The 287,218-nt window shown below is 47.2% G+C and overlaps 2 protein-coding genes across 2 annotated transcripts; one reads left to right on the top strand and one right to left on the bottom strand.

Annotated features, from left to right (window-relative positions):
- Window positions 1–33,457: 33,457 nt before the first annotated feature.
- ARHGAP32 (Rho GTPase activating protein 32) lies at window positions 33,458–199,384 on the top strand. Its single transcript, XM_074162520.1, has 24 exons — window positions 33,458–33,565; window positions 52,325–52,416; window positions 53,517–53,558; window positions 53,909–53,993; window positions 92,881–92,967; window positions 112,748–112,885; window positions 114,907–114,999; window positions 116,658–116,780; window positions 119,683–119,760; window positions 130,917–130,998; window positions 137,161–137,211; window positions 139,841–139,915; window positions 161,346–161,495; window positions 178,736–178,838; window positions 181,816–181,960; window positions 182,647–182,729; window positions 186,285–186,392; window positions 187,621–187,766; window positions 189,951–190,152; window positions 191,841–191,986; window positions 193,155–193,229; window positions 193,806–194,660; window positions 195,325–196,232; window positions 197,132–199,384. The coding sequence occupies exons 1-24, from the start codon at window positions 33,458–33,460 to the stop codon at window positions 199,382–199,384; spliced, it is 6,228 nt and encodes a 2,075-aa protein (XP_074018621.1).
- Window positions 199,385–247,298: 47,914 nt separating this feature from the next.
- Window positions 247,299–267,957, bottom strand: KCNJ5 (potassium inwardly rectifying channel subfamily J member 5). Its single transcript, XM_074162522.1, has 3 exons — window positions 267,508–267,957; window positions 258,280–259,226; window positions 247,299–248,091 (listed from the first exon to the last, which is right to left on the bottom strand). The coding sequence occupies exons 2-3, from the start codon at window positions 259,217–259,219 to the stop codon at window positions 247,742–247,744; spliced, it is 1,290 nt and encodes a 429-aa protein (XP_074018623.1). The 5' UTR covers window positions 259,220–259,226; window positions 267,508–267,957; the 3' UTR covers window positions 247,299–247,741.
- Between the last annotated feature and the right edge of the window lie 19,261 nt (window positions 267,958–287,218).

Raw genomic sequence — 287,218 nt, forward strand, 5'->3', positions numbered from 1 at the left:
CAGGGAGGAAGCTGTCTTGCAGCATCCTTGCTCTCTCTTTGCCTCGATAACCTCAAGCAATCAAAGAGATTACATTTCAAATCCACTCCTGTTCGGCATTTTTATCTTTTTTTAAATGGATCGGTGCTTAAACTCAGGGAAACTATCAAAGGAGGACTGAAAGCGTTGGCAGAGGTGACAAGTGGTATTCAAGTTGGATAATCTTATTCTTTAAGTGGTTGACAGAAGTTTGTGAGGAGAGAATGGTCTCAGAGAGGAGTTCTCGTTACAGTTTCCCAAAGTTTATTTAGGTAGTAGAAAGCTGAATCATTATGTAAATCTAATTATCGTGCTTGTGAGCTTTATCAACCTGGAAGTTAGTAAGTTGGTCACGAGTGCAACTGTGTCATAAAGAAGCCTTCCCAATTGGAGATTTGTTCTTAAATTTGACTCTGTGCTATCCTCTGTTACCCCAGGGATTAAGAGATAAAATGTTTCCGAGCCCATTGCTAATTTAACAGCAAATTGGAGCTTGCAGTTAGTGTTATCATTCTGCTCTGTTCTCTTAATTAAAATAAGAAAAAAACCCCAACACACCACAATTTGGGTCAAAATTTTAATTTTGTTTTGCTATTATTATGATAATTTAAGCCCTAAATAAGGATAAAATGTAGCTGACTGGAGACCAGATCTTGTCTACATGAGAAAAATTACCCGTTACTGTCAAAACTTGTCTCCAGCAGAAATAATCAAGCTCGTGTGCAGGAAAGCTGCGTTAGGTTACATCAAACTGTAGCACAGTTTTGAGCCTGGTCTTCTTAGAGATGTCTTAAAAGACCTTCTTAAGATGTCGATGTGCGCAGCAGGTTTCTTAATAACTGGTGAACTCTTGTTAGCTGTGAAACAAAATACTTACTGTTGTTTAATTATAGAATCCAGAGCCCTCATCTTGAATAAAGGCTATGCAGTAGTGAAAAATGTACAAATGAAAAGTAAGAGAGAGCCTCCGGTGTTGGTGAATTCCCAGTTGAAGTGCGAGACAGCAGGTAGTATCTGATGAAGACAGAGTGAAAGATGAAGAGCTGGGAGGAGAAGCTGGAGATGGTATCTCCTCGCATGGCTTGCAGCGATAGTGTCACAGAGGCATGAAAAGCAGCAGCAGGTATAATCTGCTGTGCCCCACGCACCTGGGTGCTGTCGGCAGTGGATCTGCTGTGCGCTAGTGAGTAGATCTTCTCTGTAACAGTAATCGGTTCCAGTCAGTCGGCCAGAGACTCTTTTGGAGCTGGACGGTAAACGTTTGCTTGAATTTCTCCCCACAGCTACTTCTGCTCCCTTGTTAAGCACAACAGTCGACCTTAAGCTGCAGCAGATGCTGTGTGGACAGTAGCTGTTGAGGTTTTTCTGCTTTATCACTGCATAAAATGACAGTTTTGGTTTTGCTTTGTTTGTTACTGGTTTGTTCAGCTTGGATTGGACACTGATTCAGCTTGGTTGAACACTGGCTGGAGTAGCAGTTACAGAGGTGGGTTTTAGCTTCACTCTGAGTAGCGGGTTCTCTTCTCTCTATGGTTCCTTAGGGTCCAGGTTAGTATTTTTTTGTGGTACTGCTGAGGGGGGGTTGATCTGCGCAGGTTTTCTCACCTTATGTTCCCGTAACATCAGTGCTTTTGGGGTCCTGGACCACCATGGAGTTGTGTTCCTGGCCCCATCACCCTGTGCAAAGCCCTTCACTCTTGCCGTGTGCTTCTCTTTTCTCCTCTCACGACTCTGGTTGACTTAATTTATCCACCCACGTCAGAGGTCAAACCCACATGTTGAGGGATGTAGTCCGCGAGATGAATCCATCCAGTGTCCTTTGGTCCCTGGTAGGGAAAGGAACAGTTGGGATAGTTCCTGAAGCCCAGCAGCTACAGATGCAAAGTCAGGATAGATTTATTTTTTTCTAAATGAGCTGCTTGTTTTCTTTTCAGTTCTACCTTTGGCGCTTCCTACAGGTCTGCTTTGGTGAAACAAAGAAAAATTAGCATTGGGAGAAAGGGATTTAGAAACGATCATTAGGCTTTCTAGGCACAGAACGGGTCTAACCTGTCTGACCGTGCTCAGGCTTTGCCAAGCTTTGCAGCTTCCCCTTCTCCTGTGGCTGCTGAACTGAGGCTGGCACGGCTGTGTCCTTATGCATTAGCTCTAATTAACAAGGTTATTGTCAGTTTTACAGCATTTAGCAAACAGCATTCATCCAACCATTTAAAACTTTAAAAAAAAACCCCAAACCCAAACAGAGTTGTACCGACTGTTTTGTATAGATTGGAATCTTCTGTTGAATTTTAGACCAAAAATAAAGTGGTTTTTATTTAGTAAATGTTTGGTATCTCACTGATACCGGGGATACACCGAGTCCAAAGAGCACATAGTATTTCACACACCTGAAATCTTACGGCTGATCCCCAAGAACATCCTCAGCAACCCCAGTGACTTGAAAGGAACTCTGTGCAAAATCCGGTACCTTTAGATGATAAGGTGAGTTTCCGTGGGCTGGGTCTAGGATTGTTAGCTAGAGATTACAGCTTGTTTGTGCTGGAGCCTCAGCAAACTGCAGCAGAAATAATAACACAAAAACCGTGGGCCGTTCTCCAGAGGTGAGAATAGCTCTGCCTTTTGCACCAATACGGAAAGATTAAAATGAGTTGATGAAGGTCACGCAGCAGCTAATGGCAAAGTCAGGACTGAAAGCCACTCATCCATCATCCCCGCTTTCCTCTTTATTTGCTAGACCTCACTGCCTCTTATGGATATCTAATCATCTCGACTGCTGCACTGGTGGTCTGATGAAAGATTCCAGTCTTTTAATGGGATTTGAAAGTTGAGTGATAATACTTATTTCCTTTTTCTGGTTTAATGTATAAACTAGGAAATGTAGTATCAGTTTTTACACAGCTCCTTTTAAAACTGGCAGGATAAACGCAGAAGTAAATTAAGCCTTACAAGTCTCCTCTGGGAACCCAGTAAATATTACCCTGTTTTCAAAAAGGAGGAAGCAGAACAGCAAATACATTAATGTGATATATCCAAGGTTATACAGTCGGCAGAACTGGGAATAGCCTCCTGCTCTTCTGACTCTTACTCGCATCAGAGTAGCTGAAGTTTTATTTTTGGGGTAAGTCCATCTCCCCTTGGATCCTGGGGCAGGGGTAGGAGGTGCAGAGGACAAAGGAATTCCTTTTCCTCCTTTCGCCTCCTCCAGCCGGGAAAGGGTTACAGCTGAAATGCCTCCAACAGCCTCGGGAAAGCATGAATCAGTGCTAGTGAGGGAAGGCGGAACGGGAACCCGGGATCGCAGGCTGGTCCGTGCTTTTCATTTATAGATACCTTTTTTTTTTTTTTTAAGGGGGGGAGGTTTGTTAAATCCAGTGTCGCAGCCATCCGGGCACAGCCGATGTGCCAGAAAGCACAGGAGGCAGGAGCGGGTGGGGGAGCCTGGAAAAGGGTGGGGGGGACACAACCTCAGCCCTTTCTCCCTTTCCCCTCCCGCTCCCCTCCCGCAGCCTCCAGCGAGAGTCAGCGAGTGAGTGTGTAACCGTGTGTGTGACAGTGTGAGTGTGTGTGTGTGTGTGTGCAACATGGAGGGAGGGACCGGAGCTGCCGCCGCCTTCCCCAGCATCTACACGGCAGCTCTCACTGCGGGAACGCGAGGGACTGGAATTCTTGATGAATCGGAAAGGTCAGTGCTATCAGTAAATCACCCGCAGATAAATGCTCCTCCGAGATGCTTTCCTGCTTTTTAAAAAAATGTTTTTTAACCTTATTTTCTCATAAATGGAATATTAAAATGATACTGTATCTCCGAGGAATGCAATTGTTTCACAATTGGTCGTAGCCAGCAATGTCTAATAAAAATGTAGAGCATGATTTGAAAAGGCAAGTGTGTCATTTTCACTTAGCAAATGCAACTTCATTTTAATTTTGAGTGTATTTTTAAGCATATGTATATGGCCGTGTATCTTTTAAGTGGTTGAGTATTTGAATGGAGAAAGGTTAATTACCTCCTTCAATCAGATTACACTATATAGGTTACACGAGCATGTAGAAAGCAGACAAAGTAGAATTTTGCATCCCCTTCTTCATGTGACAGTGGTCCTTGAGGCATTTTTGGGTATAGTGTGTGGAATGTGATTAGTAGCATGACTGAAACTTGCATTTTTTTTTAAAATGAAAAATGTAATATGTCTTGTCCGTAGCAGAGCAGAGCACGTACTCTGTACTTTGGCTGTGTGAAAGCAGCAACAGTCACAGGGCTCTGTGCTGAGCGTATTTTTTCCCCCCCTTTCTAATGAATAACTAAGTGCTGTCGATATGGTGCAGGTTTAGGAGCGATAGTTCTGGAGGGCCAGGTTATCGTGGAGTTAAAATTCTTGTGGAATGAGACAGTGCTGATTATCTTCATGGCAAATCGTCTCCTTCACCCAAGGCTTGGATTTGGACTGTGGCTGATACGAAATAAGCCTAGCGCTGTTGCAGTTCAATTGGGATTTTCTACTTCAGGGCTGAGAGTGCATAAATATTTACTGGTGGAAAAAAAAAAAGGAGGGAGTTGGGGAACCAGTATAATTTAAAACTTGCCATCTTGGGCAAGTTCTTACTACCTACCTAGTTTACAGATCAAGGCTGTTTCTACCAAACTAAAAGTTATTTGTGAACGTAGCTGCCGGAAGCTGGAGACGCGGGTTCTTATTTCACTGCATAATACATTATCAACAAAGTCTCGATAATTTATGTGAACTCCACCCCCTTCAGCTTTCACCGCCAGAAACCGAAGGAGAGTAACTCCTGCCGGCACTGCAAAACCTCTCTGAAATCCTCTGCGTTTTCTTTCTTTCTTGAAGTATTTTGCTTTAGGAAAGCTGCTACCGAATATCTTCTTATTGTTTGTACTACCCAGTGGCTCTGGTTCTGAGAGGAAACTAATTAGGTAATTTTGGTTCCCTTTACTTAGAAATAAAACTGAATTTAAAAATTAAATGTGTAGAGTGTACTGATGCTGGAGCCCTCGCACTCGCCAGCGTCCTTTGTGGCAGAAAAAGGACAATACGCTGTATAGTGGCATCCATGTATACAGAGAGGATTTTGTGAACAGGAACGCTATAGGATTTGGGTTTGGTGTGAATTCCCTTGGGAATGGGTGGCTTTCATCCCCAATGGAAACTGACACTTGTGAGTAGCTGGCAATGTCAGCCTGTGCAGCATCAGGTCGGTGGCTAAAGAAAGACAAAGTTTAGCAATGATTTGATATAACCTATGCGGTTTTCTACCAAACGGGTCTTATATTTCAGGGAAATCTGCAGATTGAGTACGTTTTAGTTCTGGCACTGACAGTCCCCTTCTTTTGGCCACTTGTGCAGATAGTCCAGAGCACGGCAGAACTTTGCATTATCTTATTGTGGTTGGCTCCCTGAAGGGGAGACCTCGTTATCCCTGTTCCCTCAGTGTCCTGCTCTTCAGTGTAGAGAGAAATATTTGTATTGTTTCTTAGAAGCAAGGCTTGCATTTAATAGGATTATAGAAGTATTTTTAACTTTATACTGTCAGGTGCTGCTGACTGATACTCGGAGCCCAGGGAGTTTTCTGATTATTGTTGTAAAAGTACCTCTAGACAGAATGAACGGTGCTGCTGCATATCTTCTTCAGGGACAAAAAAATAATCATTTTTCTGGGTCGTACCTCTAAGGGTTGCGGAATCCTTGCCCTACCTGTAGCAGTAGCTTTTTGGCCGGAGGCGAAGAGGGACAGAAACCAGCGCCTCTGAGCCGGTGAAAGAGCAGTCGTTGCGAGGGCCAGCCGGGCGGTGTAGGTTACGTGGGACAGATACCATCTCCTCAGCCAGTCCCTGGTGGTTGGTGTTACACATAACCGGTTCTGGGTGACTTGGCATGTCGTGACGTTCCCTCCGCGAGAGCTTCCCGGGATCTGCTGAACCGCCTTCGCTCCCCGCCTCTCTGCGCCCTCCAGCTCCCCTTCCCCAGCTCTCTCCAGGCCCCCGGCACACTCGCCCAGGAAAAATCCCCACCTCTGCTCTTGTGGAAAGAGGGGGCAATTTTATCAGAGCATTAATGAGCACATCCTTCACACCCCCCAGTTCTTCTTGCAACAACCAGAATATCAAATATACTGTGTCACGTATCTGCAGTATTTATATCAAGAATACAAAAAAAAAATAAATCACAAAATCACTTAATCCCCCTTTACCAAGCTTTTTGGTTTAATCTTTCTTTGAACCATGTTTCTTCTTGTTTGGTGCTTTCTGAAAACTCCAGGCCTTGGGTTTCAATATTCTGCTCCCGACAGTGGTCAATAAAGAAAATAAATTCCCAATAAAGAAAATAAATTTCACCAATGGTCCTATGCCATAAAAAGGAGTGACGTTCCCAGCTTCCATTCAGTCACCAGCCTGGAGAAAGGGGAAAAAAGCCAACCCCAGAATAGGTGGCGGAAGGGAGAAATAAGGTGACTTTGAAGTGGTGGGTGCAGTGGACAGAAAGCAGAGGAGTCGGGATGGGATCTGAGCTTTCCGATCATGAGGATAAGGACCAGGTGCCTGTTTAGCTGTTGAGTCAGAACAGGGTGGATTTCAATGTGTATTCATGCAAAAAGAAAAAAGGGCAGATGCACACCTTTTATGTGTTCCTTTGAATTTACTGACTTTTTGGAACTCTGGAGGGTGAAGTGGCAAGGGCTGGGACCTGGAGGAAGCATGGGTTTCCTTCAGTTTTTTAGCATAGCAAGGTGCTGTTATTAGTTCATGTTTATTGTTCTTATTTATTTGGTGAAGGAGCTGTGTTCTGGTTCTGGACAGGAGCTCGCAGACATGTTTGAAGTGTGTATCCAGAAAGCAAATTAAAATATAAACCTCAGCACTTATGTGCGTTTCACACTGGTGCCTGTGGCTTTGCTCAGGTCTAACGGCAGGGAGGGAGCATCATTTAGAGTGGAGATGATGGGAGGGAAAAGGGGGAGGAATTAGAACTTGGTACCTTGGCTTTGAAGCACCTGTTTACATTCTGCCTTCTCTTGTGGTGTTAGTACCACATCCATCCCTGGAGGGGTTCAAGGCCAGGTTGGAGGGGGCTTGGAGCAACCTGGTGGGTTGGTGTCCCTGCCCGGGGCGGGGGGATGGAACGAGATGATCTTTAAGGTCCCTTCCAACCTGAACCATTCTATGTCTTGTGATCATTCCTTCTGAAACAGCGAACGTGGAATTTGTTATCCCAGCACCTCTGCAGACACTTCAGAGGTGACACGGTACCTGTTTTTCTCTCTGTGGCCTTTCCGTATGCAACCCCTAATCCAATCTGATTTTTTTTTTTTTTTATTTCTGTCTGTAAAGCAGCTGTAAAAGCACAATATTTTAGTAAAATATCTGCTACTGTTTCATTTCAAAGCTGATTGCAACCAATGCCTGGTTGGGGGTGCCCTGTGGTGGCAAAGACCACCCTCAATTACAGGAGGTGGTAGTCATAATTTGCAGCACAATGTTGGGCAGAGCCAAGCGTGACCTCCATCTGGCTTCCTGGGCCGGGAACTGTGTGTGTTGGATTACCGCTGTGGCCTCCACTTTAATTTAATTTATAAAGGCTTGCCCAGCCTTGCATTGCCTTGCAGTAAGTCCCCATGGCTGAATAAGCTTCTGAAGCATCCAGAAGATGACAGTGCATCACTGCTCGGTGGGTTACATATTTACAATTTCTCCGGGTTAATTTTGAAGCTCCTCGGAGGTCTGGAATCTCTGGTTCATCAAACTTGGGGAAGGACTTTTAACCTGACACTTCTCTTAACGTGAAAGCCTCGAAAGCCCTTGTTACATTAACGCCAAGAGTTTAACACAGCTCTTTGTTTTTCAATTCCGACAGTTCAAGCTGGGGGCAGTTTTAGCTGGGTGATCACAAGCATCCTTTTGCTGTTGCTGAAATAGGATGAGGGCTTTGTTGGACACGGAACCGCTACACAGGCCGGGGGAATGGTTTGCTTTTCTCTTGGCAGATGAATTTAATGCAGTGTGGTGTCCTGGTGGGATTTAACCACTCTTAGAGGGGACAGTTGTGTTGTTACCACTCTCCACTTGATCCCAGTCTCTGGGTGCTGCTTGTTGTTATAAACCAGATGTGACACACTAATGAACTCCAGCAATGTGTGCTTTCTTCTTTTCATTATCTATTATACAGCAATTTTCCTATTCGCAGTGCTATTGAATAGTCAGGGATTTCTCAACATTTTTTCCCCAGGGTTTATAAATTAGTGCTCCAAACCTTGTTCAGGATTGGAATGCAGCGGATGAGATTTCGGCCCTTAAGGAGCACTTTAACCATGCAAACATGCTTTAATTTCTGGCCGCGTTTCTTTGGTTGTGTGTTTCGGAAGGCTTTGTCCTTCTAAAAAGTGAAATGTAACAAGACATTACACAAACTTTTTTTTCTGAAACGTAAATACGGAATTTCCAAGCCTTTTGAGTCTGCAGTTCTCTGTACGCTTTCTCTTACTGGTTCTTTAATGGAATAACTTTACTGTATTGGATAAATGTAATTTGTAAACATACATGGTATCTCTTTGCAGCTTGTTTAGTGCTGTCACTGTGCTGAATTCTGCTTTAGCAATGTCATGCTTCTATAAAAATTATTTACATCAAATATCCAACTATTTTATGTGCATGCGCCTACAGTGTCTGTGAAAATCTATTTGCTTTTTAAACAGAGAAAAATTCTGAGAACCATATCAAATATATACCATGAAACCAGGAGCCAAAAGGTAAACAAAGAGAGCACTAAACTACTTACTACTTTTTTTTTTTTCCCTTGGTTTCTGAGCAAGTCTCATAGTTTGGAGTGGTGGGAAGAGGGGCCCTGACAGTAGTTTCGTGTTTTCCTTTAGTGATATAACAGTAAGGTTGGAACTTTGTATCGCCTCAAACACAGAGCAAACTCCACTGGAAATAAGAGTGAGTTTTGACCTCGCGCATGTGGCCTAACACATTTGTTCATGTGTTGGAAACTTAGGAGTTCTCCTTTAAAAATCATGCCAGGAAGCCATCGCGGGTCTTGAACGTTATAACCTTTAATGTGCTTTTGCATAAGCAAAACCTACTTGGAAACCAGCTCTTGGTGGTGTTAGTCTGGGGGAACGTCCAAAGTGTGTGTAGGAGCAGATTTGAAGAATTTTCTGCAGTTAAATTGAACTCATATGGGACACGGAAAGAAAAGCAGACTGGATGGAGTATTTTCCTAAACAGAAACAAGGCACGGGTTGCAAAATATAAAACTAGAAGAGGGAACTATGATGATTTCTTAATTTTGCAGAGTTTCATCTGATGCGCAGCGTTGACAGCTTCCCTTTAAACGGGGACTTTCCCAGCTGCTTACACTGCCGAGGGAGCTGCTTATGGGCACAGATGAAAAGACTTAGATTTTCATGGACTGAAAAATCTCCGTTCCCTATTAATGATGGAGGGAAAGAAGGCCAATGTAAGATATCAATTTCAGAAGATGGTTGTTCTTAAATCCCAGCATTTGTGGTTGCAGAGAGCCATTAAATTCATGCCCAGAAGGTTAACCAAAGCTGTGTTGACTTTTTTTTTTTTTTTTTTTCCTGTCTACAAACTAATTTATTTAATACTGCCACGGTTGCTCATAGCTTTTTTTTTGCAGGAGCAACATAATGGGATTAGCAAGCCTCTGATCGCTCCCATATCTGATACTTAAATCCCCATGGGAAGCTGTGAGAGCGGCGGAGCACTTGCTCTCGTACGGGGGCTGCGCTGGCAAGGTGTTGGGTTTTTTTATATAAGATGCTGTAGATTTGGTTGCTGGGATGAAGGAGTAGCTAAACTTCAATCTGTAGCCTTGGAGCCAGCGGGATTTTTAAGAAGCAGAGAAGAGATGCTGAGGCTGCCAGCCGGGGGGTTCATTATTGGAAAGAAAAGACGAACACCCCCCTCCTCCTCCCCACCATGCTCTGAAGAGGAAAGTGAGTTTCATAGGGAGATAATTACGCTACTGGAAAAACTGCTGTGACAGCTCATGGCACCACAAGGGGAGTTCTGTGGGGAAAAAGCCGTGTTAGACATACCAATTTCTTCCCTTTTTCTCCCAGTTAGGGGTGGTGTATCTGCATAGTGTTGTTCTGGAGCACGTGGTACTTCCCTCCTTGCCTTTGCTTTCTTTGCCTGCTTCAGCCTAATTGGCACTACATATTTTTTCAAGTGCCATAGTTCACAGTCTGTGAATTGGGGAGAACTAATTCTCTGCATCATCTGAAAAACACCAAACAACACAACGCTAATTTTGAAGCAGTGTTGTGTTCCTGTGCTTTTTCACCCACTGCCTTTAGTGTTGTTGGGATGCTCACAGCTGTGGAAATCTCCGTGAGTCCCCACCTGCACCTCTGTAGCCTACAACCCCTTATGTTCAAGGTACACACCTGATTTTTAATTAGTTTCCCCCAATTTTCCAGTGTTGTCTCTCCCATTCTTGAGCAGAAGTAGTTTCCTTGGTGGAGATGGTGCTTTTTGGCCTGTGTGTAGCACTGGTTACTTGTAGGAACAATACCTCTTCTCTCCACTCTTCCATGTATGTTAACAAACATTTGAGACACCCGAACCACACAAAACCCTTTTCTCCACCAAACGGCTTCGGTTTTGGATGCATTCTCCCTTTCAGGGGCTGGACCACATGTGGAACTTCTCAGGAACAGCTGCTCACGAATAATTCCAGATGCGGCCAGACCCTGAACACAATGTTATGTTCTGTATTAGGCCTGTTTATGCTGACCTTTTCCAATCTCTTTTATTGCTTTTTAAGCTCAGGATTGGCTCTTCGCTCATTTAAAATACAAATTCTAGATATTTTAAAATCTCAAAATTCACTCATAAAAGCTGAAGCTACTTTTATTCATCGCTCTATCCTTTTCTCCATTTGGGGTTGGCAAATTGGAGGTGTTTTGCTGCTGTTCCAACCGTCCCTCTGCCAGGAGCTGTAGGATTTGCGGGGTCGGCAGAGCCATTGGGTGTTAAAAGCAGCGAATACTGGTCTTTGCTGTGCTGTCTGTGAGAGAACTGTAGCCCCCCGAGAACTAGTTACTCGGTTACACGCTCGGCTCAGAGATGCTGCTACGATAAGGCAAGGGAAAATCTGAACTTCTTGCCCGCAAGACTTTGTGAAGATAAAGATTTCCCTTCAAGGAATATTGAATTCAGTTTCTCGATGATGATTTTCGTCAATTCTCATTTCTTTTTTGGTGAGGAAATATCAAAGCAAAGATAATTATAAATCCTCTAAATTATTTTCAGATGAGTCACGGTGCAGTCAGTTGAAGAGTGGAATGCGTATTTGACCGCGTTTACACAGCAAAGGGCCAGGAAAAGCCACCAGAAAGAGTAGGGCTGGAATTGCTTGAACCTTCTTGGCTGCTCCCAGTGGAAGGCAGAGCACGGGTAGCGCTGCCAGCTGGAACGCAGCTGCTCCTTGAATCTGGCACCTAATGTTGAGTCCTGTCAAAGTACATAATGTTGAAGAATCCTGATCGGTTTGTTTGCAGACAGAAAAGCATCAGTGAAGGCTTCGCTTCCAAGGGTGGAGGGAAGCGCCGTTACGCCTCTGTGTGCAAGTCTTTCCAGTTTGCTACTTAGAAGATGAAATTTGTGGGGGTTCAAAAAGCCGTGATGGGTTAATCCAGGGCCAAAAAAACCCAAAAGGAAAATATTCATGTAGACGTGTAGTGATTCCACAGATGATCGGTGGCTCTGCTCCCGTTGAAGGCTGTGCTCCATCACCAGGCTGCAGCTCTCATCGTGACTCACAGCGTCTGGATCATCACCCTTTCAGAGGCTTGGATACCACTTAGGGATGTTGCTGTGTGCTTTTTCTTTGGGTTCCGTGGAGAAGGGTTTAGTGACACATGTGCCCTTACTGAAAAGTGCTATATAAATGCAAATTTCAGTGTCACTGAGAAGAATAGCGTAAGCGCGAGATGCTCCTTCACGGGGCAGAAACCTCCTCCTAGGCCTTTGCAGTACTTTCTGCTCCTTCGATCAGCAGTAAAGATGTTACAAATACTTGGTATATTTGGGTGCTAACACCAAGTAGCTGCAATGTTATATTTCTGAAAAATGTTACTAAAAGGAAAAAAGTTAAAGCTGATTTAGTAATACATTTTTCTGGGTATTATTTGACTCTTTTCATACCTTATAAATTCTCATGGCAGAAATTAACAGCTGAAAAATTCAGTTTATTTTCAGTTACGTGTTTCTTTTTGTGTTCAGTCTTTGGATCTACGGACAGTGGGGTTAATACATTTATTCTCCTGGTAAATAGCACAACCAGGATCCATCACAGATTAGATGAGAAGGGGAAAAGTATCTGTGATATCATGGGGTAAATAATGACATATTTTTCTCTTTTTCTTCCTCCACAACTGCTTTACTGGCAGATCTGACTCGCTTTTTATGAGCAAAAGTTAGATGGAGGGATGAGACGAAGTTGTGGGAAAGAGGATGCCTGTCTTAAATCTCCCACGCGGCTGGTTAGGAGCATGTATAGCTGAGAGGAGGGAGGTATGGTCTGGTGCTGTCACAGCCCTGGGCTGGAGCAGAGCGAGGGTAACGCTTAATTTAGGGAGAGTGGGATGGAATTACCCGGCCTCCCGAAAGAACTTCTCCATCTTTTTAATTCTGGACTCTCTTATAGCTTCTTCCAGCCATCCCTCTCTTCCATTGTATGATAATACCTTATCCTAGTGCTGGCCTGTGCTGTTTTATACCAAAGGTGGTGGGTTTTGCCTTTCTTTGTTTTCTCAAGGGAATCCCTACCTCAACTAGGCTGCGTGTACGCGCTCACACTCATTTTAAAGAAATGCCCATCTACTGGAGTGTCTTTTCATCTCTAGTATGACTGACTCCTCAAGCATTTAAAAAACAGCAGTCAAGTTTCTGAAAAATCACAGGATTGACTTTAAAAATTATGCCTTTTAAGGTGCACTTTGATTTTTTTTTTTTATTTTTTTTTTTAAATTTGCCCCCCAGTTTGAGTTTTTAAGTGCAAGATGGGTCATGTTGTTCATCTTTGCTCGGCAAGATGTTTTAATAATTATAGTGAAAGCTGAGGGTGTTTCTTCAGTATTTGACTCAGTGACTGAAGCTTTGAAAATATGAAATGCTGAGAGACTTGCTGTGGAATGACAACAAATTCTAACATTGAATCTTGCACATTGTATTCTGATGTGCTTTTAATTCAAGGTCGTGCCCAGTCCCAATGACACTTATGCACGTCATGTAAGTCCCAGCGGTTGGTCTGGCAATACAAATATTTTCCCATTTCTCCTCAGCGTAAAATCACAGAATGATATGGGGTTGGAAGGGACCTCTGGAGATCATCCAGTCCAACCTCCTGCCAGAGCAGGGTCACACAGAGCAGGTCCCACAGGAATGTGCCCAGGTGGGGTTTGAATGTCTCCAGAGAAGGAGACCCCACCACCTCTCTGGGCAGCCTCTTCCAGGGCTCTGCCACCCTCACAGCAAAGAAGTTCCTCCCATGTTTAGGTGGAACTTCTTACGTTCAAGTTTGTGCCCATTTCCTCTTGTCCTGTCCCTGGGCACCACCGAAAAAAGACTGGCCCCATCCTCCTGACACCCACCCTTTCAGTATTTCTAGGCGTTGATCAGATCCCCCCTCAGTCTTCTCTTCTCTAGACTAAGAAGACCCAAGTCCCTCAGCTTTTCCTCATCAGAGAGATGCTCCAACCCCTCCATCATCTTTGTAGCCCTCTGCTGTACCCTCTCCAGCAGTTCCCTGTCCTTCTTGAACTGGGGAGCCCAGGACTGGACCCAGTGCTCCAGATGGGGTCTCCCCAGGGCAGAGCAGAGGGGGAGGATGACCTCCCTCCACCTGCTGGTCACACTCTTCCTGATGGCCCCCAGGATGCCATTAGCCTTCTTGGCCACAGGGGCATGTTGCTGGCTCATGGTCATCCTCTTGTCCACCAGGACTCCCGGGTCTTTTTCCTCAGAGCTGCTCTCCAGCAGGTCACCCCCAACCTGTCCTGGTGCAGGGGGTCATTCCTCCCCAGGTGCAGCACCCTGCCCTTGCCCTTGTTGAATTCCTTCAGGTTCCTCTCTGCCCAGCTCTCCAGCCCGTCCAGGTCTCTCTGGATGGTGGCACAGCCTTCTGGTGTGTCAGCCACCCCTCCCAGTTTTGTATCATCAGCAAACTTGCTGAGGGTACAGTCCATCCCTTCATCCAGGTCATTGATGAATATATTGAGCTCCTCGAAAAACTGCAGGAAGGATCTTTTTTTCTGCATGTGTGTGTATAAATATGCACAAACTTTTTGTTCCCGCTGAAGGAGAAATTAAGTGTGGCGTCACATAGGATTGTGTTGTATTGTATTGTGGCAGCATCTCCCGCTCTGTGTGGGGATAGGTATATAAAAAAATATATGCAGAAGTTAAGCAACTAGTTTGATTCTCCCTTCTCACCGGGTAAAGGTGGGATTTCAGGTTCGTTCTGCCTTGGGAAGTGGTCCTTTGTCTCCTGTAGGGAATTGATGGCAACGTGTGTATATATATATATATTTTTTTTTTTTTTTTTAATTATTTTTGTATATCGTGAAATTTTGCTTTGACTTCAGAGCACGTGATGCGTTTCTCAGACTCCCCAGCAGCAAGGGGCAGACGAGGGGTTGGTCTCACTGATGCAGCGGACTTTGAGATTTCGTGTCTGATTACAACGAAGGATCTATCGACACAGGATATGGCATCGGTAACAAATACCCATTGAGATGTAAAAATGTCGCTGAACAGCGGCTGATGCCCACCCAGGCTTTTTAATTAGTACCTGGCCTCTTTTTGAAGAAAAATGTGCCTCTGCGCAGGGAAAATTTTTGACAAATCCCCAGTGGCTCATAGAAGGACAGAAGGTCATTTTGGGGTGCTTTCTTTCTTGTGCGCGCACAAAGTTTTCTTGGTGCCCACTAAGGAAAGAGTATTAGCGGGGTGTCTGGATGCACAGAAATGGGAGGATCCATCGGAGAGAGCTCCAGACTGTTACCGACTGGAAAAAAATACTTGTGCAATTAGAGATAAAATGTATGAGGTGGCGTTGCGGGGAGTTCTGAGGTCAGTACGTGTCTGGCAACTTACCCTGGTGTTACCTGCTAGAGAAAAAACAGTTATTGTTTGACTTTTGGGCTTAAAAGAGACAACAAACATTTCATTCTTAAGGATGCTGTTGTCTGGACAAGGCCATTTGAAAACACCGGGACCTGTACGAGACAACAGTAGGCAGTAAAACTGCAGGATACAGAGTGTTCCAGTCCACATTTTTCTAAAATGAGTCCAAAAGTTGAAGAAAACAGGCCAGTTACTAAATACTACTGACTCAGAGCTGCAGTGTAGTCAGGGGGCCCCAGGTTAATGCACCAGATGTGACTTTCTGGAGGAGAGATTTATTTAGAGCCTGTCACGTTACCGAAAGGCGAGAGGGTGCAGTAATGCTGTGCTTCTGGCATGGCCCCCTGCACCAGGGAAGGAGAGAGAGGAAAAAGGTACTGGCAGGGTAAAAACTCCTGGACGCCGGGCACCACATCCCTCCCCAGCACAACTGCGGTCCTTCGCTGATGAGCTCTTGGCTGATGCTCAGTCCCTTTGGCTACCGAGTCACGCGTGGGGAGCTCCAGGCAGAGAGCTGAGACTCCTGGCAGTACAGCGTTCAGAGAATTGCCTTTGTTTGGGGTTTTGAAGGTGTTTGATTCTCACTCATCAGGGTATGGAAATGCTGCTCAGCAGGGAGTGCAGTCATGTGTGCTGCACAGGTAGCAAACAGGAATTACTGGTTTTGGAAACAGCTTTCATCATCCTCAGGGCTGTTTAAAGAGGGGAAATAGTGAGATAGAAACTGCAAGTACTTCTTAATACTTTTTATATACCTGCTCTTGATAGTGACTTTATCTTTGCATGTGTATTTCCTTCATCAGATAAACTATCTGTGGAAAAATATTTATTAGGAATTCAAAGGAAGCCAGTGTGTTCAATACACAGCGTTAGGATGTGTGCAGATACAGCCTCTCGCTAGGTGAAATACACCTGCTTTTGCTGATTCCGTAAGCATGTTATCCATGTGCCTGCTGATACCATGCCTTGTCTCTCAAACATCCTTTCCCAATCCTGGCGCAAATATTCCCCTTTCCCAGCTCCCTTTAAGTCAGTTAAATCATATTAATTACATATCTCCATCTCCATCTAAGAACAGAAAAGATTGTTATTTTTTACTGACTCTGCTCCTTCCTGTAGGTTTTTCAAACCGTAGTGGGAGGCATCAGCTCTGGATGGTATTGCCAGGAACACGTTTACTATGTGAAAAGTAAAGCACAGCAAACTGGAAGAGGACACTAAGATAGTTTAGAGATCATTTGGATTTTGCTTGAAAGACTTCCATAGGTAACTGTGAGGATCTTGGGAAACTCACGGAAATAAGCGCCAAGAGTTTTCTTGCAAAACACGTTGCGAAGTCTTACATTAAATGTAAAAATCTTTGGTTAATTACTTGATTAATTTGATGTATTCAGAGATAAGAACAGAGCAGCTGATTGTTCTTTTATGTTCTGTTTGACATAAAGAACAAGTTGGGTAGCTGTCACAAATGTTTTGCCAAACAAGAAAGAATATTTAAAAAAAAATAAATAACAAACAAAGTTTGCAGAACCATTTCAGGGAGGTCATTTGTCTCCGGGAAGGAAAAGCGCAGAGAGGAGGGAGGGAGCGCTGGCTGGGCTGTCACACAGAATAGTGTCACCCTCTGTGAGCTGCCCCCGAGCGTCCGGCCGGGGACGAAATGGGAGCGGAGGGAGATGGGGATAACCAAGTGATAACCCCGTGGGATGCCACCGGCCGGGGGGTCAGCGGGCACCTTGTCCCAGCGGGAGAAGGCGCCACAGTGGGTAGTTCAGTGCTATTTTTTCTCTGTTTTTTTCTATTTCAGAGTCTTCATCATTCCCCCTCTCCCTCCAGGTGTGTTTTTCCTCTTTGCTAAGGAGATGTAGTGATGGTTACAGCCTCAGTTTTGATGCACTGGGGTTCTCTCTGGCCTCATGACAAGGTGAACTTTCTTTTCCATGTGAGGGGCGAGGAGCTTCTTGGCACATTTCGTTGGTTCTTTAAGCCCAATCCTCAACAGGAATCTTTTGGAGGTACTCTCTGTCAGGCTGCTCTGTTCCCTGGAAGTTGTATTATATCTTACAATTCTATTCCATTGTTCACTATATTCTTATCATTTTTATTTTTTAACCTGTTATCTCACAGCCTTCTCTTTTTGCCGGGTTATTCGTTATGCACCAAAAAGTCTCTTTTGCAGGTGTCAGTTCTAAAACCATCATGATTACTGAGAGGGGAGGAAAAAAAAAAAAAGCTTGAAGAGCACTGTTTACTGCCATTTTCCTGGGCCCTGAAATTAATGTGCTCTGGTTTCAACAATATCTCATTTCTTTGGGAAAGCTCATAACCCGGTCACTTCATTATCCCAACCTTTCTGCACAAGTACCAACCTAATAGAAATGCTTTCATTTTCCAGACTCCCCTTGGGTGCTTGAGACAGACGCTTTCAAAAGCTGATCCACACTTTCTTTTTTTCCCTGGCAAACGGAAAAAGCCATAAATCTGTTCATCGCCTGTCCTTTTAGGTTGGTGCATTGCACCTGCAACCTTTTTTAATGTCTTAAAAAAAATAATCAGGCAGTGTGCTTTCACTGGGGGGTGAAATCAGTTAAGGCTTTATTTGTCTATTTATTTATTTTCCCAAGAGGGCATTTTATTATTGATGGCATGAGTCAGGACAATTAAAGGTTGCAGTGAAATATTCCAGCTTCTGATGTGATGCAGTATGATCTGCAGTGAAATGTTACCTTACTTATACTGAAAAAACCCCGCTAATTAATGCACTATGTGCTGTGTTACCTGTGAGACCGAAGCCTACCAGTTACCTCTTCCCAGTAACTTCTTCCTCCCAGTACACATCACTGTGTGGGGAGGGTCCGGTAAGGGGAAATGTTGCTGTTCTGTGTCTGTGCAAACAGGGTGTCAGCACGGACTTTAAAAAGTGCATTATCCGTGGTCAGGTTTTATGGAGCGGAGGCTGTTGGGAAGGAAAGGAGGCAGCCAGGACCCTGGGCTTTTATTCCAGGCTTCACTGGCTCAACCACTCCTCAGTCTTCTTGTGCATTATTTACACCATTTTTAAATAACAAAAATAGCTATTTACCAGGAACATTTTGACTTAATTGTGAGGAGCTGTGTGGCTCACGTATAAAAATTTCTTCAGGGCAAAATTTTATTTTATTCCTGTTGGTCTTTTGGAAGAGGATTGAGAGGGGGATTTAGTGGCTGTGTCTGGTTTTCAGCAGGATTGTCCTCGTTTATCAGCTTCCCCTCCCAGCCCCTTGAATTACCAGAGTCCTGCCCCAGGCGCTGGGGAGCGGTGGATGTTGACACAGGTGCCAGGACCATGCAGATGTTGTGATTCTCCTCACTAGGACTTCCTGTTTTTTAACTCTAATTTATTTTGACACAACGGTCCAGGGTCCATCCTGCTCCCTGACTGACGGCCATTCAGCCGTACAAATGCGTGTATTTTCATCTGCTGGCCCAGCTTTCCTTGCCTTGCGGGGTTTAAATTTCTCAATAGTGGGAATGGACAGTGCCTTGTGTTAGCCATAAAGGGTGGTGTGATGGCAGAGGAAAGCATTTAGAAAATATTCTAAGTACTGTTATCTGCTCAGGTGCCCTATTCAGATTTTCTGGCCTTTTCTCCCCTTCCTTCTGACTTTATAATTCCCTGCTTTAGCCAATGTAGTTATACAGATACATTCCGTTGCATAGAGAAGGTGTTGGCATCCTCTCATCTTTTATTACCCTGATGCATAAGCGAAATGGTGGCAGAGCTACAATTTATCCTGGTGGAACCCGGCCAGGAGTGATTTCAAAGGCAGAGGAGAAGGAAGCGATAAGGCATGGTATTTTTCAAGTGATTGGGTTTGCAAGTGAAGAATGATGGAAAGGAATTACGGTTACCTGATCTGTTTTGTTTTCTAGCCCAGCCTTGCAGAGCACGTAAGCATCTGCTTAAATTTCACTGAACTTCGTGGTGTGGTCCTGGACCCGTGGTGTGTCCTGGAGCTGGCTCCGAGCTGAGGGACAGCGATGCTTCGGCCGTAATTGAGGAGGGTGGAGGATTAAATGTTCTTGAAAAGCCATTTGCATAAAGGTTTGCAAAGGAGAGGATGAGCGCGAGAATGTGTTCAAACTGAGCAGTGAAAGCTGCACAGCTTGACTTGCCTCATCCATCTGCTTGGACTTCGTTATCTCTCTTTAACAGATTACATTGAATCTTACCATTTCAGGGAGAGCTGTTGGGCCTCAACAGACAGGGGAGAGCCGGCCTGTAAAGTTCTGCCAGGAAATTGCGAGCTTGAATTTCCTTCTGGTTTCTCAGGAGAACGGCAGAGGAGGCACAGAAATAGAATCACAGAATGCTATGGGGTTGGAAGGGACCTCTGGAGATCATCCAGTCCAACCCCCTGCCAGAGCAGGTCCACCCAGAGCAGGTCCCACAGGAACGTGTCCAGGTGGGGTTTGAATGTCTCCAGAGAAGGAGACTCCACCACCTCTCTGGGCAACCTCTTCCAGGGCTCTGCCACCCTCACAGGAAAGAAGTTCCTCCTCATTTAGGTGGAACCTCCTCATTCACATTTGTGCCCATTTCCTCTTGTCCTGTCCCTGGGCACCACTGAAAAAAGACTGGCCCCATCCTCCTGACACCCACCCTTTCAGTATTTCTAGGCGTTGATCAGATCCCCCCTCAGCCTTCTCTTCTCCAGACTAAAAAGACCCTCAGGCTTTCCTTGTAAGAGAGATGCTCCAGCCTCCTCATCATCTCTGTAGCCCTCTGCTGTCCCCTCTCCAGCAGTTCCCTGTCCTTCTTGAACTGGGGAGCCCAGAACTGGACGCAGTGCTCCAGATGGGGGCTCCCCAGGGCAGAGCAGAGGGGCAGGATGACCTCCCTCCACCTGCTGTCATCTTTCTGTCCTGGCAGTCCCTTGGCTTGGCAGGCCGGGAGGTGTGGAGCTGAAGCTCCTGCTTTGCCACCCTCTTTATTTCAGAGTTTGTGCTGGATTCCTCAGGCCGGGTTTCCTTTCTGCTGTGTGTTTATCTGACTTTTGCCCTGGCTTTAGCTTCCCATCATGTTGTTTGCCAAGAAAAGCACGTTTTCAGCCTGCCTGGGCGGAGGTAGCGGCGACACAGGGGTTAAAGCGGCTCAGGTTCCTGCTCCTCTGCATGCTCAGGTGTGCTGCAGAGGGTAATAAAGAATGGCTGATTAGGACAAACAACTTTGTCCTCAGAGCTTATGGCACCAGGCAGAATTCCAGGCTGGGAACTCTCCAGGTTTCTATTTATTTTACTTATTTCTTGGTGGTCGCTGTCACTTTTTTATGGAAAAATCTTTCCTATCTGCTGCTATATTTTTTCTTTTTTTTTTTTTTCTTTCTATTTTTTTTTCTCCTGCTGAGTCATTGCACAACTCAACAGTCATTTGTGTGGCTTGCTTCCTGGAGTCTTGAATTGGTTTGTCCACGTACCTTTCTAATTTCCTCCTACATTTAATATAACTGCCCTCCTTTCAAGCACTTCTGCCCGGCGGAACCCCTTTCAGATGGTCCCACGGTATCTCTCTCTGATCAGGGTGAGTGAGGCGTGAATTTGTGCTGTGCTCAGTACGCTGTTAGTCCTGTCATAATGTTAACGTTTTAGAATTATTCATTTTCCTTACGCAGAGGCAGCCGGCGAATGCAGACGTGTTATCTCATAACTGAGGGGACAGAAAACCTTGTTTGCTTTTGCTTTTTCATACATTCCCCTCCTGGCATCTGCTTAGGCAATTAAACACCTCTCATATTTTTTTTTTATCCTCTAGAATGCATTTGAAACGAGGTCCTCTTTTTGGTCTTCTTTGAATTTCTTTGCAGTCTTGTCTATGAATATGTAGTTCACTTTTTCCCCTCGTTCTTTGTCCCCCCTTCCTTCTGCCTTTAAAATTGGGTTGGTGTTTTGGGGACTTTCTTGGTTTGCCTGATGTAAAATTCAAGAGGTTACCTAAAACCGCAGACCTACGAAGCAGTGCAATTAATGTCTTTTGTTTTAAATGGCTGAAAATTCCTAGCTGCCATTTTTCCGGTTTTAAAACGTCCTTGTTCTTAGTCACAAGTTGTTTCCGTAAGGCTTATATTTTGTTGCTCGTAGTTTGCTTTTCAAATTAAAAAAAATAAACAGAAGCTTGACACCCTCCACCCCCCAAGTGTTTGTGTTTCAGATGCTTTTCCCTCTGGTTAATTTTAAATAACAACAACCAACAGAACCATTCTTTTTCCTGAGCTCTGGCATTCCCAAAGGATTTGGGTGATGTTGCACAATGGAGCACTGCAGCACCCTCAGCTCCTCGGCTCCAGCATTTGCAAAGCTGGGATAAACGGCCAAATTCTCTTCACTCGGTTTGGAGAGACACACAGACACATCAGGGTGGGATCTACAAAAGCCCTCCTGAGGCTTCCCGGGCCAGGAGGTGGCCAAGGTCAAAAGAAGGTCTCTGAGGAGTGTGTGAAGGTCTTGCTCGTCCCGTCTTCGTGAAACTAATCCCAGTGGAGAATTAAAATGATGCTGTGGCTGAAGGAGGCTTTCATTAGGCCAGGAGGAGTTCCTGCAGCCAGGTGCTTTGCTGCTGATCCAGTGGAAAGCAAGTCCTTTCAAAAATGTATTTATTTTTCGTCCAGGGCAGTGTCTGTAGAGATGGGTAAGTGCTTGTCCTGGCACGGGAAGGTGTGGCATCGGATGGCTGGGAGAGATGGGGAGCTGCCCCTTTTGGAAACGGCAGAGCCCTTGCGTGGCTTCTTGGGCTCTTACAGAAACCTCATCGCTGGATAAAAGTGCTGCCATGAAGCTGTGCTCGTACACACTTCCATAGCACTGACCTCTGCAGCCCAGTACTTCTGTGTTTAGTGGTCCCAGTAAGTCTTCCTGTACGTAGCTCATTGCTTTTGCTCCCTCTCTCTCTTTTGAAAGAAGTTCAGCAGGGAAAGCAGAGGAGGAGCTATTGCATAAAACCTTAGTGGTCAGGGCCACAGGTTGGGAAACAGCAAACTTCGAGCCTCTCCTGAGCTACTGTGTGCCCCGATCATCTGTGGGTAACCTGGGCTGGCTCTTGTTCTCTTCTGCATGGGGCTAGAACGTTTCGTGGCAAGGACTGGATGAGAGCAGAGTGTGTGATCCCCTGGTCTGCACAGGAGGATGTTCTCCCTGAGTCTTTTTTTTTTTTCCCTCCAGGCCCTGATAAGGTGTTTGGTGATAAAAGCTGTGCTGCTGTGAACGGTCTTTGTGGTTCGGAGCTGTGAAACCAAAGTCTTTGCCTCCTTTAGGCTCGGTCTTCCTCTGAAGAACTGGACGAGTTACTTGCCCTGTCAGTTACTGGGGGTTTTTGGAAAATGGATGGAGGTCGTCTCTTTGCTCACCTCTTGGCTGCTTTATGTCTATAGTCCTTGCCTTGATGTTTTATAGTCTTCTGGCATATCCAAGTACCGCATTTAGCATAATTGGGGTCACCAGGCACTAGACAATAGTGCTTATTATCAGGAGCCCTTATAATATAGGTTACATGTGGTATTTCAGTATCGTGTATCTGAGTAGCCTTTGGAGTTAAAGCTTTTGTTTTATGATGTACCATCTCTCAGTCTCTCCTCCAAAAAGAAAAATAAATCTAAATTAGACTGAAGCCTTGGCTAATTGTTCTTTCTCTATTCATCTCCGTGGCAGCAGGAAGCCTGGCAGCAGGGTTTCCATTCACAGCAGACGTATGTGCCAGCTCCGACGCTGTTGTACCAAAACCGCCTGTGTGGGTGTTGGAGGTAAAAACGCTTGGACAGTAGTGGCTGCAGCTGTATCCTTGAGAACCCAAGGCAAGGGGGATCGATGATCTCTTTCCTGTATGTTGGGGTTTTTTTATTACTCACTGAAAAAGATATTTAACCATCGCGAATTATTCCAAAAGGGCAAAGTTTTTTTTTGTTGGTTAAGGACTGCACCGGCACTGGGGCTGTTTGTGGTGCTGGCGTTGGTTCCGCAGGAGGTAGGGATGGAAATGTACTCTGAGCCGCTGCGAGACATTCTGACCCCTGCAGCACCTTCACCTCCTGGTCTGCGTCCAGCTCCCGGGTTCTGCTTCCACTTCTCACCCCTATGTCCTCGTTATTGTGCTGCTGCCACTTCCACGGCCCCATCTCCTGCATCAGAAATGCCACTGGCAGACGGGTGGCCCCGGCGCATTTCTCCTGGTTGGTGCTTTTCTTTTCCAATGCTGTGTTAGCCTGAGAATGACCTGTTTGTTTGTGATCCACCTCTCTCTGCTGCCGAGAAATAATTACAGTGTGGCTTTGCGCATATTATGCCCCCATGACCCGTATCAAGAACAGTCCAGTAGGAATAATAATAGTGGAATATGTTAGCGGTGATTTCTAGACACAGAAAGGACCGAGCAGCCTCCTTTTTGCTGCTGATGCCATTGACAGGGAGTGACAGTAGCACAGGGAGGAGGAGTCTTGGTGTGGATACCATCCGAGAGCCACCAGTCACTTAATATTTAAGTCAGAATAGCTGGAACTCCTCTTTATTTATTTGCTTATGCTTATCTTGTATTATTTGTTCAGCTAATCAGGTTCTGGTGTCCCTGAGTTCATTTCCATTCTTTTCCTTGTGAGTATTCCCTATCAAGTCTACTCTGGCTGTTTGTTTTTTTTTTTTTTTTTTTTTTTTCCCCTGGCTCCTTCCACGGGGTGTCCATATCCCGCTGTGCCAGCGGCGTCTGCACAGGGCATCGGACGGAGAGAAAGGGTAGCTCTAGGTAAGGACCTGGCTCCATATAAATATATGAAGTTTAGTTAGAAAAGGATTTCCCTGCTAAGGCAGCTGGCCGACAGGACAAGTTTTAAATGTTGTTCCATCTTATGAACAGTTGTCACTTAACAGCACGCGAGGCTAATTGTAACTGATTAGTTGATTGCACTTGATCATTCCATGTGCTGAAAGCATCATTTTTCCAGTATATGCTTCTGTGAGGAAAGATTAAATTTACCGTGGCTTTGCGTTGGCACTGAACTGCAAACAAACGAGATCAGCCCAGCCGAACGCCCTTGCATCTGGGTTTAGGTCATGCTTTGCAATTTTGGGGTATACTTTGATCTTGGCTGTGTTTGGATGAGGTTTTATTACTGCTTTGTGTTCCGGCAGTATTTGAAGACTCCAGCGAAGATTGGAACTGCTTTTGCTGGGCAGTGGGGAAGCCAGGAGATGGAGGGAGAAGAAAGTGTAATCTTAATAAACAAGAGAAACAAAACCAAGAGATTGCAGAGGAATTGCAGGGAAATCAGTGAAGGGGAGAGGTTTTGACCAAGAGCTCGGTGAGGTGGTACCTGCCTTGCTGTCATGTGGATGGGGACAGTGAGTGGCAGCAGCCCGAGGCGCGTTATCCCAGGGCTGGATGTGGCTCACGCGGTCCATGGCCAGTGGTGGGAGAGAATTTTTTGGTGGTGGTTCCCCAGTTTAGATTCCTCAGGAGCAGGAAGGGCAGGAGCAGCCATCCTTTGCCATCTCTCTTCTGTGTTGAAACTTTAGAGCTGCTTTTAGTGATTTATTAATTGTAAATGAGAGGTTACTGCTCTTTTTCCCCAGAGGCAATTTTCTTTAATACTTTTATGTTTGTTCCTGAATCAAACAAAAGAAATCCAAGCCAGGGCTCAGTGATTCTGATCGTTCAGTGATTTCCTAATTCCTTTTCCATACTGGGCAAAAGTGATAAGAGAAACCTATTCCTGAGGATTTTTTTTTTTATTGACTGTCACTATATTCTTCTGAAAGAAAATGCCAAGCACCTACTAAAACAATGTCTTTTATGTGTTGCCAAATAAAAGAACAGGTTTGTTCAGTAATATATGAATGCAAAAGCATGAGGATTCTGTGATTATTTTTATAAAGCTGTTTAATAACTAAGAACATGGCTCGGAGCTTATAAAAGCTGAATATTCCAAGAACTTACTCTTTTCATAAAGTGTTTAAAGAAATTCCAGTTATGCAAAACCTGAATGCAAATTTATACAGCCTGGTTCAGCAAAGCTCTTAGGTACATGTTCCAGTCTCTTCCAGAGCATGAAGTACATAGCTCTGTGCTTACTTATACTTTGAGATGAATGTTACTGGGTCGAGACGTAAAACGCAACTGGGTGAGACGAGAATCACAGAATGGTTTGGGTTGGAAGGGGCCTTAAAGATCATCTGGTTCCAACCCCCTGCCCTGGGCAGGGACACCTCCCACCAGACCAGGTTGCTCCAAACACCCTCCAACCTGGCCTTGAACCCCTCCGGGCTGCCAAAAGTATGGCAGAAAAGCAGAATAAAAAGAAGGTGGGTCTGTTGACCCCTGGTTGCTATTTGTTCCTTTTAAATCTGGAGAAGATTTACCAAAGTGGTTTGGAGTTAATTTTGCGGTACGAGAACCTGTATGGTTACTTACAGAACTGCATTTTTTGAGGAAAAGAAACAATAATGGTATTTGTTTTATAGTGTGGTGTTGGCTTCTCCTATCCCAGCATCCCTCCTTACCCCTGGATGGATGTGAAAAGCATCTCTTCAGTGGTTAGCTCTTGGACACCCTGAAGGTACCTGCTCAGTGGTGTCAGGGTCCTGCAGGTGGCACTGCCGTGGCTGGGTAAGGAGGTTGTGTCACCCTGAGAGCCAGCCCCGGGGTGTCAGTGAGAACGCAGGCAGCGCCCTCGAACAATAGGATATTCACCCCCCAAAGCTTTGCTTTTGCAACGGAGGGTTAGAAGGGGTTGTGTGATGTGTTTGGGACACTGTGAGAAGCCCCAGGGAAAGAAAAAAGGACAATTACTGAGACTTTAAAGGCTGCTGAAGATATCTCTTTGCTAAAATGGGACCCGTCCTACCCACACTTACCCGTTTGCCCACAGGTTTTAAATTCCAGGGGATCTGATCTTGCTCATGCAACTTTTCTTTGGCAGCTCAGAAAATGCGATTTAAATATTCTTGCAAATTAATAAACAAGACAGATATTTTGAAGTCTGAAAACTCAATTAAACCCTCGAGCAAAGATAGCTCAAGTGTCTGACTGGATCGGAGCTTGTATTAAAGCATATCCAGAGAGTTGGAACAGGGCAAGAAACCGGGATGTTAATTAATTAATCTCTGCAGCACTATTGGCCTTCTCTGCTTCCCTCTGCAGAGGTATTTAACAGTGGAAGAGCTGACGTGTCCACTCTGGCAGTTTTCAAAATTAATCAAGTGACACTGCTGATTTTAAAAAGATCTTTATTTAAAACTTCCTATCTTTCATTTTAAAAATCTGTTTTTCTAATGTCCTATAGTCTTAAATGAAAGGTTAATTAAAAAGGGTGGGTTTCTTTTCCTTCCTCAGAGAAAGAGATTTCTCTTCTGACCGACAGCCGAGGATCTCATTTAACTTGTGGTGATGCACAGCAAGTGGGAAAGGGATTTTTTTTTTTCTTTAATTGTTTTCTTTAATTTCTTTAATTTCTTTAATTCTTGTAAATTACCTTCTAAAGTTGAATAACAATAATTAGTATTAGGGATCACACAGTTCATTCAGCTCTATCGTAGTACATCTCAGCTCGCCTTCCCTGGGAGTAGGTATGGTTTTACCAGACTGAATTTGAAAACTGGAAAAGCTAGAAATTCTGATACCATAAAGTATTTTAAAACAATCTTTGTACCTGTAATTTACATGATTCATTTTTGAAAACAATCACTATTAGTAAAATTGAATTAATCTGTCTTTGTAATAGCAACAATCCAGTTAAGACCTCTATTCCCGCAGCTCGGTGAGTTCCAGCCCTGTTTATCTGGGGACACGTACAAATGTCCCTGCGAAGCACGACGTTACTCGAAAGGGGCATATTTACTAAAGAGCTGCAGAGCAGCAAAGAAGTTTTTTTTTTTTTTTCTTTTTCAGCTTCTGCTCACTCCTACTGGTCGTTCTCAGACCCTCACGGATCCATAAGTTGAAAACCCTTGATCTAAACTTTTAAAACCAGGCAATAAATAGATCCTTATCGGCACAGGGTAAAACGCAGTTTGGTTTGTGCTTCCTGCTACTTCATTCAAATGATTTTTTAAAAAATATTCTCTTATTATAATATACTGTTACTCTATTAATTTTTCTTGTGCAGTGGCTTCCCAAACAATTTAATTTTGGCTCCCTGACTATGAACTTCCATTAAAAGTAGCAATTACAGCTTTCAACGTTGTAGAATCAATCACAGTAAACCATTTAGTTATGCCAGGTTTTCATTTTGTGGTCGAGGACTAAATACAATCCATTTACCGTTTGTTTATTTATGAGGTGTGCTTTAAGCTGACCTTGTAGGTCTTTTCTATCTTCACTCTGTGTGATCCTTGAGACAGACTTCAGAAATCTTGTTTTATATAATACAGACGGACATAATGTAATCAGGAAGGTGTTGACAAAGCTGATTTAAAACATGGGAAATTAAATCCTCTTTCAGGTCAGCACTGTCAGCCTTCAGTTCCCATCTCTTGTTTCATTTTTCCTGGGGCTCTTGAGCTATCTCTGCTTTCCATATTGCATGATTATTTTCTTCCTTTCCACTGTATTAGTTTTAATTTCATGGACACGGAGTTTACTTGGATAATTGGGTTGCGGAGGGTATGTGCATGTTGGGTTTTTCCCATCTCTCTCATGACATTTCCTTTTTTTGTGTGTGTGGTGTAAGTTTGAGGTCAGAAATGACGATGTATCAGAGTTTCTCTCTTGATTCCAACTTCTTGCCCAAGTGTTTATAAGGTTGGTACTGGATCTCAGTTCTTGATTCCTAGTTTTTCTCCCTTTCCTCATGGTGATAAGGGGCAATCCGTACGATGTGAAGAGTTGTCTTAGTTCCGCTGTCATGAATGGTATGGTGACATCCACAGTTCTTATTGTATTTTTTTTTTTTGTAGCATTGTGACTCCTCATCTTGATGAAGTCATTTTTAAAGCAGAGTTTTTAAGGTACCGCTCTGTTGATTCACTGTTGGCTTGTCTTTCCCTGCTGTGATTGAGAGTTACGAGATGGAATCCAGGAAGCTCTCTACGTGATTACATCAGGGGAGACAGGGATGCTGCACCCAGGCTGTCGTGCTCTGCCTCGAAGGGTTAAGATATAATAAGGGTCAACGTGAGTTTGTGGTTTCTCACTGTGCCTCACCTGTAGCGAGATCCCAAAGCCTCAGATCAACCCGCATCTCATTTGTCTATAAAATATCTTGCTCGTGGTGATGGTGCCCGGCAGCGCTGCTCAGTGCTCCTGACTCTTGGACTTGCTGCATCGCAATTCTGGTTCGATTACGATCTGCTCCCTGGGCTGCTCCTCTCGCCGGGGCAGTGTCTGTTGACAATGGCAAAATGAAGGGCTCATTGAAGACAAACGTGGTTGCCAGGAGCAAGGGAGAGGAGCCAAGTGCGTGTCCACTTCCCTGCACATCGATTCTGGAAGCAACACAAAGCTTTGTACTTCCTTTCTAGTGCCACTCTGCTAGTTTGGTCTTTTGTGCAAATTATTTGAGCGGCATAAATACCGGTTTTTATCAAATAGTCATTGATGCTCATTGGTTTTCAGTATATATTTGTGTCAACGCAGGCCTCATTTAAATTTGGCTTTTTGGGGAGAATTTATATCTCAGAAAACATCGCTTTCCGTGGAGATCTAAATCCTCTTGAACGGTCGGTTCTGTAGGGCAGAGCTGTGCTTTTGCATTGGCTGAGGAATCTCCAGGCACAACAGCAGAGCTATGTAAATAATAAATAAACTAATAAATCAGTTATCATCGGCTCTCACCTCCTAAATTGAGGTCAGAAAGAAAAGTCGTTTGAGGGAGAAGCAGCAAGGAAAGCTGAATTGCCTGATGTCCCCACGGGGGAGCACAACCTAAAGAGCTTGCTTGGCATTTAATTTAAAAAATATATAGCCAGTCCAAAATGAGTATCTGTCAAGCAGACAATTAACTGTCTGATATGAGGAGTCTGACATTCAAAAGGCTTCGTGCTTCCACACCAGCACATGCCTTTCAAACCATCAGGCACCTCTGAAAGTAATTTGTCCACACCCTGGTGTCCTCCCAGAGGAGAGCCCTTAATCTGCGTGTCAGCAGCATGGAGATGACATCAAAGTCTGTGACAATTGTGTTACTCCAGCGGCTGTGGTCTACGGTGGGACATGGGACGTGCCAAAGAACTTAATAAGGGGAGCAAACATTCTTGGAGGGATCCCACAGTATTTTCAAGTTTGTGTCCTTTCTCCTCCCCTCTTTAATTTAAGAAATTCTTTCCACAAACCCACTTTTTATGATTATTTTTTGCACAAACAGAGGAGTGGGAACACTCGATGTTTGTGGATGTGAGACCCCTCCAAACCCACAGGGGAAGTTATTGTCTGGTGGAAGTAGTAAGTAATGTTCTCGATATTGTAAATACAAAGTAGCTGTAGATTTTATGGCCGTGGTGCTGCATATGAATTTACCAGTGCTATAAATCACCGGTGCTGATCGGCTGTAGGTGCTTTCAGCCTGTGAGGCGTCGCGATGGGGTGTGGGGAGGACCGAGCGCTGGGTGACACGGGGCCTGAGGACAGCCCTGCCAGGAGAACAGCACCGAAACGTTTCAGTTCCTGATAACTGATAACGTATAGATACGGAAATACCGTAAGCGATGGGACCGACAGGTCGGATTTGAGAACGTGGAACAGGGCACGAGCTGTTGTCTTGATACAGTTGTATCGTGTGTGGATGTGCAAGCTCTGACTTGAAATTCATCGCCTTGACCTACCAGAGAACTTCAGGAACGGGTGTGAATGTGGGCAGTGCCTTTTGTGAAATGTCCTGTAAACATTTGTTCCAGTACATTTGCTTCTCAATTTACAATGAAGAAGGATTCATTCATCTGAAGAGGGATTGCTTAATGGCCTCTATACAGCCAGAACTTTTATTAATATAATGGTGTCAGATTTTATTTGAAGGGCATTCGGAGCTGCTGAGCGGTTGAAGAAGTGGCATTTTAAATAAAATCGTATTTCTGTTCTGATGGCTAGTATTAAATTTTGTAGCGAATTTTCAGTCATTTACAACTCCCATGAAGTAGCCAAATGCAGGCTTTACAGAAGAGAGCAGCTTCTTTAATTTGTTTAGCCTTTAATGTTTACAGAACGTTATGTGTCAGTGTTTTGTTTAAGTGCTAGTGGGACTCAAAGGTATTTTCCCCTCCTGTGAAGAAGAATTCATGGCAGAAACAAGGTAATTAGTCTCGTTACAGCTTGACATGTGTGGTGAATCAGACGTATGTATGTTGTGCTGTTTGTTTGCTCTATAAATTAAAATAATGTCAAATATGCATAATACACATGCATATAAAAATGTGTGCATGTGATTATAACTACAGTATTCCAAGCTTCCCTTGGGGCGAGGCCAGGAAAAATCACAGTGTCTGACTGCTGGGTGGCTCTGAGATTTTCCATGCCCTGAGGATGTTTCCTATGAAGATCCTCCCAGTGACTGCAGCCAGCCTGGCTTTTTCCCAGTCGCACTGTCATCTCTTTCTCATTTGGGGGCTTCTAATGGGGCTCCAAACAAAATACAGAACTGCAGCTATGAAAATGAATGGCTGAATTCTTGTAGGAAGTCCAGAAGATGCAGAAATACTGCTTAGAAGTGTTGTTGCAGGTAGACGCCAGCCTGTGAGTCCTTTCCCAGGGACCCTGCGCTTCCGTTTCATTCTCCGTGTCCTCCTTGAGAATGCGGAGAGCTTGTAACGTCTGGTGAAACAGGGTAAAAAGGGCAATGTCCTGAGTAGCTGCTTTTCTTCCTCCTCTTCCCCCTTTCTGGCCCTGCTCCTGCCCATGGTTCAGTGCTGCTCATGCACAAAAGTTATTTTCCTTCATCCGGATCAGGGATAGGGAGGACAAAGCCACTGGCCTTAGTGTGCAAGGGACTAATAACACCTGAAGCATCTTCAGCCTTCCTTGGTCTCTTGTCTCAGATGGCATGGAATTAAATAGTTACTGTTAAAGATTAATAAGGGTTCACAGGTGGTTAGCAAGTGTTTATAATTGTCTTAGAAAATCTTCAGTATTCTTTCCAATATTTTTGTGGTACTGTGACGGAGTATTTAATTTCCACCAGTAGTAGAATATTCCATTAAACAAGTCTAGCAAATGTTCAAAGAAATGAGTGTTTTAAGTGTGCAATTTCACATGCAGAGCTTTTCACAATTCCAGTGGAAGTCCAGAACGCCTTCAACAGGAACAATAACAGCACGATGTTTCAGGATCTCAGTGGGAAGGGTTTGGGAAGAGTTTATCTTGGAGTTTTGTAGGCGTAATCAGATTAAACAAATAACGTGAGTAAATAGAGTGGAGGCTAGTAAAAAGGACTGGGTACCGTGGCGTCTGTGCTTGTCCAGTGGGAGGGCAGAGACCCAGAACACGGGTCTGATTCCCAAGGATATTTTAAAACTGAACATACTCTTCTCTGCGCTCAGTCTTACCCCACACCAGTATTCGAAGCATCTTTCCGGGAGTATCTTGAGATAAAGTTGCCTGTAACGAGGCTAAGCACAGAGTTTGTGTAACACATAGAGCGTGTTTGTATATCTCTATTTTATCATCTTCATTACGGATCTCTGCCCTCTCCTGGGAGTAGGTTCTGTGCTTTCTAGGAAGCAATTCCTGCCGTCCATTGAAGCTGAACAGCCCATCGGGGGCTTGGTGTGAGTGAGGGTGGTTGGTGGTTTGGAAGAGACTGTGGTCAAACCTTGTCATTAATTACCTTATGGCAGGAGGAGTGTCCCTGGGCAGCCCCATCTTACCGGCAACATTTCAGATATTCAGAAGATTTGCTTCTCGAAAGGAAACCAGGTTTCTGATGAGAAATCCAGGAGGAGCTGCCATAAACCCGAGAAGTTGCTTAGTAAATTCATTTGTAGTCCGAAGTGCTGATAGAGATGTAAATTCGATCTCATTACTTTCAAGTCTTTAAACTGAGAAAGTGTGCGTTTTGGTAAGCTCTTTATTTCAACTGTGGTGTTGAAAGGTGGGTCTTGATCGTGCTCCCCTTCCTTTCATTCCATCGCCCGATGGTGTTCCACTAAAGCTGCCGTGGAGCGGTTTCTTTAGAATCTCTTGGTACATCTGCTGCGCTGCCAAACCCGAGCATCTAGAAATCCTGACAAAAGCCTTATTTTTCAAAATCACGAGTTCTTTGGTCACTTAGGCCGTTGTGGCAAACAGGATGTGGGGCTTTCAGACCCTCAGATCTCGATGTGAAGCGAAGGAGTTTTCCGAAATGCCTTTCGCCACGCGTGTGTTATCCCACAGTCCATAAATCAGCACAGGGAACGTTTCGCCAAACCAGCCCGGCTGTACGCGGTGTTGATTGTCAGAATGGTTACCCAAGGTAAATAAAGGGTGATCTATTAATAAAATAAAAGCCTGCCTCAACCTCGTATTTAATGAAACCAGAATGGATAATACCAGACTTCCAACAGGCCTTTGATACTTCAGGTCCGTGCCATAATTCCCGCAAAGGCACATTTATACCACCTGCAAATGCAATATATAATGGGCTCTGGCTGTAGCAGCAGAGCTGTGCTGAGGACAGCCTGAGAAGATTTCATGAATACTTTTAAAATGTTGATTTTGAGCCTCTGATCTCCGTGCAGCTTGAAAGATACTCCATAGGGTATTTGAAACTCGGCACCTTATCTGAAGGAAAGTTTACCTTGATAAAATGAGAGTGATTTGAGCCATCCCTGCAGAGCTGGGGCGGTTGGAGGTGCTCACTCTTCCGATAGGATCAGTAAGAACTGAGAGAGCTGATGGCTCAGCCTTGGGACCGGAATTCAGGCTGAGATATGGAAACTGCTATCTCCATTTTAGGCAAAACATGTCGTGACAACCGAGGAATCAAATGTGTGTGTGTTTTTCTTACAGGGCTAACGTTGTATACCTGGGCAATAGGAGCAATTTTTTTTGAAATGGACTGAAAATCATTCCTCTGCATTTTTCTGAGTTTCAAGACTTGCAAATTGTGCAGTGATTAAACAAAATGATCCACGGATTGGTCAGGAAGTGCAGATATCTCTCCATCAGATTTACACTCTTGCCCTGCTTGTATAATAAAAGAAATTTAGAAGTCTATGAGACTTCTGAATTTATAAAAGCATTTATATCATCATATGAGCCACGTGACTGAGCACCACAACAGACTGTGTGTACAATTACCCGGAAATTGTCACTGAGCATCAAACCTCTCTGTCTTCCTTTGCAGAATGATGAAGTCCTCTGTACACGCTGAAGAAGATGACTTTGTGCCGGAGCTGCAGAGAAGCATCCACCCCAGAGAACGGCCAGACTGGGAGGAGACTCTCAGCGCTATGGTAAAACCTCATTTTCTATATACATTATTTTTGGTTCTGAACAAGCCACTCTTACATTCTACTTATGCATTGATTTATATTCCCCGAGTTTCAGATTTTTAAATGGATTGCGTAGTACTTTCAGCAAGACCAAAATACTTTCCCTCCTCTGGCGGTTTGTCAAGGAGAGGGAGAAGGAGCTCTCGTAGCGCTCCTGCCCTATTAATGTGTGCCCCAAAGCAGGTCTAGTAACCAATTAAAAGGTCCGTAATGTCACAACGATTTTCAGTCTGCATTAACCTCTTTTTCAGCAAGACTTCTGAGCGTAAAGGGAACTGCTTGTAAAAAAACATGCTCTTTGAAGCATGCAGCATTGTGGAAGAATAAGATTTTTAGCGAAACGCTGGCTAAGTCTACAGAAATAAAATAAAAATAAAACGTCAGCCCGAGAGCTAACCTACCATCAGAGGGAATTGCAGAAAAGCAGCCACAAAAGTGCTGTCCTCGTGCTTACAGAAGGCGCTACCAGCGGGCAGTGGGCCACACGCAATTGTGTCACCTTGATATATTTGTTTTCTTTTTAAATGAGTGAGTAAAGTACCTGCAGTTGCGCTTTCCCAACTCCCTCTAGCATTTGCGGAGCTGGGAAGGTCCGATGTTATTTTATTAGCAGCTGAACAGGGCAATCTGAGTAGGTGGGTTTGTGAAGTTACCTCGCAGACGCTTGGCCTGCCCTGTTTCAGCGTGGGAGTGTCTGGAAGTTGTATCTTGCTTGTTGTTTTTTCAGATTTTTCTAAATTGCCTCATTACTATAGTAAGCTGAAGAGGAAACTGCCTTCTGTGGCAGACCTTGGATAGAGGAAGGTCTAAGGTTCCAGGAGAGCAGCGATGCTGTCGAGGGGCAGGCAGTCCAGTGGCGTGGCTACGGTTACTCACTGCCACGTGGCACCAGTGACGGTTTTTCCCTCTCACTGGATGGTGTGGCAGTGGCAGGGCCATACGTTCTCTGCTCCTGGGCTGCCAGCAGCGCTGCAGGACATTTGGGTCCATCTGATGTATTCATCCCAGGGGGCTGTCTGAGGTTTAAGGCACCATTAATGTGAAATAGATTGTGGATTAGCTGTTCTTTATACAACCTTCAGAAAATGTCTAGGTAATAAACACCCTACGACCCAGGTATTTATTTTAATTTTAACAGGAGCAAAGATAAGTTCTATGTTTTGCTGTTTTAAAAACATCTTCAAACCCCATATAATACAATGATAGTTTTTTATTCCAGACTTTATTTTCAGGTCATAAAACCAACCCAAAACGTAGGCATCACCAGCAGTTTTGCCTGCTGATATTTTCGTGCCTGTCGCTCTGCTTAGCTCCTTGCTTACCCACTGTTAATTTGGCCTTTTTGCAATTATCACTGCCTAAATATGTTTTTTCTCACATGCCGGGTGTCTTTTCCATCTCTCCACCTTGGGCAGCAGCTCACGCTGGAGCTGCCTGTTTGAGAGCAGTGTCTGTTGCCATCAGTGTCACTCGCCGGTGGTGTGTGCTCCCAGCCTCGGCGCACAGAGCCGGGTAACACCCCAGAGCCAGGAGTCTCCGTAAATCACTGCCCGACACCCCGCTGTCTGTAACCTCGAGGTGTGCCTCAGGAATGTGAGGCTGTAATTCCACCTGTAACACAAGTTAGCTGGCACGGCTCATTTGTTACTCTTCTTTTTTTCCCGCTGTTGATTTACCATGAAGGGAAATTTCACCTCTTCTGCCTTGATGCTTTGCTTGTTCTCATCAAGGCTGTTGTGCTCAGGGACCTTGTTCAGCTCTATTCTGCATCCTACACGTCTGCGTGATGTTCCTCTCACTGCGCTAACTATTAATTCGCTTTCTAGAACGTGCCCTCTTGCATGCAGCAATGCACAAACTCAACAGTCCAGGTTCCTCTAAAAGAGATTTAGAGGACAATAAACAAGAAAATTCCCATCTAAGATTTGCTGCACGATGGTCTGGTGTGACGAAGCACAGGGCTACGTGTAAAGCCACTGAACCTTATGATGGCCTGCATTTGTGCTTACGGCGTTGGTCTGACCTCACGATCCTCTGAATACATTGTAGATGGGCAGGAAAAACCTCACTTGCTCATGTTTACTGTGTTGAGTGAATCAAATTTTCACTTTCAACCCCTGCCTTATGTCCAGTCAGAAGGTGACGTTTACAAGATGTAAATATTTACAGGCCAGTGTTCAACACTGTCACTCTCTATTCTCTGCTTAACCCATGTATCGACTGTATTCTCTCTTTTTCCTGATCATTTTACTCCTGAGCTTTTTCTCCTCGCTCTTTTCCTTCATTTTGCATTTTAGCAGCCTCTGGTTTAGCCTTTTCCCAGAGCACGCCCCTGACGTGGTATGTGAGCGTCTCATCGTGGCATAATACATTTAATTTTCGGTTAGTAGTTGTTTAATTTGCGGAGTTCAGGTTTTGTTGTTGCTTGTGATTCCAGCCTCTGGAGGCTGCAGGAGCTTGGAGGAGTTGGCCATGGCCGTGGTGTCTTCTTCTCGCCATTGCTTCCCGCGGCGGCCGAGGAGCCACCTGGGTGCAGGGCTTTGTCAGGTTAAATGAGTTTCCCCTTCTGCCAGGTGAGCACATGCTGAGAGCAGCAACGCTGGGGAGGGCTCGGGAAGTTCTGACACAGACCGGTGATGCTCATTCATCTGGCTCTTGAACTTCACCTTGGTACATGTTTTCGTACTTTGGGAAAAGGCGGTTTCTGCATTCACACTTTGATGAACACGTACGAGTTGTCCCTACTCTCCTCCCCCCTTTTATCCGCAATATATTTCGAAGTGCTTATTATTAATTTATATAAGTGCTTTGTTTCCAGAGCTATTTCTTAATAAAAAACAATCTCCAGTCTTTCTAAATCTACAGAGGTTGAGTGTCCTCCTGTACTGTAAATATAAGGTCGGGCAGAAACTCTGTTTTTAATATTTCTGTCATTGCCAGTTTACTCTTGGCACCTGAGTAGCTTTAGTCCTTTGATACTACTTTTATCATCTTTTTTTTACATTTATTATTTATACTTTCACCTCCTTTTTAAAACAGTTCATTTCACGTTGTGCAGGAAGGCGAATGATTTTGCATTGGGGACCTGGTTTGTTTGGATTCTTTTGGTGGTTCTTGAAACTCCCTGGTAGTTCTGAGATCCCGGGCTGCAGATGTGAGACCCAGGCTCGATGAGACACAGACTTTACCAAAGTTAGATAATAAAGCAGCTCCTGAGTAGTCCTCAAGGGCTGTATTTTTAGAATTTGCTCATATTAGATTTACCATTTTTTCTCACTGTCTCAGCCTCCTGTTCTCGCGGCGCCGCTGGCCCCCGGGGTAACCTTCCCACAGGCCGGTTTTTTCTGTCTCTGCTCCAGTTTGGAAGATGCAGTTGATGATATTGACTGTCTTTGCAGAACACTTCTGAGTTCTAGGGATGAAAAGCCGTGTTTGAGCCAAGTAATATTGCAGTATATGGATTTTTCTAACGTTTCTCTGAGATAGTAATGTTATTTCAAAGGAAAGGAATATCTTTTCCTTGTGAGGTCCTGAAGGGTGCTCTATTTCTCTGTTACGAGAGATGAAGTTGTGAAAGGGAGCCTTTATATAATATTTCTCATACAAGCCTACAAAACAGCTGTCCTCAGCCTGTCATTAACTTGAGCATAAATTGATATTTGTACTTAATATCACGTTTACCTTCTGTTACTGGCCGTCGGACTGGCTCTCAGCACCTCGTTAGGAGTTCAGTAAGTGGCAGGGTTTTCAAAGCCGTGTGCTGACGGCAGGCTGCTGTGCTCACAGACACGCACGCTCCGTCCCCGTTGCCTTTTTCTTGTCTACATTTTGCGGGGAGGCAGGATTAAAGCAGTGAGATAAATATAAAAATCTTTATTTATGCGCCCTGTTGAATTATGCTGTCACAGAAAGATGCCACCTGCAGCTGCGTTAACCTGAGAGAAGGAGATATCTGGAGAGCATTGGAGATAAGGTGAATATACTCACTCCAAAGCCAGAAAGAGGATTTCTTTTGTGTGTGTTTCTGAAAAGGTCGGGTTTTCCGCAGTGTCTGCCACTTCTTTCGGCTTTGGAAGCTTTCAAAATATGAGTCCCTAAAGCTGCGGTAGGTTTATTTCCTGTGAGGTATTTTTTCCATAGTGTCCTGAGCACAGGAATACAGGCGATCATCCTCAGAGCCCATCACATCCTCCAGCCAAGGTCTGCAGGGGTTCATTCGTGAGCAGATCACGGCTGGAGGTGACCCCAAGTTTGTCACCTTCAGGAAATCGGCCTTTCCCACCCCAGAACACTTCTGCTTTTGGGATCCAGAAGTCCGATTGCCCCTAATGAGGTTATTGAGATATACACGGTATCCCCAAGTGTTACTGGTTTAGAACCAGGCTGCCTAGAAAAGGTGTGATGCTGAACCTCTAAATTACTGACGGGAACCCGTTATGGATCCTTGAATTTGGGAAATGCGTAAGTGAAGAAGGCGGCAGGTAGTAGGTAGTTCACGTCATCCTTTTTGGCTTATGCTGGTGGAATTTTCTTAGGGAAAATACAAGCCTATAAATGTTTTAGAAAGGCAGAGGGGTTAGAGCCTGTCCTGTGAAGTCCCTGGAATAATCTTAGTTCTCGTATCAGGTCAGCTGGGTTCTGAGATCTGTAGTATTTTCAGCATTTGATACTGGAGGAGGTAAGGTGCTGCGGCTTGTGAAAGTAATAAAGGCTTTTTAATGAGACCTCAATATATCACTCCGTTAAATCTGGGACGTGAGTGAGGAGAAAACTATTTTTAAATGCAATTTAGAAAAGTGTGTAGAGATTAGTGAATTGTAAAGGTTTGAAGAAAGATTTCACTCTCCTTAGTGCAGGGTTTGTCTCTCCTCCTCTGCCCGGCGCTGCCCCAGGTCGCCACTGTGGCTTCTGCAAGAACGAATACAAAAAATAGGAGTGCGTAGGGTTTCTTTTTATATTATTTTTGCTTGCTGAGTTGGTTTTTATTCAACAAACAACAGGCATGTTTCTGAGTGTGTCAGTCTGACCCAAGCTAATGTGAATCCTTCCAGGGACGGTGGCAAAATCCGCAGAAGAAGGGAGTGCGGTAAATCCACTTGCTTGGCCCTGTCGACGATGGTGATTTCCAAAAAGGGGGTTAACTGAAATGATCTCATTGCAACAACTGAAACACATAGATATAATACCCTTTAACGTGTAAAAATTGGCACTTTGGGGTTTTTATTCCCGTGGCTTCCAGCTCTTTGTGCTTTGTGTGTGTACGAACCCACACCGGTGTCTTACGGCTCGGTGTCTGGGCGTGAGCTCCCGAGTAACGGCACAGACAGTTGTGTTACATCCTGTTTTCGGACGGGTTATACGCCGTAGGCTTCTTTGGGAAAAAGACTGCTGGATGCCTACCTGCAGGTTCTTTTAATTTAACAGTCCAAAGTTTTAAGCTCTAAAGTGCAAGGCAAAGTTTTAGTAGATGGGAAGCTGTAACTGTTTTTTCTGTTGTTTTTTGAATGACTTGGATAATTCAGTGGAAATGGACTTAAGATATTACGCTCCAGCAGCTGGTTTCTGGCTCTTAAGAGTCATTCCTTTTCTTAAATGCGATGGAAAATGTTACCTTAAAGTTTGGAGGTTAGTTTTGTGCTGGTGAAGGCTCTCAGGCTTCTCAGACTCGCCTGGGTTAGTACATCTTCTCTTTATCTTCCAGAACTTGTAGTGTCTCATCCATCCATCCATCCATCCGTCACACCACACCGTCATCGGGCTGCCATAATATTTTGGTCAAAACAGTTCTGGTCTGGCATTGCACCAGTAACCTATATTTTCAATTCACACAACTTGTTTTCCTTGTTACTGCTGCATAAATCGAGTATTTTCTCCCCTCGTTAAGCTTTTGGCGAGGTATTCGATTGCTGTGTATGGTTCTTTCTCTCCCTCTTGGTTAGAGAGTCATTTTTATTTCAAAGGCGAACTCCCGGCATGAAGCTTGTCCCTGAGAATCTTTGAAAATTGGGACAATCGCTTAATTGGCACATTGGCTTCCATTTGGGTTTGCCAATTAAATGAGTTCAATTAAACCGGAATGGATACCGTGTTTTTGGCAGTAAGTATTAATTTATAGCAATCATTTAATTTTCATTGGCGATGCTCTAGAAGTAATTGTTTCCAGTTACATTTACTTTCTTTACAGTGTATGCAGCCTTGCGTTGATCCAGGAGAAAAAAATTGCATTTTCTAAATTTCGGTTTTAAAATCTGTGGATATGGAACATTTAGCAAAGAAGGAAGGATTTAGGATTTGCCAAGGCTGGATGAATAAAGTTTGTTGTTCACCATGATCACCAGTTTTAATGTGTTTTGTATTTTGCGTATCTATGTATTTCGAGGTGCATCCCATGCACATGTTGGGGTCACGTATTTACACACCACCTCTAGTATTTCTTCTTTTATGGTCATAGGGGATAACGGCAATTAAAAAGAAGGCACTGGAGTGTAATGGCTAATTTTTTGAATGTTCCCAGCACCCCTCTGCCAAATGACAGGCGTGTAGGTAGGCAGTTACCGTACGTTGGGCACTTAGGCCAGGCTTTATGAAGGCATCAGGGAGCCCGAGTGCCCCTGTTTGTCACGCTGGGAGTAAAGCGCTGGGCTCGGTGCGGGAATTGCTGGTCTGTGAATCACCAGGCTGAATTTCTTGAGTTTTAGATTATAGAATTCTAGGTTCAATTTCAGACAGTTTCCTACCCCAGCGTCTCAGTCAAGCTGTCTGTCGGCGACCGCTCGGTGATGCTGTTCTGATGGTTGTGCTGGTGATGCTGTTCTAATTAGCCCAGGTTATTCACTGTTTTAATTTCGAGCGGCAGGATGAGATGAGCTCTGAGACAGGATTGCATTGTCGTGACCCTCCTCCGCTTTTCCACCCTATTTCAAACATTATCTCTTTTTTGGGCATGTTTTGTTGTCGTAATACAAGAAATGCCACATTTGTTTGAAATGTACTTATTTGGGAGATAAATCTTGTAATTTATTTATCTGTCACTCACTCCCTGGTCCCAGCTGCTTAAAAATAAGATGGAACACCCAGGAAAGGAGTCTCTTATAAATAAGTGGTTGTGGTTAGTTTTCTTAGTGTTCATTGTTTCTTAGTTACCATGATGCAGAAAAAGATGGAACAGTTTTTGAAGGGTTGTCAATAGTTTGCTCCTCCATCCCCTTCCATTCCCACCCCCAAGTTAACCCCAGGAGACAAACAAAACGTGTCAGAGTATCTATTGCTTTCCTGAAGGTTGTAGGCATTAATTTTTTTTTGCCATGATTCAGCCTTCTTAATTACAAGGTGATGAATTATTCTCTGAAAATGTTGGTAATCTTTAGCCTGATTATTTTTTTATTTAAATCATTCATAGTTCTGCCTTGCTTCCACGTACATTGGTCCCCGCTGTGTCTGTGCGGGTCTGCGTGGTGTTTGCTGCTGTTTGATAAATCCCGTGGTTGCCAGGGCACAGATGGTCCTGACCGCAAAGCCCGATGCTTTTGCACTATCAGTCTTAACACTTCAGCTTTGCTTTAGGGTTGTGCCATGAAAACGTGTGACGGATGCTGCAGGGCCTTGCTACAAGTGCTTTTTCCATCGAGTAAGGCTTTAAATTGGTTCTCACCCTAGAAGGTGGCGTGGGATGGAGAACCTCCCCTGTGAAGCCAGGCTGAGAGAGCTGGGGTTGTTCAGCCTGGAGAAGAGAAGGCTCCGGGGAGACCTTATAACAGCCTATCAATACCTGAAGGGAGCCTACAGAAGAGCTGAAGAGGGACTCTTTGTCAGGAAGAGTGGTGACAGGACAAGGGGCAATGGTTTTAAATTGGAAGAGAAGAGATTTAGATTAGATATAAGGAAGAAATTCTTTCCTGTGAGGGTGGTGAGGCACTGGAACAGGTTGCCCAGGGAAGTTGTGGATGCCCCATCCCTGGAAGTGTTCAAGGCCAGGCTGGATGGGGCTTGGAGCAACCTGCTCTAGTGAGAGGTGTCCCTGCCCATGGCAGGGGGGTTGGAACTAGATGATCTTTAAGGTCCTTTCCAACTCTAGCCATTCTATGATTCTATGTGTCTCCTCTAGTTAATTCTTCTCGGGGGGCGTAGGGTCCGTAGGGTCGTGGCTGGGACCCGGTTATGTGCGGATGTGTGCCCTCCTGCGAGCAGACGTCAGAGCTGCTTTGCGCAGTTTCAGACTGAAAAATGTTCTCTCTAACATCAACAAGTTTGTCGACTCCATGGTATCCACGTGGGACTGGATGTGGCCGCCTGTGAATTCAGAGCACACCGGGCTTCTTTACTACAGAAACCTATTTTAAGAAGTTTCTGTCTTTGATTATTCCTTCCCACCTCCCGTGTCTCGGACAGTTACGGTGAGAGAGTTTCTGGGATGAAGAGTTGGGAAGGGAATCACTGAGCTCATCATCTCATTTAAAAATAACCCCCCGAAAGAAGTTCAGCTTTACCCCTTTTTTTTTTTTTTTTTTAAATCTGGATTTTTTTGGGAGCTTGTACTGGAGCCACTACAACAGTAGCAGCTGCCGTGAGAGGAAGCAGGAGAGAGTAGCCTGGGGGTGAAGGATTGGGCTGCGAGTTTAGAAAATTGGCTTTATCTCCTGAAACTGTGCCCTGGGGCCAACGCTGCTCCTGGTGCAGCTTCTTTCAGCGGCTGTAAAAGGAGTTTTAGGGTCTGTGTGTTCCTCGTTTGTTCCGTGGCTTGTACTGCAAGCAAACATTTTCAGCTTGAAAACATCCGAAGTTGCAGAATCCAACGTTTTAACTGTTGATTCTTGCTTTGTGGCACAACATTCTCCCCTGTATTTGCGTGTGGCTACCTGACTGCTTGGTTTCCTAGTCTGAATGGCCTGGGGTGTTACAGCTGCATGTGTGTGTAGGAATGTCCTCTTAATTTGTTTGTTTTTTTTTTTTTAATTCTCTGCATGTGTTTTTATGTCTCAGTCTCTGCTTTTTTCCTTAAATATTGACCTTTAGGGGGAAAAAAAAAAATCCCTTTGTTTTAGCTAATAATTTTATGAATGTAAGAAAACACCCTTGGAGGGTGGAGATTCTCGCCATCCGTTTCTGCAGGGTTCGTGTTCTTGGTGATGAGGAGGAGGGTCGTCATTCACCTTCCCAGTTCTGCTGCCCCGGAGCCTGGACAGACCCTTGCTTACATCAGGGGTCCTGTTCTGACCTCACCCGAGTGACATCGGGCCATTTCTGGAGAGCGATGTCACCTCAGGTTTGGCAGCATTGTGTCATCTTTCCCAACCTGGCCCAGAAGTGGCTCTTTGAGGCCGAGCAGGGGTTTTGAAGGCAACTTTATGGACCAAATCGTTCCCAGTTTGTGACCAGCAGCTCCCCAGTGGCTCAGGCCAGGCTTTCCCGGGAAAGCCTTCGGCACAGTTAATGAACTGCCCCTTTTGTTCTGTTGTTCAGAAGTTTATGGACAGCTCATGGTATAAATTGCATGTTACGAGTAGACACATTCTTCACGTTACTGTGTTATTATAAGGGTTTGGAAAATGAGCGTATCATATACCATTTGTATTTTATGCCATTGGAAACAGCTCTTTTTATAAACAAAAAGCTGAGTCCAGGTTGGCTTTGCATGCATAAACATAAATCCGTGTTAACTCTACTGGCTCAGATATTTGGGTTAAATGTCAGGCTGCTGTTTTTCCCACTTTCCCAATCTTTCTTCTACTGCATTGGGAAAATTCTTCAGTTTCTAAGCCGATTTATACCTATAACATAACACTGTTATTTGCATAATCACTGACTATGGCCAGGGGACTTACTGGAGTGGTATTTGCTGGTTTCAGGCTGAATTCATCTCTGTAGTGTTTTGTGTGATGAGAAATTGCTTTCTACCGTCACAACCCAAAGCTCCACTTGTCTCTTTATAACTGAGCCACGATCAGGATCCCTCCTCCCTCTCTGAAACCCATAGACTGTAGGAATCGTGCATCAAACAGGGCCTGGGATTTTAGGGGTCTTTTTTTTTTTTTTTTTTTTTTTTCAGTCAACAAGAATCTGGAATTGAAGTATTGTGCTTATTGGATGTTCTATTTTCTGCGGCTTTTTTCTCAAATTTATTTTGTAGGCTGTACAGAAGGAGGGCTCTAACCCTGGCTGCCTTTCCCACGCATATTGTATGTGGGATTTTTGTTCTTAAAGAAAGTACATTCCTCCGGCGGTGTGCCATTATGCGGGGCTGTGTACCGTACCCCTGCGGCTCGGGCTGGGATCTTTGTGAATGGCATTAAGGGGATCTCGCTGCTGCTGGGCTCTGGCAATGTCCCATCAATATCCCATCAATGTCCCATCCAAAGGGAAGGCTCTCAGGTGGTTCTCATGCTAATCTTGCCCTCAGTCGCTAACTATTAATTTTTGCTTGGTGCATCCGTTTGTTTTTTTTTTTTTTGTAATCTATGAAAGAAAACACAACTGTGGGACTGTTTCACTGGAAATAACCACCATCCTTTGGGTGGGTTTGATTCGTGGCAGAGAATCAACGCGAGTCCGTGCGTCTCCTAAAGCCTCGGCGTGACAGAGGTGAGCTCTGGTCACAGTGAGAATAGCGCTGCCGAAGGAGGTTCATGCTCCTGCCAGGCTCCTTACTCTGTGTCTCCGCTTCCATTTACCAAAGTACTCCTTTTATGTGTGAGCTGGGGATGGTTTTACCCCCGTATCTGCGAGTGAGCAAACTTTATTTGAAAAAACAGGAGATGAATAGTTAAGAATTTGTTCTTTGTTCATTCCAGGCTGATCCTTTAAACTCTGGTAAATGGATGCCCTGGACTAACTCCTCTATAATGCTAAGTCTCAGGAATGAGAGGTTTCCCTTAATTTGCCAGCTCATGGCAATGCTTAAAAGTTTGTTTTTTTTTTTTTTTTCTTATTTTTTCCCCGCTTTGGAGGGGAGAAGCTGGGAGTAGAAAAAACACATCCTGTGTGGTCTTTTCAAAGAGAAGAATTCACTGCTAACCATGCCATGTAATAAGTGCTGGCTAGAACAATTCAGCATTGATAGGGAACGTGGAAAATGGAATTTAAATCCTAAACTCAAAAATGATACACATTAAAGTATGTTCTTTATTGAATGCAGATTTCTTAGACATGGGATTAAGACTGTGCGTAGCCAGTATTCAGAGTTTCCCTACTGGAAGCACTTGTCATTCTTTCACTGGCTTTCCTCTCTTCCATTTCTCATTTACCAGGGGATTTTAAAGGCTTCTCTGGCTGAGGAACTGTTTCCCCACATTCCCCAGTCCCCGAACTGAGAATTAAATCAAAAATTCGGTGCTACGTCTAATGACTCCAGCCCTCCTGGCCTGGAGCTGTGCCTGTGTGTAAGCGGGTCCTTTGGCATCTCAGAAAGGATGGTGCTTTTATCTGTGCAACAGGGATCAAGGTGTTTGCACTACGTGAGGAGCTGAGTGATGACTTTGCTTTAAAAGAACCCCAAACTTTTAAAAGAACCCCAAACTTTTAAAAGAACCCCAAACTTTTAAAAGAACCCCAAACTTTTAAAAGAACCCCAAACTTTTAAAAGATTCAGCTTTTTCTCATTCCCGAAAACCCATCTTTGCGCTTTTCTGTTGGATCTCGAAGCTGTTCCTTTGCGCACCGGGGCTGGGGTTGCTGGCATCAGAGTGTGTCAGAAGGTAAAATGTCTCTGCTGCCGTGCTCCCTTCTGAGCGAGGGGACCCAGCCGAATTCTGCAAATATAGACGGGTGCACAGTCCCCTTGGGTACCAGACCAGCAGCTTGTCCTTGCTTTGCAGCTTTGGGTCCCCTCTTGGGTGGTTATTAAATGTGCCAGTGCTGCGCTCTGCTGCCCGGAGCCTGAACAGCAGGGATATCAACTCTGCACCTGGGCTGGAACAATCCTCACTGTCAATACAGACTGGGGAATGAGGCATTAGAAAGCAGCCCTGAGGAAAGGGACTTGGGGGTGCTGATGGAGGAGAAGCTGGACATGAGCAGGCAATGTGCTCTCGCAGCCCAGAAGGCCAATCCCATCCTGGGCTGCATCCAAAGAAGTGTTGCCAGCAGATCCAGAGAGGGGATTCTGCCACTTTACTCTGCTCTGGTGAGACCTCACCTGGAGCACTGTGTGCAGGTCTGGAGCCCTCAATATAGAAAGGACATGGACCTGATGGAGCGGGTCCAGAGGAGGGCCACCAAAATGATCAGGGGGTTGGAGCACCTCTGCTATGAGGACAGGCTGAGGGAGCTGGGGTTGTTCAGCCTGGAGAAGAGGAGGCTCCGGGGAGACCTCATAGCGGCCTTCCAGTACCTGAGGGGGGCCTACAGGAAGGCTGGGGAGGGTCTGTTTACAAAGGCCTGCAGTGACAGGACGAGGGGCAATGGTTTTAAGTTGGAGAAGGAGAGACTTAGATTGGATATTAGGAAGAAGTTCTTTCCTCTGAGGGTGGTGGAACACTGGAACAGGTTGCCCAGGGAGGTGGTTGAGGCCCCTTCCCTTGAGATATTCAAGGTGAAGCTCAACGAGGCCCTGGGCAACCTGGTCTAGTTGGGGGTGTCCCTGCTGACTGCGGGGAGGTCGGACTAGATGACCTTTGGAGGTCCCTTCCGGCCTGGACCAATCTATGAATCTTCTGATGGTCAATTGGGAAACGTAGAGTTGGAGCGGGGGTATTTATTTTTATTTTTTGCTTCTTCGGTAAAGCTGCTGTCGCATAATGAGCAGATATTTTTGTTTAAGGTGTGAGATTGTCGGACCTGGGTACACAAACCAGATGCAATTGCTTCTTCATTTTAAATGTGTGCAAACATCTCAAGCAGCTCTGAAAAATGTAGCTGGAATGTGTTAAAGTGACACAAACATCCTGTATGCAAATACTTGGGAAACTCATTTGCACCCACTGCATGAATCAGTGGAAAGTGGTACTACGAGAACTTGGCAAATACTTGCATTTCCATCACGTTGCCACTGTACCCCGATGCTGCTGGAGGAACGGTGTGTCCTCATCGATTCCCATCCATTTCTTCCATTCCAAAAAAGCGACCCAGTTACAGCTTTCCTGGGCTCAGGTACATTTGAATCCTTTTAGGGCTAGTGCTCGGGCAGATAAATGCTGCAGAATCCAGACCTTTCATTTGGAGTTAACTTGTAGGAGCTTAGTGAGAGCGTTTTTCCTTTGCTTTGTTGATTTATTTATTGTGGAGAACCAGGACAGTTGTTCGAACACATGAAGCGGGAGTGGAGAGAGCTCTCTTTCCCTGGAGTATGTTCCTGGCTGTGCAGGATGAAGCCGAGATGAGCCCTATTTATTCTTTCGCTGTGCTTCAGCGCTTCAGTAATTGGTAAAAGCAGGACAGTGCTAATGAGCTATCGTCTTGTACCTCTGGTGATCAGGGCATGTTTGTAGGACAGTTTTAACATCACAAGGGAAGCTCTGCGAAGAAGGTGATGCCAAGCCAGCTTTGTGTCGTGAGTTGGTACCCAAGGTTTGGAGTGCCCCTGTGCATAAACACCCACTTCAAGTATCGAACTGGGTATACTGGTCCCTTTGGTTCATCCTCTCACTCATGTTAAGTAGACCATTACCCACCCCATCTTTTTTGTTCCCTCCCTCCAAGAAAATCGAGGGGAAATGAAGATGATGTGAAGAAAAGACCATCATGGAAACCAAGCAGCATTTCGCATCACAGAATTGTAGAATCATCTGGGTTGGAAAAGACCCTTGGGATCATCGAGTCCAACCATCTACCCTGCTCTACAAAGTTCTCCCCTACACCATATCCCCCAACGCCACATCTCAACAGCTCTTAAACTCATCCAGGGATGGTGACTCAACCCCCTCCCTGGGCAGCCCGTTCCAGTGTCTGATCACTCTTCCTGTGAAGAATTTCTTCCTAATGTCCAGTCTAAACCTACGTTGGTGCAGCTTGAATCCATTCCCTCTTGTTCTATCACTATTTGCTTGTGAGAAGAGACCAGCACCAACCTCTCTACAGTGTCCTTTCAAGTAGTTGTAGAGGGTGATGAGGTCACCCCTCAGTCTCCTCTGCCTCAAACTAAACAGTCCCAGCTCCCTCAATCGTTCTTCGTACGATTTATTCTCCAGGCCCTTCACTTTTAGAAGCAAGGCCACGTGTTGAAAGAATCCAGAGCAATCTGGTCCCTCCAAACTGGTTTTGGTGAGAGACGGATGGTAGGAAGATGCATAAACGTTACTGCCTGTCTAATAGTTATTCTTGCTTTGTGTTAATAAACCTTGGGAAGAGTAAATTCCTGCCTTCGGAAATCCCACTTGATTTCAATAGCCTGGGTACGTGCTGACCCGTCAAGTCTTGCGTTGTCTCCTTTCCTGTATATGGTACCTCCTCAGGGCTTTTATAGTAGTATTGTATAAAACCAGTTTACCAGTTAGGGCATTGCTGGAGCTTGATGGGATTCCACGGTTTCTTCTCTTCTCGTGCATCCCAGGGTGGGTGTGTGGCAGTAGGAGGAGGACTGTGGGGTTTGCGTTGGTTCAATATTCTCCCCTATTGAAAATACCGAGGCAGAAACTTTATCACATCATGTTCACTGGGCTGTTTGCTGCAATTTTACGTGTATTTTCAGATTGTGTTACATTTCTGGGTGCGAGGGAGACAGGTTGACGTGTTTTCTGATAAATGCAATGAGACTTTTTAGGAGAAAATCCTTTCATATTATGCAGTGGAGTTGTTAGATATAAATTATTTATGACTAAGGGTTTGTGTGGTAGAGAGCGCAGAGCTGAAGTTTTCCAAATCGTGTCTATAAATATAAAGACCAAAAATTTCAAACTTGCCCACTTAAAGGTAGACACTGATCTGGGAGAGCTCTCGGGGAGTTCAGCAGCAACACTTGAGAATCACCCAAGTGATGGAGGGGATGGAGGTGCTTCAGGCGCCTCCCGATACCCCCGAGCGAATGGCGGGGGGGGGATTTCAACATGGAATGACCGTCCTTCGGGGGGTGGGACAGACAGACCCGCGGTGTCCCAAAATTGCCGAGAGCAAACATTTTGGTGGGATCTATCTGCCTCACAGTCGGTGTGGGTGTCTGTTATAAAATACTGACGTTCTCAAATGTTGTCCCAACTAATATAATACTGATATAAACACGGGGGGAGACTGGTGATGTTGCTCCAAAGCCAAAACGGAAGGACCGAGTATCCCGAAAAAGTCCATAGATTGGATTTCAGATCGAGTCCTAATTTGTTTACCAAGTTTCGGACCGAAGCAGATTGATGCAGCAGCGACATTAAGCTGTGAAAATTGGACTAAATAATTTGCATAAAGAGATTTGCTGTGCAATTACTGGGTTTCCACAGGACAGCGATGCATAGAGAATAGGGAAGTGAGAAGCAAGTGCTGGTGGTCGCCAGCTGATTTTCAGATGTAAATAATTCAGCTGTTTCAAAATGATTTTTAAAATTAAATTACTGTGACACAAAGCACAAAAGATGACCGATCTCATGTGGAGTGTTTTGTTTGTGTTTGGAGAGGAGGGTAATCCAGGGCGACATTCTGCATGCCAGGTTTTGGATCAAAACAGGTACAAACGGGTGGTGAATAAAGTGTGCTTGTACGTAGCCGTGTCTCTTTGGTTTAAATGGAAAGGAGCTGCGGTTTATTCTGGAGTATTACGGTTTCTAAAATTGCAATAAGTTTCTTTTTTACTTATTTATCTCTTCACCAAGTTTTTTTTCTGCTGTTAATAACTCACACTAGCGATTCCGGCTTGCACAAGATCACCATCCTGCCCTTTTTGCTCAACTGTGAGACATCGGAGAGGTTGTTGTTCTGCAGCCGAGTCCAAAGGGCTCAGATCTAATTGGAAAAGCAACCAAAGTTAATTACTGTGTGGCGTCTCATTGTAGCCCGTTCAAATGGATCTGTGCTGTTGGAAATGAGAGAGGCCGCTATCTCCTTCTAGCACGATTTGGACATAACTCAACTGGGAAGAAAATGATAATACAACTTTTTCAAAGAGAGATGCTGGCATTTAAGCCTCCTGGAGGTGTGAGTTTTGCCTACGCTGCTTTGAGTCAGATCCAGGGTAGTCTCTACCCACTGCTGCAAACTGGCTCGAAGCCCACGGTTTTCTGTCAGATTTGTTTATCCATTTTTATATCCCACCAGCTTCTACTGCTGATAGAGAAGAAAAATTATTTTTTCTTCCTACAGAAATTCTGTTCCTTAGAAAATGAAGGCAAGCTCATCCAGCTTTCCCTAAAAGCAGCTTACAGGAATGGCACATTTATTACTGTAATTAGTTATTTTCTTATGTAAAAGACCTGTAAAGTTTATTAAATTGGTGATCCTCTTAATGTTAAAATGCACAATGAGGCTCTCAAGTCTCCTATTACATATTAAAGTAATTGTGTGCTTATTAACAGTCAGTCAGCCAAGGATAGGTTTATTTTGGGGTATAAATATTGTCCCTGGTTTCTTCAGTGGGTTCGGGTGTGTGTTCTGTACAGCTGTGGGACAGGGGAGGTAAAGCATCGCTTGTGTCCAGGGCTGTGAAAAGCACAACTAGGGGAGCGAGTGTACTGGCTTCAGATGTATTCACTGATGTTCACAGAACCATAAACTGGGCTGTGTTGGAAGGGACCTTAAAGATAATCTCATTCCACCTCCCTGCCTTGGGCAGGGACACCTCCCACCAGACCACGTTGCTCCAAGACCCATCCAACTTGGCCTTGAACCCCTCCAGGGATGGGGCAGCCACAGCTTCTCGGGGCAACCTGGGCCAGGCTCTCACCATCCTCACAGCAAAGAAGTTCTTCCCCACATCTCATCTCAATCTCCCCTCTTTCAGGGTCAAACCCTTCCCTCTCCTCCTGTGGCTCCCCTCCCTGATCCAGAGTCCCTCCCCAGCTTTCCTGGAGCCCCTTGAGGGACTGGAAGGGGCTCAAAGGTCTTCCTGGAGCCTTCTCTTCTCCAGGCTGAACCCCCCCAACTCCCTCAGCCTGTCCTCACAGCAGAGGGGCTCCAGCCCTCCCAGCATCTTTGTTCAAGACCTTGCACTTGGCCTTGTTGAACTTCATGAGGTTCTCATAGACCCAGCTCTGTTGAAAGAGGGGAGCTCACTCCTAATAGCTGCAGCCTCTCTTTTCCAAAGGCAGAGCTAGAAACAGCAGGAATTTGGCTGGATGTAGAGAATGAGCTCGACTCCTGTCCTAGGAAAGCCACAGTGACGTTGGTTGGTTGGATGGATGGTTGGGTGGATGGACCTGTCTATGGTGTATGGCTGTATCTGAGCCAGGGTCATCCTGGATTCCCTCTGTCGAGGGAGAAAGAGATGCTCCTGCAGCTCGGTTGCTTTTAGACTAATCCAGTTGTGTGAAGTAGATGAACCCGACCCAAAGTGCTGGTTTATCTGTGGTGACTATACAAGCAGCCTCGGGTAGACAACATGGTTGTAGCTGTGTACAGTGAGTGAGATGATCACTCCCTCTAGCGCTGCTGCTGTTCGTTCACGAGTACAGCTGGGGAGATTGACTTTGACTTATTTTCTGCAGCTCTCCGTGATGTGGTGAAGCACATGTGAATTTGACCCATGTCAAGCTACAGTGAGAGCTTCGGGGAGGGGGATAGGAAAGATTCCCCCGTTGTTTGTCCCATAGGTGGGCTGTTGGCTTGAACTGAAATTGTCTGACTCTAAAGATTTGGGGGCGAGGACCAAGTTGTTTCCATATTTCACGCTGCAGTGTGCAGCTGTATTCTGATATAGGTAACAGCTTTTGGAGTGACATCTTTGGGTGGACCAGCTTAGAGGTCCTGGTACTGATCTGGATCAGGGAAGTCGTGTGTTTACTCCTGTTGTTAAAAAGTGGATTTGATGTAAAATTTTTTTGTTCCAGGCCTGTAGGAGGAGGAATGCTGAAGTGCCTTTCTTCCTCTTGCTTGAGCTTTGGCTATTTTGGACATTAATCATGGTTTGTAGTGCGTTGTATAAAGCAGAAAAAAGCTCCTTCACCTGCTGTCACCCCATCACTAACGCGTTGTCTCTGGCCGACATCAGGGACCATATTTTTCTCCTCCTGCTCTGTGAAGTCTGTGCTGATGTTCCTGTTTGGTCGCTGCTGCCTTCCGAGAAGCCTCACCTAAAAGCCCTCGTTCCTCTGGAGCTTGGGGACAGCACGGCAACAGAAACGTGTCTGAGATCCCCTGGGACGGGGGACGCTGCCCCAGCAGAGCTCACGGCATAGGGAAGAGCAGCTGGAGGAAGGAGGGGATGGGAAAACACGACAGAACACATGAAAAGAGGGAGTTTGGAGTTCTGGCCTCGCTAAAGTAGATGAATTTTAGTGATTAAGGAATTTTAATATGTTCATGCACTTATACCAATAGCTTCAAACGTCTTTTTTTAAAGCTCGCCTCCCACATACAGGCAGCTCTGTCATTAACTTCATCTTCCACTGTAAGAACAATCCAGTGCCTCTGCCTGAATCGAAGAGCGCGGATGTCTGGAAAATCAGGTACTGAGTGAGGAGCCCAAGCCTGGGGTTTAGGGATGTGTTTTAGACTCCTACCTCTGAAAATCTCTTTAGAAACCAGAAGTAGGGATGAATAAAATACTGGATATGTAAAAATATATGGGCTACTGCTTAGCAGGCGCTGGTCCGTAGCATGCTGTCAAATTTTAATTTCCTTTCTTTTTCTTTCTTCTTTTTTTTTTTTTTGCAGGCAAGAGGCGCCGATCTCCCTGACCTTGCGGGGGAGCTGGCGCTCCGCACCTGCGGCAGCACCGCCAGCATGAAAGTGAAGAACGTGAAAAAGTAAGAGCGGTGTTCTTTGATTTCCCCCTCTTTGCTTGGGCTTCCAGTTTCCATACCCTGGGTTTTAGCTGTCGTGCTGCCACACAGCCAGGGCATTCGGCAACAGTTTTTGAGAGTTTCTTCATCAGGGTAACCAAACTCCATGTGAAAAAAAGTGAATTATAGCTAACGGAGTCTAAAAGTGGGAACGTGAGGGGTTTTATTGGCTCCCTCACCTGTTTCTGGCCATAGAAGTAAAGCTTGTTAGAGTTTTGAACTTCACTGTTACTGTATTTTTAAATTTTTGTGATTTCATTCTGAAACTGTTTCGTTTTTTAAAAAATTATATATATATAAAAAAAGAGAGAAACCCAGGCAGTGTTTAACTGAGATAATTTTCCCTGTCTCCCTGTGCTGTGAGAAGCTAAACCAGGATGAGTGGGTGGCCTAGATATATTTTTTTATTTGATATTTTTTCTCTTTTCCTTTTTTTTTTTTTTTTGCATTTTGCCCTGTACCTCTTCATTCGAATGGGTTTTGCACATTATTTTTTTTAGGGGTATTTTTTCCTTCTCTGATCTCCCAGATTTTTTTTTTTTATTTTTTTTTTTCTGTGGACTTACACTTTCTCTCTCTCATTCTCTCCCAGAGAATATAAACCGAGTTATTATGCCTGCAGCTAAGGTTTCAAACCTCTAACCCGCAAAGGGGATCAAAAGTAATCAATATTACTTGACTTGTCTTTGCTGAGAGCGCTGACCTGAGGACCAGAGCTCCTCGCTATTGACTGACGGGTGCGTTCCCATCACCTCTCTGTCGCGCTCCGGTGCTGTCAGGGAAATGGCTCTTTGTTCTAGCGCCGAGCAGCCCAGATGCTGCATCTCACTTCCCACTTCCATTCCCGTGGGAAGGGAGCGCTAGATAATGACGATCTCATTGGCTCACCCCCAGAAATATCTATAGGAGTCTATAATAGCTTCAGCAGAAGCGAGAGCATGTTGCAGAGCCAGAGGATCTCCCCGTCAGCCATCGTTGTAACTGGAGACACTCGGGAATGATTATGCCTCACTTTTGACTTTTAAAAAGGCAAAGGATAAATAGCGTTTGTTCTGCACCCTCAGATACATCAACCCGGGACTGATGGGCTGTGATGCCTTTCACAGGTAAAGTTCTCCTTTCCTCTGTGTCTCGTGTAAGGCTGTTTATTTGCACTGCAAATACGTGTTTGTAAAGGTAGAGCGGCTTTTCCCTGCACCATTTCTTAGAGATGTGGGCTTTGGTGGTGATGAAATGCCACGCAGTTCTTTAAGGATGCAATTTACTTTTCCTTTTTCACTCAGTTCCTTTCTCCACTGTTTTGGTGCATCACATCAGCAAATCCCTCTGTTCCCTTGGCTTTAGGATGAGAAAGTCGTTATTATTTTCTATCAGTAACTGCATTTTGTAACAGCACTTGCTGCTGAGCATCGTTTGGGTGATTTGCGGCTAAGGATGTGCTTTTGGTGTGCTCCAGGTTATCCTTTACAAAGGGCCATTTCCCGAAGATGGCTGAATGTGCACATTTCCATTACGAAAACGTGGACTTTGGCAACATCCAGGTGAGTTTCAGGTTTCTTTTCTGTACAAAACAGCACTGTGTTTGGCTGCCAGGGAACCCGCCGGGGCAGGCGGCAGAGGGACCTCCACCGAGGTTTGTTTAGTTTGTTGCAAAATGCTTAGTGATAAGAAGTTAAAGCAAAAAGGTCTCTTTATTTGGAATTACTTCCGTGTAGCGACAGAATCTGTCCTCAGCCACGTGGGTTGAGGTTGGAGAAGATTTTATAGAATCATAGAATGTGGGTTTTTTTTTTTTTCTTATTTCCACTGGATTTGACTGATGTCACTGTTTCAAGCCTGCATCAAACGCTCAGTATTGAGTCATCTGTAGTAACTGCACCCGTATTTTTAGCTCGCGTGTGCGTATCTTTAAACAGTTGTGTACACATATTTATGTAAATATAAATAATTCGGTTTCAGCCCTTCTCTTCGCCTCCCCTTAGCTCTGCGTTGTGCATTGCAGTAGCTGTGTCGTCAGAACACACAAAATTGCTGGTCAGCCTGAGCTGCCTTTCTGGCCGCGTGCGGCTTCTCTCCCGTGTGATCGTCCCTCAGAAGGACTTTTCATCGAGCAGCGCCGGGGGGGGAGGCTGAAAACCCGGAGTCGCTGCTGCTTTCTCATAACCAGGGCACATCTTGTTCTGCTCTGGGAGAGCAGGAACGCCTCCAGCACTGCCAGCCCGCCAGCCAAAAGGAGGTTACAACCTTTTCATTTGTAAAACATTTCCTGTAATATAGAGTGAATTATTTACAGCCTTTCATCTTCCCCTACTTGACAGTTTTGCGAGCAGAATGATGCATCCGTTTTTTCTTGTCTTTGTAAAATTCCGACCGAGGAGGAGTCTGGGTCCCGTTCAGGGCTGGTGTCTGCTGTTGTTCGCGCTTAGTGGCTCCCAGTGGGTCGATCTGCTGAGAGGGGATGTTTGTGCACTCACACGCACACGGAGGCAGAGCCAGTTAGACAAAACAGTGGTTTTAAGAGGACAAGGGTGCAAAGAGCCGGGTTCTTAACGAGGTCTCTGGGCGATGGGCTGCTGACCCAAACGGGAGCAGTCCTCAGTCTTCGGGAGCAAAACCGTGTTTCTTTCTCTTCACTGTCTGTGTGCAGGGATGCTGAATAAGCTGTGTCCCTCCTTTTAGTCTCCTGGTTATGTTCTGATGTGACACCACTCATTTTTCTGTTTTGGGGAGAAGTTTTATGTTGGAGCAGGTGTTGAGCAGGTTTCTGTTTTTTCTCTTTTTCGCATTGTGTAGTCTTCTGAGTTTTCCTTTCCATCATTCAGGACAATGTGCACGCCAGGGAGAGACTACAACCTTTGGATGGTACTGCTATTTGAAGCATTTTGAAGACAAATAGTTTAATTCTTTTGTGGGTTTAAGCATTTCTTGGGATGTTGTAAGGACGGCAGGGTGTACTTGCAGGGTTGGTATGCTGAGAGTTTTTTGTTTGTGAGAGGGAGGAGTAAAATCAGAGAATATGGAGAGGGACTTTTCACAAGGGCATTTAGTGATAGGATGAGGGGTGATGGCTTCAAACTGAAAGAGGGGAGGTTGAGATGAGATGTGGGGAGGAACTTCTTTGCTGTGAGGGTGGTGAGAGCCTGGCCCAGGTTGCCCCGAGAAGCTGTGGCTGCCCCATCCCTGGAGGGGTTCAAGGCCAGGTTGGAGGGGGCTTTGAGCAACCTGGTCTGGTGGGAGGTGTCCCTGCCCGGGGCAGGGGGTGGAATGAGATGATCTCTAAAGTCCTTTCCAACCCAAACCATTCTGTGATTCTATGATAGGGGGTTGGAGCACCTCTGCTACGAGGACAGGCTGAGGGAGCTGCGGTTGTTCAGCCTGGAGAAGAGGAGGCTCTGGGGAGACCTCATAGTGGCCTTCCAATATCTGAAGGGGGCTACAGGAAGGCTGGAGACAGTCTGTTTACAAAGGCCAGCAATGACAGAACAAGGGGTAATGGCTTTAAACTGGAAAAAAGCAGATTTAGATTAGACATTAGGAATAAGTTCTTTACCATGAGGGTGGTGGAACACTGGAACAGGTTGCCAAGGGAGGTGGTTGAGGCCCCTTCCCTGGAGACATTCAAGGTGAAGCTTGACGAGGCCCTGGGCAACCTGGTCTAGTTGGGGGTGTCCCTGCTGACTGCGGGGAGGGTCGGACTAGATGACCTTTGAAGGTCCCTTCTGGCCCAGATGATTCTATGATTCTCTTTCTGTTGTTCAGCCGACAATCCTGATGCGTGTTCTGGTGGGAGGTGTCCACAAGCAGGAGCTGGTGCTGTCTAGCGCTCAGTTTTGTGGTGTCATTGCTGCTCCCACAGCTTTCCAGGCTCCTGCTCCGTTGTCCTCTGTGTCCGTGCCCTCTGGCACTAGCCCGTCACCAACTGCCGTAACCAGAGGAGTTGTCTGGCTGACGAACAGCCGGGGAAGGATATAGCCCTGGAGGAAAAGGTCGTTGAGCCACGTCAGGCCCCTGAGCCTGTTTTCCCTCACACTGTCTGGTTGGGAAGCCAGGAGGAGAAGGGTGGGTGATGGCAGCACAGTCATGAAAGCGTGGTTGTGTGTGTTGGGGGGGTCCGTTCTTTGCTTCCACCACTGCACTTCTGAAAAACTGTGCACGCTTGACCATTCGTGTACCTAAAGCAAAACATGTGCTTAAATAAGGTGAATTAGCCCCTAATTACCAGCTCTGTGCCTCTTGTCCCTTGCTTTTTCTCAGCAAGATTTCCGATAGAACCTGATGGTGCAGTGACTTTTTTATACAGATAAATGTCTTAAGATGAGAAGATCCTATCTTTGCTCCTGAAATACAAAAGGTTAGGGCAATACAGCATCTCCTTAATAGAAGACCAGTATTAACGGTAAAATAAATGAAAGCTATTAATAACAGGAGCAGTATTAGTTTACAGACTTAAAAATAGGTTCATCTAGGGCTCATGCATGTTAATCAGGTGGCATTCACTGGTGGCTCCTTTGTGATAACAAGGTAGAGCAGAGAATAGCAGTGGGCTGAAGTGACGTGTAAATGACAGCTTGGCACCTAATAGCGAATTACCAAGTTGCATCTGAGGGGTAGTGGGTGTAAACTCCTTTCAAAAATCTATTCACTGTTAAAAATTTGCATAGTGGAACTGCAGGATTATCTGGCTGTGTCAGGAATTGTGTAATGCTGTCTATTAACAGCCTGGCCAAATTTCAGATTGTTTTGTAACGTTTGTGTCACTTATAATATGGTCTCATGGTGCAGTCGGTATTAATATCTTGGCATTTCACCTCATGAGATCGTTTTAAATTAACTTTTGGAGATGTGTAAAAAAGGGCTTGTTCTCTTCTTACCCCAGCACCGCTCTAACAGAACCAGGTGCGTTTGGGGATGCTTTTTCTCTTCAGAAATGCTCTGCTCTCCTGCTTTCAACAGCAATGTATTTTAACCTTATCTGCCTCTGGCCAGCAAGACACAGGTTGCATCAGCAAGAAATTGCATTTTTACCAGGCAAAGGGAGTTGCTGTCAAAGCTGTGGTTACAGGATGGGCTCTGCGCATTGTGTCAGTGCCAGAAATTCACCGGCGTTTTGCTGAAATACCTTACGTTTATTACTGCAGCTATTTTTTGGGGCTACATCCTCGATTTTTAATTTCCCCATGAAAATGCATCTGCATAACAGGCTTATTTCTGTCCAACATCGGATAAACGTTTAGGAGCCTTGTTAGCAGGAGCAGAGCTGGGGTTCAGCCTTGCTGTGGTCCGTGTCTCCCAAACGAGATGTTATTAGGCCGTGGCTGGATTGTGCTTACTCAGCATCTGTTAGGTTGGTTCTGCTGGCTCCATACGATAGTTTGTGTTGGAAGACACCTTTAAAGGTCATCTAGTCCAACCTTCCTTCTCTCCTAAGCTCTGCTCCTTTCCACAGTTCTTGGCCAACATCTGTTTGTGCTGCCTCTGCTCTCTCTAGAACATCAAAACTCAGTCCTTTCATCTACAAAGCAAAAATTGCTCGCACCCACAGTTCTGCACAGGGCATCTTGGTATTTGGTGAAGGTCTCATGTAGAGTTGGAAGTCCTCAGCATCTTCTCCAGGTTTTACATTAAGGCAGAAGAGCTCACCATCTAATTTCAGAAGTGCCTAATTCATCCCAATGTAACATAAAATAAGTTCACAATCAGTTTCTAAGGCAATTTATGAAATTTAAGCATCATTTCAGGGTCTGTTAGTTGAAAAGCTTCCTTCCTCGGCGCTGGAGGTGTCCCAGCCCGGTGCAGGCAGTGGCACCGACGTGGCCAGAGCTGACCTGCACACACTAAAGTACCAGAGAGTCGCTGGAGTTGCAGTTCGATGCACAAGCTGGTGCTCAGCCCCGGCCGACGTGATTGCGTGTTTGTGTTTTAGCTGCAGAGCTCTTCACGCGTAACGGGAGTATCTCAGGACAGCAGTTGTGTGACACAGTCTCCCTGCCTTCTAGGGAGCTTTAGGGCTTGTTAGTACATAGGAATTGAACTATTTCATAGAATCATTGAATCATAGAATGGTTTAGGTTGGAAAGGACCTTAAAGATCACCCAGTGCCACCCCCTGCCCTGGGTAGGGACACCTCCTACCAGACCAGGTTGCTCCAAGACCCATCCAACCTGGCCTTGAACCCCTCCAGGGATGGGGCAGCCACAGCTTCTCTGGGCAACCTGGGCCAGGCTCTCACCACCCTCGCACCAAAGAAGTTCTTCCCCACATCTCATCTCAATCTCCCCTCTTTCAGTGTCAAACCCTTCCCCCTCCTCCTATGGCTCCCCTCCCTGATCCAGAGTCCCTCCCCAGCCCCTGTGTCACTAAGTTATACAAAGTAGAATGATTTCCCCCCCAGCATGGTACAAATGTGATTTTACTTAGTGCTCTGTGCTGTTCATGTAAACAGGAGAAATAGTGATCAGGGATTCTGTAAATATCTTTATTTCCTGCCAGAAACAAAGACTTTGACTTGAAAGAATTAAGAAATTATCTTTAGCTGAGTAAGGTTCAGTAATGGAATATGGGGAGCTGATCAGCTCTGCGCTTCCCAGATAATATTCTTTGCTTCCTGAAAACCCCATTGCTCCGGGAGAGACAGAGCTGTAACGCACGTTCCCATCCCTTCAGCAATCCTGCATCCGAGAAAGCTCTGCCCTTCACACAGCAGGGTCTCTGTCTCTCCAGGTTTGCGTTTATGTAGCCGCCTTCTAAAAATAACCCCATCGGAACAGGGTTGGATTCCAGTGCATGGAAGATCCTCTCTTATCTGCTAAGCCTGGGCATTGCGAGTGGTGGGAGCCTGTTATCAGCGGTAAAGGAAGTATTTGAACCAGAATCATTTCCGCCCGCGGAGGCATCGGCTGTCAGGAATTCCTGCTAGGAATGTATTGTTTGCTGTGTGAGTGCCTTTGGCAGCCCCAGCCTTCCACCCGAGAGGCTGGGCTGCCTGCCTTCACTGGGGGCTCTGGTTTGTGCCTGGAATCTTGTGTTTTAAGAGGTAGAAGTGTTGCAAAGAGCAGTTCTGTTCTTCTCCTGCCTTTCGTCAGCAAAGCCTGCTGAGAAGATATTTTTCAGGGTCACCTTCTTTTGTTTTGCTTTTTTTCTTTTATTTAATAACACTAAGGGGGCGTGGGGGGGACGTGTGCTTGTGAAGGTGTCTGTGCTAATCATACGGTAAAATATTTTCCCGAGGTGGATTGCAAAGGAAACAAAAATGGGAAAGCCTGCCCAGAATGAGTTAACTGGGGTATCACGGAGTCACGGAATTGTCAGAGTTGGAAGGGACCTCTAGAGATCCCCTAGTCCAACTCCCCTGCCAAAGCAGGGTTGCCCAGAGCACATCACTCAGGACTGCATCCAGGAGGGGCTTGAAGATCTCCAGAGAAGGGGACTCCACCACCTCCCTGGGCAGCCTCTTCCAGGGCTCTGCCACCCTCACCGGAAAGAAGTTTCTCCTCATATTTGAATGGAACTTCCCATGTTCCAGCTTGTGCCCGTTGCCCCTCGTCCTGTCACTGGGAACCACTGAAAAGAGTCCGGCTCCATCCTCCTTCAACCCACCCTTTAGGTACTTGTAAGCATTGATAAGGTCTCCCCTCAGCCTTCTCTTCTCCAGGCTAAAGAGCCCCAGCTCTCTCAGCCTTTCCTCGTAAGGGAGATGCTCCAACCCCTCCATCATCTTCGTTGCCCTTCGCTGGACTCTCTCCAGCAGTTCCCTGTCTCTCTTGAACTGGGGAGCCCAGAACTGGACGCAGTATTCCAGTTGTGGCCTCACCAGTGCAGAGCAGAGGGGGAGAATGACCTCCCTCCACCTCCTGGCCACACTCTTCCCTACGCAGCCCAGGATTCCATCGGCCCTCTTGGCGACAAGGGCACATTGCTGGCTCATGGAAAGTTTGCTATCCACCAGGACTCCCACATCCTTCTCCTCAGTAGCTAAAGATGTTTCTGCTACAGCTAAAAGCAGCCCCCTGCAGAGATGGGCTGGAAACGACAGGGATGGAGCAGTGCTCCCTGGTCTGTGTCCGGGTGAAGTTGGACACTTTAACTCAAATCTCCTTCTGTCGGTGATTTTACCCCAAGCCTGCTCAGTGCCGTCGGTGTGGGAGGGCTTGTTCCTTCCCCCTGCTCTCCTGTGGGCACGATCTTGTTGAGTATCTCGGCAGTCGCGAACAGCTGCAGGCTGTAACGTCTTCATTTATTCCACTCATTTGCAAAGTCTTTAAAAAGAAAAAAATATATTTATTTTAAAAAGCGAAACATGAAACAGCAGCCCCCCTGCCCCAATCCTTTTTAAGAGGTGGAAATACATAGTAAAATCACCAAAACTGATTTTTGCTGTGTAATGATTCTATGAAAGACAATTTTGCTGTGTTTTGCTTTATCTTTACAAATATAGGAGTGATTATAACATATGTACCCACGCTGCATACGAAGTGATGCGCCTTTTTAGCCTTTCATCTCTGGATGCTGTTAAACTCCCCCCAGAATGACTTTGCCTTATTCTGATACTTTATGTTCCCCTTCTTTAGACCAAAGCCTTTCCCTCCCCTTCCCCGAATGGGCTTTTCCTTCTGGTTTCTTTACTATTTTCTTCTGAAGTGGTGGGGGGAGATGCTGCAAGGGCTGCTTTAAGGACGTGGGTACGTAAAAACAACTGTGTTCTTAGTGTAGGTGGAAGCTGCTTCTATTAACTTAATAATTCCAGCCACAACTCCCTGAAAATTGGCACAGTCTCCTGCCAAGATCAACAGATTTTCAGAATTTGGAGTCTCTAGGCCAAGCTTCCCCGTGCCAAAAAAAGTAAGGAAAATATTCGAGTAAGTTCACCTCAGTTTTTGGATTCTTCTATTTCCCGGTCTTGCGTCCAACTTGCCACTGACTCCTCAGAAAAATTCTTCCCTGGAACAAGATCACACCTGTGAAATTCCAGCTTCCTTGGGTTCCTTCCAGTGGAATGGGGAGAACTCCAGCACGGGCTTCATAGTGGAAGGGGAACTTCAGGTATGGAGAGTAGCTCTCCGTGAAACCACACGTGTTCTCCTACAGTTCCTGCTTGGGAAAGCAAACAGCTTTAGTGGGCAGAATTGATGTAAATTGTCTACCAGTTATTAAAACCTATTAAAAATCAGGGCAGGATATTCATTTCGAGGCTGAGCAGGTCCTTCTGCTGCCCCCGGGGTCGTCACTTTGCTGAAGGAGTTTGCGATCCAGCGGAGGAAAGGGGGGAATTGCTGGTTTTCCCCGTGGCTTCGGCTGCTAAATCATTCTTAAAGCCTATTACATCCTTTGTTCTCGCCTTCCTCCCCTTGACGGACAGTTAATGGAATCAATCCTTTATAAATCTGTTTATCTTTTTCTATAAAGTAAAAGGTAATTTGTCTGCCATTACTCAACTGGCTGCTTCCTGAGTGGCCTGCCATAGGGAGGGAAGATTTTTATCTGTTAGTGTTTATCTAGATTATCTCTCTGATTCCACGTATGTCTATTTTAAGCTGATCATCTGGGTGTATAATGGGATGGTAGACTATAACCCACAAATAATTGTTAATAGCAAATGAGATTTTGCCCGTTCATTCAGTTGAGCAGGTATTCCTGCTTTTTTCCTCCTTCTTTTTGCCTTTGGATGTTTTTCTGGGTTTGTGTGGGACAGTCCAGCCCTCCCCTCGGGAGAACAGAGCCCAGCGCGGGGTTTCTCCGTCTGGGACAAAACGGGATGCTCTGTCTATGGAAGGGTTTTGAGTATTCCCCGCAGCTTTCTGTGTCTCTTCTCTGCCTTATTAGTAGGAGAAAGATCACTGTGAAAATTTGGATGAGCATCTTAAACTTGACCACCTCACCGTAGGTATTTTCTCTTATGGACCAAAATGGTTTCAGGGAAATCGGTGCCTACTTGGCTCTTCTTTGCCACTGGGGACTTGAGGATTTGAAAACACCGCCCTCCTGCAGGAATCCAGCTTATTTTTGTCTTCTCCTGCATTTAACACTGAAAATACAGCAAACTTGTTTGTGGATTTTTTCGTCTTTATTGGTACGTGGTGCCTATTTGATGGTGTGAGTAAATCTTAAAAGTGACTGGAATAAGCCCAGCTGTTAACTTTGGCTTTGCCCCCCGCTGTTTGCCACCACCATAAATCATCTTTAGCAGCGTGTCACAGAAATGTATAAAAATTGTTTTAATTAGTAACTGGAACAGAGTTGTGTTGGAAAATTTTTTTTTCCCTGAGGTTTAATGACCTGAAAAAAACCAGAAAGATGTATTATAATTAAAATATATTAAAAATTCGAAAGGAATTTGCGTGCTCCAGAAAAATAATCCCTATTTCACTGGTGTTTCATAGTTTGAAAGAGGATTAAAACCCTTATGTTTTTGTATATAGTAAGCCGTGCTGTTAGCAGGAATGGTGTTAAAATGCAGCGTAATATTGTACCCGTAGATCTCAAGTGTGCCAGGCTGGTGTGATTTTAATAACCAGCAAACTCCATGTTGATGCGATCCCTGAGATTTACAGAAGCAGGGGTGTGTTTTTATTCTCCGGCGGAGGTTTGTCATGCCCGGGGATGGATTAGCTGTTAAAGCAAACAGCACTGGGAACATTTACATTTTGTGTTTACTGTACCTCCTTACAAAAAGGGCAGTTTGTTTAGTTTGTGCTGATGTGCCAGAATGTGGAGGTTTGATGACAGAGTTGGCAGCTCAGGGGTACCAAGTCAGGCTACAGGTTTTTAAACTGGTTATTCATCAGCTGAGCTTTCCAGCGCTGTGTGTGTGCCTTTGTCCCGTGCTTATAAATGTTTTCATTCATGTCCTGGTGAAGAAGCACGGGCAGGGTATAACCTGATCTTGCAAAACTTGTATTCCTGACTCTTTTGGCTTTGAGATCTCTCGCTGTTAAGGCGTGTGGGTTTGAGCAGACCAGGTACGCTCCATCCGTCTTGCCCAGTGTGCTCTGCGTGCCGGAGCTCTGCAGAGACCAGTTACTTGTGATCGTCGCGTGGTCTGGTTTCCAGGTAGTTTCCAGTCTTTGAAAATCGGCGCTGCTTTCCCGTTCGCTTCACGCAGTAACGTAATCTCGCTCAAGGGCACGTGGTGTGGTGAACTCGAGATTGTGCTCCTATTATAAAATCAGGGAAGAGTTGTCCGAGTGCTCAGGAAAAAGCTTGTCACTGCACTTGTACTATCATAGAATGGTTCAGGTTGGAAGGGACCTTAAAGATCATCTCATTCCACCCCCTGCCCTGGGCAGGGACACCTCCCACCAGACCACGTTGCTCCAAGCCCCCTCCAACCTGGCCTTGAACCCCTCCAGGGATGGGGCAGCCACAGCTTCTCTGGGCAACCTGGGCCAGGCTCTCACCACCCTCACAGCAAAGAAGTTCTTCCCCACATCTCATCTCAATCTCTCCTCTTTCAGTGTCAAACCCTTCCCCCTCCTCCTATGGCTCCCCTCCCTGATCCAGAGTCCCTCCCCAGCTTTCCTGGAGCCCCTTGAGGGACTGGAAGGGGCTCCAAGGTCTCCCCCGAGCCTTCTCTTCTCCAGGCTGAACCCCCCCAACTCTCTCGGCCTGATACCTGATACATGATAATCTGTCTTGCAAGGCAAGAAACTGGAGGGGAAAGCACTTGAAGTAATGGTTTTTAGCTCCTAGCTGCGGATGTTTGCTGTGCTGTGAGAGCACCGGTACCGCAGCGTGTGCAGCTGCACGAGTATCACAGAAGATGTTCCCAGATCTGCCGAGCCAAGGCCCGGGTTCCGTTGTTCGTTTTACTCGCAGCAGAGAGGTTTGTGCAGAAGATTTGCTGTGAATCCAAACTTTCCCAAGGGTCTGGGTTCGGACAAATTCTTAGTTTAAAAGGGGAGGCAGGCGCAGAGGCACATGCTCTCCCCCACGCACTCTGATAATGCCCAGAAGGCATTTGAACACGCTTGTAGGCTTTGATGGGTTTGTTACTTTAGCCCTTGCCGTGGTGCCTGAGCAGAGGATGGAGAGTTCTGCTGCCGTGTCCCACAGGCAAAGATCCCACCTTTGGCAGCCCCACCAACAAGCTCTTCGATCTCCACTGAGGATTCCAAAGATATCAGTTACTTATTTCCTCTGACTCCTCATTTCTGGCCATTTTGTCCACAGAACCTGGAAATTCAGGTTGCTGTTTTCCTGGTAAAGCAGTTTAAAATGGAATGTTTCCATTATATGGCATGTTTACATATGGTTGTGGTCTTTTAAAATAAAATATTTACATGAAGAAGCATGTGATGCTCTCACTGCTTCTTCAAGACACCTTCTCCTAAAGTATAACTTCTTTTATCTCTCTTGAAACTAGTTGAGCAAACTTTGATTCTACTCAGCGGTTCTTTTCATCCCTCTACTGTACGAACAAAACATTAATAAAAGCTCAATTACTTGCTATAGGACGTATTTTCAAGGTGCAAGACCTCTCCTACCGCCACCCTAAACTTCTTTCTATCACAGAGTTTATTCCCCAGAAGGAGGAGAAGCTTGTTTGGGGCTGCATTCATCAGTTTAAAGCTCCACCAAATGTTTTTCCGGACGATGAGGGCTTGGTTTGTGAGCTGCAGTCAGAGGGTGACACCTCTAAGAACAGAGTGAGCTTTTGGCACCATCACACTCAGAATTATGCCAGTAATAATTTAGAGGGAAGAGCGTTGCTTAATAGATACCCACAAACCCAGTATTATAACAAGTTGGAAATAAAAATATACGGTGCCATATACTTTATGTATGTTCAGGATCCATGAACCCACCTTAAAATTAATTCTGTTCTGTTGGAAGATTGCTGAAGCTTATAAATGCAGTTATAAACTAATTGACTACTAGAAAATCTCGCTTTTGGAGTAGGTGGTCTTGGCTAATCCTGCCAATTTATGTTCAGATACTAACAAAAATTCTTATAAATTACCTTGAAATACAGTGCAGCTCCATAATTGACCTTTATGGTGCTTGAGTGTTAACCTTATTTATTGCACGTGTGACGGGTCATAACATTCAGGCTTTAAAATAACTGATTTTGGACCAAGTTCCCATTTGCCAGCTTGAAGTAGTTCAAAAAATCAGAACTTCTGTTATTTCTATAGCGCGAGTCCAGGAATTTACTTTGAAATGCTGGTAAATTATTTAATAATTCTTTATCTGCGAAGTCCTGCAATAATTATAGGTGCAGCAATCCTGGGGATGGGTAGGAACCCACTGGGAGCTGAAGCCTTGGGGTAGGAAGGATTTTCATGGATGACAGGGAATGTCATCCCGGGACAAGGGTGCAGGGTACAAGACTCGGGATTATTGAGGCGTCGTGACAGCGTGAGACCTCAGAAGCATCAGGGACTGATTCAGAGTCCCCTCCATGTGCCTTCTCCCGTGGCTCAGGGTTTAATTTTAATGTCAGGCTCTGCCGTTTGTTTTATAACTAAATAAAAGCTAGATTGAGTTTGGAAACTCTTTTTGAAAAGAGAAGTGAGCTTTTAGGGCAGCGCATGCATTTTGAATTATTAATGTGTTTTAGCAGTAACACCAGAGCTGTGATGTGCACTTTGAATCCACCCCAGACAAGCCGTGGTGGGTTTTATTTCCCCTGGTACACGGTCCCTGCATTTCTTTGAACTCTTTTAAGCCTCCCTGTATCCCTGGCTTTCCAGCTACTTTAAACTAAGTGGAGTTCAAAGTAAGCAGAAGATCTTTTTGGAGCTGGTTGGGCTTGATGCTGAATCAGAGGGGCCCAGGAAGCTTTTGTCCTGGAGCCCTGCTTCCTCTCACAACTGCTTTTAACCTTTTGTCTCTATCTAATATCATAAAAATGAAGAATTTGGGCCATTCATCGACTCTTAGAGACAGTCCAGAAAATACCATTGGCGTTTTCTATTATGATTTTAAGATACACAAAGAGAGAGGGAAGACTTGGATTTCTAACAGCAAAACATCCACGTACTCTTATAATTCTTCGTTGTGTATCATATAGATTATTTTTTTTTATTTTTTATTTTCCCATTGAAAAACGATTAGGATGTGGATGATCTTTTCTGTTAGGATTATATGTGTACCTGTCTTGCGAGTTGCTAGGATCAGATTAAGGATAAAAGAGCCACTGTAAAACAAACTCTATAATACTAAATCTCATTTCTACCATAACATACCCTTGAATTAAACAAAGTCGGGACTCCAGGGTGGGTTTCACACTCTCTCTGCTGTGGGGTTCCTGTGCTGTGTGTGCACGCTCCAGTGTCCCACAAACAGCCATTTATTCCCGTTTAAACGTGCTCATTCCGATGCTGAGACAGCCTGAGTTACGGAACGGGCTGTAGGCTTTTACCTCCCCTGTCCGCTCGTTCAGACGAGCTATTGCCTCGGCGCTCGCTGCGGGGGAGTGTTTATTCTACACACGCTCGCTTTTTTTTGGAAACTAGTAAGTTATTAGTGAAAAACTTAATTGCAAAGCAGTATTATTTGCAAAGCAAAGTAAGAATTTAAATTTTGGAGCTGTTTGGGGGCCTCTGCTGGAAGTGTCCTGCGTTTGCTCTCCTGTACGGCCGGGCTTTCCGTTCATCACTGTAACCACTAATCGCCTCCAGACTCCCAGACCCGGCCATTTAGCTTGAGTTAATTAATGAGCATCCTTTCACTTGCCCGGCGAGGAGCTGAGCAACACTCATTGCTGTGACAGCGGTGACGGTCCAGGGTGACTGCAGGGGCGCTGCATTGGCTGGGTTTATGCTATTGCTCTTTTCCTCCTGGTTGTGTTTTAAACCTCGGGAACAGACAAATCCTCGAGGCCCGTTTTCCCTTGAATCTGCAAAAATTGGGGCTGCAGGTTTATGCCTCTCTATGGAGAACGAGTGTGTCAAAGGAGAAATGTCTGAGGAGCTTCCACAGAGTCCGTTACACAGTGGCAGGATTATACCAAACCCATTTTCTTTACAGAGTGCAATTAAATGCCTAAATACTAAACTAAAAGCCCAGCTCCGATGGGAAGTTCTCAGGTAGAGTCTGCAGGGCTCCAGTGTCACCTGAGTTATTCAAAACCCACCTTCCCTGAACTGTCATCTGGGAAATGCAAAGGTTAAAATATTCTTTTCAGATCTTTACTATTTTATCTTCTGCCTCTGGCACCTTAGGCAGAATTTGCTAAATTAAAACTAGAAAGAGAGTTTCAGATCTGCTTGTGAGCCCTTATGCAGTTTGCCTGTAGTTTTAACTCTCCAAGCCCGTACTCTGGAGACCACAAATTAAAATTTTGATAACACGGATCAAAAAAACCCCCTTAATGCAGTCAGTGTTAAATAATATACTCATATCAAATTGAAAAATAATATGACCAGTGCCAAAAGAGCCATGCATGTAAAGTTGTCACTTAAAAAAACAAGGCAGTGCTTCTCCAGCACACGTCCCAGGTTTGTGTGCGTTCTCCTGAGGATGACAGGAAAGCTCCACTCAAAATGTCATTAGTAACTCCGAAGCTGCCAGCTAAGATTTGAAACCCAGGCACGGTTTATGAACTTTTTCACAAAACCAAAATATTAAGCTTTTCCAAGGTAATTTCTTTAATACCGTGAATTTAAGGCATTTTGCTTTACTCTTCTTGCTGCCCTTCACTGAGTCAACATACAGAAGCTGCCTTCTGGTACCTGCAAGAGCATTTTTCTCCCTTCCCTGGGATTTTGGGAATATCCATGATACCACATGACATAAATCATCTGTGGCCAGCAAGAAATGGGGTAATTCCTGGGGGTACTTGGGTTCTGGGAAATCCAGTTTCATGAGTTCCAGTTGGCCTTTCTGTGTCTGAGCTAATTTATTTTCCCCAGCTAATTTATTTTCAGAACTGGAAATTGGTGACGGCGGTGTCAGCTCTTCCATCCTCAATGGCCGTGTCACAGCAGCTTTGTGTTTGCCGAGAGGCCGGAACCTTAGATATCACCGTTAGGCAATTCCTGAATGGGGGTTATGGAGACCTCGGATGAAACATCTTAATTTTCAGTCTCTTGAGAGATCTTCCTCATTAATTTGGTTGAGATAAAATGAAAAACAAGCCCCTGATTTTAGGATTTTAGGGGGTGTCGCTGGAATAGCGGGATCTACGTATCGGTCCCCTCTCAAGGCTTTCGTGTCGCTGTTTTGGTAGGAAGAATGTTAATACTGATGATAAAGATATTAATCCTGTTTTCACTCTCAGAATTGATAGATCCTGGCAGTTTACCAGGATGTGGCCTCGACTGTCCCTTGTCTTTCTCCTCTTCAGCATCCCCATCCCCAATTACGCGGCGTTGTCATAATTGCTGGCCATGTGCTAATGGGCATGAGAGCAACCACCTGGTTGTATTCTGCAAATCTTCCTTAATGGCTTGAGCATCATTTCATCAAATCATTTAACTCCTGTAAATGTCATTGAAGGTTTTCACCAGAAATACACTCAGACCTTCCTACACAAGGTCTAATTGTCATGTAGCTCTCTGATTATAGCGTGATGTAAAATCTCCTATAAAACCATGGTATGTGTGTGGGAGGGAGGGCTTTTCCATGCCTGAACTGATTTATGCTCCTTCTGCAACTCATATAAATGTTTCTCTTGAATTTGGGCAATATTTACTTTTCAGAGAAGGTAAGCACCTGCAGCGGATAGTCAGTTTTTCTTTCGGTATGTAGAAAATATTTAGGCTGTCGACCTGCTACGACTGTTTAATTACTTGCCAGCTGTATTTTGAATTCTGAATGTTAGTGCGAGTTGTGTGTTGCCTAAAGCCTGCAGATCCTTTGGGCCACCACTTTCTTCAAAGGAAAAAGGTGACACTACAGGGCAGAGCGTTGTCCCCCAGCTTAGTTACTGGTGAATCCTGAGGTGGGAAGACTCTGGCTGGAGCTGTAAGGGTACGGGATGGGTTCAGAATCACAGAATCTTCTTGGTTGGAAGGGACCTTTGAGATCATCGAGTCCAACCAACAAAAAAAAAAAAAACCAAAAAAAACCAAACAAACAAACAAACAAAAAACCCCAAAACCAAACCAAAACAAACAACCACACCCCACACCCACCCACAAACAGACACAACCCAACAATCTCGGGCACTAGAGCATGCCCTGAAGTGCCATGTCTACACGTTCCTTAAATACCTCCAGGGATGGTGACTCCACCACCTCCCTGGGCAGGCTGTTCCAGTGCCTGACCACTCTCTCAGTAAAGTAATTCTTCCTAATATCTAATCTAAACCTCCCCTGCCCCAACTTCAGACCATTTCCTCTGGTCCTGTCATGATTCCCTTGGGAGAAGAGGCCAACACCCACCTCTCTACACCCTCCTTTCAGGTAGCTGTAGAGGGCAATGAGGTCTCCCCTCAGCCTCCTCTTCTCCAAACTGAACATGCCCAGTTCCCTCAGCCTCTCCTCGTATGACTTGTTCTCCAGACCCCTCACCAGCTTGGTGGCTCTCCTCTGGACACGCTCCAGCAGCTCAATGTCCTTCCTGGAGTGAGGAGCCCAGAACTGAACACAGCACTCGAGGTGAGGCCTCACCAGTGCCCAGTACAGAGGCACCATCACTGCCCTGCTCTGAGCAGAACCGTGTGTTTGTGCACATGAAGGGCGGGAGAGAGAGATAAATACACACATTGTGATACCCCCTTGGAGCTCCCTGTTAAAACCAGGTATTTTTAGTCTGGCTGAAGTTTTGATGCGACGTCTGGATAATGGGGGAAATTTCTGACTCCTAGAAAAGCTTTTCTTTTTAGAAAATGAGTTTGACCATACACCTCTTCGCTCATTTTCCAGCCCCCCTTTCTCGGGAGGGAGCAGTTGAGGGGAAATGCTTCCATCTAGTCTATTCCGTGCTTTAGCACTTGCTCGAGTTTTTGTATAAAACTGGAAGTGGTGATATAAAACACGTGTCAGTTCTGCCCTGTGCCTCCCAACCCAGCTGGGGAACACGGACTTTAGTTTTCTTTGTTTAAAAAAATAGGGTGGGGGTGAGATTTGAGATGTGAAATGTTAAAACGTTCTTTCTCATGCGTGTGTACGCGCACGTGGGTGTGCAAAATTGTGTTTGGCAAAGTGCTCGGCAAGTAGCTAAAGGCTGGGTGGGAAAGCTCTGGGAATCCTATAGCTCCGTGCTGTGTCTGTGTTATATTAAAATGTGTTCAGTGGTCAGTTTGGCCACGACTAACCTTTCTGTGAGACTGGGGGCTGCAGGCACGGCACTGGGGGCTGCAGGCACGGCTGAACGCCAGCAACACCGGGTTTCCCACAGCCTGGCTTGTAAAGATGAGTGCCTGTTGATCTTTCCCACTTCTGGGGTCGCGGGAGGAAATGGAGCGAGCTTCCCCTCAGCTTTTATCGCTTCCTCCTGCCAACGAAGGGGAGATTATTTGCCTTCATTTGCTGCTCCCCTTGTCAGCGAGAGAAGCTGGTATTTAGCCAGATAATAAATAATGCTTTTCCTGGAGAAGGAGTTCTCAGATGTGGTTGTAGTGACACTGATTTTTTTCCCCCCTCACTGCTTTCTGTCTTGAGCCTAGTCCTGCAAATTCTTGCTCAGAAAGATGGGGTTTATATATATTGTTTGCTTTTACTTACAGTCTGTTTCAGAAGCTTTTAAAAAAGTTTTCATGGTGGCTGCTTCTCTACTGAATGCTGACAGGTTTGTTCAGCTTTACTGTGTAAGGCTTTTGAAGACCCTGTAGACCAGACTTGCCATGGAAGTATATCTGTGCAAATAGGGTCAGCGTTATTTATTCTCATTTATAGAGTCAACTTCATAATGACTTTGTCATCTCGTTGATCTGGCTGTCTTCCTCCGACTCCAGAAGGGGGCTGTATACCTGCAGCAGTGACTTGAGGAATATGGATCCCTCTGTACTGCATAGAAGCCAGGAATTGTGGAATGGTTAGAGTTGGAAGGGACCTTAAAGACCATCCAGTTCCACCCCTCCTGCCCTGGGCAGGGACACCTCCCACCACACCAGGTTGCTCCAAGCCCCCTCCAACCTGGCCTTGAACCCCTCCAGGGATGGGGCAGCCACAGCTTCTCGGGGCAACCTGGGCCAGGCTCTCACCACCCTCACAGCAAAGAACTTCTTCCCCACATCTCAGCTCCATCTCCCCTCTTTCAGTGTCAAACCCTTCCCCCTCCTCCTATGGCTCCCCTCCCTGATCCAGAGTCCCTCCCCAGCTTTCCTGGAGCCCCTTGAGGGACTGGAAGGGGCTCGAAGGTCTCCCCGGAGCCTTCTCTTCTCCAGGCTGAACCCCCCCAACTCTCTCAGCCTGTCCTCACAGCAGAGGGTACTCGGTGACAGAGGTAAAAATGGAGACCGTGGAGTAAAGGGCAGGTTTTCCAGTGCTCCTGGAAGGTGACAATGATTGATTTGAAATCAGGCTTCAGGAACACAGCAGGATAAGCTGAAATACTCTCCGTTCCCCTATGGAATTCCTAGGCAGAGGGGTCTGTGGGAAGGAGGACGTTGGGAGGAGGTTGTGTATCACCTATGGATAGCGTTGTCTTGCAGTTTCACGAAGGCTGGTTTTGCTTCCTCCCATTTTCCCTTGCTGAGCAAGGGGTCCTGCTTCTCACAAGGGCTGGGGCTGCATCCCAGCAGAACTGCTTACAGAGGAGCCAGGGAATACAGTTCCTAATGAGATTTCAGATTTATTCATGTCCTGCACCTCCAAATACGGCACGACCAGACCTTCTGGGCTCCTCAGGGTATGTGTATTTTACCCTTATGTTCATTATACATTAAGTTTTGTTTGCGGCCTTTGCTCCTTGGAGCTTGGTTCCTTGTTACTGGTGCTCTAAAAATGCAAAATAAGGGATGTTACTCAGCATGGCACAGTTCTTGATTTGGTCTGTGCATTAAAAATTACATGAATACTTCTCTTCCAGTGACATGAAGGTGAGAAATAAACCTGTCTGCGCTCCGAGTAAGAAAAGGTGCTTAGAAAATGTGACAGTGAGACAGGATCAATGACTACCTTAATAAGCTTCTTATGGCCACAATATTCTCATCAAAATTATTATTTCTGGGGCTTTTTTTGTTGTTCTTTCTCCTCCCTGGGAACTCCTGCTGCTGCTTCAGGTATATAGGGCATTTTTTCCAGTGTCTTTGATTCTTATCACCGTGGGGAAAAAAGTTAATATTGATTTAGTGGGGGGAATAACAGAAAAAGTGAGTAAGAGACTAATGGCCTGCAATGACAGGACTGTATCAATTTTCAGTTCTCTCCGAGGAATAATCTGCTTGTTTCCAGCAAATGGAAAAGTAGACTGTGACTAAAACTGTCACTGACCTCCCACAGAATTTAATGGATTTTGGAGCTCCGAGAAGAAAAGGCAGTCATAACTAACTCGGTGATTTTAATGCACTTTCCTTGAAAGTCAGCAGTTTTATGAAATGCCATATGCGGGAAGATAAAAAGTGTATATATCTTATATAGCTGTAAAAAATTTATATTCACTGGCTTAGTCCTTTTTTGACTATGGATGAATGCATTTCTCAATAAGCTTAAACAATAACATAGAAGTTCTAGGTGGTTTATAGCCTTAAAATCTGCTGCCAGCATATAAAACGGAACTATTTAAAAATGATGGACGAAAACTCTAAAGCAATCTCCTTCCTGGCCCGCTGGAGTGGCTTTTCTGGGTAAGTAGCTCCTGAATGGGCTGACTGTAAAAATGGTCCCTTTCTAGAACAGAGGGGACGTTGCGTTTGTGCACGTTGACTGGCAACAGCCGAAGCAAGTAGCCTGTTTTGTCCAGTGGTAGCCAGCGAAAGAAAGGACGCTTTGTTTCCTGGCGAAGCCACTTTTCTTTTAAACAGATAAATAAATAAATAAATAAATAACCCAACTCCTTTTAATTTAATTGCCTCTTTGTTTTTGCCTGAAGCCACCAAGTGCTGGTTCCTCTGGCAGAGCCGTCTCCTTTGTTTTGTCACTGTAAATATTCCCACAGTTGGGCCAGGCCTTACTTTGGCCAAGGGACGGGACTGCACGAGCAGGAGGATAATTTTCCTGGGGTTTTCCTTAAGAACCAGAATCAGCTAAATTATCCCTGGGATAATTTGTAGTGCAATGCCATCTAGTGTGCGAAGGGCTCTCAGGCTTCCCGTACTCAGGAAATCCGTGAGAGCAGAGGGCTTCTCCTTCACCTGATTCCGGGCTCCTCCGAAACAGCTGCGTCTTTTTCCTGGAAATGGTTGTAATAACATTTTAGCATCTTGAACTTGCAGTTTTTGAAATTCTCACCTTGATGGATGCTTGGGATTTCTTGGAGGGAGAATGGGCTGGGGAGTAGGAGAAGGCAGGAGAAACAGCCACAATGTGCCCAGCCAGAGGAGGAGTTTTCTGTGGCCGTGGGTTGATTTTGTACCATTTACGTGTGTGTCAGAAATTAGGGTCTGGGGCTTAGGGCATGTCCGGTGGACGGAAGGTGTTTATGTCCAGTTTGGTGTTAACCTGTCCTTTCGTGGCTTATGAAATACAGTTCTGAATCCGTGCTGAGTTCAGATCCCAAACCTTACTGAATTTGAATCTGACTTTGCTGTTCTTTGGACCCGTCATGTAATAGATTTGGTGCAGGAGAAGCATCGCTCCCACCGTCCGTCTTCACTTGTCCTTTCGTCTCGTGGCTGGCTCCTGGACATTCTGCACATGGGTAGGTTTTCCTGTCAGTAGGACAGAAGACTCCTTCCCTCCCTTCTTGTGAAAAGTGGGTAACAACTGCTTTGGTTGAAGCCTGGCTTCCTTTTCCAGCACCGTTATTGGTACCGTTGTGCGATATCCACAGTGTTTCATTCTAAACACCGCCAGGAGGGGGGCTGTGTCTGCCCCGGCAGGGACTGTGCCTCAGCCTGGCAAAGGCTGCCGGAGGGGATTCGTTTCTGAATAATCCCCTTTTGCTTCCAATTAATTGTGAAATCCGACTTCAATAGGGTGTGAAATGGAAGTAGAGAGAGGTAACAGCAGATGCCTTTATTTACATGTGTTAATCAACACAGACCCAAACAACAACAACAAGAAATTAAACCACAGCCATTCAGAGAGGTTGAAACGCTCCATATTTTGAGTGGGAACTTTGAAAAATGAGCTACTTTGCCGGTAGGTGAAGGTCAGGAGCCTTTTTATTTTGATTTTTTTTTTTTTTTTTTTTTTTAAAAGCACCAATCGTGCCAGAATCCTATCAGAACCCTGAAGTTACTGCATGTCAGAAATACCGAGTGTGGCTATAAAAACCCGTCATTACTTTGAATTCGCTTCGCTTTGAACAGGAACGTGGAAGATGTTTGCTTTTCCCTTTTTGAGCGCAGCCTGTGGTGTAACGACTGACACAAGAGCGGGCACGTGTGCTCTGGGTATCAAAGTGCCTATTTTCCAAACGTCTGCTCTTACGTTCACCAGGGTCAATTAACCAGTGACTAAAGGCGGTTTCCTTTGGAGACAGACTGGGTTTTTCCTTTTGGCTGCTGGTTCTGCCATGGAAAGCCTCGCGATTTTATGGGAATTTATGTCGGAAGCAAAGTCTGGTTTGGAGCCAGAAAGATGTTTTTTAGTGAACTGTTGAATTCAGCTCAGTGGGGCGAGGGGGAGAACAAATACCTGGTGCTGATTGTGCTGTAGATCGTAGGAAGAGTTTTGTCTCTGGCAAAACACATGATGTCACTTCTGGCGGATTCTCTCTATTGTTCAACAGAGGGATTTGATTCGGGTTCCTGGGAAACTCGCGGATTTTGCCGCTGTTGCTTGGGGACTGGGTTTGTCGGAATGAGGAAGATGGTTTCTCTAGGAGAGAGTGGAGGCAGGGATTTCTCTGGGAAAGAGTGGAGGCAGGTTCATGGAAACTTTTGCATTACTCCTCTGGAGAACCTTACAATGAGAAATGAAGGTCCTGGATTGCGAGGCTGCTCTGCTCACCAGAATGTACATTGACACCTCCCTGTGCATCGAGATTCCGCCTGTGACAACAGCGGGGACATTTCTCTGGCTGTAGGTGTGCAGTGAAAGGAAAAAAAGCCATTTTCTTAGAAGCGCTCTTTCTTCTGGCAGTGAGACGTGTTAACCCTTCTCTGAAACGCTGCTTATAAAACAAACATTGATGCAGGCTGCCGTTACGAGTAGGAGCAGGTTCCCCAGCTTCATCTAGAGATGTGTATAAACCGAAGATGTACTTGAGTTTGTTTCAGCGTCTCCATTAAAACCGCAGGATGTGAAATGCTGCTGCGGCTTCTTTATAAACCAGAAAATTATTTCCGAGTTTGAAACGCAACCAGGTTTCTTATCTCTGTGAGCAAATGTTGTTTGTAAGGATGCGAGTGATTATTTCATTTAATAAAGTCACTTTATAGGCAGAATTGTAGCGGGTTAAAATCTGATTTGTCAGTTGAGAGAATAAGAACTTTTTTGGTTGTGTCCCGACGTTTCTTTTCCCTCTTAGAAGAAAATTGGCTATCTGGTAGGATTAATGTGAGCAAGTAGCACAACTAGTTTAAAAGAGGGTGCAAAATTTATAATCAGGCTTGTCTGACACTGGTTACACTGGTTACACTGGTAACATCCTCTTCAGCTCCATGTTCTTATGAATAATATATGCTACTGGTTGGCAAAATACAGGCATGTGTATGGTACGGACCACATTCAGACATCCCTCTCTTGCCTTTTACAGGTCATTGCAGGATGTTCTTTGCTTAGAAGATACGTGTCCATCCTCAGAAGGGCTTTTCTCCATTGTCACTGTCTGTAATCTCTTTGTGCCCATCACAGCCCAGTCTGCGCCAGTTCTGCGTCAGGAATTGCACTCCGGTTTTATCAGGGAACACCGGGTGCAGGAGGGAACTGGGAATCGGCTTTTAGATGGTCTGGGGAGTGGTAAAGAGAGAGAGAGGACTTGGAAAGCTGCTGATTACTGTTGGGCACAAAATAAGGCTGCTCTTGAGGTGACTGAGGTTATTATGATTTAAAGGCACTGACTTCCTTCATTCCCTGATGTTTGTTTTCTTGGTGCCATTATGGCACCCGAAAGTCCCCTTTACTGAGGTGTACGAGAGGCAAATTTTCCCACCTTGTCAGACCTGAAAATAGAGCGACCAGTGGCACCTTCTGATCCCGTTTTCCAGTGAAGCAGACGCTTTAATGGAAAGGAATTTTCCAGGGCTTGGGAGAAATAAGAGTTTTGGGGAGCGGGTGGGAAGAGAAAACTGAGTTTCTTTTTATCAATGCTCGTTTTTGATTTTATTTAAACAGCTTGCGTTGAGCATTGCAAATTCCCTAGGGTATTTTCACAGCTGAAAGAACAAAGAGAAACTTTAAGGGGGAGGGAAATCACTATCAGCTGATGAAGAAGGCTGTAAAAGTGTATGGGGCTGTATTATGCTGTGCTGTACAACATCGTACCTGTGGGGGGGAAGTGATCATTTGTCTTCACAGCCACGTGAAGATGCTTTTCAGGCATCAAAGATGCCACAAAGGATATGGACAAGCGAGGATGGAAAGTAGATGAAAATTTGCTGTCAGTGTAGGAACAAACAGGGAACATTGGGAGGGTTGCAGAGAGGCAGGAGAAGGGGTATCAGGACTGGGGTGAGCACAGTTCTCCATCACCTCACTGCTTCTTGGACTCCACTTGTGAGAGGAATAAATAGGAAAAGTGTGCAAGAGGAGACTTTGTTTAATATCTGTGCTCGGTAGAGTTAGACTTAAAACACAAACTTATGGGAAATTCCTACTGCTGTTAATGGCACTGGCCGCTGTGTAACACCACTGAAGTGTGATAATTTGCTGTCGGTTTTTGTGCTCCAGCCCATCTCCACACTTCAAACAGAGCACCGTTTAGAGTGAAATAATAAGAAACTAAATATGGGGCAGACTTCTGACATTTTCAGGGTTATTGGCTCTGGAAAGGTGAAGGCGCTGGCAGTGACCTGCAGCTTCCGAGAACTGACACAACTCGGTCTTAAATATTCTACGCCTTCCCGGAGCTGGGCTGCAAAATTAAACGAGAATTTGGCCAGGGAGCTCTTGGACCAAACATTGTATTAAAAGCATGAGGTTGTGCTAAGAAACTGTCAGATGTTAACATTGCCATTTTAGCCTGCGAGTTCCGAAATGGAGATGCGAGTAGAGGGAGCTAATTGTGGTCTCTCCCTTCAATGGGGAAATAAATGCCAGGTGGGGGCAGACTGGCTGTAATTAGAACAACTTCCATGGTCAGTAATTTGCGGAATCATGGAATTGTCGGAGTTGGAAGGGACCTCTAGAGATCCCCTAGCCCAACTCCCCTGCCGAAGCAGGGTTGCCCAGAGCACATCACTCAGGACTGCATCCAGGAGGGGCTTGAAGATCTCCAGAGAAGGGGACTCCACCATCTCCCTGGGCAGCCTGTTCCAGGGCTCTGCCACCCTCACCGGAAAGAAGTTTCTCCTCATATTTGAATGGAACTTCCCATGTTCCAGCTTGTGCCCGTTGCCCCTCGTCCTGTCACTGGGAACCACTGAAAAGAGTCCGGCTCCATCCTCCTTCAACCTACCCTTTAGGTACTTGTAAACATAGATAAGGTCTCCCCTCAGCCTTCTCTTCTCCAGGCTAAAGAGCCGCAGCTCTCTCAGCCTTTCCTTATCAGGGAGATGCTCCAATCCCTCCATCATCTTTCTGATCATGCCCCTTTCTGAAAAGAAACAACAGGACCTTGATATTCTGGACTCAAGAAGTGCTGTGAAATTGCGGTGGCAGCGTTGCACGGCGTGGTGTTCCTTGGAACTGACAGTTCTCTGAACGGTTAAATTACCGGGAACGCTTGAAACTGAGCCCAAGGTGGTGGGCTGAGGGGAAGGGCTGAGCTCCTCGTTGGCGGCTGTCGGTGCTCAGGTGCCGAATGACAAAATCCTGCCACTGAATAACGATCTGCAAAATCAAATTTTGGTGATGCCTGTGGATCGTTCACCCTCTGGTCGTAGCCCGGACGAGCTAACGTGTTTAGGCTGTTAACTGACCGGGGAAGATTTTGACAGCAAACTTTTCATCATTTAAATACTTGTTTTCTTTAGGGAATACGTGCCGTGAACAGAGCCCCCTTGTACCTGGGCGCCGGGGCGCACATCCTGGTTCATTTCCAGTTTGCACAGCACCGGGGACCGGAGGGGAATTTCACGGAGCTTTAGCTCTGAGCGGTTTGATACCGGCGGAAAAGAAAGAAGGATGAGGAATCGGCTTGCCTTAAACCAGGCTGGGTTTCAGGCGTGTGATGGCAGTTTGCTGTCATGGGTTGGTTTGTTGGTTTTTTTTTGTTGTGTTTTTTTTTTTTTTTTCCCTTTTGAGCTGGAGCAGCCGAGTTCTGCGCCGCGCCTGAACACAATCCCTGCATGCATTCCCTCCCTCCCTGTTTCTCTTGGCTCTTGTTAAACTCCACGGCTTGTCTTGCGGGACCTTTCCAATGAGAGAGCGCGCGAGAGAGAAAGGAACACCACGGATTTCTCTGCAGCGCAAATTGAGCATGAAATGGGCAGCGTGGAAGCGGCGAGCGGGGCTATGGAGGCAGATCCTAAATGCTATTCATAGGCACGTTCATCCGAAGAAGCAGCAGCGGCAGCAGGAAGAGGGGAGAGCGAGCGGAGCCAACGTGGGGAGTTTAATTTGATTTTGCGAGCTTGGAGTTTTGGCGTTTCGGAGCTGATGCCTGGAAGGTTTTTTCAATTAGCTGCTGGGAAGCTCCGGAGGGACCTGGAACCGTTAGGCCTTGGCTAGGGATCCCGTCCATGGAAAGAATAGATCATTGTAGCAGGGGTAAGTAGCACACAGCCTTCCAGAGATCCTTGGTGCTTGGTATCAGATCCTTTTTGTTTACGATGTAAGAAGGCGGCTAAAATAAAAACAGCTGGAGGAATGCCTTAGGGATGGCACCAAATGCTAATGTGTCGCTGAAGGATGCATCAGATCCCTGTTTACCAGGCAGGGTTTTCTTTGCAGAACGATGGCTTTAAAGGGGGAGTTTATTGCATTTCTGTGTAGACAGCCTTACCTTACAGATTTTAAAGCTGAGGGTAGTGCAGACCGTGGCTCTCCCTCCGGAGATTAACCCGTGGCCTTTTGAGAGATTTTTTTGCGCTGGGGAAGTCAGTCTGGAAGGCATATTGATGGAGCATAAGGGATTAACTGGGAGTGGGGCTGGGGAACACCCCAGTGGTGGTTTCCTACCACCATGGCTGTTCAGATACACGTTTATAAACTCCTGCTGCATCTTCCACTAATGGGAGAAATGAGGGGGCCAGTAAAAAAAGGAGTGTATTGCATTTTGTGGTGCTAGATGTGTTCCAAACTGTTGCTAATAATGCCTAGAACAGTTCCTTTGTTATCAGGGTTAGGTTTAGCAAAGGTTTCTTTTTAAAATGAGAAGGTTTTATAATTTATTTCCTTTTCGTTGATCTTTTTAAAAAATCTTGATCATCTTTAAAAATAATCCTTGGAATAGAAAGTAATATCTGTGGATAAAGAGCATGCGTAATGGCTCTGAACTTTCATCTGGGTCATTCTGTAAGACTTTATTATGTGTTTCCTTTTGATGCAGATACGTGTACGTATGTGAAACGTAGATTTGGATCAATCTTTAATCAGGTGCAGGGGCACATAATACTCAGATGCCACGCTGACAGGAACCAGAGAAAAATATACAGCAGACATAAATTTTACAAGGTTACATGCATTTTTTTTCATTCATAGCCAGTAAATTATTAACCGGACAAAGTCAGCATCTGGGCTTTCTAGGAATGACTTTGTCCACGTGCCACCTCTGAAATTCCTGCCGCGGGCAGCTCCTGTTCCAAGCTCTCCGTAAGCAGGGCAAATCAGTGCAAAGCATCCACGAGCTCCCTGTACAATAACGATGGGAAGTACCATCGCTCCTTCGTTTGGGAGTCACCGTAAGCTTGTAGGAGGTGTCGTAAGGTCTTCCTTTGTGCTGGCTCAGCTCTCCTCATCTTTTGTGTTGGGGAGTTGGACTTAAACCACTTCCTATTTCCTGCGGATCTTTGCTCCTTACTTTTCATGTGGCCCACTAAGCCTTTTATCCCTTGCACCCAGATTTGCATATGGGAATAAAGGGAATCTCTTCACATAGGTTGTTTTTCCCCTCTGTTAGTTGTCAGGCTGGGTGATGCCCTTCATTTGAGTTTTTGGTGAGTGGTGATACAGTACTCGCCTTTCTCAAAAACCTGACCTTAATATTTGCTGTAAGCCGAAGAAACTGAGAGCTCGTTTGTCTTTTATTTGTGTGTTTGGCGGCGCGGTCAGGGTAAGGAGGGCTGTTTGGACTCGCTGCTTTCAAAATACAGCACAGTTTGCGTGGCAGTGCTTCTCGCACACAGAGCTCAGCAGCTGGGAGATTTGAATTAATTATTTGGAGTCTGTTTGTTTGACTTGTGGCTTTTTTTTTTCCTCACACTGATTCCTTACAACACGCTTCTGTGCATAGCTGGCTTTTCTGTTTGGGTTTTTTTTTTTTTTCCTTTCTTTTTTTATCTTTCACATTTTAGAAGCTCTGAATTCATAGGGAACAACTCGATATGCCCTGGAGATCTAGGGGACAGACTCCTTCCAAGTTCTGTGCAGTTTAAGAGTCAAATCTCTGAAGTTTGAAACAAGAAAAAGAAGTTCAATATCCTCTGCCTGGCCCAGAAATGCTGTTTGTGTGATGTGCTCTAAAAGGCACTTTCCGTAAAGACGCTCCGATACGTGTTCAAACTCTTTTACATCAAGAGCATCTCAAACCCCTCTGCTTGTTGTGCCTGGAGGCACCTGCGCCTGGAACTGCCGCAGTGATTGTGACTCTGTTTTGTCAGCGGTGTGATATTAATGGGAATCTATGCCCTTAGTCGTTTAACACATCCTTGCGGTTGCTTCTATTAAGGAAATGTTTCATTTATGCCATACTGTTTTAAGGAAAATGAATTTGAAAGAGATAATTTGTGCGCCTCAAGGTTATTTTCATTCCCTTTGGCCCACACTCCACGTGCTGCTTTCGTTCCTTCCCCTGTGAGCCCCGTGGGGGCACAGGCGATGCCACTGGTGCTTTCCCCCACATACACTGGGTCGGGGTGTCAGCGCTTCGTGCTTTGGGAAAATACTGAGGCTGTGGGGCAAGACATCGCACATCCTCCTCTGCCTGTCCACGTGGAATGCCCTGTTGGCTCCGAACAAGAAAACAAGCATTTAATCAACACCGCGCCATAATAGAGGCTCTGTATTTACCGAAACCAGATGCGGTCGTGGCTCTGGGGCTGGGCTGACCCTACAGGCTCTCTTTGCAATAGCTGTGGCTTTGATTTCCATCATAGGTGTGCCAGATAAACTGCTTTTTCCCTTTGTGTTTTATCCCACGGTGTGTCTCGTGGTGGTCAGGAGGAGTAGGTGGAGGCAGTAAGAGATTCTGTTCATTTATCTTCTAGTTCTTAATCGCTGAAGCACATGTCTATGCGGCGGAGTACATGCATGTTTACTCCTGTGCATCGGGGCTGCTGCAGCCTTGTTAATTGGGTATGGCCTAATTAGCTGTCCTAAGGATGAGTTTGCAGCAGGAACACGATTGCCTGCACCCATCCGTACCCTGAGTCAGGCTCTGGCAGTGATTCCCCAGCTGCGGCCGGTTACTCAACGCAGGGACTTTCCATGTCACCATGTGTAACTCATTACCCCGTTGTATGTCTGGCGAAAGTCCAGCCACCACGTGTCCACGGCAGACACCAGTTTCTTTGAGAGCCACGGCTTAGTGTCGTGTTCCTTTGGTGTCTGCTGAAACCCCAGGGGCTGCAAGTAGTTTCCCCCATGAGAAAAGGAGAAGAAAACGAGGCCATCACGGAAGCAGCAAACCATGCAGGAAAGAAATCTGTGAAGCAAATCTGATAGTGGTTCTGCATTTCTCCCACGTCTTCCCAGACTGCATTACAAGTGAGAGAGAGAGATGCTGCCGGAAAATCCAGCTTTCACCCAACTCAAGTGAAAAGCAGTTTGCAGCCTAGAGGCTTTCATGTAAAAACTTCTCTCTCTAATAATATATTAGGTCTACTTTCTCTGATGGCCATTGTTTCTACAGCCTGGAATGCACGGAGTGAGGAAGTTTCCTAACGATCAACTCCAGACAGAGCTTTAAAGGCAAAAGACAAACTAAATTCCACCAAATTCCACCCAGAAACCCCGCAGGTGGCAAGTTGAGCTTACGGAGCGTTGCGGGATGTTATGTCGTGGAGCGCCCGAGGCACAGCTCTGCACGCAGCCTCACGGAGGGGGTGCTCCTTAGTTGGTTTTTAATAACGTCAGATATTTTAACTTCAGGAAAACATTCTGTTTTCAGACCCCGAGAAGTTGTTTTTGCCTAATGGAGTCCCGAATGGCAGCGTCTAAGAAGGTTTTATGAATATTTCATTGCTTATGAGGATTGACCTTCTTACACATTTAGAGGAAATAAAAGGGTGAGACCACATGAGAAAACCTTTGCAACTTAATGCAGGAAAATCTGGGAGAAGTCTCTCTGATACAACTCTCTGAGATTTTGTGTCTCAACAAGCTTAGGAATCAAATATACTTGCCTTAAGAATGAAAACAAACTCCAGCAGCGTATACATAAGCTGGCAGAGGGGATGCTTCTGGACCTGCGGATACACAAGCACCGCGTGAGCAGCGTGTTGGAACCCGAGGAGGTGTTCACCACCCAGAAAACAAAAGCATCGTTCTCAGGTGGACGTGTATTTTAAAAGTCTCAGCAGGTAGTCGCCGCAGGAGCTCTGTTTCTCACCTGTTCTGGTCAGCGTGGGTGCCCAGCAGACTCTCCTCCCTCTTTAAAGTTCTCCTCCACCGTAGTTTTGGTTTGTGAAGGAGCTCGAGGAGGGTCACGGCTGCTCCAGCCTCTCTCAGAAGTACCGAGACGCGCAGCACATGTGCATGACCTCATTGGAAGCTTGGATTCAAAACAAAATAACAAAATAACCCGAAGGAGACCTGATCTCGTGCCTATAAGGCACATATGGAACTGTTATTGCATCCAGTATGATTAAAGCACCTCAAGGATCCTGCTGTGGAGCCAGGATCTGCCCTTTTCTCTGGCTGTGCGTGTTTATAAACGATGGTAGGATTTATTAGTCTTGAAGGTGAAGCTCCGTGGAAGGGATGCTGACTGCTGAATAATCATACTTCCATAGGAAAAAACAGTCTCATGTGATTTGCAAGCTTAAAATAGGTCTGGCAGTAACCACAGGCAAAACACTCATCCCACAACCTTTACAATTTACTTAGTGCTTGCACTTGCATAAAATTTGGCCTTCTGAGTACACCTGCCATTTGATGGGAACTTGTGTCTGCTGGGAAGAGAATTTAAGCCAGCGTTTAATTTCGCCTCTATCGCTATTATCCTCCTTACATGTTTCTGTGATGTTTTCTGTTGTGCTCTGCTTGCTCCATGGAGAAAAACCAGGATATCTTCATGGGAACATTTAGCTTTTTCGCTGGAAAGCTGCGTTTGAGTTTAATTTCGACATCCCAGTAATCATCTGTGACCCTCAGAGCCGATACTGGCAAATCCCTGTGGCTGGGATGAATCCTTGCAATGCTTCTCCACAGTTGGATCATACACACTTTGCAAAACTGCCAGGAAAATCCCACTGCCCTGGAGAGAAACCTCATGAAGTTCAACAAGGGCAAGTGCAGGGTGCTGCACCTGGGGAGGAATAACCCCCTGCACCAGGACAGGTTGGGGGTGACCTGCTGGAGAGCAGCTCTGAAGAGAAAGACTTGGGAGTCCTGGTGGACAAGAGGATGACCATGAGCCAGCAATGTGCCCTTGTGGCCAAGAAGGCCAATAGCATCCTAGGGTACATCAAGAAGAGAGTGGCCAGCAGGTGGAGGGAGGTCATCCTCCCTCTCTGCTCTGCCCTGGGGAGCCCCCATCCGGAGCACTGGGTCCAGTTCTGGGCACCCCAGTTCCAGAAGGACAGGGAACTGCTGGAGAGGGTACAGCAGAGGGCTACAAAGATGATGAGGGGCCTGGAGGATCTCTCTGCTGAGGAAAGGCTGAGGGACTTGGGTCTTTTTAGTCTGGAGAAGAGAAGGCTGAGGGGGGATCTGATCAACGCCTATAAATACTGAAAGGGTGGGTGTCAGGAGGATGGGGCCAGTCTTTTTTCAGTGGTGCCCAGTGACAGGAAAAGAGGAAATGGGCACAAACTTGAAGGTAGGAAGTTCCACCTAAACATGAGGAGGAACTTCTTTGCTGTGAGGGTGGCAGAGCCCTGGCAGAGGCTGCCCAGAGAGGTGGTGGAGTCTCCTTCTCTGGAGACATTCAAACCCCGCCTGTGCACGTTCCTGTGGGACCTGCTCTGGGTGGACCTGCTCTGGCAGGGGGTTGGACTGGATGATCTCCAGAGGTCCCTTCCAACCCCATATCATTCTGTGATTCTGGAAACACGGTGCTGGGATGCCTCTCGCCCCGGCACTGATTCCAGTGGCCCACTGGGTTCATCGATTGCTCTGGGGATAATGCACAATATTCTGTGCTCCGTGCAGCCAGTGATTTTGTCACGATCTCTGCTGTGTTACAGAAGATGCATTTGCTTTTTTCTTCATATTGACCTCTGATTTTTTTTGATTTTTTTCTTTTTTTGCTGCTCTTAGACACCACTTTTGAGATTTCAAAGGGATGATTTCAAATAGCAGTGAAGAAATGGAAGGAAAAATATTCTTTAAAAACGTCTTTCTTGTCTTTACTTTCATCATTACTTCAGGATGTTTATGCCTGGGTAAAGAAGCCGCTCTGTCGGAAATGTTCTTTTCCTGCTCTGAAGCCACAGTTCGGTGTAAAAAGGCAAAAGCAGGAGAAAAATGGGGAACGGTGTGGGAGGATAATTAGCACATTTAGCAAGATAAATATGGAGAGAGGAAAAAAAGGCCAGATAAATACATTTATGCTGTCAGAATAATTACTTAGAAAATATTTCCCTGTGTAAAACGGATTTGCCAACCTAAAATTTCGAATATAATAAAATAATAGCTTCAAATATATCAAAAAACAGGTCTTGAAGGTGCTCCGTTACAAGACAAAGCGATGTAAGTAATGGACTCGGGTAAATGAAGATGAAGTGGACTTTGAATCGCCAGGGTAATTTGGGAGATAGTGGAAGTATTGTCTATTAGCAGACTGGAGCCGGGAGAGGTAATAAAAGCTTTTTCTTATAATGAGTCTGCATCTCTGAGTTTGATCAGTGCTAAGGCTTTTAATTTCTTCAAGATTTGTCCTAAGGATTATTTGGGCCCTAGGATTTTTCTTTTTTTAATAAAACATAGCAATATTTCACAGGAAAATTAGCCTCATATTTCTTGCTCTTGGCCATCAGACATACTTTTCACCCAATACATACATTCCAAAGCGATGCATAAAGGTGGCATTTGTCCTGTGGTTTTTCCCTCGTCTGATTTGCTAAATTGCACAAACATCGTAAATTAGCGAGAGGACAGACATGAAGGAGACATGAGAAGTGTGGTGGTTTAGAAAGAGAAATAATAAAAAAAAAGTCCGTTCCTACTAATACTGTCAGAAAAAATTATCTGATTTAATAGTGGTTTGGAAACTTAATGAGCTTTTGCTGCGGCTGAGTTTGAGCAGCAGAAACGTCGGTTGTGTGTGTCTGGCTGCGGTCACCAGGGAGTTAAACTTAAATTCCATCTTGGAAAAACGGGAAAAGATCACCAGGTTTCCTTGGAACAATGACACATCCCCTGCCAGGAAAAGCATCAGCCTTTCCACTGACTTCAAACTCCTGGCGAAAGACGCCTCTTCAGCGTTCTCGCCCTCTCCTCTCTGCTTGAGATGTCTACAGATGTGCGTGATGTTTGAGGTGAAACCTGCTGAGGCTCCTGCTTGCCCGGGAGGCGGATTCATGGCCACCTGCCCCAGCGCATCCCGCCGTGCTGGGGAGCTCCAGTCACCCGTGACCCCCTCCTCCTGCCTGGACCACTCTGCTGCCAGCCGCTGGTGGGATGGACAGGTTGTGGCATAAAGGGGCAGGTCTTCTAATGAGGCCTACAGTGTTTATAGCAAACTTCTAAACATGTCAATATTATCATAGAATCATGCAATGGTTTGGGTTGGAAGGGACCTTAAAGGTTATCTCATTCCCCCTCCCTGCCCTGGGCAGGGACACCTCCCACCAGACCAGGTTGCTCAAAGCCCCCTCCAACCTGGCCTTGAACCCCTCCAGGGATGGGGCAGCCACAGCTTCTCTGGGCAACCTGGGCCAGGCTCTCACCACCCTCACAGCAAAGAAGTTCTTCCCCACATCTCACCTCAATCTCCCCTCTTTCAGTGTCAAACCCTTCCCCCTCCTCCTATGGCTCCCCTCCCTGATCCAGAGTCCCTCCGCAGCTTTCCTGGAGCCCCTTGAGGGACTGGAAGGGGCTCTAAGGTCTTCCCGGAGCCTTCTCTTACTTAATTACTTTGATTTGCTGTGAAATGCATTTTTCACGTGATGAGAATGTGCATTTGCGTTACATTCTGCACAGGTCGGTGCAACGTGTCCATTGCTTCACAGCAGGTTTTATGGTGATAGTGACCGTGTTGCATCTCACATGTGCAGATCGAACCAGATCCTGGGCAGGACCTGTAGCCATTGGGTCCCAAGCAGGGGACCGTTTTCAGAGGAATTTAGATATGGGCTTGGGAGATGTTACGTGGAATATTGATATTGAATGAACTCCGAGAGTTCGTAAGAGTTATTCCACAGGCCTTTGCTGCTCTCTAGAGGGATCTGCCCAGGGTACGTCCCAGGTCTCCACACCTCTGGCCTGAGATGGTTTCTAGGGGACTGGTTTACCTCAAGCACAGGTAACACAGACAGGTTTGGCATTTGGGAGGAAAGATTCTGCTCCTTCTGTCTGGAAACAGATAGGGGGAAGATTTGAAGGGAGAAGGAATCAAGCATTTTTTCCTAGCCTATAATTTTAATTCTCTAATTATCATCTAATTATTTAATGCCTTTCTCATTAAATTCTAACCTTGACTCTAATTCCATTGAGGGGGGTGGGATTTGGGGGTTTATTTCCCTTTTATTTTCTGTTGGGTTTTTTTTTTCTTAGTTTTTTACATTTTTTTTAGCTGCTTTAGAGAACAACTCTATGCAAAATGAGTTATGTCATCGGAAGCGAGGGAAGGTCATGATCAAACACGCAGAATAGCTTTGCCGAAGCTCTGGTACCCTCCTCTTTCCGTGTGTGCTGTTCCGTGTGCGGCTCCGTGTTCCTCACGTGTTGAGATGGAATCATAGAATCACCTGGGTCGGAAGGGACCTTTAAGATCATCTAGTCCAACCATGATACGAGCGTGCGAGCAAGAGTAAGAGCGAGTGTTCGCGGCTTTATGAAGCAGAAGTTGAAATAAGGAAGTTTGATGGACAGATCAGATCTATGCTCCACAAGCTTTACACAAACGAGCCTTTCTCTGGGCGAGCTGGTTGATGGAGTAGCATCACTCGGCAAACTAGGGAAACAAGGGAATTAAAGGCCAAGGGAACTAACTGAGCTTAGTTTGAGATCTGGGGATCAGGGACGTGGTCAGGAGGAGCGGACACAGCCCCATGGACCTTGCAAAGCCAAGCCAGCTCTTCCCTGGTGAGGATCTGGCACTTTAGTAGCCAACAATCCTAGTCCTGGCAACAGATTTGTGTAGTGCTTTTCCTTGAAATGATTTTTATTTCAAGTTTGTAAGAGGAGCACATCTAGCATAAAGGGGTATGAATCTCAGAAACTCTTATTTTTCATTATTTTCCTGCCTGTGGTCACGCTGACAAGTGAAACGCCCGTGGAACGGGGCCACTTTGAAGCTGCCTCTGCTCTCATCAAAGCCCTCCCCGCGGTCACTGGCCCTTGCCTTTCGGGTCCCCGTGCGGGGACGTGGCAGGGCCCCAGCGCCTTCCAGGCAGGGTCTGTCACCGCGGGCTCGGCATTGTGGAGCTCCAGACCAACGAAGGAGCCTTTGAAACGCCTGCTGCTTTGCTGCCAGCACCCATCTGCCAGAGTTCGAGGCCAGGATTATTCTTGGAGGGCGAGCGGCTGGGAGCTTCCAGAGTCACCCTGGAGAGGAGCGATGAGAGCGTGTGTTTTGTTAATTAACCCCTGCCCGGGGAGGCAAATGCACACGCACAGAATCGTACCCCGTGCGACTGCTGACTTGTGAGTGTTCCATGTCACAGGTTACTTACCCCCCTGTTTGTTTGTTGCTATTTGTCTCTACGAGAGGAGTCTCCAAGAAATTATCCTCTGCAGGAGCCTCCCGTAATCACTCTCTTTATCCGTGAGCTTATGGAGATGAGCTGCTTTGTCTCCGGCGGTGGGGAGACCAGGAACTAGAAACATTTTTAAGCTACTCCTGCCTGTATATATGATCAGTGGGGTCTTGGCTAGCAAGCACAACCGGGCAAAATTGTGTATGAGCCAGGTGTGTAGCTTAATTTTGTCTTTCAAGATACCAAGGCAGAGCGGAGACTCACAAACGTGCCTCTAGCTGGGTAAAGTCAAATTTGAAGGATACCTTGACGTACCATTCCCAGCGCTCAGGGTTATCCACACACACAGCGTGTGTGTTCGTAGCACCGTCTTTAAGGCTTTCTCTGTGTATCATAAAGTGCCACCCCTGGAAAGGTTAGGATACCATAAACCTAATTTATGAAGTCAGTTGCATCTACTTGTGCTAGTAGTGTATATAAGCACATATATTCCAGTAATAAATGAACCCAACAAAACCTAATGCATCATAGTTGTTTATCAGGTTCAGGAAGTTTGACAGCTGTTTTGAATGTGAAAAATGAACATTTCAGGTTATCTCCCAAGCCCTGGCTATGAATATGCTGTTTAACGCTTTGATCAGTTACCGTAAATACGAGTTACAAATTATTTCAGCTTTCTCAGATGATACACATTGAAACTCTTACGGGGTATCGTCAAGACCCTCTTGTCTTTGGTCTGTCCTTTAAGAAGATGAAAATCAATTTCCCAATTTGGAGTCAAGCAAATTCTGCCCGTGGGTCACGTTCCGAGTCCACTAAGGTCAGGAGAGGCCTTTGCTTTGTGCTCCCTGGGTTTCAATTATAAGGGATGCTGCAGGAGAAGGGGCTTTTAAACATCACAACACCCGTGATTTTTGGACGAGCGTTAATGCGTGTCTATTAACAGAGCCAATAAAAAATGACGGGGAACGGGGAACATAAGCGAATATTCATCTTCCAGGGTGTTTTGCTGCGAGGACAGTTGCGTTAGAGGAGAAAACTAACAGATTTCCCTGTGTGTACAATTCTGCTCCGTCTCTCAGCGGGCACGAGGAACAGTCATTCCGTTGGCTTTTACAGCTGCTCTGAAATGGGCCAGTTGTGTGTACGTAGGGCAACACAGTGGCTTTAACCTGTCCCTTCTCACTACGGTGAGTTTGTCTCCATGGGGCCCTGCAGAATCATGGCAGGGGAAGCTAACTCCGTGGGTGTAAAACGGCTGGAGTTAGATCAGAAGGTTAATCCTCGGGTAGGTGTGCTCTTTCCAGGGAAAAGTTTGCTGGAACTTACTCATCCCGCACACACGGACCTCACGCCTGCGGAGGGTTCACTCCCTGTTTCTGGAGAGCGCGTGTACGGACTCGGCTCCACTGGAGCCCAGACTGGTGTGAGTTACTGGTGTGGGTGTAAGGGGGACGGGGATGCGATTCAGCCTTTGTCTTAACTTGACCTGTACCTTTCTCTACCCCACGTTGTGTTACACAGAATCCGGTCTTGAACGCGTTTAGGGAGCTACAGCGTTTGTGCGCTGGGGTTTTCACCTTCCAGGCACGCGGAGCTGCCGGAGTCAAGTGGATCCTGCAGCCGTTCCTTCAGCACCGATATTCTTAATGGACCAAGTTAAGCAGGAGTGTTGATTCCCAGGAGGATAGGGAAGCTCTACAGAGAGAGAGATTGGATCATGGGGCCAACATCAATGGTATGAGTTTCAACAAGGGCAAGTGCCAGGTTCTGCGCTTGGGCCACACCAACCCCGTGCATTGCTACAGGCTTGGGGAAATGTGGCTGGAGCTGCCTGGAAGAAAGAGACCTGGGGCTTCTAATTGACAAGCGGCTGAAGATGAGCCAGCAGTGTGCCCAGGTGGCCAAGAAGGCTAACAGCATCCTGGCCTGTATCAGGAACAGTGTGGCGAGTAGGACTCGGGAGGTGATCGTCCTCCTGTACTGGGCACTGGTGAGGCCCCACCTCGAGTACTGTGTCCAGTTTTGGGCCCCCTACCACAAAAAAGACATCGAGGTGCTGGAGCGTGTCCAGAGAAGAGCAACAAGGCTGGTGAGGGGTCTGGAGAGCAAGTCTTGTGAGGAGTGGCTGAGGGACCTGGGGGTGTTCAGCCTGGAGAAAAGGAGGCTGAGGGGAGACCCCATCGCTCTCTACAACTCCCTGAAAGGAGGGTGTAGCCAGGGGGGGTCGGTCTCTTCTCCCAAGTCACGGGCGACAGGACTAGAGGAAATGGCCTCAAGTTGCGCCAGGGGAGGTTCAGGTTGGATATTAGGAAAGAAAGGGTTATCAGCCATTGGAATGGGCTGCCCAGGGAGGTGGTTGAGGTACCATCCCTGGAAGTGTTCAAAAGACAGGTTGACGTGGTGCTGGGAGACATGGTTTAGTGATGGCATTGCATTTTGTTGTTTTGTGGGTGTTTGTCAGTTAGGTTGATGGTTGGACAAGATGATCTTGAAGGTCCCTTCCAACCTAGAAGATTCTGTGATTCTGTGATTTATGGTGGAGTGACGGTAGTGTCCAAATGGAGGGGACACCGAGTGGATTTCCTCTTCACAGGCTTGCTCGGAGTTTTAAGACTTTTCTTCTCCTTCTGTTACGTGAGGAACAGCCTCAGCGAAAGGCTCGGGGATGTCCCCAGGTCGGGACAATTCCGTAGCTGCTCCACGCTGTTAGGGAACAGTGAAGCCTGAAAGCGCAAACTTGATTTCTAATACAAATCCTTTGATGGAAAATTTGTATTTGCTCATCAAACCGGACTGTCGCAGAGCAGGAGAAAGTTCTGTTTGCATGTGCTTTCTCTTCCTGTAAATACATTTAATGCTGTAAAAATATAATAAATTATGAAAGGCAAAGACTTTCTTTGGTCCAGAAATCTTTGACGTGATGTGCAATGCGTTACACAGCCATCAGGACAGACACGAGCGTTCAGGAGGTCACGTCTGGTGAAGGAAGATGCTGAATTTGTGTGTGCTGTGACTTCCTTACAGAGAGGAGAGATACAAAATGCAAAGTTAAATTCACTCTGGGTATCAGGGGTCATTTAGATGTGAGCGAATTTTGCCTTTTATCTCCCTTTTTCTCAGGAGATGCCTCTAACCATGTGATTCTGACTTTCTCTGAAATTCAGGAAAACACAGCAATTTGTGATTTTTCTCCTCACTCTTCCGATTCTTTCCGCTTTCACTTGGTGGTGGTCTTTTTTTTTATCTTAGCCATATGTGATTTTGTTACAGAATTAAATTTTTATGTCCACGTTTTCCAAGAGAGATTGTGTCGTTCCGAAAGCCCTTTGTGTAAAAAGGCCTGGGCTACTCTTCAGCGCTTTCTATTTTTAAGCCGGCGTCGTTTTTGCTGAAAAAAGGGAGCGAGGAACTCCCCTGGCGGGTGCTTTCCCCGGGCAATTTAATGTCCTTTATACCAGGAGCAGAGAGAGCAATGAGAGATTGAGACCAGCGGGAGCAGCAGGACTAGTAGCAGGACTAGTAGCAGGACTAGTAGCAGGACTAGTCAAGGCTCTCGGTCCATGTATAGGGATGACGCGGTTAAATCTCCCCTCCCTGCTCTGAAAAATAGCACATCCTGATGTGTTTAATGCCTCTGGATGTGATGAATGGTGCCATAAAGCTCTCTGTTGTGGTAAATTGCTTGACAACACTGAAATGAGGAGATCTGTTTTATTATCTGTCTGCCTAAATATAAAAAATAAAAAATGAATGAAATGGGGGAGGGGAGGTATCGCTGTTATCTGGTACATGAGTATTTATAGAGATATTTTAAGTGAACAATTAATTTTACAGACTTCTAAGCTAGAGGTTTAATCCCTGGCTTGAACCGTTTCCCTTCCTGTGATAGTTTTATTTTTGAACCATATTTTTATTTTTAAACTGTCAGGTGAGGTGCCAAAACCCAATGGCATCCGAGGGTCTGTACGAGCCGGGAATGCTGAGTATTTTCCCTCTGACGGCTCCGGAGAGCCCATTCCCCGAGACTCAGCGTGTCTTGGAGCAAGTCGCTGTGGATGTTGTGTTTCATGCCTTATTACATGCCTGGTTTATCCCTGCTCACTGACCTGCTCTTTCTCTCTCCTCTCTCTCCCCCCCTCCCCTCGGCGTAGCTTTCGCTCCCGGAGGAACAGAATGAAGTAACGAGAAACGGCTGCGAATCCAAGGAACTGGTCTACCTTGTACAGATCTCCTGTCAGGTAAATCCCGTGTTTACTCGTTTTCCAGCCTGTATCGCGTTACGTTCGGCGACACAACCTCGTGATATTTTGATGTGACACTTTTCTGCGGCGCGAGGAGGTTTTTGCCACATCTTCAATATCTCAGTCCTCCAGATGATGCTCTCTGGGGCACCGCAATTTTAAGACAAGCGGCGTCGAGGGGAGAAAAAGGAGTCTGTTGAGCAAATAATCCTTGGTACGGTTTGTGCAGAGCTGCACAGCGATTAGCCTGGAGACAGGAGCGTGTTCAGGCTGCGTGTACCTATGCCTGGCAGCGGCGGGGGAGCACACACAGACACACGGACACGCCAGACAGACAGGGCAGGTACACCAGGGAGAACCCAGACGTGCTGTGCTGCTGGCAGCCAGGAGGTGGGGATTCCTCATCTCTCCCCAGTTATGTCTCTGACATCTGGAACGGAATTCTCTCTCTCTACCGTGGCATCAAAATGCTTCGTACCACAGATTCCCCGTCTGCTAATTACAGGATAGTGGCTTTGTAAGATGCTACGTGATGGGTTATCGTATTTTAATATGCTGAATGAAATGGTTGTTCATGGGAGACATACAGCATTGACAAATTCAGAGTGACCTGCGTGTGGTCATCTTTCTGGTCTCAGCACAGCAGTTCTTTCCATGATCCATCTCGGCACTTCGTGAGCATCCATCTTACCAGTTCATGCTGAGTGTTAATGGGAGTCACCTTGGGGTCTGTCCCTCTTTTTAAAGCTCTTTATGTGATTCTGCTGACGTTTCCCAGGCACTAAAAGGAAGCGTACGGCACAGACGCACCGGTGTTACCTACGTCTGAACTGTGTGGAGCAGGGAAGTACTTGCTGTGGGATCGAGCTGTCATAGTGGTGTTAGTGCACACAGAAATGTGAATTTGTGGTGAACTTCTGCCCTAGCTCCGTGTGCGCTGGTGTGGGGTGTCCTGAGAGAGCCGAGGAGCAGCGCATCCTGCTCTGCTTTGGACGTGGAGCAAATAATTCCTCTGTTGTCAGCTCTTACGGTGCCAGTACACACATGGACATACATGTAAATATATAGAATGGTTAGAGTTGGAAGGAACCTTAAAGATCATTGAGTTCCAACCCCCCTGCCCTGGGCAGGGACACCTCCACTAGAGCAGGTTGCTCCAAGCCCCATCCAGCCTGGCCTTAAACACTTCCAGGGATGGGGCATCCACAGCTTCTCTGGGCAACCTGTTCCAGTGCTTCACCACCCTCACAGGAAAGAATTTCCTCCTAATATCTAATCTAAATCTCCCCTCTTCCAATTTAAAACCATTGCCCCTTGTCCTGTCGCTACAGGATATATAGTGCTCTTGGGAGGGGGAAGAGAGGCTGGAAGGGAACATCTCTCAAAACTGCCTGTGTTTGGGTATTTTGCTAGTGCTGTTCTAACCCAGCTGGAGCCAGATTCATCCAAAATAGCCACTTTTCAGAAAAGCAGTCCAAGCTAACGAGCAGCACTGCAAGATTTAACGGTGGGCACATGTCTGTGTCCAAGAGCAGTACAGTGACTGAGAATGAGATTTTTCAGGGCACTTAAGGAAATTGGAATTTCTGTATGTTTTGTGAGTCCTCACATTTGGGACTGCATCCGCAGTGCTTAACACAGAGATAAACTTTGTATTATTTCCTGACTGTTTCAGGTGAGCCTCTAGAGCATGACAGCACTTTATAGAACAGTTTTTCTCCAACCCCAAACCATACCACTTCTGATCTTTCTACCCTGCCTTACTGATGGCACATCTTCAGGTATAACCGTGTCCTTAAACCCTGCAGAACACATTTGTGCAGGAGCAAGCCCCGGAGCAGCAAAGAGCTGGTGTGGAGCGTGTGAGACAGTGATGGGGCAGTGATGGAGGGGAGCCCAGCAGCTTGTCTGACACTTGTCAGACTCTGGGATGCTTTGCAGGGACGTTTCTGAGAATAGAGAGCAGAGATGGGGACAACCTGGGGAATTCTGTGCCTTGGCTAAGGATGATGCTACATCAAGACTTAACTGAGCTGAAGTCCAACAGATCCAGAGGCTTGAACCATGCCCAGCTGCTGAGAACTTCCGTGACCTTCTTTTTCAGTATTACTAGAATCATGGAATCATAGAATTTCCCGGGTTGGAAGGGACCTTTCAGATCATCTAGTCCAACCATCAACCCAACACTGACAAAAACCATCACTAAACCATGTCTCTGAGCACTGTGTCAACCTGTCTTTTAAATACCTCCAGGGATGGTGCCTCAACCGCTTCCCTGGGCAGCCCATTCCAAGGCTTAATAACCTTTTCAGTGTAAAAATTTTTCTTAATATCCAACCTGAACCTCCCCTGGTGCAACTTGAGGCCATTTCCTCTTATCCCATCACCTGTGACTTGGGAGAAGAGACCGACCCCTGCCTCTTGGCCTCATGACTTTAAAGGATGGGCATAGAACCACTCACCTTTTCCTTTTATTCTATTTTTTTTTTTTCTTTTTTTAAGTAGTCCTTCTGGCTATCTAGAATTTCTCCCCGCCCCAAGTCTGTGATTCACCTCTCGCGTGTTTGTCTGTGTCTCTTCTTACAAAGCTGAGAAACTGGTGGCGTCTGGATTGGGTGAAGGGACAGGCACGGAAGGAGCTGCAGAGCTGAGCAGCTTTTCTGCCGGGGAGATGCTTCACCCCTGCCATCGCCTGGCCTCTCCCGACGTCCGGGGAGAGATCCCATTCTGTCCCAGTGGTGTCTGGATGGATTTGGCTTCGCGTTAGAATGGAATGGGAGGTGTGAAACAGCTCGTGGAATGAGAGATTTTGGCAGGACGCGTCTGTATCAGGCCAAAAATATTGATGGAGGGAGGAAAAAAAAAAAAAGCCTATAAAAGAAATGTCACTTTGCTCACCTTTTGGATGTGCCACGAGCGTCGGGGTTCAGCCGCTTGCAAATATCTCCATGGTTCCTCAGATGGACACAGCGAAAACAAAGTCTGATAATTAAGGCTAAACCCACATAAATTTCAAAGCTTTAAGATGTTTGTGATTTGTGGCAAAAGCAGTTTTAGATTACGGATCTTAGAGAAATCCCCTCAAACCCCAGCTCTGGGGTTGGATGCATTATACTGCTGTGCCCGGCCCGGTCTGCCCCGTCCGGATACAGTCTGTGTGTTGTGCGGTCCATAAAAAGACATTTATTTTGTTATTTCACCCCGTAGCAGACAACAAACCAGAGCTTTTGAACGTTAGACTTTTAAAACGCCCGGCTCAGCCTGAGCTGTGTTTGGCAGGTTCCAGCTCGGCATTTACACCGAGGAAATTCTATCCCACTCTTTCCCAGCTGTAAGTATAATTTTAGTGGTGTAAAGAGAATTATTGTTTGGTGCCTATTTTGCAAAACCTTCCCAGATAAGGTTTGAAAAAAAACCCCACATTTTTGGAGTTGTATTTGTGACATGTTTCTGCTGCAAGTCAGCTCGTGAAATACAAGCTCTGTGTGAGGTTCAGAGGGGGGTATTTAGGTCTCTCTTCAGCTTTTCTTCTACTTGGAGACCTCAAAAAATTAATCCAGTTTATTGGCTCTTAAGAAGAAGTGGGAATACAGAGAGAGCTGTGCCAAGTGTTTCTGAAAAGTGGGAAGATAGGATTCTTCTCTTGATTTCTTTGAACAAATCTAAACTTGAAAACTAGCAGATGACAAAGGTGAGGGTTTAAATTTTATTGGAAAGAGCTGATGATGGGGGGGTTGGTTTTTTAGAACAATGTAGGTGGATTTTCCCTTTTTCCCAAGTAAGGTTGCACTGTTTAACTTCCATTTCTAGAGGATTGCTCTCAGGACATGTACAGTTGCTGCTGTTGGAAGATTGCTGTTATTAAAATAAATGTAAAGAAAATCCCTTTCTGTGATAAAGGAAGGGGTGGATGGATGGAGGGATGGAGAGATGGATGGAGAGAGGGAGGGATGGATGGAGAGATGGAGGGAGAGAGGGAGGGAGGGATGGAGAGATGGATGGAGAGAGGGAGGGAGGGATGGAGAGAGGGAGGGATGGAGAGAGGGAGGGATGGAGAGAGGGAGGGATGGATGGAGAGATGGATGGAGGGATCAAGAGATGGATGGATGGAGAGATGGAGGGAGGCAGGGAGGGAGGGAGGGATGGATGGATGGATGGATGGATGGATGGATGGATGGATAAGACTTTTAAACAACCTACAAATGCTTGAAATCTGAGGAAAGATTTTCAGGAAAAGGTATAATGCTTTGGGTTTGTGCTTTCCCAGAGTGCAGACAGTACCCCACCTGCCTTTGTGCCAGGGAGGAAAACGTCTGTAAAGAATGGTAGAGACTGGTTTTTGTGTAGAAAAAAATCCTGCAAGGTGTGGTGTGAGGAGTGTTCCCTGTCAGCCTTTGAAACTCAGGAATTGCAAACCCTTAACAATAACCACGGTCCGTAGAGGGCCACGGAGAACGGCTGAACCTTTAGGAGTTCACGCCGGAGCCGGAGGCTGAGAGGGTCCATCGACCGGGTCTGCAGCCCCCGCTGACTTCCACGGGGACACGCAAAGAATTTACAGGGTCTGCAACCCATTTAAAAGGGGTTACTACGTGTGTTGGGAATAAATCAATAAAAGTAAGAGCCTGCAAAAAGGTTGAAATAGGCTAATCCATCCCGCGTGTGGTGTGGGGTTGTAAAGCAGGCAGAAAATTCACCTTTTCAAGGATTTTGGCTTTGTTTGCGTGACATTAAGCCAGCAACTACCTGCATAGGTATTTAAATATTACAACGTAAGAATGGCCAATCTAAGCTTTTGTTCTGAAAAATAAAAATAAAAAGCAGCAGTAAGTACAACGTGAGATTTGCAGCATTTCAACAGTTGAAACATCATTTTTTGGTGAACTTTTGAATGGCAAGGAGAGAGCAAGAGGCTGGTTCTGGGGGAGACCTTAAACTCTATCCATCTCTTGTGTCTTTTGTTGTTCGTTTTCATTATCTCAGGTGGGTTGTTGGAACAGAAATGACAGGCGCTAGAAACCAGAAATGTCAGACCACACAAGCGTGAGTGATGTTTAAAAAAATCTCAGGGCAGGATCTCATGACAGACCCTTAAACACCGAGTGACTGTTGGGATCTCAGAGCGGAGCCACGCGACCGTCTCCGCTTCCTGCTTTTCGTGGGATAATGCCAACGTCCTGCAAAGGAAGCTTCTTTCTGCTGCAACTTAGGTAGAATTCCACGGCTGTTCCCAAAGCAGGAAGCTCTCCTGGTCCAAGAATGGGGTTTTCTCCCTTTTCCTCCTCGTTTTTGCAGACCCCGTGCTGGCAGTAGGTTGGCCCCCGTGGCTTTGTCGTACAGGACACCCGGTACTTTGCCCCGTTCCTGTTTTTTGTTGGAGGCATCCGTCGCTGTCTGTGCCGGCTTCGTTTTGATTGATAGAATAAGGTCTCGGATGTACTAGACGAAGGCATTTACGCAAATCTGTGCCGCTTGTGTCTCCCAGCTCTGCCTTGCAGGAGATTCGAGCTCCGTATCTTCAGTATTTGCAAAACTCCGAAGGCAGCCCCATCCGCCGTTCCACGGCTGGAAGCGTGGTTGCAATAATAAGTGCTTCAAGGGCAGTGGTGAGAATGCCAGGAAAAAATGAGATCCGAGTGGGAAGAGCAGACGGGACTCCCCCATCCTGGGTGGTTTGTGGGGAGGGGAGAGCGGAATACATTTTCACAGAAGCAAATGTCTTAGACTTAAAAAAGTATGGGGTTTGGTTCTATCTGCTGTGCTGCTCCATCCTAAACCCACAAATTGCTTGCAGTAGGATTTTTGAGTCAAACATTCCGAGACCTTTTGCAGGATTTTTTTATATCTTAAAGGCTTGTCCTTTAATATATTAATAGTTTTGTCTTGTGTGACTGAGGCTCAGACACCCAGAGAAGAGTTACTGAGTGAGGGCTACTCGCATTCCTCCTGGGAAAAGCTACAGTTCTTTAAACAGATGACTTTAAAGGCCAAATTCACACATATATACACATCTATATACACACATACACACATGTATATACACATCTATATACACACATATATACTGGTGTTTGGTTTATATACATATAAAAAAAAGAGAGAAAAGCTGGTCTCTTCTTTGTTAATGGGATATATCTATGTGGAGAGTCCAAGCTGGATCCTACCCAAAGCAAACTCTGTTTTCAGAATATGTGTGAACCTGCTTCTCTTTTCCTAACATGGAATTTTCTGCTGCAGGGGTGCACTCTGGTTCCATAGCACGAGCTGCTTTCTACAGACCGCGTATAGGGACCTAATTCCCTGTGTCCTAAAGCTTTCCCTGCTCAGATGGGCTCAGGAAAGTTCCTCTGGTTTAAAACACATTAAAATGCTGGTCACTGTCACGGCCTTTCCCCCAGCTTGTTTTCTCTGCTTCGTCTCTGACACTTGGTACCACTTGCCCGAAGGTAACTGGAACAAACCGCCTGGAGACATGGAACCTCCACCCCAGGTTTTCCCATGAGAGCCGGGTACCTCACACGCCGGCAAGTGCCTGAAAATCCCTCTTGTGATACCAGGGAGTTATTTTTAAGTCCCCAAAAACTTCTTAAAACCTGACCTTTATGGATTGAATATTTTTAGCCTGTCCTTCCAGACGTTCCCAAATGTTGAAACCTCTGTCCTAAGCATTTCTTGGGTGAGCAGGGCTGGTTTACGTTAGGCAAATAAAGCACCTAAATCCATGTTTCCACACATGCTAATCCATCACTGGATGTTCTGTGCTGGAGCGGTTGGTCTCAGGTCGTATACTCCATGCCTTCTGCTCTCAGCAGCCATAAATAAAAATGAAGTGACACTAGTAATGCGGATTAATGAAGAACGTACGAAGCTGGCAGGCAGCCTGAGAAGTGCTGTTGGGCTGCGTTCCGAGCTCGGGCGCTGCCAAGGTGCAGTGTCTTTGGAAAACTTGGGTCCCTTCCATGCTTTTTGAAAGGAAACTGGCATCTGGAGGGAAGAGAGAGGAGGTATTGGATTGCATTCGAAGCCTTTAAGAACGTCATAATTAACATCTATTACTCTGTAGCTGTTATGATGATGCTAAAGGATAAATTCATTCATTAATTGGGTTAATAATCATTAGGGCAAGGATATGACTGACTGTTTCTGGAGTTTTGCCGCGGAACACTGGTATGGGTAGAGCAGCACTAGCACCAAACAGGATTAACGCCGTGGTGTGTCCTTTTCCTGTTTTAAAAGCGTATTGCGCCGTACCCTGTGTTCATTGTGGGATTCGTGTGCAGCTCTGGGATCGGTGGCTCACACGGGTGACAAGGGAAGTTGCAGTTTTGAGTTAAAGAGGATTTTCGTCCCGTTGTCTTTGCTGCCGTTTATTCTGGAGCGGGCAGTCGGGTGGGTGTCTGCGCCGGGCTCTAGGAGAAAGGCTTCCAAGAGTTGTGCCATTGCTTGCTTTGGCCATTTGTGGTGTATTTGTGCTCCTCGGGGCTATGGGATGGAAACGCAGAAGTTCACTGTCTCTTCTGGGCTGGCCGGGAGGGTGTAATGAATCCAGGAGCAGCATCACACAGACCCACAGCAGCACCCAGGGCTCGGGGTTCCCTTCCCCAGCTGATGGGACTCATCCTTCACCCCCTTGCCAGCCCCAGAGCAGCTCCAGTCCTCTTGTGTGTAACTGGGAACATGAGATGGACAATGATTTGGTATTTAATTTCTCCATCCATGGCTCTCTCTGTTTTTTTCTCTATTTAAATATGTATTGTGAAGGAAACGGGGCGAGCGTGGTTCTTTCTTCTTCTTGTCTCTGGACGTTTGAGAGGCAGTAACAGGGTTCTAGCTGTGCATGGATTTGGAAGCCCTGGTCTAGGAAGGGCTGATGAGCAAGAGGGAAAAATCATTTCTCAGAATAAAATGCAGCATCTCCTGAATGTGCTGCCATGAAAGCTTTTTTTAAGCAACAGAAGCTCTTACAATTATATGGTCGTTTGTTAATGTCGTGTCCTTTGGGCGTTTTGCTCTGAATTAGAGAGATCAATCTTCTTGTACCCAAATTGTATCCTGCTTAGCTCCGAAGCAAAAGTGAAAATCACTGTCGAGATCTGAGAGGACAGGATGGCCATTATGGTTTCTTTCTGTAAGCGATGCATTTTGGCAGGGCTTCTGGTTGTCATGTGGGGCTTCGTAGACAAGGCTGGGCCCGGCCACAAATTGAAGGGGACGGTTGGCTTTATCCTGCAGAGACGTTGGATAACTTAGGAAGTGTCAGTGCCCTGCAGAGGAGCACTTTGTCTACAATTTTACTTGTTTTACAACTGTCTCCAAGAGCTGGGCTTGGTTCAAATCCAAAATAAGAGGAGGATTGTGGTGGATGTTCCCGTTTCTTGTAGCTGCCTTGATGTTTATTCCTTATAGAGGAGTTTAACACGCGTGTGGTTTTAATAGCAATGTTGCGGTGCCTGTTTACTTTGGAAAATTGCCAGCCCTTTGGGACAGATAGTCCAAAGCGGTTTCATCCAGTCTCATCCTCCGCAGGCTGCAAAGTGATTTTTGATGTTAGGCGGCCAAGCAAGCGTCAGGACACAGACAAGGTGCGGGGTTGTGATGCCTCAAACCTGAACGATCTGTGTGTAGATAAAGCTCGTAGCCCTTGGGAGAGCATCTCCTCTTCCAAACAACAGATCTGTTGGACAGAAAATGTAGGACAAGCAGGTTAGTAAAGAATAAAAAGAAAAGGCACTCTCAAGGCACAGAAAAATAGCATGTGTGTAAAATGCTTTAGCAGTAAATCAAAAATGTGTCCTTTCCATTGTTTGTAACAAATATTTACTGTCACTGAGCAAAGTGGCAAAATTCTCAGTTTGGAAAGTTGTCAGAAGAGATGTCCTACCAGTTACGTTGCAGGCAGCTTGTTTAGTTAAACTCTGATATTCTAAAGCAAATTTGTAATTGGGTTATTTCAGTGATAAAAACACTGAAGTGTTAAATGCCATTGTCTTCCTCCATAACTGGGGGTGCTTTGCCTAACGGGCTTCATCGCTGACTGCACATGAAATTAAAAATAAGTTTTGTCTTAGAGGAACCGGTGACAGAATTCTCTGGGGGAATGTGAAGTGAGCTTTTTTCCTTAAATCTTTGTATTCATCAGGGCTTTCCTTGAGTTATAGAGAGGTTTGGGAATTCCCGAGTTCTCCGCTTCCTCGCAGGGACCGGCAGCCCCCAGACTGGAAAATCTGGGGGGGTGCGGTGGGGGCTGTGGGACGAGCCATGGAGCCACAGGCACACACGGGTGGTGTTCAGAGGCTGCAGAGCACGTCTGCCATCCGGGGCTCGGGCTTTGACAGATGAGAAGGAACTGAATTCCTGGTTGTTTTTAATGATGCATTTTTTAACTGATCTGTGGTTTTAACATACCGTATTTATTTCAAACTTTGTGGTTTACCTTTTCAGAAGACCCCATTAGGGATAGTAGATATTAAAGATGGCCTGTCTTAAATGTTTCATCTCCTGGGTCTTGGCACCGCTTTTCAGTGTTTCTTCTTAAAACTGATGCTGCCAGAAAAGCAGCTATTTTCCATTTTGGCTCCAGCTCTGTTAAAAAATTTCTCCAAAGCTGCTTCTGTTCCTTGTGCTTTCTAAATCACGTTTCACCCTTCTGCCCTCTTTCCTTGATTTTCAGTCAGCTCCATCTTTAACATCCCTGCTTGCACGCCTTTTTCCTTGAAGTGTTCATATTTGTGATCGCTGTAACCCTCCCCGACGCAGCAGGAGTAGGCAGAGATGACATCCTGACCCCCTGGCATCCTCCGGTACCTCGGGGGGGATCCGAGGGGAATGGACAGAGCGGCCGAGCTCACACGTGCCCTCAGGAACGAGCGTCCCCAAGTGCTGCTCCTGGAGCCAGACTGCAGGACACTGCTTACATCTTGGGGATATCTTTAGCCTGGAGAAGAGAAGGCTCCGGGGAGACCTTAGAGCCCCTTCCAGTCCCTCAAGGGGCTCCAGGAAAGCTGGGGAGGGACTCTGGATCAGGGAGGGGAGCCATAGGAGGAGGGGGAAGGGTTTGACCCTGAAAGAGGGGAGATTGAGATGAGATGTGGGGAAGAACTTCTTTGCTGTGAGGGTGGTGAGAGCCTGGCCCAGGTTGCCCCGAGAAGCTGTGGCTGCCCCATCCCTGGAGGGGTTCAAGGCCAGGTTGGAGGGGGCTTTGAGCAACGTGGTGTGGTGGGAGGTGTCCCTGCCCATGGCAGGGAGGGGAACTCAATGATCTTCAAGGTCCCTTCCAACCCAAACCATTCTATGATTCTGTGATATTTTCCAAATACCGTTAACATTTTTTGCTTCATTCTGGGCTGTCAAGATTAATGGGTTTATAGTGGAAGCAGTGGCAGCTACACCATGTTTTTAATTATTTCCATGCTTCGAAGTTTCTGTAATTTTGTAAATGAGGTGACGGATGCATGTTGTGTTCCATGGGAACCAGAACTGGGGTTATGGAGTTGAGTGTGTTGGGTTTTGGTTTTTTTTTTTCAAACACAGTTTCTTGGGTTTTTGACCTAAAAAATCTTTTCTTCCTGGCAATTAGGGTCAACAAAAACATGCTTCTGTGCTTTGGTCACTTTAAAAAAAGAATAAAAATAAAATAAATGGGCTTCAGTGCTGTGCCCAAGCAATGAGACTTAAGAAAATGGCGATCTATATCTGGCTAAGCTTCAGCTAACCTCAGGCAAGTCATTTGGAAAGTTTTTGTTTTGTTTTGTTTTACTAACCCCAGGCAAGTCATTTTCAAAGGGTATTTGTTTTTTTTTTTTTTGGGTTTGGTTCGTTTTAAAGGCTAGTGGTGCTTCCTTGCTTTGATGAAACCCCTGTTTCTTCTCTGTGGTTAAGTGCTGAGTAGGTTATAGCTCATTCGGGGCACAGGGTAAAGAGGGTGCTGTAGTTAAATACGTGCCACGTCCATATAATCCTTTGTAAATACACACGCATTCCCTCCTTGCCTTGCCACCTGCAGGATGGGAGAGTTTTAGTTCCCGTTACTCAGCAGTTGGTCTGTTAGTGGCTTTGAAGTATTTCCTTTGTGGCTGTAAGCTCACGTTGGGTTATTACTCGAATTTTCTGAAGTGTAGAAAAGCAGCCCCCCGTGCTGTGGCCGCCCTCCCCTTCACCCGTGTCCCTCTGTGACCTCCTGCTCTTGCGCTATAATTTTACTAAAGAGATGATTGATATTGAATTGTTTAAATTATAACATGTCAGGAGAGCGGGGAATTTCATTCACATGTTGGGAGTTGTAAATCCTGCTTCGGGTTCATTAGGTGTCTGCCAGAAATAGGCTGCCGTTCAGAAATCGGCCTTTTTTGTGGGAGGAAAAAGGGTCGTTACCATTTCAAACGCCGTTCCCGTGCTATGTTTGTGTTGGGTCGGCTCAGCGTGCCTTTATTTCTCTGTCCCTGAGCAAAACCAACGGCCACCAAAGCCTGAGCCGAGTATTTGCCTTCTCTGGGTGCCTCTGGCAAAGCTGCTCTTGGGAGCGATGGAGAAACGGCTGGAAGGTCGCGGGTTGTCGCAGCTCAGCGCTCAGAGACCTGCCCACACCTCACCACGTGGAGTCTCCAAATCCATCAGAACCATTATTCCAGCAGGTTCGTCAGGGTCATTCACCCAGGTCTTGGGCAGCCTTGTGTCCCCGCGTGTGTTTTTAGCGTTCCTATCTGTAAGTGGAATCAGGGAGCACAAGGAAGTATAATATTTAGAGGGGAAAAGCTGTAGTGGGTTCCATTAAAATATCTTTTTTCCTGTTGATCACAATTAATTGATAATAAACTGATAATTAATGCTGAAAGAGATTAATTTCTTCTGTGAAATAAGCCTATTAAGGATTCACCACATAAATATATGAAACTTTCTCCTCTGCCTTCTGCCTTGCAAACTGTCTCTATGCATGTTCCCTTTGTCTTCTCTCATCTCTCCATGTCCTGTGATCCCAGGTGGAGCTTGGAAATTTTGGTGTTTCCATCATTCTCACCTTATTTAAAGCTCTCTCCTCCCCATATTTCATTTTCTTCTAAACACACGTGCAGCTGCCTGACAGCAGAATGGGTTTCAGGCTGTTGGTGTTCTCAGCCAGGTCAGCTCCGGCAGCGGAGAGGCGTCTTTTGGATGTAGCTGCTGCTGTGCCCAGCGCCCATCACTGCCCAGTTCCACCAGCCCAAAGGGGCACGGGAGCAAGCGCTAATGATTGCTAAGTAAAAGTTATGCACTCGTCGTGGGGTTAAGCTAATGCAAATCATAGAAAGGTTTGAGTTGGAAGGGACCTTGAAGATCATCTCATTCCACCCCCTGCGCTGGGCAGGGACACCTCCCACCAGACCAGGTTGCTCAAAGCCCCCTCCAACCTGGCCTTGAACCCCTCCAGGGATGGGGCAGCCACAGCTTCTCGGGGCAACCTGGGCCAGGCTCTCACCACCCTCACACCAAAGAAGTTCTTCCCCACATCTCATCTCAATCTCCCCTCTTTCAGGGTCAAACCCTTCCCCCTCCTCCTATGGCTCCCCTCCCTGATCCAGAGTCCCTCCCCAGCTTTCCTGGAGCCCCTTGAGGGACTGGAAGGGGCTCCACGGTCTCCCCGGAGCCTTCTCTTCTCCAGGCTGAACCCCCCCAACTCTCTCAGCCTGTCCTCACAGCAGAGGGGCTCCAGCCCTCCCAGCATCTCCGTGGCCTCCTCTGGCCCCGCTCCAACAGGTCCATGTCCCTTTGATGTTGGTGGCCCCAGAGCTGGAGGCAGCACTGCAGGGGGGGTCTCAGAGGGGCAGAATCCCCCCCCTTGCCCTGCTGGCCACACTGCTGGGGATGCAGCCCAGGATGCGGGGGGCTTTCTGGGCTGCCAGCGCACGTTGCTGGGACATGTTGAGCTTCTCATTCACCAACACTCCCAAGTCCTTCCCCTCTGGGCTGCTCTCAGTCCATTCTCCATCCAGCCTGTAGCTGTGTTTGGGATTGCAAATATTTTCCAGCTTTAGGAAGAGTGATAAAGTGAGCGTTCCCTGCCCTGTGGTGTGGGGAGGGGGAAGGAGGAAGCTCCTGTTGATGGGTAGTTCCAGGAGCGATGAAGGTGAGCATCCATCCCCTCTAGGTGAGCCCTGGAATGCGCTACCCAAAAAGCCTTTCACTGCTGAGCGTGCACTTTCATGTTGCAAACTCCCTTTACGTTTTAAAGATTTATGGTTTCCTTAAAGTTACAATAATACAGCAGAAGTCATGAAATCATCCAGGACGTTTGGTAAACAGACCTAAGTTGAGGTAAGGCCACCTACGGCAGCAGCTCAAAACATTTCCTGAGTGAACTCTAAAGCGATGGGTTTTTTCAGTCTTGTTTTCTGCTTGGACTGAATTTCTAAGCCGTTTTCCAGCATGACTTGTGACAGAGAAAGGGCTGACGGGTCATGCTGGAATAACATACAGACCCCACGACCCAGAGGGCTGTCAGCGTCACCCACACGGCAGAGTTACACCCTGCTGCTGGACGCTGCCCTTTTCCCAGCTATTTAATCCGTGGTGTTTTCTTACGACGGGGTCAAACTGCCGTGACTTTTGCTATATACTTTCGGCTCATTTTCTGGTCTGCATCTCCATGTGGACTGGTAAAGTTCATGAGAGCATCCCTGTGATTTCTCTCAGGAAATAAGCGTTTGAACCAGAAAAGAAAGGTCTATCCCTGTCTTAAAATAAATAAATCTTGGGTGCCACAGAGAAAACACGCTCAGACCGTGGGACAGGGAAGCTGTGCTGGAACTCGGTAGCAGCGTGTCGGGCTTGAGGAGGCATTGATGGACACAGAGGAGTCCCTTCTGCGCAGGCGTGGACAGATTCAGCTGGAAACAGGCTTTTTCTTACGTAGTGGGGAGAGGAGGTTGTAAATCTTTATTCTAAAACTTGGGCGCATCTGTTTTGCAAACGGATCGTATCACAGATACTGACAACAGATGACTTCGTTTGTGTTAGCGGGATGCTTCTGTGTAACCATCCACTGTTGGGTGCACAATGGCGGGGGGGGAGGAATTGCTTCTTGCCAGATCCCCAGTGAAAAACAGTTAAGTCCACATAAAACTATTCCCAAATGGAACTGGTCTTGAGCCTATGGGAGACTCTCGTAAAAATGAGTATGGTTTTGGTACCAGTCAGTGGAAGGGTTTAAGAGACGATGGAGCAAAGGTGGTTCTTTTAAACTATGGGAATGAAAATGCAAAGGATGGTTTTAAACACCCTCCTTTTAATTTTGCTTTTCCCAGTCCAGCAGTAACAAGCAGTACTGGGATAAGTAGCGTCATTCTGTTAGTGGTGAATCTTCTGCCCTGCTGCGTGGTGGGGCAGGGAAGGAGGGGACTGGGAGTGACGCTGCTGCTAACTCCAGGTGTCCCCACGTGAGCTGTGCTTAAGGAACTAGAATCATAGAATGGTTTGGGTTGGAAGGGACCTTAAAGATCATCGAATTCCACCCCCCTGCCCTGGGAGCAGACACCTCCCACCAGACCACGTTGCACCAAGCCCCCTCCAACCTGGCCTTGAACCCCTCCAGGGATGGGGCAGCCACAGCTTCTCAGGGCAACCTGGGCCAGGCTCTCACCACCCTCACAGCAAAGAAGTCCTTCCCCAGATCTCATCTCAATCTCCCCTCTTTCAGTGTCAAACCCTTCCCCCTCCTCCTATGGCTCCCCTCCCTGATCAGGAGTCCCTCCCCAGCTTTCCTGGAGCCCCTTGAGGGACTGGAAGGGGCTCAAAGGTCTCCCTGGAGCCTTCTCTTCCCCAGGCTGAGCAATGTAAACTTCTCCTGGCCGTGGCTGTGTGTCATCCTCCTTGAGCAGTTTGACCAGGAGAGCTAAAAGTACTTCTCCATGAGGAGTTGGGGTTCTGAATCCATGTCCCTCTCAGTCTTGTCTCGTGCCACGTGAAGGCTGGGTGGCTTTTTATCCTCTGCGATCTCGGTGTAATGGTTTTACTAACGGCAGGTTCAAATCTCTGGCTCAGTGGAAATTAAATCATCAGCTCAGTAATCTCTAATCATTTTTTTAGCATGACATTTCCTCTTGCTTTGATGATCAGAAGAAAATAAGCAGCTCTGTGCAGCGTGCTGAAATCTCACCAGTCTTTCATCGTACATTTAATTCTGCACAGCATGGAAGGGCAAGGGAGAACGGATCAAAGTAGTAAGGGTAGGAATGAACCCAGATTTTCTGTTTCATGAGAAATCCCCTAATTGTCATCATGCTTTTCATTGTGAACATTTCTGTAACATGAAATTCCAAATAATAGTTTGATTTTCTTCAAGAGGGTTGCTATTTTTAAGTCACTGGTCAATTTTTCCTTATAAAGGTCATGCGACTGTTTTACAGCATTATTGAAACCTTCATTTGAGACTTGATTCTTTATGAAATCTGTCATTCTTAGGTTTGTAATTGAAGGTCTGAATCTGGGAAACCCCTTGACTGTTTGCTTTTCACCTCTGTTCTTATGTCCCATTGAAATTAATGGGATTTAAGGATGTGCTTCTCTACATCAGGACCATCAATAATTAATGAATAGAAAAATAATTCTTAAATTAAAAATTAGAGGGTGAGCAACAATTTATGGAAATCATTAAGAATTTGAAGGCGGCATTTTTGCCTTAGGGATATTGTGTTCCTGAGGCACCGCTGATGTTCGGCTTTGCTATAAACCACAGTGACAACATGAGACCGACTTAACAGTCACTAACTTGTTTTTACTATTTTATTAACTCTCTAAATTAAAAAAAAAAAAAATCCTTTTGCAAAACCCTTCTGGCACTTAAAAATTTGCGCGAAATGGGAGAAAGATGTACAATTTTTATATGGATATAGTGAAACGTTGTAGGATTCTTGACGTTGAATGAGGTCACTGTTGTTTCTGTGGCTTTGCCTGTGCCGAGAGAATTTAGATTTTACTTTCTTGTGATTCGTACTGGAGATCTGAGGGGAAGCACTGAATGTTGTCCAGTTCCTTCCTAGATTGCTGCGATGATTCCTTCCTGTAAAGTTAATCGCAGTCCTTGGAAACACACAAAAAGATTTGTCGCGCAAACTCCAAAGTTGCAAAAACTTTGCTTAATACAACTTAAGTAACAACAATTCCTAAATTTGGAATATTAGGGCTAACTTACCTTAACAGCAGTACAATTATATTTTCTGAATGATCTCATTTAATGTCGTCGTGAATGTGGTGAAACCAGCTGTCAACTTAGCACAGACCACTTGTAAGACAAGGTGGAAATTCCCCAAAGGACCATGTTCTTTTCGACTAAAGGAAAAATTCTGTCATGGGAGCCAGGTAGGAGTTTCCCCAGGTTAAATTCTTTATACCCTTTTGTGAAGGAATGGCACTGCTGCAGGTAAGAACATGAGATTCTGGCTCTCAGTTTCCACAGGAGTCTGTGGAACCCCACGGACAACCTAGAACAACCTAAAGCCTTTATGCTTTTTGAATTTATTTATGGCTGACTTAAAACTGTAAAGTATTAGGAAATAGTCATGTTTAGGGCATTGGAATAGCTTTGTGCTGGGTGGAAACTTGTATTATTGCTCCTGAAACTCTGTTCTGTGCTAACATATCACTTGCACGGTCATTCTGAGTGGGATTGAAGAACGGGAAACCCGTCCCCACAAGCGTTCTTGTGGATGTACAGACACATGGACCTGTTGGAGCGGGGCCAGAGGAGGCCACGGAGATGCTGGGAGGGTTGGAGCCCCTCTGCTGTGAGGACAGGCTGAGAGAGTTGGGGGGGTTCAGCCTGGAGAAGAGAAGGCTCCGGGGAGACCTTGGAGCCCCTTCCAGTCCCTCAAGGGGCTCCAGGAAAGCTGGGGAGGGACTCTGGATGAGGGAGGGGAGCCATAGGAGGAGGGGGAAGGGTTTGACCCTGAAAGAGGGGAGATTGAGCTGAGATGTGGGGAAGAACTTCTTTGCTGTGAGGGTGGTGAGAGCCTGGCCCAGGTTGCCCAGAGAAGCTGTGGCTGCCCCATCCCTGGAGGGGTTCAAGGCCAGGTTGGAGGGGGCTTGGAGCAACCTGGTGTGGTGGGAGGTGTCCCTGCCCAGGGCAGGGGGCGGAATGAGATGATCCCTTCCAATCCGAACCATTCCATGACTGTATGATCCTTTTGCCCAAGAGCCTGAAATCCGGGGTTGTGATTCCAGGTGTTGGGCTGGTGTACCTGGGAGTGGTGGCAGTGGTTGTGCCCCCGAGTGTGTGCACCACCCCGTTGATGGAGGCAGCCGCTGCTCCGCAGGGAGAGCTCAGGGATGGCTCTGCTGGTTGCTTAGCAGCTACCGACGTGCTGCAGTTGGAAGGTAGGGGAGCGCTGGTTCTGGGTTCCCTCTCCCCACCACGCTCGGGCTGTGCCAGCTCCAGGAGTTGTCGTGCAGCACGGGAAGGACCTCCCGGAGAGATGGTGGGGCAAGAAACACCGCTGCTGCCATGGGGTAAGCTGTCCCTGCTCGTTAATCAGCTTCTGTGCTAGTGATTAGTACATCATCTACGTGATGGTGTGAGTGGGTGTCATCAGACCCATGGAGAACGCGGTCCATGGGGTCCCTTCCACAGCTGACCCTGCACATGGACCGGGAGTCTGCTGACCCCAACTATTCCTGTCTTGGAAATTTAACTCTTAGCGTCTTAATTCGTGATAAAAAATGACTGTGAATCTACAGTCCAGGATTTAAAATTAAAATATCGTGGAGTTGATGAGAGAATTGTGATCGTTGTACAAAAAGGTGTGTTATTTGCGAGATGGTTTGGAAATGTCCTGCTCGGTGCAGCCGGCAGAAGCGAGTAAAGGCTTGCAGTGATTTCTCCGCCTGTTTTTTCTTACGTTGGTGACTAAACCTTGCTCAGCTGAAGGTCACGCTGGCAACTCCTCAAGAGAGCAAGAACCACTTAATTGCAAAAGATGGAGAAATTGGAAAGGCTGTCATCTTTTTGAAGATAATTAGACTTGCCCTCCTGCTTGTGTTTTTCTCCTTTAGACAAAAAATAAAATGACATAAGTTAGGGATATTACAAAGCGGTTATGTCCGGTGTAGATACCCTCTTTGTGGGCTTGGGAAATAGGGGTGATTTCTTGTGATGTGAAAGGAGAGTTTATGGGCACGGTGCACGGTCTGGGGTTGCCTTAAATAAATTTGACAGCAAATAGCTGGTACGCTGGATCATAGGCTGTACATTTACATTGCCTTGCAGGCTTTGGGTATTAATAGGATAGTGATGCTTGTAACATTCCTGATAAATAAATATATATAGCAGGAATGTGACTGGGAAGTCGGAGTAAGCCATGCTTTGCTGTAGCTCAGGTGAAGAGGGAGTCGGGGCCAGACTCCCCCCCTAGATGTAGTTCCTCACAGCTGGGATCACACTTCACAGCCACTTTTCCCACGGAAAACTGACACGATGCCGTGTCCCCTCTTACTCCTGGCCTTTCCCTGCTGTCCGTGCTGGTTGCCAGGCATCCCTGTGCCGGGTTTAACCCTTGGTCCTACCTTTGAGTGCCATCCCATCCCTTCCTCCGGCATCTCCTCCCCAGTCCATTGCTTGGACTTTCCCAGCAGGGCCACATCTGTTGCATCCTTTTTGTTTTCCTCCTCCTTTCCCTGGGGAGACAACTGCGTGGGGAGCCTGAAGCAGAGTCTCTCATGCCGACAGAGAAATTTATTTCCATTTAAAATATGGCCGTCCTGGTGATTTTAGGATTTTAAGACTGAAAAAGCACTTTGCACGTGGAGTAGAAGGTGGGGGGGAAGCTTTGTGGAGGTCCATGGTCACCGAGTCAGTGTCCACGTCTGTAAAACGGGAATAATCTCATTTTAGGGGCTTTTTGGGGAGCGTTGAGAGGATCCGTGACTGGTCGTAAAGTGCTTTGACCTGTGAACTGCCGCGTTATTACAGCATTTTTTTATTGATCATAACAGGCCATGGAGCATTTAGAAGTAGTCATTAGATATTAAAAGCTCCACAGAGCAAATTGTGCTGTGCTGCCGTGGCCCCTTCCTTGTCCCCTGAAGCAGGATGTATCTTGTCAATATTTTAATTGGGGAAATGATATGCACTCAGGAGTAAATCTTCAGCTCGTGTCATTCATCAGAGACTGGTTTTTTAATTCAGCTGAAGATTTGCCTGGGGCATCTGACAGAAATTTTGCAGGCTTCAGTTCTGCCTTCAGATCCCTGCTTGAATATTCTTCTATCTACGTAGAATCTAATTTCATGCTATTTATACGTCCATTTAGAAAGAGTGGTCGGGCATTGGAACAGGCTGCCCAGGGAGGGGGTTGAGTCACCATCCCTGGATGTGTTTAAGAGCCGTTTAGATGTGGTGTTGGGGGATATGGTGTAGGGGAGAACTTTGTAGAGTAGGGTAGATGGTTGGACTCGATGATCCCAAGGGTCTCTTCCAACCTGGATGATTCTATGATTCTATGATTTTGTCATTTACATTCGTGCAAAGACACCTTGTGTGCGCAAACGCTACAAAGCCCTTGTGAGACAGGTGGAAGTTAAAAGCTTTGGGTAGGTCTCATCGTGCTGGGCCACGTCCAAACCCACGGTTAAATAACGAAAAGAGGAACGCTAACAGCTGGTTGAACAGATTAAACCACGAAAATATTCCTAGGGCAGTTCCATCGCTTTCAAGTAGACGGTCTCTGATTTCTGCACAAATTTTCCTTTTCCTCATCTCACCCGAATCGCTGAGGAGCTTCTAAAAGTGCCGTTCTCTCTTGTGTCGGTGCAGGGGAGGAGCTGGATCGTGAAGCGGAGCTATGAAGATTTCCGGGTGTTGGATAAACATCTTCACCTCTGTATCTACGACCGGCGCTTCTCCCAGCTCGCAGAGCTGCCCCGCTCCGATGCCCTGAAGGACAGTCCGGAGGTAAATTGTCAGCTCTGGAAACATTTAAAAACACAGGCACCAGCAAAGGGGTTGGAAGATATTTTCAAGTTCGTACAAAACTAGTTTCGACGCGGCCTGGGTTAGATTTGGAAAGTGATTATTAGTAATAAGATCATTATGTGTTTTCTACCCTAATTTCCATGATCTAAAGGGAAATGCCCTCCGAGTTCATACGAATTAATGTGCTGCTGAAGGTGGGATGGAGATGGAGGGTGTCAGGAGAGAAGCTGCCCTATTGGTGCCTTCGATAACGATTTTGTTACGTCTTTGGAAACTTTTTCAATGATGTGAATATTTCCTGACTTAACGTTAACAGCTTAACATTCCTTGGAAATCACGCTGTTCTGGGGCTGCGGCACTGCCCGAGGAGTACCATTTGGAAAGCTGGACTTATATTATAAACGGAAAATTATTTTTAAGAGCATTTGCATTAGTGTATTATTTAAATGGTCTTTAAAGAGCTTAAAGAGTGGGGTTTTTCCTAAATGAATAAGAGGTATTTTTCATTTCTTGTCATACTGCCTTCACTTGGAACATGGTGAGCTGGAATTCCTTCAGCTTCTTGGCCGTTGATAATTTGGAGATTTATTCAGGTCCAAAATAATCTCCTGGGAGGCAGCAGGTGCATCTTGGCTGCATCGTTTTGGAGGATGCGGGGAGGGAGGCGATGCAGCGAGTGCCCGCAGAGGCTGCTTCAGCCAGTGGAGCAGAAACAGACCTCTCTGGCCTCAGTCTGTCTGGGGCAGAGCGAGTGACGGTGACAGACGCTGCCCATCGCCTCATCTCACAGCTCCCTTGTCGCTGGGACCCCTAGTTGTGTGTTTGCCCCCTCCCATCAAACACAAGTTGGGAAAATCCAGACCTGCTGTGTCGCAGAGCTGATGTTGGCTGCTCAGGAGCTGTGTGGCAGAAAAGGGAAATGAGGAATCGAGGCCGTTCCAAGTGTTCGAAGCAGAATCTATCCGGGATCTAGAAATGGGAATCTGTGTCTTTCAGTCCCGAGCGGGCGAGGGTTGATTGCTTTGGAACACGCAATGGCAGAAAGCAGGACCCCCCTGAAATCTTCTGATTCTGCTGTTGAATATAAGAAGCCGACAGTGCGACCCCATTGCTCATCAGAGAATCTGATTTATTAGTCACCTTGGTTTAATGCAGGCTATTTCTGAAGAGAATTTAAAGTTTCTAGTCTCTTAGATTCAGCAGAAGAAGTAAAATTCAGGATAATGAATGCCCGCGTTCACTTTTTTAAAATTATATTTTAGGCATTCCTATCTCTTCCGTTTTTATTTGTACAACTGATTTAATACGAACATGAAGCTGAAAATCTGCGTTATATCTGTAAGCACGGAAGAGGCAGAGATGTTGAACAGCTCTTCTGCTCGGCGAAATGTAATTCCGCAGCTGTCTCGTACTGTAGTTTTGATTTCGAATTGACCGCATTTGAACAGATGTTTGAGGGGAACAACGTTTGAAACAATCCTCCGGGCTACAGTACTGCTTTATAGCTCTGGCACTGGGAGGCTTTGGGAGGACCTCACCAGTTCTGGTTAATAAAAGCCAGTTTACTGCTATAGAAGGGACGTTGCTAAGTGTATTTTTAACCCCTTCTTCCACTAATTGAGGTATTTACTCTTTCGCCAAGGGGTCGGGCTGAGTTGCCACATTCTTAAGGGTTTCACTAAATGGTTCTCAGATGTGTGTGATGGGCACAATGCAAATGATTTGTTTGTGTGTGGAATTCATCATGAGGGGAAGGCTTCGGATTTAAGATATCCTGACAAGGGAAACTACAAAAATCTTGAAAAAGAACATGATTATTAATGCTGGTTCTTTACACTTTTTTTGTGTAACCGTAGTTTGCTGTGCTTCTCCAAATGACAGATTTCCTTGCAAAAGGGAATATATTTCTCTAACGCTTGCCTGTGCCCATGGATAATTTATGGTCTCTCCAAACTGGTGTATTAATAGAAAAACTGTAGCTCCGTTTCTTTCTGTTCCAGCTTGTCACCCAGATGCTGATGGCTTACCTGTCACGGCTCTCAGCCATCGCGGGCAACAAGATAAACTGCGGGCCTGCTCTCACATGGATGGAGGTACGCTGTGAAGCTCAGATGGTTCTTTATTTCCTGCCCTTAGCAGCAGAACAAACCACAGATGTGCTCTCTTGCCTTTCCAGAGAGAGGTATAATCCTTCCAGACCTTCTGGTGTCACTGAAATGCTGTCCTAAAAGCCTTATTCCGCTGTTGCCAGCATCTAGGTGGCCACAGAAGATATAGAACAAAGAGAATCAGATCCAGATATATCCAGAATTTCCTATATCGTTCTGGGTATAGGAGAATATGGCAGCTGTTTTCCCCTCTTGCTTGGGTTTTGGCACCCAAAGAGGTATCATTCTGCTGCCATTCACAAACCAAAGGAGGTGGCAGTGATGGGGTCAGTGGATGGTCTGGGACGGTCCAGTTTGTGGCTGGAGTCTCTGACTAGCTGCTTGCAGAAAGTGTGCACGTTCCTACACTTCTTTTTGGCAAGGCAAAACTGCCAACGGGGCAAGCTCCTAAAACTGTTGGGGCTGTCTCAGTTGTGGTGTTTGCCTGCCCTCTTTTTTCTTTCTTTCTTTGTTTTTCCTTGCAATAGCTACAGAAACACTAAATATTATCAGCTGCTGTTTGCCATCGCTGTTGGTTAAACCGCTCAACAGAGCCCGCGCTGTTTGTATACCGTGAATTGCAGCTGCAGCTTTGGCTTCTCTGTTAATGGTCTTCTACCGTCCTAAACAATAGACTTTATTGGGCAACGAGCTCAGGAAAGAACAGGGCTGAAAGTCCAAGGCTGCCCGTGTCGGGGCTGCGCTGGTTGGGCTGGGCAAAGATACGTGTGTCTTCCCACCGCCTGATGGTATTGCTGCTCACCAGGAATAGGAACAACTATTTTTAGGCTGATGCAATTCATTTTTAAATGGTTGCGATAAGGATTGAGTGCATTTTCCTGCAATTTTCCCCGCTGATATCCTCCTCGCCCTGAAATCCTTTGGGAGGAGAAAAATCTTGGAAGCCGCCTCAGCCCGAAGGGTGGAAGGAAGTTAGAGAGAAAAAAATTAAGCTATAGAATTTACAGCAACACGGTGGACCTAGAGATCAGAGCAAACCTGCTGCACACGCAGAGTAACCTTTCCAATTAACTGAGAACCCTACAAAATTTTACATGAGCACAAAAAAGTGGGAATTTTGAAAGAAGGCTGGTGATTGCAGCAAGGGGTGGGAGCCATGTTTTCTTAAAAAAGAAAAGAAAAAAGGTGGGAGAAAATTGAAAGTGACACTATTTTGGGGTTTGACAGCATTTCCTCCTTGCCTCGTGCCTCTTCTAGGGCATTAATTGCACCTTGTAGAGAATTTTTGTGATCGCTTTTGTCTTGCCGTTTTAAGTACCTCGGGAAAACCAGTTTGATTTGGTGTTAAAGGGAGGTGTAAACATTCAGTGTCATGTTTGTACACAAAGCTGCACAAACACAGCGTGTTCCTCACGGGTTGGACGGGGACGTACGACCTTCTGCACTACTCTTTATGAATTGTTCTCCCTTCCTGCCTGCGCTGAGCTCCGCGTTGTCCCCCCTCCCCACCGCTCTCCTCCGGGGGTCCCCGCGCTCTGCTGTCTCTGGGAATCAGCTTGAAGTCTCTGCCCTGTGGGAGCACCGAGGGAACGCTCCTCGCTTGTCCTCGGCTGCCTCACGGTCTCCTCTGCTCTTCATTTCAGATTGATAACAAGGGGAACCACCTGCTAGTCCACGAGGAATCGTCCATTAACGTTCCTGCTATTGCTGCTGCCCATGTTATTAAGAGATATATTGCTCAAGCAGCAGACGAACTGTCCTTCGAGGTAAATAATGACAGGAGCTGACATTCCTTGTTGTCACATCCAGAAGAGTGTATCGTGCGTGTCTCTGTGTGCACATCGCAGGTGTGCACCAACAGGTGGAGGGAGGTCATCCTGCCCCTCTGCTCTGCCCTGGGGAGGCCCCATCCGGAGCACTGGGTCCAGTTCTGGGCTCCCCAGTTCCAGAAGGACAGGGAACTGCTGGAGAGGGGACAGCAGAGGGCTACAGAGATGCTGAGGGGCCTGGAGCATCTCTCTTAGGAGGAAAGGCTGAGGGACTTGGGTCTTTTTAGCCTGGAGAAGAGAAGGCTGAGGGGGGATCTGATCAACGCCTATAAATACTGAAAGGGTGGGTGTCAGGAGGATGGGGCCAGTCTTTTTTCAGTGGTGCCCAGGGACAGGACAAGAGGGAAGGGGCACAAACTCGAACATAAGAAGTTCCACCTAAACATGAGGAGAAGCTTCTTTCCTGTGAGGGTGGCAGAGCCCTGGAAGAGGCTGCCCAGGGAGGTGGTGGAGTCTCCTTCTCTGGAGACATTCAAACCCCACCTGGACACGTTCCTGTGGGACCTGCTGTGGGTGGACCTGCTCTGGCAGGGGGTTGGACTGGATGATCTCCAGAGGTCCCTTCCAACCCCATAGCATTCTGTGATTCTGTAATTCTGTGATAGGGAATATATTCAGACACTTCCAGAATGTTTTGAGAGGTGAAGCTTAGAAGATTCAGTTAAATATTCGATTTGCAGTGGGTTGGATACAGGGAGGAGTTCAGTCATCTTGAAAATATAGCTTTATTTGGCATTTGTATCTTCTGATTAAACAGCTACTGCCAAGAACTCCAGCCGGGTCTCTGAGCAGCAGCAGCCCCTGCCCAGTCCCTGCTGTGCAGTGTAGGAGAAGTGTGTTGTATCTGCTCGGGGAGACTGTTCACATATGTGTGTGTGTGGACACGTGCCAATTTAATTAGTCATTGGCCAGTTTACACAACCTGTGGTCCTGGTAGCGAGTCCCTGTCTAAAACCATTTTTAAGAGCTTCTGCTCCCATGAAAGGTAAAGGATAGGACTGTGAAAGAATTCGGAACTTAAAGAGCAGGCGATAATCTAAAATTATTATGAAACATAAATATATATTATATATATATTAATATATATATTAATATAAAATCTGACTTAATGCGGAGTCGGAGCTGCTATGGAGCAAAGATCTGGAAGATCAGACTCTGGAAGTCTTTGGGTGTGTGGCTCTTACCTATCCTACCCAGAAAGCAGCCTTTTATGCTCAGATTGTTTATGGGCAGTGGTACTAGCGCTGGAGTATTCACAGCGTTGTACAAAAAAGTGTAAAGGAAACCAGTTAGTGCCTGAAGGAGTTTCTGTGATCACGTTGTTCGCCTGCAGGGCAGGAAGTGAAAATAATAGTGATAGTCGAGTGCAGCCTGGGGTTTGTCCGTGTTCAAAATCGAGGCAATTATTAGTGTACGCCAAAGATAGAATCATAGAATCATCCAGGTTGGAAGAGACCCTTGGGATCACCGAGTCCAACCATCTACCCTACTCTACAAAGTTCTCCCCTACACCATATCCCCCAACACCACATCTAAATCTATGGCAGGTCTAATCAGAAAGACACGTGGGTACGGCATCGTCCCAGTGAGAACAGCGCGGGACGCAGAACGTCAGTGTCAGGATTAATACCAGCAGTGAGATGGCACACTCCTGCTCATCGATCTTCCAGCTCTGTGCCAGCGGGCTGGAACTCAGCCCTGCAACCGTCCTGCAGCCCAACAGGTCCTCAGGAGGCAAACGGGGAAACTGAGGCACGTGTGGCTTCCCAGGCGTGCGCAGGGAGAAACCTTGGCACAACAGGAGTGGAACGTTGTTTTACAGTCCTGCGGGCTGTCCCCCAGCACACGCTGTCTCTTTATGGTCAGGCATTTGGTCATTTCTAACAGGCAATTGCAAAAGGAGCCGACTGGCATTTGCTCCCCAGCACTGAGGAAAATACCTGGATTCTCCGCTCATTTTCCTTAATGGAAATTCGCTTTGCTCTCGGTTTGCTGTTCCCCTAAGGAAATCACTGCACTTCTCTGTGTCTCAGTTATCCCTATCTGAAAAAAAAGGGATGTATTATCTCCTTTGTAAAGCCCTTTGAGATCCATCAATCAACATCTGGAAAAAGTTGGGCATTGCTGTTAATGATTTTTGCTATGCCTAGCTCAGTATTTATTTAGGTTCTGGCCTAACTCATTTTCTGTTACAGAGGCCACAGAGACCTTGATTCCCACCAAGCCAAATTTAGTATTGATTATATTGATTTCCTTTTGAATTATTGCAGTATTACATTTTTTTATGGGAATGAGTGAAGCTTCAGAAAACCGATTTGGCCTCCTTGGTCCTTTCCCTCCCCGTTGCTGTAACACCAAACACCATCCCTCCTTCTTCGTGTTCTAGTCCAGAAAAGCAAAGTCTTGGTCAGTTGGTGAACTACAAAGGGAGCTCTTAACTTTTTGCTGTGAAAGGAAACAAGGCGACGTATGTCGATGCCTACGTAGGCATATATGGGGCTTGTAGCAAAAATTAGTTCAGCTACTTGAGAATCTTTTCAAAGCGTTTCGCGCTGTCGCTGTGTACTGATGTCTGCAGTCTCCTCAGAAGGCTTCTGTACCCTTTGGCAGAGAGCCTGCTGCTTTGAGAACTGTTTCCTTAGGAACAGCTGTATCCTGTGTGTCGGGTAACGCAGTAACCCTCCCACCGCTCAGTTTGGTTTTCCAAAGGCAGATGTCTCGGGATTGGCGTTGGTGCAGTTGCTCACAAGTTTTACAGTTTTTTATAGCGCTGAAGAATGCAGTTGTTTGGACTGTGATTGCGGTGAAAGCGGTGATTGACGTTGCCCATCTTTTGCAGGTGGGAGACATAGTGTCTGTTATTGACATGCCACCAAAGGAGCTGACCACCTGGTGGAGAGGCAAGCATGGATTTCAGGTAGGCACAACCATCAGACTTAAATCAAGGCAGGGAACTCTGCACCGTGTTCATAGAACTCATGGGTAGAAGCAGAGTGTCCCTGCGGTGGTGTAAGAGGACTTCCCCTTTCTCTTAGCTGGGGCTAGAGCAAACATGTAGCCTTCAAAGGAAGGTATCTCCTACCCACCATGCACGTTATAGGGGTAGCCGTGACCCTTTGGTCGAGAGCTGGCCTGATGTTAGCGGAATCTTCTGTTGCCCTCCTTCTGAGGCAGCTGACACCGTGATTCAAATCATCCCATTCCTTCCACCGTCTAAAACTAGATCAGGCACAAGATAGAGGATTCAGAGAAAGCCCGTTGGTAGGACACTGCCACTGACTTGGACAAGGCATCCAATGGACCTGTGCTTCCCTGTCTGCATTTAGTGTGTGGTGTTAATGGGACTGGTCTCTGTGCATGTCATAGCAGAGAGATTTAGGCTGAATTTTCAAAAGATCCTAAACATACCTGGGAATTGGGTACCAAAACTTCTGCGTCGAAATGGCACTTTCCTTCCAAAAGAGTTGTTATTCCCTAGCTTGAATTTTCTCGTTAGGAAATTTAATTTTTAAAAAGTCCCTCTTTACAAAACAAAACCCAAAAGCTACTGAAGGTTGGGGGTAACTGACTTTCTGCCTTCTCACACTGCAGTGTCTCACGTTTCAGCTCCTTTCAAGCAGGAGGGCTTTTCATCGTGCAGTTGCTGCCTGTGAGTAGGTGGAATTATGAGTTTGCTCTGGAGAGGGTCAGAGTTGAGCCCAGACACTTGTATATTTTGGCCCGGAAAGTCTTCTCAAAGTCCATCAGCTTGTCTCTGACTTCTCTTTCTGTGCCAGATGCAGCTCGCGGTGCTGCTGTCATTAATCGCAGGGCTGGGGGCAACTGGATCCCCAAACGCTGCAAATCCCCTCTGAACGGAGTGTTAGTTACACGGTTACATTTCTCTCCCATCAGCCAGAGCCCGTGAGATACAGCTTTCCTTGGCTTTGTATCAGATGTGGGAATTCCGATAGTATCTCGTTTGTAAAATCAGAGCAGCGTGGACACATGATACCTGCTCGGAAATTAAATTTGTTTCTAGGGTTAACACATTGATATTTCTGGAACAAACTTGACTGTTCTAGTTTTGAAGTGTGATACTTCTTTGCAGGACGTTTGTTCTGATCCTTGAAGCCTTAAAACTGTATTTGCCCAACAATCAGAAATTAGTACTACTTGGAACGATCAGGCTGTGCCACGTTTGGCTTCCAAGGGAATCAATAAACCAAAGCAAAACAATTTTCATAGAATCATAGAATGGTTAGAGTTGGAAGGGACCTTAAAGATCACGAGTTTCAACCCCCCTGCCCTGGGCAGGGACACCTCCCACCAGACCACGTTGCTCCAAGCCCCCTCCAACCTGGCCTTGAACCCCTCCAGGGATGGGGCAGCCACAGCTTCTCTGGGCAACCTGGGCCAGGGTCTCACCACCCTCACAGCAAAGAAGTTCTTCCCCACATCTCATCTCAATCTCCCCTCTTTCAGTGTCAAACCCTTCCCCCTCCTCCTATGGCTCCCCTCCCTGATCCAGAGTCCCTCCCCAGCTTTCCTGGAGCCCCTTGAGGGACTGGAAGGGGCTCCAAGGTCTCCCCGGAGCCTTCTCTTCCCCAGGCTGAACAGCCCCAGCTCTCTCAGCCTGTCTTCTTTTGTGTTGTTTTGTGTCTGACGCTTTGCACGAAGCCGATGGATTACAAGTGTGTGGCATCCCCAGGCGGGACGTAGATTCCGTTTTTCAGCTGGAGCTCCCTGATCGCCATCAGCCTGGCTGGAATCGCGGCTGGATGCGAAGAGCATCCATCGCTGGTGATTAAAGACACAAGGAGCGAGGGAGCTCTTGTGCAGGTTGTCACTGCCTTCTGTCTCTCGGATCCGAGCGAACTTATTGTGCTTTCCCAGCACAGAGATACGTCGATGAGCAAACTGCTCGTGAAGGGGTTTGTCTATCCGGGCTCAGGCTCCTGACACAACAGATCAGAGCAGCTGCAGAAATAGAGCACCGTATATTGGCTTAGCAGAAAATTAGGGGTAGAATAACCTTGTGTCTTAAATCTGTAAGCAAGAGTCTTTCCCAGTTGGAATCGGATCACTCCGCTGCTGGAGCCGCAGCCGTCGGAATGGGTGTTTGGGTAGCTCTGGGGCCGCGTTTGCACGAAGGCGGCAGATGCAGTCGGTGTGTTTGAAGAAGCCCCTGCCCTTCGGCTGCGAGGGGCTGAGAGACCGTCTGGGTGCGTTCTGCTCCTGCCGACGGCGGGGAACGCCGCTGAGCTCCGAGGTGGTTCTCGGCAGCTGTATCTCCGTCTCCGGGCAGTGATTTCATAAGCTGTGCTAACTCAGTGATTTCTGCCTGAGCAGATCCCTTCCACGGCCACAGAGCTGATTTGCAGAGGGGGGCGTTTTTCCTGTGAATTGACGGGTTTTGTCATTTATTTGAAATGTACTTATCAGAGCTTTTCATTTCCGTGGCATGCCATCAGCTACCAAGAGATGCAAATTCCAGGGCTGTAGAAAGAGACAGAGAGAGTTTTTTAACCCGTGTTTCAAGTTTAAGGCCCGTGAGCTGTGAGTGTAGAGAAAAAGTACATTTCCTGATGCAGTGGGGTTTTTTTGACCATTCTAAGTGCTGCAGGGAGAAGAGAATCCAGGGCAAGGAAATTTCTCTCTGGTGTTGATACACCAGACCTAGAGATGTGTTGCATTTCAATACAGAAGTGTACCTGATATATACTTAAAAAGAGCGTATAGGTGAAAAATGTTGTCATAGTAATATGTATAACAGCAATATGGGCAACCTTTAAAGCATTTATTATAGGCAAACAGTTCTCTTCCAATGTAGGAACAATAACCATTGTAAACATGATAGCAATCTGTTGATCCAGCCATTTTAATTAATAAAATAAATCAACAAAGACTGTCTTGCCGGATAGTTGTGATTCTGAGAGCGGATAAAAGCAGGAGGTCCAGAGACCAAATGTTTGGGCAGTTTTTTTGTGTTATTTCTCAGGTTTTTGCTTTGTGCTGGGAAAGGAGCAGGGTTCTATCGAAAGGACCCCAGCGGACATTGTAAATCATGTCTCGACGAGAACGAGGTTTTGTCAAATGGAGAAAACAAATGACTTCTTGACTTAAAAGAACTTACTGGTTTTGTGCATTTAAACCAGCTGTGACTTGCGTGTGTCTGGGCAGAAGTGCGTCCATCTCTGCATGTCCCCCATCTATTAGAATAAATTAAAGCTTTCTCTGGGTTCTGCAAATGAGGCAGGTCTACAGACGTCAACGGGAACGCAAATCTGAGAGGGTGCAAGTGTGTTCCGTTTGAGCTGCAGCTCCCATTCTGCAGGGAAGTCAATTTATCCTTTGCCTGAGCTGTCCTTCGGCAATGAGTCACTGGTTTTTCTTATCCTTCAGATTCCTCTGCTAGAGTTGCGGGTGCCTTTCTCCCAATACCTGATCTAATGATGCATTGCAAGGCACTTAATCCTCTGCAGAACAAAACAACCCACTGGGCTTCTTATCATTTTCTCTGCTTAAAGTAAAATGATTTTGAAGATATTTTTCCTCAAGCCCTTTTCTTTTCAAATGTCCTTAGTGAGTCACTGCTTTCATTGTGAGATTGTTACCTAAATTACAGCCACCTCCACATTAACAGCCTTCCAGCCCTCTTTGTTCTTCTTCTTCATGCTTTGTCTTTTCAATCAGTGCCTGTGTTTCAGACAGCTGAATCACTAGGGACGGGCCATGCACAACTGCCTTTTGATCTTCTGAAGAATTCTGGCTTTTGGCTAGAGTTTCCTGAGTTGCGCTCTTGCAGGACAGCGAGCTGCACAGCTGCTGGAGGTGACACAATGCACAAGAGTGTGAATAACTGGGGGGGGGGGGTGTGTGTGGTGTGTGGTGTGGACTTTTTTGGCACCAGCCTGTGTTTATGTGAGCTTGAACTGGTCGTGAAGCTGCAGGTCTTTGCTTCAAACCGTGTTCCACACTGAGCCCCAACACGGGCTTTAAGATTGAAGAGATTTCCCTCAAAAGGGCCATTTTTATCTTGGATTGCTCAGGAGTAAAACTGGCTTAGTTAAAACCTTTTATTTTTCTCTTGTGCCTCATTTTCTAACAAATACCATGTATGTGATGTGAATAGAGGGCACTAATTAGTAAAAATGACCTGGAAAGGCTGAGCGCGTTTTTGTGGCTAGTGTCACTTTGGAAAGACCAGTCCTTAAATGAGAAGCCCGGGTTTGATTTGTGGTTGCCGTGCGTTGGTCTGGGAGCTCGGCGCGAGAGCAGCCATCTGGCTGGGGAATGAAATCACCTGCAAAGCAGGCGATGTGCGAGAGCCCGGTGGACGTGTCACCAGTGGCGTCATTTCTCAGCCAGATGGCCACTTCCATTTGTAGCACGGTGCCAACGGCAGGAACAGATTGGGCAAAATTCCGTGTGAACTGATTTGCCACCAGTTCCCTGCTCCGCGTGCGGCCCCTCGGCCCTTTTTCTGCGGGCAGGGAGCAGAAGCTTGCCTGGGGACGGGCACGGGGGCGCGGGAGGTGGCATCTCCCCACACCCTTAGGAGTGAAGGCACCTCTCGAGTGAGCAGCGGAGATTTCTCCCACCTCACTCCAGGAACGCGTGGGACCTTTGGGAGTGTAATGTTCAGCGTTCGGCCGCTCCGGAGGGTGGGAATGTTGGAAGAGCCTTTGACCAGCCTCACCTTGTACCGGTCAGGGATGGATAATTAACATCTGCCCTCCTACACAGACATTATTTTTTGGTGAATAAAAGAAATTCGGAGAGTTTTGTGGCCGAGATGCTCAGTTCTCTCTTGCTAGAGTTCAGAATAAGGACTAACAATCCTGTTCCCCCTGTAACTGGTGTCCCTCTGTTGTCCCAAATCCGGGTTCTTTACCCTCTGTGCGAGCCAAGAACACACAGAGCAGGGGTATTTCCAAGTTTGTTCCATTAATGCCCAGAAATGGGGTGCCCATCCCAAGGGAGCACACCTTAGTTTCAAAATTCCCTTTTTATAAACCGATTATTACATGTTCTAACAATTGATACGTATTCAGCGTTATTCTCTTTAATCATTGGTCAAGGTTACTTCATTTCCTGTATAGCTTAGTGCGCAGACTCTGCCGCCTTCTGTTGTTCTCTTTTGGGTAGGTGGTGTCATTTGGGGAGGTGGTCAGTGGGTTGGTGGTCACAGTCTGCCCCTGCTGAAATTACCTTTTGCCTCCTTCTCCTCTAATCCTGGCAGTTCCAGGTGGTTTTCTCAGTTTGCTGCCCAGGCCTCCATTTCATCATTCTCCAGACAGAAATATCCTGCTTATTAACAAAGCTACATCGTCTAGTAGTTAGTGCCTTAATTAAATCTTAGATTAATCATGTCGACTTACTGTTTCTCTGTAATTAATGAAATACGGTTGGGGCTGTATAGATGTCTTTCAGGTTCCCTTGGCTGCTTCGATTCCGTGTTACATTTCATTTTTCTAGTTAATACCAGTTTTACTACAACATCTCCAAATGGGCGAGTACCTTCTTAATGGGAGCGCACTGGTGGGAAACCAGCTGCGGGTGCCTTGCTCTCTGCCCTGGCCACCAATATACGTAGTTAGTTGGTGAACAGCGTAGTGAAAATTCTGCTTGTGAAAGCCAAACAAGCAATAAAAGTGTTTTTCTGGCCCATCATGACCTAAAAGCGAAAAAAAAATTGAATTAAACTTATCCCATACTTTAGCCCATGGCAAAACCAAAAAATAATCACAATGTCTCCAACAATATTTCATTTGCCGTTTATGTTGCTGCCGCTTTCTCATTTGTTTGAATTCCCTCCTCGTTCACTGGAAATGGTCACTGTTATTTCGACTTTTCCCCTTAAAGCCTCATGTATCTTCCAGTTTTAGCAGATGCTGGCATAAAAGTGAAAATAAAAAGATAGAGTAGCTGTTGCAGAAATGTTTGCATACAATAGCCCCTGCTTTCCTCCTTTGGCTAAGGTGTATAGTGATTTTTTTAACCTTTAGATGACCTTGTATTTATCTAAATATATACTATCCTCGCTATTAATTTTCATACGTTGCCAAATCCTTTAATCCTGGCTCAAGCTCTGACAGTGCCTTGCTACATCCGTTGAGATTAACTCTCGGACTAAACTCATTTATTTATACAAAATCATGGAAACCTTGCCATGGGAGGGAAAGCAGCGTCTTTTAAGTGGGTGGGAAGGAGGCAGAAGTTATAGGTTATGACCCTGAAGATGATCTCTTGGGGATCTTACAAGAAAAGTCAGAAAATGCAAGCCGTCAGCGCTATTGGCAGGAAGTTAATATCAGAGAGCTCGTCGGCACCAGCACAAGTGAAAATTCTCTTAAAAGTCTTTTACAATTGTTGGTTGTGAACCTGGTGTCGTGGTTTCGGCCGAATTTACCAAAACCAGACCGACAGATGGCCCTTCCCCCCCCCTTCCCCCCCCAAAAAGAGGAGAGAGGAGGAGAAAGAGATAAGGAGATTTAGAAGTTTAGAATGAACTAAACTACTTTAATGAAGAATTAATATTAAAATAAAAATAAAGAAGAAAATAATGAAATATATACAATATATACAAAACCGTATCAAGCTCCCAGGATGACAGTCACGTCACCGGCAGGCACTGGGGAAGTCCCAGACTGGACTCAGCGACGGATGGGAACCGGATTCCAGCTCTGGAGTCAGGAACACACGGATCGGGATCAAAGGCAGATGGACAGACAGAGTCCTCTCTGGACGTCGGCCATCGCAGGAAGGGTCTGACCCTTTGATCCCTCAGCTTTTACACTGAGCGTGGGGCAGATGGGATGGAATACCCCAGTTGGTCAGGTTTGGGTCACCTCTCCTGTCCCCTCTTCCCCACCGATGTGACCCCTCTACGTTTTTTCCATTTCCGATCCTCTAAGGGGGCAAATAACGAAATGGGCTGCCCTTGGTTGTTACAGCAATAAGGATAAGCAAGGGCCTCTCTGCATAGCATCCCTTGGCATGGAGCACAAACATTGGGCTGATCATTCTGAGAACGAGCAGTTTTCTCCACAATGTGCCGTTAATTTCAGAGAGTTAGAGGAGGCCTGGCTGGGATGTAAAGTTACAGAACAGAAAATTGGTTCGGTTTTACTTCAAACCGGGAAAGCTGGCAAAAAGGATACCTCGAGAACAGGCATAGTGTTTTATTCGGGAAAGGTTCCCAGATATCTAGAAGCAGTGACACAACCATCTTGAGCCTTCTTACACTTCTAAATTCATGCTCAGCGTTGTGTGTATGATCCAGAAAGAGCAGACACATCATGGTACCAAAGGGCAACGAGCCTTTGATTACAGTCTGGGATTTGGGGTAGGATTTAGATCCACCCTTTTTCATTACGATTAATGGAAGTTTAGTGTCCGAGGACTTAGGGTTTCTTTACACAGCTCAGGCCTAGACACTGTGGTAATTAAAAAGGGCTCTCAAAGGATTGAGAATGACACAAACTCTGTCACTTCAGCGACGGAGCCTCCCAGACCTATGGGTTGTGGGATGGGGCTGAGGATTTCACTGGATGTGGATGCTCTCCTCCATCTCTTGCACAGGAAATGTCCAAGAGAGACTCGTAGCTACAGGGAAGTGTTGAAAAAACATGTAATGTGTGTTGTTTAAATACCAGTACTTTTTGTTTATGTACCAGTCAGCCTGTTTCTCGATGTCATAGAATCATAGAATCATTCAGGTTGGAAAAGACCCTTGGGATCATCGAGTCCAACCACCTACCCTACTCTACAAAGTTCTCCCCTACACCATATCCCTCAACACCACATCTCAACGGCTCTTAAACACATCCAGGGATGGTGACTCAACCCCCTCCCTGGGCAGCCCGTTCCAGTGTCTGATCACTCTCACTGTGAAGAATTTCTTCCTAATGTCCAGTCTAAACCTACCCTGGTGCAGCTTGAATCCATTCCCTCTTGTTCTATCGCTATTTGCTTGTGAGAAGAGACCAGCACCACCCTCTCTACAGTGTCCTTTCAAGTAGTTGTAGAGAGTGATGAGGTCACCCCTCAGCCTCCTCTTCCTCAAACTAAACAGTCCCAGCTCCCTCAATCGTTCTTTGTACGATTTATTCTCCAGGCCCTTCACCAGCTTCGTTGCCCTCCTGTCCCCCTTCGATGCCCTTCGATGCAACCTTCGTTGCCCTTTGATGTCCCCCTTAGCGAAGCAGCGTCACCGAGCTCTGAGCTGCCTGATGTGACGCTGGGACTCGTGCTGGTTTTCTGGTGCCAACTGGCCTATTTCTCTCCATAAACTGCACAAAAATCACCACTACATTATAGAACTCTAGGATATCATCTCCTTGCTGAATTGGCACTCCCAGCTGAGCGAGCGGTTGGGTGAAACCATACATTATGTTGGGTTTTGGATGGGTTCTTCAGCGCTGTGAGTCACTTGAGCTCGGGTTGGTCTCAATTACAGGGAGCCGGAGATGAGAGAAGCAAGATCTCCCCATCCGTGGGGCTGCTGCCACCGCTCCCGTGCTGTCGGAGTCTTAACAAAAAGCATATTCCCAGTCTTTAACATTAAGGATGATGGATTATAGTTTGTCCTCAGCAAAACGTTGCCTTGCTGGATTTTGGGGGTTTGGGAAGGAGCAGTTATCTGGGGTTATTATGGGCTATCGCTTCCCTTAGGGAGTTTGGGAGAGTTTCAAAGCCTGGGGTGTTTACCTGGACACAGCGTGCACGACGCTGCTGCTAAATTGCTTGGAGGTTTACGGGTGAAAATCAACTTGGAGTAGGAGAGAGTTTTTATGTTGGTTTTGTTGGTTTGTTTTTTTTTTTTTTCCTTGGAGACAAAAGGGGATTGTGCAAGACGAATAAATAGAGAGGGGGCTGTTTGCCAGCCTGGCAGCGCTGCCTGCCTTGTGGCTCCAGCGAATTTCAGGGATGTGCTGACAGCACCGGCAGCGATCCTGGCCCAGTTCTGCTGGTGGGATGAGCTTGGGGCCCGTCCCCTGGCTCTTTGCCACCCGTTGTGGCAGCACTTGACCAAACCGTGGCTGCCTGAAGTGACTTGATGCTTTCAGCTGTCCGAATGGCATGCCTGACACGGGACAGGAAATCCTGCTTCTGGAAATGCTCCGAAGGGTGGTGGGGCTTGAATTACATCTCACAGCACAGAAGCCGTGTTGGGTGAGGAGGGGGAACACGGTCTGGAAATAAGGACTAAGGATAAAAGTTGCCCAAGGCTCTGGTCTGGGTTGACTTTCCCCTGGGATGGGAGCGAGAAGGAAGGTGCTGTAAAGCGGGGAGAAGGCTGGGATTCTGGGGAGTGTAAAGCTCCTTTCTGGTCACATCTTAAATCCTTAAATTGTGGAAGGGAAATAATTTCACTTCTCCCCAGATGCGGTGACCTTTGAGAGGCCTGTGAATTTCTGCAGGCACATCTTATTTAAACAAAACGTTAAGATCCTCCCCATCCTCTAGTCTTTAACCCTTATGGTGGTTTAGATGTTCCCTCCAGCATTTCTGAGTTAGAGGGGTCATAGAATGGGTTGGGTTGGAAGGGACCTTAAAGATCATCCAGTTCCACCCCCTGCCCCGGGCAGGGACACCTCCCACCACACCAGGTTGCTCCAAGCCCCCTCCAACCTGGCCTTGAACCCCTCCAGGGATGGGGCATCCACAGCTTCTCGGGGCAACCTGGGCCAGGCTCTCACCACCCTCACACCAAAGAATGTCTTCTCAGGATGAAGATGCAGAGAAAATGCTGTGTTAAAGGTCAGTGCAGAAACGTTGCAAATTAGCAGTGGAAATTAATCAGCGGCAGGACCTTGCTGTGACGTGGGCACTCGAGGTGTCTCCGTTGTCACTGATGCTGGCGGCAGAGAAGCAGATGCATTCTGTCCGAATTTTGGGCATAGCTGCTGTGTGGGAGCCCAGGGTGGTCCCAGCTTCTGAAGCATCTTCAGATATTTGCTAAGGAGGGTCTTGCCTCTGGGCTTTGTGCCTGGAATATTCTTTCTGTTTCAGCTTGAGCAGCAGATAAATCACGCTGGTGAAGAGCTCGTCGGTCCCTTTGTCAGCTCTTCTCTGGAATCAGGTCTCAGCAGTGGGTGTGTGGCACCGTTCTCCCCGTCCTTTGCTGACAGGGAAACTGAGGCACAGCGGTGGCAATGGCTTCTCCACGCTCAGAGCAGATATAAGGGTACACACCAGGCGTTCTGGCTCTTGTTAGAGATTTTTTGCTACATCGTGCTGTTTCTTCTGAAAATACTTGTGTTTAGGCAAATTACTGGGTTCTTACTTCCCAATGTAGAGCTCATTTTACTCTGTGTATCTTTTATTAAACCTGTTCTCAGTTCCAAGATTGACTTTAATTCAATTTAACTAAAACCACATAGAACTTTTTTTAACAAGCTCTTTAAACACGCTTAATTCGAGTCCTTCAGGAGCATCGCTTATTACCCACGCTCGTCAGATCAAGCGCGCGCAGTAAGGCTGGGACACGGGAGAGGGATTTGTGCTTTCCAAGTGTCTTGTGTCCTGTGGGAAAATAGGCATTTTTCTGGAATGGGACTATACGGCCACGCGAATATACTGACCCGCGCTTGATTTCAGTTTTCTAAAGGAATAAAATGTTAAAGGGCTTGTGAAGGTAGTACTTTGAGAGTGAAAAAAAAGAGATTTGAGTACAGCTAATTGAGGTGCTAATCGCTCTCTTCATTAAATTTCGTGTTACGTACATGCCGCCAGGCGCAGGGAACCCAGCTGAGGTCGTTCTCTCCCTCTCTCCTTCCACTGGAGATAGGGGGGGGTGTAGCACACTCGTCCTCCCCCCTCTGTTGAATATCTCCGTCCCATGGACCACACTTAGAAAACGGAGCTATCGCTGTGTTCTGCAGAACTGATTGTTTGGTTTGTAGAATTTTCGGCTGCATCATTTTGAAAAATTCTTACTCTCCCACTGGCCGTTTGATGTCGGATAATGTTATGGAGCACCGGGCAAGCAGAGCTGGAGGCAACCATTTCATAGTTGCTGATTTAACAGTTGAGATCTTAAAACCCCTACATTCAGAATTCTGCCTCTCTCTGTTTTTACTGCAGGTTGGATTTTTCCCCAGTGAGTGTGTCGAACTCATTAACGACAAAGTTCCTCAGTCCGTCACCAATTCTGTGCCAAAACCAGGTAAGGGAATTACGTTTTATGACGCAGTGAAATAAAATGGCGTTGTCTTTTTGCTGTTCCCTGTTTAATATCTCCTTTGTACGTATCTGTGTGTCGATCAGCCTTTGTACACGCCGTGTTACCCGTGCATGTGTCGATCGTCCACACGTTACCTCTCTCTGCGTAGCTGCCACTGTTGAATGTCTTTCATCTGCGGTGTTTTGTAAACTCCCATCATCGTCCGTCTCCTGCGTGATTTGGAACGTTTTAAGAATTTAAGATTCCTTTGGCAATCCATAACGAGTGATTCCAAGCAACATCCCCGTTCTTGGTCTCCGGAGAACGTTGCACGTTAGGTTTTTTTTTCACACAGAACATACAGGAGACCCAAAAGTGTTTATGCTGATTTAGGTGGAATAGATTAATTAGGTACTGGGAGCTTCTCTCTGTTTGGGGATTGATGGGAGAAAGTCAGATACAACAGAACTTGGAATCCTAATTGCTTCTGCTCCGGGCGTGTGACTCCATCTCCTTCCTGCTGCCTTTTTTTTTGCACTGTATGAAATACGGGCAGATTAATACCAAGCTTTGCTGATGAAAGGCAAACTAAATAGGAAATGAGATCTTGGATCTGATTCTGCCGTCACCCAGTGCACACTGGGGAGTGCTTGCAGTTGTGCCGGCGTAACAGATCTCTGCAGAATTTACTGGTGGTGGAGCTTTTGGTTAATTCTTCCAATTTTTAAAGATATATCTATATATTCATATATAGGAAGATATGTCTGGATATCTTTTGTTTTGAGAGAAAGCAGTTTGAAATTGCTGATCTTTGTTAAAGCGTTACGCAGCCGGCAGGTTGAGTTGGAAAGCCGGGGAAGTGGCGTTCTTTTCATCTATTTTCTTTACTTTAATGGCGTTCCTTATCTCATAAGATTGCTGACTTGCTACTTTAAAACAAATAGATGTGATTCATCCACGAGCTTCAAAGCGCTGACGGTTCAGGGAAATAGTTTTCTCGGCCACTGGAATTTCCAGCCTTTTGTTATTCCTGGGAACACGCAAATGTAGTTGCCAGAACCGGTGTCACAGGGATCACTCGCAGCTCCAAGCGCTGCAGCAGGTGGTCGTTCCATAAATCCCGTATCTGCCTTTTGTTGTTGGGAGCTGATCTCTAAATACTCTAAATATCAGTCACTTCTCCCTGCCCCGTCAGCCACAGCGTGTCGACAAGGGCGGCTTTAAACCGAAATAGGGGCCAGGCTGATAGATACAATCATAAGCGAGTGTTTGTCATTAAATATGGCTCAGGCAATTAAATGGCCTGAGCTGTGAGTGAATAGTTTCTTGCTATGCTTTAATGAGAGATAATGAAGCAGCATAGATTAATAGATTCTATTTGGCTTTAACAACGCTCTAGGGGATGGATTTCCTCTTTCAGTCCTGGGAAATGTTTGTTATAAAGTTGATACTAAAAGCCCAAGCCCTATTAAAAGTAATAAGTTGAAAGATGTTGCCAAGTCATGAGGCTGTCCCTGTTGACCTTCCCTCATAGTTGTTCTTTGCCTACAATTAAAGGCAAAAGGCTGCTCTAGAGGAACACTAACGAGCTTTCAGAGGCAGGGATGGCTGGAGGGAGGGCTGCAGCTGTCCCTGTGATCCTTCCCTGCCCTTCCCTCGCACACGGAATTTGTCAGAGCTTTTCTTTGGAGCATTATGCTTTCTATTTTTTTCCAGCTTGGGAAGAAACGGTTCTGGTTTAAACGGAAAGAGGGGAGATTGAGATGAGATGTGGGGAAGAAGTTCTTTGCTGTGAGGGTGGTGAGAGCCTGGCCCAGGTTGCCCCGAGAAGCTGTGGCTGCCCCATCCCTGGAGGGGTTCAAGGCCAGGTTGGAGGGGGCTTGGAGCAACCTGGTCTGGTGGGAGGTGTCCCTGCCCAGGGCAGGGGGGTGGAATGAGATAACCTTTAAGGTCCCTTCCAACCCAAACCATTCTGTGGTGTGTGGGAGGCCGAAGCCTGGAAGACTCTTCCTCAGTTGTTACGAGAGTCGTGCCGTGGTGGGAGGTGGCAGGAGCCGGGGAGGAGGTTCCCGTAGCTGAGGTGTGTTGAAGGTGGTGCTGGAGAGCTCGAGGAGCCTCTGTGCCTGGAGGAGGATGAAGGGGTGAGGAGATGAAGGGGGAGGAAAGCGTTTGAGGTCCCTGGGCTGGCTGGGGTGTCAGTGCGGCCCGGGAGGGTGACACGGAGCAGCGGGGACTCACTGGGGCACCCGGGTGGCTCAGCCATGGGAAACTGGAGCTTTCCCAGCAGTTCCTCCAGGGCCTCGCTGGGAATTGCAGTGCTGGGATATCGCAGGAGAGCTTGCATTTTCCTCACCCGTATTCCCTCTGTTTAGTGAGTTCTAAAGCTTAAACATATTGGGCATTTCTCATGCACGTAAATATCCACATCAATTGATTTTCTCCCCTTACCTCTGTTAGAAACATCCGATTGGCTTCTCCTAATGAAATACAGACTTTTCTAAAAGGAACTGCTTGGAGCTTTTCTCCTTACTCGACATTAGTAGGGTGTCTCATCTCGAATTAATGTGGAGTTTTAGATTTGGGCTTGATAAGACATACTCATCAACATGCAAACTTTATTTTCTTTAATCAAAATACGATGTGGAGAGCATCTAGGACATTTTGTATCTGCAGCGTAAAGCTCTTTGCCACGAAGGAGTTTACAAACACAGAACTCCTTGTGTTGTTTAATTGTCCCTAGATTTGGCTGGGCTGAGCGAGCTAATGAAAAGCAGATGGAAAGCAAAGCACTTCCCGCCCTGCCTTTTTATTATTATTTATAATTAGAGGGTTTGATTTGCAGAAGTGATGGGGACAGCATGTTAATAGAACCATAAAATATGGCAATGGTCTCTAACGCAGTACAAATAATGACTGAGGTTCAAATGAAAATGGTTTAAATTCTGCTTTTAGAAACAATATTTTTTTTGACTGGGGAAGCTGATGCTCACACCAGTGATAACGCAGCCGGTGCCCGAGGGAAAGAAAACGGACCATAAAGGAAAACGGTCCGTTTTATTCAATTCTGAACGTTCAAAGTAATAAGAAAGAATGTTGGTTTTGCCTTGAGTCACCTCTGAAATCCATCTGACACTGAAGTGGGGATTGTCAAAGCTGTCACCTCCCAAGGTGCTGCTGGGGAAGGGACGCTGGCAGGGATGTGTATGGACCTGTGCGTGTATGCACAGGCTGTCACCGGAAAATCACAGTCAGTGTCGTTGTTGCTTAACAAAATCCGTTAGTGTTTTCCTTTTCCAAACTTTGTACACCTGAGAAAGTCGTACAAGGGGTCTCGGAAGTTGCCCGCCGAGGGGTATTTTCCCTTCATTCACTATTATATACTAAGCCCAGGCCCCATTTTTTTCATGCTCAGTGCTGTAAGAAAATGCCTTTTTTTTGTTTTTCAGGTGGGATGCAACCTGATGTTCTCACTTTTTCTATTTATGTAAAAAACACTGTGAAGATCCAGGAAGGTAGTGTGGGCTCACCAAGCCCCGGGTTGCTTCAGCACGTGCCCTTTTTTCTAAATTCTTCCTGTATTCTTACTCAGATACAATACTGCAATGATAACTTCTTAGCCTAAATTATTATATTGAATTAATATCTAATATGAAGTAGCTAATACCATTTACTGAGAGTTTAGCTGGAGTTCAGTACTGCAGTAGAAGGAATCAGGTTGTATTTAGAAGGATTTTTAAAAAGATCCTGGATAAAGGTTGCATTTGAATTTCAGATATTCGGTGGGAAGGGACTCTTTTAAATATTCATTGTGCAGAAAAAAGTGAATAGCTGTTTTGTTTTTTCCTTCCAAGTGAGCATTTGGGGATTGCTTGGAGGTTGTGGCCCTGTTTACTCTGCTCGTTCGCTCCTGTCCGTCTCCGGTTGGTCCTTTCTGGGCACTCTGTGTGTGTGTGTGTGTGTGTGTGTGTGTGTGTGTTCACACTGTCCCCACTCATCACTTTGGCGGTGTCCACAGCAGCACGTCTCAGTTACCTGTTCCAGTCCGTTCTTTCTCATAATTCTGGATATTTGTGCTTTAACAACGTTTAAAATCACGTGTCACGCTTCACCTCATACACGCAATTTGTTTGATGTCATTTGCTAATGAGTAGCATCTTGGGGACAGTTACAGCTTAAATGAAGAATTGGGGGATAAGAAGGTAAAGGTTCCCTTTCTTTTTTTTTTCAAAACAATGAGCATTTTTAAAATCAGGGGTCGTTCTCACCCGTTCCTCAGTCCTGCTTATGCTAAAAGAAGGAATAACCCCAGCAGCTCTGCCCAACTTTATGGTGGATTTTTCCAACTCCTGTCCCATCCATTCATTTCATCGAGATTTAACGGGTAAATGTACTCTTACGATACGCAACGAAGGACACGTTAAAGGGTACTTGTTAGTATCAGAAGCTGTTGTAAATGAATAATTATTTTTTTTAAACTTAAATAGATTAATCTGGGTCAACACACCAAATAGAGGGAATCCACTCAAATTCAGGAGGATTGAAATGCGGGTCTGGATGAGGTCACAGACTCTGTTCTGACCTCAGGAAGACTCTGGTACGGCGCTGAAGGAATTCATTTTCGCTGCAAAAAATGCAAACTGAATTCTGTTCATTGTCTTGGAGCTATTGCAATCCTACCAGGCTCCTAAGAGGTCACGCCTGGTCTGAAACAGGCTAATTGCTAATCCCTGGGTAAAACAAGATTGGGTTTGGGTGGGGTTTTTTAAATTAAAAAAAAAAAAAAAAAAAATGAGGAAGAATAAGGTACAAATAGAACTTGGATCCTGCGGGTGCCTGGGCTGAGCAGGCACTGCACACTGAGCGCATTGTGTCTCAGTGGTTTTTTAAGGAAAATATAGAAAGATAAAATGTATTTAATTAGCCCCAGTCTCGCTAATCTTATGCAAACAAACCAGTTTGGCGTTCAACATGCAACCGTCCCATTAAAGGTAAATTAAATGAAAATGTTATTGAGCCGAGAGAGGTATCCAGGTATTTCCAGCTGGAAGCGGAGAGGGAATGGACACACGGACACGCTCGGGGCCGCCCAGTGCAGGGCTCGGTGCGAAAGACACAAAACGTGCTCAGTATTGACAGACCTAAGGACCAATCCTTCACGAAATCCCATTCTCTCGGCTCCCGTGGAGCTCAGGCAGAGCCCTGAGTGGACAGAGATCGCAGGATTAAAGCTCAACACCCAAAAAAAGTGTAAAAACGACTTTGTTTAGCAGACTCGCACACGTCTTCGCGCTGTGCTGCGGAGATTTCTCAGTATTTCACCACCTGTTGGGCTGGGTGTTCCAACAGGGGCTTCAGCAGGACAATGCCAACCCGCTTCGCCCCGGATTTGAGCTGCTCTGATGGGTTATCCCCTGGACTTTGTGTTTTCCCTCCTCCATCCGAAAACAAAAATCTAACACTTGGGGCTGAGGCAGCAAGAGCTAAGTCTCTGCCTTCCCTGCAATTAATGATTTTCGGGAAGAACACCTTTTGTCAATGGGAAAACAGAGCTGTGAGACAAATTTGGTTTTCTTTTTGCACAGAATGAAAAAATAAGATAAAGCAGATGTCTGCTTTAGCACCAGCAGCAGTGGAGGAAAGCGAAATGTGTAAGGAACCGAATTACGCAAAAATGTAAATTTACAAACGTGGGAGTTATTTTCTTTTGTAAGCGGTTGGCATTGTCCCTTTCTATAAAGAAATGTTACATTTTCCAGCCCGGTTTCTGACTCAACGAAGTATTTAAACATGGGTTTAACCATAAACACATGCTCAGCAGAGATGGGAAATAATGCAAACATCCCGCGCTCCGCTCCCCGGCTCAGCAGGGATGGGCCCCCTGCGAAAAGTTCAACATGCAAAATGTTGGGGGGGTTTTGGGTTTTTGGGGGTTTTTTTGAGCTGGGACACACTGGGTGGGGAATTCTTGGATCCTAATGAATTTCCAAAGTGCTTAGGGAATAAAGCACCAAAGAGCTTGAAGGATCGGGTCTGTGGCCGTGTCCCGCGCTGTGTATAGCCTCGCTGAGCTTTGTATGAAATTAACCCATTTTCAGAGGGTGCATATTTTAACCAACTGCTGTTTGTTTGTTTGTTTTTGTCTTTTTTTTAATTATACCTTCCCAGTCTCCCCTGCCCACGGAGCCCGTCCAGCGTCTTGGAGCTACTTCCCCCCTTGTACGTTTTCATTTATTCCTTTTTTTCTTCTTTCACTCTCTCTCTGTGTCTCTCTCTTTTATTTTTTCCTCTTCTGTACATGCAAGTCAGTAGCACTGATGCTTTGAAGGAGAGTCAGGGAAACCAAACCAAACCTTTAGTCCTAATGTGCCTTTTTAAAAGCTTTTTGGACATAAAACACTACAGGAGGGAAAGAAAGAAACTGTTTTGCTGTCGGAGATAATAGAATCATTATTTTGAATCAATAAAACCCTAACTGAGAGAAATTAAGTGCCAGGCAACCGAATACGAATGTCAGTTTGAAAGAAAGAGAAGTTAAAAATGGATGAGGGAGAGGAGTTAAACATGGCTCTGAAAGTTTGTTAGAACTTGAAAATCTTCAGAAGCAGATATTCTTTTTTTTTTTTTTAAAAAAGATCAGAAAATGCTGTTTGTGCTCAGCATCTCACGCTGCCCAAAGTGAAGCTGTGAAGCTCTGTGGGAGTGGTTTATTCATCCGAGAGTCCTGCTTCGCGTTGCCATGGTCTCTTTTAGATCCTGCTAGCGCTAATCTGAACCTCAGAGCAATAACCTCCTGTCGGTAAAACAGGAGACTGTTTCCACAGATTTAACATTTTTTACAATAAAGGTCCCATTCACACATCGACTCCCCCCTGGAATGTTGTTTGGAGTTCATAAATCAGTCTTAAAACTGGATATACATATAGTGTAGGTAGATATATATAAAAGAATATGTAATATGTATATTTATACACATATATATATATGCTTTCCCCATGCACAGAGACACTTGCAGCCTGTTGGCATGGAGACTGTGCGCTGGTACCCTCGTACCGTGGGAAACAGGCATGTGGCTCCTATTCCCTGTGCTTCCTCCAGGAGAAGGATGTTATTTGACAGCAAACTTCTTGCTTCTGGTGGGAAGGCTCAGCTTTCTGAGCACCTTCCTGAGCTGGTTCCAGCGTTATCAAATGCTCTCCAGATGGACAGGCAGAGGATTCGGAGAGGAAAGGGAGAACGGGGTCTGTATTTCAGATCTGAACACGGAGAGTGAGGTTTCTTCCACTGCACGTGTCCGAACCAGGAGCAACAGCCAGGGAATATTTAAACTGGGGTAGAGTTTTTCAGAATGAGGGCAAAATTTATTGCTATGACTGGCTGTATCCACTGATAAATAAATAAACTGCCAAGAAGTTTGGGAGGATTCAGGATATAGTGAACACTGGTAAGATCCAAGGAGTTCCCTTTGGATATACAGGTGCGGAGAAAAGATTTTTCCTCTTTTATAGCCAAGTTCTTTGAATCCCTGAGCCTTTCAAAGAGCCATTCCTGCTAAGGATTGGTAGCAGTTACCTCCAGATAATAAAGACAGGGTTGGGCTTTTTGCCCTTTTTAAGATGAATACAAAGAGCAGCCAGATTTCTGGTTACTTAACACAACCTGGGAGGCTCTCATGCAGAGTCGCCCTCCTTGTCACGCTGTTGGTGAGGAGGAAGAGCTCAACACTGGAGCAGCTATGATCTTTCTGCTCAAAGGTATAAGGCTTGTTAGTGGTTCTGCTTGTTTTTCATGTGAAATGAATTTCTTTTGACAGCCGTGTCCCTTTGTGAGTCACGTAGTTGCAACAGAGAGTGGGACCGTGGCCATCGCCGCGCACAGAGGGATCGTGTGCCACATCCTCGCGCGGCCGAGCGCTCCTCTGGGGTCTGCTCTGGGGGTTCTCCTTTAGAATATTGCTATTATTGGGTGTTTAGTAATTCAGGAAGATACTTTATGTATTTTTTAAGTAGGGAGGCTTTGAGGTCCTGTTCAGACTTTGCTGGGGTTGGGGGGAAGTTACTTTCTGGGCTCATGAAGCGGTTTTCAGACACAGAAGTTCCTTTTTGGCCCTCAGCTTCCCCAGATAAAACGAGCTGGGATCGGGATAGGGAGGCAAAGGCTGAAGTATGTTTTTGAAACCGGGACAGAGTGCCTCAAAAATGAGCTCAAAAGCTTTAGTCTCCCAACCAGACCAAAGCCCATTATTGTGCAAGCGGCAGCTCTGTTTAAAATCACTGATTCTTCCACTAGCGTTTGCCAACCTAAATTGACATTTGCTTTACGTATTTATTTTAACTCTTTTTATATTGAAAACTCTTGTTTACTGTGATATGTGCACATAATATGTGTGTTTGCAGCGGAATTGAGAATTAGACTGCATACGGTGCGGTCACACCTGAGCCAGCTTTAAGCCCCGTTGCTCAGGTACCAGTAGCATCCACCTTCATCCTCAGCAGCTCAAGTTTTCTTGGGATTTGGGTCTTTACTCACCTTATTTCATCTCACCTCATCTTTTTTTTTTTTTTTTCTTGCTATTCATCCTGTGGGCTTGGCTTATCACTTCACCTAGACTTCTTTTTGCACATAGACATTGCTAGTTAGGAACACTTCAGGTCTAGAACACGCCAGAAGAGCAACACCGTAGAATGCCTGGCACTAAAATCTGGATTTCTCTAATTGCTGTCTCTACAAATTAAATTGTTGGTCTCCTGCCGCTTGTTCCAGGAGATACTTTAATTTAACCTTGTCCTTTCTCTTGCCTTCTGTCTGTCCCTCTGCCCTCTCCCCGCCTGACTGTATTTATGTGCAGATTTGGAGATGGATAGTGTAAAGCCAGGGTCTGCATCTCTTACAGAGGCTCTGAACCACTCCCAGCCCAGCTCAGGTAGAGCCCGTTACGTACAACCAGTCTCTCCGTGTCCTAACCACCTCTAACGCCGTACGGGATAGCAATAACCCTGTACTAACACCCTAGCTGTGGTTGCAGAAGCTAGATGTAGTTGAACTAGTTTATTTTTTATTTTTTATTTAATATCCAATGGCTAGAAAAGTCAATGCCTGATTCTAAGCATCTGCCTTCTCGCAGGCAAATTTTGTGCAAGTGATTCCATTGTGGTCAGAGGGTCCGGCTCTGAAGAGTCCTGCTGAGCCAGACTGGGAATGTACTGGTGCCTGTGTGGCTATTAGTCCATGTATCACAAATTAGCTGCTTTTTCTCCCCGCCCCGCTTCCAACTGCAGAATTTCTAAATATAAAGTGGTGTTCTTCTTCCAGGCTTTCAATTTGTGCCTCAGAAAGCTATACCCAAAGAGTGTGCCAAACCCATGACCGTGCTCTGGAGGCAAGAACTTGCTTGAATAAGAGAGAAAAGAAATGCGGTTAAATACTATCGTTTCATGGGAATGTAAATGACCCTCATGTGTACCCAGTTGCACAGTGATAGCAGAAAACAACTGCGTTGTGTTGTCATTGTCATGACAACGTCGCTAGAGCTTTTCAAAGCGAACATTAAGTAAAATTGAAGTGTTCCAGGGGAACTGAGGAACTGAGACGTGTCTCTGGTACATTTTATGTACCTAAACAATTCGATCGTCAGTTCTTGAGGGGTATTCGATAACAGACATTTCAGGGGTCTTTTTGTTTCGTTAAATCACATCCGGACTTTTGTTTGCCTGGATGTCCTAAGTGCTCTGCAAGAAAATGTAAGTGGAATTTGAGGAGAGACTGAGTCGCAAGCTGTGTAAGTTCTGTTTTCCAGCAGGTTAGATCAGGCTTTACACTCGAGCAGGCGACACCTCGTATTTCTTGCAAGGTGTTCAGACAACGTGCTGTTCTCTCCTGTCCCTCTGTTTCACCTGGTCCCGTTGTATTGAGGCCGAGATGAATTTTCAGGGTAACTGTACCCGTCATCGAGATCGTCCCGATCTACTCTTTGGGTTAAACAAGTAGGTTAATGGATATTTGATATTGAAGTGATGCTTCAAGATACAGCCAGCCAGAGCTCCCTTGGGCCCTGCTGTCCACAGCGCTGGTATTACCTTTCAGTTTGTTAAGGAGGCAAATGTTTGTGCAGTTCGGGGGTTTGAAGCGCTTGGTAAGTGCCAGGCGCCTTCTCTAATTGTATTTTAACTGATCACAAATCTTCTTGTGGTTGCCCACGTGTAAAGCTCTGCCTCTGCTGAAATCCTTGTCTGTATTTCCATTGGTACCTTCTGAAGTCACCAAAGGCAGATTTATTTTTTAACTAGGCTTTTAAGGCTTTATTTTACTCTTGTAATAAGTGTGTGCTTCCTTTTTAAAAAAGACTATTTTTCAGCAGTATTATTTTGCTGGTAGTTTGCATCTTGGACGCGTTAGGAATGCCAAACTCAGTCTTCCAGAATTACGTTGCATTGCTTGCTTCCAGCGCAGTGAATTCTGATAAAGTGCTTATTTAATCTCAACTGCTGCAGTAATTACCTGGTTTTAGGAGAAAGGGGTTTATTGCCGTGACTGCCCAGGACTGCACACAGCTCTAAGAAATGCTATTGCAGTGATTCCTCTTTTTCAGTCTTTAAATTCCTGTATTAAATTATAAATCAAAACTGCAGCGCGTTTTCCTGTGAGTTTTCCTTTCCTTGGAGTCTTCCTTCCTCTTTGCTTTCCCTTCCCTTGTTTCAAGTGATTCTTCCCCCTTCTTTTTTTTTCCTTCCCGTTTTTTTGGCAGAAATAGAAAGGGCCGAGCGCCGTGGGCTGATCTGTGGGAACGCTGCTATTTACAGGATTCATCTGGTCTCCTATGAAAGTCGCACCAAAAAGCTGTGATTCTGCCGGAAAGAAGAGCTCCCTGGAGCAGATCCTGGCAGAAACTCTGAATTATAGGTTCTGTGTTCATTGGGCACAAATGCATGGGTATGTGTGTGAGCATCCCAACAGCACCGATGGGTGTCCGGCCCCGGGTGCTAAAAAGTCTCTTTTCACCCCTTTCTGGGGGTGTGGATTCAACAAAAGTTGAATTTTGCTTTGGGAAGCCAAGCAGCATCCAGCCGTGTGTCGCGATTTGCCTTCTCAGCAGCGGTTTGGGAGGAGGAACCAGGCAGTTCCAGATCCAGGCAGGAAGTCTCTGTATCCGGGTCTGCTGATCCAGTCCTCTGGAATTTTTCTTTCACCCAGGCTCTTTCCTCCCCATCCGGGGGGGCGCAGTGGGCCCCGTGGTTCTCCCCACGCTAGCCATCGAGGCACAGCATTTCCAGCCCGCTTTGTAGAGCTGAAGCTGTGAACTGTCTTCTAAATGTCCCATTTTGCAAGAGGGCAAGTTTTTGATAGGTTTTCCTCTAGAGCTGCATGAAAAGCCACCTGAGGATGACTGAGGTTGCTCCATAATTTATCATTTTAGGAAGCTGCAAGAGAGTTGCAGGTCCATATGGATGCTGATGCCAGTGAGTAGCAGTTTTGGGAGTCCTCTACCAAACTGGATTTACATGGAGCAGAAAAAACTTCTCAAAGCTAAAAAGTACCAAATATTTTTACTGCACACTGCAATGACCCTCTGACCAGGAGAACATATTTTTACATGTAACTTGCTTTTGAATTTAGCCTTCAGTGGCAGATCGGAAATACTTTTCCTGTCCACCTAAATAAAATCCATAAATCTTGGCTAGCTCATAAGTGAGAGACAAGCAAGAACTTCTAATAAGTTCCTAAGGATATGTAGCATTAGGAAGTCAATGTATTTTTTTTTCTTCCTTCTTAATCCTTTAAAAATTCAGATGTTTTCTGACAGTAGTAGTAAGAACCAAACGTGCATCTTGCTTTGAAGCCCCCCCCCCCCGGTTGTGTTTCGTACCCGCAGACTCCACGGAGTTTTAGGCAGCGTTTGTAGTTGATGCAGTATTTGCAATGGGAACCCTCCCCAGGTGCTACGGAAACACGTCCTGATGGTTATCAGGTATCTGGGAGTATATTGGCTGATGGTTTCTTGAAGAGGCCTGGATTTGGAAGCGTGGTGTTTTCCCTGTAGAAGAGAAGGGATGAGGAGAAGGAGACAGTTTGGTTCTGCTGTTTCATTTAAATAAATCTTTTTTTTTTTTTTTTTCTTTTTTAGCTGAAGTACAAAGAGAGTTTTTTAATCCGTTACAAGACCTGGTTGTCGAAACCCCCCAGCCCCCAAGAAGGGGGTTGTAATTTCTGAAACAAAAGTCGTGTGTGCCAAGCAAGTGGTTCTTGGGGATAAGTGATTGCAGATGAGCGTCGCCTGGTACCTGTGTAATCACCCTCACACGTGCAAACGGAGTGAAAAGATGATTGCTCTGGTGACCTTTTGGCTGCGTTCTACGATTTTGGGCCCAGCAGAAGTGCCTGGGGAAGGAACGAGGTCTCTGTCCCCATCCCCAGCTCAAGCTTTTCCTGACACAGCTGCCAGAAGTATGAAAGGGATCACACCCACATCTGCCAAAAAAAAAAACCCAAAACCACCCTAAACCCCTGGTCGGGGTGGCAGAAGAGCCCTTTTGGCAGCTTAGGTTATGCCAAGGGGGTAGCAGAGCTCTCGCTCTCTCCCAGTTGGGAAATATCATCCATCAGCATATCCCACATCTCCACTGGGAGGCACTCCTGGTGTAATTACAGCACCGGAACCCAGCCCCCGGCCTCCTGAAGGCACAGGGAAACCCCTGAAACGCAGGTAGAAAGTAGAGACAGATTAATTTCTGTATTCCCTCTAGTGCAGTTTCTTCCTTCTGCCTGGTCACTCGGAGCCTTTCTGGAGAACTCAAACCCATAGACAGTAGCCTCAGGCATCCCGCGTTTCCACAGGTAATTTTGTGGCAAGTCTTGGCCATGTTTTCTAGGGAATTTTAATTGGAAAAGAAAACGAACAAGCACATCAGTTCAGAAATAATTACTCGGATCTCTATATTGCGCAGGTAAAAAGGAGATATATTAGTGTTTGTGTCACGGAACCATTCACGGCATTTGGGGCTGGCGTGCTTAACCTTTTCTGAGAGGTTGAATCCAGCAAAATCGATGAATCCTTGGAAAATAAAGCGGTAAAGCTTGGCTGAGTGCAGGGGAGTTGGAGGCACCGATGTGCTATTAATAAGGCCAGTTTTCTTTTCACATGTTCTGTGCTTCGTTCTCACTCTGCCTGCTCTCCACTTAGTCAGGTTGGGGGGTTTTGTTATTTTTAAACTAGATATTTTTTCCTTTCTCACAAGCTCTGTCAAAATGGGACTTAACTCTAATAATAGTTGGCTTGAGCGAAACGCCACAGTTATGCGAAGGGCTTTGAAATCACGGGAAAAGGGAGTTTGTTCTGCTCTGCTTTTCCTCTTCTTTTCTCCTGAATAATTCTGTAAATTAGTGTGGGAGCCAAATTGTGGCTTAGAAATAGAATCACAGAATCATAGAATCATTCAGGTTGGAAGAGACCCTTGGGATCATCGAGTCCAACCATCTACCCTACTCTACAAAGTTCTCCCCTACACCATATCCCCCAACACCACATCTAAGCGACTCTTAAACTCATCCAAGGATGGTGACTCAACCCCCTCCCTGGGCAGCCCGTTCCAGTGTCTGATCACTCTCACTGTGAAGGATTTCTTCCTAATGTTCAGTCTAAACCTACCATGTTGGAGCTTGAAGCCATTCCCTCTCATTCTGTCATTAGTTACCTGTGCCAAGAGACCAGCACCAACCTCTCTACAGTGTCCTTTCAAGTAGTTGTAGAGGGTGATGAGGTCTCCCCTCAGCCTCCTCTTCCTCATACTAAACAGTCCCAGCTCCCTCAATCGTTCTTCGTACGATTTATTCTCCAGGCCCTTCACCAGCTTCGTTGCCCTCCTCTGCACCCGCTCCAGCACCTCGATATCTCTCTTGGATTGAGGTGCCCAAAACTGGACACGATACTCCAGGTGTGGCCTCACCAGTGCTGAGTACAGGGGGACAATCACCTCCCTGCTTCTGCTGGTCACGCTATTTCTAATACAAGCCAGGATGCCGTTGGCTTTCTTGGCCACCTGGGCACACTGCCGGCTCATCTTCAGCCGCTTGTCAATTAGAAGCCCCAGGTCCTTTTCCACCAGGCAGCTCCAGCCACACTTCCCCCAGCCTGTACCCCAGCATGGGGTTGGTGTGGCCCAAGTGCAGGACCTGGCACTTGGTCTTGTTGAATATACTTTCAGGCAGCTTTAACCTGAGATAACAGCACACAGCTCTCATCTCTTCTTGCTTTGGCGCATGGATTTATCAAGGGTCGTGGTGGTGCGTATCTCAAATCTCTAGTTAAACCCGGTCCGGTCGCGTTCACAAAGGCTGAGCAGCTCCACCGTCACCTCGCTGTGCCCAGGAGCGGTGCTCGGGCTCTGACCCCATCTGGCTGTTGCTCTGGTGCCCGTAGGGATCAGTGATGTTGCTAAACGGCACGAAAGTGTCTGTGTGAAACTAGAAATCAGTCTTAAAAGTGAGTGGGGCTGGAGAATATACGCTGGGAAATCCAGGGTGGTTGTTTGGCTTTCTCAGAAGGTCTTGGTCTGGGCACAGTTATGGTGTGTTTGGGAAGATCCTTAAGGGAACACGTAGAAATGCATATTTTCCGCTGCGTGGACAAGATCTGCAGCGTGTTTCCACCAAAAAGACAAGCAGCCAAGGCAGGACTCCTCCTCTGCCCCTCTCTGTCTCCCCAGCTCCCTCTGTCCTCCCTCCTTTCCTTCCCCTCTCCCCGGTAGGGAATTTAACGGCTGCAAGCCGCAGATCGTACCGTTACTCCGGCCCTTCGGACTTGCTTCGCCAGCTCCTGCATCAGCCCGTGCCTGTGATTAATTCAGAAGACTTGGCTGATCTGGAGTTTCATCTGCGGGATTTCATTTAAGAGCTTGTGGCAGCTCCGCGCTCGTTCTTCTCCAGCGTTTAATCCCGTAGCTGCAGTGGGGACCTCACACCGAATCCCGTGACTTCTTCTCATGGGAACTGGCTTTGGCTAACGGGAAGGCGAGTGAGGGTCCCGTTACCCGCCTGGCTGTGTGTTGCAACATTCCTAACTGTGTTCTTATCTTTGTAAATGGAATATTAGGAATATTTTTTCTTACAAAGCTGAACAGCCACAGCAGACCACGGCTACGGCCACCAAAAGTGGCCACCACCAGTCACCGCGTCATTGCCCGGGTACTTGGGACATGAGGTACCTTCGTGTCAAACCTGGTTTCTGAGAGCTCTGTGAATCAAATGAAATCATTTTGAGATTGTCCCACAGCATGGTGAGCTCTTCTCTTGAGGTTCTTCTTAGTCTCCTACTCTGCTTTCATCTATACCCTTAGTTTCTCCCTTTTTTTTTTTAAAAAAGGGGTTTTGTTTATTTGGGGGGGGGGGTTCTTTTTTTTGCGTTTTGAGAGCGTTTGATTGCAGGATGAATCTAGCTGAGTAAGAAGCAGCATTGGAAAATACGGGCTGCCTGACTTCTAATGATGGCTTGAAGCTTCCCTCAGTGGTTAAATTTGCAAAAGCAGGGAGTGGAAGAAGCTATGGAGTATATTAATAACATTTTTTGGGTTACTCTGCCTTCCCAGTACTTCTGGCTGAAATGACTTTTGGAGGATGGGTTAAACTTCAGAACGCTTCAAGGACTGGATTTGTGACAAGCCGCGTGTATGGTTTTTGTCCATGGTTTCCAATGCTTGGGCTTGTTTGCTGTGTTTAAAAGATGGACATTCATGATCTACCTCTTCTGCTCCACTGCCTGTGAGCACGTCAGTAGCAGAGAACGCATCTCTTTCACTTGGTTCCCTAAAATTGTTGGGCGAAAGAAATTAGGAACAGAAAATAAAACCCACGTGTAAGATTATGTTATTTTTTCCAATCAGGAGATGCAGAAGAAGCCAAAGGGCATCCCAGCGTGTTCAGTGCAGAGGAGGACAAAGCTCCAGAAGGGCTGTGTCCATGTGGAGACGTGAACGAGCTCCTTAGCCGTGATGCCAAACGCAGACTTGATGTTCCCAGGAGCAGAAAAGCCACATCCCTGGTTGCTCGGGTTTCGTTCCCGTCCGAAGGGGGGTTTGTAACAAGCGTTCAGTATTTTCTCTCTACAGGAAGCAGAGTGCAGGTGGGCAAAGGTGTGCCGTTGGACACCAAATAGTACAATCCCTCCTCGAGCGCCGTTGATGCTCAGAGCAATGATTTCCCAAGGTAATGCCCCAATCCGCAGCCGCGGGAGCTCGGTGTTGCTGGTGACACAGCAGTTATTCCTGCCCTTATTACCGAAAACAGGATTGTGCCGTCTCCGGCCCCAGTCGGAATCTGTGAACCGGAACAGTTTGTCACCAAGGGGTTAATCGTTGCTGGAGGACTCTGCCTGCCCGGCCTGCATTAAAAAACAACCAAAAAAAGACTGATGTAGGGACCATAAAACATCCTGGCAGCTCGGGGTACCTGACGGTGTCACTGCTCTGAGTCCTGTGTACTGGTGTGCTATTTTGAGTTGGTTTATGTGCATTTTGCGTGGAAATTTTAAATAGCGTTGCTTCTGCTGTTATTCATTCCCCGTTTGTGTTAGGATTTTATCAACTTTTATCAACGGGTTCGATAGGAGGAACGTTCCTGGAAGGGTGAGTTGGTACCGGGATGGAGGTTTTCTGTTCGGAATTGTCTGTAAGCACACGTAAAACCGGATTTAGGAGTCATGCTTGGCCGCTAAGGAAAAAAGCAGTGTGATAGTGTGATCGTTGTCCAAGCAAAACAATTCCAGTAATAAATCCCAAGTATAATAAGGAGCTGGGGAACAGGCATTATTTGGAGATATGAGTCAGCAAACAATTTTGAAAATAACACAATCTGCTTGAGGAGAAACCGTGAACACCAAAAGAAACGAGTTTTACCCTCCTGCTCATCAAGATGTCTGCATAAATAGAAGCAGATTCCTCTTTAATCCTTCTGACCCTGAGGTTGTCCACCTTATCTCGGGAGCCCACCTTTCAAAGTGTGGGCCGGCAATTCCTGGGATCGATACCGGAGGAGCTGGGGCCAGCGTGGTCAAACAGAACGGCAGCAGCTGCTCCCAGAGCGTCGCTGTAAATGCAGGTAACGCCACCAGCTTTCCCTGCCACCGGGAAAAGGCTGGAAAACTTGGTGGCTGAAGTGTCCCCGAGCCCCCGTCACCCTTCTGTCCCCACTTTTGGTGCGGCCAGCGGGAGGGATGCCGGGGCTGGTGGGCAAGCCCAGTCTGGGTGTGTTGTGCTTGCTGCTCGGAGCGTGGTGTGCTGGAACAGGCTGGTTTTCGGAGCTGGGCTGTGAATTCGGTCACGGTAAAACGATCCGTGTCATTTCGTTTGGGTTTTAAAATAGCGGAACTCCCGGAGAATTTTTAATTTTGAGTTTTGTTTTCGGTGATCTGATCGATGCGGCCACAAACTGTGCTGGTTAACAGCCGCCCGGAGTGGGAGGGGACATGATTTCTTTAGCGCTGTAATTAGATTAACCGAAGGGACACCCCGGGTGCAAAGTGTCTCTGCTGCCCCCAGAGCTCGGGGGGCAGACGGGGCTGAGGAGCGCGGGGCCCAGCCCGTGTCCGGTCTGCAGGTTCGGACGTGCTTCCGTGGAGGAATTCAGGCATCCTCAGCGTCTCTCCCTTCCTTTTGGACGTGCTGAGGCAGCCTTTTCCCGTGGGCTTGAGGATTTGCAGGGAGAGACCTGCGCTGAAACGATGGCGCAGACGTAACCCCGAGCTTTGCAGTCTTCATCAAATTGGGCTTTGGCCCTTACTGTGGTTTTTCTCTGCAGTTTTTGGGGCACAAAGGTGCGGTTTAGCTCTGTGCAAGGATAAGCTGTGGATAAATTTGAGTGTAGCTCTCCCGGCCCCGTTCTTTGTGCCGGTGTGTTTTCCTGGAGGTAGAAAGAGGATGGGGGGGCCGGGTCCATCCCGATGACAGGGACTGATGAGCGGTCAGGGAGGGGAGCGATGGGATGAGGGGGAACAGCTTTAAACTGAAAGAAGGGAGATTTAGATTGGCTATTAGGAAGAAATTCTTTACGCTGAGTGTGGTGAGTCGCTGGCGCAGAGAAGCTGTGGCTGCCCCATCCCTGGAGGGGTTCAAGGCCAGGTTGGAGGGGGTCTTTGAGCAACCTGCTCTGGTGGGAGGTGTCCCTGCCCAGGGCAGGGGGTGGCACTGGGCGGGGGGGGGGGGGGGGGGGGGGCTTTAAGGTCCCTTCCAACCCAAACCAATCCGTGATTCTATGAGGTTATGGGTCTGATATTCCCCGGAGAGAGCTGTTTTTTGCTTTTCCCTGCCTTTCTGATCCTCTGCCCTTTGTCCACCGGGGGCCATCGCCCAGGTCGAAGGGCCCCCCCCCCCGGCGGGGGCAGAGCCATCCCCAGCGGGGTCGGGGTCGGGGTCGAGGGACCCGCCGGCTGCCGGCTCCGAGGAGGTGGGGGGACGCGGCCACCGGCGGGATCGGGGCTGGAAGGAGGCACCTGCGGGAGGTGGAGCCGGTCCCGGCGGGGAGGGGCCAGGAGGGAGGCGGCGAGCACCCACCCCCCCCCCCCCCCGCCCCTCCCGCAGCCGCTGGTCCCCTCCGCCGGCGGGCAGGGACAGCGAGGGAGCGGGGACAGCGCGGGGACCGCCACCGAGGGGCTGCTGCAGAGCGGGAGGTAGGAGAGGGCTCCTCTTGGGGTCTCCCCCCCCCCCGCCCCCCCCATCCTTCGCATTGGCGTCTTTCTTATATAAGGATTGCGGAGGATTTTTAGGCTCCTGCGCCCACTTGTTGCTTAGTAACTTGCCGGGTATTTCGTGTGCGGGTTGGGGGGAATTAATGGCTTTGAATGAAGGTTTTTCTTGGCTGGGAGGGGGGGGGGGCTCGGCGCACACTGGGGTGTTGGCCCCCCCCCCCGGGTTGGGCAGGGTGGCCAGGCGGTGCGGGAAGGTGGCCCCGATCGGAGCCCATCTTACACAGGTGCCATCGGGGCTGGCAAACGCCTTCTGCCGGGGAGGGGCGGCCCGGGGGTCACGGCTGTAGCCGGGTGAGAAAGTACCTGTTACTGGATAATTTCCAGTGCCCCCCTCTGAGCCCGCACCCCGGCTGCTGGATGGACACCCGCCTGTTCCTGCCGAGAGATCCTCAGGGATCCGTGCCCTCGGGCAAGTTGCCTGGTTTGGTGGTCGCCTTCTCTTGCCGACCGAAGACTGATTAACAGCGCATTCTTCCCCCTCCCCCAGCCTCGCTAATTGCTTTACTTCTCTTTCCTTTTTACTGATCTCTGCTTTCAGGTTTCCATTGCGCCTTTCTATTCTCCGGCTCCCTAGCTGTAAACCGCTTTATTACTCCGGGGTCATGGGTGTGGAGCGAGCCCGGGCTGTTAAAGGGAGCCTCTGTCATGCCTGGGCTGATTTGTGGCAGGATTGCCACCCGGATCCCGGGGGGAGAAGGAATTCCAGCCTGCAAGCCCCCTCCGGCGCAGTCAAGGATGCCCGTAAGGTCCCCGGGGTGGCGGAGATGGGATGGGTGCTTCCTCCTCAGATTTATACCTGGCTCCCCAAAAGGCACTGATGGATGGGAATGTCTACAATTTGAATTTCAATAGATTTTTGCATATCCCTTTAGCTTTTCCTTTTCCCTCCCTCCCTCCCTCCCCCAACCGGCACATTCCTAAGCATTAATATTATTGATGCTGTTGTGCAGGAGAAAGGGGGCTTCCTATTTAAAAACGCTGGTCCTTTGTTCGCTGGAGCCCCGGGGCAGTCGGTGCACGCTCTGAAAAATAAAATTCCCAGGGAGAAGAGTTACCGCGATCACAGTAGACACTTTGCAAGTAGCCATGGCTCGTCTGTTCCTATTTGCTCAGAAAACCTCCTAGAAGCTACAGTCCATTTTAAGGACTAAATGCCCCGCAGGATGTTATTATTTATGACAGAGAAGACAGGAGGCCTTGCCTTTCCACTCTTCCCCGACCTCCTTTGTTCTGGGCACGATAAAAGGGTCTCGCTCGAAATCAAAGCTCTGGACTGGGAAGATAAAGGAAAAGAATAAAGCAGGCAAAACAATGCAATATCTGCATTCCTAAGTCTTAGAAAGCAGCTTTAGTTCACTGCAAATCCCCAGACGTATGGGGGGAAAATCCCCCCAATTTTCATTTTCAGTAAAGCTTTTTTAACACTTCTTCAGCTGTGTAAGGAGGATGGATGGGAAGATGTTCTTTTCATCCCCTTTAAAGCTCTGGTATCCTGCCGGCGCTGTGTAAAGCCACCGCAGCGTGGATGGGGCTCACGTCCCTTGTCTTGGATATTGTTTCCACTCCAGGTGAGCGGAAATTTTGCTTCCAAAGGCAAAATCATCCCAGGGTTTGATGCAGGTGTTAATGGCTGAAGTATAAACAATTTAGAAAGTCCGTGTTGTAAGTAGGAAAATAACCGGAATGGTATCAACCTTGGAAGAGCAGGTCGCTGTAATCTGGGAGTAGCTGGTGTGGGCTGTGAACAGCTGCCCTCTGGCTAGTGAAAATGGAGGTAGGCGGCCTCTGAAGGGATTGGGGGAGCGGCAGTGATGGTACTGGTCATACTGGGAGTACCGCATACTTCAGAAGAGTCTGTACGCTGAGGACTGAATAACGGCTTAAGGAAAGGGATGTGGTGTGCTCCGACCCGAGCCCCCCTCCTTATTCCGCAGGGATTGCTCGTGTCCCTGGTGGAATACAGAGGTTCCTCCCCGGTGTCTTCCCGAGGCCTTGCGTAAGAGCAAACACCCTCTCGCTCCAGGACTGGGCTCCGTCTGCCAAACTCTGATTATTCAGCTTCTGTTGTTTGTTGATTCATGTCAGGTCTTTTCTCGTTGCTCGCCTCCTCCCACCACCCGGGCTGGAGTACCTCCGCTGCCGCAGTCGCTCCGGTTATCCCGGTTTAGCTGATGGCAGGCTGGGGCTGGAGCGTGATGTGTGTTTGAGTGACTAGCGAGAGCTCTGGGCTGCCTGCGCGTGTCCAAAGCGCTCCGCGTTATTCAGGCTTGGCTTGGGTTGCTGTCAAGTGTTTGGAAGATCTCCTGCAGCGCTGCTGCCCGTTGGTGGCAGAAGGAGAAGTGGTGGGATGAAGCTCCAGCAGCCTCTTCTGCTGCAGCTCCACTGGGGCTGGTTGGGAGCCTTCTGGTCAAGGGAGGACACTGCCTGCGGCAGTTGGCCATTGGCCTTCAAATAAGTAGAAGTTTGAGAATGGTGGATTCTCTGAAGCTGTAGATGGGACAATAAACCCCATTGAGATTGTACTAAAGGGAGGTTGAGGTCAGCCGTTAAGAAACTCCATCTGTAAGGACAGTGAGCAGCTCAAGCCATTACCAACCGAGAATGTGTGGCATTTTCATCTCTGGAGACTGCCGAGTGTGAGAACCTCCTGGCAGAGTTGGCTGAGGTACAGCTGAACCTGCTCTGGTGTCACCTCATGGCTTAGGTGGCTTCTTGGCTCTTGAGTGCTCTTCCTTATCTGTAAGTATCTGGAGAGTAACACACAATTACCTGGCTGGTGTTGGTGCTTACTTGGTTGTTGATGTTCTAAAAGAGGGTTTCTTCTCAAACTATATGAATTGTGTATTAGAAATACAGTCAAGTTACAGCATCACACTCTCCTTAGTGGGAATTTACTGTTACACAAAGGCTTCAGTGCATTTTGGTGTCAAGAACTCACCTGTCTCTAGGTGCTTGGACGTGCGAGGTGGAATGATGGTGATATCCCAAAGTGAATGTGGGTGAGGGACCAACACCGTCTCCCTGACAGACAGATCCCATGTTTGGTTGTGCTGGTGATAGTTACCTGAGTCAGAACGTTATTTTTCAAGAGGACGGTTGGTCTCCAAGGTGAGCCAGATAAGCAAAAGGACTGCGGTAAACGCTGCTGGAACACATAGGGGTTTAGCAAAATGTAATATGAATAAAAAGATGGTTTGGGTGTCTCTTTTGCTATTTTTCTCCTAGCTCTACACTTCCAGTTCGCTTCCCTTGTCTCCAGTCCCACTGCTGGCCTTGTGACCTCTTCGTGTCACCTGAGCTGCTGACACTACTGCCTCCTGTGCTAAACGCCCTCACCTCCATCGTTTTCTTTTCGGCTCCCACTTGTTTTCCAGCCTTGGCCTCTGATCACTTGTTTTCTTTGAGCTCTAGCCCTGTCTCTCGCTATTTCCTCACCTCCAGCTGCAGACCCTGGTGAGACCCAACCAAACCCATCCCTGCTGCATCCTCACCGAGACTGTCTCAGCCAGCGCTGCTTTTTTTCCAGATAGAATTCAAAGATGTTAATAGAATTAATAGATTGACCTTGTCAGCCCTTGTACCTTTGAAACCTCTCTGCTTTTAACTGATTTATATCTCCTAACCATGTCCTGCTTCCCTCGGGGTGGGTATGCTGTGCTTCAGGGAATTCATTCCGGGATGTCCTGTGCTCGGTTTGCTCCGGGAGGTCAGGTCACATTATCTTCATGCTCCTTTATGGCCTCAGGGTCTACAAAAAGTCTCTCGGGCATCTCTTTGGCCTGGAAGGCATCGCAGATTTCTTGGTACCAAATTTTGCTCTCTGTGGGTAGGTGAGACATTTGTACATCTGGCTAACCTTGCGGTTATCGTTTGTACCCGTAAATAACGTATCTGGCAATGAAGAGCGTGGAAGCAGTTTTTGCCGTTGTAAATAGTTCATGGTTCTCATACGCGTTTTCTCATCGACACAAAGAACCTTCTCCGGGGAGTTCAAGCTGTAGATAATCCTCGTGCATCCCCTTACAGATGTGCCTGTTCAGTCAAATCAATAACGTTGAAAGCAATTAATGCTGCTGGTCAGATACGCTGTCAGCTTAGGAATTTACAGCCTTCTCTCTCTGGCAGAGGGCTAATTAAACCCAAAGGCAGCGAAAGCTGACAGAGGTGGTTGTATAATCCGGGCATGAAAATGCACCCAGGCTGGTCCCTCTCTGCTGTTCCTCCGCTCACCGAAACACGCCGGTGTTGTGATAGCTTGTGCAAGGACAAGGAAGAGCTGCAGGTTTTTGGGGGACTATTTCTTACAGGCGCTGCCCAAGGGGTGGCTCCAGGGCCTGGGCAGAGACAAGAAGAAGTGGAGCTTCCTTATTACTCGACTTTGTAAATAAGAACATCAACAGCACTTACCAGTTTTAATGACCTACTTTGCTCTCCGTGTGTACGGTGCTCTCGTGATAGCTGCAAATATGTGTTTATTCTTGGCTGGTTCTTGTCATCATAGTTAATTTTAATGGTTTTTATCTAGTGACACTGAAATTAGTCACCTTTAACATATTTTGTGACTCCTTACAACACAGAGGCCAGCCTTAACTGGTGTCAGCCTGGCACAAGATAAATGCTGCAGCATCAAAGAGCTCGCAGCGTTTTTATTTTATTTTTCTTTTCTTTATAGAGCAAATCAGTAAGTACACATTTATGAAGGTTATTGGAGGTAGAAGGATATTTTTAAACTCTCACATCTATAGAATTTTAAAATCTCTTTCTGAAAATCTCCATGACCAACGAGGGAGCCCATTATCAATGTGGTGTTGGCTGGCCCTTCTTCAAAACCAGCGTCCTGTTCAAGGACTAAAGGACGGTGCTTGGTGGTGCGTGGTTCCAGATTCTGGTTGGGTTTTTAGGGCTGTATAAATTAGCTTCCAAAATAGAATCTGCTGTGGCAGGAGGAAAGGAGTAAAATGTCTTGTTGCTAAGGAACATGACAGAGAACTGGGAGATGTGACTCAATTCTTGGCTTCGTTTAATTTCTTTTCGGTAAGATGTGGGTCCAAGGAGCGTGTCTCTCTTAAGTGTGAGGGGATGGATATTAAAAATATTTAGTGGTGTTTTAAAGAGGGGACGAGGTAACTGATGCTGTGTGGGGAACTGGCAGAACTCGGTCCACGCACGGTTAAAGGTATCCCTGAGTTTCGCAGAATCAGGAGCACAGGAAAGATGTGGGAAAACTAAACCCGGCTTCTCACCTCCCCGTTCCTGGTGCTGCTCTCTCTTCAAAAGACTCTGGTGCTGCTCTTTCCCTCCCCGCGGCAGAGTTTAATTTTAGAGAAGAATGGGTCTTCGGGGGCTAATAGATGGGAAGAATTTGAGCTTGACTTGCTGCAAATCTCTCTTCAGAGAGGGTGGATTTCGCTCTTGTTTTGTAATACCTACCCCTGCTTTTTTTATGGAATTCCCACGCCTTTTTCCAGCTTTGGTTTTGTGACTGGATATTGCGTTTTTTTAATATATTTTAAACTGTGCAGCCACACGTTTTCCTGCTTTGGACCTGAGCAGCAGCTCTGCTGGCACAGGGCACAGCGGGGCTCTGCACCCTCCGAAATCACTGCTCACGTCGGGGGGGGGGGTCAGCGTACACCCGCAAGATTTCCTCTTGGAGTCAAAGTTTACTAACCCCGTGTCAGAAAACACGCTGCTATCAGGGATCGGGCCTGAGTTCAAACCCAAAATATTAGCGCTAGCAGCAGGAGATAAGGCAGGAGGTCTTTATTTGCTCAGCAGGGGCTTGTTTTCCCTCGGCAAAGCCCAAGAAGGCTGCAGGGGGACAGGCAGAATGTCCTATAGGAAGCTGCCAGCGTCCCATGCAGAATATAGAATCACAGACTCATAGAATCATAGAATGGTTAGAGTTGGAAGGGACCTTAAAGATCATCGAGTTCCAACCCCCCTGCCCTGGGCAGGGACACCTCCCACCAGACCAGGTTGCTCAAAGCCCCCTCCAACCTGGCCTTGAACCCCTCCAGGGATGGGGCAGCCACAGCTTCTCGGGGCAACCTGGGCCAGGCTCTCACCACCCTCACAGGGAAGAAGTTCTTCCCCAGATCTCAGCTCAATCTCTCCTCTTTCAGGGTCAAACCCTTCCCCCTCCTCCTATGGTTCCCCTCCCTGTTCCAGAGTCCCTCCCCAGCTTTCCTGGAGCCCCTTGAGGGACTGGAAGGGGCTCGAAGGTCTCCCCGGAGCCTTCTCTTCTCCAGGCTGAACCCCCCCGACTCTCTCAGCCTGTCCTCACAGCAGAGGGGCTCCAGCCCTCCCAGCATCTCCGTGGCCTCCTCTGGCCCCGCTCCAACAGCTCCATGTCCTTCTGCTGTTGGTGGCCCCAGAGCTGGAGGCAGCACTGGGGGTGTCTCCCCAGAGCAGAGCAGAGGGGCAGAATCCCCCCCCTCGCCCTGCTGGCCACGCTGCTGGGGATGCAGCCCAGGATGCGGGGGGTTTCTGGGCTGCCAGCGCACGTTGCCGGGGCGTGTGGAGCTTCTCACCAACCAACTCCCCCAAGTCCTTCTCCTCAGGGCTGCTCCCAATCCATTCTCCATCCAGCCTGGGCTTGTGCCTGGGTGGTAATTGCACCCCCGTACGGGCACAGGATGGGTCAGGGATTGGCACTCCACGGCTGGTTGTGCCCCAGCCAGTTCAGCTCCGTTTCCCTCAGGCTGGGGGTAGAGTTTTGCCACGTGTTGGCTTTGGCAGCGAGCTCAGCGTGAGAAGGTCCGGTTTCCTGCGCTTTGCTCCGCCGCCCCCTCGCCGGGGCTGCCACAACCGCTCACGCTCTTCTGCCCTAAGAGCATCAGCTCCGGCGGATTATTTTTAATCCGGGTGGCTGCAGTGACTTAACTCCCGGTGCAACCCCACGCAAAGGTGCAGGAGCACGACCAGAGTGCCACCGTGGCCCGGGAGGAAGACGCAGGAGACCTCAGTATATCCCAGGAGACCTCAACGTATCCCAAGAGATCCCCATGAGCTTTCAGTGAGTTCCCAAATAAACCCAGGAAAAGCATATTGGGCTGAAAACCAGCCACGGAACGTCTGGGAATCGCTGCTGGCTGACACGTTTCTCCAGCAAACGAGCTGCCATGAAGTATATCCTGACGTGCCGTCGCAGTCTGCGGCACTGGGGTGAGACAAGCCCTGCTTTGCATGAAGTAATTGTTATTTAATAGTTTATATCAACACCGGGGGAATTTCAGACCTCACTGATACTACAGAAGCTCGGTGGTATAGCAACGACGGCGTGGTTTGATTGATAAATGTTCCTGGGGGAGGTGGAGCGTGTGGCAGCTTCCCAAAACCACAATGAACCACCTGGCACGAGGATTCCTTTTTCTTCCCTCCCTCTAAAGGCTTTGGCCGGCCCCGTGGTGGCAGCCAAGGGTGTGATATTTTCCCTCCCTCCTAATGGACACGTTCGTGCCAGCAAAACTTCCCGAGTGGTCCAGCCTCAGGTGGGGCTTTTTTGTTTGGGTTGTGATTGGGGTTTGGGGTTTTTTTTCAGCCAGTTTCTCACTGTAGGAGATGGAGAATTTGTCTTTGCTTGTTCAAGCCAGGATTTTTAGCCAAACCTGCCTTTCTGAGGAGAATCAGTCCCTGCTCCTTCTAGGAAAGGGCTCCGTTTCTCGGTGAACTATTTGTGTTATGGCGGTTAAATCTGAGGTGGAAATTAATACGGATAAATGTTAGGAGGGTTTTTTGTTATGTTTTCCTTCCGGTTGGTAATTCAGCATCTCTGAGCATGGCACCCGTGTAAAATTGTCTGGTAGTAGTGGTACTTTATCATTTGAAGTTACTTCTATGTCACTGATCAACCTGGACACCTCATGAGGAGACACAAATTGTGAATGGTTCAGATTTATCATGCACCCCCCCTCTATTAGTGGGACAATGAAGATAGAAAAGGGCTAATTAGTCTGTTCACATCTTCTTAGGTTTGTTTCTGGTCTAAACCCTCTGCGTTGATTCCATAATTTCCTTGCATTCACTAATTGTGGGTGTTTGGAGGTGGGCACGTGGGGGTAGGGGTGTAGGACCACTGCTGGCGCTGCAGCTGGAGAGCGTCGCCTGCTGCTGCTGGCTCTGTCACCCGGGGAGCAGCAAAGGCTTGGGACCAGGGATTTGGAGCAGAAAATATTGATTCTTGGTAGCAACGCTGGCATTGGTGCTTATCCAGGAGCTGGGACTGCCGTGCCTGCTTCATCTAACGCAAAATGCCTCAGGAATTAAACCTCTCGTAGGATGTGTTGCTGGTTTGAGGGTAAAACGATGCCAGAGGACGTGGAAGCAGGATGGGAAGCGTTTCACCTTCTATTGCTGTTGGCAGAAAGGCAGCGACCTGTCACAGAATTACAGAATCACATGGGGTTGGAAGGGACCTCTGGAGATCATCCAGTCCAACCCCCTGCCAGAGCAGGTCCACCCAGAGCAGGTCCCACAGGAACGTGTCCAGGCGGGTTTTGAGTGTCTCCAGAGAAGGAGACTCCACCACCTCTCTGGGCAGCCTCTTCCAGGGCTCTGCCACCCTCACCGGAAAGAAGCTTCTCCTCATGTTTAGGTGGAACTTCTTATGTTCGAGTTTGTGCCCGTTCCCTCTTCCTGTCCCTGGGCACCACTGAAAAAAGACTGGCCCCATCCTCCTGACACCCACCCTTTCAGTATTTATAGGTGTTGATCAGATCCCCCCTCAGTCTTCTCTTCTCCAGGCTAAAAAGACCCAAGTCCCTCAGCCTTTCCTCATCAGAGAGATGCTCCAGGCCCCTCATCATCTCTGTAGCCCTCTGCTGTACCCTCTCCAGCAGTTCCCTGCCAGCCTCCTGAGCCCTCACGGCTGACAGGGATCGCTTATCCTCATCAGACACCTACTTGCTTTTCTCTTCCATAACCTGTCAGCGAGGAGATGGCTGGTTGGATTTTCTGGCTGTTCTCTTCTCTCCCCCGCCCAGGAGAAGCCAAACCTCCATCGGTGAATCATTCTTGCGTAGGAATAAACCTCTGAGGTGGGTTCAGCCCGAGAAGCTCGTACAGAGCAGGCAGCGGCTGAGAGAAGAGGGGTGCAGGGTTTAACCAAGGAACCCTGCAAATCTTTCCGTTCAGTAATTGAATTTCTGGTTGCTGGACCTGCTGGGACGTTGTCCCACCGCCTCCTGGGCTGCTGCACTGGTGCGCTACGGGAGGACCTTTGCAGGAGGCCACTTAATGAGGCGGAAAACAAGACAATTATTTTAACCTGTGGCTTAAAGGCAGAGCAGATTTATTGTGTTTTAAAAACTCAGGTCTCAAATATCAATACCAAGCAAAGTGCACCCTTGGACCGTGGAAGTGTATCTATCCGTTGCTCTTTTTCCTGTTTGGGTGTCACCTCGGGCATTAAAAAGGTGACTTGCTGGCCTGGTCACCAGCGTTAGTAGAATTCCTGCAGCGCTGGAATTGGATGCGTTTCTCTCCTTTTTAAATCCGGTCTCTGATGGAGTCATTTTTCATTAAGTCAGATCCTGAAGAACTGTATATGGAGTCAGGGAAATGATCCGAATGAGTACAAGCATATTAGTAATTGCTTTATTTGTCTGTTTATTTGCCTGTCTGTCTGGGGTCCCTCACCTCCGCTGGCGCTGTGGCAGGAGCCCCCTGCAGTTCCACGGATGAGACTCTGCCTCCGATTATTCTCGAGGGGGGGGCTGACGGGAGATGATAAATGAGCCCTCGCTTCACTGTGATGATGGATACAACCAAAATCTATCCTAACTTTGTCTGGGGATGTCAGCACATCATTTACACGCTATTCGTTTATTGTGTGTAATTAAAAAAACCCGTCAAACCGAAACCACTCCTTTAATTAAAGCCCCCACCGCCAGAGTTTGTCATGCGTGCTCAGTGCTCCTGCCTGTTGTTCAATGGTTCGGGTTTGATTGCTGAGAGCACAGGCATGGGGGTTGTTGGAGATTTTAGGATTTTGGATATTCGGATGTGTTTGCCGTGTGCTGTCACGCTGCTAAAAGGGACTTTATCCAAAAGCAGAGCTCTACTCATAGACAGAAAGATGCTAAGATCATTGGAATTAGGTTTATTACAAATAGAGGGACTGCATCAATACCTGGTAGAGTAGAAGGATAAAGACTCAGCTGTTTAAAGGAATTAAAGCATCGTGAAGCACAGCGAGGTATAACCCTGTTCCTGGGATGAGGGTTTTCCTGTGGTCTGGCTGAAGAACACCCTGTCCCCGTGTGAAGCATCACCGCATAAATCTCTTCTGCCGAGTCCCAGCTCCCGAGGCTGCTCCCGAAATTCCAGGTTGTGCCTGGGCGGTAGTGACACCGAGGAGATGCGCCTCTGTCACCGGGGGGCTTCCTTGGTTTTGTTGTTGGGTCAAACCAGCGTTAATCTGCTGAAATTTAGTTCTGGTATTTATGGCTTTAATGCCATAAATTTGCGGCTTTAATGCAGGTGAAACAGGGGGTTGGCTTTCCTCTCCTCCCCGGGCTGGGGGGCAGGAGTGGGAGGGCGATGGCTGGGGATGCCTTGCGCTGCTGCAGGAGCCTTGACAGCTTCCCGGAGCCTTTTATACCTGCTGATTTGTTCCGTTCAACAGAGCTCTTCTGTTGGAGTTAAACTGCTTTTAAATCATGTGTACAATGGCACTTTTGTTGGGGAGGCCGGAGCCCTTCGGAGCCCTTCTGCTTTCAGAGCCGGCCTCAGGAGGAAAAGTTGACATTCAAGGGCATTGTTCTGCTTCCCATTCAGACCCGGGCTCAGCCTCTCCTCCCAGTTTGCCTGAATTTATACCAGTTTCACAGCGTGACACGGACCATGTCCCATCCATAGAGAGACAGAGCAGGGGGGATGGCTCCTGAGCTGCGCTCTCATCTTTTTGTAGACTTCTTGTATTTATTCCGAAGGGGATAAACTGCATCTCTTTAAATCAGCTGCCTTAGTTTTCTATTAAATAAACCAAAGACAGTAATGCGTTTGTTTTGGAAAGGCTTGAGAAGATTCAGGGAGCTAATAATGCCCTGGAATGGTCCCTCCACAGCTGCAGCGAGGGCCATTAAAATTGCAGGTGTGCTGGAAGGGCAGCCTAGAGCACTTAGAGCTCTAAATTGAGGTATCATTAGTCATTCGTTTGTTCTGGAGGCGCCTAAGACTACTAGAACGAGAGCCAGTAACAAAGCACTTATTTCTGCTGGTAGATTATATACCGTGTTTGTCAGTGTACGTGAGATTAACTGGTTTTGTTAGTTCAGCCTCGTTTGTTTTTCCAGCGGTGAAAATCGTGGCTCTCAGGTGCTGCCCATCAGCCGGTGCCTCCCCGGAGCTTCGGGCACTCCCACCTGAAGCTGCTTTGCAGATAAATGTGTCTTTGTGTTAAATTCTGCCATTACGGCTGTCCCCTGCTCTTAGCCAAGAATTAGAACAAAAGCCACGTCTCTGTTTAGTATCGGACCCCGGGAAATCTGTTTCTGTAAATAACTGCTATTAGGTGCTGTGTAGAATGTGTTACACTGGCCCAAACTCTGCCAAATCTAAACTAAAGTAGGTTTTTTTTGTTTTGTTTTGTTTTGTTTTTTTAATTTATTTTGTTGGGCAGTGTCGAAGAAACACGGCAAACTCATCACCTTCCTCCGAACATTCATGAAGTCGCGCCCAACGAAACAGAAACTGAAACAGCGGGGGATCCTGAAGGAAAGGGTGTTCGGCTGCGACCTGGGAGAGCATCTCCTCAACTCGGGCCATGACGGTAAGAACCAAGCCATTCCGGAGTTCTTCTCCTGTGGGGAATCTTATTTCGGGGGGGGGGTCACATCCAGCAAAGGGCTGGTTGGTCCTAGCAGAGAAATGTGTAACCGAAATGGGCAGCTGAAGGCTAATTGAGCACCGTGGTTCGACGTGGGAGCGCTGAAGATGGATGGAACTCCTGAAGATGAGTTCTCCACCTCCTGAAGTCTTCGAATAAATCTTCAATTTATTTTTTTTTGCAGGGGAGTAAACTTTATTTATGTGTCAGCATCAATGAATAATTAACTGCTGTGTTAAATCCATACATTTCTCAGTACCTGCGTATGATTCTACCGCAATTTGCAGTGTAAATCCTTCCTCTGCCCTTTCCCTTGATTTCCCAAAATTTACAGGAATTCCCTGGATGCTATGCTTTGTCACGTCTTGCTTTTTTCTGTTTGTTACGGTGAGTTTTCTGTAGCTCTTCTCGGTCCCTTTCTCCTTCCCACCAGCAGTTTAGGGAGGTAGCAGAGAAGTGATGTCCATTCAGAGAAAAACTGAGACAATTATTACTACTTTTGCTCGGATGAACTTGTTTCTGGTGCTCTTTCCCGCCCTCTCGCTGTGACCCCTCTGATCCAGGCTGGGAAGCCGGGCAGCTACAAGCGGAGGACTGGAATTCTCATCGATGGCCCACGCTGGGGGGTGTTGAGATGAGCATCATGGAGCCGCCGGGGCTACAGCCGGTTTGCCCAGGAGTTGGAGCCTTCAGGAGATGGGTGGTGGGTGCAGCATCACCGGCTACATCAGCTTGTGGAGCAATTTCGTATTTTTCTCCTTGCCTAAGGATTTTGCGGTAGATTCTTGTGCCAGAGTGTTAACGTGATGTCTCCCAGCTTTGGCGTGCAGGCTGAAGCAGAAGAGAAGTGTTGTTTGGGGTAGGAAAGGAGTTTCTCTGTGAAATTGTGTTTTCAGTGGTCCTTCAGGCTCCTCGCTCACACGAGTGCCTTTTGGAAACGGGATGGCAAAGGGTAGGGAGCCATTTCATGCACTTTTTCCAGCTGATTCAGTTGGGAACAGCAATGTGCACTGCCTTGCCTGACACGGGGTGTTTTACTACCAGTTGGTGAATAATATGAGCTTGTTCTTGTGGAATCAGGGCTGTGGCAAGGCTCGTTGCCTTCTTAATTGGAACCAGTAGAGATCTTTGTTGCTGGGGCTTGAAAAGCATCAGAGAGCCAGAAACTGGATGGTTTGGAGACAGACAGTCACCCGTGTAAGAACTGCATCAGGAGTAGGTAATTTACACCGCCGGGTAGCTATGGAGCTGGGTTTGTGTTCCCGCTGTGGGAGCAATCTTGGAGGGCAGGAGACGTGCCAGCAGGGTGAGCTCATTAATGGCAACGAGAGAATTCTCTTTTATCCCCAGCCCTCCTCCCGTCCGTTTTAGTTAAGCACGAGTCAGCAATAATAAAAGCTTTTCTCTGCCCTCTGCGCTGACTTCTTCCCCTGGCTTTAAGGGGTTTGCATTAAAAGACCCATCCTGAGCTGAAGGGGGCTGTTCTGACTCCACCGGAGGCTCCCGTTTGACAGTCTCCAGGAGCTCCCTCCCATCACGTGCGAGCGAGGGACTGTGATTGAGCCGCTCTAATGAGGTCTCTTCATCCGAGGAGTTACCACTTGTGTTCACCCTTGATTTAATAGCTCTTTCCGAACTCCCTGGAGTGAAGCGGATCCAATTTGAACGTTGCTAAGAGGGGCCTGTCTCCACTGCACGCAGCAGGATTGGTGTTTTTCTGGGTGATTCGGCTCCCTGACCTGTTTTCCAAGTTGACGTCGTCCCCGGGATTGGTTTTGCAGAGACGTTTCTGGGTTCCTCTGCATCGCGCTCGGCGCCTGCACAGCATTTTTAAGATTCCCTCCTCCTGTGACATGAACGTTGCTCAGTCCTGGAGCCGGCAGCAGGGCTGGTCTGCCGAGAGGGGGCTGAGAGGGCACAGGAGACCCTAAACTGAATTCGATAGAGCAAAGGTGCCGTCCTGCTCCTTCGCCTCGTAACCAGAGCATCCACGAGTATTTTCAGAGGAGCACAATGCGCTGTAGCTGAAATCTGTGCATGGTACCCACTGGTAAGGCTTCGGGATTACAGCACAAAACATCTGGGTTCAGAAAAACACAAAAGAACCCAATACATTCATAGATTCGTTTATTTTAATGCTGGTTTTGATGGGTTGGATAGGACAAGAGGAAATGGGCGCAAACTTGAATATAAGAAGTTCCACCTAAACACGAGGAGGAACTTCTTTGCTGTGAGGGTGGCAGAGCCCTGGAAGAGGCTGCCCAGAGAGGTGGTGGGGTCTCCTTCTCTGGAGACATTCCAACCCCACCTGGGCACGTTCCTGTGGGACCTGCTCTGGGTGGACCTGCTTTGGCAGGGGGTTGGACTGGATGGACCTCTGGACTGGATCTCCAGAGGTCCCTTCCAGCCTCACGTGACTCTGTGATTCTGTGGTTGCTGCCCGGTACCCGAAAAGCTTTAGCAGGCCTGGAGGAGAAGGTGACACTGTCCCCAGTGGTTGAAATGGGTGGCAGGGTGGCCTGGTTTGAGGTGAAACAGAACCAATTTTCAACCGTTTTACTTTTCAGTTCAGCCTCTCCCGGTGCTCAGAAATGAACAGCGTGGTTTTCAGACAGTGTCCCCTTCTGGCAGATAAACTCCGGTGTTTGTAGTTATTCGGAAGGGGACAGAGGTGAATGAGAGCATCCGTCATTCATTTTAGCGCCAGCGCAGCCCAAACCGCGGCACAAGACCTTCACGTGCTCCTCAAAAGTGCAATATTGAACCAAACTGGAGTTACATTAGGAATTTTATTAATTACCAGCTTTGGGAAGCTTGGAAACATCTAAAGTCTCAATAATTCGCTGTGGGACAACATGGGCAGTCCCAATTTTGCAGCAGTGAACGTCTGAAACTTTTTTGCTTGTCTTTTGGATGGGAAATGGTGAGAGAGGAGCAGAGCGAGAGAATAAAAGGGATAAGGAAGGAGGAAAATTGAAATAGGTTTAATATTTTTCTACTCCACGCTGTTGGGGCAGCGGGCTGAGGCCGCTTCGCAAGAGAAGAGCGTGTTTGCTGGCGGGTCTGTGTCTCCAGAAGGGGATTCACGGGCACAGAGGAATGTTTTTCCCACTGTGCCGTCTCTGCGGGCTCGGGGAGCGGTCCCGCTCTCCAAAGGAGAATAAATCGGGGTGAGGTTTATAGGAGGAGGGCGATACAGAGGTGTTAGGGAGCGGGGCTCCGGGTGATACCACCCTGCGAAGCTTTCCGTTCCGCGTGTGCCGAGTTGTGCCCTCGCGAAGGGTTCGGCGGAGGTTTTGAGATGAGCCTCACGCCGAGCCCCCGCTCCCCTAAAGGCTCCGCTGGGGCTGGTGTGACGGAACCTGCCTCCGACAAACTTCGGGGCATCACGTGCGTGTGTGTTCGCTGGGGTTTCCTCCTGAGGGGAGGGTCTGGGTGAGACGGGCCGAGCGGAGCACACAGGCTGCCCGCTCATTTCCGATGAGGATGCGGTTTGTCGTGATTTTAATTGACGTGTAGGGCCTGAGTGGTACCGCTCCAAGCAGGAACGGGGAGGGAAGGATTTTAACAGCCGTAGCAGCGGTGGGGATGGGCACTGCACCTTCGAACCTTCCCGTGTGCCTGGTGATTCATGCTGGGGATCGCCGTGATTCATAGACTGGTTTGGGTTGGAAGAGACCTTAAAAATCACCTCGTTCCACCTCCTGCCCCGGGCAGGGACACCTCCCACTACAGCAGGTTTCTCAAAGCCCCAGCTCGTTGTTGGCCATGTCCTGGGTTTGGGTTTGGCTGTGTTTATTTTAATTGCAGTTTTTCCTGTGCTGACACTTGGGAGCTCCCCACACAGTGATGGGACCCTTCTGTGGTGGGAGCTACAGCCCCGTGTGGTGTGAAACCAGCCTTCCCCAGAGGCCCATGTGGACACCACAGGGGAGGGAAACATTGTCCGGTTCCTTCCATGGATCTGAGTCACGGGCAGATCACAGGATTATTTTTCAAAATCATCTGCGTTCTGAGCTGCTGTGGAAAATGGGAATCGGCACCGCGTGTGCCCCTGGTCACTGGGGTGGGTGCACATCGGGGTGTTGCTCCAGTGAAAGTGTGTCCTTTCCTTTCCTCTTCCCTGTCACATCTCCGCACCGAGTTACAGGCTGGTACCTGCAGGAGCAAAACCGGTTTCGATGTGAGGGATCTTCTCTGTGGGGTCCAAATGTAGCAAAGGTTGTGGTGATGCTCCCTCCAGGTATGTTGGGTTGTGCAATACCCCTCCAGTCGGCTCCAGTCACCCCACGCTGCCCGCCTTAAGAGGCCCGGCTCCATGTAATTTTAGCGCGTTATTCATTTGTTGGCTCCTTCTGGGTTTTGAAAAGGTCTCCTGCCAGCGAAGCCTCACTTGGAAGCAGACCAGGCTTTGTAGGGAGTAGCTGTTTCTCCATCGCCCCGAGAGCTGCTCCCAGTCGGTCGGTGCTGTTGACACCAGCAGTGCCAGTTTGTTTTATGGAGCTGCGAGAGGCAGCAAATTCAGCGTAATCCCTGCCTCCTCCACAGCCCTTCTTCCCTTCGTAGCTAGAGAGGCATTTTTCCCCTTAATTTTATTTTTTTTTTTTTTAAAGGAAACTAAGTAGAACTTAAATTTAGCTCAACCCCAGTTGGAAAGAATTGTGCTCGCAGAGGCTGCGTGTGTGTGCTGTGGGTGAAAGCTGCATTGCAGCGTCTGTCCCACGTCCTCCTCTGTGCCTCCGACTGTTTGGAAGCTGAGCTCTCCCCAGCTCCTGGGTTTGTGACGAGCGCGGGAGCCGGCAGTGACGGGGTCGGCGGAGGCTGGAGAAGAGGCTGGGGCTGGAAAGGTGGGCAGGTTCTCGGCCAGGTCTCACAGGGTCAGAGCAGCAGAGAAAAGGCACATCTGGGATTGAGGAGCTGTGAGCTGCAGCAGACGGGCATTATTATTATAGTGTGCTTTATATCGACATCATACAATCATAGAATGGTTAGAGTTGGAAGGGACCTTAAAGATCATCAAGTTCCAACCCCCCTGCCATGGGCAGGGACACCTCCACTAGAGCAGGTTGCTCCAAGCCCCATCCAGCCTGGCATTAAACACTTCCAGGGATGGGGCAGCCACAGCTTCCCTGGGCAACCTGTTCCAGTGTCTCACCACCCTCACAGTAAAGATTTTCCTCCTAATATCTAATCTAAATCTCCCCTCGTCCAATTTAAAACCATTCCAGGGTCTCACCACCCTCACAGTATAGATTTTCCTCCTAATATCTCATCTAAATCTCCCCTCTTCCAATTTAAAACCATTACCCCTTGTCCTGTCACTACACTTCCTGACAAAGAGTCCCTCTCCGGCTCTCCTGGAGGCTCCCTTCAGATATTGGAAGGCTGCTATGAGGTCTCCCCGGAGCCTTCTCTTCTCCAGGCTGAACAACCCCAGCTCTCTCAGCCTGGCTTCATAGGGGAGGTGCTCCAGCCCTCTGATCATCTTCGTGGCCCTCCGCTGGACCCGTTCCAACAGGTCCATGTCCTTCCTGTGTTGAGGACTCCAAAGCTGGACACAGTATTCCAGGTGGGGTCTCACAAGCGCAGAGTAGAGGGGTAGAATCACCTCCTGTGACCTGCTGGCCACACTTCTCTTGATGCAGCCCAGGATGGGGTTGGCTTTCTGGGCTGCCAGTGCACACTGCTGGCTCATGTTGAGCTTCTCATCCACGAGCACTCCCAAGTCCTTCTCCTCAGGGCTGCTCTCCAGCCATTCTCCGCCCAACCTGTATTTGTGCCTGGGATTGCCACGTCCCAGGTACAGGACCCTGCACTTGGCCTGGTTGAACTTCATGTGATTTGCACGAGACCACCTGTCAAGCCTGTCCAGGTCCCTCTGGATGGCATCCCTTCCCTCCAGCGTGTCGACCGCGCCACCGAGCTTGGTGTTGTTGGCAAACTTGCTGAGGGTGCATCAGTCCCACTGTCCGTGTCTCCGACAAAGATGTTAAATAGCACTGGTCCCTCCAGCTTCAGCCGTTCTGTGATAGAGCTGGGAATGATGTGCTGGAATCGCTTGGAAACACTATAGAGGACGGGGCATAAAATCCTGGCAGTTGTTTTTCCCTGCTTTCAGGGACATTTTCAACATGTTTTCAACATTCCCGTTGCCTGGCACTTGGTAACGTTGATCGTTTCTCTCTTGGTGAGGAGGGTGAAGACCAGGCTAACCCTGGTGTACCCCAGCATGCTGTATCAGGTGGTCATTTCCTGGGGTAATCCATACAATGCAGTCAGAGGATTTTGAAGACGGAGTTTGCTGACACACCTGATTCTTACTCTCTGTCCTTCCTGTTCTTCCCAGCTGCCCAAATGCTTGTGGCTGCCCCATCCCTGGAGGTGTCCAAGGCCAGGTTGGAGGGGGCTTTGAGCAACCTGGTCTGGTGGGAGGTGTCCCTGCCCAGGCAGGGGGTGGAACGAAGAGAACTTTAAGGTCCTTTTCAACCCAAACCGTTCTATGAGTCTATGAAATTTATTAGCAATTATTTTGGACAAGTTCGGTAGGATTAAAGAAAAAATTAAAGGAAAGGTGGGACCTTTCAAAACTGTGTGTGAAATCAAATCACAGCAGATACAGGATCTTGGTCCTGTGACGTTCTGGGCACTAGCGACAAGTGTTTGCAGGGGATGTGTTTATTCTCTTCTGCTGGTTATTATGCTCTTCAGATAAGCTCCTTAACGGCACCTTGGGATTTCTGGTGACATCACAGCGTGTTCTGCGTCCTCCGGTGTCACCGTCCCCTCCCAGCGATGCCCTGGGGCAGCCGGGGATGCAGTTGCCTTTGATGCTGATTTATTGCAGGTTTGAGTTCGGGGAGAGCACTGGGACAGGACGGAGAAACCCAAGGAAGGTCTCGGGCAGCATCTTGGCAGGGATCTGTAAAAATCTGGTTCCCCTTAGCTCAAGCACAAGTTTGGTAATCTATATGTCACCTCTTCGGTTCCTGGCATTAATGTGAGGAGTCCCTTTTACTAGCTAATAATTATCATTAGAATAAAAGTCTGCCTGGCTGGCTTTGGCTCTTTGCCACCTGGGGGGGAAGCCTTGACTTGGAATTCAGGACAGCTGAGTCTTACGTAGTTATTAATTTTAGGTTTTCTTGATATTTTAACTCTTAGAGGGTAGATTTAACTGGTTTCCACTCTCTCTCTTCCTGCTAGGGAGGGAGATTGAACATGGCAAACAAGAAGTAAAGCAAACTGCTGAAAAGTAGGAAGTTGTAAATATTTACAGATTTGTTGCTTTATTCCCTTCCTTTCTTTAAATATTATTTTTAACCGTAAACACAAGGCAGCCCCTGGAATCCAAGCACTTCCAGTTTATGTTCTGAAGGCTGAAAGCCCTGCTCATGATATCCTTGGTGGGGAATTGCTTCGCTCCAAGATTTTTGCTTCCAAAAGACTAATTTTGCATTTTCAGAGCTTCCACCAGAAGTAGATCCCCAAGCTCCACCTGCGGCCACTGCAGATCGAACAACAGATAGTTACGGGGCGGCACAGCGACCCAGGAGCGTAGTTCCCCAAATATGCTTGGAATTGGTCCGAGCTGAACGCTGGCAGCCACATCAATAGACTTCTTGAAGCAATAACTTCTTGTTCTTACGCAAAGGTTTATTGAAACACAGCGCGAACAAGGCAGGTCGTTTGTAGAAGCACAACCCTTTGGTCCCGGCTGTTAACGATGGGCTGGGGAGAACCTTGGCTGGGGATGAGGCTGAAGGTTCGTTCTGTGAATGGACCCTCGGGGCGTTTTTGTACTTTTTAATAGGTATTTTCAGAGGATCCAAGCTGACAAGTTTGAATGTGCACTAAAAGTTTCAAACCTCCGAGTAGGTTCAGCTCTGGCATCCTGCTTTCACTTCTGTCTCTGTTTTTAAACATTTATATGCCTAAAACCGTTCAGGATTAGGACTTACATCTGAGGTTGAAGGACATGTTTGCATTTCTCTTTTCTGCTAAGACATTTCTTGTGAGACTTTGGGCAAGCGCCTAAAGTGGGATTTCTCTCCTTTATTCTCAGCGGTTATCCAAGCGGATGGGGGTATCTGGAGGGTGATTCACCCTCTCTACCATAATATAGGGGTTTTATTAAACAAAAAAGTGTGGATCCTAACCTCTCCATTGGCACAGCAGGAAAAATAATGCATCCTTAGTTATCCAATAATTTTTGTAACGCCATCCTTGATATCTGGGGAGAGGGAGCCATCAATAAAACATATGCCAAGTGGAGGATTCACGTACGGGGCTGCAGCTCACACATCGGGGGTGTATTGTGTGTTTCCTGACAAGCTTTCTGATGCCGGCATTGGAGCTGGAAATCTTCCCCTTCCGCATCCCTGAACAGTATTTTTCTGTGCGCTGTGAGAAAACTGCAAGTAATTGTATGGGATAGTATGGAATTGTGTAGTATAGCATGGAATTGTATTGTATAGTATAGTCAGGGCTAATCCTACACCCGAATATGTTAATTACCAAGAAATTGTATCAGGTCTGTTGGTGCCCATGAATGAGTTCAGGAGACAGCAGCCTATGGATGGGGAGGACATGGCTTTCCATCACTAAATATTTTCCAGTGATTGAAACTTTAAAAGTTGTTTATACGCTGCGTGCCATAGAGACATATTAAAGCTTTTCTCCTCCCCAAGTGATTTACTTTTGTGCCTGAGAAATCATGAGCAATTTATAGTAATTTTTGTTTATATCAAAGTCCACCTCCAGAGGACTTGGGCAGCCCAAGACCTAAGCTGGAGCCGGGCGCTGGTGAGCTCAAACCCCACCTCACAACCTTTGTGGGGCCTCGGGGAACTTGTTTGGTATCTCCCCTTCCATCTCCACGCTTGTAAAATCAAACTAATCGTCCGTATCTGGCCCCAGGGTGCCTCAGGGGCAGGTTTCTAACGCTTGTGAAGACGAAGAGGGTGATATAAACATTAGATGGTATTTATTCAAGTGTTAACACAGGTTGGCCAAGATCCAGAGTAGCCTCGTGAGTGTCTGTAGGAAATAAGTAAAGCCGCCTCTTCTTCCCCTATATTTATTGTGTTCCCTGGTTGGGTTTGTATGGTTTCACAAATCTAAATGGGTCAGGCATTTTTGGGAACCGATTGGTGCTGAATTCACCAGAGCACTGCTGTAAATGGGGAAGAACCTGTGTGTTTTAGGTGCCTCGGTACTTCCCCGGTCTGGTAGTTGTGTCCCTGCACGCACAAACCCGTGGAACGTAAAGGATGGATCCAGCAGCCCAGAGAAAAGCCCAAGAGTTGACCCAAATTGCAGATGAGCAGAGAATATTTCCCGCAGATGCATTTTCTGCCCCACAAACTCCTTCCACACAAGTTGATACTTTTAGAGGCCAATATTTTTGAGCTCTTTTGGGCAAATTTCCAAACATAACAGGCCCTGTTATTGCTTCACCATCTGCCCTCTGAATTGCTGGAACTCGAGATTATTGGGTCCGGGGTTAGCATTACAAAGAGGTACACGGGGTCCCCGTGGAGAATTACTTGTTTGGGAGAAGCGGTGGCAGAAAGGGAGAACGAGCTCTTGCAGTTGAGAAAAGGGACAATTTCTGCCTCCCCGTCTTTTTTGCCCTGCCTGCAGCTGCGAGGAGAGAAATTCTTTATGCCTGAGTGACCCAGAGGACAGCAGGGAGTTGAAAATTAATTTGCATTTCGAAACACTGCAGCTGGAGGGGGAACAAACACGAGAAAAAAATGCTGCTTGTGCTCGTACCCCTCCACGATGCATTTTCCCCTCTCGGCTTATTGTAGTAAATGTAATTGATCTAAACAGAAAAAGCTAGCACGCAGTCCAAATAGGAATGTATTTTTAGTATCTTTATTGTGTTTGTGGATATTTTGTATTAAAAATAAAAAAACAACCCCAGAGAATTAGGTGGATCCAGCCTGGGAGGTTCTAAAGGCTCCAGGGTCGGACCCACGTCAGGACGGTGCCACTTGAGCTCTTCAAGTGTGAAAATTCCCCGGTGCAGACGTTCCCACAACACGGAGAGTGTTCCTCATCTCCCGGGACCTGACAGACGCGGTTTTCTCCCTTCCTGGCTTGATGCAACGCAGCGGGATTTATGTTTCTCAGGCTTGAACTTTGCACTTTGGTTTTCACACAGTTCCTGGGTAAAAAAAAAAAGTCCAGTCTTACGAAGCGGAGTGGGATGCCAGAGGCCGGGATCGGCTCCCGGGCGAGCTCCTGCTTTATGGCCCCTCTGCCATTAGTGCACTTTTCCCAAGTGCAAAAGTCGCACTTGAAATGAAAACCTTGCGTGTTGCCAGGAAATAGTGCAGCTTGTGATAGCGGGCTCGGACTTTACTCAGCGGCACCATAAATGATTTTCATGTGGGTCCCTTGGGAATGGGGACGAGAGCGTCTCGGAGGAAGTTTGCTGTTTGCTTGGGGTTGTGCTTCTCTCGTATGTGAGGACACAGATTTATGAGTGAGCAAAAGTCCTTAGAAGTCTTTTAAAGTTTAATTTTTTGACTCCAAACACATTGAAGAACAGGAAGTTATGGGAAGTGGTCAACATGGATTTACCAAGGGTAAATTGTGCTTGACCAATCTGATAGCCTTCTATGACGTTATAACTGGATGGCTGGATGAGGGGAGAGCAGCAGATGTCATCTGCCTTGACTTCAGCAAGGCTTTTGACTCTGTCTCCCATAACATTCTCATTAGGAAACTGAGGAAGTGTGGGCTAGATGAGGGGGCAGTGAGGTGGATTGAGAGCTGTCTGTGTGACAGAACTCAGAGGGTCGTGATTAATGGAGCAGGGTCGAGTTGGAGGCCTGTAACCAGTGGTGTCCCCCAGGGGTCAATACTCGGTCCAGTCTTGTTCAACATATTCATCAATGACCTGGATGAAGGGATGGAATTTACCCTCAGCAAGTTTGCTGATGATACCAAACTGGGAGGGCTGGATGACACTCCAGAGGGCTGTGCCACCACCCAGTGTGACCTGGACTGCCTGGAGAGCTGGGCAGAGAAGAACCTCATGAGGTTCAACAAGGACAAGTGTAGGGTCCTGCACCTGGGGAGGAAGAACGCCAGGCACCGATATAGGTTAGGGGTGGACCTGCTGGAAAGCAGTTCAGAGGAGAAGGATCTGGGGGTCCTGGTGGATAGCAAACTATCCATGAGCCAGCAATGTCCCCTTGTCGCCAAGAGGGCTGATGGGATCCTGGGCTGCGTAGGGAAGAGTGTGGCCAGGAGGTGGAGGGAGGTCATTCTCCCCCTCTGCTCTGCACTGGTGAGGCCACAACTGGAATAGTGCGTCCAGTTCTGGGCTCCCCAGTTCAAGAGAGACAGGGAACTACTGGAGAGAGTCCAGCGTAGGGCAACGAAGATGATGGAAGGGTTGGAGCATCTCCCTGATGAGGAAAGGCTGAGAGAGCTGGGGCTCTTTAGCCTGGAGAAGAGAAGGCTGAGGGGAGACCTTATCAATGCTTACAAGTATCTAAAGGGTGGGTTGAGGGAGGATGGAGCCAGACTCTTTTCAGTGGTTCCCAGTGACAGGACGAGGGGCAACGGGCACAAGCTGGAACATGGGAAGTTCCATTCAAATATGAGGAGAAACTTCTTTCTGGTGAGGGTGGCAGAGCCCTGGAACAGGCTGCCCAGGGAGGTGGTGGAGTCCCCTTCTCTGGAGATCTTCAAGCCCCTCCTGGATGCAGTCCTGAGTGATGTGCTCTGGGCAACCCTGCTTTGGCAGGGGAGTTGGACTAGGGGATCTCTAGAGGTCCCTTCCAACTCCGACAATTCCGTGGTTCCGGGATTTGTTTTTCTGAACGCGCAGGGGATGGTGCTTACAAAAGGCGAGGTGCAGGCGAGTTGCTGGTGGCAGGTACAGACCTGAAAAGGAGCTCTGTACCCTCTGTCCTGTGTGGGTTTACACCTTCTGGGTGACTTTCACATGAGGTGGAGGGTTTCAGAAATGAGTAGTTTGAAATGAGGCTCCTAGAAGAAGTTCCAGTCTGAATTACTACAGGTTTTTTACTGTTGTTTTAGAAAATACTTGCGCGGTTCTTTGCAAAACGGAGCTAAAAATAGGAAGAATGATCAGGGTAAACTGTATTTCTTTGTGTGAGGATATTCATCCTTGGGTTCTTGCATAACCACGTGTTAATATGGCGAGGGAGACAGGATTTATTTGGCCAATTTCGGATGTCTGGAAGTTGTCAGAGCCTCAGCTGGGCACGGAACTTTGGGAAAGGGGCACATCCATGATGCGAACGCGCCGGGGTGGGGTGTCCTCTGCAGGTCCCCGTCCTTCCTCACTGCTGCTAAAGGCAGCCCGGGCAGTTCACGGTGAGGGGCATCCACCTAAAGTTAGGGCTGATTCCCTCAATTTATATTCTTGTGGCTCAAAACCCAGCCCCGGTGTGTTCCTTCACCGAGGTCCGATTCCTATTCCTGTTCCTATTCCTATTCCGTGTCCTTAACAGCCGTGGTTATCACCTTTGGTTGCGTGGTTCGGAGTGGGGCTCGGGACGGTTTATTCCATTTTCCTTCTTCATACTGAGCTGCAGGTTTAACTTTCCCAGGTTTAACTTTCCCAGGTTTAACTTTCCCAGGTTTAACTTTCCCAGGTTCAGCTTTCCCAGGTTCAGCTTCCCGCGTTTGTTCGCTGTGTGTGGAATTCAGCTGGGATTCCACGGGCCATTAACCAGCCGAAAGTCCCGGCTTGTGCCGCCCCTTCGCCTTTTTGCTGTAATATTGTGAAAACGGTGCTGCTGGAGGGGAGCTTGACGGGAGGCCCCGTTCCCCAGCCTGAACAAATAGTTCTGATTCCAGAACGTACTAAGAAAATAAATAAAAAACAAAAAAAAATTAAACAGGCCTCTCCAAGCCCAGGGAGGGAACATTACGAAAGATTAAAAAGGAAAAAAAAAATAAACCCGAGATGCTAGGAAAGGAAACGTGCCTGATTTCAAGATGAATCAAAATGTTCTTCAGAATGAAAACCGTAAAACTTCTGCTTCCTGTTAATGGCAAAGAATTAACCGGTTAACGAGCCCTGGGAGATGCAATAAACCTTTCAGACCAGCTGAGAGATGCTCAGGAATGAGCTGAAGAAATCCCTGTAGCTGCTCTGGTGATGAAATGTGCTGGGTCCTTTTAGATGCATCCATGTTTCCAGCCTTCTGTGCTTTGTTCCCTGGAATTCTCTGTGGTCTGAGAGCGGAGGGAAGGAGGGGATGAGGGAGGGGATGGATTTTGGAAGGAGAGGTGTGTGTGCGGTGTCGAGATCCTCATGGAGAGGTTGGTGTTTGAATGTAGCACCTGACAGTGGGTTTTGGTGCCTGGAGACAATTATTGCTCAGAATAGGAACAAACCCAAAGTGAGAATTCCTCCACTCCTGTTACTTGCCCGGGAAGGCGGGACTGGAACGGGCCGTGCTGGGTTCAATGAACACGGAGGGTTGTTGGGGCTGGAGGAATCTGCCGCCTGTTACCCCCTGTTTGCTCCCTCCTGCACCTTCCCGAAGTGGCTGCTCGTGGTGGCCGTCAGAGACAGAGCATTGAGCCAGGGGGACCTTTCTGGCTGTTAATTCCAACCAAGTCTGGTTGTTATAATTGCAGGAAACCACAGTAATTAATTAACATTAATAGAATTTTAGCATAGGTGTTGCTACATCCTATGAGAAGAAATCCCTATCAGTTTCCCGCTGAGATACCTTTCCGATTCAAATCTGGTAATCGGTCGGGATCTCGAGGCTGGAATCAGGACGTGAACAGTGAGAGGTTCGTCTCTGCAGCAGGGGAGGGATTTATGCGGCAGAGAGCGGTACCCAGAAGAGTCACACCGTGATGTCAGAAGCCACCGTAGGTGGTGGCCGTGGCACACATCACATTCCCAAAATTAAGTAGTTTCAGCTGCCATCCTGGCATTTCATTCTGCTGGTAATAGACACTGTTCCCTCCATACGTGCATCTATATAACTGTATATTTAGTTAAAGGGCTGGGACTCAAAGGGGAGAGGGAGGTTAAACACGCCTGTAATTGTCAGGTGTCAGCTTTGTTGAAAAATCTAGTCACCGTTCCAGCACAGGGTCCGCAAGTATAATTATAGCCCTGCTTGAATTGCAGTCACTGCTCCAGCCATGCAGAATTCCCCCAAAATATCCATGGTGCTGGCGTGATATATTTAGTTTAAAGAACAGATCGTCCTGGTAACCAGATTAGGAAATGCGTAGAAGCAGCCTGCTAGAATTTTTTCAGTGTATATTAATTATCCTAACGGTGCCCAAGATGACAAGTAAGTACTTTAGGAAGCGCGTTGTTGGTGCCGCATCCCTCACCTTCTCCCTCGACCCGGTTCTCATTGTCACGACAGGTTCCTGCGCGGCTGCACCGCTGCGTAAACACCGCTCGGGCCCCTGGTTGTTCACCCAGAAGGACAGAATCACAGAATCTTCATGGTTGGAAGGGACCTTTGAGATCACGGAGTCCAACCATACACACACACAAAAAACCAACCAACACTCTCGGGCACTAGAGCACGCCTTGAAGCGCCGCGGCTTCACGTTTCTTAAATACCTCCAGGGATGGCGACTCCACCAAGGTGGACACGGCCCTGGAGATGTGCAGGGCTCGCTCCCTGCGGCACACACAGCCTCTGGATTTGGCAGTACCGGCTGTGCTCGGGGAGGGGACAGGAGAGAGGGTTGTGGGGGCTCCCCCCATGGTGAGGGCATCAGGCTCCCTGGCAGGAGCGAGGCAGGGAACGTGGAATTGATTTCTTTCTTTATTAATTTATTTCATTTTTATATTTATTTTCTTTTTATATTCCATTTCTATTTTCATTTTTGTATTTCTATTTTATTTTTATATTTATGTTTATTTTCTATTTTTATAGTTGCTATTTATTTATTTCAATGGGTGCTACTAATTTCGAGGGGACCACTGTTGAGATGTATGGACCAGTACGGACCATTAGAGTCCCTGGGATTTTGCAGCCAAGCGCAGGCAGATCTTGCCACACCGCTGTAAAACTCGGGTACGCTCCTTTACCCAGACCTTTGTGACTCTCCTCGTCAGGCAGAAGGAAATGCCTGGTGAGATCTGTGACCACTCACCTTCTCTGGTGGTGGGGGGGGTGAGGTGTGGATGTCTCTCACGTGTGGTCTCGGTTCCCAGTGAAACCAGAAGGAGCGTGAGTCCAGTCTGTCTGGCGATCTTGGGCGCTCTCTTTTCTCTCGGAAGCAGGGAAGCCGCCGTGGCAGCACCTAAAGCCTCGTCCTTTGCCTTCGCTCCAGCGGATGGTGCTGGTCTCTTCTCTCCGCTTTTCTGCCCCCGTCTGTACCTGGGTCTCACTTGTCTCACTTGTCACTGCAGTGCAAATGCAACGCAGAACATATTTTAGCGCTGTTTTTGGCAACTCTTTGAGTATGATATAACTCCTCCCTGTCCACTTAAAGCCTTAAAAGCCCTTTTTCAAGGTACGTCGAAGCTTTTTGTGTTAAGTGGTGGGTGTTGTCCTGCAAAACTGATTTTTGAACCATGATTTAGAACGTGGGGTGTCCGTTCCGCTTGCTCTCTTCTTAGGGTGTTGGGGGTGACCGGTGCCCGTCTCACCACGGCGCCCTCCAGATGTGCTGAGAAGCTGTTGTCCGTCCTGGCTCAGACCCTGACCGTGTGTCTGGTTGATTCCGGAGCTGCCCCGAGCTCACGGCCAGAGGTCCCTTTAGCGTCAGAGCAGATGCTGGGGTTTCCCTCTGCGCTTCTCCTGGCTGCATTACCCGCAGCTGACATTTCCATCGCCCCTCCAGGGCAGAAGCTGAGCCCCGCTGCTGGTTCTCCTTCCCCAAAAAGCAGCCCTTGGTTTCCAAGGCTCTTTCTGTGCCATCGCTTAATGTACGTGGGCTCGGCCTGTCCCAGAGCCAGCCCCTTGCTCTGGAAAACAGGGAGAGATGCTGCAAATGCCCGGTAGGGCGATCCCAGAGTCTCTCTGATTCAGTTCTGATGTGCCACACGGATTCACAGGTTTTGTTCTCCAGCGCGGAGCAGACGTGCCCTTAGGCCGAGGATGCACCAGCTGATTTCTAGGGAACCATTTAAAACGAGTCTTTTCTCTGGCTGGGCCAGTGTTTGCTGCAAGCGGGGAGAAAAAAAGCCGTGAAGGGCTGGGGAGGGGAAAGCTCCGAGCATCCAGGATCAGCAGCGCTGGGAACTGACTGGCAGATGGCATTTGCTGCTCGATATAAGGGGATTTGCCACGTGACCTGTTGGGAATCTGTGTCACGTGGCAAATTGGTCAGACCTGGCATCCAATGCAAGGATAAACCTACATCATCATCGATGGTTCGCAGAGGAATCCACCGGGACCTGAGCGTTTTCCCTGAAGATTTGCTGTTGCTCACAAGAGCTCAATCTTTATTTTCCTTCTGTGTCCGGGGCAGTTGTAACTCCTCTTTATAAATAATTTGCTCCTTAAGCTCACGGGGACGGACAGGGAGCTCTGGCAGCGGATGCTGCGTGAGGCTGAGAAGTCAAGTGGAAGGAATCGGTTGGTGAAGCGGCTTGAATATTAACTTGACACCTAATTATATCCTCTGGGCTTATTTTTTCCATCCTGTCATAGCCCGGTCTGTCTGCAGTTCCCGGGAGTGCGGGGTGTTGTGTAGCTCTCTGAATCCACTCACGCTCCGGTAGACATCGGGGATGAAATTATCAGTTGTAAAATCTCTCCTGGCCTTGGTGCAGAAAGTAACATCTCCTTAATGTTTGTATTTGCTTAAACCAAGGAGTGTAGGTTAATCCTGGATAGATTTGAAAACAAAGGAGGTCTTTGGCCAAAGAGAGTGCATTTACTTCATTTTATAGCTCTTCTGGAATGGAATTTAACAGTGGAGTTCTTGTGGGCGATGTGATGGGACCCGCGCTGTCTCTGCTTGACCAGAATTGACTTTTTTTCGAGCCTGTTTGTATCCTGGCATTTGTTTAAAGCAAAGAACACCTCTGACCAGTTTCCACACCAACTCCTAAAGTTACATTTCTTACAGGCTTTCACCTCTAAGGAAGAACTAAAGCAACAGCCCAGCTGGGCTCATTTCATGGCATCTGACGACCACAACCTGAACTAGGACTGTAATGACATCCTTAATTAACCAACCCCACTGTTCTTCAGTCCCCCAGGTCCTCAAGAGCTGCACGGAGTTCATTGAGAAGCACGGCATCGTGGATGGGATATACCGTCTGTCGGGGATTGCCTCCAACATCCAGAAGCTGCGGTAAGAGCCCTGCGTTCGCTGGGGACGGATGAGGGACACGCGGGTTCCCGAGGTGCTCTGTGCCCCGCTGGTGGCACCCCAGGATTGTCACCGTGTGGAGCAACACCCGGTTGTTCGGTGGACTTCACTTTGCAGGAGGTTTTCTTTCTGGAGAGGGTATCAGAAGGCTCTGGGATCACGGTGTCACTGAGCTGTCACATCTCATTCCCGTTTCCTCTTGCTCCCGGAGCCCTTCGGAGCAGCTGGTCTTTCTCCTTGCTTCTTCGGACTCCTGGCACATTAGCAATTAATTGGGAACATGCAAAGAACACTTGCGTCGGGCTCGGTGGGTGGGATTGCCGTGCTGAGCTGTGCAGGGACGGGCGAGGTGTGTGTCCTCCCCCAGCAGGAGCTGGTCCCATCACAGTGAATGGTCTTGATCCTTTTGTGAAGCTGTTTTTCTTCCCATCGCTTCTTGTGCGTTTTTTCCGCTGTGAAGGGCCTGAGAGAACCTAGGGGGATGTGACTAATTCCAGCGTTGATCCCAGGCCCTCCCAGAGGCAGCAGAGGGGGATTTTCCATATGAAGGATATCCTTTTTGTACCAGTGATTCCCGAGCTCAATGGACACGTTTGAGCCGGTCCAGTTACTGCACAAACCCTTGTATGGACGGGCTTATTCTGGTTCAGCTTAATCCTGTTTCCCATCACAGCAAGTTCCATTTAAAAATCCACTCCGAGGCTTTGATACGCAGGCTCCAAAGGCTCCGATTGTAGCTGTTGTCCACAGCAGTCTCGGCTGAATAAAATGTTTGCCCTTGCTTCAGTTACATCCCTTTAATTCCCCACCTTGACTTGCACCAGACCGCCTTCCTAATCGCTGCCCTGGTCCATTTTTTCCCTTTGTGTTGCCAAGACCATTTTCTCCTTCATTGTTTTCCAAAGGTGCTTTAATAAATGGTTTTCTGAAACTTTAATGGCATAATTCCCTGGTACAGTCCAGAGGATGAAGCGACAGCCCATTTTTCAATTTTCGGAGATACTCCAAAGACAAAAGGAAGGGAGTGCATGGCATAACTTGGAGACAGCGTCCCTGTTGTTCATCTAAATGACTACGGATTTTCCTAAGTGTTTGATTAATGTAGGACACGTTGCATTGAGTAGTTTCGAGCTCCATAAACAGATCATTAGGGCTTCTTTCAAAGTTAGAGCTGCAGCATCCTTATAAATGAGTAACTGTTCTTAAGTTTCACATAGAAGAATTGAATCCCCCGGATTTAAAGGGCTTTTTGGTCGGAGAGAAAGGTGGAGGTTTTATTCCACATGGGAGATTGACTCCGGGACAGAGGTTGGCTCTTTGCAGTAACAGCAAAGCAGAGCCAGTGCTGAGTTGGTTTGTGCATCCCTGGATTCTGGCTCTGGCTTTTAGAAGAATTGAAGTTGTATTTATTCTTCTACTAACAAAATCTTCCATTGGAGCCAAAGAAATGACGTGTAGTTCTCGAAACAGGCAGTGCAGAGAGAAGAAAGGCTGAAGGTAGCAGGGCTTCCCCTTCTTCGCTCCAGGGAGGTCTCTGACACGGCGTGATTTATTCCTAGGAACGTACCCAGGGGTACCAGGAGGGATGGAGTGGGGCAGGACACGGGCAGGGAATTTCAGCCCAGGCTGAGTGTATTTTCATGGGGTAGGTCATTGTCCTCCCCTGATCTCCCTTCTGAGATCTCCCTTTTCCAGCACTTGGCTCTACAGGAGATAAGTTTCTGGCCCAGCAATGACTAAGTGATGAGTCAGAACGTTCCTGTGGGACTGAACACCGAGGATTGTGGCGACGGGGAGTCCATCAGTCGGGCAGAACAGAGCCCTTCATTCCTTCTTCTGTGCTGTCTTTGGGATGAGGAGCTGGGGTGGACTCTTCACCCTCTTGTCTGAAGGAGCAGAGACCTCTTCTCCTCCCCCCCAGCGTGGTGCAGTGTCCCGGGGGAGGAAGGCTCTCCTCCCTGGTCCCGTAAGGGGTGTGCAGGTTCCCCATACGCCGGGTGCCTTGGACACGGGTCCAAGAGAGAGCCCAGCTCAGTGTTTGGGCTCTGCTGAAGACGTGTTTTATCTTGGTGTTACAAACTGCCTGGCCTGGACAGGGGGAGAAGGCAGGGGTGTTGCCACCCGACGTTGCTGTGGCTGTAGTGCAGCCAGGATGGCTCCCCACGTCGACAATCAGCCGGTTTTGTTTTACAGCTTGGAGACTCTTGTAGGGAAAGGGAGTTTCAGCCGGAGCCACCGTGTTCCCGCAGCTCCCGGTGGCCCGGCTCACTGTGCTGGTCCCTGCAAACCCCTCCTGTTAATTTGAACCAGCGCTTTCCGTGCACACAGCCTAGCGGCGAGCCAGCCCTCGGCCCTCTGAGCTCAGCTTTTCTTTCATAAATGTTTGTGATTTTGGTTTTTCTCGCTCTCTGAAAACCAAGGGGAATGCTCAGGGCTTTTCTTCATGTGGTTCCTGGCTCTCTTCACCCCGGAGCAGGGGCTGCTCAGCTCACCCGTTTCTCCCCAAGGAATTTCTGCACACTCCGGTTTCCATGGCACTGCTTTATCGCTTCCATTTCTCGGGCTTTGAAATGCAAAGGAACAGCAGCTCTAATTCCAACCTGCTCCTCCGGGCAGCCCTTGGGAGGTAAATCTTCTGATTGTCTCCACGGTCTTGGAAGGCATTCTCTGGAGGCTTTGTGAAAGGCCCTCTTGCAGCAGAAGGCACTGCAGACCAGCCATCAGTTGTAAAACTAACTGAAAATGCCTTTTTTTAAAAAAAAAAAAAAGTCTCATTTTGGAAAAATCCAGTCTAGCAGCACCACAGCCATGGGTCGTGTGGCTTTGGTGACTAAGTGTTTATTTTTTTCCTGTAAATCAGGAAGCCCTTGCTTTTCTCAACTGTAATTTGTTTTGGGTTTTATTTTCATCCCCTCTTTCCCAACTCCTTTGCCCATTTTTTTTCTGTTCTCATTTCCAGCCACGAGTTTGACTCCGAGCAGATTCCTGACTTGACAAAGGATATTTACATCCAGGACATTCACTGCGTGGGCTCCCTCTGCAAACTCTACTTCCGTGAGCTCCCGAACCCTCTGCTGACCTACCAGCTCTACGAGAAGTTCTCCGTAAGTACGAGGCAACGCCTCTCTCTTCCCACTTCAGCATGACCATGGCTTCATCTACGCAGGTAGAACAGAGAAATACTGAAAAGGAACCGGCAGCTTCTGAACTTGTCTTCCACGCTCCTTTTTTTGTCTTAATTCTGCACAAGTTGGGTTTTTTTAAAGAGATCACAAGTGTGTATCTCCAAAATTACCAGCCCACGACACGAGCTCCCTGCACACCACGTTCCTGGAGCGGTGGTGGGGTCTCCTTCTCTGGAGATGTTCCAAACCACTCCCAGCTGCCTTTGTCCCCCAGGCCACACCATACCGATTCCACTTCTGGGCCCCAGTAGAAGGTTCTGGGGACACTAACAAGGCTTTGCCAGAATTCCCCTGTCATTCACCATTCCCCAATGATTTCTCGAGCAGGAGTGGGATTAGAAGCAGCTGCTACTTGGAGCTGAACACCCTCCGTAAGGAATTCACTGTACAATTAAGCTATAAAGTGGCCCAAATCTGGATATATGTGGCCTTTGTCACATTATCCATGTGTCTGTGTCCCCAAGAGCCAGATGCCTCTCTGAAGGTAGAGAAGAGTGACAAAATCCACCTCCCTACGGAAGAAGAGTACTTTGGCCACGTGGGTCAGGGTGCTGGGGCAGGGATCTGGTCTTATTTGCAGCTAAATCCTTCCTGCCTCGTTCCAGGATGCTGTTTCCGCAGCTACGGATGAGGAGCGGCTGGTTAAAATCCACGATGTGATCCAGCAGCTGCCCCCCCCTCACTACAGGTCAGTGCAGCCTCGCGCCGGGGTTTCCTCATTGCTGGCATTTCGGGAGGGAAACGAGGCAATTCCAGTGTCGCCTCCCAGGATAACCACACTGTGCCTTTGGATAGTGAAATGGTTTATTTATAAAGTTGATTTATATTTTAATTAGCTCATTACCAGACAGACACTATAGAATCATAGAATCATCTAGTTTGGAAAAGACCCTTGGGATCATCGAGTCCAACCATCTACCCTACTCTACAAAGTTCTCCCCTACACCATATCCCCCAACACCACATCTCAACGGCTCTTAAACTCATCCAGGGATGGTGACTCAACCCCCTCCCTGGGCAGCCCGTTCCAGTGTCTGAGCACTCTCATTATGAAGAATTTCTTCCTAATATCCAGCCTAAACCTACCCTGGTGCAGCTTGAATCCATTCCCTCTTGTTCTATCGCTATTTGCTTGTGAGAAGAGACCAGCACCACCCTCTCTACAGTGTCCTTTCAAGTAGTTGTAGAGAGTGATGAGGTCACCCCTCAGCCTCCTCTTCCTCAAACTAAACAGTCCCAGCTCCTTCAACCGCTCTTCATAAGATTTATTCTCCAGGCCCTTCACCAGCTCCGTTGCCCTCCTCTGCACTCGCTCCAGCACCTCGATATCTCTCTTGGATTGAGGTGCCCTAAACCTGGACACGATACTCCAGGTGTGGCCTCACCAGTGCTGAGTACAGGGGGACAATCACCTCCCTACTTCTGCTGGTCACGCTATTTCTAATACAAGCCAGGATGCCGTTGGCTTCCTTGGCCACCTGGGCACACTGCCGGCTCATCTTCAGCCGCTTGTCAATTAGAAGCCCCAGGTCCTTTTCCACCAGGCAGCTCCAGCCACACTTCCCCCAGCCTGTACCCCAGCATGGGGTTGGTGTGGCCCAAGCGCAGGACCTGGCACTTGCCCTTGTTGAAGCTCATACCATTAATGTTGGCCCATGGATCCAGCCTATCTAGGTCTCTCTGTAGAGCCTCCCTGTCCTTGTGCAGGTCAACACTCCTGCTTAACTTGGTGTCATCTGCGAACTTAGAGATGATACACTCTATGTCATTATCAAGATCGTCAATGAAGATGTTAAACAGAAATGGTCCCAACACTGAGCCCTGGGGGACACCACCTGTGACCGGCCGCCAGCTGGATTTAACTCCATTATCCTCCTGCAGAGTCGTATTTGACTTCCTTGGACGCTACAGGCAGGAGGCAGATACGAGCCTGCGAGGGCAGAAGTGGCCGATGTCACCAAGGAAGTAGTTTTATTGTGGGTGTCACAATACCTAGCGCCAGCTCTAGGAGTCACCATTTTAAAAAGTGAAATGTAGCCCCAAAAAAATTGCTTCAGGCCTTCAGTGTCGTTTGGTCACGTGTATGTTGTCTCCAGTTCCTACCCCCCCACCCCAGCACTATAGTAACGAGCAAATTCTAACATTCTATTCTAGTGGAGTAACTCATTATAATATGGTGTTTGAAAATCACCAGCTGGTTAGAATAATTAGTCAAACTAATTAGTATTAATAACTGATTTGTGATATATGGTGATGAGTCGTGACTAAGTATAATGACATGTCAGGGGGTCTTTAATATTAAAAATTATGGCAGGGGACGGTGAAAAGGCATCTATAAAAGACAAAAAAAGTATGGTGAGTGGTATTAATAACTAAATATAATGCTGTGCGCTAATGATTCTTTAAAGAGTATTAATAACTAATTATTGTAATGATGTACGGTAACTGGTCTTCACCAATTATGTATTGTAATTGGTATAAATGGCTAATTACAAAATATGTTGAAAGTTATTTAAATATCAATACCTATTGTAATTAGCTGGACCAGTTGCGATGCTGTATCCCGAGTGGGTTAGACGCCTGTTTATGGTGTCTGGAGAGAGGTAATTGGCTAATGATAGCTAGTTGTAATACTTTATGATAATCAGCAATTGGCATATTAATTTATTATTGTAATATTATTATTGTCTGTTAATTTGCAGAACCAGGTATGTTTCTGTGCCCTGCATGGTACAGATGGCCAGTTGTAACCCATGAAGATAGGTATTTGGATACTGATAACTATTTATAATACTGATAACGAATAAATATTTAAATTTTAATTATCATAATGTATGGTGATTAGCTAGACATTGCAATGATGTATCTGAGGGGTGTAAATAACTCATAATGTTATGTGAATATCAATAACTTATTATATGATCATTAGCTGTAGCTAATTATAATGGTTAACTAATGTGATTCAAGCTATAAATGTGTGCTACTTGCTGTTTAAATAACATTAACAAATTAGCATAATAGCTGGTACTTTGCATTAACTAATTGTAATATTTTATTTATGTTAAATAAGGGGGCAGGGCCTTGCAGAGGACCTTTTCAAAAATAAACTCTCTCCTTCCTCAGTTTTTCTCTGGTGCATTCCACCTTGTCCCTAAAACGACTTTTATCTTATGGGGTTTGTGTAACTTGGATGCTGTGACACCGATGTGGGACTTAGTCCTAGACCAGAGGGGGGCGTGGGAGATAACACCGATGGAAATGCCATCGCTGGCCGGGGCTGCAGCTCTCCTTGGCCGAGGTTTGCTTGGAAAAGGGAAAAAGCCACTTTATTTTTCTGCTATTCCGTGATGAGAAGTTCCATGCAGGTAAGGGGCAGGGTGCTGGAGGTGGCCCCTTTTGTTTCCAGCCAGAACCATCCATCTTCATCCATCTTCACGGCCTGAGCCTTGTGCAGTTGTGGAATTTTGATCCCCAAAAGCACCCCGCTTTGGGGGTGCTCAAAATACACTCCCCCCTCAAAATACACAGTGAGACAGAGCCGGGGCTGCTGCCAAGCAACAGCACCCGGGAGGACAGAGCAGCATTTTCATTACACCTTGTGCTCCCTCCTCCTCATGGGTGGCAGTAATGTTTAATATGAAAAAATACTTTTATATTAATATTATTATATTTTTATATATAATAGTATAATACATTAAAAATGTTTTTTATGTGAACAAAAGCCTCTGAAGTTTAACCTTGTGTCTGCCTTATATACATGTAAGAAACCTGTAGCTGGTAATTTCTTAAGTAGAACTCAGATACAATTTGGTGGTTTGCTGTCTAAATAAATACTCCCCCCTTACCCAAATTTAACATTCCCCATCCTTCCCCCGCCATCTCCCCAGCACTGAAGTCCAAGGGGGGGGTTTCTTTGCACAGCGTCACAGTAATGCAGCCAAGTGATGAATTTCCAGGGGCTCTGATCCCGCTGTGCTGGTGGCACCGAGACGTTCCCATCCCCTGGCCCTTTGCTGAGAGCAGAGGCTTTGGCCGCCTCGTCATCAGGAGAGACTCCCCTCGCCCCACCCCGTGTAATTATTTGCTAAAGGCAACTTTACTATCGGTCTTGGGGTACATAGTTCAACATTTCTTGCTCTGAGCTGTCAAACGGAAAGGAAATAATGAACCGGGGTTTGTTGTGTAAATCACAGCACGGCTTTGCTCATTGGTGCTGAACATTTGCCTGTCTCCTGTTTTCCAGGACACTGGAGTTCCTAATGAGACACTTAGCTCGTCTCGCTGATTACTGCTCCATCACAAATATGCACACCAAGAACTTAGCAATCGTCTGGGCTCCAAACCTCCTAAGGTACTCCTTTTTTTTTTTTCTTTTACCCCCGTTTCAATACAAGATAAGTTTTTATATTTATTAAAAGCAGGCAGATACCTGTTCTCCAGAAAATCATAAAACGTTCAGCAGTTGAGAAAGATCTTCCATCCATCATGCTCTCCTCCTCCTGTAAAATTTCTAAGGGGAAGTCAGTCTGAGCAGGGGCTTGAGTCCTCCCGCGCTAATGATGTGAGACAGCCCCCCCCGTTACCTGTGGGAACACCCAGAAGGGACACCCCGCTATTATTGTGTCTCACCACAACGCTGTTCCGCTGACTGCAGTTCAGGATTGAAGGATTGATTCTCCCCCACCCCTCTTCTCTAGATGATCATTTCCCCTTCACCTGGTTAGATGAGACCAGCGTGTCCTTGATCATCCAGGAGACTTTGTGCAGTGGCATCACCAATTGCCCATTGCATAAGGCTCTAGAGTCTAATTTGAAAGCTTTTGGCTGCAAAAATTCAACCTTATGGGTATGATCTTGGGTAAATCTGTCCCCTAAAATTTGTTTTGAATGTGCCTAATAGGGTAGTTTAAAATCAGTGGTGTCATTTTAAATTTCTGCTTCAAAAGAAAAAAAAAAAAAAAAAATCACGCTGGCCTGGGTTGTATTGGTTTCTGGACTGTTTTTGTTACCGACCTGAGAAATGCGCGTCACAGGCCCCGCTGTGTGCAGCTGGTGAGGGTAAGCTCTTTTCTCCTTCCTGGCGTTTCACCCACAAAGAGTCGAACCATCTCTGGTTTGAGTTCGCTGTTGTGGCTCTCGGGGAACTTGCTGAGCAGGGTCAGTTGGAGCCGTTCCCTGCTCCAGGGGAAATCAGGTAGAAGGCCACTGAGTTTTGTAAGAGGCCACTGCTTTAAACTGCTGCCGTTCTCAGTTAGCAAAAAGCCCCCCCCCACTTCGTGTACGCAATTAATTTACCTCAATCCAGACCTGCCACGTGCTCCTTCTCCCTCTAGACCCAGCGTTCCTCTTTCAGTAAGACTCGAGCCTGAACCCAAAACCTGGATGTAAATAAATCACTAGTCAGTATGCTCATTTGCATAATGCTTTGATGAGATTTAATCTCTTAATTGCCCTAAAGTCTTATTTCCTGAGCAGCCGGGCACAAGAGCTCCACACCTGCCGAAGCCTTACCCTACAGGAGCACGTCTTCCCGTCATCTTCTGGCTCTTCCCATCTCATCTAATCTGCCTTTTCCTCAGATCGAAGCAGATCGAGTCCGCCTGTTTCAGCGGCACAGCCGCCTTCATGGAGGTGCGCATCCAGTCGGTGGTCGTGGAATTCATCTTGAACCACGTGGACGTGCTCTTCAGCTCCAAACTCAGCTCGGTCATACGCGATGGAGCAGGTGCGTGTCTTCTCCACTGGCTATACCTTCATCTAAAAAGGCACCAGACACTTAGTGGGTATCTGAGCCTTCCCCAGGGCATTTAAAATATGTGTTTACTGTAACTTACAGGATGGATTTTCAAGGTTATGATGTTAAAACTGAGAAACTATAGCCTGGTTTTAGAAATTGCTGTCAAATACCTTTCTTAGAAGCCAAGGATGCTCTACAGAAGTGCACACCTTAATGTTTGACTGCTACTTTTGTGCCTTAGCACCAAGAAATTGTAAGGAGTCTCTTAAATCTTTGTCCCCCCTGCTCCATCCCCTTCTTCTTAAAGCCACCATCACCGATGCTCCTGCCTGTGCATCCATTTGAGCCATCCTGCCGTGTCTGCCCTCATCAGCACCTCATCAGCACCTCAGCATAAATAGAAATGGACTGATTTCATGACAGCTCTCTGTACTCAGCAATGGTGACACTAAGAAACTGAGTCTTGCTCTTAACAGGGAACATTGTGACATCTGCTGTCCTGGTTATTTCTTCCCCGCAGTCCGTATGGGGAGCAGGGCCCTCCAGCCCCAGGGCTCAGTCTGCACTGGCCCTTCTCGGCTGGTTTGTGGCTTTAGGATGAAGAATGAACTGTGACATGTTTGTGCCCAACCCTGGAGCACTTGAGACATCGTTCAGCTCTGGAACCTACACATTCCCTTGAGTAACTGCTAAGACCATACGTGTGACCGTACCTATGCCTGTTCCGTTGAAACCGAGCGGAGCTGCAGCAGGAAGGTGGTTTATTCTGTACATTAGATCAACAAACGTGGACACCACAAGCTATTCTTACTCCTAAGCAGCATTAGGTGTGCACCATCTGCCTTGATAACCTTCCCCTCCTATGAAGTGTGTGCAGTCAGTGCAGTTTCCATCACCTCTGGGGCACAGATGGCTGCATTTCCAGTATATTTGCTGCTCCCCACTTCTAAACAAGCCCTGCCTCTGCTTGGGAGAGCAGAGCTGCTCCGAGCCCAGCTTTTGTTCCTGCTGGAAGGCAGTCTGAAGTCAGTAGGACCAGAGGTGAGCTTGGCTGAGCAGTAACAGCCCAGAGCAGGCTGGGCTCTCAGAATCCGAGCCAAATGATTATCCAGGCTTAGAATGGACCATGTAAATTCAGCTAATTGTTTAATGACTTGGTCATTCACATTCAGTGTGCTTTGACACAAAACTGGCAGGGAGAAGGGTCGGGCTATTTCACAGCCAAGCGCAGGAGTTCTGAGCTCCAGCAAGGCAGCATCTTCTTCAGGGCTTCCAGGAGCTTCTGGTTTTGAGCACTGCTTCTCGCCCATACCCCCGGTAAGAGGTGGAGGTGGTATTCCCAAGGTGCACGTGGTATTCCCACGCCTCTTTAAGCCATTCCAGGGGAGGCTGGAACCCAGACTTCACCTGGGACAGCATTTACTGCTGACAAGCACGCACGAGACTGTGCTGTGATGCTGGAGGGGGAGTAGGAATGGAACCAGCCAGGATGTTGATGTGATGACAGCCCTTAACTTGTGCGAGAATAACCACAGAAATACTTGCACTGTAAGCAAGGGCGAACAAGAGACAGTTGCTCTTACAACAGGCTCCTCGTGCCCCTCTGTAGCGGCTTCTACCCTGCAAACTGGCTTAGCAGAGCCCAGCAGCAGGCTGGCCTTCTACAAAAACTTACATGTTCATCTCCAAAAAACAAGCACAAGCCGTTAAAAGGTGCAGGGCGAGACACGCAGCTAAATTCTGTTTGCTGTGTCCATCTGCACCTGAGTTTGTAGTGACTTCGGTCACACACAGCATTTCCTGTTGTACTGAGAAGGTAGAACCTGGGAATGACTGAAACCAAGCTTTGTAAGAAGAAAAACCATCACTTCCTTAACAGAGTTTTGCATATAGATGAAACTAAAGTATTTCAGTGAAGGTTTCAACCTACCTGCTTCCCTCTCTCTTTTTTTTTTTGTTTTTAAACCACGCTAAGCTGCTCTCATAATTGAGGATTTTTTTTGCTGTAAACATTCCTCTGACAAAATGGTGATTTTTAGCCACATCTCTCAGTGGCTGGGGTAACAAAGGTTTAGAAAAACACGGCACCTCCCTAAACACACAGACCCAGAGCTCAGATCTCTGCGCTGCTGGTTTCTCATTCTCCCCGTTGCCTGTGGTTTTCCCTCCCAGGGCACAGCTCGTTATCGCGGCCCAAGTCCCTGCTGGTGTCCTCGCCTTCCACAAAGCTGCTGACGCTGGAGGAGGCGCAGGCGCGGACCCAAGCCCAGATCAACTCCCCCATCGTGGCAGACAGCAAGTACATCGAAGTGGGAGAAGGCCCTGCAGCTTTACAGGGGAAATTCCACACCGTCATAGACTTCCCATCCGAAAGGTAGGGACCGGTTTCCTTTCCAGCATCTGTCATAACTGGGGTTGGAAAAACTTGCCCATACTGACTTACACCAGTCATACATAAAGCATTGTTGCCATTTTTCCACCTGCTTTGGATTCTGAGGATTCGGCTGTCAGCAATTGTGTGGTGGGCTTGGTTTCGCCCTGCAGCTTCTGTGCTGCTCCCTCCTCCTTAGCAGGGCTGCCATTTAATGCATAAAGCCGTGTTGTGTGTGATGCACAGAGCTGCCTGTACTAGTCACGCACACAGAAATGTAAACAGGGCGAACACCTGGAAACATTGGGGTTTTCCAGATTTCAGGACTAATTAATTGCCTGTAACCAATCCAGATTCCTCTCAAAGTGGAGCAGTTGGACAGACTCGACGACACTAGAAATTAAATAAGGCAGTGGGAGGAGGCGAGTGTGATTTTACAGCATGAGTGAGAGATGCTTTTGAATACCTTTTATGGCTCTACGGTTCCTCAGAGAACTGGAGCATCTGTCAGCTAAATAAAAGCCATCCCCAAGCTGCTGTACAAGTACGGAGCCTTCGCTCACCTGCACCCACTTTGCATAGTTTGGCCAAATTTACCCAGCAAGACTTTAGGGCTGAGCTATGAGAATGAAATCGGTGACCTGGACGAGGGGACAGAGTGTATCCTTAGCAAGTTTGCTGATGACACCAAACTGGGAGGGCTGGCTGACACCCCGGAGGGCTGTGCCGCCATCCAGCGTGACCTGGACAGGCTGGAGAGCTGGGCAAGGAAGAACTTCATGAGGTTCAACAGGGAAAAGTGTAGGGTCCTGCACCCGGGGAAGAAGAATGTCAGGCACCAATACAGGTTAGGCGTGGACCTGCTGGAGACAAGTTCTGAAGAAAAAGATCTGGGAGTCCTGGTAGACAGCAAAATGACAATGAGCAAGCAGTGTGCTCTTGTGGCCAGGAAGGCCAACCGAATCCTGGGCTGTGTAGGAAAGAGTGTGGCCAGGAGGTCGAGGGAAGTCATTCTCCCCCTCTGCTCTGCACTGGTGAGGCCACAACTGGAATAGTGCATCCAGTTCTGGGCTCCCCAATTCAAGAGAGACAGGGAACTTCTGGAGAGAGTCCAGTAAAGGGCAACGAAGATGATTCAAGGATTGGAGCATCTCCCTTATGAAGAAAGGCTGAGAGAGCTGGGACTCTTTAGCCTGGAGAAGAGAAGGCTGAGGGGAGACCTTATCAATGCTTATAAGTACCTAAAGGGTGGGTTGAAGGAAGAGCCAGACTCTTTTCAGTGGTTCCCAGTGACAGGACGAGGGGCAACGGGCACAAGCTGGAACACGGGAAGTTCCATTCAAATATGAGAAAAAACCTCTTCACGGTGAGGGTGGCAGAGCCCTGGAACAGGCTGCCCAGGGAGGGTGTGGAGTCCCCTTCTCTGGAGATTTTCAAGACCCGCCTGGATGCAGTCCTGAGTAACATGCTCTGACATGCTCTGGGCAATCCTGCTTTGGCAGGGGAGTTGGACTAGATGATCTCTATGGTCCCTTCCAACTCTAAAAATTCAGTGAAATTCAGCGAAAACATCCTCAGCTATTTAAAAGACATCGAATTTCTAAGCTTTGTTTCAGCAGGAACCAGATAGTGCTGCTAATAACCAGTAGCAGGAACTAACTGCAATAACTTGCTCTATTTTCTCACTCCAGGAAGAGACCGCCCAGCAAGATGAAGAAATCACCGGTTGGCAGTTGGCGTTCCTTCTTCAACCTGGGAAAATCGTCGTCCGTGTCCAAGCGCAAACTGCAGCGCAACCCCAGCGAGCCCTCAGAAATGAAAGCCATAGCCCTGGCAGGTGAGGGTGCAAATCCAGCTCCCGAAACCCGCGGTTTCAGCAAAGCAGAGCTCGTGTTCACAGCGTGCTTCCATCTCCTTCTAGCGTTCAAGCCACGCATAACACCTTCATTGGATCTCGCATTGGCTCAAGAGCCCAGCCTGGTGGAGCACACGCCTCCAGCGCGCTTCTCAGAGTAGATTTTGAAAGACAATATATGGGCCTATAACAAATCTCAGAGTAGTTCCTTCTGATGCTCTTATTATGAAATAAGATACAGTTCTGGCTCCCTTTGCTGCTCTCAGAAGACAATTAGACTAGGTAAAGACATTCACCCCAAAAGCTAGACCAGTGTAACTAGACGAAGCATCCAACAGCCTTTTGTAGCCGCATCCAATGTACGTAGACTCTGAATTTTCAGCCCTTTCCATATATAGTTTTACTGTCTCTTTCCTAATTTAAAAATAGCAAAAATAGCCTAAACCACGACAGCGGTAAAACCCAACACGAATCCCTAAACATGGACCAGTGAGGACCTTTATCCCATCTTCTCCGTGGTGCCATTTTCTAATTATAACTCTCACAGTCTTCAATCTAATAAACATATCATACGAGTGTCCTTTAAGACTGTCTCCTTGGAGCACTGAAGTTGTACTTGTTTAGCGCTCGTAAAACAAGTAAATTTTACTTCCTTCCCCATTTTTAAGGGGTTTGGCAGGACCAAACCAATTGTCACAGGAACATCCAGACAGTCTGTAGTGGGGTGATGTGGGGAGTTGTTTCCCAGCCTGGCCTCTGCAGCAGTTACTGGTTTGGTAGGTTACTGTTCCTCCGTCTGTAAAATGAGTATCAAAAATGGATTCTCTCTCCTGTAATTGCCTCTTGCCCCGCAGCACAGAACTGGTGATGGAAGGGACCTCTTCGGGCCGGTCTCCCCTGCAAATGGGGCTCCATCTCAGACAGCAAAGCACATTAACGGGGGAACAGGATAAAGGTTTTCTTTAAGGGCTTTGGAGTAAAAGCAAAACCAAAAAAAACCCATCTTCAAAGCAAAAAAGCATGACCGTTACTCTCAGGACAGCGGCGCTGCTGCTAGAAACCCATTTGTTTTTTCCTGCCGCTGTTACGTCGCCAAATATAAACGGCTTTTATAATTGAGCTTCTCACTGTCTCGGTTGCATTCCCGTAGGTGGACGAGGAGACAGCGGGACCCTTCGCTCCGCTAAAAGCGAGGAATCGCTTACTTCTCTGCACGCGGTTGATGGTAAGACAAAACTGTACCTGCTCTTCTCATGTGTAGGGATTAAAAAAGGCAGTTTGACGTTACTGACCACAGATACTCCACAGAGCTGATTTTCCACCCCTCCAGTAAAAGCTGGGCTTGCTAATTAACGAAGCAGCTTACCGCTGCCCAGCACAGACAGGTGTCACAGAGCAGTGCTCTTCGGGTCTTTGTTTTCCTTCTAAGGTAAAAAAAGCAAACCTCTTGCTTATTTATAGCCAGCACATTCATTCCTTGCCCTCCCTCCGTTCTATTCTGAGGTGGGAAAGACAGTGTCGGGAAGGAAGACGCTTTCTGAGAAAGCCTTAGGTCTAGAGCACACTTAAATTAGTTCTGCTTTTGCACGCAGCTTGGTTTCAGACTCGATCGGACCCGACAACTGCTGTAAAAGAGTTTGAGCAAACGTAATTAACAGTCACTGCTAACTACGTTACTTTTGTGTTTAGCGTTCACCAGGTGAGTGTCTTGCACATCACCTGCCTTTAAAACAAGACCAAACCATCACCTCCTGGACAGTAAGATCTTGACACTAATCCATGTGTCTCTACTCGTTCCTAGGCGAATCCAAACTGTTCCGACCCAGAAGACCCAGGTCCAGCAGCGATGCCCTGTCTGCGTCCTTCAACGGAGAGCTCTTAGGAAACATGAATCGCTGCAATTCTTACGACAACCTTCCCCACGACGACAGTGACGGGGACGAGGGGCTCATCCACGTTCCCGCCCTGATTTCTCCTCGATCTGCCGAAGACGTCGACCTGAGCCCCCCCGACATCGGAGTCGCCAGCCTGGACTTTGACCCCATGTCTTTCCAGTGCAGCCCACCCCAGACGGAGTCCGAGTGCCTGGAGAGCAGCACCTCCCTGCTGGAGTCCGCTGGCATAAACCAGGAGAAGCCGAGCCTTCTAAAGAAGGATTTAGAATCAGGCAGCCAGTCCCAGACACCAGGCAGTGCCACAAGCTCTGAGCCAGTCTCCCCTTTCCAAGAGAAGATGAGTCCCTTCTTTACGCTGGACCTGAGCCCCACGGAAGAGAAAGCCTGCAAACCCCTTGCCTTCTCCCCCAAACTGGGGCGAAAGCCCATCAAATCTCCGCCGCTGACTACATCGGAACCCGTCTCCTTCGCGCTGCCCAGCCGCGTCTCAGAAGCCATGGGAGGAGCCCCCATCACATCCAGAAACTCCTCTGCTTCCAGCTGGAGCAAAGGGATTGGCATCACTGATACCACAAACAGGTCCCCAACCCAGATGTCCTTGCCCCTGAAAAGCAGTGACACAGGAGCAGGGGAAGGAGCCCACCAAGAGCTACAGCAGGCCCAGCTAGTGGCCGCTGGCAAGCCAGAGTTGCCAGAAGAAGGGGAGAGACCAATGTCAAGCAGTCAGAATAAGACTGTACCCACTGGACACACACAGCCAGGTACAGTGCATTTTCCTCCATTCTTTCTTTAAGTTCCAGAGGGGACCTGCTCTCACAAACGCCCTCCTCTGCGTGCCTTTTCGGAGAGGGGATTGCCCGTCGGTTCTGATCACGAGTGTCTTGCAGGGCTGTGCAGATCAGTAAGGTCTGAACCTCTGCCTTCTCCCTTCATCACACGAATCTCAGATAATTTTCCATATGTATACCGCTTTTTTTTCTCCCCCATCCTGTCATGCGTGAAAATCTATAGCATGTCCTTCTAAATCATTTCAGCCAATAGATCATCTAAGACTTTTCTTTTTTAAATTAAAAAAATCTGCCAACACTCGAAGAAGGGACCTTTTCGTCTAAAACCTTATGATCAAAATTGTGTAAGGGTATCTCATTCTCTGCTACCTACTTCCTACCTCTCTAGAAATGCAAGAGGAAGCCTTTAGACAATCTCTTGTGTGGTTTTTTTTTTTTTTCCTTTTTGTGATGAACTGCTGTGCTATCGAGCAGCGTTTGCATGTGAGACAGAAGATGATAGTGTTTCACATCAGAAGGAATTGCCACTGTGAAAGTGTGGAGAGCATCTATTTTTTTATAACGGTCGTTAAGGTTAGGTCACTCTCCTTATTGGGTAACATAAAATCACTCTCTCTCTCAATTTTCCCCCCATTAGGAGCAGTTGCCCTCGACTCCCCCCAGGATCCTGTTCCCGTCAGTTCTGTGTCTCTTATCCCTCCTCCTCCTCCGAAAAACGCAGCGCGCATGCTAGCCCTAGCGTTAGCCGAGTCCGCACAGCAAGCGTCCGCTCAGTCTCAGAAAAGGCCAGGAGATGCTCACTCTGAAAGCACAAATTACGGAGAGACTGAAGCTGGCACAGCTCTAGAAAAGCTCCATCTCTCTGCTGGTGCTCCAGACAAGCTCCACCTGTACACCAGTCTGCCCGAGAACCGGCTCCACTTCCAGACTGGTGCACCAGTAGAGCAGGATTTCCAAGGTAGCAGCGCACCCGGGGAGCAGAACCACCCACCGGGTGCACCTGGAAACCGGGACCCCCCACCTCTCCACCCCGGCACGCCCGGGGACATGCCTGGTAGCAGAGATGCAGAGCAGGAGCAGCCCAGCTTCCATCCGGGTAAAGCGGGGGACAAAGATCACTTCCCCTGCCACGCTGGGGACTGGGAGCACCCACCCCACCACACTCCAGGGGCACTGCCTGACTGGGAGCCTCCCACACCAGACCTCTCTCTAGATAAGCCCCACCAGCGCCCATGCGTGTCTGGGGACAAGCACCACCTTCCCATCTGCACAGCCGATGACAAACCGCAGGCTCCTCCCGTCCTACCTGCCGGGGAGAAAAGCACCCCGGCCCCCGTGCCGTATTTAACCACCATCCAGAGCACGGCGCCCGAGCCCGGCCGCGGGCCAGCGGGTCCCACCACCGCCCCGGGGGACGTCACCCTTCCAGCCGCCCCCCGCACGCTCACAGCCGGCCAGCCCGTCCCGTCGCCCAGGCCAGATCACCAGTCAGCCATGGGACAAGTGCCAGCGGCCACCGCCAAAGCTTCCAGCGGTTCCAGCCAGGTACGTGGACGTGGACGTGCCGCCCCGGCGCGGTGTCCGTGCCCGGTTAATCCATGATTGTAGGAGGCTGAGCGCGGGGAGACTCGTTCCAAATCCAAACAGCAAGGGGCTGGGGATTCCCAGGTGACTGGAAACGACACGTGTGTGACACAGCCACAGCCTGACAGCAAAGCAGGGTGGAATTTCCTAATGGAACATCCCGATATTCCCGCTGTCCTTGGTTTTGGGGAAAAAAAGTATGTACTGGGGTGACATAGGGATGTTAGTTTAGAAGTGCTCAGAGACAAGTAGGAGTTTTTGCACCCTCCCTTCGCTGGGGCTGACAGTGTCCCCTTCCGACATCCTCTCTAACCAAGCAGGTCAGATTCCTGGGGTGACTTAGACATGGAATTGTTTGCTCAGGAGCCCAAACTGCCCCCGAATCACTCACCCCCGCAGCCTGTCTCAAGCGCCGTAGCCACATTTAAGGAAGGGATTTCTGCCGTTTCACACCACTTGATCTGCTCAGCAGGGCGTGAGGGGTTAATTCCAGGTACACTTTCATTAAGACAAGTACGTTTATAAGCAGACCGCCTAAGAAAACGCTGTGGCGACTGTGTAAGAGTTTTAACCTGTTGCTATAAAGAGACGCCCACCTCCTCCCCTCTCCCCGGTTTGACGTTTGCAGAGGGAGCCCTCTCAAGCCCCTCGGCTGCCATTTGTGACGGGTCCCAAAGTGTCCCAGGGGCACCACGCTGCCCTCGCTGCGGGAGGGACCCTGCACATCTCCTCTGCTACGGCAGACAGAAACCGGGCACAGAGAAACCGCACACCCGTACAAGCATCCGTGATACTTTAACTACAGATCTGGGGGGGGGAAGGTGCTTTGCCTCTAACTTCTACTGGTCTCTTCCCTCTAGGTATGGGGCGCGACTGCACCTGAAAAGCCACCTGAGCCCACGCCTGGTTTTGTCCCCGAAAGCAGTTCTACCGCCCGCTGCTCCTCCTCTGTGCCCACGGGCCACCAGAGCCATTTGGAGAAGCCTCGGGAGACTCCGAGGGCTCCCCCGCTGCACCTGCGCTCCGAGTCCGTCCCCGCTCACTCCTCCTACAGCTTCACACCCCCCGTCCCGCCCGTGAGAACGCTGGAGAGCAAAATCGCCGCCGCCATGCACTCCAACAACGCGGACGCCATCAACAACTCCAACTATCACGCCTTCCTGTCCTCCTCCATGCTGGCCTCCTCCGTGGAGGAAGCCCTGCTGCCGCCACCACCGCCCCCCCCGCCCAAGCACGCCTCCCTGCAGTCCGTCTACGTGCCGCATCCCAAGCCGGAGAGCATCCCCGAGCCCTCGGGGCCGGACGGCTACCTGCACCACAAGCCGGCCTCCATCCACCAGTACAGGCCCGAGAGCGTTCCTCCCCACGTCTCCTACCACAAACAGCCCGAGCAGCACCAAGCCTACCCCCCTCGCTCGGAGACACCCGCTGCCGCCGGCACGCGCTACAACACCTACACCACCCAAGGGAAGAGCACGGCGGCCCTGCACTCCAAGCCTCGCAGCCGGACGGAGTTTGTGTCCTCCGTCAGCCCGACGGGCCTGCGTAACGCCAGCTACGCCGAGGAGGCCCCCCCCTACCCCACCATCCGCAGGGTTCAGTCGCTGCACGTCCCCACCCCCGCTGCCTCCGCCATCCGCTCCGTCCCCATCTCCCGGACAGAGGTGCCCCCGGACGACGAGCCCGTCTTCTGCCCGCGGCCCCTCTACCAGTACAAGCCATACCAGCCCCACTCCGACTACCACGTCACCCAGCTGCAGCCCTACTTCGAGAACGGACGGGTCCATTACCGGTACAGTCCCTACTCCAGCTCCTCCGGATCCTCCTACTACACCGCGGCCGACGGGAGCTTTTACGACCTGGACCCCTACAGCACGGTGCGGGTCCGGCCCTTCCACCCCCTGCCCAGCCGAGAGTTCCCATCCTACACCTCCCGCCTGCAGAGCAAGGGCCTCTACCGCTATCCCAGCCTGTCCGCGTACCCCCGGGGGGGCCTCATGGGCCACCTGGCCGGCAAAGAGCACAGCTTCATCAGCCGGGACGTGCCTCCCGCCCCGGACATCAAGCACATGTACATGTCCTGGGACCTGGAGGACATGGAGAAGTACCGCATGCAGTCTATTCGCCGGGAGAGCCGCACGCGCCAGAAGGTGAAAGGGCCGGTGATGTCCCAGTACGACAACGTGGCCCCGCTGCTGCAGGAGGAACTGGGAGGACTGGACGTGATTCACTTGCGCAGCAAATCCGATCCCGGGAAAACCGGCCTCCTGACCGTGGCAGAGGGGAAGGAGGGGAGGTACCCGGCCAAAGCAGCTACGCCCGAGGGGGAGGACCGTTACTACACGCAGCACCCCGAGCCCGAGCTGGAGAGACCCCACTACCACGGGCCCTACGGCAACGGGCAGCCCGAGAAGCCCTCCCTGCCCCAGAAGCAGAGCAGCATCCGCAGCAGGAAGCCGCACGAGCCGGGCTGCGGCACAGCCGAGCACAGGACGCACTCGCAGCAGGAAGCGAGCCATAGGCAGCCTTCCGAAGCCAAAAACGGGCCCCCTTATCCCGACTACAGGCCCAAAGGCGGCCCGGAGCCCTCCGAGCCCATGGCTTACCAGCACTCGGGCGGGAAATACATCCCGGCGAACCAGGAGACCCTGAGACTGAACCACAAGGAGGTGAGGTTGGCAGAGGAGAGGCCGGATTTGGAGAGGTCTCGAGCCAGGCCGGCCGCAGCCATGGAGAAACACTCCAGGGACTGCTACAAGGAAGAGGACCACGCCGCCCCTGCCATGGCGCCGCCCCCCAAGCCCGAACGGAGCCACAGCCTGAGAATGCAGCACCCCGAGCCCATGGAGCGGGACTCTGCCCTCCTCTACCCCTACCAAACCCTGGGGAAACGCCAAAGCACTATGACTGTGGTGTCCCAGTACGATAATTTGGAGGATTACCATACCATGCCTCAGCACCAAAGAGGGGGCTACGTCGGAGGAGGGGGGTTCGTGCCCCCCAGTTTTACCCACGTGCACAGTAGAACTTACGCCACGGCCCTGGGCCAGGGAGCCTTCCTCCCCACGGAGCTGTGTTTGCAGAGGCCTGAAACAGAGGTCCACGTTGAGTGAGCTGGTGTTGGGGGGGGGAAGGAGGGATAGAGTCTAAGCAGCCTCTGCTGGACAGTGGACTGTTTTATTTTTTCAGTGATGGAAAAAAAAAACAAAAAAACCCACAAAAAAGCCACCCCCAACCCTGCCCCGATGAGCAAAGCAAACCCACCTCCACCCCACCCCTCCCAGCCCACCACTCTCTGTTTTTATGTAGTAGAGATTTAGCTTTTCCATGTAGTTTTGAGACAACTGGACCCATGGGGCAGGCTGTTGGCACACGGATGTTGCCAGAGAGGCCGGGCAGAGCCGATAGAGATGCTGTTGGGGCAGGGAGGGAAGGAAAAGAAGCTTTTCCTCCCCCGGATTTGGCAGGGGCAGTTCCCACCGCTTCCCCACCACCACGGTCCCTGTGCACGATGGACCGTGCGTGCGGCTGTTCCCCCTCTGCAGCAAGTCACCCCCACCACCACTACCTTCCAAGAAAAGGGTCTCCATGACATTCCATGGGAGAACCACTGTTCTGCCCCCCCCCCGGAGGTTACGCAGCAAGAGCGGGCTAAAAGCTGGGAGGGGGGGAAAAGACTTCCCAAGTATTTTCTTCTTGATAGACGCCGAGGTCCTGCCTCTCCCTGGAAAATTGCTGCTTTGGAGCAGGGGATCCACTTCAGCTGCTTTGAGGTGGGTGGGAGCCTGTTTTGACTTCGAGCCTGTGGAGTAGGCTCTGAAGCAAGTTCAAAATACAAGGCACTTTCTCAATTGCTTGCTTAACAAGCTGCTTCTGACTACAAGAAATCTAATTACCTTCCATTTCTCTATTGTAAGCAGAGGTCAGCTATGGAAGCCAAGTAGGGCAGGTTTGTGTTTCTCATACCAAAAGGAAAAAAAAAAAAAAAAAAAAAAAATCAAAAACCTCAAAAAGACACCAAACTGTACACACAGAGTTGGGAACAGCACACCCATTTCATGCCAATTCCTCTTTACTGCTAGGCTGTCTACAGTCCAGACGATTTAATACCATGTTGTGGCTGGCCAGACAGTAGCATCTCGCCACAAAATAAAGAAGTACTATAAAAATTAAAAAAAAAAATAAATAGATCTCTATAGCATTATGTCCAGCTTGTAAATTGGAGCCCAACTTATCAGCTGGGAGGGACCCTGTAGGTGCCAAGTTACTGCATGACCAGCTGCTCGCCCTGGACCACATCCTGCAGCTCTTCCATCAGGGAATGCTCCTGTTGACCTTAAAATAAGGGCTACAGGACAGGGCTTTCCGTAGCCTTTAGGCTGTGCGGTGGCGAGGGGCTCCCTGCGAAGCTGCGGCACATTGGGAGCAGTTAACCTGAAATAGTTCCTGCCTCCCTGTCGCCAGCGCAGCCCACGCCAGCGCTCAGGTAGCCCTCGGGACAGACGGCCAGTGCGCTCCGTCACACACTAATAACGTCGTCCTCGGTATTTAAAAGCTTTCCACGTTGGGGAAGAACTTCCCAGGACTCGCTACAAACCCACCTTATAAATAAAGCACATCCATTTCATTGGGCAGGGCTTGCAAGCAATACCTGAGATTTAGGAGTTTTTAAAATGGTCAGGGATAAATTCCAAGGCCGTTCCTGCTCCGTGTGGGTGAAGAACTTCTCGACCCGTTCTGAATCTCTAATGTTTTATTAAAAACCTGGAGGTCCTGCAGTTGGCACACAGCTGTGAAAGTCAAAGGGAACGTAGATGGGTTGGTTTTTTTTTTTTTTGAACACAAGTTTCATGGCTATTTTGGGGCTTTTAAATCCTAAGGAAAACCTGCTTCTAGTAGCTAACAAATCTTTAGCTGTTTGCTTCTTTTAACCTCGCAGCCTTGGCTGGGGCTGTTTCAGTAACACTTCCTGATGGTCCTGTTTTATTGTGCAATGCTGCTGTTTCAAGCATTTCGGTTAGAGGAGGTGTTCTTACGGGTTATAGAAATAAACGCGGCGGTCAGAAAGAAGCAGCGCTGTGATCCAGGTCACCGCAGCCACCGTGAGAGTAATCACTGGGTTGGAGGGGTTGGGGTTTCTGCGAGGGAATGTTTTTGGTAAGGTTTTCTTTTAGGGAAAACTAACAGAAGTACGTAGACGGGGGCCGCTGGGTGAGCCACAGCGTGGGCCGCCCCGTCCCCATTGCTGCCTGACTCCAGGGAGGGCTGAGCCGGCCGGGTTCCTGGGTGCCAGCCCCAGGGCGGCCAGTTTGAGTCCGTGCTCTCCCAGTTAGAGGCGTGTGTTGAGCTGGGAGCTCGGCAGCTGCAGCACAGTCTCCCCACAGCCCCCCGTGACCCACCGAGGTCTGCGGTGGGAGCAGGGACAGTGTGTTCGGTTCAGGCTGTTTGGGATTCAGGTAAGGAGAGCTGTAGGTCACACCTCGCTCTCCATGAAAGCCTTAACTCCCCCCTCCTGCCCCCCGCAGCGACTCCCCTCACCCCCCTTTTGGCCTTACGTTGACCAGGACTATCCTACTACCAGGGGGCTGCCCCCAGCTCCCCCTAATTGTAAATGCCTCTGGATTTTCCTGCTCAAAGCCACTGTCTCCCTCTAGGGATCAAGTGCCATCCCTGGATCTGTTCCCTCTGGTCTGGCGCTCGTCCTGCCTGGGCTCCTCCGCTCACCGCGGTGGATGAAGGGCCCTCTCATCCTGTGGGAAAGAAAAGCTTTCAGCACCTTTCGGAAAGAGCTTCTAGAAGCGCACACCCCTACTCAAACAGCCTTCCCCTCGACAACGAGAAGGTTTCCACGAAAAACAGACACACGGCAGAAAACTTAATAGTTTATCTTAATATCTACCTTAATAGCCAGCGTCCTCCCACCCCTCCGCACACATCAGCGTGCGCTTCAAGGGCTGGAAGCTCTCAGAGGACCCAAACTAACTTCTCACACCACTGTTGAGCCACAAGTACAAAAAAAAAAAGAAAAAAAAGAAAAAAAAAATATAATAAAAGGCAAGGTTAAGGCACCAGCTTTTCCCAGACAGCAATTCAGATGAGCACCTTTCTTTTCGGTGTTGGCACTGCCCGTGGCTGAAACACCCCCTGTGGTCCCACAGTCGTCCCCGCACCCGCCCTGCGCAAAGCCATACAGTGAACTATGCAGTTCTGCTCTTGCACTGTGCTTCATCCGGCTCCTTAGAGTTCTGCACCCTCATTGATTCACCCTAAAGCCCAACCATCCAGCTCTTATCTTCCCCCAAATCCCAGCCCAGATTCGGACGGGCGCTGTGGGTCAGAGTGAGGAGGGGGTCCCTCCGAGGCGGGTGGTGTGGAGGGGAGTTGGTAGCTCAGTCCTGGCAGAGAAGTGGGAGAGGGCAAGGGGATGGCAACGCAAATAACACTCTGTTGTAGGTCCCGTTCTGCCCAGATGGAGTAATTTATTGCCTGAGCTTATCTCCAGCGGGACGACAAGCAGCTCTGCTCTGAAACAATTCCCTTACGCTTCCCACAAGCTGTCTGCGTCTTAAATTGCCACTTCCTGAGCTTTCAGCCAAGTTTCTCCCCAGTGCATGGAAAAGTCAGGGTCTAATAGTGCATCCAACGCTGGATTCCCACCTCCGCGACCCGCGGGAGACCTTCCCTGGGAGATGTTAGGCGTTAGGCGAGTAAGGAGGACCCAGCCCCTGTGAAGTCTTAAGTAAAGCATTAACTTTGGATTTTTAAAGAGTCTTATCAGGTGAAATCTATATGCATCCATGACAAAACACCCATGACTGTGCCTATGTCTTTCCAGAGATCCTTGCTTTACGCTCACCATTTGGGGGGGGGGGGGGGGGGTGTGTCAGTCAGGATTGCACAGCGGCAGTAAGTTGCTACACAAAACCAAAACCAACTGGAAAACCTTTTGTTCCTCCTTAACCCCAGAAAGGGACAGACCCCCCCCCCCCGTGTGCTCCCAGGGCGTTGACTGAAGCGATCCGTTGGGAAATCCGGGGGGGGGAAAATTGTTTTGCTTTTGTTAAAGGCGGCTTAGGCAGCTCTTTCCCCGGAGCCTCCTGCATGGTCTGGTCTGAACATCCAGCCTCGTCCCTTCCTGTGCAGAGTCTCGCCTCGTCCAGTTGTGGGGAGGGAGGGAGGGAGGGAAGAGGGAGAAAAGGCTTGTTTTGCAGTTCATTTTCCTGCTGTAGAAGACTTGATTTTTTTTTTCTTTCCCTGAGCCGCATGAGAGAAGCATCCCAGAAAGTCTTGGGTTACCTTTGGAGTTCCCTTCACTTTAATTTATATAGTGTCTTTTTTTGTGAACTGGTGTAAAATGTATATGCCGACAAGTTCATGTATTTTTATGTAAATATTTTTTGTGGTTTCCCCACTTGCCCTTCTCTGTAAATATTTAGAATTCTCATATTCTTCTCACCTTGTATGATGCAGATGTGGTTTTGTTTCTGTTTTTTATTTGTACTGTAATGCAACAATCCAGACTGAGGTGTCTTGTGGTATTAAACAAAAGCAACAGTCCCACTGAGCTCACACTCAGATGTACAACTTGACAGCATTAATCAAGCCAGGTTAAAAACTATTCCGTTGTGTTTGTGTGTATTTTTGCCTCTGCCTCATTAATTAATGGTATATTTAAAAGAACTGGGAAAAAGCCATTTTGGAGGGATGCTGGCAGGTATCCCTGAAGACAAAAGGAGGAGGTGACTTTGTATTCACATGCCAAGGCTACGGCAAAATTGCCCACCTTGAGCCCCTGCCGCTGCTTATCTGTGCATTACACCTGTGGCCACAACGGCTTTGTCACAAAAAATAAACCAGCCTGGGCTTCTTTAGTCTCCTTTTCTCCTCCCCCAGCACAACAGCGTGAGGAGAAACAGTTTGGCACCTGCACAGAAGGCTCGGGGCAGATTGAGCTCGGACTGACAGATGGCAGAGGCCACCTCGGCCCTTGGAGCTGGCCAGGAGGGATTCTAGGCACCAGGGTAATATCGTTCACAGTTAATTAATAGGAAAAAGATGATTAAAGGAAGCTAATTTCCTATGTACTTTTCAACTTAGTAAATGTTACGCTCTTTAGAGCTGCTGCCAGTACCAAAGCCAACCTCACGGTGCTCTCCTCGGAGGCCGTCCCCGCTCTCCACGCCGGGCTGTGGGGATACAAGAAGGTCCCACCAGCAGCCACCCCTTCTCTGGTGCTTCAGCATCTGCCTGGCACCAGGGGTTCCTGCTGCTCCGGGGGGGGGACCCTGCCAATGCCGCCACGCACCCCGAGCACCATCTCAGCCTGAGCAAAGCTTCTCCTACCACAGATGCACCAAAAGCAGAGAGATCGAGCCGTTCCTCTGCTGAGCGCTGTCAGACAGTTGCCACATGCAGAAAAAGCAGCGGGGTTGTCACACACCTCCTGTCACACAACCTGTACGACCCCACACGCACCCCATGGTCGCTTCGCACCCCCGCTCGCATGTACCAGATGAAGAGTCATCTGTTAATGCCACAAGCACTGAAGTTGTCCTTGAGGCCAGAGGCAGAACACAACCTGGATGACTTCGCAAACACAAATCTCGACTCTTCTGAAGGTCAGGAGACAAAGTCACGTCTTACCTAAAGTGTTTGCAGCAGCTCAGCAGATGTTCTGCACATTATGCTGTCAAAAGGACAATTGTCAGCAATTACCCCAAAAGACTCAGGTTTGGTGGGGAAGGGTACAGAGATCCGAACCCAGTGCCTGACGGAGCAGCCCCCCAGGAACAGACACACCACCTCCCCGTGGGGTTCAGCCCAGACCCCTCAGCAGCGGCGCTGGGCCTGCCCTGCCAGGGCATGTCCTTCAGTAACACCTCAGGGTCACAGCCGGCACAGAAGTTATCATCTGAGTGTTTTCACTGAATTTCACTGAATTTTTAGAGTTGGAAGGGACCATAAGGATCATCTAGTCCAACCCCCCTGCCGAAGCAGGATTGCCCAGAGCGTGTCAGAGCACGTTACTCAGGGCTGCATCCAGGCGGGTCTTGAAGATCTCCAGAGAAGGGGACTCCACACCCTCCCTGGGCAGCCTGTTCCAGGGCTCTGCCACCCTCACCGGAAAGAAGTTTCTCCTCATATTTGAATGGAACTTCCCATGTTCCAGCTTGTGCCCGTTGCCCCTCGTCCTGTCACTGGCAACCACTGAAAAGAGTCCGGCTCCATCCTCCTTTTATCACGCATCAGAAGAGAGCTCTGTGCACAAGCAATGCTGGGAGCATCTCTCAGCTCCACACCCTTATTTCTCCTTCCACCACTTTAACAAAAAAACAAAACAAAACAAAAAAAAAGATGAAAACAACCTCCGCAGGGTAGCACCCTCCTGGCTGAGATTTACAGATGCAGTTCGGGGAAGGGAGGGGGCAGAAGGACGGATTTAACCTTTACAGTGTCTAAGGACCGCTAAAACCCTCGGAATTAAAAAGGTTTTTTCCGAAGAAGCGCTTCCACCAGGTAGCGCTGTTAAACCACATTTGCCTCTAAAAGCCGACGTCTCGGACCATTTAAGAGGATTACGTTCCGTTCTAGTAGTTTCTGTTCCGGTTTCCAACTCCTGATATTTAGGGCTGGATATTTTTTTATTTATTTCAGCATGCAGGCGGTCTCCCAAGGAGCTCTGCTTGTCTCCTGAAGCCAGGCCAGGCTGCCCGTGTCCCGCAGAGCGCCCAGCGGAGCAGCTGGAGTTACCACTGATGCTGCAGCCTCCAGACTGTTTTCAGTCTGTCAAGGCAGACCCGGGCAGATCACTGCTGCTGTGCAAAGGAGCCCTCAGCTGCTCAGGGGCTCCATCCCTACTGGAACACCACGATGTGTTTGCTTCAGCACTAGGAAGCAGCAACTGATACTGGAAAAAGCCAGGAATCACAGAACAGTTTGGGTTGGAAGGGACCTGAAAGATCATCCAGTCCCATCCCCCTGCCCTGGGCAGGGACACCTCCCACCAGACCAGGTTGCTCCAAGCCCCCTCCAACCTGGCCTTCAACCCCTCCAGGGATGGGGCAGCCACAGCTTCTCGGGGCAACCTGGGCCAGGCTCTCACCACCCTCACAGCAAAGAAGTTCTTCCCCACATCTCATCTCCATCTCCCCTCTTTCAGTGTCAAACCCTTCCCCCTCCTCCTATGGCTCCCCTCCCTGATCCAGAGTCCCTCCCCAGCTTTCCTGGAGCCCCTTGAGGGACTGGAAGGGGCTCTAAGGTTTCCCTGGAGCCTTCTCTTCTCCAGGCTGAACCCCCCCAACTCTTTCAGCCTGTCCTCACAGCAGAGGGGCTCCAGCCCTCCCAGCATCTCCATGGCCTCCTCTGGCCCCACTCCAACAGGTCCATGTCCTTCTGATGCTGGGAGCTCCAGAGCGGAGCAGAAGGGGAAGATACAACACTGCTCAGTCCCATCCTTGTCTTTGATCATCAAGGATGCCCTGCTAAGACTAATTATCAGGCTACACACCCAGAATATCCCTCAGCCACAAGCACCGAGTCCAGCATCTGTCTGGGCAGAGCTTACACCAGAGTCCCTCAAGCCACACACACGGCGATGGCAGAGCACAGGGTGCCACTCGTTGAACCTCACTCACTTCCCAGCACAGGACTGGGCACGAGCCAGGATTTGGCTTCTCACCTTCACATTAATCAGAGGTTGAGTGCCTGCTCCAGGCAGACTCCTTCCCCTGGGTCCCAGCAGGACAGCTGATGTTCTACTGCCCCGTGAAGGGATCTGCAGGCCAGTCCCTCCAAACGGGGAGGCTTCAGTGGTGTCCAGCCCCCCCTCACTCCTCCAGGAAGGGCAGAGAGGGCACGGTCCTGCCCCTTAGCTGTGCCTGTGTGAAAGCTTTGAACCAGCTCTGCATCAGGAATAGCTGGAACAACATCCACCTACCCCTCTGCAACCACCTCATCTCACCTCCCTGAAGGGTTTTGTGTCCTTTTTGGTCAGTTGGATGCGGTGGGACAAAGCCCTGGGGTCAATTCAGGGGTACAGCACCAAAGGGTACCATCTAAGACAAGGTTCTTCAGCCTGTAACACAGCTCTTCTTCCAGGTTACAGCTTTGGCTCTTGGAGTCTCACAAGCCCAAACAATTCCACTCTCCCTGCTATCGGCCAGCCCCATCTTCCCACCCAGCTCCAGTCCTGCTGCAGGCCATGCCTTCCAGCTGAACCACAGCACCTACAGCGTAGGCTTCTCCCCCCCCCGGCTCCCTGCCTCTGGGGTGGCAACGGGACAGAGATGCACGTTGCCCAGCGCCTGTTGGTTGAGTTGCCACTGGATCTCAACCACCGGAGCCGTCAGGGAGGAAGAGGAGTCAGAAACACACACAGTTCAGCCTCAGCACCGCTGGGCAGGGGTGGGGTGGCCTGAAGAAGCCTTGCCGGGGGTCCCTCACTGCCTGCCTGACCACAGGGGGCTGCAGGCTCCGGTTCTGCAGACAGGCAGCTGTAACCAGTTTGTCGTACGGTACAACCTACCTACACCCCACCCCATCCCTCAAATCATTGTTTCTACAGGCTGCGGAGCACAAAGAGAAGATACAACCTGCAGGGAGCATCCATTAAATGAGGAACGGGCTGTGCTGCAGCACGGAGGGGAAGGACTGACGCACTCACTGCGCGGTGAAATGAAAATTGCCTCAACTCTGTCACGGGCATCTTGATCCTTCAAGTCCAGAGCCCCCGATCCCTCCTCATCCCATTGGGCCAAAGTAAATCATCAACCTCCAGACAGACACCCTTGATTTCAGACATTGTGTCTGCGCTTTATGGTTCAAATTGGCAGCCAGGCCAGGCTCCTTACGGTATCTGCCTTGTCACCTGCCTGGAAAGATCTCGGTGCCCAGCACAGGCCTCCTCCAGACTCGTCTCAGAGCTGGCGTCTGTCCTGCATCTCTCCTTGCATCTCTCACCATGGATTCCCCTCCCCACGAGTGCTCGAAGTTATCAGGTCTCTGCCAGCAGCACTGTGACTTCACCCCAGCTTCAGGGGGGTCATTGTGCTACGAAGGGATGGGTTGTCCCCAGCTCGTGACAAGAGGAGCCCATCGGGCACCGGAATCATGCAAGAGACTCCCTCTTTGCCATCTAACACCCCAGTGTTTCATCGCAGACGTTTACACAGCACCTCGCCCCAGTTCCCTGCCGTTCTGCAGCCCCTGCATGTCCCAGAGCAGGGACATTTCACAGAGAAGAGGAAAACCCTCCTGAGCCAGGAGCCTGCACGCGCAAACACTCCCCTGTGGCAGACCCAGCACATCCCCTGTTACACCACCCAACACCTCCCCAGCACCACGGAGGAAAATTCACGGGTCTAGTTAACAGGGGACGAGGGGAGGAGAAAGGTGAATCTCCCCAGAAGCCTGGCATCCTGTTACAGCTCCACTGAATTCATTAACTGTGGCCAGATACAGTCCATAAGGCTCCCGCCTTTCCGGGGAAAGGATAGTTGCCCTTCGAAATATCAAAGGCAACGGGAAGGAACGAGATCCTCGTTCAAAAGGGCAGTTAACCCTAGTGGCAAGTGTATATTCGGAAAGATGCAAGGCTTGTGCAAAGCGTGACGGGTTAGAAAGGGAAAATAGTTTGCACAGAGGGCAAGGGGAAGGTTTTCACGTAATAATGTATTCATCCATTTTTTAAAGATCTAAGATGCTAGAGAGGAATATTTGACTCCAGCAAGTGCTGGAACTTTATGCATTATTCAAACCCCGTGAATGTTTGATGACCGGAGACCTGGAAACCTTCAGTGAGAAGAAGTCACCCGGCAGGTTCCCAGAGAGGAAGCGTGGGAAGATGCGTGTCATCCCAACGGCAGCGGCGGGGGTTTCATGGCTTCTATCACACCTTGTACCTCGGCAGTAACAGCAGCCCCTTTTTCTCCCTACCCCTGGACTACACAGAAAACCCCAGTGAGACGCACTCGGGATACATCTAGGGAGAAACCGTTCCTGACCCACTAACTAATACAAAAACCCCCAAACTAATACACAGAAACGCAGTAGTAAGGCAGAAACACAGAAGAACGAAGAGCAACAAGGGTAATATGACAAGCCCACAACAGACACACAAGTAAAAAGCAACTCTCCCCTCCTCCAAATCAACACTCACCCTCTGGGGCAGACCATGTCATCGATAGTAATGTTATAGAAGAACCTCACGCTGCTGCATTTGAGGTTATAAACTCAAACACAAGAATAAGGAAAAAAAAAAGTGCCAGACAGAGCCAGTTTTTCAGACAGGCGGGCAGGCAGCCAGCGGAAACACACACAGAGCAGGCCTTGCTTCGGAGGGTGGGGACCTTTTATTTTTCTTCAGATATCCTCTCATTGCTTTTTGAGGAGGATCTTCATCACCTTGCTTAAAGGATTGTTTTTTCTTGTTCTTTTCACACCTTTGGTTTCTTTCCTCTGAAGGCTCTGCAGCCTTTCCCCCCTTTATCTGGCACCGAAAGGCTGGGAACTGGAGTATGATCTCTCTCACCTCCTATGGCAGAAGACAGGGATGTCGAGGAGGGATGGCTGCTCAAGAAAAATACGTGAACGAGTCCCACCACAAACATGAACATCACACTGTGCCGGCCATTAACGTTTCACCAATACAGAGAAAGTGGAATTTTGTTGCTAATAATGTATAATGCAGCAACTTTCCAGCTAATGCTCGCCGAGTAGCACAGTTGAGTGCAGAAGGTACATTAACGCGCTACAGAGCGGTCACCAGTTTCTGCAGCTGAGCGAGAGAAGGAGAAGCTGCTCTGAACTTTCCCACATTTCCCCTACGTGAAAGGCTCTTCTGGAAAAGACAACAACGTTAAAGAAGGATGTTTTTTTAAAGTGGAAAATATTTCCCTCAACCAGTAGCACAACTTCAAAAGCAAAACCAGAAAGATTTTTACAAAACCCCCAATCCCCAGACTTTTCCTTTCCACCTTCGGGTTTATTTCAAGCTCCAGGATGAGCACAGCGCTCAGCACCTCCGCTCAAGGGTGAGCTCTGGCAAACCAGCCTCCCCAGGAACTGGGCACCACCTCAAACCACCACGACTGGGGGCAACGGGCAGCAAGGAACTGCTCAGACCTCTCTTCTGATTTTCTTCTGGACTCCCCAGTTCCAGAAGGACAGGGAACTGCTGGAGAGGGTACAGCAAAGGGCTACAAAGATGATGGGGCCTGGAGCATCTCTCTTATGAGGAAAGGCTGAGGGACTTGGGTCTTTTAGTCTGGAGAAGAGAAGGCTGAGGGGGGATCTGATTAACAGCTATAAATACTGAAAGGGTGGGTGTCAGGAGGATGGGGCCAGTCTTTTTTCAGTGGTGCCCAGGGACAGGACAAGAGGGAAGGGGCACAAACTTGAACGTAAGAAGTTTCACCTAAACATGAGGAGGAACTTCTTTCCTGTGAGGGTGGCAGAGCCCTGGAAGAGGCTGCCCAGAGAGGTGGTGGGGTCTCCTTCTCTGGAGACATTCAAACCCACCTGGACACGTTCCTGTGGGGCCTGCTGTGGGTGGACCTGCTCTGGCAGGGGGTTGGACTGGATGATCTCCAGAGGTCCCTTCCAACCCCATATGATTCTGTGTGGGATGCATTTTCTGGGTGCCCCATGGGAGACTCTGTGCTCAGCCAAGAACTGGGAATTGCGACCCGGGGCTGTGAGAGCCACATTTTGGATACCTGGAGGGCTGAGGCTGTGAACTTGGTGCCTCAACGCAACTTCGCTGAGTAATTCTCACATACAGGTTTTAAGGGACATCAGCAAAATGGGGAAATGCCCCTTCTTACGAGCCAGGGGGGTTATTTGCTGTGTGAGAAGGATAGAGATACAACAGCACCCGATGCCGGAAAACCCACAAGACTTTAAGTTAACCGTTCTTTTTTCCAGAGCAGGATTGGAATAAGCAATGCAGGGGCAGACACGACACCACAGAAGAGCAATTATTGAACAGCGGCTGAGAAAGTGAACACGCTCCATTCTGCGCTCCAAGCGAGACAGGTTGGGAGCTTCGGAAAAGGATAATGTAACTGCACAGCTAAAGCCCATCATAATGCACACACTCAAAGGTGCAAATTGACATTCTCCAGAAATCTCTTTTCTGGCAATTCCTAGCTTTTAAGTGCATTACTTTGTAACCTTAGGACTATGCATTTTTGTGGGTTTGTATTATAGATGCAACCTCTGCTCTCCGCTTCTGCTCACGCATTAGCATTTTTCCACAGAGCATGGCTCCGCTCCCACCCTCGGCTACAGCAGCCTAAGTGTCCTTGTTCCGGCGTTCTTTCATCTCATCTCCTGCAGGATGAATAATGGAGTAGTGGTAAGGGAAAGAAGGGAGCAGACAAGCATGTTTGGAGCTTCAGACCAGACAGAGAGAAGCTTAAAACCCAAACTGGCCAAATTAGAAGGAAGCTCTGGTTATTTGCATCTACCCACAATAACACCACAGGCTCTGTCAAAGACCAATTTAAAGCTCCCATCACGAAGGGGGAAGAAAGAAAACAAGGAATGAGGATTACATTCTCTTTTTTCCTGACAGATATTGTGGTTTTGTGGGTGTATCACAGACACACACAGATCCAGAGCGTGGGATGAAGGCCGGCACATTGCAAAAAGGCCAGACCCAAGCTGGATGTATTTAGACACCAAGTTGGATAAAAAAATAAGTTCAGGTGAAGCCTGAGTGCCAGGCGAGCACCAGCCGAATGCTTTAACCTCAGCTCCTGCCTCTGGACAAGCCTGACAGTTGCCTTGCCCAGCATGGAACGGTCCTGCCAAGTCTCACCGGCTGCACCAGAGATTTGCACCATGGCTGGAAGGAGCCCCCTGACACTGCTGTCCTGCCAGGTGCCATGGGCTGGGCATCCCCGAGATGGGCAGACCCACCTAGGGACAAGCCATCCCCTCTAGGGACGAGCCACGCTCACCTCCGGGAGTCATAGGAGGGTATTTGCGACATTCCCCCCACCAGGACATGCCTTACCACAGGCTAATGACTCGCCAACAGTAAACCGTGCTCACAGATTTATTGTTTATAAACAGGAGGAGTCCAGCAAACATGAAACTGCTCCAGCAGTTCCTTCCTACAAGAGCCCCGCTCCTGACAAGGACATGAAATGTATCAAACATACCATTTACTAAAGCATTGGTGAAGATGGATTTCTCAAAACACTCCAGTTTCTAATTAGCCAGACCTGCTTCCCAAGAAGGCATCATCCCCATTTCTCTGAGGAAAAACCAGAGGGCTAAGCTGAGTCAACTTGCCAGGGTCTAACAGCAAGTGGGACGTGACAACAGGACTCCAAAGCCACCACCCAGGACATCAGTGTCCCCCAGGGTCCTACGCCACAAGCCACTGATTTTATATTCCTGGCTTCAAACTGGTCTCACGGTTTATTCCTGCAGGCGGGTGTGAAATGGGTCAAACCTACAGGCCCCACAGAAGTTTCTCAGCCCGATTCAGGGGCTGATCATTAGCTTAGCCCAGATGACACGAACGACCAAGGCAGAGGTAATTAAGCAGCTGATGGTTTTTGAGAAGCCGAGCCTCTAATCACTAGCTGGAAATATAACCAGGCTGATTTCTTGTTTGTTTTAGCAGGCAGAAGAGTAGGATGGAGAGCTGTAATGGCCTGTGACAGACACGTGCCCAGCCTCTCCTGTTGGGGAGGTTTGCTTTTGTGCCCTCCCAGGGCACACGCACCGAAGCATCCCGAGCACAGGCTTTGATACTCCGCAATTCTGTCAGCACTTGAGGAACAGAAATGTCAAAGCAATTAAGTTTGAAGAGGTTCTTTTTCTCTCCATCCATTCAAATGCTGTGGAACATTTCCCAACTTAATTTTTTCTGCAAAAATATTATTAATATCAAGTCCTGACTTTTTTTCTAAAGAACACGAGAAGAGGAAAAGCTGAAAGCAAAGAATTGGAGAGATGGGACAGAAAAACTTCCCCTAAAAGTGCCAAATTTTCTGCTCCAAACCAAACCACTGTCCTTTTTGTAGTATACAGGCTTGTTTCTTCTGGCATTTTCCAATGGAATGACATAAGTTTTATTAAAAAAAAAACCAAACCATTTTAAAATAGCTGCTGAGCTACTTCAGCCGATCACTTCACCTGCTTGCACTCCAGATTTGCCAACCGTAAGACAGAGATAACAAACCCCTGCTAATGACAAGGACTATGGGGGAGCCTGTTTGCTCTGCAGCACCGGGCTCCACGTGAGAGCTGCGAGGTGTCTCCCGTGTACACAAAGCATTTTCCATTTAAACAATCATTAAAGTGTTTCCTCTGAACCGTAATCAACAGATGAGGCAACGCTCTTCCCTTCTGCAAACGAACTTTTATGAGGTGCCTGGCAACGACCCGCATGCCGCTGGGCACACTTCTTGTGTACGGCCCAAAACCTCTTGTGTACGGCCCAAAACCAGTGCCAAGAAGTCAAATTACTGAGCAGAAAATCTTCAAAGAGCAAGCTCTTAAGAGTCATTTGGCCCCAGGCCACCAACCGCGCTGGAAACCAGCTCAGGAGCCCTGACTCCCAAGTCTTCCTGCTCTGCCCTGTTAGACCAAGCTATTAATGATTTGCTGGTTCAATTACATTTTCTGCTCTGTTCCTTCAAGGATGGAGTCGGTGGGAAATGGTTTCTGCAAAGGGGAACCCATTGTGGATGTTCCCTGGGACACAGGCAGTGCAAGGCAACTCCGTGTCCTTGTGGAAAAGAACAGGAGAGAGACCGTGCAAGGAAATAACTGACATTATCTTTCTGCAGCCTTTTAAGGTTCCTCTGTCCCATCTGCTCCGGCCACATCAAATCCCACCCCGTCCCCCTGCCGTGACCTCTGCTGTGGCTCTTTTTCTGCTCAGCCCGACTGTCTCACTGCACATCACAAACAGCGCGTTAGGAAGAAACAACCTCACCGTACATTACATGCACAGTGAATTATCAATCCACCACTGAAACTTCAAGGGAAAACTGCAAGAAAAGGACATTTAGACATTTCTTCCAAGGCCTCTCTAAGCAGCGATAAATCTTTCAGCTGTTGTCCTACCAGCTAATTCTACCCTGCCTTTAAGGCCACAGGGTGGATGAGCTGTGCCTGGCTTCTAGGACAAGGCAGACTGAGAGAACCCCTTTTCCACTCCCTTTTCCTACCAGGGGACCGCTGAGAGCATAGGAGTAACCCAGCTTAGACTATCTGATGCTGACAGGATAATCAGGTACCTGATAACCGTGCCTACAGCAGCTGTACAGAAAATAAAACACCCTAATTTCTTCAGTCTCCAAAGCAGGAGAGAAGGAGAGAGCAGAACTGCAGGATGCACACACCAGTCCACCCCACCTTCCTGTTCGGCACCACAACTGGTCAGCTTTGTTGCCCCAACTAAACAGTAACATCTCAGGCATCTCACAGGGATAGGAGAAAGCTTCACGCGTCTATCTTTGCAGTCCTCGAGGCTGACAAAGGCTCAGCATGTCTGGGAATCCATCATTACGTGCAGAATTGCACCCTCCCCTTGATCTCCTGGCACGTCTCCCAAGAGAAGGCTGTGACAGAGAAGGTTGCCCACAGGAGGACCACAGCCCCTTGGCCAGGTGTGCCCAAGTAACCGAGCGCCGGCTCCAGCAGTTCTCCGATGGTGGGAAGGCAACAAGCGTGTTACGGAGGATTTAAGCGAGGACTGTCACAGCTCAAAGCCCGAGATCAGAAAGCACAAGGTCAGGAGTTGACTGGTTGGGTACCACCACAGACCCCTCTGCAGGTCCTTGCTGCCGTATCCCACAGAACATCTGCCACGTCTCCGTCTTTCTCCCTTTTCACAAAAGACAAGCAGGTTCCTTTTCTGCAGCACGAGTATGAAACTTCTTTTTTCAGTTAAACATGCACCATGGAGAACACAAAACACAGTGAGGAAGGGAACATCACTAACAGACACCCAGATTCTTCTTCCCACCAGTTTAAGGCTGCAGTGAAGGGCTCCATCACACCAGGCATTTTCCTCAAGCCCACTGACCCGCAGAAGCCATTCCCAGCCAAACTGGGCTCACAGCTTTCAGAGCCACCCCCAAAACACACTGTTTAAGTGCAGGACTCATCACAAGACAGCAGAAAGATGATCTTCTCTAGCACCAGCCGATCAGGAGGCAGGTACTTGGTCAAGCTCATGCTACGGTTTCTGCTTCTAGTATCGGTTTAGACCAGAAGTTTTCACAACACAGAGGCACAGCACCAATAACAACAGGTTCCTCTCAGCTAAGACACTGTCACACCACATATTCATAAGACTCACTGCATGCAGAGTGCCTTCTGCTCCACGATTACTTTGGGATTAAAATATATACATGTATATTACTTTAATCAGTTCAAAATTACTTTTTTCTTCTTGAATTTTGTGCCACTCTTGTTTTGCGTTTGCATTCTGCCGCTCTCGCTGGCTCAGGGACGTGACATTTCCTTAATGCACTCGCTTCCAGTGAAATGGAGATAATTTCCAGGCCGTGGCCTTTCAGAGGTAGAAGTCATGACTACCTTTCTTACATCTCAATAGATACGTGCCCTCTGGTCCTTCCCAAGCCACCCGCAGAGCCGCTGCCGGCCCCCGGAGAGGGCAGGAGCCGTGGCAGGAACATGCCCCTGCACCTCCATTATCAGACTGAACGCGCTGCCAAGGTGGAGGAGTAATTTTAGACTGGAGAGAAAAGCCCTGGGGAATTATCAGAGGCTTATTAATACAAAAGTGACTCTGGTACACCCGCAGCCTTTTGTTTGCCCTGCACTTATACAAATTGGGTTTATTTCCTTCCCTTCTCCATCTTTGCTAGACAAGGGAGTTGGTGCTTCCCCAACTACGGCAAGGTCTTGGGCAAAGACGCCAGGACAGAAGAGCTGGGATGGGGGTCTCTGCCGGGCCTTAAGGGGAGAATCCATCTTCAAGGAGACTCATTTCACTCCTGCCGTGGATCACAAGCTGTCGCAAACCACAGGGAAGTGAGCCTCGGTGCAAGCGTAGTGTGAACACACACAGACACGCTGATGATGAGGGATCACTTTCATATTCTCTGGAATGATCCTGCTCTGTGGAAACTTGTTGACATACGCATGATCAAGGCAGTTAATCTCAATAAGATTTGCATAGGTAAACTGCATTAAGCCCTGGCGTGCACACATTTATCCAGAATTAGAAGCAGGCTTCATTTAATTTAGCTTTGAAGTAAACAAATTAAGGCCACTTTTATTCTGAGTAAGAGCAGCCATGCTATAGGCCAGTGTAGTTTAAGTAATCCACTTTAAATTCATGCTGTTCATTAATTTGGGCTAATTTTCACCCAAGTATCCATGTTTAAAGAGGTTTGAAGCAAGACTACAGAAGGGCCTCCAGTAGGTGATTTGGAGGCAGCCAGTACAAACCCAACACCAAAAAACAGTGGGATCAGGCAAACTGGGGAATAACTTCAGCTCCTTCTGCGGTGAGGTGTCGGGGATCTGGCTCGGTCCCTGGGGGTGACCTGAAGCCACAGCAGAGCCCAGCGGGTAAAACGATTGCCCTGGATTTGTTAGAGACCAGGCAAGATTCAGGCTTTCAGCCCATTTTTCTCCGAGAGCCATTTTTGGCTGGGCTGCGCAGACAGATTATTTAACAGAAGGACAGGGGAGAAGGGGGAGGGAAGGAAGGATTTAGTTTCTCCGGAGAAAGCTGCTGACAACGAGCAAAATAAAATACCCTGGAGAGAAACTGCTTGACAAGAGACTAAGCCACAGGAATTGCGTTATCGGCACTGCAGGAGCAAACCTGGCCGGGGTTACTGTCTGACATTTGAAAAATGAAAGAGCTGAATAGAGGGTGCTGCGCTGGAAGAACAGGGAATGGGGAGCTGGGGAGCGGGAGCAAGAGGGAAAGGCAGGGTCTGGGCACGGCGAGATGGGAGGCTCACACCAGGATCCAGCTCCTTGCCAGCCTCGGGGCAGAGGCGGCAGGCGATGGCTGTATCTCTCTCCCCGGGCACGCTGCTACATCCCCACGGTTCCACGCAGAAGCTCATTTCACCGGGTCTGTTCTCAATACAAGGCCATTACAGCAGCAACAGCAAATATTGAACATACTACGAAGCAATTCATTGAGCTGGAAAGAGGCATTATGGAGGGCGCTTTATCAAGATAAGATAAGCAGCAACTTGGCTGCAGAGACAGACACTGATGAGAATGTACGATTTGTTTTGCCCCTTTGAGCTAATTTATATTTGGTGAAAGAACAAATACAAACACACATATATATCCAAGACAGATGCTATCCTCTAGAAGGAAAACCACACCTCCCAGAAACGGCAGCCGTTAACAAGGTTTAAGCTTCGGGCTATTCCCCTCATACACTGGGGGAAAAAAAATAAATACCAGCCAAGTTTTATCAGAAAGTCAGATCCAAAAGTTAGTCTGAGGGCATCATCTTGGAGGGCAGAACCCCCAAAGATAATTAAGTTCTGAGCAGTTTTGTGGAAGCAGTGGCTGGGCAGAGGGAAGGAAACGCTGGGAGCATCCCTGTGGCATGAAAAGTTTTCCCAGGAGGAAAATTGTATTGAGCCTCAGAGCCCCTGCCTGGAAAACCACGAGAAGCCGCTCCGTCCACTCAGAAGGGCTTGCTTGGAAATTCATGTCATTCATCATCTGCAAATCCTTTCTACAGATGCAATCGGTTTATAAACAGCAATTAAGTTTGAACCTCCACTAGAAACTCACAGTTAATGAACTAGTTCAACTTCTGAAGTGATTTAGTTAAAGGATCTGGTTTTTCCAAGCACAAACAAGGCCGTGGGTTAAGTACAGCTATTCCATCAAGCACGAGCAGGGGGAAAAAAGTGCCTATTAGTATCTGAGCTAAGAGAATAATTAGTTTTACCTCTTTCTGCTCACAAATGGGTTGGAGCAACTTACAGTTTTCTTGAAACTATTTATGATGGGAAATTTGCAAGATTATTCCTGCAAATAATTAGTTATTGATCTCCAGGTTTGCTTAGGGAAAAGCACTCATAAGCAAGTCAATCTATTATTATTCCTGCAACTTTTGTTGTTTGGGGATTTCTGTCACCGGAACCACATTTTTGGTCTAGTGCTGACTAAGCACAACCTCAGGTTTCTTTGTGGGTAGGGGAGGGAGGAGTTTGAAGTACCATTTTTCAGAGTTAAACTTCTTTTTATTTTTTTTTTTCCCCTTCTTCCAATACATGTTTTTCGCCATTATTTGCTTAAAAGGTTTTGAACGTTTCTTGGCAAAAAAAACCCTTATAGCTATTTTATTAATATTCTAGCGACATTTTTCCCAGCATTTAGGTGTTCTAATCACAACAGCATTAAGCGAGACCTTGAATTCCTCCTAAGCCTGCAGAGCTCAGGGACACCTTCAGACGCACCCGACTGGGGACAGATCTTTAATTTCTGCTCAGCTTCCCACTTCTCATCGTGACAGACGAAGCTCAGATCACCAATAACACCCACCCATCACGCTTTTGTTACAAAACCACGGGAATTTCACACAGTCATGCAATACAACCTTTTCCCAGTGTCAGGACCTGGAGTGTTATGTGTTGCTGGGATTTTTCAGCCCAGTCTAACGAAAAGCCAGAAAATTCTCTTGAGGTCAGTAGTTTTAGCAGGAAAGTGCTGAGCCCCCACCACAAACTCTTTCCTACCAGCCCCGGGTCCCTTTCCCCAGAGATCCATGGATTAGTACTTTTCTCCCGTCCTCATTTTCAAGGGGCATTTATTGCCCTCAGATTTGGGTCCAGGCTGTATTTAACCACTCCCAGCAGAGCAGAGCAGACTTTCAGCCTGCTGTAATTAAAGAGAGGCATGAAGCAAGCAAATGAGCTATCAGACTTCGACAACTCTGCTTCATGCTTCCCTGGGCTTTGTCAGAACAAGCTGCCGGTGCCTGATACTGGAGTTTTACGGAAAAAAAGAAGTGTGAATGTGGGTGAAGCCGCACTCGGGCTCTTGCCACATCTCGGGGCACACGTGGGAGCCCGGCAGCGCTCGCACGCTGGCCACGTGTGCCCAGGCGAGTGGTGGCAAGGTGGTACCCAAGGAAACCAGCCAGGATTGACATCACTGCTGATGCCAGAACCATCTGGAAGGGTCGGGTCCTGCCCAGCACGACCAGCCCAGCACAAAGCCAACCAGTTACAAGAGGGAGAATCCCAAGAAAGCTCTTGGGTCTCCAAGCCCGTGCTGGGCTCGCACAGAGAAAGGGCAGGAAAACCACACCTACTGTGAATGTTTGTTGACCTCACGGAGTAAAACAATTCTACAGTGTGCCAAGCTTGGCATGGAGCGGTGTTTCCCTGCACACAGGCGGACACCGCGCAGCGGTCATACCCCGATCTGTGGCGGTGCAACACACACAGGTTGGCAGCAGACAAACACCTCGCTCGGTGTCACGTTTTAACGGCAACGAGCTCCGAGAGTCCTGAAATCTGTCCACAGCCCACCCCACACTAAGTGATAATGATATTCCACAGCCTTCCTTACTGCATATCAAATGTAAGAATTCCTCTGGACACACATCCCACATGAGCAGTAGACACTGGTCTAGCTTTGCTGGTCCTTCCACAACCTTTAAGTGAATATTGCTTTTAGAGGTCTTATAAAACCACCTGGTACAGCTCTCTCCTGCCTGGCTGGACTCTCGTGATTTTAAGTGCTACTTGAGCTCCTTCACATCCCATTTCCCTGCTCGTCCCCCATCTATACTACAGCAATTCTTCAAATTGTATGCAACAAAAAGCTCTAGAAGTATTACCTCATCCTGCTGCAATCATAAGAGATGCTGGTGTGAAATGTACTTTTTGAAATTATCGAGTCCAAACCCAGCAGTGTTCGTTAATCCAAATGAACTGTCCTTTAAGCCTTCACCCTCCCTCCTTCCCCGCAGCTGCAATGCCATTCTCAGCACCCACAGCTTAGTGCTTAGTCCTTATTACAGTCCATGCAAATCAGTAGTACCCTGTGATGATGGGGTTCAACAGAAAACTGCATTTCCTGGGCAAAGGAGGTTTGTGTTTGGGTTTAGTTTGGGTTTTTTTATTAAATGTACATTGAAGAGGCAAGAGAAATATATGCCTTTAAAGGAATGTTTTCCTTTGCAAGCCAAATAGGAAAAGTACTTTTCAACGTACACCAGCCCTCTGTGATAGAAGAGGCTGGGCTAATGGCTATTCGCTTCTGCTGCCATTACCGCCCAGTTTCACACTGGTCCTTCAACACTGGCCTTCCCTTCCAACACTGAACACAAGAAGATCTATTTGCACAATCATGTCACCTGTGGGATTCACACTTAGATGGGTGTTAGGGTACTCCAGATCCTAATCCATGTGTTTGCTGACCAGCCGTCCCAGCACAGCCCTGTCATTCCCACACGCCATTCTCCCCACACACTGGTGACCCTCAGCTCAGTCCCACCCCTGCACCTTCGCTCACTGCCAGGTCCAGATCATCACTCACGAGCACGGTCATACGCAGCCCAACCCCAACAGGCTCTTAGCTCTGCTGGAAGTTTCAGCACGAAGCTGAAATCTGTATTTCCCAAATCTAAATTGCATTTCACAAGTAATTTGTCCTCACATTAGGACGAGCACAGAACCTCAACTTCAGAGAGCTGGAAATACAGAACTAGCATATTAACAGGAACATACAAATTCTATATAATTAGTAACATCTTGTAAGGTGCCTTTACCCAAGTTAAGTACCACTAATTCCATTATAGAGGTGGGGAAACTGGGACACAGATGTCCCCAAGGCCACGAAAAGGCCAGTAGCAGAGGTCAGGGATACTCAGGGCAATGCCCGGACTTACAAGCTCCATCTGTTCTTACCGGAGTTACACTTTATTTCAGTATCAATTGATCAAGGAAAAACCCCAGGACTCTGTACAGAATTACTCACTAATCCTCAGCACAGCTATGGCAAAGTCCAGTAGCTTAAAAAAGTCACCACGACCTCAAGCACTGTGACAACTACCTGTTAGAAGCTCTTGTGCCGAGCGAGATAATCACATTGTCTGTCACCAGCATCCAACAGAGCGCATCAGAACCCCAAATGTAGAGATCCAGAGTTCCCTATGTGGTCAGTCAGTGGTGAGAGCTGACTACCAAGAGCTCAGATTTGAAACATCCGTAAGAAACTCTTAAGAAAAAAAAAAAAAAGAAAAAAGAAAGAAAATCTGTATGCAGAGCACCACTGCACTGCAAATGTAAAGTCACAGAACAAACGGAATGAGCAAGGAACATCTCAGACTTAACTTAAGTAGCATCCAGGATGCTATTTAGCGAGGTGACACTTTATAATCTTTAATATACTTCTAAAACATGCCCTACTGAAGTCCCTGCTAAATTAAATGGGCTCATTGCCTTGCAATGAAGTAGGAAGCTGGAACTGCTACAAAATTACACTGCTCCTCTGCCCCAGATAAACTTGTCACCAGTGAATTCTTCCACCCCCTTTTTTGCTTCCCATATTAATGCCCTCCATCATAATAAGGATTCCTACCCACCGCCAAAACTCAATTTACACTATTTACTTTAATGACCTCATTCATCATCCGAGCATGTGTGTCTGCCTCTGGGACCGCAGCCCCGTCAGTCTGCCAGAAGGTCTCATTTACAGTTTGCTCTTTCATTATTATTTTTAAAGATTAAATTGCTTCAATTTCAAGGCAAACAGTCTGGGAACTCCCACAGCCCAGAGGATACCAAGATACATTCATACGTTTGATCAATATATTTTAGGGTTACATACATCTCAGTCCCAGGTGACTCTTCCCCTCCATGCACCATCCATCCATTTCTATCACCTTTCACTTTGTTATTCCTTTTCATCTCTGCAGAAGACACACACTGTTTATGGCATATGAACACTGCCATGATATTTCAACTTGTGGGAGGAATTTGAACTTTCTTCTTAGAAGGGCGGGGAAGGAGAAGAGTGGGATAATTTCCCTCCCCAATGCATCAGTTCATTTGTCCGTTCTAAACCAAAGTTTTTTGTCTCACAACTTGACTAGTTGGGAGAGATATATTCCTTCCTATTAGATTATATTTCTCTCTTATGGTGTGTCTCCAACCCTGACATGCTCAGTAAAATTCAATGTTAATTAAATAGGTTAAGGCAGAGCATAATACTTCATGTTTCATTATACCACATGTTTTGTGGAACCAGTATCACACAAACTGCTAGAACTGTAGCTAGAGGAAATCTCCAAAAATACAGCATCAAACCCAAAACAACACAACAATGTGCCGTTCCAGGCACGGGAGGGAGGGAGCAGGGATTGGAGAAATTACTTGTGTCCCTGCAGTGTCTCAAAAACCCATTTCTCGGCTTGTTTGCAACGTCTTTAAAAAGAGATATCATAACCCATTTCTGGCTCCATTCATTTGAGTACCCGCTCCATTCATTTGCCGCCTCCCAGCACAGCCTCCAACTGACTGACTGGGACAGGATCTCTTACCAGTACAACCCCTGCCACCTGCAGTGACCACTCCTCGGCACTTCCAGTTTATACAGAAACATTTGCGAGGCAGATCTAAACATCGTTTGTAAATCACAGTAAAAAGCTTAACCAGAACAAACAGATTAATTGCTCAGAAAGAGAAGCTAGATAGACACCAAACTTAGAATCAGAGTCTTACCAGTTCCTTCAATATTTAGAAATGCTTCTCCCAGGCTAACAGCAACCTGTCTTTTAACCAAAGAAAGAGAGCAACAACATTTCCCTCATAACAAAGTTTAAGAGCACAAAGTTATTTCAAAGTTCCTGAGCACCTATCTTGTTTTCGTCAGCTCATGCAACTACAAGATGACTTCTTTCTTGTTTTCCTTCCATTGCAAACATTTGTCTTAAGTCCCAATAAACATCAGCAAAAACCGTTACATCTCCCAATAGCGATTCCCAATATGCTGTTACATTTCTTCAGAAGTCTTTCCAGTGAATAAATTGGTCCCGAACTAATAGTGCTTGTTATTTATACAGAGACATCCTTCCTTGGGACATCTTCGAAATAGACTTCAGCAGGAGCGTAAGGAATAATATCTTTTCCACATATATTTGAGTCTGCTATAAACATTGGTATTGTCTACAGAAAAGCCCGCTTCAGATTTCCCATCAATATTTGTATAGAAAGCTAAACCAAAATTGTTGTTTCTAGATAATACGTGATGGTAACTTGGCCGTAAAACAATTTTGCAGGTTATGAACGATGTACAAAAGCATATAAACATTCCTTACTGTCAGGTGATCAAGTCTCTGGTACGCAGGGAGAAGACGGAAGATATTACAGCCCAGTCTTCCCTGGACGATCACACGCAGACGGGAGCAGCAGCGAGACTGAGGAAAAACAAACAGGAATTGACAGCATTAGAACAGCAAAACCATCACCAGTGTGGCCTAAAATAATTTGCTAATACGGAAATAATCTAGCATCATCAGGTAGTGCCAAAAAGATGCAAACATCTTAGAGACTGTGCACTAGAACTTTTAGACTAACTCTCAGACTCAAGATTTTTTTTTTTCCCCTGCTCTGCCCCTTTTTTACTTAATTATGGAGGACTTGTGTCTTTAGCACACTGTTCACCGCAGCACGGAGTGGCTGGTGCCCGTGTAGCCAACTCCAACCCGAGACTGAAATGGACTCTTTAATATCTCTGTGGTTGCTGCTTTCCAAAGAAACATAGAGGGAATTTTAATAAAATTAGTCAATTGGAAAACCCACAGAATTTTCATATGCAGCAGGGAATAATTCCTGTTGTTCCCATTTTACAGGTAGGGAAACTGAGGCACAGACACTGAAATGATTCCAGCAAAGCTCTAAAATGAGAGATGGAGAGCTTGAAAAAGACCCAGAACTGTGGTTTACCAGGAAATCCCATCTCGCCCAACCCGAGTCTTCCTATGATCTAAAAACCCAAGATGGAAATTTTTCCTAAGCAGGTGTATTCCTGTAAGGAGTGTCATGTTTAACAAACCAGGCTTTTCTGGTACTCTCTGTCAAAAGAGTTTCTGATCCATTTAACAAGGGGAAAAGGCTCTTTCCGACAGACATGAACCTCTCACGCTTGGCATATTCTGACACCTACTCTAACTGTATAGAGGAGTATTTGTAGTCACAGCAGGTAAACGAGCTGCGGACAGGGAACACAACTAATTTAATAGCATGAATTATTTACACATACATTCAGGAAAGCCATCTTGCTACACAGCAGTCCCAGCAGCAGGGATTATTAATTTATAACTCAACTACAGCTACATTAAACAGAATGAGGCTTCCATAAAAAAACCCGAACTGTGGAGAGACAGAAAACCTTGCCCAGCCCCTCCAGAAGGTCCAGCAGGACTCCCTGACAAAGCCTCAGCCATTAACCAAAAATCAATCACACTTCTTGGGCAATGAATCAACATCCACCAGCTTCCAGTTTGCATCCAGACATGCCTTGTCTGCTGCACCCACACAAAACGACATGTCCTAAATTGGGATTTGCCTTTCAGCTTCCAAAATAGCATCAAATTCCTCCTTTTCAGAACAGCGATGCCAACACTCCTTCCTCCCTCAGGGAGAAACACCCTTGAAAAGATAACGGTGAGCATCCCCCACTCCTGTAATATCCCCCATGGGCCCCACTCAGCAGAGATCCCATCAGAGGTGCAGGGAAAAAGGGAAAACAGGAGAAGCATTTGGGGGTGGGATGTTAGGAATAACAAGATCTGATGAGAAGGTGCAGAATGTACGGAGGAAAGGAGGGAACTGGAAATGCCTGAGCAGAGTTGAGGAGAAGGAAATGGGGCACGGAGCACAACTACAGCAGGAGCCTTCAGAGAGTCCAGGTGGAGTTTGTGGCTGGGGGGGATTGAGGCAAAACAAGCAAGGGGAACTGGGGAGACAGATGGGTCCGATTCCCTCTGGAAAAATAAATGTAGATCATAGAATCATAGAATTGCCCAGGCTGAAAGGGACCTTTCAGATCATCAACCCCAACCATCAACCCAACACTGACAAAATCCATCACTAACCCATGTCCCTCAGCACCACATCTACCTGTCTTTTAAATACCTCCAGGGTTGGTGACTCAACCACTTCCCTGGGCAGCCTGTTCCAACGCTTGACAACCCTGTCAGTGTAAAAAGTTTTCCTAATAACGATGGTAAATTTATAGGGAGAAACCTGGTCAGCAATGAAAAGTTTGAAGACTGGAAATAGATAACAAGCCAGAGTCAAGACTGAGCATGGGACCAGAGCTCTACGCTCCATAGCACCACTCTCTAACCACAGCCTTTTAAAGTTGGGAGTTTACACGACAGGAACCCACATCATGCTGTGCAATCCCAAGACATGCTCTTAGAGACCCTGTCCCTTGGTGCAAGCCCTTGGTGGGACACTTTATTCTTAAATCCTGCTCGTGTGTACTGTACCATCTGCATAGAAATAGAAGCCGCCACTCTATGAGCATTCCCAGCAAACTATTTATCCTGATAATCACGCTAATGGCTGGTCTGCTGCATCCTCACGTGCTTTTTCACCCAATTGAGGGCTGACACAGCAAATTAATCTTCATACAGTAGGAACTCAGTTCCCGTTAATGACTAGAAACCCTCCATAAGGTGCTGTGATCAACATGAAATAATCTCATAAAGTACAACCCCGTGGCAGAGCCGACTCTGCCGTTAACTCTTTGCTAAAGAACACAGGACTGAGAAGGGCAGGGGGAATTGTTCTCCATGAGTTCGGGTGTTGTTGTTTTCAGGAGGGGTGTTTGGGGCTTCCTGAATGCACATAAACGATCTCAGCATTGGGGCCAGCAGAAAAGGCACCCAAAGGCACTTCAGCCCTACTGAACAGCAAGGAGAAAGCACGTGTTCGACCCCATAAAGCAGCTCTTCCTGTCTCACACAGGTGTATTTCTGGCACTTTCAAGAAGCCCCTGTTTGACCTACTTAGAAATCACTTTGTGGTACAGCATAAATCACCAGCCAGTGACACATCGTGGGTCAATCCTCCCAAATCCCAAGCCTCCCTTCCAAGCATCCTTATAAACCAGCACCCAGCACCCTCCCTGTCCCCTCTCCCTGTCACAAAGGGAGGTGGGGAACCCCTTTAGTCCTTGTCCTGAATTCCGGCCATCATGTTTTAATTGCATGCAAGCTATTAACAAAGAGCATTCAGTGCCACTGTTGTGATTTCCACAGTGGTGTTATCTGATCTTATCATCCTGCCCCTGCTGAGGCTACATGGAAGGCTGTGCCGACAGACCAGGACAGTTAGATGGCAGTCACAGAGCCTCGATAAATAGATAAAAATTAAGAAAGAAAAAAATCCCACCAAACAACAACAAAGAAACTACCTATTAACTGCAAAAACATGAAAAGCAGAAAGGTTAATGATCCCAGCAGGGTGGAAATTCTCCTGTGTCAGGGATTTCAAGCACCATGAAAGGCAGCTTCACTCTGAATTTGGGAGGGAAAAGAAGAAATGACTGCTCTGAGTGTCTGGAGAAGGACAAGGAACGGATGCAAACAGGAGACAAAGCCTTTGAAAGGTGCTGCCCTTTCAGTACCAAAAAAAGAGGAGAAACCCCACCAGTCACTTTATTGCCAGTGATGCCAAGACATGGGTATGGACCTACTCTACCACCCAGTATTTTTCACTAAAAATGTTGCAGTTTCCAGCAGCCACAAGCGATGCTCACCCAAGCAGGGATTTTGCAAGCCCAGTAGCTCTGTGCCTTGGCTCCCCCCCAGACCAGTCACGGAGGGCCCCCAGGCTGAGCATGCCCCATACAGGTGTGCGTGAGATCTCATTAGCTCTAAGGGCACTTCTCTCTACAGCACCTGCACAGCCAATAAGTAATTAGCTATTTTTTGTGCTATCACGGCCCTGGTCAGCAGCTGAGGAAGATGTCAGAGCTCACAGAGGGGATATAGGACTCATAAAAGGTTCTCAGCCTCAAAGCAAGTTCCTCCGCAGACGGGTTTTGAAACCTTAATCACATTTTGTGTCTGTGCTTCAGCATCCCCCAGCCACTCACGTGAAATATCTTGAAACATAAAATCATTAAACATTAGATAGAGGTTGTATTATTGCTGCATGCTGTGACCAGCGCATCCTCCAAAGAATATACAGTCTATTAAAGGAGAGGAAGGGGCAAAAGGGGCTTTTGATCCAGCAAAAATCACAGGCATGGAGAAGTTGTAGACTCCTACATATTTCAATGCAAGGAACAGGGATCACTCAGCAAAGCAAAAAGCACCCATTAACAAAGACAGCAACACACATTGGATCATTGTCTGGTGCTAAAGCAAACATCGCTCATTAAGACCAGGCAGAACAATCAGGCTCTGAAGCACAGGAAGCAATTTAAAGCAGCCACCCTTCATGCATAACCTCCTGGTCACCCACAGCATGGCCCAGGGCACACACAAATCCCACCTCAAGGAGGGCACCATCACCGGGTACTCCAAGGAGAAACTAATTATTTCTCCTCAGACCTGAGAAAGCTCAGGTTTAAGACCTCAGAAAGAAGCCAACCTTCCTTCTGCATACCAAAACAAAGGCAGCGCAGAAATTCCTTCCACAATTCCTTACCTCCTTTATCCTCCAGGGCTGCTGTTCTTTCTCCCCAAGGAAGCAAGGCAGAAGGCAGGACCACACTCTCCCTCACATCACACAGGAGCTCAGAAGCACACCATGTGAACTTCATCACCACACAGCTCCAGCAAAACAAACCTCAACCCACACTTTTCATCACAGAAAAGCACAACAAAAATAACTCAACTACCTCTAAAACTTCCCTTCCAACCTCTGCTCCCCCAGCAGCAATCAACAGCTTAAGAGAGTGCTCCTGACTCCTCAGGAAGGGTAACGAGGTCCACCTGGGAACAAAGCCACACTGCTCCCACTTGTCTCTTACTGGGCAGGTGGTGGTGTTGGGGGGCTTGAGCTCATATCCACCAAAAATAACTCGGGGGGGGGGTTTGAGGACTTAGGGGAATACCAACTTAATTCCCAGCACCTCACAAATGAGTGAGCTTTTACGTGTTTCCTGTTTGTCCTCAAGGATATGTGTTGACAACTTGTGTTTTCTCTTTTTCTCCTATTTTCCCCCTTTTGCAGGATGCCAGGGGAGGAAACAAGCATATTTTACTTTCCAATTTTTGTTCAAGAATGTAATGAAAACTTGGAAATTATTTTTTCATGAAAAAGTCCACTTAGGAAAAAGGCAATTCTCTTCTCTTTCGGGAAGAAATGGTTCCATTAAAAAAGAATAAAAAGGTAAAATTGTACTTTCTAATGAGAAGCTGGAGTCTCTTAATTTATTGAGTAGCAACCCCAGCCACACAAACATACTTTCTTTGTTATTCTCCCTGGTGTCCACATTTGCAGTAGGCAACATTCCTGATGGTGCTTTTGAGTTACCAGCAGTACCTCGGTTAGGAAAAGAACAAAAAGTCTGTCTGGCACGTAATGTGTATTCCTGATTTACCGCCAGGTCAAAACTGAGCTCTGTCTTTCTGCCTTATTCAGCAAAGGATGCCGAGCTGGGGTCCAGCCTGTGCCGGAGTGGAATTTGGCTGGGGGATGGGATTTCACATGTTCTATTCTCATGGGAGCTCTGGAGAAGGGAGTCGCTATCAGGCCAAGCTTTTTGTCTGGACAGACGCTAGGAGACGGGGAGTAAACCATTCCCATCACATAACTCACAGAATTCCTGTGACAAGCTGGTGCCATTCCCGCTCGGTCACGTTGGCTGCAGGCTCCGGGGTTTGAGAGCGGCAGGAGACTTTACTGTACCCGCTGGCCCCGGGAACAAATTGCTGTATTTCTGGGAGAGATGGAGGATGGGAAGGATCAGGTTAAACATCAGGAAGTGGCTGATGCATTAGTTCACGCCACAGTGGGTGACACATCCAGGGGGGGCTGCCCCTGCTTGTCTCCAGCCATGAAATGGATAAGACTGGATCCCTAAAACAGCATCGCCGTGTGAGTCCTTGTCGTGATAGCCACAGAGGTGGCCCGTGGTTGGCAACACAAGGGAGGTAAAGCTGAATGTTAATAAGCAGGACTTGGAAACAATCTCTCTCTGCAATCTACAGCTCTAGTTCATTACTTCTTTAGCTTCAATTAAAGTCCATCCTTAATGGGGTTGGGCACAAGGCCATTTTAGCAGAGTTCTGTCACCAGCACTGTATTTATAACCGTGATATCAAGTGCTCCACCCAAGACTGAAATCCCTTTCTATTTTGAGCCGCGCAAGAAGGGAAGGACAGAGTCCCTGCCCCAAAGAATTTACCATTTAAACAGGCTACAAGAGAGGGAGAAGGGGACTCGGTGGAGCCTGGCACTGTACCAGTGTGGGAGTCGAGTGGACATATGAGTGTGGTCTCCTCATCGAATGCATTTTTGCTCCCTCAATTGCTGACCAAAAAAACATTTCCATAGGTTTGCAAGTCCAGAACATTGTTCAGAGCCATGTTCCTAAAGGACTGAAGTCCAGGGCATCTGTAAGCTTTTAATCAGCTTTTTCTTTACCCCTTTGGTGTGTCAGTCCAGAGCTGACAGCGCGATAGTCCTTGCAATGTGCTGCTCTGTCAGCGTCAGAACTGCTGACCTCCCTCTCTAGTGATTGAAGTTCTCCCAGCACCTCATTACCAGCTCTCCCAGTTGTCTGTCCCACATCAAAGGGGTTTCCTGAGGCTTTGACAACAATCTCCCTGCTTCCAAGGGAAAGCTGTTGCAAGCGGTTTTTTAGTATGAAGTGATTTACAGGAGCTGAAAGAGGATTTACCCATAGATGGAAGAAGCTCCAATTTTGCAACCTGCCATGCAGAGTGGAAGATGATCCCTACAGTCAATGGGGAAGGGAAGGCCTGGAGAAGTCAACACTTTCAGCCTGAAGAACTGGCTCTCAGAAGATGGTCCATAGGGATGGTGATGCAGACATGTCCTCTATCGACACTTCAGAGGTGAGGGTAAATATGGGAGCTCTAATCCTGCTTGCAAAGATGGAAACACTGCTACTGGTGTGAAGCTATGGCTGTCCATGCTTTGGTGTGGGCTGATCATGTTGTCCCATATAAAGTACATCAATCAGACAACTATTGGTCCAGGATCTCGAATGAGATGGAAGTTGATGCTGCTGTACCTCCTCAGAGCCTGGGCTTGCTGGAAATGCCCTCCTCAGCCTCACACACAGATGTGGCAATCCCTCCTTCAATTGCAAGACAATCACAGCCTTACGAAGCAGCTGGAGGTGGGGAAAGCTGAGTGCCCAGACCCAAACTGGACCTCAGGGTGTTTGCAAAACAGTGAATGTGCGCAGACCTGTCCACACCGTGACAGATTTTCATCATTGCTATTCATCTTTGAGCACAAATTCTCAAGGAACAAAGCGAGCCCTGATTTCCCAGCGCTGAAAATGCCTCGAGGCATCACATCCAGAGCGATTTCCCTCACTGGAAGATTTTTTTGCATCTAATGTGCCCCTTGTAACAGTCACCGTGGTGCAGAGAGAAAATGTGCACAAGCACGTGTGCGCGGTGGAGCCTGTGTGCGTGCACAAGCCCACCCGAGCACGTCCTTGCCCCAAATAGCCATGGCAAGGGGAAACCGTGCCCTTCACACCGTGCATTAATGGTCATTCCACACAGTGTGTTGCTCTGCAAAACCCAGGAGGGCTGCACTGCATCTGTCTAGCTCCTGGTGAGCGGTGCTTCAGGCAGCTGTTGAAGGCAGATAATTAAAGATGGTCTCCAAATCCATTAATCAAAGAGAGAAGGACCTTGAAAAGGGGGACAAAAGGAAGAAAAAAGGACTTTAAAATATGTCCTGTGCTGTACAATACTCAGATAGGTTCTTCCCAGGCACAATTGTGTTTCAGAACCAGCCTGCTGAGACTCTGCAAGTTACTCGGGAATCCAAGTGGGGGGAGGCATTTAATCTCTAGGTGTTTGTGTGGCTTTGAGTGCTCTGCTCTGCTGTGAAATCGAAGCCCTTCTCTCCTGCCCGGGCTGCCAGGGACAAAGCAGACGATGGTAGTTCCCCAAGGAGAAGCTGTCGAGCTGAGGGGACGTGACTGGCTGTGAAAAAATACCAAGGGAGAGCAGCAGGGAGATTTTTCTCTACAGTCCAGATACGCAAGGAGAAAGCTTAACCAATATCAGAGCTCCATTAACACCTCCCCCCCGAGCATTAACATTTTATCAGCATCAGTAAAGTCACAGAATAGTGACAGAGGGAGATATCCCATTTCACAGCAAAGGAGAAACCGAGGCACAAGAGGGCAAAGGCCCATATATATGAAAATATTTCCTAACAAACATCACAAGTGGACACACATCTGCTATGGAGCAGTACTACGTGAGGGACCCGGGCAGTCTGGAGAGGTGGGCACAAGGCAACCTCATGAGGTTCAACCAGGCCAAGTGCAAGGTCCAAGTGCATGTGGGTCATGGTAACCCCAGGCACAAATCCAGGCTGGGTGGAGAACGGGTGGAGACCAGCCCTGAGGAGAAGGACTTGGGGGTGTTGGTGGATGAGAAGCTCAACGTGACCCAACAATGAGTGTTTGCTGCCCACCAAGTCCCCTGCATCCTGTGCTGCATCCCCAGCAGCATGGCCAGCAGGGACACTAGTACCTGTCCTTTCTAACGGTTAATCTCTTTTAACCCAGAGGCTTCTGCTGTTGTAGCATATGGCCCACCAGAATGACACCTGAGAGCATCTGCAGTCCTAGAAGTCGGATGCTCGGTGCCTGGAGATGGGATAAGGTGGCTCAGAAGTAGGATGCCCGTTCTGCACTTAGTGGCACAGTTTAATTGAAGACTGGGATTTTCAGCATCTTTGTGTCTCAGCTTCCCCGTTTATGAGAAACGTGACTGCATCCAACTGCTCGCTCAAAGATGACAGAGAAGGGAAATTCAAACATAAGTGCTGTTTGCAAACTAGCATGTGTTTCTTTTCTGAGTAGACATCCAGACAAAGCTCCATAATTCTGCTTTAGGCTAAAATCAGCTCTCTTTTTAGTGGTTTCAGCTGAGCGACATTTGCCCCATGACATGTAAAGTATAGAGGGGTAGCAGAGGTTCGAGTTCCAAGAATGAGAATGAATGTGGAGAAGACACCAAGTTCTGAGCAGCTGGAGGTTAGATGAGGCCGTTTTAAAAATAAAAGCTCCTGCCAGGCTGCGCATCAGGCAGGATGGTGTGTGGGCCTTTTTTGGGGACAGATTCTGTGGAGTCTAGCTGGAACTAAAGTAGAATTCTTAATGAAACAGAAGTGCAGCGCTCTAAATTTAGAGGCAGTATTAATGCTTTTAAAAGCGCGTGCATCTGTAGCCACGGAGTGTCTGAAATTTCATTCACAGTGTTTGCTCCCATCGGGCCAAATCTGAAGCCAGGGGCAAAAATCCCCCTGATTTCAACAAACCCAGTGCTCGGTTCACTTCTCCTGTCCCTCTCCACCTTTGGTTGCCCATCGGGTAGAAAGTTACGTCTGTGAGACAGTGTGCAGTTGTGGGTACTAGTAATTCCCTTTTACACTTTAGCCTTTCAGCAGCAAAGAAGAAAGGTCAGGGCTTGCACAGGAGCTGGTTGAGCGAGGCAGCAAAATAAAGAGCAGGCCAAGTAGTTGAAATCCAAAGGAGCTATCTGTCTTTTCCATATCAGATCTGTTAGTCTGATACTCTGTGTTTGTGTTGCAAAACAGGCTCCTCTATTGCACTCCAGCTGCATTTACATCAGATGTGCCATATATCAAATAATAATACAGAGAGGAACCGTGACTTGTCTGGTAAATGGCTTTCTGCTTGTAACGGGCTGACCTCCGTGGGGTGGGAATGGATGAGATCTGTGGATTGCAGGCAGCGCTGCAGTCTGCGGTGTGACGGTTATACATGAGGGATCTTCCTATCAAACCCACACTGCAATTTATTGTTTAGTCAAAAGAAACCACCACTTGATTTATAAATATTTCAGCTGAGAAGAACGTTCACTCTAAAACCAAGCACACAGACAAGCTTTCCAGTGCCAAAGGATAATCAAAGAGGATCGTCTGGATGGATGGTAGGGATTCAAGAGCTGCAGCTCCTCCACAAGAAATCCCACCAAAATCAAACAGGAATAGAGCTTATGCTTTTTTGTGGGATAATTAAGACCTGATAATCCCTCATTTATTCTCTATTACAATTTAGCACATTATGTGATGAGCTGGGGTTAAAAAATGGTATTGGTTGTTCTGTATCGAATCAAGAGAGGTGCATTTCTTTCCGTGTTAAAGAACAAATTACAAACTCACCTGTCCTGCCAAATTCTCCTTCCCCATAAGGTCAAGAAACTCAGACTGACGCACTAATAAAACAAACCCCCAACTCCCCTCCATCACTGCTGGGTTTGTCTGTTAGAGACACCTCTTTCTGCCAACAGCCTCGGTCTATTTTTACCGATCAAATGCTTTCACACCTCAGCTTCCATGTGCGTGCCCACTTCACGCGTTGTTCACACCTAGTTTACTCTTCACACCTCCCAAGGGCCCTGCAGATAGGGGTGCAAGGATTCCTCCTCTGACAGCCATGTGCTCCGATAGGGAGGGGGAAAACAAATAGGAACCAGGGTTGCTGTCAGCACTTAGGGCTATGGAGGGGGGACAGGAGAAGAAAGGGGCAGGGGATGTGTCTTCACTCCTTCACAGGGACTGTCCAGTTCCTCCCTTCTCTTTTTGTAAACAGTTTGGAGTTAAAGCCATATAAGAACGTCCTCTAATTAAGGGCCTGCATCTTTGGGGTTTGATGATAAGAAGGCTGGAGCCCCTCTGCTGTGAGGACAGGCTGAGAGAGTTGGGGGGGGTCAGCCTGGAGAAGAGAAGGCTCCGGGGAGACCTTCGAGCCCCTTCCAGTCCCTCAAGGGGCTCCAGGAAAGCTGGGGAGGGACTCTTGATCAGGGAGGGGAGCCATAGGATGAGGGGGAAGGGTTTGACACTGGAAGAGGGGAGATGGAGCTGAGATGTGGGGAAGAACTTCTTTGCTGTGAGGGTGGTGAGAGCCTGGCCCAGGTTGCCCCGAGAAGCTGTGGCTGCCCCATCCCTGGAGGGGTTCAAGGCCAGGTTGGAGGGGGCTTGGAGCAACCTGGTCTGGTGGGAGGTGTCCCTGCCCAGGGCAGGGGGTGGCACTGGATGATCTTTAAGGTCCCTTCCAACTCTAACCATTCTATGATTCTGTGATTCTATTTCATCTGAGCTGTAACTTTCCTGCAATTTTCCATGTGCAACAAAAGGGGAGCACAACCCTCCAGCAAGGGGTCAACTTGACTGCTGACATGTAAGCAACCACCTGAGGATGTTTAAGGCTCACAGTCCCAAACTAGTGATGTCATTACCGAACAAACTTTCCTGCATCGCCAGACGTGCTGAAGATTCACCGTGTAGTCACTAGGAGCGTGGGGGGTCAGGCTGTGTCAGCTCATCCCAGGGTCTTTGGGACATAACATCACTCCTGTCCTTCACCAGTCGCTCCGACTTCAGTAAAACATGTTCAAAGTGTGACTGCTAACCCAAGCGTAGTCTTGGAAATATTCCCAAAGCATCCATCTCAGGGATAATTAGGTAAGAAATATGAGTCCCCTTGATATCAGTTTAGAGTTTTTCAAGTAACTTCCTACTCAATCTTTGGAACGTGCGTTATTTAAAGAAAGAGGACAACAGATTTAATTGGGATGGAAATAAATGTATAAGCCAAATATAATTTGACTTTAAAGAATGATCCTAGTATTTGAAGCGTATCACTTTTCCCCTCCCACCTCAGTTATTAATAGCATAGGTGCCAAAGAAATGAGACGCTTCCCCTGGGATGAACCACGCTAAGGGAGGGTTGGCCAACCTGCACTCTGTACGTCGGGCTCTTGAAGGGTATCTGGGCGCCTGCATATCAGAACATTGTGTACAAATGCTTTGCTGAATCCAACCTGGCTGTGATTGACCACTGCTAAGAATAAATGCTTCCTGAAAATAAACCTGGACTTTCCTGGCCTCCTTCCTTTCTTTGTTTTCTTTCTCTGTTTGTTTTCTTTCTCTCTTTCCTTCCGTTTACCTATCTACCTGTTTTCTTTTCTGTGCTTAGTGCAGACTGAATGTTCCAACAGACCTCTCCTTTTCAGCATTATTAGGCTGGGGCTCTCCCAGCACACAAGATCACATACAGCAAAGTTAAGTTCACTGACTAAAATTACTGTCACAAGAATAAAAGGTTCATGAGCCAGGCCTCTGTCTCACAATCATTTTACAAAGGTTATAATTTCATCCTTGTAACAATCAGTAGACTGTGCAAGAAGTGAATCATTGGCTTGATTTGGATCAGGAAAATGCTGCTTTTTTATGTCAGAATTACAACAGGATTAATTTAGAACCTATTTTCAATTGAAAAACAAATAAAAAGCCTAATGGCTCAGAGACTACAGGATACTTTCAGGTAGATGATGGACAACTCCCATAATAGCCTGAAGTGTTACTTCAAGTCAGATGTCTCTACATCCCTCACTCCCCCTGAAAAGAATACTAAGATTGGAACAAAAGGCATAAGAAATTTATAAGACTATTGTTTCTTGAACTCCTGCTTGCCATTATTCCTAAGGGAAAGCAGGGAACCAATCCCTCACCTGTCAAAAAACAAGAGTTGATAGTTCTTACTTCTGCCACGGAGAGGGGGGACAAAACTCTCAGCTGTGACCGGTCATTTTGGAAACCCAGTTTGGTTTGTCTTAAGAGAACCCTATCTTCCTAAGGCATCAGAGCAGCCTTTCCTAGTTCACTAGAGCATGAATCTCACTCATAATTATTGAGCCCTTTCTGTATTCAGATTCCACTCTCCCTCATGCAGAGCGACATCAGCTTAAGTGTTCTCATCTCGTGTTTTTCTTTTCCCACAATTCAACTCTTTCACATTAGCAGTGATGGGGGTGCAGCCTCTCTGAAATGAATTATTTCATTGAATGTTTCCAACCAGGCTACATCTTTCATGGCCTTTATTTGGATCAATCATGTTAAAAGCTGATGTTGCATTATTTAATCTTTGACAGGCCTAGAATTAATATGCAGGTTTATTCACTTACAGAAAATGTCAGACTGGAATTAGATGATCACTTTACGGATTCAACCTAACTACTAAGATAGCTGCTTTTTCAAGAAGAAAATGTTAATATTCTTGCCATATTGTCCCCTGGGTTCTATGGGCACAAGAATGGGATTTATTAGAACCTGGAGTAAGTTCGTGGAAAAATAATCCTGTTTTTTTCTTCAGTGCAAACAACCTCTTAGTGAATATTCAGTGCCGAATTGGCTATCCCAGGTTTGGTACTAACATAATAGAAAGCACCCTCGATGGCGTACACACCGCACAGGAATTTTAAGGACTTATGCCCGAGGGCAAGTCAGATTGTCTGCTGCAGACTACAGTCTGCTCTGGCTTCAGACAGTTCTATAAAGCTACAGCTGATTCACAATAGCCTCGATGTTTCCTCCTGCCACTTCAGTTTCCCACATACAAAGCACGGTGCTCTTAAAGCTCAGTTACCAGAAGGACAGGAATTCAACACCACGTACTCCAAGGAGACAGATATTTCACAGGAGAGCCCAGGATATCAACGAAACTTTCCTCCTCTTCATACACTCACCTGAGCCAGGGAAGTATTAGGCTGTATCCTCAAATACCACTTAAAAATCACAATAATGAAAAAAAAAAGCAACTGTCTCTCTCATGGCCCTGCAGTGTGCTGAATTTCCACTTTACTGGATGAAATACCCAGACACTGAAGTTTTCATTACCTTCTGCATTGCGTACCAGATTAATGTGTCCAAGAAGGACAACACCCCTCAGAGAGTGGGAGCTGTGATGGGAATGACAACAACTCTCCAGGGGTCTCATCACCTCATTTTTAGCTGGGCTTGAGCGACCTGGCTGCTGCTTGCTTATTCTCACAGAATTATGGAACCACAGCATGGAAGGGACCTCTGGAGATCATCTCATCCAACCCCCAAAGCAGGGTCATCCAGAGCAGGGTCACACAGGAATGTGTCCAGGTGGGTTTGAATCTCTCCAGAGGAGACCCCACACCCTCTCTGGGCAGCCTGTTCTGCCACCCTCACGGTAAAGAAGTTTTTCCTCATGTTGAGGTGGAATTTCCCATGTTCCAGTTTGTGCTCATTGCCCCTTCTCCTGTCACTGGGCACTACTGAGAAGAGCCTGGCCCCATCCTCTTGCCACTCACCCTTTAGCTATTGCTCAGCATTGATGAGGTCCCCTCTCAGTCTTCTCTTCTCCAGCTGAACAGCCCCAGGTCCCTCGGCCTTTCCTCAGCAGAGAGATGCTCCAGTCCCTAAGCATCTTCGTAGCCTCCGCTGTACCCTCTCCAGCAGTTCCCTGTCCTTCTTCAACTGGGGAGCCCAGAACTGGACCCAGTGCTCCAGGTGTGGCCTCACCGGGGCAGAGCAGAGCAGAGAATGACCTCCCTCCACCTGCAGCCACACTCTCCATTCTCCTGAAGATGCCTTCCATAAGGACCAATGTGCTCTGGTGACGAGTGGGTTAACAAGCAGCTCTACGAATTTTTCTGCTCTGTAGCTGAGTTACCCCCCAATCAAAGCAACAGCCTGTTTTTCAGCATGGATCTTATCTTCCCACTCCAGAGGTCACAGATTGCCAGGCTTGTTTTAATGAGCTGTGTCCTGTGAATTTCACAGTCACTTCAAGTCTAATAAGGGAACCCACAGGGGTAGTGTTTTCAATTTGCTCCTCTTTCCTGGCGAGTTCGTACCATACATCACACCGAGCAACTCACAGCTGGTGGAAAAGAAAAGAATTAGCTTGTATTCCCTATACGGGGCTTTTATAATTCAATATTTATTAAGATTGGGGTCCTCTCATTTGAAAGGCCAAACAGTTTGTTTTACTGTGTGTGGGATATATTACGTTAATATAGTGAACAACTGCTTCCAAGAACTAATTTAGTGGCGGTGCTGAAAAGCTCTGCGCTATAGAAATATTATGAACAACTAAGAATCCTTAATACTTTGTCTCACCGAGCCTCGTGCATACAAATTAAACATAATTGGAATCCCTCTTCCCACCACCAGAACTAACGGCTACTTTACAACTGAAATGACACCTAAACGTCTAATTTTAATTTCAAATTCCCTCTATAAAAGCACAGTCTGATTGTTTTCCTCCTTTCTAAGGAAGTCTTATGAAAAATGAGCAAATCTAGGCTTTACTTAAATATATTTGAATGAACACAGCTATCAGCTGAAGATCATTGCAAAGCAGAGCTCCTTGAATATTCATTAATTCTTCCAGACATCTCATATTCCCTTGTACACACAGTAGCAAAATACTATTGCTCAGTAAATAATACCACTGTCCCTTGGGAAATTCAGAGATCTGTTTTCAACTTTCCACCTAAAAAAAAAAAAAGTGAAATATTCCATTATTTTGGAATATAGAATATATCAATCTTAGTGTTCATACAGAAAATTTTTATTGGAGACGCTTTCTCCTGGCGTTTGGAGATTGGGTTGCTGTGTTGAACAGAATTAAAGTATTTAATTTTAGTGAGATTTGGCATCAAAATACTCTACTGTCCATTAGTGTCAGAAATGAGCTATGTATCTATTTCAAATAACTGTCTGTATAAATACATTTGTATACAGATTAATATAGAGTATAAATTCAACGTAAGACACTTCACCGTGAAACATGCCCCGTGAGTCACCAAAAAGATGGTGAGAATTTTACCTCTTTGAAGCAAGGATTTGTTAATTAACAAATTAAATTGCTAAAGCACAGGAGACAACACATGATCTACAAGTGAAAGAAGGTTTCTGTTAATTGGTAGGAACCTCCCAAATAAAGAGGAGCTAATGGAGGTGTTTCTTCATCTGTCTCATAAATATTCCTGCTTTGGATGTCGTTGTGAATAGTCCCTTTCCTTGCTTTTCTGCTTAAACTGTTCGAGTTAATGCGATTTTTCAGTTAAATGAGTAACAACAAGAGATTCCTCATCAAAGGGTGTGGCAAATATGTTAAGCGTGGCTGGAAAACCTCAACCTGTGTCTCTCCATCATACCCAAAGGCTAATTTTTTTCACAAAATGGAAAGAGTCCCGGCCACCCAAGAAGTAGGAGGTGCCGAAGGGCTTTCCAGGGACGCCTTCTGGTGTCCCCCAAGATAGTAAGGAACACGCTTAGACCCCGCAGGCTCATTTTCCTCTACCCACTCTATAATTCCCATCAGCTCAAGGAGACATTATTAACCTTAAACCCGGTTTTAATTTTCCACGTCCTGCTGGCAAACCTCAAAATGTCAAGAAAGAAAATTCTCCCTTGTGTTTCTGGGATGACAGTTCCTATTGTCTGGAGAGCGGGAGAGGAACAGAGCGTGGAAAACAAAGAAAAACAGCTTTACCTACACTACAGTTAATAAAAATTAAATGTCAAAGAGGACAAGAAAAACTGATGTGGTAACATACAGAGGACAGGATCCATGAGAGACTGGGAGTAATGAAAAGGTCAGGAGAGCCTATAAATAAAGCCTGACGCAGACACGATCTGGGGAGGCAGAAAGCTCATCAGAAGAGTACACCCGCTCAGGCAATTTAATGAATATGTTTTATGTAAATGGAACAATTACTATTCCAGGTACAGAGACTGTCCTTACTCTGAACACTACCTATAGCCCACGTCAACCATCAGACAAGGCACCAGCTTTGTGCAGACCACGCAGTGCGGGGACATGACCCCGCCGTGGGGATGGAGAGCCATTCCCTCTTCCATCAGGCTGCCCCACGGAAACCGTTGGTTTTCTCAGGGATTTGGGCTGCAGACCCCACCTTCTCCATATAAAAGCATGTGGGGCTGAGGGTTTCGAAGGTCAGAAATGTCCCATCTTAGAGTTCGAATGATCATCTGGCATTTGGCTTCACTCTCCTCTCTTTGGGTCTCCCTTCCAATTTGGTCCCCTCTTTCTGGCCACAGTTTTTCCCGGACAAGCCTGGTTCTTATCCCCATCAGTGACCGTGCTGATGAGAGGGAAATCACAGGGAAGATGACCTTTTTTTTAGGGATGACCCCTTCTTTTAAGGGCCATACAATGCCCTGTGACTGTCCCCCACGCTATTTCTTTCGTGAGCCCAGGATAAGAAACAGCTCCTGCCTCAATGAAATCACAGCCATAAAGCCCCAGCTCAAAAAACCAACCAGCTTAAAATTCGGGACACGTTCCTGGGCTTTCCTGAACCGGAGCCCAAATGGAGATGACAAACAAAGCAACATGTGTAAGCACTGAATTGTCCGGGGGGGTCAGAGGAGGGCAGGGATAAAACGTGAGTTCTCCGAGTCATAGCCCATTGCCTCAGCCATCAATTATGCCGCCTTCTTCAATACTGCCTATAAACGGAGCCCAGCACTTTGTTCGGGGCTGGCTGTCCATTTACACCAGTTGGGACCAGTCATTCACCCAGTTCGTTATTACGATTGCCGAGTAGGTGTGCTGAGGAGTAACTGCGGGACTGGGCAGGCACAACAGAGGAGTCCCGCACCCAGGGGCTTGCGATCTCGCCGTGAGAAGGTAGAAAAAAATAGGGAGGGGAAGCACAAGGGCAGCGAGACGGCTGTGATTCAATAAAACCTGACATTGTGAAATCAAATGTGAAAAAAAAAAAAAATCATCTTTTCTCTGCGGTTGAAAGGTACTGGGAGAGTTGTTCCAACTGCCCCACGGGACCTGGGGCCCCGGTCCTGCTCCCGCTCCCCTCCTTGCTGCCTGAGCCCTGCGCTCTGTCTCCGTTGGGCTCGGCAGCGGAGGGGATGCCGGCCCCGGGAAGGACAAACCCCTTGGTGGACCCGCGGGGCGGTGACTCCCTGCCGGCACCTGGCATCTGCCTCCTCCTTCTATTCTGGGCGGCAGGGACACAGCTGAGCGCCGGCCCTGCGCGAGGGAGGCAGATGGGGCGTGAATCCAGCAGCGATTGTACTGCTCGTTTGTTTGGCATAAAAATGACGGACACAGGATGGAACAACCCGGAACAAACACGGGGGGGTGTGTGCGAATGCTGAATAGCTTTCACCGTCATTAATTTTCCCGTTGCTGCGAGTTTTTCTTCTCATTCAGGGATAAATCTGCATAAACATGGAGGGTTATAGTTGTCATCCTGATTCTCGTCAGGTATTTTAGCTGACAGGCTCTTCCATTCCTGTGATTTCCTATCATGCATTTCTTAGACTTTGGGGCAATGGGAACAGACATTTCGGTTCTGCTGCTTCAGCTGCACACAAGGACACGTGTGAGCTACGGACTATTTGGGTAACAAAGGTACAAAGGGGGAAGCATTTGCTCCCTTTATGGGGCAAAACCACAGATTCATAGAAAATTTTTTTTTTTAACCTTTGGATTTATCTGCATTTTGTTTTGTGAGCTCTAACTCCACGCAGGTTTCGAGGACCACGGTAAAATGAAAAAAAGAACCTATTTTAAGATTTGGGTTTTCTGACATGAACCCCAAAAGTCTTCACTGACCAGGACAATTTCTCAACCTCGCCCATGGCTGCTGCTTGTGCAGACCATGAAAACACAATTTCATTCAATCTGATGAAAAGTCCCTTAAGGGAAATTATATTGAAAGAGCGATGGGTCAAAAATATGATGCATTTGCACTCAGAAAATGCTGGCTAGTGTTTGTGTTGCTGAATTTGCACACTGTAACTGCAAAAAGCACAAAATCCTTAAAATATTCCCGCAATGGCCTTATGCTGAATGAGGAGCTTTATGAATATTTCAATTTCAAGATGAGGCTTGAAAGAACAGAATTGTTTCAATTTTGAATCACCCTTCCTTAAATAACTTGCCCTATTTGGTGCTGAATTAGACTCGGTTGAACCCAAAAGCCACTCCAGGCGCCCTGGGTGAGGATGGGACCTCAGGAGCTGGAACCACCTCACTGTCCCTCCGCTATTGCTCTGAATAGACCGACCACAGCTTCATTCAGGGGTCGCTGAGCTCTCGCCATCCTCTTTGGCAAACAAACCCCTATTTAGGCGGCTCAGCCAAGGCATTTCCCCTCCTCCTCGCCCACTGTTATTTACAGTATTTGAGTGTTAATTGAAAGGCTCAGATTTTTGCCTTTTGCTCAGAAGTGCTACACCTGCCCCTGGTCCTCTGTCAGACACACACAAAGCCAGGCTTGTTCTCGCAGGGCTGGAGATACTGAGAGAGTAGGAAATAATACTGTGCTGCACTCATCATCTCATTTCTAATTACAGGTAAGGAGAGGTCATTGATTTTCTTCTCTGTCCCTACTTAAGGATGGACTATGACTCAAATACTTTGTGAATAAAAGCGAAGCTTTACAACCTTTTTACCACTTCGTGTCCTGGTTCTGATCTCACTAAACCAACCAAAATGTAGCATTAATTCTGAGGAGTTACTCCTGATTTTACAGGCTATTTTTCCACTCGTTCAGCTCACCTCACTGAGCTAAATGCCGTATTTGCTCACGCCAGTGACCTTCAGTCCTCGCCAAACCGGTGGCATCACTGAAGTCGCTCTAGAATTGTGTTGATATCAGCAGGCGAAACACAGGCTTCAGTGGGGCTTTAGTTGGGGTTTATACTCCTTGGGAAGTAGCTGCACGTTTGTGCTACCAGGTTCTAACTCCAGCAGGATGCCCAGATGCTGCTGTAGGGCAAATAACAAACCTCCTCCAACAAAACTGCAGAAGTAGGCTTGACTTTCAGTACTTATCAGCACTTTGAGTAGTTATCCCTGTTTCACTGGCCTTGGAATGGAAACTGCTGCCACTTTTATGCAAGGGCTGAAAGCTTGCCCAGTTTCCCTGTGACTTAATTAAGCATCATCTCCATCATCCACCAAACTGCTGCTTAACACATGCTGGCAATGTGCCTCATATATCGCAGCAGATACGGCTGGCAACGCACGGAGCTTATCGTGGGGTATTAATTACTTGAGCATAAATAACATTCCCTCTTATCTCAGCTTCAGGATCCGTTATTTCTGATGGAAATATATGCATAATAACAGGTAAGAGAAAACAGCGAGGGGGTAAATTCAAGCCTAACAAATGAGTGACAGGTTTGGAAATGAGTGAAAGTTAAAGCCAGGCAAATTAAAATGGAAAGTAAAGGTACATTTCTAACAGTCACGTTGATTAACTCCTGGAACAAAGTACCAAGGAAAGAGCCGGATTTTCCATCTCTAGATACTTTCAGATCAGTCTAAGAAACATACCTCAGTCAAAAGGAATAGTCTTAATAAACATAAGTATGGAAACTCAAGAGTAAAAGGACACAAGGGCAGCCTGGCCACACAGGAGCACCATTGACATGGCACAAGAACCACAGGGTGACAAAGCCAGGCCTTGGGAACAAGGGACACAGTAAAATGACTCAGTTTGCGGGGCTCCCTCCCACTCCAGTCCCCAAACCCTCAAACAAAATCCAGCCGAATGACAAAGCCTTTACTGTGAGCAACTCTCCTTTCCTGCCTCCGTTCACAGCTCATTAACTCTCCCGCCTTGGAATGGTGTTTCCCAACTCTCCTCAAACAGGGAGAAAAATCAAGAAGAAGAAATGTAGCGTTTGTTTGCTCAAAAATTCTCATTAATGATTGCAGGACAGGAACAGACACCTGACATTAAATCCCTTCCATGCCTGTGCGCTGCTGAGGGTTACACCGGGTGTCTGTGCTGTGCAGCGCGGGGTTTAGCTGCTGGAAAGTCGTCTCACCGCGTAGGTTTGCTGCCGGAGAGACCCCGTGTACGTGTGTGTCTGTACGGAGGCACCTGGACTCACCATGAACAACAGAGGCCTCAGTTGGGGATTGAAACAGCAGGATTGGGGTAGGGAAGTTTGTGGGGGGTGTTTGTGAATAACCAGGTGCACTCTGGGGCAGGTCCCGAGAGCTGCTGGCAGGTGTGGGGCAGGAGGTGTTCTATGGGCACAGACACTGACACAGGTGACGCTGCTGTGGACGGATGCTGCGGTGAATTTTGCTTATCAGTGATACATTTATAAGGCGGATGTAATTATTCAGTGTTTTGAATATGTATTTTTAGCTTGTTTACTGGGTCCATTATATAAATATGAATGGTTATTTGTGCACGAATAGTGTGTTTACAGGCTATAAATGCTTCTTGTGGAGTATTAGCTAATATTTTTGAAAGGACGGAGGCTGATGAGTGTATAGTATATATTGGATATTTATGTGGGTGGACACATCTATGCGAGCTGTTTCAACTCACATAAGAGATGCAGACTTGTATTTAAATGTTCACTACACCAGAGAGTGGGTCTGTTATTCTTTTATTCCCATGGTTTATTGTCCTGCACATGCTTGCAGAACAGCAGGGAAACTGTTATAATTCTCAGAGATGACAATTCTGGAAGAGGTTCTCTCCTTTACTTGCAGAGAAGTTCAATACTCCCACTAAATTAAATCTCTCTTTGGGATACGGTTCAGGAAAAGGAGGAGACGGGACAGTCCTGGTGTCTTCCTGAAACGCTTTGGAAAGGGCAGGGCTTGCATCACCAAACCCCATGGAACTGGTTGCCACGCTACACAACATGAAAAAATGGTTTCCAATCTTTTATATATCTTTTATATATCAAATGCAAAGTGCACTCAATGCTGGAGGATATCATCCTCCAGATCTGCTCCGCTTATTAAAAAGCACAGGAGGATGTTTCTCCTGTTCCACAGAAGTCAGGGAAGTTCTTTTGCTCGCACTGGCGCTGTTTGAAGCATCGATTCAACAAGGCACTCGGGCACATTTGCAGATTTCAAACACAGAAACAGACTATGAAGCCAGCAGAGAACAAGCTGCTGAAGGGCTTTGCCTAAGACGGGAGAAATTCAGTCCTCATCTCCCTTCCCATGGATAGATTTGTACCCCGCCACACCACGCACCGGTCATGAATCCCGAGCAATTCGCCAAGTGCAACAACAGAAATTCCTGATATGTAGGACATACGATTGCTCAGACTTGACAGTGTTAGGAAAAATAGGTTTTGTGTGATAGAATCTTGAGGGCCATGAGCAGATGCAATAACTTTGGGGGTGTTTGAAGATGGCCAGCTTCTCCCTAGAAGCCAGGAAGGAGAAGAAAGGCGCAGAGGCAATTTAGTGCCATTTTCCAAGCTCTCTCTCTCTGGTGCCATGACAGGGACCCAGCAAACCCTCTCTCCTGTTGAATTGAGCTGGACAAGTCAGCTCCCTGGGCAGAGCTTATCTAACGCCTCTCTGAGGGGCTGAAATTGCCTCTGACTTGCTCAGCTCAGCTACAGTTTTACTTGCCGTTACTATCCCCTACATTAGGAGTTCGCTTCAGCTGCAGAACAAAAAAATTCTGACAAACAATTTGGACACGTAATTATTTTGCAGAGGTAGGGGGAGAAGCGAGGCCCTCAGAAAAAGAACAAACCCTTCTAAAAAACCTCTCCCATTTTTCTCCCTGTTTTCTTCCCTCTGCTCCTCTGAGGCGCAGTATAGAAAAAGAGGAAGCTGAGTAGAAAAACTAAAATGAGAGCTTTTTGAAAAATACCACCCTCTCCAAATCTGCGAGATGCTTTCTAGAACTGACAAGAATTTCAAATGAAGTTACTTCACTTTGTAACTTACTGTATAACATAATGGTAATTCCTATATCCTGGAGGCCAAGCTGGCTGCTGGCTCTCAACATGGTACTAAGTACAGCAGAGTCATGTCGTGTCCATTTTTCCACCCTCCTCAAAAAGAAATACAAATTTCTTTTTTATCTACACTATAACATCAGGTCTCTAATTAAAAAGTATCTCTGACCCCTGTAGATAGTATTCTCCTCCTTGTTTACACGCCAATAACACCATTGCTTTCTATTTCCAGTTTATCTTCTCTTTGTATTAATATCAAGAGGCAAACCCATATTAAAGATCCCTAGTGTGCAGCTCAGTCCATCCCTACTACAGGGAATATTTATTTCACAGATAAACATACGGTCTTTCCCATATGGAAAATAACTCTTGCATATTATATTTTCTTCATTCCATTTAGATAAAGAAGTAATTCTGCAAGTATCTTATTTTTTCCACCAAATGTTGGGGGGTAGGGGAAGAGATTTTCCCCAAGAAGGGAATTTTTTTTTTCTGTGTTGTTCAAATTTCTGGACGTTTTTCATCTCAGACTAGTTTTCTTCACCCTTTTTCTGGACCTGAAGGTCTTTTTTCTGGACCTTCCTCTTTGGGGAAGGATGGTTCTATGGTTACCTCTTTGGAGAGACCGAAATTGTTAACTCAATTTGGTGCTTCACAGGAACAACTATCTTAACTGAGCTGCAGGACAAAGCATACGCCAAAAAAATCAAGTATTAGACCTCCAAGAGATATTATTGCTTGTCACTGACAGCAGTGGGGAACTGATCCTGATTTTGGACACCAGCTCACGTGCCTGCACCAGCCTAACCAGATGGCTCCGGTTATGTCAGTGCCTGGTCCCATTAGCTGTAGGGACATCAGCATCGAAACCTTTATTTTAAATACGTACTTTACAGAAGAGCAGAGAATTTTGCAAACCGTTACTTACCCAGCCTACCTACTCCCTTAATTTGTTATAAATCATCAACTGGAACTGAAACTGGGGCACCCAGGCCAGGAAAAAACCTTCACTGGGGCAAGATCTAAACTTTCTCTGACCATGGACAGCCAAACAATGTGTCAGAGAGTCACATTAGGAGAGAGGACGCAAGGAGAGAGCACTTCAGTTTGAGAAGACAGTCCACAATAGTGGATAAACATGCTAAAGGTTTGCAGGGAAAGTTGTCCCGTTAATATCAGACATTTTGTGATCCTGGAGGAAAACGCTCAAATCTATTCATAAAATTCTCGAAGGCAAAACACTTCACTACATACCAGAGAGGTTTTTTTTTTTTTTCCTCTTCTTTTAATTTAGCAGTAACAATGTCTACAATACATTGACTCACAAATTAAGTGAAGGTATGAAACCACATTCTTCATACTGAGATGGGACATTCTGGACTTTCACTTTTTAAATACCCTCTCAAGGGGGAAGAGTTCTGAACGTCCAATGAAACAACCAGTGGTGGGAATTTCAGTTTTAACAGTGATCATATTTAGTGAGCCTTGTCCATAGAGATGAAAACGCTTTGCAAGCGAGTGCAGAGCTCGGAACCTCACTGTACAGGTAAAAGGGGAGGGAAACTGAGGCACGGTGCTGTGCGGTGACTGGCCGGGATGGAGCAGCAGGCAGCAGAGATCTGGAGGTAAATCTCAGCTCTCTGACTCCCAGTCAGTTCCCGACTTGTCACAGTCTCCCAGTAAGTGTATGTGGGAATCTACGGTCCAGCAGTTCATGTGTTATACAGGCATGTCTTCCTTCACCTCTCCTGCTGTCCCATTGGCTCCATTCAATCCCGCTGGCTCCCTGCATTCCTCCTCTTCCTCCTCTTCCTCCCCTTTTGCTGTCTCTGCTTCTCTGCCTGCGCTCAGGAGGGTGGCGCTGGGGAGGTGGCTGAGGAGCTGGCCCTCCCGGCGAGACTCAGCCAGCTCCTTGGCACAGCACACGGGAGTGTTGGTCTCGTAGGTGCTATGGAAGCTGTTATAGTCGACTTCGTAAAAATCCTTCTCCAGGGTGAGGACGGGAGTGAAGCGATGTCCCCACAGCACCTCGGTGTCCATGTAGGAGCTGCGAGCCTGGCAAGTCATCCCTGGGTAGAAACAGAGGGATGTTAAATGCAAAGCTTCCTTACATGCTCACCCAACCACTCCTTCCATTAAAAGCACTTTCATGTTATCTCCATACCTGATTGCTCTGGGACACAGAAAAGGTCTTCGCTTAATAAGCCTCACAAAAGCCTCTATTATGAAAAAGCTGAGCACTCAAAGGAAAAGGGATGGATTCATCGCCGCGTCTTCAGACTGTTTCCTGAACCTTGTGCTTATGGCTTTGGAGTCTGGTACCACTAAGCAGCTTCTCTCTGTCCTCACATTGCTCTGTTGAGGTGTTGCTTGTGCGGCTGACACTAACAGCACTTCTGGTGAATGGTGCTAGAACGACATCCAGCCCTGCTGAGGGACCTCAGATCCTCACCCACCCTGCCCCCGAGTGGAGTGAACCACTGCCCCGCACTGCCACCGCCTCTCACCCCATCCCTCTTCATCTACAGCGGCATCAGTGATTCCTCCTGCACTCAGGTTAAGACACCGAGACTCGTAGCTCAAAAAGTGGGGAGGGCCACAATTCCTAGAGGTTTACACAGCAAACTGGCTTTTAGATACCCCTGGAGGGTTCAACCCAGCTGCACTGGGTTGGCAGAACCAAAGCCCACGAAAACACAGTCGAGCTCATCAACATATTGAATCCCATGGATTGAATGAGCAGTGGGAAACATGAAACTGGTATTTGTCAAGCTGCTTCTCAGCCCCAAGGATCAAGGTATATTTATTTACTTTGAAAAAGTCTAAAGAGAAGCTTTGCAGCGCTGGGAGAAGCGTTCAGCGTCGGCGTAACTGCGAACAAATTCTCTCGGAATCACCTGTCAATGTCGAGGCTGACTTCTCTTCCAAATATTTGCCTTCTGTTTGTCCTAATTACATTATCATTTTGGAATTAATTCTGGTGAAATTTGGAAAACCTGACCTCACAAAGTCCTCCCACCGTTCTCTTTTGGAGGGTGAGAGATAGGCCCAACTGGAATACACTCACAACATGCACTTGATCCAGTTCCTGGCTAGTATTTCCCAGTCTGAGTCCTGCAGCCCAAAGTACACAAACAGAAACCCAAAGCAATGCACAGGGGGGAAAATATCGGTGTCAGATGCTTCAGGGAAGAGCACATCATGTATTCTCACCACATGAGCTCAGAGTAATCAGAAAACTCCTTTCCTTATTAAAAAAAAAAAAGAAAAAAGGCACCTTTGTGAAAAGATGGATATTTGGTTCTCGTAATTGCTACGATCCATTAAAAGACACCCACATAAGGAAGTTCTCTGGAAAGCTTTACTTGTCTCTTATCCCTTTCCCCAGTTTAAAACTCTCAGGCCAGGAATATATGAGTTGCTTTTGGTTCTTGAAAGGGGAAAAGAGGGACAGTGCCACATGCAACACTGAGAAATTTTCAGTTCTGTATCGCAGACTGAAAAGCCAATTTTTTCCCCCCAAGAAGATCTGCAGGAGTATTTGCTTCTGGGCAGGAACAACAAGTACGGAGTTAGTCATCGCGTGGCTGCTTCCTGGGCCGGAAGGAACCGGGAAGTGCAGAGGCTGCTATGAAAAATACAATAACGGAAGGAGAAAATTACCCCAAGTGGTTTTGCCTTTCGCAGAAGCTCTAGTGAGGTACAGCGTCTTTTCAGGAAATAAAAACCGGCGTGGACACCACTCCTGACTCTATGGTGACACTACAATGTGCAACATCCCCTGCCCTGGGCTGGTCAATCTTCACTCCCTTTTATCAGCTACCAAAGAGCAGCCGGCAGCTCGTGGAGTCCTGATAATTTCAGACTCCTGCTAATTTCAGAGTCCTGCTGCAGTTCTTCTCAGGAGAGCTGTGTTGCTGACACTTAGCACATGGTTGACCTCCCTGGGCAAGGCCTTTTCCTACAGGCTGTTCTGGGGGTCAGTAATGCAGGGTTAATCCCATTTTCCAATGCTCCTTCATGGTGGGAGGCCAGAACACTGGACAAGCAGCAGCGTGTAGTGTAGGGTAAGGGACAGTTAAAATAAACCAGCCCTTTTTCCTGTAGACAGAGCTGGTTTGGCACCAGAAATCAGGAAGGCTTCAAGTGTCTTCTCTAAGCTGTGAGGGCTTTCAGAGCCCAGCAAGGGGAGCAGGAGAGGAGCCCATCCAGGCTGATGGGTCCTGTGAATGATCAGGATGGCTCTGATTGTGGCCTTCCAAGGCATAAAGGCACCATGTGGAAGTTCCCAAAGCCAAGATGGGGTGTCCCTGCTGAATGTGGGGGACTGAGGCATCCGAAGGGAACTCCTGCCTTATAATCAGGGCCTGAAATAGCTCCTTCCGGGGGGGGGAAGAGCACCTGACAGTGAACCTGAACTCCAGAGACACAGTCACAGTTATCTCCTGCTGTAAGTATTCAATTAGGGCAGGAACAATGGAAAGCTTTCAGCAGCCCAACACTGCTCACTGCCAGGCTCCTGCAGTAGCTGCCTGCTCTAACCCCAGGGGTACACACAGCCAGCACAATAAGACAACTTGTAATTGCTCCATAATCCCATTCAAATATTCCTTTTTAGCACATGTGCAGTGGTGTTTTAATTGCGTGGGGACATACTGCTTGGCAACTCCTACACTACCCAGTAAACAGCAGCGTTGTCTCTGCTTCAAACTCCATTAAGTGCCTGCTTTGCAGGCTGCCCTGTGCTCTTCAGCCTGGTTAATTAATGCATCTGTAATGTCCCTGGCTAATTATTGCCTCTGTAACTGCAAAAAGATGACAGAAGAGGTGTGGAAACAATAAACCGTACTTTTATTAAGAGTACGTGATGCAGCACACAGTGTGTGCTGTGCCCTCTGCGCTGGGAATATCCAAGTTTCAGCTGCGGCGGGGTGGAGTAAATCCCCAGACTAACGTCTTTCTGGGGGCTCTCTGCAAAAAACAGCGGTTTTATTTCCCTAAACTTTGCTTATCCAAGTCCGTGGGACACCCTGGGTGTTGGTTACATCCCGTGCTCATACCCATCAAGAAACCACCCTCAGGCACTGACACTTCAGAGAGCACAAGAAATCGAGGGTGAGCTCGAACTCAGAATTTCTTGCAAAAATAACCATAGTTTTATGGCCCTGACAAAGGCTGTTAATTCTTTTCTTAGAGCAGATATAACCACACATTCTGGGTTTAAATGGTACAGATATTTGGTATAGTGATAGAGAAGTGGTGTTGGTGACTTGGGCATTTCATTTGAATAAGATTCACACCAAAAGAATATCCTCATTCCCCCTTTGTCAGTCTAAGTAGATGAGCTTCAAAACTTATTTAAAAATGAAGTCATCGAGACTTTTATTTTTCAAGTGAATCGTGTTTTCCAGATACTAAGACCATTAGAAGTTTAATTTTCTCCTAAACAATCTGGTTTGAAAATGAAAAAATATGTTTAATATAAATTTGTACAATCTGTCAGTTGTGGAAAATGTGAAACGATATGTGAAATCTTCAGCTTTCAAGGTTTAGTTACAGCTTTCTCATCTCTTAATTCAGCAGCTCAGCTTTCAGTCGCAAACGAAACTCAATTTTAATTAAAACCAGAGAAAAAAGTTCCTACAAAGTTATAAGCAGATGCACCAGATTTTCAACAAAGCTGGAACCAGTTCCAGGCTTTTCAGAAAGCTGGAGACCAGGGGACTGTCTCTGGGTTTCGAGCTATGCAATAAACATTTCATGGAGTTTTAATGATAATTTCATTAGGGCAGAATCCTAAGAAGTGGATGTTTTTGTCTGTCGGCCGGAGTCACTACGTCACAGGATCAATAACCGAGTTTGTGCATGTTCCCGTTTAGGGCAGCCAGAGATGCCTTCCTAAATGGCCCGTTTCTGGTTTCCAGCAGATGAAAAGATGCAAAATATATTGCTGTGGGTATAAAACCAGGTGTTTCATTACATTGGAGAACAGAGGGAGACACTGAGGAAAGACTGGTGTGTAAAGGAGGTGTCGGGGAGCTCTACCAATACGGCACTTTTCTGTCATCAAAGTCAGCGGGGATCAGGCAGCTTGTGTTTTATCAGAGACAAAGGGATGTTAATACGTGCTGACAAAAAGCAGTTATTTGATGGCTTTTCCGCAGCGTACTCAACAGGAGCTGCAGATTTGGGCACGTTTCGCTGCTCCTGATGCAGATTATGCAAGTGGAGCAGAGACGCCCGGCCCCGCCGCGCTGCCGGGGAAAGCGGCCACTGCTCCTCCTTTCCAGGGCTCATATCCCCTCAGGTGACCAGAGAAAATCAAACTTCATTATCACAGGCCAAATCTAACTGCATTTGCAGCTGGGTGGTTCTCCAGAGACGCACCAGCAGGCTCTCTCCAGCCGATGGAGGATGCATATTTGCGTCAAATGTGCCGTCATAGCCAGTACCTTTGCTGGAAGTTTAATGGGAGAGGGCAAGGGGACCACAAACCTTCATCCACCAGCCCAAGAAATTGCTGCAGGCTTCGATTTGATCACATCAACAGTACAGTCGAATCTCTCAGTCCTGCTCCATGGCCTGAACCTTCTCAGTGGTAGAGATATCCCAGCCCCTGGGGCTGTCAAGACAACATTTTTCATCAGCCTAAAATTAACTCCCCTCATTTAAATGCCAGGGAGCTCAGTGATTATCTGCTGGCAAAATGTCATGTGGCTGCTGAGTGTACGTTTGCCATATTTGCTGGGCTCTCCCTGCAGTTCAGACACAGATACTGCTGGAAGTGACTCCACTCCTCTGTCCTTGTTTTCATACACTATCATTCGCAGGGTGACTTTTCCCTTATTCTTGACACGTGCACCATGAGAGCGCAGAGAAAGAACCGATGGACTCACAGGTACAGTGACAGACTGAGCTAAGTCAGGATGGCAAGGAGTAGTTATAAAAATTTGAAGTTCTGTCACTCTAATTAGGCACTGCATGTCTTTAGATCAGCATCAGCATTTGGATAGTTATAAAATTTTGTATTAATTAGAGCAAAGAACACTGTAACCTCCAAAAAGTCAATATTCCTCCAACTTGAAAAGGAATATTAGAAGGTAGGAGCATGGTCCTCCAATTATTTGTGCTTGTCTCCTTTAGAGGAGGACATGTCTGGGCTTGATTCACTTTGATTTTTATGCCAGAGGAGAGTAATAGGATTTTAATTTATCTGAATGCTCTCCAGGCATGAGAAAGCTCCCAGGCACTGGAAATGAAAAAAAAAAAAAAAAAAAAAAAAGGAAATAAAAGAAGGACCTTATGATTTAAAGATTGTGGATTCAACTGCCATGTCTCTGCCAGGCAGAACCTGAGCACCAAGCTCACACCGTGTCACTTCAGGCCCCTCATGAAGGTACTTACAATGACTATAAAAGCACCTGAGGTGACTGCCCTGCCCCATGTCTGTCTCTGGAGGACAATTCAGCTCATGAAAAGAACGGCTTGAGACGTCTTTCTCTTCCCTATAATTATATAAGCAGTTTCTCTAACTGTTCTGCAAGGTCCTTCTTGCAGAAAAGAAAACTTATTTATATGCAAAAGGCAAAACAAAACAACAAGACAACCCAAAGCAGATGATGAATGCACAAAACCTCCATTTAGTAATTTCACCCTTCCTTTGTTCTCCCATGAAAATCATGATTAATTTCAGGATATCTGATGTTGTGACTGCTTCTTCTGGTCCTATATTTACAGCCAGGAAATTTCGCTGTGTCCTCTGCGAAGGTGGATAAATTGAAGTGCAAAGAAGCTGCTGTTTGCCCACACTCTCACAGGGACCAGATGAGACAAATTACTTCTAATCATTAAACCACTTTTTATCACGCAAACTCTAAGCCAGAAATATATATGCCTATCCTTTCCCAGGAGTTTATTAAAACTTCATTTAGTGACTTGACTGTCTCTTGTGGCTTATTTTATGGTGGTGGGAAAAAGAGGTAATGAAAACCAGTGAGGACGGAGAGTAAAGAAACAAGAGTTGCTGTCTGTGTGTCCAGCCAACAGCAACGCTGGACACTGGAGATACGGGATGAGGTTTGCAGGACAGCTACCGATAAATCAGGTTTTGGTTAATTGTCTGTAATTAGCAGTGGAAGGAAAGGTACAGCTGGAAGAGGCGAGGGCCTCTTCGTATTATCTGCCAGAAAGTCTTGTAGGATACTCAGACTGCGTCACGGAGGAAAATAAATATGGCTCGGGGAAAAATATATATATATAAATAAATAAATTGAACTCTCCAATGTTCTGTAATTGAATCAGCCAAATTCTTCAGCATCACTCAGCTGAAGGTGTGGAAAAGGGGTCTGAATCTGTACTGCTCCATCCAGCAGCCTCGCTTTACACTCTACCTTCATTCCAGCATCAGGAGGGTTTGGCCAACAACAGCCAGGACCTGTTCTCTCAACAGGATGGCTTTAATTTTTTGTGGCCACTGTGGAGAGCAGAAAGGCACTGAAAGCAAAACTGTATTCACTTTGCAAACAGATTTTCCGCCTTCACTTTCATCCCTTTTCTTGCAGGTCGAATTTGGACCAGCTGATCTTGACAAGTGTCCCTTTCAGATAAGGCAACAGAGAATTAATTCCCTGAAGTAATCTCTGTGACCAATTCATTAAGTAGGCAGCGTGAGTGATGCTGCTGCTCTCGAGATGCCCACGAAGCAGCCCTGCAAGTCAGAACACTTGTCATCAACATGGATTTTGTCTTTAGAGTGCTCATTTCGCTCAGCAATGATCACAACGGATCTGCCCAGGAACTTGGGGCCCCCTTTGGCATGTTTTAAGCTCTGGTGGAGTCCCAGTGCCCCAACCATCTGAAATATGGGCTGGAAATACCAGGTTTTCAGGCTGCTGGGTTCGTTCTCTGGGTTCCCGGAGAGCTCTCACTAGAATAATGCAATGGCTATTTCCTTTTTTGGCAAAATAAACCCATTGCATGGGCTGATCCGTTTTTTGTGTGTTGCCATTCTTCAGTGTGCCCTGATTTATCCTTTGGAAAATTGGAGTCAAGTTGAAAACAGAAACATGGGTTTTAAAACACAATGTTTCACTTTGTAAAAAAAACAACTTGAAGTGTTTAGGAAACTCAAGTCGTCTTGAAAACAAAAACATTGTTTTAAACCACAATGTTTCATTTTGTTAAGGAAACAATGACTTGAAGTGTTTCAGCTCTTCAGAATTAATTCTACACTTTTCATTTGTAACTATTTACTGTCTTCGCCTTCCACTGGCTCAGAATTAAAGTTAAATGTCAGGAAGAAGAGTTCCTTGTTTGAGAGGAGACAATACATTACATCTGCAATGTGTGTGTGGTTGGTCAAAGCTACTGGAAACAGCTATAAAATTGCTGTCCTGAATTTTCAGGGAAAAAAATCATGTTTTTAGTCAAGACATTACGCTTAAATTTCTTCAGTCGTTTGTACGTTGACAATTGCCATTTTGACCTGCTTCCAAAATACCTTCTGAAAAACCATAGCTGTCTGTTCCCCGGCAGCACAGGACACTTTCACGCTGGGATTTGCTGGTGTCTGTAGAGATGGGAGAAATTTCCATTGATTTTCACTCCTGACTGCAACAGCAGAGCGGAGCCACCTCCGAGAGAGCCCGCGGGACTGGCGTGTCCCTTGTCCCCCGTGAAGGGAGCTATAGCCCAGATACTCTGACCAGTTGTACCCCTCAACACTGCCACGGGGGGCCCCCATTTTCATAGGGGTTACTAGGGATTCAAATGCTCCGTTGCATTTTTACACTGCCCTCAACCTGCGCAGGTTGTAACGGTGTCATGATTTAACAGAAGTCACGCTGTGAGTAAATGATACCATTCCCAAAAGCAGATGGGGCTTGAGCGATATGACAGGAAAGAAAGAAGCCAAAGAATTTGCTTGGAGCACATTTTAAGGTATGAAGGTGGGGATTAATAACCCCCAAACTGCCTTATCAATATCACAAAGCGTGAGGACAAAGAGGAAAGCACAAACACTGTGTTTCTGCAAGTCACTCTTCTTGTGCCAAAATATCCCCCGCCAGTGACCATATGTCACTCAGAAACCATCTCAGCATCTCAATCCGGTAACGGCATCACCTGAGCTCCCCTCTGCTCTGAGTTCAATGCAAACTGGCTCTTCTAGTTCCAATTTTGGAATTTCACAGCCCGTCTTCGGAGACCAGAATAATTCATTTCCACAGATGTATGCTCCTTAATGTCATTATACACCGGCCTGTGCAATCCCTCTGGGAGAGGAGCCCATTTGTAAAGCAATATTATTCCTATGTCATGCTTTTAATTTCAAGGTTGTTATTGGTAATGACTTCCTCTCAGACATGCCCAGCAGAGCTGAGCTCTCACAAGAGGAGGGCTGTTCAAACGGAATTTGGTGGTGTCACTGTGATGAGGAAAGAGGCTTTGGACAAACAAGGAACTGCACTCCCTGCACAGATTAGGAGGTTCCAGTGCCTAGTAAATATTTAGGCTACAAAATAAGCTTCCATTACAAATCTTCGCCTTTGACGGTCTTTTCCACCCACCCCTTCTTTTGCCACATCTTTACGATGCTCTGCTGGGAAAGAATATTTGCCTGGTAAGGCCAAATGAACTCCAGTTCTACACTCCAGTCCTCCAGCCGGGGTACGGTGCCATCTGTACATAACCTCCCAGCGATTGCTATTCACCTCCTGACTAAAGGGAGACACCGGGAAACTGAATTAGCTCTCCAGAGAGCTGTCTTTGAGAGAGAAGGTCTGGGATGCAGGAATCCGAGAGACTGTTTCCCCTTGCATCTGGCTGTTAGGAGACTAACACAGACAAATCTCAAGAAGGGGACAATAAGCCAGGGCCAGAACCTGTAGGACAGGGTGCTGGTACCACTGAGTACTCGTATCAAGCTGAAAACCTTTGCTCGTGTTTCAGACAGAGCCCATGCCTCTTCAACATGAAAAAAAAAATTCAAATGCCACCACCACCAGAAAAAACTTGGTTGACAATACCATCTCATAGCTAAAATCCTTAAACACCAAAGGGCAAAACTATTTATAAAAGCTTTTTTGCATCTCTGACTCTTTCTGTGTTTCCACATCCCCAGAGAGCAGTTCTCTCCTGAGCGCTGCCTGTAGCACCCTTCTCCTAAAGCCCCTGACCAGACTGGGGCATGCTGCCAGCCCTGGGCTCGGAGAGCCCTCCTGAAGGGAATGTCAGCATCTCCAGGTGCTAAAACACTCTTGCTCTGCTAGAAGCATGGCGGACAGAGCCTGCCAGCTCCTCCTCAGAGCCCAGAATCGATGAACTAGCTCTGAGGGGCAAAATGACCCTCTGGTGCTGTGTCTTTTAGGTGAGACTCCAGAGTAGAAGCATCCTCCTGCTCTATCCAGAGCCCTAGGAGATACACTGCATCCCCCCGGATGGAGCCTGGAGGCCTTTGTGGACCAGCCTGAGTCGTGCTGCCACCTCCCTTTTCTACATTTGGGAAAGCTGAGGCACACAACTTCTCCAGATTTATTATATACGGACGCAGGCTTCTTTCATCGCGTGCCACAAATACACCCATAGGAGGAAACTGGGAATCAGCTGAGTCTATCTCCTGATCTACCCATTACACAGCATTGTTTGAAGCTGTTAAACAGCTGCTGGGTTGCAAGGGTCACAAAAGCAGTTTCTGTATTTTTCCTCTTTGAGCTCCTTTTGAAAATATATGTCCTGCATCACGTGCGAGTCATTCAGTTTCAGCACATGCTGTTTTATGGGATATAGTAATACTTGGGCACGTCCTTCATAGTCTCCATTAAAAAGCCACACTACAGCAATACCGAAAATAGCACAGTTACAGCTAATTTTTAATACAGAGGAGAAATGGGAAAAGATTTGTGTCATGAATTTTGATCACAGGAAATGGGAACACAAGAGACACCATGAATTCTTTTAGTCCATTCTCTTTTTCCCATGGATCAGTTCTAAGTGATTATGGACAGTTTCTTGACCAACTGGATCCCGGATTCATCTGGATCCTGGACTTACAAAAATCCTGTAGTGTGAAACACTACAACATGAGCTAAAGGACCCATCTTTTAATTGCTAATTATCTCAGACCACAATATGCTACCCAAATCAGTCACTAGAGAAGGACAAATCCCAACGTGTTCCCAGTCGAGGTGACATTGCCAGTAGAATCTTAACGCACTCCATTTTTCCCTTTCCCCCCTCAAAATTGTGACTGATGTCCTTACCTGTTGCTTCCACCATTCCTTCCAGGATGACCACAATTTCAAACTCCTCCTTCTCCAGCTGGGTGCGGGACATCTCCCAGAAGGGGCTTTTCTCATTGATTTCATGCGAGATGATGAGAGGTGACACCAGGAACAATCTGTCATCTCCGGTGTCAAATCCCACGTTGATGTCCGTTTGGTTCAAGGGGATAAACTCTCCTTCTTTGGTCTGTTTGGACTTAATCAGTTTGGCTCTAATGGAAGCCTCAACAATGTGGGAATTGCGGAGGTCTCCAACCCGGAACATGAGACAGAGTTTCTCATCCCTCATGGAAATCACTGCATTGTTAGAAAACATGAGGGTTTCAGCCCTCTTCTTTGGTTGGCTGATCTTGACAAACATGCATCCCACCATGAACGCGTTGACGATGGAGCCCAGAATAGCCTGGATGAGGAGCAGTACGATGCCCTCTGGGCACTTCTCTGTTATGACCCGATAGCCATACCCAATCGTTGTCTCAGTCTCGATAGAAAACAGAAATGCAGACACAAATCCACTGAGATTTTCAACACAGGGGATCCAGTTCTCATCTTCAAGATGGTCCAGGTCTCCCCGGATATAGGCGATGAGCCACCATATGAACCCAAAAAACAACCAAGTGATGGTATAGACCATAGTGAAGACAAGAAGATTAAAACGCCACTTGAGGTCCACCAGCGTAGTGAAGAGGTCACTAAGGTATCGATAGGTTTCTTGGACGTTTCCATGGTGCACGTTGCACTTGCCACTTTTCTCCATGTAACGCTGACGTGGCTTCTTACCTTCTGCTGATATGAGGCGGGTTCGGTCAGTGGCAATGGGGACGTCATCCCGAGCCTGTTTGGGAATCTTCTTGGGCTCTCTGGATGTAACTCCAATGTCCATGTCCTGGTTCATGAAGATCCTAGAATCTCCGGCCATGGCTGGGCTGCAGGAGAGCAAAGAAATTAAGTTTAAGATATGAGGAAAAGAGCTGAGACAAAAAGCCACTCGTTTTACTGTCTGAACCATTATGACAGACCAAGACAAGAAACGTGGCAAATATTAATGCTGCACTGGCAGACTTTGCCCCGTGCTGGAGCAGGCCTGGATTCAGGCTGACTCTACACCAGGAAAGCTCTTCACTATGGCCACGTCTTTCCTCCTACTATTGTTTTGGGAAACACTTTGAAAGGCTTCAGCACTTCTCTCACAACAGCCACTTGCTAAATATAATGCTGCATGTTAACTGGATGTTAAATACTGATTCATAATACACCGTCTCTTCAAACGTGAACCAGCTGCCAGTCACTTTGCTTAATGCACTACTGGAACCTCAGAAAACAGGGTGATGGGAATGGTCTGGGAGTCATGAAATAGGGAAACCTTGCTACAGTTGCAAGTTTTGGGGTTATTTTTGGTCCTCAGATTTTTTTACACCCAACATTTGCTTGAGATTACAACTAGCAGCAAAGTCAAGATACATCGACATATATTCTCAAAAGTGATTGGAGTGTTTCGATGCCTCAGGTTTTGGGTGCGTACCAAGAGAAACCTTAGAAATTAATAGAAAATGCTGAGCACGGCTGTCTACCTAAATCTCACATCAGTCTAAATTATGCATGAAGGTTTCCCTTCCAGTCAGCAGAGAAAGGCACCTCCAGGGGTAATTCAGATTTCAGGTGTGCTGAATCACCTTCTGGAAGTACCTACCCCCTCCACAAATTATTCTGGGAGCCCAGGCTCCAAATGTGAAATAGGTCTTTAATTTAGCATCTGGAATTACATGTCTGAAGGTGTGATGACTCCAGGCCCACTGTTAATCAGACAGATCAGAACCCACCCCTTCACTTCATCCGACATTAGACAAAAAAACCAGCCACCTTTAGAAATGTAACTCAAAGCTATTAAAAATCCCTCTGTCGACATGCAAAACTAGGCTTAACAAGCTACAAATAAATAATACAAAATGATGGCTGCAATGATTTTTGCAGGTTATAATGTAACATCCTGTTTACCGAGATGATTAGATATTCCTGTAAAAAAACCCCAAAAACTACCACACATGCTGTATTGAAAAATGAGAGTCTGGACTCTGAATGCAGAGCGCAGACAAAATCTCAGTGAAAGACTACCTAAGGAGCCTTAGGGATATCAAAGATAGAGTAGCAATATTCTCTATGGCGTTCATTCTCTGCATTGTCCTCTGCAAATCCTATTAAAACCTAACTAAATCTATTACTGCTCCCTCTATCTTTAATCTTCTTACGTGTCTGTGAATGAGGAAAGGTGTAGAGATACAATTAAGAGTATCTTGGGAAAGACAATTTTAAGCTCGAGCAAAGTAGCTTCGTCTTTTCGGTATTAAAAAGCACAAAGGGTGGGCGTGGAGGAAGCAGAGGCAGGATGAATAAACGAAGCAACAAATTTCCACTTCCATTCTGCTGCAGCCAAGTCTGGTTAACAGCAAAGAATTACTCTTAGCCCTTGTATAAGTCACCATCAATCATGACTCCAATGGAGCCGCCGGAGCCTGTTGCTGGAACCGTACCCGCTGGCTGCGTGCACCAGGGAGCCCAGCCATCTGTCCACAGCACCGTCCCAGCGCTGCTTCGGCTTCTTCCTGCTGGAAAATCTGCCGGTTTGGGGGGTTTGGGCCAGGGCCGAGCCAGTGCAGCCACGGGAAGGGGTAAATAACGGGGATTAATGACACTGGGGTGGTAAATTGGGAGGAATCGGGCTTGCTGCCCCCACTGCATATGCTCCTGGGTGTGGGACAGATAACCCAGCACTGAATTTCACTGAATTTTTTTAGAGTTGGAAGGGACCATAGAGATCATCTAGTCCAACCCCCCTGCCGAAGCAGGATTGCCCAGAGCATGTCATGCCTCCCTGGGCAGCCTGTTCCAGGGCTCTGTCACCCTCACCATGAATAAGTTTTTTCTCATATTTGAGTGGAACCTCCTATGTTCCAACTTGTGCCCGTTGCCCCTCATCCTGTCACTGGCAACCACTGAAAAGAGTCCGGCTCCATACTCCTTCAACCCACCCCCTGTTCCCTTCCTCAAGCAGCAACATCAAGGATTTGGGCAGAATATTAATCCCTACCTCTATTTCTTTTGCTTCTGAAGGTAGGACTCCTGAGAGCTGGCTCATGGTATGTTTAGAGATGTATCTCCAGCCATTTTCCGCTACTTGTTGCAACTTCAGATCTCCTGGGCCACGGCTCTGGCTCTGCTGCCTCGTGGCATGCACAGTGGCTGCCAGATGCTCTCAAATTCCGAGGGTCCATATTGACTCTCACTTCACAACATGTGAAAGCACATGCCAAGTGCAAGTCAGAACAATCACACACTTTTTTTCCCCCCTCTCTTTAATAGGGAAAGAAACATCCCATCCACTGACTTACACAGAATTAGGTTCAGAGAAGAACCTCTTGGCTTTCTTCTTATGAATATTACTTTTGATCTTTGTTTGCAATGTTTGATTAACCTAAAATTACTCCATTTGGACTAAAAATCTTTTGATCAATCTCTGCGTAGAAAGGTAAAAACAGGCAAGTGTTTCATGTTTCCAATTTTAAAAGAATTGGTTTAATGACAATTTTGTTATGAAAGTTCTATTTGAAGCTGAGCTTCACTGACACTGACGTGATGTAAGAGAGAGCAATCAATCTCAAGACATCATTCTATAGTGTAAGGTTCCATATTTTACACTGATACCAAAGAGACCAAAAAGATCTTGAAACATATTAAAAAGAACAGAATAGAATAAAAACAATCAAAAAGCCTAAATCCCTAGAAATATCACTGTGGTGAGGCAGACTGGAGGGACTGCCACTAATGAAAGTGGAGGGAAACCTGCTTTAACTGAAACACCCAAGGGACCGGCAGCATCACTTTTCTAATGCTGCTGATCTTTAACAATAGGTCAAGCGAAATCTTTCTGGCAACCTTCAGGAGCACCTCACCCGTGGTCCATTAAAGCAGAAGAATTCCTGCTGTCCATGAACTTTACTGACAGCTCCAGTGGCCTTACAATTTCTCCTCAGATTTAAGCTGAAACTCTCCCATCGTAGAATAAGCATAACCTCAGTACTTAATTATTGACTGTAATTAAGCAGATGAATCTTTGCATTAGAATCTTTAAAAGGAATAATATTGGTGAGCAGTTTGAGTGCGGGTTTGGATGCCTGAAGACCAGCCAGCTTTCTGTTCCAAATGATCTCAGATTTTTTTTTCCAATTCTGAGCAAATCAGTGCTTTTCCCTCTGCCTTAATTCCCCAACTGTAAAATTTGTGACACGGATATGAATGGTCTGTGAGATCCTCGGCACAAGAATCTTCTAGGAAATTTGCTATCATTATTTTAACTGCTCTGGGAAACTTTAGTACAAATGACAAGTTACTATAAAAGGAGCACTGTAGCTGTGTAAGGACTTGGTTAACTCCTTCATCGTGTAATACATTGCTGTCAGGCACACACGTCTCTTCCAGATGACGGTAATTATGTGCAAGCATCTCACGGAGATTCAGACTTCAGTTTGTAAATCACTGCTCTCTCCAGCAAAGAGATGAAATCGCCTCTTATAGTCACATGCACCATCCTGTTTCCTTGGCATTTACCATCTTTGGTTAAACGAGGCCAGGATAATAAAAATGTCACTTTTGTACAAGGCTGTTTTCCTTTTGGCCAGGCTACTGCAAAAGGAGAAGTGAGTCAGTGTATTATCAACCTTGTAAAGAGGCTTTTTATCAGACTTGCTGTTGCTCAGCTTTTGTCGAGACGACAGACTCGGGGCAGGCGGTGACATTCAGGGCTCTTACATTTGCTGGAGAAGAGTAGAGCTGGGGTGAGCTACGTATCTCTGGGAGACACCATGTTTCAGAGCTCTCTACAAGCCCTGCCTGACAGGGCTGATGTACCTCCTGATAGCTCCAACAGAACTTTGCTAAAGACATCTCGAAAGGTAAACCAAGAAAAGTCTGCAAAAAAATTTCCCCCCCTGCTGACCATGATGGCTTTTTCAATGTAAATACTCACTGATCTCACTTAAGGAAATGCAAGTTTCAGTGGGGACAGGATTTCTTCTGGAGAGATCTAAACTGTCAGGCAGGAGGAGTTTGAATTCAGACATCAATTTGTGATCAAGTTTGTTTATGTAAAAAATCCTTCTTTTTGTTTGTGTTAAGCCTGATTCCCATGTTCTCTTGCATTATGAGCAACTGTTCTTTAGTAAACCCCTCACACCTTCCCAAATTAGGATTCCACTTAATTCTATCATGCTTTTTCCCAAAGAGCCCTATCCCACTCAACATGCAATCAATACAGTAGGAAATGCTCAACAATTCTCTACTGAAACGCTTCCCCTGGTTCTTTTGCTGCCCACACCACTTAAACCAGAGCTGGGGTCACTGTCCCCAGGCTTCTCTGGGACAGATTCTCCTTTGGGTTACGCTGCTTGAAGGGAATGAAATTCTTAATTGACAGACACCGGCAACATGGGGAAGTTGGTAGAGGAACAGAGTAAACTAAAGCAGTAGCATCCAAAGAGGATAAAAGCATCGATTGCTGAACGCTGAGCGCTAGTGGAAAGGTGGAGGAAGAAGAAATGTTAGGAGAAGCTGGCTTTTGACAGCCTGAAGAGAAATGGCGATTAGATACTCGCTGACTGACAGGTGGGGCTTTGATTTCCCTGAGAAAGGCATCCTTTCCACCACTCTTTTATTTACTGCCTGTGTATGACTGAGACCAAACAGTCAGCAGTGCCAAGAGAAGATTACCTTTTGAGGCATCCATATGCATGTGAGGAAAAGAAAGGCAGGTAGATTCTGTGCAAATCATGTCATCTTTCAGTTTTCTGACTTATAAATAGAGATTGTTGGCGGCTGCCGCTTTGGAAAGTGCTTTGAGATCCACAGGTGGAGGGAATGATGCAAAATTCATGCTATTCAAAACCAGGGCAAAACATTTAAGGAAACTGTGCAGGAAGGGAGACCTGTGGCACTTCACTAATAAACATGTGGTTCAAAAGCTCCCTCATCCAAATAATTGCTTTTCAAAGCGTAATCTCGCTCAGCGCTGAAGTAGGGAGATGCCTCTCATTTCCTCTTTGAGATTTCATTGCGTCGCAGCACCCTTTTCTAAGATGCTGACAGGCATGATTTCACAAGGGAGTTCCTCTGGGGCCAGAGGAGACACTCACCCACCCACCAGTGCACAAACTGGGTGAGCAATGAGTAACTGGGCAGCTCCTGAAGGAGGAGGATGACTTTGTGCTTGTTGCTGGGCCGGTGATGGGGCCTGGCTGCTTGGAGTTCTAATGAACTCAGAAATAGCAATAAAGAAGGTGTTCAGTCTTTCAAAAGAAAATACCTCGTAAGAAAATCTCTCTGGATATGAAAGTTAATATAAAATGAAGAAGGACAGAGTTTATGAACATTTACACTTTACTTTTATCTGCTAATTACCTCCCCATCTGTCCTTCTCCCCAGCAATGCTGCAGTCACAGTTCTAATATCCCTGAGCCCTTTCATTGTCGCTTGTGAGGTAGCAATGTGGCCCCCCCGTTCCCAGAGTATCCAAATGTTTCATAGTGGTCAACGCAGGTATCATGTGCTTCAAAATTTTATTTATTTATTTAGTAAGATCCGTGGGACACAGAACTGCTCTATTTCCCGTATTGCAAGACGGGGAAGCGAGACACAAAGACACTTGCTTCTCCCACACCCCCACTGGGTGTCTGTGGCAGGGAATTAAACCTTGAGTTTCCAAAATCCTAAACAAGCGCCTGTAATCACTGCATCCCTCTTCTTCCCTCCCTCCAACGCAGCAGCAGTGAACACAGCCCCTCTCTGCCTCAGGTGTGTCTAAAGATTACCCCGAGAAGCCTCCGTAGCCTGATCTATCAGCACGAACAACCTCGCAAGATTATTTCTAATGCCAAGAAATAATGTTTCTGATCTCTCCAGTAACTACAGGTTTCAAATAGATTTCTTCCTCCCAACTATGGATTAAAGTATAAAAAAACCCCATACATAACACAAGTTTGCACTTTTATTAAATATATTGACTTCAGATAAATGCAGAAAAGAAAGGAGAAACTAAATTGTAATGAGAATAGGGACTGGGGTGGGTTTATTTTTTTTTCACAAAAAAAAGGTGAAAACTAGAAAATGACCCCACTGCACAGGCTGTAACAACTTGTTATAGAACAAGGACTGGAGAATGTGGAGTTTCCACAACATAAGGGGTATCTACTCCTTGATATATCACAGCTGAAATGCACAGGGTGGACGGGAGGATACACTTTCAGTCACCTCATACTTCATTGAATTTAAGAAGCTGAGCCTGAAAAGCCCACGTGCGAAGGATGCAATCACAATATTATGCTCTGAGGTGTTTTTCTTAATATTGAACACTCAACTGACCTTTTCTTTTCCAACAAATAAAGCCTGAATAGAAGCCAGTTTGATCCTTCCACCTCCAAGGAAGTGCCCCTGCCTGAGGTGCTCTGCAGCCTCTCTGTCTCTGTCCTTTTACCCCAGACTCTATTTTTAGGGGGACCTTATGGCGTCATTGAAAATGTGACCGTTATCTTTCAACCAACACAACTGAACAAAGAGAAAGAGACACTTTTGTCCTGATAAGACACCCTTGTTTCTCCCGCTGCTGGCTGTTGCCACACAGCACACATGGAATATTGGGGAAAGAGGAACCTCAATTCTAAGAGAAAAATCTTATCCCAAGAGCACTAATGTCCCTGTTCTCCATTATTTCGGTATTTCACCGTTATAGCAGCTGAGAATCACTGCAGCTGGCTTAAAATAATAAAATAAAATTGAAGGATGTTAATGCCACTTCACACTTCTCCAGTAACTTGCATCCAAGCAGTTCAAAGACAAACTGACCAAATGCAGGCTCTTTTTGCCCCAAGACATTCAACAGTGCTATTGAACCCACTGGGCAGACGGGAGAAGATGAGTCATGGAGAGACAAACTGACCTGCCCAATACCAGCTGCCAGTGAAGTGCCAGTGCTCACCCCAGGTGTCCCAGTGGCTCTCCTGACCTCCAGCTGAAGAGAAAGTGGGAGATTCTTATAGAAAAGAGTGCGGAGATTTGTCTCAGAACGTGACTCCAAACCTCAGTTTGCCTTTTCCAGAGTCTGTAAATAACTGGGCTGGAACCTTCCAGAGGTGGAGAATCTTCTCTCATGGGAACCAGAAATGGTCCAACTGAGTAGGAGCAGCAGGGGAAAGAACTGACCCCCAGAAGTGAAATGACTGCCCCAACACAAACACAGCCAGACACGCTTCCCAGATACCATGGAAGATACTGGTTGCTTGGGTTGGTCAGAGAACTGGTGAGACAAGCCAGTTTGGTTTCCCTCTGAGCTACTCTGCTACAAATCCATGGTAGTTGTCTACTTAAAAGTAAAAGGGTGCAGCAGGAAGGACCTGCTTGACCCCTGAAAGTCAGATGGGAGCTTTTTGGGACAGTTTCTACCAATTCTCGATTGTTTCCTGAAACTCTCAGGTCAAAACCAAAGGAGGCACATGCCGTATAAAAGTTGGTGTGCTGCTCCCAGCCAGCCTGGGCTAATGCAAAAAGGAGGACTCCAGGCACCTTTTTGACCGATGCAGCAGGACATTTGTCAAAAAATGACTCACGCTTTTACCTCCCAGAGCCATAAACACCCCTAGGGATTCCCAGTGCATGAAAAACTGCCTGTCCCGCCCAAGGGCTGAACATGCCACTTCATCGTCTGGAGACTACGCTGCAAGGGCTCTCTAAACCCTAAGCTGACTATTAAGTATCCTAATTATAAAAGAATTTAATCTTTGACTCTAGGTGAGGATTATGGAGTCACTCCCCATGTTTCAGGGCTGCTTACTGACCAGTCTCCCCCTGCCCATTTTATCCCAGTGATCTCCACTCATCTGGGATCTGAGCAGTTCATGGTTTTTCATGTCTTTTCCTGTGTAACACCTGTACCAGATCTGACAGTGCTTTTGCCCAAGATCAACACCTAATCCCCGGGTTCCCACAGAGTTCCCCGGCACCTGCCAAGTCAAACGACAGCACATCTCTAGCTGTCACCCCGGCGGGTTTGGGCACAGAAACCCGGTGTGCAGCTGACCTAGTGTCTCAACTGCTTGCCCCCCGATCCTTTGCAACCAGAAAAGAAAAGAAGTGAACTGGAAAAGCAAACAAAAGCAGGTAACTTACTGGCTAAGAGCAGCTCTGCATCAGTCTCGTGCCTTGGCACTTCGGGGACGCTGGACGGTGACAGGGCTGAGAGGTAGGTAAAACAGCAGCCGGGAAAGTGCCCGATCCATGCCATCACCAGAGAGCAGGGCTCGTCTGCGGATCCCTGGGCTGCCTCCGTCCTTCTTCCCTCTGCCTGTTCGGAGGAAACATCGATGTGGCGCTGAAGGTTTAACCGCACACGCCCCTGTCCCCGGGTATCCCTGATGTCCCTTGCTGTCGGAGCTGACACGGGTGCTCCAAACCCTCGCCCTCCTCCGCTGCAGCGCTACTTTTGCCTGTCAAACGCCTGCCTTTCTTGGCTCCCGCTCTCTCCCGCACAAATGAATTCCTGATGGTCCAAGGCTTGGGAAAGGGCTGGGAGGGAGCGGAGGGGAGGGCGTGCGATGGGGAGCATCGTCTGTTCTCAATGAGCAGCGAAGGGAAAGGTGGCGGGAGCGAAAGCGAAGAGGGGAGGGGTTTCGGGCGCTGCTCTGCACAGAAAGGGCTGGCTGGGGAGGGGGAGAGAGGCGTGTTCCCCCCCCCCCAAGCAGCGCCAGGCTCCCCGGTCACCCCACGGGCTTTGTCCTCCCGGCCACCTCCCCAGGCGCTGGGTGTTCGCTTCTCCTCCCCCCGCCCGGCTTCCCCGCTCCCCCGTTACTGGGGGGGCTGTCAGGTTTTTTGGGAGCTGTGGTCTTGTTTTAAAATCACTCAAGCAGAAAGCAGATCCTAAAAAAAAGGAGGATGGGGAGAATGCAGAAGGCGCACGTTTAACAGGGAGCACACGCGTACACATCCATTGGTGCCGTGGAAACCCACTTCCAGGCTGGACCAAGGAATTTGGGCAAAGTGGGGAGAAGGAGGGAGGGCGTGATTCCTCCTTCCAACCATCAAGCTGCTGAAACGGTGTTTGCTCCCCGAGTTGTGTTGTTTGCTGAGATCCAGCTACTCCCAGGGAACGCTCTCAAAACCCTTCAGTGCTTTGCTGTATTTTTTTGTCTTTCTCTTTTTTTTTTAATCATTGATAATACCACACTGTCTCCCTCGCTTAGTAAAATATTTCCTCTTCTGAAAAGCAAATGTCAGGCCAGCTGCATATATGAGAGAGATTTGCCTGGAGACCACAGATTACCTTGCCCTGTTCCCCTGATCCTGTCCGCTTGTCCCCCGTAATTCTCCGTTCCAGGAACACATGCATTACAGCCCATCAGAAATGTTTTCACAGAGGATTTTTCCAGTCAGGGAAAGAAAACTTGTCAAAGCCAAAGCACTGTATGGGAATGCGTCAGTATTGCTGGAAACTGAAAGCTATTTTGTCCATGTTCTGCTTTGAACTACTTTCTTTTTTTTTTTTTTTTTAAAGTTACACTATCACTAATGAAAAATGTCAGCATTGGAATGACATTTTTATTTTACTGTATGGACATTTTGCAACTTATCATTTGCGTTCTTGTTCTGGAACAGGGAAAAAATCGAGCTACTGGAACTTCCTGCAGATCAGAAAATCAGATTCCTAACTACCTTCAATCTAGGCTACATAACACCTTATTATGCAAGATAGACTGGGAAAAATCAGACAGTCATGCTAAAGAAAGGGAAATAACCCCGGCTTTGAATATCATTAATAGGCACATTGCACAGGGGACCGGGTTAAAGCACATCACAATACACACAGCACCTTTTACCGGTGTTCTTGTTCTCTGATCAACATGGAGGTTGGCTCTGGCCGGATGGGATCAGAACCTGGAGCCGGACCAAGGACTTAGGCCACCGAAAATTAGTTTTGCAGCTATAATTTTGTTGTTAAGTTTATATTTCCCACTTCGCCACGGTATGGCCATCGAGATCAGAGCAGCCAGTTTGGCTCTTGTATCACGTGCTTTAGACCAGTGCTACTCCATTTAGGTTGCAAACAGCACGGGGGACTAAATTCAAATCAGCAGCGAAAGTCTTTCCAATGAAAGTAAAAGGCACGGTAATAAAATGTTGATTAAATCCTATGAAACTACGTTAGATCTTCTGCCTGCTCATAACTGTTAGGAATGCTCTTTTCAGCAATATTTATTTTTCCTTTTAGGAGTATGGCTGTGATCCATGAAGTATCCTTATAAAAGTGCTATTTGGGGAGTACATTAACAGTTTTGGTTTTTTTAATAAGCATTTAAACTTACTTAAAATATACTAAACAGTAATTCATACAGCATGAGAGCCAGTCCCCCCTAAAATCATAACGTTTGCTTCCGGAGCAGGTGAAGTCCCTGGATGCTGCTCTACCAGCCCTAAGGACAACGTCACCTTCACGAAGGCCTCAGCTCCGCTCCTTCTTTCCTTTAATCTCTTTTAATAAGATTTAGAATGAATTTTTGCACTGGGAAAAGCTGTCCAGCCAGCAGCCCTAGAGGAACAGAGCCTCTGCAGGTCTGCAAAGCTCGGGTGAGATGGCCAGCATCAGGAGAAGCCTTCTGCCCACCTCCCTCACACCCTGATCCCGAGCATCTCAGTGGTGACCCCAGTCCGTAACTGGGCAGGGGTCTCCCCCCCGTGCAGAGGAGTGGGATCACCGAATGGTCATTTTTTGCCCACCTCGCACTACACTCTCATGGGAGAAACGGCGCTGTGCTTCTTGCCAAGTAAATCAAAACATTCTGAGCAGACTCCTATTTCTCCTGCCATGAAGCTCTGCTGACAGGCACTGCCATCTGCTGGCACTGCGTCCCTCCACTGCTTTCCCTACAAACGGGGACAGAAGTGGGGCACGGCGAGGGCTTAAAGCAGGGTCTGGATTTTCCCAGCACCCATTAATCTGCGCGGCTCAGAAAGCCCCGTTTCCCCAACACCTCACATGTATCGTTCAGCTGATAAGAGCGACACCTTTCCCCTAATGAGATGTGTCACTTAATGAGCAGGCATATAATTCTGATGCTCTTCTCTCTCTGCCACAGCCCCGCCAATACCGTATGCGATATAATATGCGATAATACCCTACCACACACTGTAAGGGCTGCGGTGGCTGCCACAGGACCCGATGTCCCATAAAAAGCACAGCAAAGGCCACAGAAAAGAGGGCACCGAGACGTACACACTTCAATCAACGTTAAAGGCCTTTTAGAAGCCATTAATTTAATCGCCAGAGGCAGTTCCTCTGCTATGGTCCGTATGATCACGTGCGTCTTTTCCTTCCTTATTCCTACACTAGCGCATTGTTTCACCTCTTATTTCAGTAGACGTCTTCCAATTTGTACTGGTTAAAGACAAGCCAGACCTGAAAACAGATTTTCAGCTGGAAACTACACGTCAGTGAGTCAGTGACATCAACGTGCCCTTATGAAGGTGGCTAAAAAGCTGTCAATGGCCTCATGAGTTTGAAATATGTTGAAGAACTCCAGGTACCAGCTTGCTGCAGAAGGGCAGGTTTAACACAGAGCGGTGGTTTGGGTATACTCGCTGGCAATATTGCTTCTCCGAGTCAGTAATAACAGCACAAAGTTCCCTCGGTGTTTGGGATGGGATTCACCTTCGGTAAGGCCATTTCGGATGCGCCGGTCCGAGTCTGAACCGCCGTGCTATCTCCTTTCCAAGCGAGGCAGAGAGAGGTGGTATCAGAAGGCAGCTAAATTAGGCCCTCTTATTAGAATGGGATGAATGATTTAATTGTAGGAGCGTGTAGATACAAATTTCACTTCAGTGCAACATCTTGATTTTCCCGGGGGTGCTCACAAGCTCCAACAGCCGGGCTCCACCGTTCAAAGGACGTACGGGGCTATTTACAGGGGCGGAATTACGGCAGCTGTGGAACGCTCAGCTCCTGGATTTGCAAATGGAACAACAAGATGTGGAAGAACAAACTTTAATCCCATTTTGGTATAACTAAATAGCTCTCTGAGGATATTATGCGTATAAAAATCTTTCATAAAACAAACAGTTTGGATTTTTGCTGGTTCCTGTAGGATGCAGCAGAGCAGTCCAATTTTTGAGCTGTCGTGAACCAAACGGGGAGTAACCTCCATTTCCCCGAGCTTTCACCGCGCATGAATGAGCCGCCCCCCATGAGCACAGACGGGCTCATGACATGTATCACCCAAAGGGACAGCCATCAATCTGAGCACCGGTGACAGAAGCTGTAGCTGGCTCTGGAATCGGTGGAGGCTTTGCATGCACTGAGAGGAGAGGGAGCAACTGTGCCTTCGGGGAGCATTATAATTTGTTGTGCAATTTGATCTCCGGAACGAGAGATGTCTCTTCCCGTTTGTCAACCATTAACCCATCATCCCACCAGAAGAAAACAGAGTTGTAAGAGCTCATCCACCTCCGCTCCTGCCTGCTGCACTCGTTTTCAGGTTTCTGAATGCGACAGTCACCCACTCCGTCTCGACTCCCTTTTGTGTTTGGGGGCTGATTCAAACCCCGAGCTCAAAATGAAACTCGGGAAGTGGGAACAGAGGCAGACAAGGGGAAGGAAAAGTTTCTGCAACAAACCCCAACTCCCCCGCCTCTGTGAAGCCTGTGCGGAGGAGTCTCCTTGCTGTTCCCTTTGATGTGATAATGAGGAGCTAATGCCAACCCAAGGAAGGAGGCGGCTCTTCCCACAGCTCTATGGGGCTATTGCCTGGCGCTGATTTGTGCCAGCCAACACACAGCCCACCTCCTGGCTATCTCTTCACTTCTGGATTGCCCGCAAGTGTGTTAGTTCAGTTCTTAGCGAGCTGCTGTTATAATGAACACTAATTAAGCCCTTGTTTTGCAGGTGCAGCAGCAGAACCTAAGGCTGAAGGTTGCCCAGAGACTGAAGTTGCCACCACGGCCCATGGGAGCTGCTGGGCCACAAAACACTGGTGAAAGGCACTGCTTGAGTACGTGAGAACTCACACATCGTGACACTTCTTCTGTGCACGAGCTACCACCCCAGCTCCCAGAGCGCCCAGCTCTTCACTGCCCGTTAGCCCAGAAACAACAGCAAAAATGCTAATAATGGCCAATGTATGAAAACAGTTCCCTTGGTAGGCTGGTAGAACTCAAAAAGATTCCTGATAAAAGCGAATGCCTCGGTTCTCTCAGGTGGGAACCTTGTTGCATTAACTTCATTCCTGAAAACGTACGGCCTTCCCTTTGTGGAGGGGGATGGCACACACGGGACACAACCAGCAGGCACAGTCTGTGTCTCAGACTCAGCCAGTGAGTAGCCCCTGCACTGGAAAAGGATCTCACCTCGCGCTTGTGTTCTTCCCAGCGCTGGTAAGAGACAGACACGAGGTAGAGCCAGCAAATCCTTCATTTAACTATGAGGAATCTACCAGGGTATTTAGTCAATTCCAAAGGATTCCACACAAATATCTTTGCGGGAGTGTAATAGACTAAATTTTGCCTTTGGGCACCAGTAGGAGCTCAACCGCAGCCCAGCGCACGCACTTGAGGTCCCGGGCTGTCACCCTCTGTGAAACAACGACCCGCTGCACATCAGAGAACAGCGTAAACCAGTCACTTCCAGCAGGTTCTGTGGTTTCTTAGCAGAAAGCACAATCTACGGGGCAAAAACAATATCCTGAAGACAGATTTTAGGCAATGCACATCAGCGTGTCTAGTTTATTTAATACTATTCGCAACCCACTCTTAGGAATTAAAAGCAACCCAGCGTTTGTTACAGCAGGTCTCACGTCAGTGCTCCGAGTTCACTTCAGAATCCTCTCCAGCACTGCTCTGGCTGCAGAAAACGTGACCCCCGCTGACTCCAATGAAGTCTTTTTATTTCTGTTTAATCTCGTGTGTGTGTGCCTGGCAGCAGAGCAGCGGCCCTGGGGACAAAAGGCCTCTATTCAGCCACCAACGGGCGCTGGGGGGACAGCCTCCCCCCGGAGCTGCCCGGTCTTTGCACCCCATGGTGCTCAGGTGACAGAATTCAGGACAGAGCAGCTCAGGAGCCAGAAGGGGTCCGACCAGCACCATGACAGACAGATTACTGGTAATACCCGGACAATTAACCCTTGGCTTCTCTAGCTCAATTAGTGACCTCTGTGGTGGAGCTCAGAGCCTTGTCCCTTAGGATCTGACTGATGCCACCAGGGATTTAAAGCCTTGGTCATGGTTAACCCGGGCAAGATTTGGACTAGAGATCTAAAGGTGAAAAATCTTCCAGCCCCATTTCAAATTCACAATATACATGGCTCTGCGGTTTAGTAAAAGACCAAACTGCTCCTTGTGCTAGAAGGGTAGTGGGAGGGGTCGTAAAGGAACCAAAACGTGAATTCCTGCTGCCAGAAGAGTAGCCTCGTGGCTGCTGACCCCACATGGCTACCCCAGACCCTGCCTGAACGCTCGTTTCCCCTGCCCGGGCTGGAAGTGGAATGCTACCAGGAGAATTTCTTGCTGTGTCCAAATTCCAGCACTTAAACTGGGCAGTGGATCTTCCCTGCAATTAACTTTTATTCTTTTACATGCAACAGACCTTCAAGCCAGTTCCTGTGATGGATCTTACTACAACAACTTCTAGAGATTCTTTAAGAATAAACCCAATTGTTCCATTTTTCCCCAAAGTCTCTATCTCCAGTAAGTAACCTGCATGGACTGGTTGAATTTAAGAACTTTGACTATTTATTAGAAAATCCCGGTAACAGTTAGGTAACTTCTGAGCTCTTGGATTTCCACATAATTTACCAACATTAGGAAGATTTTCAGCAGTTTTTCAGTCATTTGGGAGCTTAAGAGAACTATTTCTAGAATTTTTTTCCCAGACCTTGCGGCAGCATTCAATATTTATAAGGAATTCCCTGCCTTGGTAGCAACAACTGACGGTTACGAAAAATAAGTACACTATAAAATGCATTAATATTTTAAGTCTGCTGAAGACTGCTAGATGAAGATATTTCCAGCTTTTGCCTGACTGGTTGATATTTAGTTCAAGCAAAAAAAATGACAAAAGGAAATGTATCTAGGAGGGAAAGCAGAGGGAACTTGCGACAGCTACAGTGAAAGATTTTTCTGTGTTTACACAATAAATCAGCCACAGAATCAGGAAAAGAACCATAGGATAGAATCACAGAATGGTTTGGGTTGGAAGGGACCTTAAAGGTCAACCAATGCCACCCCCTGCCCTGGGCAGGGACACCTCCCACCACACCAGGTTGCTCAAAGCCCCCTCCAACCCGGCCTTGAACCCCTCCAGGGATGGGGCAGCCACAGCTTCTCGGGGCAACCTGGGCCAGGCTCTCACCACCCTCACAGCAAAGAAGTTCTTCCCCAGATCTCATCTCAATCTCCCCTCTTTCAGTGTCAAACCCTTCCCCCTCCTCCTATGGCTCCCCTCCCTGATCCAGAGTCCCTCCCCAGCTTTCCTGGAGCCCCTTGAGGGGCTGGAAGGGGCTCCAAGGTCTCCCCGGAGCCTTCTCTTCTCCAGGCTGAACCCCCCCAACTCTCTCAGCCTGTCCTCACAGCAGAGGGGCTCCAGCCCCCCCAGCATCTTCGCAACCTTCCTCTGGCCCCACTCCAACAGGTCCATGTCCTTCCTAAACCAGTCTTCTGGTTTCTTCTCCAGCCATTTATTCAGGGAACCACACTATCTATTATGTGCTCAAATATTGCTACAGGAATCCGTAGTACATGAATAAAATCTTTCCTCATCCTCCAAATAAAATGTTGAGATTGTGCTGAATCTGGGCTTTTCCACAAAAATGCAAATTACTCATGTTTAATGATGCGAGGGAGCAAACTGATAAATCTTGATATCGTTGTAATAAAGTGTGTTTTTACGAACACGCCTGTATCCCTGCTGCCTGACAGTGCTGGACACGATCCAGGCTGTTTACAGTGCCAGTGTGTCTGTGTCCCTGACTCCTGGCGCATCTGTACATTTTGTTCTTGGCATAGTGGTATCTATGGAGCCAGCTGACCTTGAAACTCTCATCAGAAGGGAAAAAAAATAATAATAATAAAAAAAAAATCAGCAGTCAGAAAGCCTACCCCCCTCTATATTTCACAGTTATTATCAGAATATCTTTCCTCTGTTCAATTTGCACAGAGATGACATTCAATAACACTGAAAATATTCTTACTGTCCCTGGAGAGGCCTGTTCAGAGTGAAACCAAAGGAAATTAAAGACCTATCAAGCAATCCCCCGACACAGGTTCATAAATATAAAACTAGGCAGTGACTGGCTGGAGCACTAAGGACAAAATGTGCTAAAACTCTGTCACTCGGGTCCCTCAGTTCCTGCCTCCCCCATATTCCCTGCTCTGTGAGGAGGGGGGGGGCGTTCCCCACCGCTCATTATCCCTGCAAATTCACGTCAAACAGAGAGGATGAAGAATTAGCTGTGGGACCAACATGCCATCGAGCACTGATTGTGTGACAGGAAGGCTTTGTAGCCATCTCTGAATTCACACACACCTCTCTCAGACTGCAGCTTCTGCTGCTGCTGCAGCTCCTGTCCCTCCAGCAGTGGACTGGTGTGTGATGGACACACTGGGGCAGCACATCAGTGTGCCCAAGGGCAGGTGATGCTGCAGATGATGGGATGTGAATTCCCCAGAAAAACGAGCGATGCCTGCAGACGCCTGCTCTTCAGTCCTGCCAGCTCCTGGTCCCTTGGCACAGTCTGTAAACGTGCTATCGTGCCTGGAACACAAACTGCAGAGCTACTTTTGGGGAACCCTTAATTTGGGGACTTTCCCTAAAGTGTTTCCCATCCTCCCTAAGAACGAGTAGATGAGTTTTGCTGGGACCTGCTGTATGAAACCATGATGCAGGTGAGCAAGGAGGACTTTTCAGGCAGTCTGGAGGGAGACTGCGCTGCTGAGAGACAAACTGGGTCCTCTGTGATCTTCAGATCACAGAAAAAGAGAGAAAAGGAGGCTGAGAGGAGACCTTATTGCTCTCTACAACTACCCGAGAGGAGGTTGTAGAGAAGTGGGGATCAGTCTCTTCTCCCAAGGAACAGGCGATAGGACAAGAGGAAATGGCCTCAAGTTGCACCAGGGGAGGTTTAGGATGGATATTCGGAAATATTTTTACACTGAAAGGGTTATTAAGCATTGGAACAGGCTGCACAGGGAAGTGGTGGAGTCACCATTCCTGGAGGTATTTAAAAGACAGGTAGATATGGTGCTGAGGGACATGGGTTAGTGGTGGTTGGACTTGACGATCTGAAAGGTCCCTCCAACCCAGACAATTCTATGATCCAGAGTCAAACTCCTCAGGAAGTTGTGCTGAATTCAATTACACTGCCGCGCTCACTAGAGTGCTCCCTTACACGCTGTAATTTGTGCTGCAACAGCTCGCTAAAGTGGCAGCAAAACTGTTGGATTTACCCTGCAGCTGCCCAGTGAAGCTTCTCTCTCTGGTTGGATTCTCCTGGGGCTTGTTCCTTCGCCACTGGACGTACCAACTCAAAATTTCACATCTGCCTTGTGCTAGAACTGTATGAGAAAAGAGGCTTCACCCACATGGATGAAGTTTTACTTTACTTTTCTGTTAGTCATGGAATTCATCCACAGTTTGATATATCTGAGCCTGAGATTAAGGAGATCAGTGTAATCTCAGGCCATTATAAAACTTTCTCAGCATGCAATCCAGCCACAGACATAACTCAGATGACTCCAGGAGTCATGCTGCTCTCTGCTGTAAGAGCAGACACCAGGAATTATTGACTAGAGTTCCCAGAATGTACCAGTGTAGATGAGGCGTAACACCAGAATTGCAGACATGTCGAAAAGCATAAAAATAAAGTTTTCCCAGGAAATATGATGCCATATGGACATGGCCTTTGTTCTGGTGAGGCTTCTTTCAGTTTCTTTCTACGTTATATATTTTTCTGTGTCTTTCAGGCTTTTCTAGGTCATAACATTTTCTAGCAAGAAGACTGGGTTGTGTCATCCTGGCAATTAAATTGTCCTGGGCCGTGGTGTTTCCACACTAACGACACCACTGGAACCTGCGGATTCAGCCCTGTCCCGTTCACAGAGAATTGATTAATTTGGGCCGACAGCTCGCACACACCTTGTCGTACAATAAAGTTATTGAAACCGAATTGCCAGAATGGCTACAATCATTGCTTTGGGTGATTTATCAGGGACTTATTCAGCACTCTGAGCCAATGCCAAGAAAATTCCCTCCTGTACCCAGACCAGCTGTCATTCTCGTCTGAGCTGTGCTAAATCTGAGATAGAACTACTAAAGCCAATGGACAGGTATTGCTACTTTCACCCTTGTTTCAGCCCAGAGCTACACTCCCCTCTGTGTCCACCCCATCCCTAAAAAATCAGCAAATCAATCACAGCTGGACAAAAAGCTCAGCCTCTGCTTTCACCTGTTTGCTCTGCAAAATGAGATACTCAGGCAGGTATGGCATGAAAATGCTAACAGAAGTGCTTTCTGCCAAAAGCTTCACACACCCCCTCCTTTCTTTCATCTTTTTCAGAGATTTTCCCATCCCAACCAGAGCCGGCGTTACCTCCCGCAGTCCCTGCACAGGCCAGCAGAGGGTGGTGGGCAGCCACACTGGTTCTTCACTCTCCTGACCGTTCTCAGGGGTAAAGGCACACATCTCTCCAAAACATTATTTAAATCTGCATCCTATTCACAAGGAAGTACTAAAGGTTAAGCATGAAGCAGAAGCTTTACCTAAATAAGGTCTTTCCTTTTTTGTGGAAACGATACATGCCAATTTTCAGCATTTTACCCATCTATGAGGACTATTTACAGTTTTAGAAAGCATTTATGAGTTACTGTGCAGGACAAGCATGTTTTGGCCCATCTACCATTTGCAGAAAAGGCCATGAACACTGACGTTCATCTCAGTGTGGGTGATGGAGACCTACAGAAAATCTGGTTACAAGAGGTGAAGGTTCCAGCCTGGGCATAAATCAAGCTCTGCTTCAGGAAGCACCTCATGGCTCTGTGGAACCAGACATGACAAAAACATACTGTAAAGGGGAGACTTCAGCACAAAGAGACTTCAGTATGTGGACACATTGTGAGAAGGACAGAGGACTGTTCTCAGCTCCCTAGCCTAGAAATTGAATCTGTTGTGGCATTATCAGGTCAAAAGAGGTAAGGAGACAACCTTATTCAGAGCTGGCTAAATTCCTGCTTCCTGTTCCAGCTCTAAAGCCAGCCGCCTTTTGAAGAAAACTGCATATCACTCAGAGCAACTTGCCCAAAACTTTAGCTAAAGTCCAGCCAGAGCTGTGCTCACTTCCAGACCATGTTTTCTCCAGCCAGCATGTTAAGCCTTACACACATGGAGACACACCACCAACCATTTCCATTGCTCGTGCAGAACCAGCAGGTTCTAGCTCATACTCCAGGCTGCTTTCTGTTACCAACGCGGTAACAGCTCTCTGCTGTCAGGCCTGTTCTTCCTGCCCTCCCCAGAGACTCCTTTTGATGGGTTCACTCATCTGTAAAACGGCCATTCTTTACACGGCTATTTCTAATGTCCTGACCTTCAAAAGCAAGGCCCGGGGTTTTTGCAGGATCATCTAGTGAATGTACTTCTGTAAGGAGAGCATGGAGCCCAAGCACCTGCAGTTCTTTGCTGGGGGGAAAAGAACCCCAGGATGCTTCATATTTTTTTCTTTTGATAACAACAACTGCATACAAAATCAACGGCAACTTTCCTGAGTACAACGGGAGACTGTCAGCCCACTCTGCTGCCCTTAGAAACAGACAGTCACCACCCAGCTCTGCTATTACCAGTGGTAAAGGGTCAGCTCTGGCTTTTCCAGAGCACAAACTCAGCTCCTGGACCCAGATCTTCCCATAGAGGCATTGCCTAAATTTCACAAGGCCAGGCTCCACGTGGCTGTGAACTAAACTCATACAACAATCAGCGATAACCCTTTTCCCAGTGCAAGAACAGAACAAAGAGCATAATACATGCAAAGAGGATGTGCTGATTTCTTTGCTACCCTGTCCTATGTCTGTGCTGCCTCTGGGACCGTATTCCAGCTCTTGGGAAATAACTAAATAAACAATCCCTCCACACAACTTGCTCACTTCCCCACTCTGCCTAACATGGTAGGCTCCATCCAACCCATTAGCTGCAAAGGGAATTCAACAGAGCTCTAATTCTTTCAAGCGATATGCTCTCAGCTTTCTTCACGACTCCCGTGAGAGATCAGTGCCTGACTTCAGTGGGTCAGGATATCAAACCAGGCTTTCTACCTTGCTTTGCCTTTCTCTGCCTTGGTTATCATCTGTGAAAAATAGGGTGATGACTGTTTGCTGTATCTTTCTCTCCCTCCCCTGCATTCTGAAAGAGAGGGTGAATTTCATTTATTAATGCTGATAGAGCCCATGGAGACTTGCAGATAAAAAGCTCAATGTGAAGCAGAATATAATGTTCTCCTTCGCAGAAAGCTTATGCTTTACTATCTCTTTTCAAAGCACCTACTGACATTGCTAGGCAACTGGGACATTGTCCAAAATAAAACCAGTAATAAGCATCAAAGAAACAAAACCTGAGTCTAAGAGTCTATAAAATGCAGCTGAGGGCTGTCAGGTAAACAGACAACGGATGGAAAGAATTCCTAAACCTGGAAGAAAGAGAAGGCTAAAATGGTCAGTTGACCCAAAAAACAACAGTAGAGATGCATCCCAAAGAGGACAAAACCACCATCCTCAAGGTCCTGCCTCAGAGGACACCTGAGGCATGGTATTATTTGGAAGCTTTTGAGGAGCAGCAAGATCAACTTGCTGGATTGTCAAGGGACCTTAAAGAATGGCAGTACAAGGGATGGTCACTGCTGTGCAAAGAATAATGCAGAGCTGTGTCTGTATAGAACTCTTTCTTTCATCTGCCAAGTGTGAAGGCTGGAAAAACTGAGGCATGAACAACAGACTTACCTAAAGATCATATCTGTTTCTCCAGAACCCTGTTCTCTCTTCTCCAGAACTAAAGTTCATGTTCTATTCTCCAGAAACTGAATTTTGCTGGTGATATTTAACACTGCCCCAGAAAGACAACTGCAATGAGCACAATGTACCCTAATCTGCTATAGCTGCTCCCTGGCAGCCAGGGGACAGTCCCCATGGCGGTGTCCCTGGCTATGCAGCATGTGCCACCCCATTCCTTAACAAGCGCTCAGTTTGCTCAAGCAAGCAGGACATCACGTGCTCCAGAAAAAGCCTTTGGCTAGGGAAGCCTGCACCCGACAGCCTCAGGGACTCTCCAAGGTTGATGTAGGGACAACCTCTTGAGACCAGCATTTTAGAAACATCTCACGCCCTTGAGAACAACTTACACTTCCATAAATACCTTTTCAGAGCCTACAGAAGCACATTTATTTGGAAAACAATGAGAGGGGAAACACACAGAGGATGATACAAAGTGTGATCCCATTTCAAGGCTTCATACCATTTGATCAATTGCCTTGTTAGAGCCCAGTACGTACCTGAGACATCGGTGCTGGTTCTTCCACCACATCAATAAATATTATCACTGAGTTGCAGCAGTTACCATTTTTAATACCATCACATATATAACAGAGGGATGAGAGCCCTAATGTCTAATGCAGAAGCCTGACGTTACTTGACAAACCTAAATGACAATCTAGAAATAAAACTTCAACTGGTGTCAACTGGTGATGCCAGTTGTTCAATGACTTCAAACACTTTCCTACATACAGTGTTTTAAACTTCTTATTTCTTAGCTTGAAGTACGAAAAAAGATTTCAGACACCCCTGAGCCAGTCGATGTCATTGTTCAGAGCAATCGCTGGGTTTGTAGCATCACACACTCGTATTTTCATCGCAGACTGCTTTGGTGTGCCACAGGGGCGAGGTGACAAGGACACAGTTGCCAATGTAAGAATATGGTGCTTTCTATCAATACAACCCTTATCTTTTCCTCTGTATGCTCAGCTTAACTTTTAAAATGTTAAAGTGACTAGAAAAAGGGAAGTGACTCATGACTTAGCCCCCCTCGCTGGGCTCTGCAGGGGTGCTTACAGAGGCCGTACCCAACTGAGGGCGGCTCAGCGCTGCCGCTCGCTCATGAATCAGCCCCGTGTCCCGTCCACCCCCCCGTTCCTGGTGAACACCCAGTTACTACAACCGGGAAGGAAAGGAGCCCCTTTGTCACAGGCCACCCATGCCCTACATTTTCAGGGGCAGTAAGGACTTCTCCAGCACTAACCTCCTCTGCCAAGCAGCTGAATTACAAGTAAATACAAGTAATGAGCTTTACTCCTTCCAGTGAGAACTTGGCATAGTTTCCTCCATGAACAGTTTCATAAACCCCATTTCCCCACGTGGCATTACCAGCAGAGGTGTTCTACCCTGCAGGCTTGCCAGGGGCTGGGGGGATTCTAGGCTTCAGGAGATCTTTATTGCAGCTATACTCTGCTAGCATGTCAACTTAAATTCTTGTCTGGCTAAATTCTTGTCACCGATTCTCTAAGCTTTCTGAAAATTCACAGAAAAAGTGAGTGTGTGAACGTGTCTAAGAGACACCAAACAACTCGTCAGTGGGCAGCCAGGTTTCTGTCTCATGCTATGGAGTCACGAGAACTAATTTCCCCTCTCCCAAGCCCACCTGCACCGCTCTGCGAAGAAGAGAGAATATAATATGAGGCTTCTGCTGCTGTTCAACCACTGACCATGACTTCAAGGAGTTAAATATCGCAGATCTCTGCCTTTCTGGATTTCCACATGCATTGCCAAGCCAGCACTACAGCCAGCTTTGTTCTTGAATTTAAATAGCCTATGCATTTAAATTTGTCATTACAGGTAGCAGAGGAGGCCAAGGGCTCCAACTACCTGCTGTCTAAGAACGAGAAAGGCTGAAGTGATTAGGAATCTTTCATTTTCATTAGTAGCAATGTTTGAAGGTGCTGTAAGGGATGAGGGATATAATCAGCTCCATCTGGTCAGACACTTGCTATCCTGGAGATATACACTTTCTTCAAGCTTATCTGCATGCTGGCCCTCATGGCTATTTGTTTAAAGAAGGATGTCACTGACACTCCCTTCCAGGAGGAGCAAAACCCAGTTCTCATATTTCTCTCTCAGCTCTGATGGTGCTTGTTCACAGAGAAGAAAGTTTTGGGAACGAATCACAACCGTACATACACCAGAGTGCATATTCAGTCTCCTGTTCCTGCCATACTCGCTGCCACGCTACGGCCTGGAACATCCCCGGCATTTTACTCATGCGAAATGTGACATAACTGGAAGGACAGAATCATCTCTCCTGGGACTAAGAATAAAATTGTAATGGATTTCAGATCCCTCCCCGCGGTAAGCACAAAGTAAATAAGTACTGGGAGGCTGCCAGCCGAGCCGCACCGAGGTTAATGAATAAACAACCGCCTGCAGAACTGACTCGCCTCCTATGCTGAAAATAATGTATCTTTGATTACATCTTAGGGAGACCTCCTCTTCTATAAATAATCCTTCCAAAAGATAAAGGCATGAAATCTTTCTTCCTCTGACAAAACAGAGATTATCAACATTTATAAAGAAAACCTGTTATTAGGCAAAAGGGCTTTTCAAAGAGGACTTGCTTTTTATAGCAAATGTTGACTTAGTTGTGGGAAACAGAACACTGAAAAACAAGGAAAAATTGCAAATATAGCAAGGGACATTCTGAAAATGTTAGCTCAGTCACACCTTGTTTTCCCCATTTCTTTACGGGAGATGCTCTCAAAGCACACATTTCCAGGAAAACAAGAAAGCCAGCTGAGAAAAGGGGAGATTGCTGTAAATGGGGAGAGCTGCTGGCACAATGATGTCACTTCTGAAATTGGGATTTAATTGCTCGGTTATGGATGCATTTTTGGAAACGTTAACCCAGGTGAATAAAATAATCAGTTTAAGAAACACAAAAGCCTAGATTTCCAAGAGTGTCTTGGGTGATTTTGAAGGTCCAACATGACAGACAATAGAGAGATGTCATTTCGCGGTGTAATTTGTGGGAATCTCTGCCATTTACGGGGTCTCAGACAGAGCACCCAGGAGTCATTTGTCACTTGTGAAAATCTAGGTCACTCCCTCCTCCCACTCTGCTTTTTTTTTGTGCCAAATATAGAAAGAATTTTCTGGCTTCAGACTGAATAAAGTTGTTAATTACACTCTTTCCTAAAAACCTGCAATAGAAATTCACTTGGGGAGTTTCTGAAAGCTGTGGAAAGCTATTCTTTTTTATAATATTCTTTTGACATGTCTTAGAGGAAAAAGGAAGAAAGCCCATTTGCTTTTAATTTCTCAGTTTTGAGGATAATATTTAACAGAAGTAAATCCCTTTAAGGGCTCAACTATGCTCTTTGATGCTAGTAGAAAAAAATCCCATTGAGTTTCATTGCAGGAGAACTAGCTTGCTGCTTTGAAAAATGATGTTAAACAATCTGCAGTATGTTGTGTGATGCAGGAAAATTAATTTGTGCCATCCTGAACTGCCAATAGGTGAGAAGGACAGGATTCCTGCACGTACCAGGCACAGTATAAAAATAACCAGACTATTTCAGAGTAAACCACATCGATTTGCTGCTGGTAAAAGTATCTGGGGCAATTGCGTCGGCAATTCCTGGTGCTATAGAAGCCTGTATGCGTTGGTATCACTCTAAGAGCATACCTGCCTCACAGGAACATCGAGAGGTGTAACCGATGGGTTAACATGCTTTGGAGATGAAAAGCGCTCTTTGAGTATTATCAATTGTATTACTAAAACAACGGGCTGGCTAATAACGGAGCTTAATTCCTTATATCAGTGCTTTTTGTCTTCAGAACACTCTGGGGCAAACGCTTGCGTCACTGAGTCACAAAGCTCCTGGTGGCTTCAACTGTGTGAACAGATTCTGGCTCTGCCTAAGCATTAGATAACTTTTTTTAAACATGCAAATCCTGTTTTTTTAAACATGCAAATCCTCCTCTAAGACTCAGGGGATCCTGCCTGAGGGATGTCCTCCACCTGTCCCTGGGAGGTGGCCAGAAGCTTTGGGTTCTTACTGCTGTAAAACCAAGGGAGGAGCAGCTTCCAGTCTGGGGATTTTAATGGCGAGGGTAGAACTCATTTATTTGGAGAGGCCTCCAAAAGATAGGGATATAAACTACTCCAGCCATCTAAGTCCTCTCTTTACTGATGGAGAAGGATGGGAACCTCCACAAGGCAATGCATCCTCAGACGCCTGTCTTAGAGTCAGAAGAAATGCCTTCTGAACACGAGAGGGAACCAGAAGAATTGGCTTCATTAGACACCTAATATTTGTGTGCCTCTAGGTCAGTGGGATGATTCCAGATTTACATCACTCGATCCCTTATTGACAGGATGCAAAGGCTCTGCCAAAGGACTGAGAAATACAAGAGACGCACATTTCTTTAAGCTCCAAGACGACGGCGATGCAGAGAGAGTAACAGCAATGAGTTAACTCCTGCAGTCAGTCCTCTGCAAAGAGTTCAGGAGGACTGAGGTTCAGCTCAAGCCGAGGAAGGAAAGTCTAAGCAGGAATTTGGGCAAGGGCAGACGCGTCTGATATAGCACAGACCAAGTAAACTGCAAAGGGATCTGCAGAATATGGGAGGTATCAGGAGGCACCTGGTCCTTTCCAACCCCCCACTGCCCACGCAAAGACAAGGCCTGACCCTCACGAGTAGTCAAGACACTTCTGTTGTGCTTGTCCTGGTGGGATGGGACAAGAGACCCAGGATTGGTGACAGTAAGTGTAACATCAGCTTCTTCAGGTAATATTGCACTACTTTCCCTGGCTTTGGCAGCTCCACACCTCTGCTGTGGTTTTTATCCATCCAACAGCCATTCCTCTGCCTTTCACATACCGTATATAACCCCAGCTGTAATGTTAATGAGCCATTGCATATAGATGAGCTGGCAACCAGTCGGAGCTGACACAGCCACGCATAAAAGCCAAAGAGGGCCTTGGGCTCTCCTCCTTTGATACAGAAGCTGTTGGACCAAAGTACTGTGGAAACTGCATGGTCTCGGGGACGCGGAGCTGGGCAGCTTTTCTCCCACCTCCCTTCCAGTCACCTTTGCTGCCTAAGACACGAGGTAAGAGGCTCAGTGCCACACTGTTTTCTTGATAGTTGACTGAGAAAATCCATATTTCCATATAGACTGTCCCTTCTGTTTCCTGGGACAAAATTGTCACCCAATGACTACTGCAAGGGAACCAGAGAATCTTTTTTTGTGGAATAGGCTGTTTGGATTCTAGTCTGCGTGCTCACTGGCTTACCTTTCCTTGGGCAACCCTCTGGATAGTTCTGGACTTCAGCTTCTGCTCCTGTAAAATGGGCTACTGAGGCTTAAGGACACATTGTCAAAGGAAATCTCTGCATCTGCTCTGGTCATTTAGGATATGAAAGGCAGAGGATGGCAGTTCAGGCACTACTCTTCTCTGGGAATGCCGGGTGGTATTTCTGACAGTGACACGGGGTTGGAGGGGTCTTAGAGTGTGGCCATGCAATGAATGGAGGGGGTGAGATAAGCTGATACAAGTTCACAGTGTATTAGCTGTTGTGTGGTAACTGTCGGTACTGTCTTCATGTCACAGTTACTTAAAGGCTAAGCACGTATATCCAGACGCTTAACAAGCAGCAGCTAACGATTTTCACAGCTATACCTGAAGCTCAAGGTGTTCCACTCTCACAGCAGTAACGTGCACACAGCAGAATTCCCCACGGTCAGATGCACTGAGATGCTCAGAGGCGACAGTACTCAAAACTCTCAAAACTACTGTTAAAAAAAGTAACCATCTTTAAATTATCTTCCATTTTGGGCATGACAACATGTAGCGCACGGTTCACCTCCCTAATCTCACACTCGATTACTTTTCTCAACCCATATAAACATCAGCGGGGAAAAAGAAAAATCTGCATATGTGTTAGCAATAAATTTAAAAATCAGGGCATACCACTTAAGGGTTGACTTGACAGAAAATGGTAATTAAAAGTGTTCCAGCTGACAGTGCCCCTTTAATGAATTATTAGTAATGTTCTCCGAGAACATTTGATAAAAGACACCATAAGAGTTCTTACTTAAACAAACCAATTTTCTGCATGATGCGACTTCACTGCACAAGAGGGGGAGAATCTCCATTGTTGAATCAAATTAGGAAAATAACAAAGCAATGGTTTGAATGATCAGGAAGTAACAGGTGCCCCATCTGCACTGATTGTCTCCGTTTCCTGTAGTACAGCCTAATAACTACCACTATTTTCTTAAACTCCGTTAGGCTCTCAGGCTGAAAAGCAGGTGGCCAGCAGCTGGGGGTGGTAGAGGAGGACTTGGAAACACAGCCCTGTTTAGAGGGAGCAATGTGTGGAACAGGGAAGGAGGAGGGCAAAGGGCACTAATTCCTAATCATGGATTTGTGCTTGGGTGTGAAGGAGACGGGGGCTGGGGGTGGCGAGACAAGTGGTGGACAGAGGCTCTCATGCCTCATTTCCCCTCTCTGGGTTCCTTGCTGGTTTTTCCAGCTCCATCCAGATCTGCTGTTTGTCCTTGACTGTTTCAGGAGAAATGTAACAAAGAGCAGCTCTGAGATTTCACGTTTCTTGGCAGAAGCTCTGTGGAGCCACCCCTGTAGCTGGTAAGCAGCGATGTGCTGGGGTAATTGGGTGGCTCTCGACGGGGAGGTGGTCACGCTGAAAGCACTTCCCAGCCGTGGAGTTGAGAGCATCCTGCAGCTGGAAGCTACTCTTGCCTTTCAACTGCAACCAGCAGCTCACCTTAATATTTGGTAACTAAGG

This window comes from Numenius arquata, chromosome 22, assembly GCF_964106895.1.
Source record: "Numenius arquata chromosome 22, bNumArq3.hap1.1, whole genome shotgun sequence".
In the NCBI taxonomy this organism is placed as follows: domain Eukaryota; kingdom Metazoa; phylum Chordata; class Aves; order Charadriiformes; family Scolopacidae; genus Numenius; species Numenius arquata.

What these genes read in the sequence shown, in the direction of transcription:
- ARHGAP32 (XM_074162520.1), top strand. Translation starts at nt 33,458, where the DNA reads ATGATGAAGTCCTCTGTACACGCTGAAGAAGATGACTTTGTGCCGGAG. An exon ending in CAGACGAACTGTCCTTCGAG is followed by an intron (nt 116,781 to 119,682) that starts GTAAATAATGAC and finishes CATCTTTTGCAG; the next exon opens with GTGGGAGACATAGTGTCTGT. An exon ending in CTTCCAGCGGTTCCAGCCAG is followed by an intron (nt 196,233 to 197,131) that starts GTACGTGGACGT and finishes TCTTCCCTCTAG; the next exon opens with GTATGGGGCGCGACTGCACC.
- KCNJ5 (XM_074162522.1), bottom strand. Translation starts at nt 259,219, where the DNA reads ATGGCCGGAGATTCTAGGATCTTCATGAACCAGGACATGGACATTGGA. An exon ending in AGGAATGGTGGAAGCAACAG is followed by an intron (nt 248,092 to 258,279) that starts GTAAGGACATCA and finishes GTTTCTACCCAG; the next exon opens with GGATGACTTGCCAGGCTCGC.